Source organism: Sorex araneus, chromosome 2 (genome assembly GCF_027595985.1).
Source record: "Sorex araneus isolate mSorAra2 chromosome 2, mSorAra2.pri, whole genome shotgun sequence".
NCBI lineage: Eukaryota > Metazoa > Chordata > Mammalia > Eulipotyphla > Soricidae > Sorex > Sorex araneus.
Genome location: NC_073303.1, coordinates 195,893,886 through 196,182,243, shown reverse-complemented (window position 1 = coordinate 196,182,243; position 288,358 = coordinate 195,893,886). Strand labels below are relative to the sequence as shown.

Here is a 288,358-nt window from a genome sequence, read left to right as displayed (position 1 = left end):
GGGGGAGTGTGGGATTCTCTGTGGTGTGTCTGGGATCCTATGTGGACTATGGGATCCTATGTGGAGAGGGCGTGGGATCCTGCAGAGGGAGGAGTGTGGGATCTTATGTGGGGGAGTATGGGATTCTGTTGTGGAGGAGTATAAGATTTTCTGTGAGGAAACCTGTGTGTAAGGGCATAAGATCCTATGTAGGAGACATGGGATCCTACAGAGGTGTGTGTATGTATGTGATCTTATGTTGGGGAGTGTGGGATCCTATGTGTGGGGTGTGGGATCCTATTTAGGGGTGTGTGGGATCCTATGTGTGGGATGTGTGATCCTATGTGTGGGATGTGTGATCCTATGTGGGGGTGTGTGGGATCCTATGTGGGGGAGTATGGGATCCTATGTGGGGGATGTACGATCCCATGTAGGGGAATGTGAGATCCTATATGTGGGTTGTGGGATCCCATGTGGGGGTGTGTAGGATTCTATGTGGGGGAGTGTAGGATCCTATGTGGGGGATGTAGGATTCTATGTGGGGGAATGTGGGATCCTATGTGTGGGGTGTGGAATCCTATGTGTGGGGGAATATGGGATCCTACGTGTGAGGTGTGGGATCCTATGTGTGGGGTTTGTGATCCTATGTGGGGGGGGTGTGGGATCCTATGTGGGAGAGTGTGGGATCCTATGTGGGGGATGTACGATCCCATGTGGGGAAATGTGAGATCCTATGTGTGGGTTGTGGGCTCCTATGTGTGGGGCGTGGGAACCTATGTGGGAGAATGTGGGATCCTATGTGGGGGTGTGTAGGATCCTGTGTGTGGGGTGTGGGATCCTATGTGTGGGGTGTGTAGGATCCTGTGTGTGGGGTGTGGGATCCTATGTGTGGGGTGTGTAGGATCCTGTGTGTGGGGTGTAGGATCCTATGTGAGGGTATGTGGGATCCTATGTGTGGGGTATGGGATCCCATGTGGGGGAATGTGGGATCCTATGTGGGGGAGTGTAGGATCTTATGTGAGGGGCATGGGAATCCTATGTGTGGCATGCAGGACCCTATGTGGGGATGTGGGATGCTATGTTTGGGTGTGGAATCCCCTGTGGGGGACTGTAGCTCTCTCTGGTGCTCCCAATGAGGTCTCGGCAAGCCCCCAGATGGAAGCCAGGCAATGCCCTTCCCTCCATTGCTGTGAGACATTCTGCAGTTTCTCTGACTTTTAATGTCTTTTTAAAAAAATGTTCTGTTTTGTTTTTTTGGACCACAGAGGCTTACTCCTGGCTCTGTGCTCAGGGATCACTCCTGGAGGAGCTCAGGAGAATGGATGCAGTGTTGGTGACGGAGTCTTCCCTGCTGTACTGTCTCTCAGGCCCAGAATTTGAATTTCTTTATTGTTGTTGTGATGTAGTGATGCTCAGGGGTTGCCCGCACTTGCATGCTCAATGGGGCATCCCCCACTTTAGTGGGGTACTCGCACACACAGTGGTCTTCGAGAGATGCCTGCTTTGTTGTGGTGGTTGCCCGGGACCGAGCACTTTTATCCGCAGTCCTCGCACATCCTTGGTCATGACAAATCACTTTCTTTGCCACGGCTCTGGCCTGCGGGCTGGTTCTCGGGAGCAAACGCGCAGCCTCCTGCTTGCAAGGCAGTTAGTTGTTTTACCAACTAATGCCGTCTCGGAGCCCTTGGAGTCTTCCTTCCTTCCCTCCTTTCTTCTATGTTTTGGTTTTGGGTCTTCTCCAGTGGTGCTCAGGGCTTACTCCTGGCCCTGTGCTCTTGGTTGTGCTGTGGGATCAAACTGGGGTGAACTGCAGGCAAGACAAGTGCCTTAGTACCTGTACTATCTCTCTGGCCCACTTTTAATTTTTTTTTTTGCTTTTTGGGTCACACCCGGCGATGCACAGGGTCACTCCTGGCTCATGCACTCAGAAATCACCCCTGGCAGTACTCAGGGGACCATATGGTAAGCTGGGATTCGAACCCGGGTCGGCCGCGTGCAAGGCAAATGCCCTACTCGCTGTGCTATTACTCCAGTCCCCCCACTTTTAATTTCTTGACTTGAGCTAGGATGTTACTCACCCCAAAGGGGATGGGGAAGATCAAGTACAACCATTTGGGTAGGTGAAAGCTCTTTTCTCTCTCTAGATTCCAAGGCGAGACGCCAGAACTCAGCCTCTTCCTCCTACTCCTCTGGGACTATTAATTAAGCAAGTGAGTCTGTGCGCTGGAGGAAGGAAGGTCTCGGAGGGCCCGTGGAAGCTGTCAGAATCACAAGACTAAACAAACGTTCGTGAATTGTCTTCCCAATGTTTTCACAGCCGCTAAGCTCTTTGCATGAGCATTTCCCATCCGTCTGGGAGGGCCTCTTGTTCTCCCATGCTCTGACGCTATTTCTCAGAGTTTATTATCAACGAGAGGATTCCATTAAAGACAAGTTATCCCTAAAGCTGCCTGGTGTCAAATGAGTTTTCCATTAGATGAGTTCCCTTACATAAATAAAGCATTCCTTCTCAGTTGAGAGCCGCGGCTAGGATGTTGCTTTAAGCTCCTGGCTTTTGTCTAAGAGGATGCTTTGACCACAGTAAATGCCCCCTGCAACCATTTCCCATGAGGGAAACTAGTGGAGGGCAGAGCCATTCTTGGCATCCTCTCCTCCATGGAAAGCGTTGCTGGTGATGAGGCAGCAAGACAGAACAGACACACAGTATGGCTATAATTCCCAGTCACCCACTGCTCACACAATTGGGAAGAGCGTTAGTTGGCAAACAGCACAAAAGCACCATTGTGAAAAGGACCCTTGAGGTCACACCTGTGGGCGGTTCTTAGCCATAGGGTCCAACTTCCTGAATATTGGGAATCCCCGTGAAAGCTCAGCAGGTGCTCTGGAAACACACTTGTCTTCAGGAAAGTTTTCCAGTCACTGCAGGGTCAGCTGCAGACAAGGCAAGTGCCCTAACACCTGTCCTATCTCTCTGGCTACGTTTCTATTCTAGGATGTTCAAGTAACATCCTTGATCTAGGATATTACTCAACCCAAACAGAATGGAGAAGATTCAAGTACAACCATTTGGGTATGTGAAATCTACCTCTAGGTTTCAAGGCAAGATGCCAGAACTCAGCCTCTTGCCTTCTACTCCTTGGCGGAAGAAATGATGATCAAAGGAGAGACCATTTTTTTCCTTTTTGGGTCACACCTGGCAATGCACAGGGGTAAGCTCCTGGCTTTGCACTCAGGAGTTACTCCTGGTGGTGCTCAGGGGACCATATGGGATGCTGGGAATCGAACCCAGGTCGGCCGGGTACAAGGCAAACGCCCTACCCGCTGTGCTATTGCTCCAGCCCCAAGAGAGACCATTTTTTTTTGTAATCTTATTTTTTAATTTTATAAAGTAGCGCACAATATTTGTTACATTTAATAGTCAAACACCAATCCCACCACCATGACACCTTCCCACCACCGTATTTTGGGTGTTTCTTTCCATCCTGAACCCCAATCCCCACCCCAAAGCAGAACCGAAATAATATAATATTTCCCTTTAAGGTTGGCTGCCTCCTACTTTGAATCCCATCATATGTGGTGCTGTACTCTTGGAGTATGGGTAGGGTGTGTCCTATGAACTGTCACACTGCCACGAATGCGGCCTTGTGAGACCATGACTTTTTATGTTTGGGTTTTTTTGTTAGTTTGGAGGCCACACCTTGTGGTGTTTAAGGATTACTGTTGGCTGCGTCCTCAGGGATCATATGTGGTGCCAGGCTTCAAACGAGAGTCAGCTGATTGAAAAGCAAGTGCCTTACCTGCTCTACTTTCTCTTTGTTGGGTTTTGTTTTTGTTTTGGGGGGCTGCACCAGTCTGTGTTATTTACTCAGGCCTTATTCCTGGCTCTGGTCCTCATTTGGCCTTAGGTAGAAAGCAACGTGTAGCTTCTTGGTGGTTTAAGTCAGAGAATCTTCTCAATAGTTCACTCAACTGACTTTTTCCCTCCTGTACATTTCTTTCTTTCTTTTACTTTTCTTTCGGGGTCACACCCGGTGATGCACAGAGGTTACTCCTGGCTCATGCACTCAGGAATTAACTCCTGGCGGTGCTCAGGGGACCATATGGGATGCTGGGAATTGAACCGGGGTCGGCTGTGTGCAAGGCAAACGCCCTAACCGCTGTGCTATCGCCCCAGCCCCACATTTATTTCTTGGGGGTTCAACCAAAGCTGATACACAGATAGGATGTCTTCAAGCAAGGAGTCTTGTAGTTCACGTGACAAAAGTAATAAGTATTATTTAGCTATCAAAAAAAGACAAAAAGGCGAGACCATGAAGAAGGAGGAAAGAATATGCCAGCAGCTCTGCCTGTGTGTCTTAAGCCCCAGCTTTTGTCCCTCAAAGTCAGGTATATCAGGACTGGCAATCGGGCCTGCAGGATTCAGCATTCATTGAAGACGACCCCCTCATCTCTCAAAAATGGAGAGTTTGGAGACAGAAACCGCAAAGTTGCTGTCTCCCCATGTGTGTTCTTGGCACAAGTGGCACACCGCTTCACAGCTGTGAAGCTGGTCCAGGGGGACTTGAGGCAAAGTGTCACTGGGGGCTCCTCTGGTCTGTGTGGGGACGGCGGCTTGCTAACTGCACTGAGAGGGGGTTGGTGAAGTCGCTGTCACAACTGTCCATCTTTTCCCTCTTGCTTCAGTTGCTGTTGTGATGGCGGTGACGGGGGCTGTCACATGCTTGGCTGTGGCACTCACACACTTGGTTGGGTGTTCACACATCTTTAAAAATTTTTTTTAAATGAATCACCATGAGATAACAATTACAGACTTACAAACTTTCGTGATTACATTTCAGTCATACAATGGTTGAGGACCCATCCCTCCCCCAGTGCCCATTCTCCACCACCGATGTTCCCAGCATCCCTCCCGCCACCCTGATCCAGATCCCCTCCCTCCCCTTTGCCTCTGTGGCAGGCACAGTCCCTTTTACTCTCTCTCTCCTTTTGGGTGTTATGGTTTGCAATACAGGTACTAAGTGGCCATCGTGTTTAGTCTATAGACGACTTTCAGCACGCATCTCCCATCCTGAGCGAGCCCTCCAAGCATCAGTCACTGAGTGGTCCCTTCTCTATTCCAGCTGCCTTTCCCCCCAGCATGTGAGGCCAGCTTCCAAGCTGTGGAGCGATCCTCCTGGCCTTTACCTCTACTATCCTTGGGTGTTAGTCTCCCATTCTGTTACTTTATATTTCACAAATGAGTGCAGTCATTCTATGTCTGTCCCTCTCTCTCTGACTCATTTCACTTAGCAGGATACTCTCCATGTTGATCCACTTATATGCAAATTTCATGACTTCATCTTTTCTAACAGCTGCATAGTATTCCATTGTGTCTTCACAGATCTTTAGTAGTGGCACTCTACACATTTCACTGACACACATTAGCCCTGGGGCTCACAGATATCTGGCTGGGCACTGGAAGTTGTACAGTCTATTGGGTCACTGGGGTCCCCAACAACCGAGTCTCTGCTCAGTGCACGTGGGAGGGACTGGGAATAGAACTCATGGCCTCGGGTTTGCAAAGTGGGTGCTCTAAAAATTGGGCTCCCAATTTTCTTTGAAACTTTGAGGCAATATTAATATTCATTATTTGTTTGTTTTTGCTTTTTGGGTCACACCCAGCGATGCTCAGGGGTTGTCCCTGGCTCTGCACTCAGGAATTACTCCTGGTAGTGCTTGGGGGACCATATAGGATGCTGGGAATCGAATCCAGGTCGGCCTTGTACAAGGCAAACACCCTCCCCGCTGTACTGTAGCTCTGGCCCCACAGCTGAATCTGTTTGGAAACTTGTGGTCTAGAAGGGTGAAGGGCCCATGTGTCCCCGTGTGCCCTCCCTCCCCACCCTCAGCTGGAGCTGGTCTTGGCAGGGCAGTTCCTGCTGACCCAGCACGGCCTCTGGCTGCAGACTGCGCTCATTCCTCACACAGCTTTCTGTGATCCAGATGCCGTCGGCGGCAGGCTGAGGAGGTGGCGCTGATGTGGCACGGGGCCTCCCACCTCTGCTAGCAGACATGTGGATAAGGGCTGTCTGTCCAACACAGACACACTCCCTTCGACATAAGCCCTGCAGATACACACATACCACAAACACCACACACATGCACACCTCAACACAGAGACATACAGCACATATGTGCCCATACCACACATGATACCCCCCTTATCCATACACACCACATATACATACACATACCATACATGTGCACCCTTAGGCACTCACACCTGCACACACCTGCACGCAACCACACATACCACGCATATACACCACAGATGCCACGTCCACGCACAAACTTGTACACAGACCACAAACACGCATGGGCCTCAAACACGCATGCACCTACCTCAAGACACACATCACATACCATGTATAGGACGTGCGCTATGCACACGCATGCACACACCTTACACGTGTACCACAGACCCCACAGAAACATGCGGACACACCACGACCTCACAGACATACAGCACACACAGCACACATGCAGGCACACCTCTTAGGCAAGCAGCTCCCACACGCACTCACATCCATGCAGCGCACATGCTCACAGGGCCTTATTACAGGGCCTTATTAGGCCTTATTAGGTGCGCTGACCGCACCCTGGGCTGGGGTAGATTTGGGGCCCCTCAGCCCAGGTGCGATTTTAAGAGAGCAGGAGCTGCGAAGGAAGCGCTGCCAGAACCCTAATGAGCGCCCCCCCCCCCCCCATCCCCTTTGCAGGTTTGCTGAGCGGTGAGATAATGCGACACCTGTTCACGAGACGGGTCTGTTTCTAATTCCTCCTACTTCACTCTCCCTGGGCAAGAGGCTGCCGAGGTGCGCCAGGACGCAGGACTCCAGCCGAAGCAAACAAAGCAGCCCTTTCTTGGGAATGAGGGGCCCCCTCCCCTCTGGACCTCAGCGCCGCTGAGACCCCGTCTAACCAATCCTGAGGTGCCGGGAGCTCAGTCCTGCAGCTGGAATTCGGCCCTTCCATTCAGAGAATTGTTTTCCATTCCGTCCCGGGGATCCCCAGGTGGTCTGGACCCCAGCGCGCACAGTCTGGACCCCAGCGCAGAGTCTGGACCCCGGAGTGCAATCTGGACCCCAGAGCGCGAAGTCTGCACCCCAGAGCACAGTCTGGACCCCAGCCCGCAGAGTCTGCACCCCAGAGCACAGTCTGGACCCCAGAGCACAGTCTGGACTCCGGAGTGCAATCTGGACCCCAGAGCACAGTCTGGACCCCAGCGTGCAGAGTCTGCACCCCCGAGCACAGTCTGGACCCCAGCGCGCAGTCTGGACCCGGGAGCACAATCTGGACCCCAGCACGCAGAGTCTGCACCCCAGAGCGCAGTCTGGATCCTAGCGCGGAGTCTGCAACCCAGCGCGCAGGGTCAGGACCCCAGCGCGCAGTGTGGACCGCGTTTCCCACCTGCAGATGGCAAAGAGAGAGGGTAGCCACCCAATCGGGCCGATGCCTTCCATCCCTCGGTCTCTTGCTGGGCTTGCATCAGAGACCTGGCACAGAGGGTCCACCCAAGTGACGGAAATCGCTCTCATTCTGATTTCACTGGTTCATTTGTGGGAAGAGTTGCCTTGGGGATCCTAAACCCTCGCTCCCTCCCGGCTGCCTACGAGCCAGAAATATTGGAAGCATTGTCGAGCCTCGTGGCTCGGGGCCTTGGGCGTGCGCTCGAGTCTGGCAGGGGCTGAACCGCCAGACTGATGTGGAGATGCAAATCCAGGCCTCCTGCGAGCGCCGCAGACCCACAGCGAAATGTGTAAATGTCAATCGCGTGGGCGGTTTGAAAATAAGGAGCCCGGCTGGGAGAGCTCGGAGAGGGATGGATTCGAGAGTGCGCAGAAGGAACGGCCGTAGGGCACTAGCTGTCCTCATATTTAATCTTGAGGACAGGTATTGTGAAGAGAAGACTCGGCTTAGAAATGTTCTCTTGCCCAAAAAGCTATCTTGAGCCCAAACTTCCCCTGAGACGGACACCCTGAAAAGAATTCAAGATATGGACGGAAAGCTACAGTTTGGTTTTAAATTAATGAATGAATTAGGGCTTATTTGGTCACGCAGAGCGATGCTGGGGGGGGGGGGGAGGGTGCTCCTGACTCTGTGCTCAGGAATCACTCCTGATGGTGCTTGGGGGAATCCTAAGGGATGCTGGGGATCGAACCCAGGTCTGTTGCACTCCAGGCAAGTGCTCTATCCACCGTACTATCGCTCCAGCCCAGTTGAAAAAAAAAAAAAAGACAATCACATTCACAAACATCCTATGTCTGAAAGTTAAATTTTTATTGGTGGGGTTTTATTTGGGTGGGTGGCGGGTGTCACACCTAGGGTCACTCGGGGGTCACTCTGTGCTCTGGGATTGCTGGTCAGTGCTCCTGTGGGTACATCCTGCCCACTGGGCTGTCTCTGGCTCTCCAGAGATAAAGGAGACAGCAGAATGGGTTAGTTTATGGGGCCTCTGAGCCCAGACGGCTGCCAGAACCAGGGTCCTGTAACTGCCCTACCGCTGTCCCCTCTCCCGGAAGAATGTCCCCTGAAAAAGCCCACTACAAAGATGTTTGTCTTTGAGACGAAGGCCCTTGGGTGTGTAAAAGTCCAGCCGGGACAGCTCCAGAGAATGTGCCCAGAGAATGCTGTGCTTCTTTTCCTGACGATGGTTCTAAGCAATAACTATTGTACGTGGAGGATGGTCGGGGCCGAGAGTCTCCTGGCCTCGTGCTGTTTCTCTCTTATTTCTCTTTTAGTCCTCACAGCAACTCTACTTCAGGCCTGCTCAGACCCGGGCACTACATTAAGGTTTTTCTTTTTTATCTTTTTTTTTTTTCTGCTGTGCAAGTCACATCTTTTATTTTTTTATTTTATTTTTTATTGAATCACTGTGAGACAGACCTTTACAAAGCGCTTCATGATTAAGTTTCAGTCACACAGGGTGGAGCACCCCTCCCTCCACTAGTGCACATTTCCCAGCACCAGTGTCCCCAGTTTCCCTCCCATCATCACTCCCCCCCCGTCTGCCTCTATGGCAGGCACGTCTCTCTCTCTCTCTCTCTCTCTCTCTCTCTCTCTCTCTCTCTCTCTCTCTCTCTCTCTCTCTCTCTCTCCCTCTTTGTTTTTTTTTTTTTTTCTTTTTGGGTCACACCCGGCGATGTTCTGCCACAAACACTTGCACAGCCACAGCACACACTCACCAGCACGTGTCCGCACAGTGCATGTTAGATCACATCTGAGCCCACTGGCTCTACACAGCACTGTAGTACTGTCACTGTAGCACTATCATCCCGTTGTTCATCGATTTTGCTTGAGCAGGCACCAGTCGCGTCTCCATTGTGAGACTTGCTGTTACTGTTTTTGTCGAATATGCTACAGGTAGCTTGCCAGGCTCTGCCGTGCAGGCAGGATACTCTTGGTAGTTTGCCGGGCTCTCTGAGAAGGACAAAGGAATCGAACTCTGGTCAGCCGCGTGCAAGGCAAATGCCCTACCTGCTGTGCTATCACTCCAGTCCAACTCTACACAGCAAGGGGATTAATACCCACCACCTGACTGGTTTTTTTTTTTGGGGGGGGTGGGATTTGTGGAACTCAGGCTGGAATGAGGAATTGTTCTTTGTGGGATAAGAAAAATAAGCTCTAACTTCTACCCATGTTCTTTACAGGTTTTTCTTTACTGAAAAGAATTTTAGAAGAAGAAGAACAGTGAAGAAAAAAGAGTTTCATTTAAATATTATTGGGGAGGAAGAGAGAGGGAAAGAGAGAGAGAGAGAGATGTTTAAGAAAACATATCAGAGGGGAGAGAGTCAAGAGAGCACATTCCATGGGGTGGCAGCAATATATAGTGGGGAGGGTCTTTGCCTTGCATGTCGCTGACCCAGGTTCCATCCCAGCACATATGACTAACCCATATCATCCCCTGAGCCTGCCAGGAGTGATTCCTGAGTGCAGAGCCAGGAGTAAGTGCCTAAGCACTGCTGGGTGTGACCCAAAAACCAAAAGAAAGAAAAGAGTAGACATTCCAGGACGCGATTCAGGCAAGTCTCCAGGATGGGGACTATGTCCCACTTGTCTTTGCAAAATTGGCTCTATAGTTTTCTCCCAAAATGCCCCCTGTGGGGCTTCTAAGCAGATAGACTGTTGCTAGAATCTTCTCAAGGGAAAGCTCTATGAACTTCTGAAAGCCCACTTTCTTTTTGTTTCTTTTTGGGACCACACCTGGCAGTGCCCAGGGCTTACTCTGGGCTCTTTGCTGGGGGGTCACTCCTAATGGTGCTCAGGGGATTGAACCCAGGTCAGCCATGTGCAAGGCAAGCCCTCACCCACTGTACTATTTCTGCAGCCCCCACCTTCCAGTTCTGATTTCAGTCTTTTGTTCTCTGGAACTTTTCCTCTCCAGAGGGGTCCAGCCTTCTCTGGGCTGGTGCCAGATGGAGTCTTATCAATCTCAGTTCCTGTCCACAGAGGGACTTGGGCCTGCATGCTTTTATCTGCTAGTAATAGACAAACTTCTTGGAATCACATCTAAGTTTCATTGCTTCCCAAGCACTCATTGCTAGGACCCCACCCTCTCCATCTGTTGCCTATATATATCGGGCTATCTCTTTACCAATCACCTATTATTTATCTTGACCCATTGTCTCTCTATCAATACCCTAACTTCCTATCTATCACTTACCTATGACTCTGTCCCTTCCCAGTTCATCTATCATCTGTTATTCATTATCTGTCTAATAAATCCCTTGGTGACCTCTCCCTATGATCTATAAAATCTTTTTCTTATCATTGATTCCATTATCATCTATTTGCCATCATCTCATCATATCTAACCTGCTTATCACCTGTCATCTATTATATTAAGAGCAAATTGCTTAATTTTGGCAAAAAGGAACTAAATCATCTCTCTCGGGGTCCCCGCTCATGAGTCCTAGGAAAGATGCGGGTGCAGGGACCCTGGGCGGACCCTGATGTTACAGCAGTGGCTGGAGGCACCCAGAAAAGTAGAGTTTGCTCAAGGGCTCCTCAGGGCCCGGAGCCCTCTTCTCCTTCCCCGTGGGCGTGGACGATGGCACCGTCTCTCCTCGCCCTCCACTGCCTCTGATGCTGGATCCTGGGCAGAGTCACGAGCGCGGCTGGGTCAGCTCGTGTTAAATCAAACCAAACAAGATGAAAATCGGAGACAGATTCTGGGCACCGACCCGCTGCTGTCTCTCCTCATTTCTCACCGGCAGGAAAGTGTCGCCCCTCTGTTTTTTCCCCCCCTGCCTCTGCCCACAGGCAGCCTTTGATGTTGATTGAATTGGATTTAATTAGGTAGTTGAGAGACAGGGGAGAGAATAAGGCAGGGGAACGCTAGGGTGAGGGGGAGGGAGGCTGGGGGGGCTAGCAGGTGGCCTTCCTCTCTGCCTAGGGGAGCTAGCCATCAGAGGGAGTGGGGGGGGACTGGATGGCCTGAGATGGGGAGGGAGGAGAGATGAGTTAGCAGTGGGAAACTGGGGGTGAAGAGTTTCCTTTCCCACCACGAGCCCCCACTCCTGGAATCCCTCTTGCAGGGTGGAACTGGGGCAGGGAGGTCCAGGCAGAGAGACATGAGGAGCAGGGAACCAGGGGCCAGAATGATGATGGCACAGTGGGGAGGGCGTTTGCCTTGCCCACGGCCAACCCAGGTTTGATTCCCGGCATCCCATACCGGGATGTGCACCGCCAGGAGTGATCCCTAAGTGCAGGGCTAGGAGTAACTCTTGAGCGTCCCTGAATGTGGCTCAAAAAGAAAAAAAAAAGAAATAGGGGACCAGACACCAGTGACAGGGACGAGGAGAAGGTCTCAGTGCGCCCCCCCACTCCCCCCTACCCACTAGCTCCACTGTAGCTGCATTCAGGGACCCCTGTTGGAATATAGCTCTAAACATTTTAGGCTTGACATTGATTTGTCCTTTCTCTCTTGCCACAGGGAGCTTAGGTTTATCGGTTTACACCCATCACAGTGCTCCCGAGTCACTCTCATTCCTTTGTTTATCTGTGACCTCTTTGTGCTCTGCTTCCCTAACTGGTCTGGTCTATCACCTTTTCCCCCTAATCAGATTCTGTTAACTTGTAAGGTCAGATCCATCTAAGGATACTTGACTTGTATTTGTAAGTGAAATATTGCTTTTCTCCTTCTCTTATGTCCTTTTGCATAGTTTACTCTAAAACAATGTCCTTTTTGTATAGACACAGGAAGACAGTTAATGCTATGCTTTTATAACTGGGCGTTAATTGACTCCGAGTAATATTCACTCCTAGGCATCTGTTTTCTCAACATAAGACTCAGCTGCCATCCCTTACTTCCTAGCACCCAAAAGCAGCGTCTCAAAGAGGGACTGGATGGTCCTGGGCAAGCCACGAGCTACCCTGGCATCAAAATAGGCCTGGCCAAAGTGCCACAATACTTAACTGTAAGTTAAGAGCATGGTCATGGACAAATTCTGTCATGATCCAAAAAGTAACAACTAGATTAGGACCCTTCTAGGGTTAGGAAAGACTAATCTGGACTGAGCACTGTACTCTGAGATCTATAGCGAGATGGCCCCAGGAGAACAATCCTGTAAGCTTAATGTATCTCTTACTGTGTCCATACAAAATGAGTAATAGTATGAATGGTTATATGTGTGTTGGACTAAGGAAGGGAGAAACACACCCATAGATGAAATTTCACGCTTGGGTGGGTTGTTCTGCCAAATGGGAATCTTTCCTAGAAGAAGTGTCCCCTGAGGGAAGGACTTTACCTCTGTTGGTTGTATGACCACACCTATGTGTAATCCCCAATCCCTCATGATTTGGGGTATAACTATGGCTGTTAGAGTGGGCAGGGGAAGAATCAAAGAGGATCAAGAGAATTGGCGGAACCGGGGAGAATCAGGGGAATCAGGGAGAATCCAGGAGAATCCGGGAGAAGTATGAAGGAGCGGGATCCCGGAGGAGGATGAAGGGGGCCGGGGGGAGGGAATCAGGAAGAGGGATGGAGAAGAGATTGGAAAAACTGCAACTGACACCAACCAGCCTGGCCCTCGCACCCTCCTTCATCCGCCCATCACCATCAGCAGCCCCGGGGTGGGGGAGGCGGTGGGAGACCACCGCACACACACGGTGAGAAACAGAGAGCTGCTGCGGCTTTTCGTATGGTTGGGGCGGGCTCTGGGGACAGGGAAGACACAAGGGCCCAAGGCAGACACCCGACAGGAGCAGCGTCAGACTCTCCAGGTGGAGCGCGGAGGGGCTGCCCTGGACGGCTGGCTGAGAGGGTGCACCTGTGTAACTCAGGCAGCAGGTGACCAAGCTGGGGGCGGGGGGGGGGGGGATGGCCTGGCTCCCTCATCCTGGACTCCCTGAAAACACCGGGGAGTGCGGGGCCTGTGAGTAGAGCAAGGTCTGTGTCCACGAGTCGCCAGAGTCTAAGAAGCAGATTAGTGACCTCGTCTCATGGAGAGAGAGAGTGAGAGAGAGAGAGAGAGAGAGAGAGAGAGAGAGAGAGAGAGAGAGAGAGAGAGAGAGAGAGAGAGAGAGAGAGAGTGGCAGCTGGAGAGAGAAGGGAGAGGGGTGGGGGACCAGAGCTGGCCTTGTGCCTGGCAGAGCCACGATTGATCCCTGGCACTGCTTAAGGTCCCCTGAGCCCCTCAAAAGTGATCCCTGAGCACAGAGTCAGAGTAAGCCTGGAGCACTGCAGAGTATGAGCTCTTCTCCTCTAAAACAAACAACCGACCCCCCCCCCCCACCCCGCCTCAGCATAACAGAGTAGTGTGGAGGAGCTTAGAAACGGGAACATCCATGCCGAGTCCTGCAGGTGCCAGGCTCATGAGACCGCTGGTTTCCTGGTTCCTCACTGGCTGAGTTCTTGCGGCATTCTCTCTAGGTGGAAGGAGAGAATGGGGTTCCCGTTTTCTCTCTCTTTTTTTGCTTTTTGGGTCACACCCGGAGATGCTCAGGGGTTACTCCTGGCTCTGCACTCAGGAATTACTCTTGGCGGTGCTCAGGGGACCATATAGGATGCTGGGAATCGAACCCGGGTCATCCTCATGCAAGGCAAACGCCCTCCCCGCTGTGCTATCGCTCCAGCCCCTGGAGTCTCTTTCTTTTTGGGGGAGTCTCCCAAGGAGGCCAGGAGGCCCTTCCCCATGGTTTTTTTTTTTTAAGAATTTTATTTTATTGAATCACCATGTGGAAAATTACAATGCTTTCAGGCTTAAGTCTCAGTTATACAATGCTGAAGAACCATCCCTTCATCAGTGCCCATATCCCACCACCAAAAACAAATAAACAAACAAAAAATACACAGTACACCTCCCATCCTGCCCCCGCTCTCCCCCCACCATGTAACTGATAAATTTCACTTTACTTTCTATTTACTTTGGTTACATTCAATATTTCAACACAAACCTCACTATTATTGTTAGGAGTACCCCACTAGTCAGACCTGTTGTGAAGAGATATGAGGTTTCTGTACTTTAGCAACTAAGTCCAGGAAGATTTCTTCCAGATATTGGATCATTGCAAGCTTGTAAACCCCATCTGTGGTCGTCATAATATGGCAGTCACCACGCCCTTCACCCCCGGCAAGGAAGAGGTGAGAGAGAGAGAGAAATACTTTTCCCCTCCTGGGCGGGCATGGGACCGAGGCTTAGTTCTCAGTCTGGAGACATTCTGTGAGGAGCTGCCCATGCTGAAAACCTTAGCTGGCATCTGGAGTCACGCTCGTGCAGCTGCGGAGAGGCCACACACGCGTGCGGGCCCCGGGATCACATCTTGGTGGCAGGAGGGGCCGGTGCCCCCTGTGATTCTTGACCAAGCAGGCAGGTTGCTCAGTGCTGGGGATTAGCCGGGTCACCCTGGCGGGGCTCAGGGTTCTCGAGGGCCACATGTGGCAATGCTGGGGGGACCCTGTGGGCGGGGATGGGACTAGGGCTTGCCCCCTGCGAGGCAAGTGCCTTCTCCTCTGCTCTCTCTCTCTCTCCAGCCCCCAGGACCATTATCAGGACCTTATAACTTCCAAGACCCCCGTCTCTAACTGTCATCTGGACGTTTGGGTTTAACAGACAAATTATCTTTTTTTTCTGCCTTAGCAAGTTATTTTTTTTCTTTATTTTATTTGGGGCACTGTGATTTACAATCCTGTTCCCAAGACAACATTTTGACATCACACGCTCCACTGTGACTGCCTCCCTCCCTAGGGAGGTACTTTCATCTTTATACTTTTGATGTGGTTCCTGTTGCTATTGATATGTTGCTGGATTTTTTTATGATTACATTTTAATACATTTAATTTTTTAAATTAAGACACTGTGGTTCATAGTTACTCAGAGCTGAGTTTTAGGCATATTACATTCCAACACTGCTCTCATCACCAAAAGACCCCAAATTCCCTCCTTCCACCCCTCTCTTACCCCACCTGCCATCTTGACAAGCAAGCATCCTCCCTGCTGTACTCTCTTTCCAGCCCCTTGAGAGGAATTTTTCGATTTTTTTTTTTTTTTTTGCTTTTTGGGCCACACCCAGCAATGCACGGGGATTACTCCTGGCTCTGCACTCAGGAATTACCCTTGGCGGTGCTCAGGGGACCATATGGGATGCTGGGATTCGAACCTGGGTTGGCTGCGTGCAAGGCTAATGCCCTACCCGCTGTGCTATCGCTCCATCCCCATTCAATTTTTTGTACATAACTAAAAGTGCTTTTATTATTTTTTAAAACTTAATTTTAATCTTCGTGTCTCTGGAGCGAGGAGATACCACTGGGCTGTACTAGCACACAACAGGGACGAATGAAGACATTACTGGCACCTGCTCGAGCAAATCGAAGATCAACAGGATGACAAGTGATACAAGTGAATTTTAGTAAAATTCTGTGAGTTTCAAATAGAGCTCATAATAGAGTTGTTTCAGGTCTACAAAGTTGCAACATCAATCCCACCACCAGTGAGAGCTTCCCTTCCCCAATGTGCCCAGGGTCCTGCCCACCCCTTCAGTTACCCCCTTAGCTGGCACATAACAAAGTTAGTTACTATTTCTTGCTTCAAGAAAATGAAAAGAAATGGCAAATGAGATTATCATAAAATAGATCAATAAAAGTCAATTTGTGATGATTGATTGCTATATGATTTTAACCTATGCAGATAGAGAAATTGAAATCAGTTAAAATAGTACATTGGGGAGAAGGTAATTGGGATAGAAAAGGGAACAAAGATAGTTGGAAATGACCACTCTGAATAAGAACTGCGTGCTGAAAGTGGGTAACACTGTAGTATTGTTGTCCTGATTCGTTGTTCATCGATTTGCTTAAGCGGGCACCAGTAACATCTCCATGGTGAGACTTGTTGTTACTGTTTTTGGCATATCGAATATGCCAAAAATGGGTAGCTTGCCAGGCTCTGCCATGTGGGTGGGATACTCTTGGTAGCTTGGCAGGCTCTCTAAGAGGGACGGAGGAATCTAACCCTCTTGTAAGGCAAATGCCCTACCCACTGTGCTATTGTTCCAGTCTGAAAGTGGGCAAAGGAACAAAAGTGATAACCCTCAGTTCTCTCAGTATCTGTATTGCAAACCATTATGTCCAAAAGGAGACAAGAGAGAGAGAGAGAGAGAGAGAGAGAGAGAGAGAGAGAGAGAGAGAGACAGAGAGAGACAGAGAGAGACAGAGAGAGACAGAGAGACAGAGAGAGAGACAGAGAGAGAGGGAAAGTGCCTGCCAAGGCTTGTGTGTGTGTGTGTGTGTGTGTGTGTGTGTGTGTGTGTGTGTGTGTGTGTGTGTAGGAGCAGGAGGGAGAAGGGGAACATTGGAGGTGGGAAATATACACTGGTGAAGAGATCAGTGTTGGAACATTATTTGACTGAAACCCGATCATGACAGCCTTATAACTGTGCATCTCACAGTGATTCAATAAAAAATTAAAAAAAACCTAGTAGAATATAATACGTATATTTTAAAGCCTGGATTTTCTTAACAGATGAATTTAAAAATGAGTCAAACCTTCAAGCCCTAACAACCATGCCAATGGCTTTGCCTCCCTTTGATAGATGTCATTTTGTTCTTGTCCCCAAATGTCCATGGCTCCTGACTTTGAGGGAGGGGGAGTGAATGAAATATGAAATTGCAGGAAATTTGGGTGTAGGATGCAGCTGTTGAATACAGAATGTGGTAAATTCCTGTGTCTTTGCTGAGAGGCCTTGTGAGTTTCTCAGTGTAGCATGAACTCTCAGATGTAACAGTCCTCACGCTTGTGGTTGTTCATCAGGCATGGCTGAATCAAGTCCCTGGCATAGACACAGTCTGGGATGCAGTTCCTTCAGAGTTTATGAGCCCCAGAGGGTAACTGGGTGCCTTTGGTTGAACACAGGCCATATATCCAGCTTACCGGACGCTATAGTCCTCCCTTCTACACATCTGTTGTATTTTCAGGGTGCCTCGGGGGGTGGGACACACACACAGAGGCTGAGTCATAGCCCGTCTGACCCAATTCTACCGGTTCAGAGAGGCTGGCAGTAGCTGAAGGACCTCAAAAAGAAGACCAGGTAGAAGGAGTGAAGGTCAACTTTCCATGGTCAAGTTGAACTTTCAGAACTTTAAAGATTATTGAAAGATGTTCCTCATGCCTTCTCTGCTGGAAACTGCCACCATGCAGTGAGAGCCAGTCACCCTGCAGTCACACGCCATCTGCTCCTCCGTTGTCTCTGTCACGTGCTGAGGTTGGTTCTCTGGACAAACAGCAGAGGGGTCTGAGCCCTCCTCCTGCGAGGGGCTGGTTCCCTCCGTGGGGAAGCTCCGAAGGAAAACTAGGAAAATGATGGCCGAGAAGACCTCAGGTGGTGCCTGGTGTAATGTCTGTAAAAACACAAAACCAAAACAACTGGAAGACAGTGTGTTTCTCTCAAGACCCCGCAACCATCTGCACCACTTTATGGATTGGCGGACACAAACGTTTGGGTCTAGGGGGGAGGTCTTTCTATTTTGTTTTATTTTGGGCAGTTTGGGGAGGTTATCAGCAGTGCTCAACTCCAACTCTTTTTTCTTTTTTTTCTTTTTTTGGGTCATGCCCGGCAATGCACAGGGGTTACTCCTGGCTCATGCACTCAGGAATTACTCCTGGCGGTGCTCAGGGGACCATATAAGTTGCTGGAATCAAACCTGGGTTGGCTGCATGCAAGGCAAATGCCCTACCCGCTGTGCTATCACTCCAGTCCCTCAAGTCCAACTCTTAAGACGGAAAGAAAGCATTGGAACCTCTGCTTCTAATGGGGCCAGTTCAATTTCTCATTCTTTTCTCAATGTAGAACAGAGGTGGGTGGCACCTTGAAGCCATAGGAGTCGGGGATTATGCAAGTGCTGTTGCCTGCAGCTGGTATGATCTCTGTGATAATGTCACAGAGAGAGAGAGAGGGGCAGAGAGAAAGGGACAGGGAGAGAAGTAGAGAGAGAGAGAGAGAGAGAGAGAGAGAGAGAGAGAGAGAGAGAGTAGCTATGATACTGTAGATGTCAACTGCATTTCAGAAGGGAAGAAGGGATCGATGTTAGCCATAATGAAAAGGACTGAATTTTCATAGTCTATGAGTTTTGGGGGATGATAAAAAGAACTGAGCTTTCCATCACTTGTGGCTCAGTTTTCATACTTGCTAATGGGTCTGTAGGCCTTGTAGATTCAGATGCCAGGAACAGGGTGAGAGAGACAGAGACAGAGAGACAGAGACAGAGAGAGACGGAGAGACAGAGACAGAGACAGAGAGAGACAGATAGACAGAGACAGAGACAGAGAGAGACAGAGAGAGGGGAGAGACAGAGATACAGAGAGACAGAGACAGAGAGAGACAGAGAGAGGGGAGAGAGAGACGGAGAGACAGAGAGACAGAGACAGAGACAGAGAAAGACAGAGAGGGGAGAGAGAGACAGAGACAGAGAGGGGAGAGAGACAGAGACAGAGAGACAGAGACAGAGAGAGACAGAGAGAGGGGAGAGAGACAGAGATACAGAGAGACGAGACAGAGAGAGACAGAGAGAGACAGAGAGAGGGGAGAGAGAGACGGAGAGACAGAGAGACAGAGAGAGACAGAGAAACAGAGACAGACAGAGAGAGACAGAGAGGGGAGAGAGAGACAGAGACAGAGAGACAGAGACAGAGAGAGGGGAGAGAGACAGAGATAAAGAGAGACAGAGACAGAGAGACAGAGAGAGACAGAGAAAGGGGAGAGAGAGATGGAGAGACAGAGAGACAGAGACAGAGAGAGACAGAGAAACAGAGAGACAGAGACAGAGAGACAGAGAGACAGAGACAGAGAGACAGAGAGACAGAGAGAGGGGGGAGAGAGAGAGAGAGATCCAGAGTCATTCCTTTCGTGGGTGTTTGGTGACTCACCGCTCAGTGTGGGGTGCTGTGATGGGGCACAGTGCTCTAGCACCCCCAAGTCCAGCGGGGAGAGAAATAGGTGCGAATCACTAAGCCTTGATGTGGAGGTGGACACGAGAGATTCCAGAGAAAGGCACCTTGCCGGGCCGCCATGATCTAGGAGGGTGGCCACATGAAACATTTGACTTGGAAATTTAAGGTGACGAAGGAGTCTAGTGGGCTGAGTTTTGGCCGTGAGGATGACAAAGAGGATGGCATGGTGTCATTTCCAGGGTGGGGAGAAGCAACTAAGTGTGAAAGCAAGATCAGGGAGGCCACAGGGCGTAGGGTGGAGGAGGAGGCAGGGAGCAGGACAGACCCGCCTCTTCCTGTGTCACGGTGATGTCACGGCTTTCCCACGCTCCTTCTTCTCTCCACGGAGGCGGTGACAGCTGAGGCAGCTAGCCAGGATGATGCCAGGAGGGGGTCCAATCTGAGAGTCGGACTAAGCCTTAGAAACGTCTGCACGTTTCTCTGAATGCAACTAGGTTTTAGGGACTCCGCTCATGGGAACTGGCACATTCTGCTTCGATGATGCCAGCTGCAGCCAGTTCTCTGTGGGGCAACTCTCACTCAGCTCCGTATTCCTGTGAACAGAAGTGATCCTGTTTTTGTCCCAGATGCCCCTTTCCAGGATAAGCAGTGCTGGGAGATAGAGAATATCTTCCGTGGGGATCAACGAGCCGGCCTGTTTCCTGTCTGTTAGAAAAGATTTGGGTTCCCTAATCTCTGGGTGCCTCATGCAGAAACTTCTCCCTGTGAGCCCAGAAATTGTCTGACTTGTTGTGTATCCCTGGGTGGGAACTGAGCTTGGGGAAACGGTCCAAATCTGATGCTCTTGCTGTGAGTGCTGGATCTTTTGGTCTCTGATGCAGGAGACTTAGTCTTTCCCAGCCACTGCAAAACAGTGGCCAGTAATCCCAGTTCACTTAGCAGCTTCCACAAGGGGTCTCGGACGGAGGGGCTGGAAGAACGAAGGTTTATTTCTTTTCTTTCCTTTTTTCATGTCTTGGCTGTGTAGTGTGGAAAGGAGCCTGGGATACATATATCTTTTAAAATTACTTTTTACATTTCTCCTTGACTAAATACCCAGAAGTGAAGTGCGGATCAGATGGCATTTCTTTAATTTTTTTGAGAACCATCGATATTGTTTTCCGTAGAGATTGCAAATCAATTTACATTCCACCAACAGCGTAAAGTTGGTTCCATTTCCTCCACGCCCTCGCTGATATTTGTTATTTCTAGTCTTTTTTATAGAAGCCTTCTCACAGGCATGAGATGACATCTCATTGTGGTTTTTATTGGCATTTCCCTAAAATTAAATTAGAATAAACATTTTTTTCCATGTGCCTGTTGGCTATCTTATATCTTCTTTGAAGAAATGTCTATGTATTAAGCAAGATAATTTCTATCGAACAAAATTTACTTAGAAGGATATAAGGGGAGAGAAAGAGAGAAATATGTCTTTAAGAGAGAACACAGGCTTCTCCAAGAGGAAAAATGAGAGAGGGGCGGGGGCGGGAAGAAAGTGCCTGACATAGGGGTGGAGAGGGTATGAGGGGGGCAGGAGGGAAACTGGGGACATCAGTGGTGGGAAATGTACACTGGTGAAGGGAAGGGTGTTGGAATATTTTAATGACTGAAACCCAATCATGAACAACTTTGTAACTATAGTTTGCTATGATTCAATTAAAATAAATAAAATATTTTTTTTTCTTTTTGGGTCACACCCGGCAATGCTCAGGGTTTACTCCTGGCTTTGCACTCAGGAATTTCTCCTGGTGGTGCTTGGAGGACCATATGGGATGCTGGGAATCGAACCCGGGTCAGCTGCATGCAAAGTAAACTTAGCCTTACTCACTGTGCTATCGCTCCAGTTCCCGATTTTTTTTTAAAGGAAAAAATAGTCATACTGTTATGTTTTTCGAACAGCCCCAGATTACAGGGTCCCTGAAGAGCTGATTTTCATAAAAAGATTTATTTGAGGGGCTGGAGAGATAGCACAGCGGGTAGGGCGTTTGCCTTGCACGCGGCCGACCCGGGTTCAAATCCCAGCATCCCATATGGTCCCCTGAGCACGGCCAGGGGTAATTCCTGAGTGCAGAGCCAGGAGTAACCCCTGTGCATCGCCAGGTGTGACCCAAAAAGCAAAAAAAAAAAAAAAAAAAAAAAAAAAAAAAAAAAAAGATTTATTTGAGGCAGCAATTCTACCTGATGGTTCTGAAGAGAGGTGGGAATCTAGAGACCACCGTTCCCAACACACCTCTCCCTGACCCGATACTGGTCCCCAAAGAGCCAAATGACTTCACACAGGTCACGTCCAAACTTAACATCAGTGACTCGATTATCTGTCTCCCCGCCTCTCCCGTCTGCAGGGCACTTGCCCCTGACTCACCGACAGCCAGTCACTGCCCTTGTCCTTGAACCAACCTGGAACTGTGGAACTGTGACTCTGGCAGGAGGTAAACTTCACAAGTTCAAGTCCCAGCAAAGCCCCAATAAGTATGTCAATAAGACTGCAACAGCAGATGGCCTGGAAGGAGCGATTCGGAGAGGGGGATTAAGAGGCTGGGAGTAAAAGCTGTCATTGTGGGGCGTCCCCAGGACATGTTATTTCTTAGCTCTTCCCTTTGGACGCCAAATGTCAAGCGTGCTCGCTCACGTGCAGACGCCGGGCCTTCTCCACGCAGCTGCTCCGGTGTCGGCCGCCAGCTGCATTGTCTCCTTAGCAGCGCCTGCCAGCAGTTTAGCACGCGTGTGTCACGTGGCGCAGGCCGTATTGCACTTAAAACTTAGGCCAGATGAGGCCAGCGTGGCCTTATCACCAGCTTGTCAATCATTAGGCAGCGGTGGGCAAGAAACAGCTTCACTGCAAACCTTTGTTCTCACCTAGAATGGGCTCTCTTGGAGACGGGGCCCCGTGCAGAAGGAACGGATTGTTTATTTCACCAGCCTTGAATCAAAAAGTCTTATTTATACCCACCTGGTGCTGGGGAGGCTTTCAGAGTGTATAATGAGGATCATTTTTTACCGGGGAATGGTATTTGGTTTAAAGATTGTCCTTGGGGCTGGAGCGATAGCACAGCGGGTAGGGCATTTGCCTTGCATGCGGCCGACCCGGGTTCAATTCCCAGCATCCCATATGGTCCCCTGAGCACTGCCAGGAGTAATTCCTGAGTGCAGAGCCAGGAGTAACCCCTGAGCATAGCCAGGTGTGATCAAAAAAAGCAAAATAAATAAATAAATAAATAAAATAAAGATTGTCCTTAATTTCTCTGTCTCACTTTGTCTCTGTCTCTGTCTCTCTGTCTCTCTGTCTCTTTCTCCCCCTTTCCCTCCCTCCTTCTCTGAGACACACACACACACACACACATAGCATAAACACCTAAGTTAGTTTTCCATGCATCATTATCTTTTAAAAAAAATTTAATCACAGTGAGATACACGGTTATAGAGCTGTTCATGGTTGGGTTTCAGTCATACAATATTCCAATACCCGTCCCTCCACCAGTGCGCATTTCCCACCAGCAATGACTCCAGTTGCCCTCCTGCCACCACCTCCCAGCCTGCCTCTATGGCAGCCACTTTTCCTCTCTCTCTCTCTCTCTCTCTCTCTCTCTCCCCCCCCCCCTAAAAGGCTTTGCAATACAGATATACAGATACTGAGAAGTCATCATGTTTGTTCTTTTACCTATTTCCAGCTCACAGTTCCTGTCCAGAGTGATCGTTTGCAACTATCTTTGTCTTAGGGGTTCCTGCCCTAACCCACCTGCCTTCTTCCCCACACCATCCTCTTCTCTCTCCAGTGCACTTGCAACTACAGTCTAATCTCAAGGACCCGGTAGTATATTACATAGTTACAGAGTCAATGAACACCACTCTGCTCGGGGTTTCATTCCCATGTTTAAAAGAGAAACTCAAGTGCACATGCATCCCCCCAAACATCCATCTGCGAAATGATTTTAATTTATTTATTAAATAGGGGGGCTGGAGCAATAGCACAGCAGTTGGGTGTCCGCCTTTCACGCGACTGACCCCCGTGTTCGAATTCCGCCCCTCTCGGAGAGCCCAGCAAGCTACCGAGAGTATCGAGCCCACATGGCAGAGCCTGGCAAGCTACCCGTGCGTATTGGATATGCCAAAAACAGTAACAATAAGTCTCTCAATGAGAGACATTACTGGTGTCTGCTCGAACAAACAGATGAGCAATGGGATGACAGTGACAGTGACAGATTAACTAGGGGTTCCCGTTTGCAGTGCTGAGGAAGGGATATGAGTTACCTAGGGTTGAGCCCGGGGCTTTATGCTTGCTAGGCTCTACCACGTGAGTCATCATCTCCCTGACCCCTTCCTGGGCACCTTTACACAGCCCCAGCATGATTGGCGTGGTCAAATGAGCTTGGGGCTCTGAGTGGACCCGGGGGAGTCCCCAGGGGCAGGGAATGTCCAGAGCTAACACACCTGGGCATCGTAGCATGTATTTTGCTCATTATTTAAAATTATTGGCGGGGGGGGGGGTGGAGCCATAGCACAGCAAGTAGGGCGTTTGCCATGCATGTGGGCAACCCAGGTTCAATTCCCAGCATCCTATATGGTCCCCTGAGCACTGCCAGGAGTAATTCCTGAGTGCAGAGCCAGGAGAAACCCCTGAGCATCGCTGGGGGGGGGGGAAGACCCAAAATGCAAAAAAAAAAAAATAAAATAATGTTATTGGGAGCGGAATTTATTTGGGATAAAGTCCATGTGGGGACAGAAGAAAGTGTCTCTGCAAAGCTCTTGGCATTGTGATGGGGGCCACATCTAAAAAAAATTAAAAATCAGGGGCTGGTGTGATAGTACAGCGAATAGGGCATTTGCCTTGCATGTGGCTGACCCAGGTTCGATTCCCAGCATTCATATAGTCCTCCGAGCACCACCAGGAGTAAATCCTGAGTGCAAAGCCAGGAGTAATCCCTGAGCATCACTAGGTGTGACCCAAAAAAGCAAAAAAAATTAAAAATTAAATTTTATTTTTAGTTGAGTCCCCATGAAATACATAGTTACAAAGCCGTTCATGATCAGGTTTCAGTTGTACAATGATCCAACCGCAGTTCCTCCACCAATGTCCAGTTCCTACCACCAATGACCCCAGTTTCCCTCAGGCCACCTCCTGTCCCCCAGCCGCCTGCATCTATGGCTCTATGACAAGCACATTCCTTATCTCTCTCTCTCTCTCTCTCTTTCTCTCTCTCTCTCTCTCTCTCTCTCTCTCTCTCTCTCCTTCTGGGCACTATGGTCTGCAACACAGATACTGAGAGGCTGTCATGTTTCTTGCTTCACCTCCTTTCAGCATGCAGTTCCTGTCCAGAGTGATCATTTCCAACTATCTTTGTCATTATGGTCCCTTCTCTATCCTGATTCCTTCTCTCCCCAACACCTGAGGCAGGCTTCCAACCATGGGTGCCCTATTTTTTGAGGTCATCCTCCTCCTCCTCCTCCTCCTCATCATCATCATCATTATCATCCGAGTGTGAGAAATTTAAAGGGTCAGCACCCTTTAAGCCTTGAAAGCCTTGAAACCTTGAAGCCATGTCTTGGATCTTCTGAAACAGGAGGCAGGAATCACCCCGAACCCTCCTCGATACTTCCAGAAGCTCAGTGAAACCTGTCACTCCCCTGCTTGATCTATTCTAAGACGTCCCTGCCCCGCCATTTCTGGTGGGACACACCTCGGCCCTTGCTTACGACCTGAACCACGATCCCTCGTCTGACAAATGCTTTCTTCATTATCTTACAGCCTCGCTATTTCTCACTTGACAAGTCCTGGCTATGCTTGAGTTCCTTGCTAAGTGTTTCACTGATAGTGTCTCATTTTTCTTCTCTGCAACCTTATAAATATTTACAAATATTATTCTATAGAGAAGGAACGTGAGGCAAAGAAAGGTAAAGGGATGAACTAATAACTCAGAGCTGTGTAAGTCGAGGCCCTCTGCATGATTTATCTTAGGACGTTGGGCTTGTAATTACATTTTGGGGGGGTGGAGGGGTTGTCCCAAGCAGTGCTCAGCGTGCCCTGGGGCCACCGTTGCTACCCAAGCCCTGTTCTTCCTCATCTCCTGAGTCAAGCCACCTCTGCAAATGCCTGGAGGGTGTAGCCTGCACTCACCAGCACCCACTGGCACCCCTGGCACCCACTGACACCCACTAGCACCCACTGGCAGCCACTGGTACCCTCTCAAGGTCACTCCTAGGGTGGGGCCAGGGCATGGTCATAGTGAGGACTGTGACCTGCCCCAGAGTCCTCCATGGCAGATGTCGTTTTCATAGAAAATACAAACATTTTATGTTATCATCATCATCATCATCATCATCATCATCATCATCATCATCATCATCATCCCACTGATCGTCAATTTTCTCGAGCGGTCTCAGTACCGTCTCCGTTCTTCCTAGCCCTGAGATTTTAGCAGCCTCTCTTTACTTGTCTTTCCCAACAGTGCCACATTGGAGGCTCCTTCAGGGTCAGGGGAATGAGGCCCATCATTGTTACTGGTTTTGGCATATGAATACGCCATGGGGAGCTTGCCAGGCTCTCCCATGTGGGCAGGAAACTCTTGTTAGCTTCCCAGGTTCTCTGAGAGGGAGAACTAGGCTATAAGGTGTCACGAGGCCACTACATTTTATGTGTTTCAGTTTTATTACCAGATTTTGGTTAAACAGGCTCGTAGCACTGGACAATATCTATATACATACACATATGTATGTGTGTGTGTGTGTGTGTGTGTGTGTGTGTGTGTGTTCTATGGAGAAGGATTTCCCAGTGGGTCCAGATGGTTTAATGCCTGGGCCTGGCCATGTGGGCACAGTAGTGCTTGGGGTCCACCAGGAACATACCAAACAGTGGCCTTTGGGCTATGTGGTGCCAGAGAGCAAACAGGGGTCCCTGTGCATGCGCAGCATGTGCCGCCGACCCCTGACCTATCATCCCCATAGCCCCTTTGAATCACTCGTGATGTTGACAAGAGGAACTGCAGACAAGCTCCAGTCTCCGATCCAGAGCTGCTCAAAGCTCCACTGGGAACTCACGCCCCTTATTTCTGTATCCCTCTTTGGCTGGCTTCCCTCGGGCAGCTGAAAGGTAAAATATGCTGTTCCTTTGACCCGGGTCTTGGGATTCCCACTCTCTTGGCCCACCCATTATTGGAAGACATGCCAGAAGGCAGAATCAGTAGGCTGGCCAATCTTGCCAGCTTATGGGTGAGTGCCACTTCTGGGTGAGTGCCAAGTATTTCCCAAGAATCAAGTCATGTGGGTGCTTGGCAAAGACCCCTCCCCCTTCCTTACAGCCCCAACTCTCTGCCTTTATGCAGAAGTGTGCCGACTCTGTGTAAATTAGAGATAATCTCCTTCCCCAGTCAGCTGCTGAGCGCAGGAGTCTGCAGGAGTATTCAGAAGTGCCCTGTAAAAAGCAAATGTGTTACTTGTCCCCCACGAGAGGAGGATTTCCTAGGGTTGGGTCCTTGAGAATTAAATTTTTTTTTGAGTCACTCCCGGCGATGCACAGGGGTTACTCCTGGCTCATGCATTCAGGAACCACTCCTGGCGGTGCTCAGGGGACCATATGGGATGCTGGGATTTGAACCTGGGTTGGCCGCATGCAAGGCAAATGCCCTACCCGCTATGCTATCACTCCAGCCCCGAGAATTAAATTTTTTTTGTTGATTTTTTGGGTCACACCTGGCAATGCACAGGGGTTACTCCTGGCTCTGCACTCAGGAATTACTCCTGGCAGTGCTGGGGGGACAATTATGGAATGCTAGGAATCGAACCCGAGTTGGCCATGTGCAAGGCCAATGCCCTACCCACTGTGCTATAGATGCAGCCCTGAGAATTAAAATTTGATGATGCCACAAACCTAACTACCTCCCAAAGATCCCGCCGCCTCTCAAGGCAAGTGACCTACCTGCTGTGCCATCTCTCAAGCCCCAACATGGCAATTTGTGTTGATAAATATCAGAGAGTGTATCTTGGGTGCTGCAGTTGGTAAGTCTCTTAGGAGAGTACTTTGGAGATGTAGTGGGTGCTGTCCATACCTTGGTAGAACTTTTGATCCATCAAATCAACTCTTGGCAATTTCTTCCTGGAGAAACTTGCAGGTACACACAAGCATACCCAATGCAGTATTTCTGTGATGGTGAAGTCAGAGAAACAATCTAATGCATTAGCAAGATGCTGGAGAAGAGAACCAAGAGAGCGGGACTTTAGGGAGGTTTAAGGGGGGAAGGGAGGAAGGATGGTCAGCTTTGCATGGACACCAGGGTGTGAAGGGGAGGAAACAATGGAGAATGAAGGTGGTAGGACGGGCCTGGCATCAGGGCCCTGAGGAGCTGGGTTCTGCCTTGTTAGGTCAGTGAAGGGGGTTATTTATTTATTGAAAACATTTATTAATTTAAAAAAATTGAATCACAGTGACATGAACAATTACAAAGTTGTTAATGATTGGTTTTCATGCATATCATGTTCCAACACCCGTCCCTTCACTGGTGTACATTTCCCATCACCAATGTTCCAGTTTCCCTCCTGCCTCAGTTCCCCACCTTCCAGCCTGCCTCTGTGGCAAGAACTTTTCTCTCACTCACTCCCCCCCTCTTTTTTTTTTTTTGCTTTTTGGGTCACACCCGGCAATGCACAGGGATTACTCCTGGCTCTGCACTCTTGGCAGTGCTCAGGGGGCCCTATGGGATGCTGGGAATCGAACCTGGGTCATCTGCGTGCAAGGCAAACACCCTGCCCACTGTACTATCACTCCAGCTCCCCATTCTGAACATATCTTGCTGGAAATTCTGTGGGAAGGGGACCCTGATTTGATTACCACGGTATAGGCACAAGCCGGGGTGACAGAGCTGTGCTATCACTCCAGCCCCCCCTCTCTCTTTCTCTTTCTCTTTCTCTTTCTCTTTCTCTTTCTCTTTCTCTTTCTCTTTCTCTTTCTCTTTCTCTTTCTTTCTCTCTCTCTTTCCTTTTGGGCGGTATGGTTTGCAGTCACTGTATCACTATTATCCTGTTGTTCATTGATTTACTTGAGCGGGCCTGAGTAACGTCTCCATTCATCCCAGTCCTGAGATTTTAGCAGCCTCTCCTTACTTGTCTTTCCCAATGATTGGAGGCTCTTTCAGGATCAGGGGAATGAGACTGTTACTGTTACTATATTTGGCATATCGAATATGCCACGGGGAGCTTGCCAGGCTTTTCCATGTGGGTGAGATACTCTTGGTAGCTTGCTGGGCTCTCCGAGAGGCATATATATATATATATGTATGTGTATATATATATATATTTCCCTTTATGATGATGTGTCACGCACACGGTACAGGAATATGTTTGCTCATGTGTGAGGCTCGGCTAGAGCATGTGGAATTCGGGGCCTGGAGCGTGGCGGTGGTTGGGTAGTGGAAGTCGGCTGCTGGGGCTGGGTCCCATGGGGCGGGGAGGGTTCTCACCCGTCCCTCTTTGGGGTGCTCCTGGCTCGGAGTTCGGTGGCATGGTTACGGGGGCCTCATTTTATGCTCCCTTCCAGGAGAAGCAGCCGTGAGTTCTGGAGGGTGGCCGATGCAGAGATTATGTGGCACTGGCAGGAGGTGGCTTATGGGTGTGACCCCTGGGTTGCTGGAGACTGGGGGAAGCAGGCAGAGGATCTCTGCTCTAGGGTCCCATTGAGCCCAGTGTTTACGATCACAAAGTTCTGCATTACCTGGGTTCCGGGGGAATTTGCTCATGCGTGAGGTTTGCAATACAGTTACTGAAAGGTTATCAGATATATCCTTTACTTCCTTTCAACACTCACTTCCTGTCTGAAGTTATCATTTCCAGCTATTATTGTCTCTATCCTAACTGCCCCTTGCACCTCACACACTTGCAGCAAGCCTCCAGTGAAGGGGGCTGATCTCAGCAGATGCAGAATTCCACCTGTCTGTGTATCTGAAATCACCCAAAGGAGACTGCACCATATTGTCACCTGTCTTAGTTTACTGGCCCTGGTGAATCTGGACCCTGAAGCTCCTTGCGGGAAGGGCATGTCTGATTAATTTCCCAGTAGGTTTTAGTTGCTTTGCTGAATGTGGAAATTTCCAAATTCTGTACATAGACAAGCAAGTTCTGGATTTTTCTGAAACTCATTCCTGTTCAGTTAGGCTGTTGGTTTTGGTTCCCTGGTGTACAATATCCTTTTGTTCTCAGAAGAAAAATCTTTCAGAAAGCCTTTGCCAAGGACTAATCTTTGAAATCAGGAGAGGCATCTCCCCCCTCCTTCCATCTGAAGCCTCCTGTGCATCCAAGCTCTCTTCCCTGTCTGAGCTTGGATTTGCTTATCCTCTGGCACACGGTGAGTCTGAAATTGAGAACGGCTTCAATGCTGTCTCACTGTGCGGGTCCCCCAAATTGGTCTGTTGAAACTCCATGTCCCCATGTGATATTGAGAGATGGTGTCTTCGGGAGGTGCTTAGGTCATCGGATGGCGCCTCTCCTGAGGGGGATTAGTGCCCTTGGAAGAGGCGTTTGAGAGCTGCTTTCTTCCCCTGCATCCTGGTGTGTGAAGATGCAAGAGGGTTCTGTAATCTGTAACCCTGAAGAAAGCTCTGTGCAGGGACCAGAACTACTGGGGTCCTGATCTCAGACTGCACACCTCCGGAATCGTGAGGAAGACATTTTCTGTTGTTCATAAGTTACCCACTGGGTGTCTAAAGAGAAACTTTCATACAGAGAAGGTAGGATACTGAATGAAATGGAAGGAAAATGAGCCAAGGAACATATTGGCAGTAAAGTGAGAGAAATTCTGCAATGCTGTCAATGAATCTGGAAGGCCAAATCATTTCCCTAAGCTCATCTGTGGGTTCCTAGTGAACTAGAGTAAAGCTTCTCAGCCAGGGCCAGAGGGTGCCCTGTGGGACCCCAGGTGAAAATCGTGTAAATACGGTGCCACAGCTCTAGACAAGGGGAAATATATGATGTGTGTTTTATAATATTAAATGAAATAAGAAGTATTGAAAGTAAATCAAAGGCAGAAGACTATTTAATAGGCTAGGAAAATTCATGAAATTTATCATATAAAATTATAATTAGAAACTCAAATGTATATGTGAAAAAATACAGATTAGGTAGCCATAGGCAGATATTGAAAAATTACTTAGAATTTAATTGAGAAACAAAGGATGCAAATAAAAAAGATAAATGAGGAGATATGGAAGGCAAGTTGAAAAGGCCTTATAGTGGGTTTAATTAAAAAGAGAGATGAGAGAGAATAACGGAGATTCATTATTTGAGAAATAATGGCTTCAAATGTCACTCAAATAATGAAGACATGAATAATCAGATCCATCTACAACTCATGAGATTTTATGTTACATTATCATTCATTTCAAGATGAATTTTTGAAGTAAATTACTTAGTTTACAAACAGTTGAAGGCACTCTAGTTATCTGTAGCTGTTGGTTTCGAGCTTAATTCTGCTATGTTCAGAGAATCTTCTCTAATTGACTGCAACCCTTTTATATTTGTTGGAATTTGTTTCATTTTATTCCTGGTCTATTTTAATACATGTGTCTGTTGAATAGCATGCTATGTCAGTTAGTCTGGGAATCCTGTCCCTCAATTTTCTGCATCCTTACTGACTTAAAAACAGAGTTTGCTGGGGCTAGAGTGATAGCACAGCTGGTAGGGCATTTGCCTTGCACACGGCTGACCCGGGTTCGATTCCCAGCATTCCATATGGTTCCCTGAGCACCGCCAGGAGTAATTCCTGAGTGTATGAGCCAAGAGTAACCCCTGTGCACTGCCTGGTGTGACCCAAAAAGCAAAAAAAGAAGTTTGTTTTGCTCTGGCCCTGCCCAGTGATGGTTAGTACTCAAGAATCATATAGTTCTGTACTCAAGAGTCACTCCTGATGGTGCTCAGTGGACCCTATGGGATGCCAGGGATTGAACCTGGGTTGGCTGCACTCAAGGCAAGCACCCTACGCACTATACAATTTTTCCAGTCCCATGACTTGAAAAAAAAATAATTACTGAGAGTAGTGTGCTCATGAGGTTTTTTTGGAAAAGGGGTTTTCAAATGATGCTTAGGGGGACAGAACTCTTCCAAGTAATACTAGACCAATCAACTGGGTTGTGGTTTAGTGCTTGGGTGACACAGTGACACAGTGATGCTTGGGCCTTGCTGTGCTGGGGACCAGCAGGGCCAAAGCTAGTGATGCTTGAGGTCTTGAGGGCATCACCCTGAGGCAGCATGGAGGCCATGTGGTACCAGGGATCAGCCTGTGGTACAGCCTCCTAATGACTCTGAGGTGAGGTGGGGGTGTTCACACCCTGCAGTGCTTAGGGCTTATTCCTGGCACTGTGTTCAGGGACCACTTCCTTGGTGGGGTTTGGGAACCATATGTGATGTCTGTGATCACACCCGGGTTGGTGGCATGTAAGACAAGTGCCCTACCTGCTGTACTAACTCTTCTGGCCCTACTAATGCCTTTTGATTGTGAATTGCTCACTTCATCTTTCTCTATTTCAAATTTGTTTTATTTCCTCTGAAACATACTCAGTGCATATAACTGAGTTTTATTTTTTCTTCCTGGATAAATAAAACACTGAGAGGTATTTCTTGATCTCTAGTGATGTTCCTTGCTCGAACTGTTACCTAATTTGATAACTGTATTAAGCTTTATTTCTGTATTTGCATAGTACACATTTTCCTCTTTTTACTTTCAGCTTTCTCATTATCAAAGCGTCTAAGCAGCAGTATATCTATTTTAAAAATGTAGGTTGACAATCTCTGCTATGTTTAAATGCAATCTTTATTGAGGTATAATTCACAAATGACAGAATTCACCATTAAAATGAAAAATGTGGTGGAGTTAGGTATATTTACAGTTCAAGAAATCTCAGCTACCTAATTTCAGAGCATCTCAAAGAAATTCCATATCCATTAATAGTCACTCTCTATTACACCCACTTTCCATCCCTTGACAAGTGCTGATCTATTTTTTAATCTCCATCGATTTTCCTATCCTGGACATTTCAAATTCATGGAATCAAACAGTGTGATATTTTGTGTTTGGCTTCTTCTCCTTAACATAATGTTTTTGAAGTTCAGCATTAGTATTTGATTCTTTTTATTGCCAAATCATGTTCCCAAGTATGCATAAACCACATTTTGTTTATTCATTCATCCATTGATGGACATTTGGGTTGCTTCCACTTTTTTTGGCTGCTAGAAACATTCAAGTACAAGTTTTTGTAGGGACATATGTCTTCATTGCTTTTGGATATATATGTAGGAGTGGAACCGCTAGGTCATATGGTGGTAACTCTAAGTTTAACATTTTGAGGAAGTGCCAAGAAGATTTCCAAAATTACTGCCCCATTTTACAATCTCACCAGCAATATGTGATGGTTCCAAATTCTCTGCATCTTTGCCCACATTTGTTATGGTCTATTTTGATTCTAGCCATCTTCGTGGGTGTGAAGTGGTATCTTATTGTGTTTGTCTTTTACATTTACATGTTTTACATTTACATTTCCTTAGTGAAGAATGATATTGAGCTCTTTTAATGTGCTAGTTGGCTGCTGATGTAATTTTTTTTAATAGTTATAAGCGTGTGTGTGTGTGTGTGTGTGTGTGTGTGTGTGTGTGTGTGTGTGTGTGTGTGGTTTTAGGGCTACATTGACTGTGCTCAGGACTTATTCATGGTTCTGCACACAGGAATCACTCCTGGCAGGGCCCAGTGGACCATATGGGGTGCTGGGATCAAACTTAGGTTGGCTGGGTGCAGGGCAAGTGCCCTTCCCACTGTACTATCTCTCCAGCACCTTAGACCAATTCTTTAGACACTGTCGGCATAAGTTGCTTATCTGATAAAGATATTTATAAATGTTTTTAGCCTCTCCATAGGCTGCATTTTTGCATTCTTAATAGTGTTCATTGAAGCACCAACATTTTATATATTGATAAAGCCTGATTCATGGAGTTTTGCTTTGTTATTGTGCTTTTGGTCTCATATGTAAAAAGCTACCCCCTGACTCAAAGTTATGAAGATTCATCTCTATGTTTTATTCTAAGAGGTTTTATAGTTCCAGCTCATACATTTAAACCAACAATTTTCGGTGGCTTTCATGTGAATATGGACATGTCCCAGGACCATTTGTTGAAATTTCCCTAATGACTTACCTGAATCTTGTGTTTAAAATAAATCGACCATAAATGGATGGATTTAATTCTAGACTCTTAATTATATCCAGTCATATTCAATTTATCTAATCCTTTTCACAGGTATACACACTATTTTGTGCTAAGTTTTGATGCTGGGAAGTGTGAATTTTTCAATTTTGTTATTCTTTCATTCAGTCCCTTGATTTTACATGAAGGTTAGGGTACTTTTGTCATATTTTATTAAAATACAAAAGTAGCTAAACTTTAGATAGGATTTTATTGTATCTGTATATCAGTTTTTTGGGGAATGGAGCATTGATATTCTAATAGAATAAACTTTCCCAGTTCACAAAATCGATGACATATTTTTAGGTTTTATTTACTTCAATAGTATTATAGTTTTCTGGGTTCACATCCTGTTCTTGCTTGTTAAATGTGTTCTTTACTGTTAATTCTCTTTCATGCTATTGTATGTAAAATTATTTCCTTGTTGTCACTTTCCAACTATTTAGTATGAGTGTGTTGTACAAAAATCAATGTACATGATTGATTTTTGTACATTGAACTTGTATTCTATGACCTTGTTGAATAAATTTATTAGCTCAAATAGCTTTTCTTTTGTGGATTACTTGGTATTTTTTTATGAAAGTCATGGCATCTGACAGTACTTGAGTTCTTTTATGATCATTAATTTTATGATCATTAATTACATTAATTTTTCTAACTGCCCCGGTGAAGCTCCCTGATGCAGTGCTGAATGGAAGTGACAAAATGGATATCATGTCTTGTGATCTTAGAAGAGTAACTCCAATCTTTTACCAATGAGTGTCAATGCTGGCTGTGGACTTTTCTTTGATGCTTTTTTTTAGATCATATTGAAGATCTCTTCTGTTAGTTTGTTGAATTTTATCATAAAACAGTGCGGATTTTGTCAGATATTTTTGTGCTCCCATTAAGATGATCCTATGGCCCCACCTTTTATTGTATGAATATTGTATGAATATTGTGCATAACATTGATTGATGCTTAATCAGTTCTGCATTCCTCGCACAAGTTAGTGAGCACTTAGTCATGACCAATATTTGCAAGAAGTGATATCACCCAGAAGACACCACAGCACCAGAGATCTCTCTGGGCCCCATACTGAGCCAATATCACCGGGGTACCCCAGATGGAGCAGGTGGTGTGTCCCCACCTACTCCAGATGGAATCCCAGTGAACAAGAGCTTCCACAAGCAAGGCCTTTGGTGTGTGGCTTCTAGATCTGAGTCTCCAGGCCACATGCAGCAGAGGACCTGGCCTGTCCCTCCCCAGGTCCCCGCCCACCCAGAAGACTGGCTGTCACGCCCACAATTTTCCCTCAGGTGACATCTTAATGCACCAACAGCCCTGACCCAGAGACTCCCAATTGAATTCCAAAATGGATTAATGCCATACAGAGACGTCTCTGGAAGCCAACCATTTATAATCTAGAAATTTACATTTATAATCGTGGCCATGCAAGTTCTCATGATATTCAAATTGAGCAATAGAAAATAAATTATTTAGCGTCTGCCCCTGGCAGGTAGGTTTGAATGGTGGTGGGGAAATTTGAGCAAAACATAAAGCCCCAAATTAGAGAGAGAGTATGGGGGAAATTGTCTGCCATAGAGACAGGGATGGGATGTGGAGGGGGGCGGATACTGGGGACATCGATGGTGGAAAATGTGCACTGGTGGAGGGATGGGTGTTCCATCGTTGTGTGACTGAAACTCAAACATGAAAGCTTTGTAACTATCTCACAGTGAAGTGATATGAACTCTTTGCCTTGTAAGATAATTTTCTGGGTTTCCTGAGGAGTAATCCCCTCCCCTCTCCCTCCTCCTCCCCTTCCCCTTCCCTTTTCCTTCCCTCCACTCCCCTCCTTCCTCCCCTCCACACCCCTCTCCCTTTCCTTCACTTCCCTTCCCCTCCCTTTCCCCTTGCCTTCTCCTCCCCTCCTCCTCACTCCCTTTTTCTCTCTTCTACTCCCCTCCCCCTCTCCTCCCCTCCTTTCCCCTCCCCTTCCTCTTCTCTCCTTTCCCTCTTCTCCTCCCTCCTCACCCCTCCACTCTCTTCTCTCTCCTCCCTTTTCCTCCCCTCCTCTCTTCCCCTTCTCCTTCTCTTTCCTTTCCTTCCTTTTCCTTCCCTTTTTCTTTTTTCTTCTTTCCTTCTATGTCTCTCTCTCTTCTCTTCTTCCTCTCCTCTTCCTGTTGTTTTCTATTTCCTTTTGTTTGTTAGATTCTTTGGGTTTTATTATTTTGGCCACACCTGGAGGTGCTCAGGACTAACTCCTGACTCTGTGTTCAGGGATCACTCCTAGTGGGGCTCAGGGGACTATTTATGGTGCCTGAAATCTAATCTAGGCTGGCTGAGTGCAAGGCAAGCACCTTACCTCCTGTTCTCTCTGTCCCCCTTTCCTTCTTCTGTTTGTTTTTTTGGGTCACACCTGGTAGTGCTCAGGGACTGTTTCTTCCTTGGCCCCTGGTGGTGCTTGGGGGAGCGTATGTGGTGCTGGGAATCGGGCCAGACTGGGCTGCTTGCAAATCAAATACATTAGCCCCTGTGTTATCTCTCAAGGATGAAGGAATAATTTCTATTGACTAAATAACTTCCTGGGTCATACTTTGTTGCATGTCTAGTATTTTAACTTTTTTGGTTGATTATTGAACATCAATATACAATACTTTGGCATCTCCAGAAATAGATTCTTCTCTAGGTTTGTTACTGCTTCTGGTTGCTTTGCTTTCTATTTGTTTGCTCACTTATCTGGACTTACTCTGTGAAATTTTACTCTTTGTTGTATGTGGTCATTGAAGTTTTGCTTGGATCATTCCTATAAAATAATCCAACATAGAGTTTCTTCAATACCTCGAACCAGTAGGGTTCACCCTCCTCAAAAGGACCTTGACGTACATGTGGGGGTCTGCCCTCCTTGTTCTGTATCCTATGCGGTTCTGCTGTCATCTTCATTTCCTGCGTGGACAGAGCCTTCAGGCCAGGTGGAGGTAACTGATGAGCGCTTTCTCAGTGATGTCCTGTGTGGTCAGCGCGGGCCTGCCCAGGATTATGAACGTCTAGAGCCAAAGAACTATGTTGGAGCTTCCAAAGCCCCTCATGACATCTGAGACCCCACATTCTCCTTTTGCGTGTTGCCTCTCATGGGGTCTAACTGGTCTTGCCAGCGGAAGCCACTGGGTTGCAGATTAATTAGCACAGACTGGGTCTGGCAGATGCACAGCGAGGGAGCTGAGTCATGTTAAATAAGGGAAGGTTTAGAAACAGGCTTTTCCAGGGAGCTAAGAGAAAGGTCAGAAAATGACACGGCTCTGAGAACGTGTACTTTGGCAGGTGCTGCAAATCTATTCTTACTCTTTCTGCATCAACGAGGCAGCTGCTTCTTCTCAGTTTCTGGGGGTGTGAGGCTCCTTTTGTGTGCATGTGGGGGCCAGGGCTTGGCTGCGTACAGCAGTGCTCAGGGCTCTTGCTCCTGGCTCTGTGCTCTGGGATTGCTCCTGGTGCTGCTCAGGGGACTGTGTGTAATGCCAGGGATTGGACTAGAGTCGGTTGTGTGCAAAGTAAGTACCGTATCCACCGGACAATCTCTCTAGTGCCAAGGCTTTTGGAGGCTCCACGTAACTGTGGAATGGCTGGGTCACATGAAAGCTCAAGTCCCAGATTTCATTTTTGTTGTTGGAGGTGTGTGGCGGGGGGAGGGGGATGTGTCTGTACTCGGTGGTGCTCAGGGATTACTCCTGGTTCTGCACTCAGGAGTCAGTCTGGGAGGTGCTCAGGGGACTATATACGGGATGCCAGGGATCAAACCTGGGTTTGTGCTGTGAAGGTAAAAGCCCTACCCTCTGTAGTATCTCTGGCCCCTCAATTCCTAGTGTTTTGAGGAATGTCATATTGATTTCCAAAGCAAGGCTGGACCAGTTAGCATTCCTACCAGCAGTGAATGAGGGTCCCTTTTCTCGCCATCCTTGACACCACTGTTTTTGCCCTTTTTTTTTTGCTTTTTGAGTCACACCCAGCGATGCTCAGGGGTTATTCTGCACTCAGGAATTGTTCCTGTAGGTGCTTGGTGGACCATATGAAGAGACGCCAGGGATTGAACCCGGGTCGGCCGAGTGTAAGGCAAATGCCCTATCTATGCTCCGGCCCCTGTTTTTGCTCTTGTCATTGTGCACCAGTCTCCCTGGTGTGAGGTCATATCTCCTGCTCTTAGGGTCCCTCCAATTATCTCAGGGGTTCGGGATACCAGTATCCAGTAGCTGAGGGGAACAGTGGTCTGTGGCAGCCCTCAGCTCTCTTAGAACCCCTCTCTCTGGTAGCTTGTGGCCTGGACCACTCAGCTGCTCCTTCTTTCTCCTGCTCCACCATCATGCATTCCAGTCTCTCTCTCTAGATGCTCAGATTTAACTTATCTTCAATCTAGCTTACCTGGCTTGAGCTCCCCACCTCCCCCTGTCTCTCCCTGGTCCAGACATCAATCTCCTCCACTTCCCAGGGCCCTCTGGGCTCAGCTCCATGTCCGGAAGCAGTAGGGGCACCAGAGCACCCTTTAGCTACCTGAGGCCCCGTGACCTCACTCTCTGTCTCTGGGGCCTTTCTTCTAGTGGGGAAGAATCTGCCACAGTGCCAGAGACTCTGCTCCAACAAACGTTCAAACAGTCATGTATCCAAGTGCCCAAGGACTTGCTGTTTTCCTGGATCTCTGTCTGCAAGGTCTCATTGTTTTGTCTAAGCCGAAGACTCATTCCCATCCTGAGCTTCCAAAGGTGCAATCAGGAATGGGCCCCTTTGGGGCTGAGCCACCTAAATCTACTTAATATGGGAGAAAAGTCTCATATATTTCCTGAAATCCTCACAAGGTGCCTCGCACTCCTCTTGTTCACCATCTGGGACCAGAGAGACAGTACAAAGGGCAGGGCATTTGCCTGGCACGCCGCTGATCCAGTTTCCATCCCTGATACCACCTATGGTCCTTCAAGCAGTGTTAGAAGCGGTTCCTGAGCACAGAGCCAGGCCAGGAGTGATCCCTGAGCACTGCTGGGTATGGCTCAAAATAAAACAAAACAAACAAGTAAACACTCTTCCCCAAAGAAAAACCCTTCCAGAGGCCATGTCACTCTACTACAAAAGATAACCTTTTTTAAGACCTGTACAATTTAGTCTCAAATTTATTACTGTTATTGTTATTATCTTTAATTTGGTCTCCCAAGGGGTACTCTGAAGGCCTGGGGCCCCCAATGGAAATTCTGGGCTATTGGTCCAATGCAAGGATCTGAGGATGTGATGCTGCTAGACCCTATGATACTGGGGATACCCAGGTCTCCCCAAAAGTTCTAGAGACTCCAGAGTGGTACTTAGGGGCCTCCAGGAATGCATCTGGCAATTCTAGGAGACCATGCGGTGCCAGGAAGTAGACCTGGGTTGAGTCACATGCAAGTCATGTGCCCTAATCTTTGTAATTATCACCTGGTCTCCTAGACTTTATACTTAAATCTAGAAATTCTGGACTGGAGAGATACCGCCGAGGTCAAGGCATTTGCTTGGCAGCCTCCAACCCCAGCTGGAATCCTGGACACCGCATACGATCCTGCAAGCACCACAAGAATCAGAGGTCATTGAGAGCTCAGAGACTGGAATAGCTCCTGAGCACTGTTGGGTGTGGCCCTAAGGCAAATGAACAAAAGCTATAGTTTCTCTGCGGCTGGTGAAGAGGTTGCTATTGGAACATGGCATGCCTGAGACTCAATCATGAATGACTCTGTAATTCACGGTGATCCAATAAAATCTGCCCATGTAGGCTTTCTTATCATTTAATAGTGGCCGAAGAGAACCCTGGGCCAGCAATAGATATGGTTTCTTCCAATCATGCCAAATGGCCAGGGCTAATAAGGCGCAGAGGAAGTATATTGATTCCTCAACTATCACACTTAGTGATGACCCACACTCTCAGGCTCCTGAGACCTTGAGAAATAAGAAAGGTACCGTCATAGCCTTAGTCTGGTCCACCTGAGAAATGAGACAGCTGCCCACTTTGAGAGGTTGGCATGAGGTGGGGTGGGCCAGCCACTGAGAGCCTGCTTTTCCCCAGCTTTCTCGAGTGATGGAGAAGAGCCAGCAGAGGTCATGGAAGAGTCAAGATTCAGGATGCAGGAGGATTCACCGAGAGAATTGGGCAATTTGCTTGTAAGTGTATTCGTGGCCTTGGGGTTGCATCTACCCAGCACAAAAGCAAAGTGAAAATTTGGCGAACATGATCATTAATTATCTCATTTGGCTGTTTACTGCAATCAAGTTAATTGGTTAACTGCCAGGTTTCCACTCTTCTTTCTTTTGAGCAGGGACAGCAAAAGGGGAGAGGAATTAAACCAGCTGATTCTTTCATATCCAGCTGACGAAACGTCTTCATGGAAGAGATATTTAGACTTAATAGACAAGGTACTTCATGATGCAAAGTGACAGAAGAGGCTCCGCTGGGTTTCCAGCCCATTAACTGGCGAAGATACTGAGATCAGGCCAATTCTTCACTCCCAAGTCCCAGATATTACTCAACCATGGATCCAACAAGATGCATTTATTAGCAAGATGGAAAACTCTGGAGAGCTTGGCCATGTGCCCTGGTTTTGGAGAAGAAAGCATAAAGGCAGCATGCAGCTCATTTTCTGGAGTTTCAGTGCCCTGCATGGAGGATTATTATGTATATTTCCATATTCATTCATATTTGCATGCATTATTGAATATTGATCATGTGAGAGGCATGGGCTAGGTACGGCAGAATCAAAGCTGAATGACAGAGAATTCTTTTGCAGGGGAGTTCAACATCTTGGTAGAGAGTGAGAGCTGTAAAAGAATAATGTCCCTCCACTATGGCAAATTCAACAGTAGAGCATGTGGTGCACAGAATGGGTTGGAGGGAGTTTGGATGGGTGGGAGAAGACTTATTTCATAGTTAGGAGAGTTGAAACAGATGGATGGAGCATGATTCAGATCCCTTGCCTAATGGAGGGGTAGAAGGAATGGCATTCTGAAGGTGGCAATAGCCCATGTGAAGTCACAGGATGCATTCTCTCTTTCGGGGAAGATAATAGGTTCTCACTATTTCTAGTGCTCGGGGTTTCAACTGGAAGAGTGCAGGTGGGCAGTCTTGTTGACAGTGATGAGGGAGTCTTTTAAGAGTTCTAAGGAGGAGCATCACTAGGTCATCTTTGAATTCTAGTGGGACAAATTGTCGAGGTCAACAAAACCCAGAAAACCTTTGAGAAATTTGTACCACTAAGTGGAGACAAGGGAGACATGAAAACAAAATGTAGCAGGGTGTCTGGAATGGGATCTTTGAACAGAGAAAGGACACAAGGTAAAAATTAAGGAAACCTAAATTTTAAAATTCTACATCAATAATATATCAGTTTTGACTCAGGAATTGCAACATGTATTATACTAATATGCCAGTGATGGAGGAAATTTTTGTGCGTGTGTGTGTGTGTGTGTGTGTGTGTGTGTGTGTGTGTGAGAGAGAGAGAGAGAGAGAGAGAGAGAAAGAGAGAGAGAGAAGGGGCAATGTGGAAACTCCTAAGTATCTTTTCAAGTTTTTTTTTCACATTTAAAAATGCTTTGAATTAAAAAAAAGTGTTAAAGAAGATAAGGTCCCTGATCTCATGAAGTTTGAACTCTATGATGAAAACAAGAAAATGTGTTCATAAGGGGGTTCTGAGATCCTTGATAAGCTTAGGCAGGAGTTTACACAAGTTTAGTGCGTGAGAGGTGATGATAAGGTTGATTTTTATCTATTGATTTCTATTTACCTTCAAAAATATGTAAGTTTTCAGTCCCTTGTAACCCTATAATCCATTTACAAATCCATAAATACACAAATTTACAAGTCCATTTACAAATAGATCATTTTCTTATTATTCCATGTGTGATAGTTTACTTGCAGTCATTCTGGCTCCGGTGATTATCCAGCCATTTGGAAGAACTGTCTGCCTCTGCCATATCTGAAGTGAAGTGTGGCTATGGATCTGCACTGGCCAATGGAACTGAAGCAGAAATGAGCATCCCAATGGGTTGAAATTTTCAGCACAAGTGTTCCAGCAACTATTCCACCTTTTTCTGCCTGGCATGTAAGCCAAAGTATACCCAAGGGGGGCTGGAGCGATAGTACAGAGGGTAAGGCGTTTGCCTTGCATGCAGCCGACCTGGGTTCAATTGCCAGCATCGTATATGGTTCCCTGAGCACCGCCAGGAGTAATTCCTGAGTGCAGAGCCAGGAGTAACCCCTGAGCGTTGCTGGGTGTAACCCAAAAAGCAAAAAAACAAAACAGAAAAACAAAGTATACTCAATGAATAGAACCACCATGAATGTTTTGGAATTGGGACTCATTTCAGGAATTAGATAAATTAATAATTAGATTAATTTCAGGAATTACATTGATGTAATGGCAATGAAAGTAACCTAGAGGATTAGAGATGAAGTCACTGGTTATAGCTAATGATTCCAGTGGACAAGAGGGAGTTTTCAGGGGACGCTTATACTACTGAGTTCCTCAGTATCAGGAACACTCGTCCTCTGAGGAAGACCGTGGATAGGAACTTTCATGTTTGTCTATGGGAAATTGCTATCGAGAACGTCTAACGCCCAGACTCAGGCTGTTTACCTAGGCCCACTGTTGGTCAGTGGGATTTATAGACAGGATGACAAACTGGATATAGAGAAGAGCAAGGTCAAGTTGGAATCCACTGAGAACCTCTATCTTTCCTTTTTTGTCTTTTAACCAAGATGGCTTTTGGAGAGGAATTGTGCTATTTCATTTTGATTTCCCAAACCTTTATCAGATTCCCACTGGGGCCAATTTTAACCCAGAACAGCAGAGAGACAGAGGATTCTAGAAATGAAATGCTTAGTTTAACCAGCCTTGTCAGCAGAATAATGTATCACAGTCCACCAACTCCATCTTTATGTGCAGCTTTCTTAACAATTGTTCCATATAAAGATAATAGAAAAAGAATAGATTTGTGGCAGTGAGGTGACAAATGGAGTTTGGGAAGAGACTAAACAACAGACTATTACTTGTTAGTTGAATCACCATTGATCATAGCTACTCAAACAAGTACTCAAGCAAGTTTAAGAATGCCTGTTTAAGCTTTAAATACTATAAGCCCCCAGGACCACTGGGAGAGTATAGATATATACTTAGAGTATTCCCTCAAAATAGAATTTCTAAGAGTCTAAATAAATTTCTTCTCGAAACAGCCTAAATGTCCAAGCACAGATGACTGGATAAAGAAACTATGGCAGATACACACAATGGAATGCTATTTGGCCACAAGAAAAGATGAAGTGAAATCTGCTGCAACACGGATGGATCTGGAGAGTATCATGTTGAGTGAAATCAATCAGAGGGAGAGAAACAGACTCAGAATGATCTCTCTCATATGGGGGATATAAAGAAACTTCCTAGGGGAATAAGACATGTCCAGAGGCAGTCCATGGTGTGGTAGGGAAACTGGGGACATTGATGGAGGGTCACGGGTGCTGGTGAAGGGATTGGTATTGGAACATTGTATACCTGAAACTCAATCCAAACTATCCTTGTAACTTTGTAATTCATGACGATTCAATACAAAAAGTTCTTTTTTTCCTTGCCGAAATTTGTCCATCGTTTTACCTAATAACCCTCTTGGTGAGGTGCTGTAATATTCTAGCTCAAAGAGGAGGCATCATCTCTCCTTACCCATAACTGAGTGAGATGTTCCTTTCTTTCCAGGCGAGTGCCTCTTTGAAAATACTAATAATGACCACAGTGCTGATTTCTTTAACTCATCACATGGCCATCGCTGGTATTATTGATCACACTCCCTCTAGTACCCAGTCCATATTCTCTTCGCTTCCACTAAGCACCACAGATGATCATGTTTATACCCTGTGGGTTATATTGCCTGAGCGGAATGTTCATTTTCCCAGGAACTTTTAAACCCTAGTGTTTATCTTCAGTGTCTTTCTTTTCTCTTCTGAAAAAAGAATCAGCTGAACATTTTAACCATTCTCAAGTGTAAACATCAGCAATATTAGGTATATTCCCATCAACTAATATTTAGCACAGGACATAATTTTTAGCATGGGAGGTCCAAGAGGTGCCCCAGAGATTCTCCTGTGTTTCCATATTGCTCCCCTTCACCCTCAGTGTGTAATTTGTGATTCCACCAGATAAATTTCTCCCAGCCAGTTCAGCAGCCAACTCATGGTTCATTGGCCTGAGAAATCTAAAGTAGCTCAATATCAGTCTCAGCTTCCATTTCAACAGAACCATTATCATGTTCTCAGACTGATAGAAACAAAGAACCCCTAAGTCAACAGCATTCAACATCTGTGAGTACAAAGAGACAGTAAATAAAGTTTTTTTTTAAAATTCTTTTCCTTTTTGCTTTTTGGGTCATACCTGGGGTGACCCCTGGTTCTTCACTCTGGAATTACTCCTGATGGTGCTCAGGGGACCATATGGGATGCCAGAGAGCTGGGATGGCTGCATGTAAGGCAAACACCTTACCCGCTGTACTATCGCTCCACTCCCCAGGAAATAAAAGTTTTGCTTGTTAAAGGTAATAATGAAATAAACTCCTTTGTAACCACTTCATTCCCAGACATATTCTATTTGGGCTCTGGGGGAAGAAGCAGCATAGATACAGGGGTGTAGGGTGTTGAGCTCTTTAACTGGGGCTGTTCTGCAGAAAGGTTGCAAACCAAAGGCTTCCTGCAATTAACAAGCGCTGGTTCATATACTGGAATGCAGGTGCTAGTCTACAGATATGCAAAGGCTGAAAAATGCTGATTTAGAGCCTATCCCACATCCTGGAGTTGCATCTATGTTACCACGCAGCTGGGGCCCAGATTGGGTCTTCAAAGGCTCTGGCTCATCATCGTTCTGCCAGGTCAGCTGCTCTAGGTTCATAGTTTGGCCAGGGCATTCCATGAGCTCAGGTTTATCATGGTGCTTCATGGGGGGTAAAACAAGCTAGCTCTCTTTTCAGAAGCAATGCCACTCAGAGTGCAAGGACACGAAATAAAGTATTCTGTGGGTCACTTCAGACAGGAAGGCAAATTCATAGATTATTCATTGGGAACTAAAAATCCAACCCTGCCCTACGAGGTGTGACAGCATAATAAATATGCCACATAGGGCTTGCTGGTGCCCCCAGGGGTGAGAGGGTGTCAGGAGTGCTTGGATGGTCTCTGCAGTTGGCTGGTGGGGCACTCAGCAGGAACTGCATGGAGATGAGCTTTGGTAAGTGGTAAGTGAGAGCCTGTGTTGTATATTCTAATCCTTGCTACCCTTGCCATGCTCTTCATTAGTTCATTAGGCAAGGACAAAGGTGGGTGGCAAAAATTGTTGGTTGGCACTCAGAGAATGGGCCATTTCTTTTTTTTTAAAATTTTTTTATTGAGTCACCATGTGGAAAGTTACAAAGTTTTCAGGTTTAAGTCTCAGTTATACAATGCTCGAACACCCATCCCTTCACCAGTGCACATATTCCACCACCAAGAATCACAGTATAGCTCCACCCCGCACCCCCACACCCCTAGCCTCCCCATACCCCTAGCCCCCCCCCCGCCTGTGTAACTAATAAATTTCACTTTACTTTCACTTTGATTGCAAGAATGGGCCATTTCTCTGTTCGATTATTAAAATCTGCTTGGGGGAGTCTTTTGTTTGTTTGCCTGTTATTTTTTCTTTCCTTCATACTCATGATGATCAGGGGTCAGTCCTGGCTCTGCACTCAGAAGCAATGCTCAGGGGACCATATGGGATGTCAGGGATCAAACCTAGCTCAGCCGCAGACAAGGCAAATGCCCTAATCACTGTGCTATCTCTCCAGTCCCGGAGAGATTGTTCTTCTGCACCACTTATATGGCACACAAAAAATATTCTTATACCTTGTCCTGACCGGAAGACCTAGCTATCTGCCTCTTTCCAGTCATTTTTCCTGTACCTTTCTGATGGTCTTGTCAGACCATTAGCCGCGGCTGTAAATAACTGTAGATACACAGTAGTCTCTGGACTACTTTCTCCTTTGAGGTAAAATGAACAGCTAAGCCACTGTTGCATGCTCATCTACCAAGACACCTTTGACCACTGTCCTTTGGTGACATCACAGTTCTAAAGCTACCTGCCGTCACGTACAGATGTATAAACTTCCGACTTCTTCAGTCACCAGGTAGAGTCCCCTGATGCTTAGTGGCCTTTAGGTCAATGATGGACTACACAGAGGATGATGGCCTGTAGGCTGTGTCCCACAGCCTCGGTGTACTGGGGCTTCTACCATACAGGTTTGTGTCATTGAACAATGATAAAATCATGAGCGTCTAAATTTATTCATGCATCTCTAAATCTAAATTTATGATTTAGAGATGCATGAATATAACACGAGAAGGGGCTTTAGGGAGTAATGGCTGCTACCTCCTTTTAATATCAGAAATATAGAATATCCACTAATCTTCAACTTTACTGTGAGATAAGAAAGGGAAATGGTTTGTGGGCAAACTCATTCCTCACTTAACGGGTTGATAATACACGCGTAGATTTTTTTTTTTCCACTGCTGATATTCTTTCCTTCTGAGGGATCTGAGTTTCCTTTTGGTAGCATTTCTCTTCAATCCCCCAATTTTCTTGTGCCAAGGAGCACAGTTCTTTGGAAAAGCATTCTCTTCATTTTCTTTGTATTGAAAATACCCTTATTTTGTTATCTTTTAAAAGAATATTTCTGTTGGGTAGAGAATTCTCTGTTGGAACTCTCCTTTCAGAGTTTCAAAGACATCATCCTGCCTCTTTTGTCCTCTAGAATTTTTGATAAGTTAGACACTATTCATGTCTTTGTTCTTTGTGTGCAATGTGTCATTTTCTTCTAGCTGCTTTCAAGATCTTGTTATTTTTGGCATTTGGCTGTAATATGCCTGGGTATATCTGGAATATATGTCTGGGCTTTTTTCATATTTATCTATCTTTTACTTGCTTAGGGTTTGTCAAGTTTCTTCAATATGTAAATTTATGTCTTTCACCACAGTTGGGAAAATTTCATCCACTATTAAAATAAAATTATAGCAGGTTTCTGCTGGTACAATACAACTTGGACTGTACAGTCAATATACTTATTATATATTTGTTACAATATTCATGAGAACAAGGGAATGAATATTAAACATGTTGTTTACCATCACCATTTATGGCTATCATTAGAATCATTCATGTAAAATGGTAAACAGGCACACATTTTAAAAAAAGCATTTGGGGCTGGAGCAATAGCACAGTGGGCTTGCACGAGGCCGACCCGGGTTCCATTCCCAGCATCCCATATGGTCCCCTGAGCACCTTCAGGAGCAATTTCTGAGCATCGCCAGGTGTGACCAAAAATAAAAAAACCAAAAAACATTTATTTCAATAAGGGCAAACTAAACTAAAGCTCTTAATTGATTTTTAAGACAATGCATTTTAAGAAATGCATTTATTAAAATTATTAAAATTAATTATTTCTTGATAAGCTTAGTTTGATATTTGACAGTGAGTATCAAAAACCTGTATGTCAAGGTAAAGAGAAAATGAAGTGAAATTCATTAGTTATACAGTAGGGGGTAGGAGGTGGGGGTGGGGGTATACTGGGGTTTTTGGTGGTGGAATATGGGCACTGGTGAAGGGATGGGTGTTTGAATATTGTATAACTGAGACATAAACCTGAGAACTTTGTAACTTTCCACATGGTGATTTAATAAAAAGTTAAAAAAAATATTAAGAGACATAAAAAAAAAGTGATTACCAAATTCCTCAATAAATTAACAAACACATTTAAAAAAAAACCTATATGTAATGCTAAGCAAAAGAAAAATACTCAGTTTATTAGCTCTGCTAGTATTTTAGTTCGTCTTTTGCCTTCTTAAACAAAAGTCATGCCTATTTGAAATCATGACTAGCATTCAAATAATACAACTATTGCAGAGAATTTTGGTTCAGATGAGATTGTCAGTTTTTCAATAATATAAATTGTTATGTCTTTATACCCCTGTGATAATAAATAGACACATATGCTTTGCTTTTAAAAAGGAATGTGGTGGTTGAACCTAAGGAAGAATATAGATACTATCACCTTGAATATTTGAACTGTGGCTTTATTCAGTTGCCTATAAACTGTATATTAACAATGTGTCTGATTTTCAAAAAAAGTATCAGACAAAGCTATGAAGTCTTCAAGACTATAGGAGTAACTGTTAAAAGTTTATAAGAAAGAGAAAAAGTTATTTAATTTTCAAGAATTTGAAGAAAAAATTGAGAGACAGATGATATTGGCAAAATTCTTTTCAATAGCTTCCTGACAAGATGACAACGGATAGCATGAATCTTACAGCGCTTTGCTACTGATTACTGAGTTGGAAAAAAACTACACACTTTTGGTACTAAGCCTACCAGCTATGAGGTAATATTCATGACAAAACACAAGCCAACCCTGATGCTATAAAGAAGATTTCTTTGAACAATGATACAGTGCAAAGAAGAATTGTTGAGGTGGATCAAGATGTTAAGACTCAGTATTTGAGTATTTAAAAACATACTAGAAATGAAGAAACATACAGAATGCTTTTAGCATCCATGTGATTCATAAAAGAAGAGGAAATTCACCAAGAATGATTATCTGCTAAACATTTGCAAACTGGTACTGAAAGAGAATTAAATGCCATGTGTTGGAAGTCATACATTTATTTATTGGTTTGGAGGTCACACTCAGTGCTGGTAGGGGCTACACCAGGCTCGCTGTTTGGGGGTCTCCTGACAGTGCTTGGGGGTCCTTCAGGAATCAGGGATCAAACACAGGGTTCCTATATACAGAGCTGTGCTCCATCCCATTGGATTGTTTCCCTGGATAAGTGTTTTGTTTTGTTTGGGGGCCACATTCAGCAGTGCTCAGGGCTTATGCCTGACCCTGCACTCAGCACTTACACCTGGCAATGTTGGGGGACCATATAGGGTGCCAGGGATTGAGCTCAGATGGGTTCCGTGCAAGGCAAGTACACTACCAGCTTTAGTATCTCTCCGTTGCCACCCCTCCTTCAAGTTTTTTTTTTAAAGAAAAAGAAATCCCCTGAATAATACCTTATCAGTTACTACTGATAGTTCTCTAGCAATCATAGAGCACTTGGGATCATTAAAAAAAATGATTCCAAATATATTTGCTGCACATTGCATCATTCATCATCAATATTTAGCGGCCAAAAACCTGAGTGATTGATTGCCTCCACAGGTCGCTACATTATGTCATTACAGCAATGGATGCTAACAGAAACAATTGAATGCCATTTATTGAATGTTAGATTGTTTTAGTTACTTTGTATTGAAAATTATGAAGAACTCAGTCACCTGTTGCTTCATGCAGAAATTCACTGCCTATCAAAAGGTGCTTGTTTGCAATATAAAATAATGATTGTGGGCTTGCTAGGGGGGCAGGCCTGAGGGGTGGCTGGGAAACAATGGTGGGGGGGTGATGTGACAGTGGTGGTGGGGTTGGTGTTGGTATTTAAATGAAGTGGGGAAAGAAGCCAAAAAAAATCCACGAAAAGAAAAATCCCACAAAAGGTATTTGTTTGGACTGGTTTTATTAACTCTTTTTCTCAGTGCCAGAATTTCTAGAAAACAAAGATGGTGTTTTAGATTCAACTTGATAAACTCCAAAAACAGCTTATTTGACAGCCCAGGTTAAGTTTAATGAAACAAATCTATAGCTCCAAGATGATGAACTAAATTTAATTAAGATAAAAAACCTCTCATTTCTGTGTTTGTGGCATAGCTTCTTCTGTAAAAATAAAATTTAGGGGTGAGTACGCCAGCTAGTTTCTGAATTTATCAACAGTAAAAAGAAACATGATAAAGATTTGCCTGGGGTCACAGAGATGGTATAGAACTTAGCATTTGACTTTCTTGCTTCTGTTCCTGATTCGATCCCTGACTCCACATGGTGCCTGAATCAGCTCTAGGAGTGATCTCTGAGACTGAGCCAGCAGCTGACCCTGAGAACCACCAGGTGTGTCCTAAAAATCTAACTCTTCCCAAAAGAGATTTGCTTGTTTGTTGTCAACATGTGAACATTCTCCAATATGATAAAAAATAAACCATTGGTATTTTTAGACCCCTTTTAAAGTACAAACACAGAAGTATCTACAAAATGACAAGAACTCATAGAAGTAAGGACTAATGAGGAATTGACATTTCAATTCTAAGATGACTAAGGCAGCAAAAGCAGATACTTAGACTTTACCCTGGATTATAGGCTAGAATACAAAAGGTTTTAACTATGTTTCCCTCATCATAGTTCGTGAAAATTGGGCTCAGTGTGGTCACAAATCTGTTAGCTAAAAAAGAACTTGACTGAAAATAGCTAATCATGATGACTTAAGAATGCTATTGACAAAAATAGAGCCAGATATGAATAAATTGATAGCATCCCTCAGATCCATCCTTCTCATTAAGATGCTTTTAAATGTTATCTGTGATTCTTAGCTTAATATTATCCTTCACTCTCCTACTTTTCTGTGTGTAATATGAATGAAGGCTGAGTTTAATAAATTACCTTATAACTTCAAGCTCCAAGGTGTGTCTTATTTCTTTTTTTTTTTTTTTTTTTTTTTTTTGCTTTTTGGGTCACACCTGGCGATGCACAGGGGTTACTCCTGGCTCTGCACTCAGGAATTACCCCTGGCCGTGCTCAGGGGACCATATGGGATGCTGGGATTTGAACCCGGGTCGGCCGCGTGCAAGGCAAACGCCCTACCCGCTGTGCTATCTCTCCAGCCCGGTGTGTCTTATTTCTATAACATCTTTCTTTGCAATGCAATGAGATGTAGAAATATTGATACATGGGCCAGAAAAATAACTCATGGCATGCTCTGGTACACGCTTTGTGTGCTGCGGATCCAGCTTCAATCCTCACAGCATACTCCATGGTCCTCTGAGCGTTGCTACAACGAACACTCAAAGACCTAGACAGAAGCAGCCCTGGAAACTGCCAGGCATAACCCCCAGACAAAAACAAACAGGAACAGGAGAGATAAGACAGGTGATTAGGTACTTGTCTTGCACACAGTTCACTTGGGTTCAATCCTCAGCACTGCATCAGTTTCTTTAAGCTCCATCTCGGGTCATTTCTGAGCACAGAGCCAGGATTAGCCCCCCAAAGCACCACCAGCTGTGGCTCAATGCAGCCCCTCCCAAACAGAGCAAGAACAAAAAAAGAAATATAAATCTATTAAAAAAAACACTCACACATTTGTCACTTCACCTTTGTTCAGTTAAAAAAAGATTTTTTGTTTTGAGGGGGAGGCTACTGAGTAATCTTTTTTTTTTTCTGGAAAAGTCAATGAAGTTGCACATCCTAGTTGAAGTTGAATGTATGAATGAGTGAATGAACCATGTAGTTGAGGAAACAGTCACCCAATCAGAACATTTTTGCTAAGAAGATCCAGAAACCAAGAGGGAAAAGGTCAGAGTATATATTTAATTCCACTTTCCTATGCAGGATGCAATTTTTATTAGTTCAACTACTCCCAAGGCAGAGCCTGGCAAGCTACCCCGTGGCGTACTCGATATACCAAAAACAGTAACAATGATGGTCCTCATTCCCCTGACCCTGAAAGAGCCCCTAATACACCATCGGGCTACACTAGCACGCTACAGGGACGAATGGAGATGATACTGACACCCGCTTGAGCAAATTGATGAACAACGATGACAGTGATGACAGTGATACAGTGATACTCCCAAGAATCTGGACTTCAAGTCCATTTACTCCTTAGTATGTGCTCCCCAAGTATGATTTCCTACTGAATCCACACTACGGCTGTAAAGGAAAACCTTAATCTTTCCTTTTCTCTGTGTAGGGATGGGACCCGTTCTTCTGTACTATGCCTTCTTGGTCTTTAAAGAGAAGACTTGACTTATGAGGCTGGGGTCACACCCCCAGCTGTAAGTTCTCAGAACTCCATTCTTTAGGCTTTTGTTAATTTGGGGGTTCTTTTTTTTTCTGGAGCCACATCCAGCGGTGCTCAGGGCTTACTCCTGGCTCTGCACTCAGGGTTCACTTATGGGGGGTTTGTCAGAGGACCATAGTGAGCGCCAGGGACTGAATTAGTGTTGGCCATGCGCAAACAAGTGCCTATTGCTCGGGTCCCTTCTTTATGGTTTTGATGGGGACATTTATTACATAAGCATGATTGATGAACTCATTGAACAATTAGCCATTGACTATTTTTAATTGAATCTCCATGAGATACAGTTACAAAGCTTTCATGATTGAGTTTCATCCTACAATGATCAAACAACTACCCTTCCACCAATGTACATTGCCCACCACCAGTGTCCCCAGTATCCCTCCTGCCACCCCACCCCACCCACCCACTGCCATTACCTTTATGGCAGGCACTTTCCTTTTTACTCTCTCTCTTTCTCTACTTTTGGGCATTATGGTTTGCAATACAGATACTGAGAGGCCATCACGCTTGTTCCTTTGTCTACATCTCCCTCCGGAGTGATCTCTCCAACCATCATTGACTTAGTGGTTCCTTCTCTTCCCCATCTGCTTTCTCCCCCATCACACGAGGCAGGCTTCCAACTGTGGAGCCATTGACTATTGATTCAGTCTCCAGACCTCTCCTTTCCCTAGAGGTGGAGGATGATGTGAAAAGTTGCAACATTACCTCCATTCCCATACTTCCGGTAGACCTGGCAGTCATATCCACGTCCCAGCATCACTGTCCTGTAAGTTCATCTGCCTGCCTTGTTCCAAAGACCCATAAACAAATCCCAAAAGAGATCAACTAGTTGCAAAACTTTCTCGGACACCTGTTCCTAGCTGAGACATCGTGGTGACCTCCAAGGGTGGAGAATCAGCTCCCCACTTCAAACAAAGCTCTGGCAGTTGTTCCCACATCCCAAAGCTGCCACCGTGCCTTGGGCTGGATCGCCCAGTTAAATACTCTGGATTTTCTGGAGTGACATCTACAGCACTGATATCCCAGTAGGAGCACACCAGATTGGATGGGATGTAATGTAGAAACCATCCAACCTCAACTAACTAAAACATTCCCACAGAAGGCTGATCTTGCGACATCTTACTAAACCCTCAGACAAACGACTTAACGTGCCCATGGTGAATTGCAATGATTTTCACAAATTTCCTTCTATGAAAATATTATTTGATCATCCCATTAGCCAGTTAGTGGTATAAAGGGTTATGCAATAAATAATGTGGGCCTGCTATGGGGGCAGGCTTGGTGGTGGTTGGGAAAATGGAGACAATGGTGGAAGGAGGTGACAGTGGAGGTGGGACTGGTGTTGGAATATCAAATGTCTGTAACAAATCATTATCAACAACGAAGTTTAAATAAATTGAAGGGCAGCCGAAAACCTCCAGAGCCTAACCTACACCATGCTCAAGGCCACTCTCGACGCACTCAGATGAGCCTCACCCAAGATGGGATGAACCTCACCAAAGAGTGGACAGGCAAGAAAACCCAGATATGCGGGAACCCGTGACTGAGCTCTCCAAGCCTCCGCCCCCCAGGTCCCCAGTTTTCCAGAAACTTGGCAGTCACAACCACAAACTGCCCCCAGCACCATGTAATCTCACAACAGCCAAGACCCAGAGATTGTAAACTAAAGCTCCCGGAAGAGAACGACACAGAATTTCCTGGACTTATATTCTATCCATAACAAGCACATATACAAAACAAATCGTCTAGCATTGCCTTTTCAACAGGTTTGAGTGGTGGTGAGACTGGTGTTGAAATATCAAATGCAACCAAAGTAGAGAGAGAGTATGGGGGGAGTTATCTGCCACACAGGAAGGGGTAGGGTTGGAATGGGGGTTGGTTGGGGTAATACTGGGGATTTGGGCAGTGGGAAACGTTCAATGGTGAAGGGATGGGTATTTGAAGATTGCATGACTGATGCTCAAACATGAAAGCTTTGTAACTGTATCTCACAATGAATCCAAAAAAATAAAGAGGGAAAAATTATAATAAAATAATAAAATAAAATTATCATTGAGAATAAAATAAATAAATAAATTGAAGGGGGTGGGGGAGAAAAGTTTCAGCCTTCTAATGGGGAGTTGATTTCACTTGGCAACCAGCCCCAATCCCCAGGTGCTTTTCAGTAGTCGTTTCATTAACATAACAAGAAGACCCCTTTATTGCTTTCATTACTTAGGAAATTCCAAAGTTTTTTTTTTAGAAGCTCTGTGCCAGAAAATGAACAAAGACCAAATATAAATTTCTTATCATAAATCATAATGGCAAAATCTCATTATAACAAAACAATAAAGACATCAAATAATGATCATTCAAACATTTCTTTAGCTGCATTCCCACAATGTAGAATTAATCTAAAAGGTACACATTTATATATCACAGTTCAAGCCTGCTTTACTTATTCATTCAATGGACAGTTGAGAACCTGTACTATTCAGATATTTGGGTCATAAAATGTAAAAAATTAATAAGCACAGTCCCTGTGTTTATGGAGTAAGGGAAAATACATTAGTCTACCTGTAGATTCTCCAAATGCTCACTGGATACCTATTTTGGGCTGGGAATTTTGCTAGGATCCAGCGATGCAATCAAGAGAAAAATGAACATTTTTCTGCAATCTCAAGAATTCAGAGCTTCTCTTGGAAACACTGAGTCTAAATAAATGGTTCCTACATTACCCTTAGTCAAGTACCATTTAAATTATCTTTGCCTTAGCCAACAGATCATGTACAACTAATTCATAATTCAATCCTTACTCTTCAAAAGTTTAAATCAATTTTCCTTTAAATGGAAAGATTATATCACAAATTGGACTTGCTCCTTGTGCTTTTCCAGACCTTTAAAATAAATGTGGAATTGCTGAAATATGAAGTAACTTAATGAGAAATACCGCATATTACATGTCCAGTGCTCTGGGAGACACTGTTTCAAACATAATAAATGTTGCAAAAGAGACATTTTTAAAGTGCAAAAATTAGAATGAGAAGGAGTTATTAATTCTGCTTATATTTGATGCTGGGCTGGAGCACAGCGGGTAGGGCATTTGCCTTGCATGCGGTCGACTCAGGTTTGATTCCTCCATCCCTCTTGGAGAGCCCGGCAAGGTACCAAGAGCATCCCGCCCCCACGGCAGCGCCTGGCAAGCTACCTGTGGCATATTCGATATGCCAAAAATAGTAACAAGTCTCACAATGGAGACGTTACTAGTGCCCGCTTGAGCAAATCAATGAGCAACGGGATGACAGTGACAGTGACAGTGACAGTGATGAGAATGTTACATGATGAAGGGGAAGAAAGGCTTCTAATGGATTCACATTGCTAACAAGCTAGTTTTAATATGAAGTTTATGCTAAATGATCTAGATGGCCCTAATGAAATCCAAAAATCCTAAAACGTAGAAGAGGGAGGCAGAGGAGAATCAGTATGGTCTGATGTGGAAAGACCCGACATGGGCTGGAGTGGGGAGGGCATTTGCCTTGCACAAGCCGATTCGATTCCCAGCATCCCATATGGTCCCCTGAGCACTGCCAGGAGTAATTCCTGAGTGCAGAGCCAGGAGTAACCCCTGTGCATCACCGGGTGTGATCCAAAGAGAAAAAAAAAAAAGGACTCAACACTATGGCTGGCTGTGAAGTTGGAGGAAGAGGTTACAAGTCAAAGCAAGTACAAGGAAAAGGCAAGGAAACAAATTCTCCCTCTAGAGCCTCCAAAAGGAGCAGAGCCTGTAACCCTGTATAACCCAGTTTGAATTTCTAGTCTACCCAAACTATAAAATAATGAATTTGTGATTTACGTCACTAAGCTGATGGTAATTTGTTACAGCAGCCGCAGGAAACTCAAACATCCTCATGGACAATGGCTAAAAATAACAGCATTCAACATTCTCAATCTCGGCTTCTTTCCTCTCTGATCCTTAAGGGTGGAGACTTTTTAATCTCTTGTTAATCCAAAGGCCTTCCTCGTGCTTAGAAAGCAGTGGGAGGTTAATCATTATTTTGAACAAAGATGCTATTTGAACTGGTGAGTTGAGACTGGACAGAGGTTTATGAGGCATGCAAATGGATGGTGGAAGGGTTTTGAAGACAGGTGGGGGAGCTGTTTATTCAAAGGCCTGAATGTGTGATGTATTTAGAAACACTTATGAATGATCCTCTAGCAGAAGTCAGGGTGCTCGGGGAGAATAAACAATAATGAAGCCAGGCCTTTGGCAGGGAACAGACCCTGAAGGGCCTTGTGTGTATGCAGTCTTAAGAATTCTAATTAAAAGAAAATTTTTTTTAGAATTCTAATTTTGACCTGAGGTCACTGGGGGTCAATCTCTGCCTAGGAGGCATTTAAGGCACGTGGTCTTGTCATCTCTCTAACTGGGTTTCTTCATAACATCCATTTTAAGTTCTTAGATGTCTCTGAAACTAGGATTCTTGCAATCCACATAGGTGTTTTGGGAGGAGGCTTCCTCTGATGGGCTTGGACTGGGGGGGACACAGGGTTGGGGTGAAGGGTTTTAGTGGAGAAGAACAAGCCAGAGGAAGGCTATAGCCCAAGCGACCAGTGACTCTTGGGCTTCCTTAAGCAACTTCCTGCAGGAGCCAATGAACTGTCAGAGTATCCGTCATAAACCCCACACGCCATGTGTTTGCAATGTGGCCACAGAGAGGCACTTGGGACCTTGGGGCGAGGGTATGCAGGCTTAGTTCTGGAGGTATTGCTTCCTCTCTTTTCCTGTGCAATTTGGAGAGAGCTCATTTGGCTTTCTTCAAGTCACGGGGTGGAATAAAAGGACAGTAATGAGTTCCAGATGCTTTTCTTTTTCTCCTTCTATAATTGGAAGCAAAAGTATAGCATGGCTTTCAAATGGAAAGTGCCAGAGAGGAGTGACGCTCTCAACTCTGGGGTTTCCGAGCCCTGCGTGAGGGTTGATCGTCATCACCACACACCAACTCACCCACCTCGCTGCCTGCTGATCCAGCTCTGGGCTTTATTTCGGAGCCGGATGGGGGTTCAATGGTGAGTCCTATTTTAAGAAACTCGAATCCAAGAAACTCGAACCCAAACGTGCAAAGCAGAGAGATTTGGGTAGAGTGAGTGGCCCTGGAGTCAAAGGGCGATTGTTTCGCAGACGTCCACAGCAGCCCCCTTCACACTGAGCTCCCTCTGCGTACCTAAATGTTTCCCCACACATCATTAATTTCTGAGGAAGGGGGTGAAGAGCTTGCAGCTGAAGTGTTGCAAGCATGAAGTATCAAGCCAAAAAAGTCAAGGGTCCAGAACCTTGGATTATAAAGTGATCTTGGGAAGAAAAAAAAATTGTTCCAATGACTGTGGAGTCATTTGTATAGTAGCGAACTTTTGAGAAGACCTTTGCGCCATCACTGGAAGACGATAGGCGGAGAGCCACTTAGGACAGCATCATCCTCCTGAAGAGGGACACAGGGAGCCTTCACCTGCAAGGGCAAGGCACCTACTCGATTTCCACACAAAGGTCTAAGATGCCTTTTGGAATCCTTCATTCTCTCCTTTGCCCAATTGCCGTTAAGGAGGGGAACGGTGGGGTGCACAGGATTCTAATTTAGACCGTGGGAAAGCAGTTGGCCTCTACCTCCAAGACATAATAAAGGCAGTTTACATTCCCTCCAGAAAGATAATCTTCAACACAGAGCAGAACCCAGCCTCCCCTCCACCTCCCCCACAATGCTCCCCCCCTACAATTGAACAGCAGGTCAGATACCGCTTACTGGCCATTCAATTAACTGGCTTGCATGGCACACTGCTATAAGCAGGAAGGCTGGATCCCGGAGCTGAAATGTAAGACTGCCTGTTGCCTTCAGGTCTTTGCCAAAGAGTTCAAGCCCTGTTTTTGATGTCAAGACTCTCCGCTCCATCTTGAAGACCAGGAGACTGCCCTGAATTCTCACGCCCTCTAACCTCCCAATGCTTTGTTGTGTTTTTTCTCTTGCAGTTAGACATGTGACTGTTCTCAGCATATTGAATCCTCCTCCACCAACTGCCTACTGTGTCGGGTCACCTTAACAGTGGTATGTGGTATTGTCCCTTGTTACTTCCACTCTCTGGGTGCTTGGGTTGGTGAATCAAATCCAAAGCTCACAGATTTCCCTTCATTAGACCTGCCCCATTCTAATATGAGCCAGTGACAGGAGTTTCAAGAGAGAAGTCAGCGCTTTGTTCTCAACTTCAGAAATCTTCTCAAGGCTGGGCTCCATTCTAGACATCGAAAGTCAGAGGCTCTGGGTCTAAGCATCTGTCTTTTTCCTGCTCCTTTGACTGCACAGTGGGGCTGAGTACCACTGCAGGACCACCTGAGATAATGAAGGATTTAGGGGTGACTTGGAGAGTGGATCCCCTTTGAGGAAAACCTCTGCTCTATAGGGGTCACCGAAGCTCATCTTCTGCCTCTCACTGAGTCCGAGGAAATTCTGAAGAAGTGGAAGCCAAAGTCATCATAAACCTTCCCGGCAGGTTTTCTGAATGAGTTTCTGACCTTCTGGGCTGGGTTAGGTCGACCAGAAGGCAATTTGGGATCTTTATTCTGCTTAAATCCAAGAGCCAGGTTGCAGCCCCCCACCCCACCCCACCCCCAGCCTATTAGGTCTAGAACTCTGAAAGGGCTTCCAGGAGTTCTCTTCCAAGTTCCTAAGGGGTGCTTACCAATCCCTAATGAAACCAAATCTAAAATAGTGGTTTGGGACTTCTGATGTGTGAACCTGAACCAGGCCACATAAATTCCAGACTCTGCAAAAGTGTTGCTGTCACTTAACACGCGGTGCCCCTGGATGAGGAAGCAACCCTCTATGCACTGATCTATAAATATTGTTACAACAAGTCATGTTTTTTTTTTATTTCTTAGTCTTGGCAGTTTTTATTTCATATCCATAGCTGTATGTGAAATACATCTAGTTTCATTTGTGTACAGGTAGGGAAAAAAAAGGTTGAAAACCACTCGTTTAAGAGAGGATAAGGAAAGCAAAGTTTAGAATCTTTTCTCCTTCCCTCCAAGGCAGAGGCCATTTCCGAGTGTGGGGTGTTCTCCGCTCTCCTTCTTCCAAATGGCTGGGTGGGACCAAGTGTCTTGGCATCGTCATTGGTTTTGACAAGGCCCTTGTTTGCAGGGAAGCTGGGACATGGGGGAGTAGACAGTCCACTCTGGTGTGATCATCGTGAGAGAAGGAATCTTCCAACAGCTGCAACCTCCACACCCACAGAAGCTGCTGAGGGTGGCTGGGGGAAGACTCAATCCGGGACATCAGCCGACTCTTCTTCACTGGTAAGTTTCCTTCAAGTCAAATTTCCCTCGGCAGGATGTGGCATGAGGGATCTCTCCCTCCCGGTAGTCATGCTTTTCTCCCTGGACATTGGCTGAAGTGAATAATTCAGGATGTGCTCCCACAACCTGCTATAAGGGAAAAGGTCACCATAGCCCATTTCATGGAGAACACTTGGACCCTATCTAGCTGGCCAGTGAGGACTGAGAACTTGAATCATGTCAGTACTGGAATGGTTATGGTGTATAGTTCTCTGCGAAACAAAAGTTAGTTGTACTGATAAAACAATATGGGTGCCATAAGCTTTTTTTTGGGGGGGGGTCACACCTGGTGATGCACACGGGTTACTCCTGGCTCTGCACTCAGGAATTACTCCTGAAAGTGCTCAGGGGACCATATGGGATGTTGGGAATTGTACCTAGGTCAGCCACATGCAAGGCAAATGCCCTACCTTCTGTGCAATTGCTTCAGCCCCTGCCATAAGCTTTTGATTGCATCTAGGAAAATGCTTATCAAATTGTGACTAACAGCTGCCCTTGGGTGGGCTTTCATATCTTCCTTCTTTTCATAAGAATGAGAATAGTAATAAAGTATTGATAGCACTTGGGTCATTGGCACAGACTTCCTGCTGAGCACCAAGTGAGGTGAAAAAGAGAATAAACTGGGCTCCAGGGCTTAAAGTCCAGGTATCTCCTCATGCTCCTCACCCAGCCACCCTTCTAGTCATCAGGGACACCAATGGCCATTCCATGCTGGACTTACCAATGAGGCCGCCATGTCCTTTCAATCACCAGAAAGAAGCACTATGGTGAGAGAGCGCCCCTATTTACTAGGGGGCCTGGATGCTGAGTGAGATGAGTCAGAAGGAGAGGGACAGGTGTAGAATAACCGCATTCATTTGTGGGATATAAAAAAAATCTTAGAAGACTAATATTCATGGCCAGGGAAAACAGGGGCTAGGAGCACTGGCGAATGGTTGAAACTAACCATAGGTGTGTGTGGGGCTGAGGGTAGGAAAGAGAGAGAAGGGACCAGTATGACGGTAATAGCTGGGAATGATCATGCTGGACAGAAGCTGAGGGTTAAAAGTAGGTAAAGGGATATTCTTGATAATCTTTCAGGAGCAATATTGCAAAACACAGTGCCCAAGAGGAGGGAGGAAGGGAGGGAGAAAGTGAGAGCAAGAGTGAAAGCGAGAGAGAGAGAAGAAGAAGAAGAAGAAGAAGAAGAAGAAGAAGAAGAAGAAGAAGAAGAAGAAGAAGAAGAAGGAGGAGGAGGAGGAGGAGGAGGAGGAGGAGGAGGAGGAGGAGGAGAAGAAGAAGAAGAAGAAGGAGAAGAAGAAGGAGAAGAAGGAGAAGAAGAAGGAGAAGGAGAAGAAGAAGAAGAAGAAGAAGAAGAAGAAGAAGAAGAAGAAGAAGAAGAAGAAGAAGAAGAAGAAGAAGAAGAAGAAGGAGAAGAAGGAGAAGGAGAAGGAGAAGAAGAAGGAGAAGAAGGAGAAGAAGAAGGAGAAGAAGGAGAAGAAGAAGAAGAAGAAGAAGAAGAAGAAGAAGAAGAAGAAGAAGAAGAAGAAGAAGAAGAAGAAGAAGAAGAAGAAGAAGAAGAAGAAGAAGAAGAAGAAGAAGAAGAAGAAGAAGAAGAAGAAGAAGAAGAAGAAGAAGAAGAAGAAGAAGAAGAAGAAGAAGAAGAAGAAGAAGAAGAAGAAGAAGAAGAAGAAGAAGAAGAAGAAGAAGAAGAAGAAGAAGAAGAAGAAGAAGAGGAGCAGCATCTGCCACAGAGGCAGGCAGAGGGTGGGGCAGGTGGGGGAACCTGGGGATGCTGGTGCTGGGAAATGTACACTGGTGGAGGGGTGGGTGTTGGAACACTGTATGACTGAAATCCAATCATAAACAGCTTTGTAAGGGTCTATCTCACAGTGAATCAATTAAAAAAAAGCTTAAAAAATTAAATTAAATTTTAAAACTTAGTTGTAAATCTTTGGGCTGGAGCGATACACAGCGGTAGGGCGTTCGCCTTGCATGTGGCCAACCCATGTTCGATTCCCCCGCCCCTCTCGGAGAGCCCGGCAAGCTGCCGAGAGTATCGCGCCCATACGGCAGAGCCTGGCAAGCTCCCTGTGGCGTATTCGATATGCCAAAAGCAGTAGCAACAAGTCTCACAATGAGAGATGTCACTGGTGCCCGCTGGAGCAAATCGATGAGCAACGGGATGACAGTGAGATGGTGACAGTTGTAAACCTTCCACAAATTGCTGTGACCTCAGAGACCACTGGGCTGAGAAATAGACTTTCCCTTTGCTCTCGGGGTTGGTCTAGGAAGCGACCTACTGAGTTTGGGACCACTGAGGTCAGTGCCAGGCCAGGGAGGCAGACTCTCGCTTCTCATCTCGGGTCAAACTCAGTTTGGGCCCGAGTGGGCCCGAGACTACCTCGCCCCAGAATTAGACCGGATGTGAGTTCCTTTGAGTCCTCTCCAGATCAGCACGAAGCCCCTCCCCTGCGTCCTGGCCCGTCCAGCTTCCAGCAGGAGCTCCCAGCATCCGTGTCTTAAATCTCCCCTATCCCCCGCGAGGCCCCGAAGAGCGGAGGAATCGGAGTTCTCCTGCCAAACAGATTCATCAGTCCCGAGGCCTCCCCGAGGAGGAGTCAGCAGGAGAGAGGCCAGGAGTGTTATTCTACAGTAAGGGTCGACAAACGGCTCCCCGGGGCCTGAACCTGGCGCCCTGCCTGCTTTTGTAAATGGGTTTTATTGGAACCCGGCCACGCTCGATCATTTCCGTATTGTCGGAGGCGGCTGCAGGCTCCGACAGCAGCCCTGAGAATAGAGACAGAAACGGCACGCAGGGCCGGGAAGGCGCAATACTGCTGAGCTCAGCTGCCAAGGCCGCGGCTCTCCAGGAAAGCAGAAAGTCTCTGCGAGTGTTCCTGCCTTCTCTGTCCGGCTCTCTCCCTGCTGTCCACCACCGCTCTGTCCAGCACTGGTGGACTCAGGTTTCTTATGTTGCCTTTCGGCCCTCTCCTCTTCTCCTTCCACGCTCTCAAAATTACCTTCTCTCAATGTCTGGTCTTTCAAATCATACAGCTCTTGGTGGCCAGGTATTGGGTCTATCTTCCCTGGCTGGGGAGAGAGAACGGGATTGAGGTACTGGCCTTTGCTTGCATGCAGCCTACCTGATGATGCATTTGATCCCAATTGCACCCTGAGCACTGTCAGGAGTGATCCCTGAGCACACAGCCAGTAGTAATATACCCTGAGCACCACAGGGTATATCCCTAGACATAGTAATAATGTATGATAATAATAGTATAATGGCCTAGTATGTGAAATACTGTAGCACTGTCGTCCCGTTGTTCATTGATTTGCTCAAGTGGGCACCAGTAACATGTCGATTGTGAGACTTGTTGTTACTGTTTTTGGCATATCGAATACGCCATGGGTAGCTTGCCAGGCTCTGCCATGTGGTCAGGATACTCTCGGTAGCTGGCCGGGATCTCTGAGAGGGATGGATGAACCAAACCCGGGTCCACCACATTCAAGGCAAACACCCTACCTACTGTGCTATCGCTCCAGTCTGGCCCAGTATTTATGGAAATAAATTCTGGATGGCACTTTGAGATAACAGGGCTAAAGTAGAATTATCCTGGGAAAACTGAGCAATACGGACATTTAGCTGGGAAGCACTAAGTAAGGGTCTACTTTTCCCTCCGCCTGAGTCCTTCTCTAGCACCCCCAAGGGCTCTGGTCACTGTGCTGTTTGGGGTGCCCATGTGAACGGCAGGCGATCTTCTTTATTCACACCCACCTCCAATCTGTCACCACCCTTCCTTCCTTCCTCTCTTTGGAATCCACCCACTTCTCCCATTCTCCCTTGCTACCATCTGCGTCATCACCGCCATTTCTCACCTGACCTGCTCGAGAGCCTCCTTGCTTGGCCCCAAACCACTGGTCTTGGCTTCTCCTACCAGCAGGAAATTCCCAAGGCTGGTGGGTTCTTCACCCTCTGCAGGAGGAGAATCACATGGCAGGGCTGAGAGGGAGCGTGAAAGCCCACTATTTCTCCAAGGCAAGAGGGGACATTGAAGGAGAGAACCCAGCCTGCAGGTGGCAGCAGCCACAGCTTCCCAAGAAATGGGTCCTGCAATGGCCTTTTACCTCTTTTTCGGTTCTAGGTCCTGGGCTAGACTGTGAGTCTCCGTTTGGCAACTTGTTCTTATAAACCCGGAGCGGGAGAGAACAGAATTGGAAGAGTCTTTGTTCTATGGAGTTCCTGCCCTGTGTGACAGGGAAATTGAGTTCAAAATTTGTTGTTAGTTTTCCACACGCTGGTAGGAAACACAACCCTGATGGTAGATGTCTCTGTAGCAGAAGTCTCTGCCCTGCCCCAAGAGGGCTTTGCAATCACATCATTATATCTTTTGAGTGCCATCAAGTTAGCCAAGTTGAATAAATGGACACGGGATTTGAGAAATAACTATAACACTATAACTCCTAACTCCTCTCTGTACATCCTTGCAACCACTTTCTTTGAGACTTGCATCCTCTCGTCCTCTGCAGAGAACACCTGATTTCCCTTTGCTTGAGGACAAAGACCCAGGGGTCCCTGGCCAGCATTCTCCTCCGGAGAATCCTTGAAAGGTTCATGCACCATCAGGGTCTTCCCCTGGATGGTTGTCGGTAGCTGGAGAGCTCCTGCCTCTCCCTGGAGTCCAGATCTCAGCTAAAATCTCACCCCACTTCACCTTCCACAGCAGGCCACGTCCTTGTCCTCTCCTGACACACACCTGCACTTGGCCTTCTAGCATATTTCCTAGATTGGAATCACAAGCCGGTGGTTGTTTTTTTTTTTTTTTCCCCCCACTAATCACCTCTCCTCCTCTCTCTGTGACCTGCTAGAACACAGGGTTCCTAACTCTGCTCAGTGTCCCTCCTCTGCCACCAGCTCAGTTCCTCCAGTCCCAGAAAGAACACAATATCCATCTTCAGCTTTCAGAAGGAAGGACAAAATGGGGCTGAAAACCTCTAGGGTATCAGCCCATGGGGGTTTCGATTTAGCTGACCTGGAGTCTGAGCTAGTTTTCTGTAACTAACACAACGACAAATGTGAATGCTTAGAACAACAGAAATGTCTTCCAGTTCTGGAGTCAGACATCTGCAATCCAGATGTCGGCAGAGCCACATTCCCTGGGCCAGGGGTGGGGGTGGAGCTGGAAGGATTCAGGGGAGGCTCTGAGGGCTGCAGGTTTTCCTTGGCTCGTAGCCATCTCCTCTAATCTCTGCTTCCATCTTCATTCCAGTCTCCTTCCTTGTGTAAGAATCTTCTCAGGACACAAGGGTCATGAAGATGATTCAGGATAGTCTTTCCCTTTAAGAGCCCTCAACGTAATTCACTGTCACTGTCATTGTCATCCCGTTGCTCATTGATTTGCTCGAGCGGGCACCAGTAATGTCTCCATTGTGAGACTTGTTGTTACTGTTTTTGGCATATCGGATATACCACAGGTAGCTTGCCAGGCTCTGCTGTGCAGGCAAGATACTCTCAGTAGCTTGCTGGGCTCTCTGAGAGAGACAGAGGAATCGAACCCGTGTCAGCTGCATGCAAGGCAAATGCCCTACCCACTGTCTACAAAAACTTTTGTTTGGTGCCACACCCACCCATGCTCAGAGGTTATTCCTGACTCTGCACTCAGGAATCACTCCTGGTAGTGCTCAGGGAACCATGTGAGATGCCTGGGATTGAACCCGGGTCGATGACATACAAGGAAATCACCCTACTTACTGTACTATCTCTCCAGACATACAAAGACCTTTTTTAACCCAGTAAGACAACATCAATAGGTCCCAAGGAACAGAAAGTGGGTCCCTGAACCTGCAGGACAGGGACATATTCCCAAAGGACCTGAAACTAGATTTTGATTCAAGAGGAGAATAGTCCTGTCTTGGAAAATTCAGGGTGAGAACCTCAGCAAACCAGACTGAGACAGACCAGATCCCAGTGACCCCTCCCCACCCACAGGCTTCTCCCCAGGGATAAACGGACCATCTTTGTCCCCTGCCCTTCCTGGCCTGCTCTGTCTATAACCATTTCCAGGGACAGACGGCTTGGGTGAGTCCCTTGGGAGCCAATGATTTCCATGGAAATCATTCCTTCCCAACAAGCCAAGCAATAGCTTCAGCCATGCCTGCTGGCCTCAGTTTTCCCAATTGTAACTCAAGCGATCCCTTCCCAAGGGACTGGCCTGCATTTCCCATTTCTTTTGTGGCTTGGCACAATATCATGACTACCAAGCACTATTCTGTCGAGAATTGAATCTATAAGTGGTGGCTCCCTGAGGATGAAAAACATCACAGGACCAGGGCGATAGCTTGGGGTGATCAGCACAAGATGAATCCCTGGTTGGCATAACTCCCCACCCCAGTACTGCTAGGGTTGACCCTGGCGACCCCCAAACACCACCAGACTGAGTACCTACATTGTTGGGCTCAAACATGGAAACACCCGACCTGATTTATAACAACACATATATTTGATTTATAATAACATAATATTATACATGTATGCAACACTTTTTGTATTATAGATACTATATACTATGGACTGGAACAATAGAACAGCGTGTAGGGCATTTGTCTTGCACATGGCTGACCTGGGTTTGATTCCTCCGTTCCTCTCGGAAAGCCCGGCAAGCTACCAAGAGTATCCTGCCCACACAGCAGAGCCTGGCAGGCTACCTGTGGTATATTCGATATGCCAGAAACAGTAATAACAAGTCTCACAGTGGAGATGTTACTGGTTCCCGCTTGAGCAAATTGATGGACAACAGGGCTACAGTGCTATAGTGCTATATTAATTTATATTAAAACTGAATCTCCATGAGTTATAAACTTAGCAAGTTATTTTTGATTGAGTTTCAGGCATACAAATGTCCCAACACCAGTCCCTTCACCAGTGTCTACTTCTCTCTACCAGTGTCCCCAGTCACTCTCCCGCATCTCCTTCCTGTCTACCTTTGTGGTAGGTACTTTAAACCTCCTTTTAGCACTCTGTGCTCCTCCAGAGTGACGTTGCCCTCTGCCAATGTGGCCCTGCTCCCTACACTTCCCCCTCCCTGCAAGCTCTCTATCGAAAGCCAGTTCTCCTGCTCTTTGTTTCTGTTGACTTTCAGCATTTATTATTCCCCTACTCTGTCTCTTCATATCCCATATATGAAAGAGATCATTCTGTGACTATCTCTCTCCCCCTGACTACTTCACTAGACATGGTACTCTCCAGATCCATCCACAGAGCAGCAAATTGTATAACTTCATATTTCTTATGGCCAAGTAGTACTCCATTGTGTATATGCACCAGAGTTTCTTTATTCAGTCATCAGTTCTTGGACACTTGAGTTGTTTGCAGATTTGGGCTACTGTGGATAGTGCTGCAATGAACATAGGAGTGTAGATGTCTTTTCTGAATTATATTATTGGGGCCTTAAGGCCAATTCCAAGGAGTGGAATTGCTGGATCAAATGGAAGCTCAATTCCTAGGGGTTTGTTGTTGTTGTTGTTGTTTTTTGTTTTGTTTTTTTTTTTTTTTTAGAGATATCCGTATTGTTTTCTAAGAAGGCTGGACCAGTTGATGTTATCACCAGCAGTGAATGGGGGTCCCTTTTCCCCTATCTATACTAACACTGGTTGCTGTTGTTCTATTTTTTTAATTTTTAATTTTATTTTTATAAAGTTGTTCATGATGATTTATTACATTCAATATTCCAACACTAATCCCACCACTATTACACTATCCCACCACCATTACAACTTCCCACTACCATTATTTCCAATTTTCTCAACCACCACTCAAGCTTGCCCAAAGAATAACCCTAAATAATTCATTCTATATTGTTTGTCAGGAATCTATCACTATCATCCCGTTGATCATTGATTTGCTCGAGCAGGCCCAGTAACATCTCCATTCATTCTAGCCCTGAGATTTTAGCAGCCTTTCTTTACTTGTCCTTCCCAACAATGCCGCATTAGACGCTCTTTCAGGGTCAGGAGAATGAGACCCATCATTGTTACTGTATTTGGCATATAAATACACCACGGGAGCTTGCCAGGCTCTCCTGTGCGGGCAGGAAGCTCTCAGTAGCTTGCCATGTTCTCTAAGAGGGAAAACTAGGCTATAAGATGTCTTATAGATTCCGGGATCTTGGTTTTATAGTCTCTGGATGTTGGCATTGATGGGATTACACAGCACCTGGGGCAGTTTGTGGGTGTGACTACCTAGCTGCTGGATAGGGATCTGGGTCCTGCACACCTGGGTTCCTCTGCTGGTTCCTTCATGTGTGAGGCTTGTCCAAGCATGTGGAGAGTGGCCTTGAGCATGGCTGTGGCTGGGTTCTGGAGGTCTTCGGCTGCCGGGGCTCTGCTTGGGGCGGGGAGGGAGACTCAACCTACCCCCTCTGAGGGGCTCCGGTGAAGACAGCCAGGCGTGGGGGCAAGAGACTCTGCTTGTTAGGAATAATTTGCTAAATATAATCAAAAAAGATTTCCTTAGAAGAAAGTGTGTGAAGATTGTTATATCTTACCTTGGAGCCATTAAGCCCTTGCATAAGAGATTACTAACATGTTGTTACAGGTTAAGCCTTGTGCATTAGTATTTTCTTAATCGAGATTGGTTGCCTTTTACTTCACATCTCATCCAATGTGGTGTGCTACTCCTGGCATATCAGTGGTGTAGAGTTTGAGATGTTGCTCCAAGAATTCTAAAGTTTTGAATGGAGTGATACAGCTGGAGTTAAACTTTTAACCGAATAGTGACTTTGGGGTCCAGAAGTATCTCTGCAGCTTGTTGATCTCTTTTGAGACTTTTTTTTTATGAGTCTCTGGATCATCGCCAGTTAATGAGCTTAGATGGCGCCAGAGACAGTTCATGGGTGTGACCACCAGGCTCCCAGAAGAACAGGGAGATGGTGGAGGGAGGGGGTAGTCCATCCCTGACTCCATGGAGATTTTGGTCACAAAACCTGCATACCTGAGTTTTTCAACAGTTTCATTCCTGGGTGAGGCTTTTCTCAATCCTGTAGAGTCCTGCCATGAGAATGGCAGCAACTGGACTGTGGAGTTTTCAGCTGCCGGGACTGTGTTTAGGTGGGTGGTGGGCTCACCAGCCCCACTCTGGGGTGCCCCGGACACAAACTCTCATTGACTGTTCCAGCCTCTGTGGCGTTCCAGTCTTATTGTTGTTGATTTGCAATTCCCTGGTCATTAGTGATGAAGAGCATTTTTCTCATGCACCTTTTGTCCATTTGCATTTCCTCTTTTTGCTTTTTGTTTTGTTTTGTTTTTTTTCTTTTTGGGTCACACCCGGCGATGCACAGGGGTTACTCAGGAATCACCCCTGGCGGTGCTCAGGGGACCATATGGGATGCTGGGAATCAAACCAGGGTCGGCTGCGTGCAAGGCAAACGCCCTACCCGCTGTACTATTGCTCCAGCCCCTTGCATTTCCTCTTTGAGGTAGTTTTTTTTCATCCTTTCTCCCCGTTTTTTAATGAGGTTGCACATTTTCTCCTTGTAAAGTTCTTCTAGTGCTTTCTCTATCTTGGATGTTCACCCTGTATCAGATTAATGGTGGACAAAGAGTTGCTCCCTGTCTGTGTATTCTGGTCACTGTTTCCTTTGAGGTGCAGAAGCTTCTGAATTTAATGCAGTCCCATTTGTATATCTTTGCTGCTGCTTGCTTGGCCAACTGGCCCAGTATTTCTTGAGGATACCTCCCCCTTCTCTAAGCAGGGCTTTGGGTCCTTTCAAAAAAAAAAAAAAACCACCCGGGGGCTGGAGCGATAGCACAGTGGGTAGGGCATTTGCCTTGCACGTGGCCGACCCAGGTTCAAATCCCAGCATCCCATATGGTCCCCTGAGCACCGCCAGGAGTAATTCCTGAGTGCAGAGCCAGGAGTAACCCCTGTGCATTGCCAGGTGTGACCCAAAAACAAAAAAACAAAAACAAAAACAAACAAAAAAAGCCACCCATCCGCCTACCAGCCAGTACCACCTATGCCCTCTCATCTCTCCCATGGAGCCATTATTCCCCCCCAAATTTCCCCTTGTTTGTTTTTTCCCCAACTTTCCCCTTTTCTGCCCCAAGAAGTCACCCACATTTTCCAGAGCTCTGGGAAGTGCTCCCTCTGTGGCCAGGACTGAGGCACATACATATTTTCTTCTTCTTTTTTTTTTTTTTAAGGCATAACTTCCTGAAAAACGAAAATAACATTCTGCACTCGGTGGCCTGGCCAGAAATAAAATGCGACTGTATTTTTAGAAGATCGGGTTCTTTGATGCTTAGGTAATGAGTCTCATTAGTGTTCTTTGAGCATCAGTACCCGCTCACCCCCTGTCGCCCTTCTGGGGGTCTAACTTCAACTGAGCACCCTGTTCTTCCGAGCCTCCTCCGGAAACAGCCAGGCCTACTGGCTGGGCTATTTAAGGCGGAGAATTGGGCTGTGTTTCCATTTTTGGGCCCAGGGTAAAAATAAGGCATTTTCTGGTGAGTGGGCCCTTCTCACCATGCAGCCTGGCTGCGTGTCGGCTCTGGGCACATGTGTGCGGCATATGTGAGACGCATCTCTGAATAGAGGCGATGAATCACGCTGCCTGGTACAGCTCTGGAGAGCGGCCGTGGCCGCCGCTTTTCCAACAGGTAGAGCAGTGTGTGATTTTCCGGGAAGGAGAGGAGGAGCAGTTCCCTCTCGCTGACAACAGCTCACACCGTTGATGACTGCAGAGAAGATGCCCTATTGTGAGTGGGGGAGGGGCGGGGGGAGCTCACTTTGGTTGGAGATCTTCTTCATCCCCCCCCTTTCCAAAACTTATTTAATTTTTACTGTGCTATTGAAAAGGATTATCCGATAGCACAGTGGGTAGGGCATTTGCCTGGCATGCAGCTGACCTGGGTTCGATTCCTCCATCCCTCTCGGAGAGCCTGGCAGTCTACCGAGAGTATCCTGCCCACACGGCAGAGCCTGGCAAGCTACCCGTGTCGTATTCGATATGCCAAAAACAGTAACAACAAGTCTTACAATGGGGACATTACTGGTGACTGCTTGAGCAAACCGATGAACAACAGGATGATACTGCAGTGCTATTTAATTTATAAAAAAATTGCTTGAGGTTTTGTCATTTACAATACTGGTAATGGGAGTTTCTCATGCACATCATTCCAACACCATACCTGTCACCTGTGTACCCACTCCCCTCCCTGCAGGACCCCAGTTCTCCTCCCTTTCCATCTCTTCTCCTAACTCAGCTCTGCTAGGGGATGATTTCTCCCAGTGTGATGCCGTTGGTTCTTTGCTGCTCCCTTGCTGCACAGGCTCTAAGTATCGCCCATGAGAGAGATCATTCTGTACCTACCCCTTTCCTTCTGACTAACCTCACTCAGCGTGAAAATCCCCCAGTTCCATCCATGTTGCTGAAAATTGCATGATTCTGTTCTTTCTCAGAGCTGCATAGTATTCCATTAAGTATATGCACTATAGTATTTTGATCCTTTCACCTGTCGTCGTTGGGCATCTAGGTTGTTTCCATATCTTGGCTACTGTACTAATTGGGGTGATGAATTTAGGTGTGCATATATGCTTCCGAATAAAGGTTTTTGTGTTTTGGGAGTTGGGGCCAGGAAGTGGTATTGCTGGGTCCTATGAGAGTTTGAATCCCATTTTTTGGAGAGATCTCCCTGTTGCTTTCCATAGTAGACTCCTTTATCTTTTCAACATTTGTTTGGTTCTTTTGAAATTAAAAAAATAATAATCTTAATACATTTATTTTTTTATTGAATCACCATGAGCTACACAGTTACAAAATTGTTCATGATTGGGTTTCAGTCATACAATGTTCCAGCATCTGTCCCTTCACCAGTGTACATTTCCCACTGCCAACGTCCCCAATTATGTTTGTCCCTAGTTATACTCCTGCCATCATGCCCCCACCTCTATACCTTTATGGTAAGCACCTCTCTCTCTTACTCTCTCTCTCTGTCTCTCTCTCCTTTTGGAAATTATGATCACAGCTGACTCCTTTCTTGGCGGGGGGTGGGGTGGGGGACTAAGGGATGGCACCTTCAGGAGAAATGAAGTCCATTTCACACATCAATAAATTGTTTAGAGGGGCTGGAGCGATAGCACAGCGGGTAGGGCATTTGCCTTGCACGCGACCAACCCAGGTTCGATTCCCAGCATCCCATAGAGTCCCCTGAGCACCGCCAGGGGTGATTGCTGAGTGCAGAGCCAGGAGTAACCCCTGTGCATCGCCAGGTGTGACCCAAAAAGATAAATAAATAAATAGTTTGGAAAGCCCCGCCGTCCCTCCGGGGGGATGGTGAGCTCTGTTTGCTGTGGGATGATGGACGCCCGAGCCTCTCCCGCAGCTCACCTCCAGGACCCTGGTCTCAGCAGCAAACTGGTGAATGGTAACCAAGTTGAAGGCCAGTGGCGGTGTTTCATCCTGTGTGAAACAGCCTCTGCTTCACAGCCTCTGAAACACAGCCAGTGAGGGTTGTGAGGGACGATGGATGGCTGATTCCCTTCTGGGGTTCACTATGGGGAGCCCAGATTTTTGGAGGAGAAAGTAGAGGAATTGTAGGATGTTCGACGGACTCCAATTTGGCACCTGAGGGGACCTTCTAAGTTTAGGCTCCAAGTCATGCACTCCTCATAGGGAAGGAACCATCATCTGCTGAGGTCCCAATGCCCCCCACTCCCTACCCAGTGACCAGAACCCCCGTCTTGTGCTGGGAGTCTGAGAGCACATGGTGAGGGGTACTGGTTGGTCCCATGAGGGCCGGCAGGGGAGTCCAGGCTGCTTTTTTACAAGCCTTAGTTAAGTTTTGCCTTTTACAACCTGGTATATGGAAGGCACTTGCCCAACTCTTCCCCTATCCCGGTCCTCTCAGTATCCTCAACCTCTCCCTGTGATTCTCATCCAGGGAAAAACTCTCTGGACAGACCTTGGATTCCCTATCGGCTTCACCAGATCTGTACGTGTCTGTGCTGAGTCAGCTTCTCCAGAGTTTGGTTAGTGACTCTCTTCGGGCCAAAGCTGATAGATGACTCAGCATTTTTAAAAAAAATTTTTGAGTCACACCTGGCGATGCACAGGGGTTACTTCTGGCTCATGCACTCAGCAATTACTTCTGACGGTGCTCGGGGGAACATATGGGATGCTGGGAATTGAACCCAGGTTGTCCGAGTGCAAGGCAAATGCCCTACCCACTGTGCTATCGCTCCAGCCCCAACTCAGCAATTCTTTATACAGAAAAACTAACCTTTAGCCAAACATGGCAGGCTTAAGATGACGGTGAGCTCTTGGCAGCTCAAAAACTCTAGACTCTCTTGGCCTTGTAACTTTCTCTGACCAACAGCATGTGCTAAGAGTGGTCTGGAGACTGTCCAGGGGGTATTCCATAAGGATGATGATCTCAGCTACTGGACGAAGAGGGATCATAGGGGTTAATGGAAGGTCCCTAGACACAAGGACCAATGAGGCTTCTAATAAGGCACGTGGCCTGGTTCTTGATTAGATCAAGCCAGTCTCAGAGAGACTAGAGCTAAGACAGACCTCTTTAGAGGAATTTCTTTTGGAAAAGGTTTTTAACTGGACAAGCATCCACTTGAGATCTCCTTAAGGGCGTCTTGTGGGCCAGGGACTGGAATTAGATGCAGTTAATTGTGGGAGACTTGATCTGGGGAGTGGGACAGAATTTGAGCTACCATCAAAAAGGCCGCATCCAGCATGGCGAAATGCCCTCTGTTAAACAACAGGTGAGGCCGGGAGGGGAGAGGGATGGCCATGCTTTATTAACAGCATGAGGGACATATATCCTGAAATTGTTCCACCTCTGCATTTCCAGCATGACTTGTTTCTGCACATGTGGCAGGAAAAGTGAAAGCAGACCAAGGTTGAGTCTGGAGTTTCAGTAAACATCCCGCCAGCTGGGGTTTTGTTTCTGGACCAGAAATCTGTCAGCATGGAGCCCCGAGTTTGGAGCTTTGGCTGCACCATACCTGTGCATATCATAACCATGTGTGAAAGGAAAGGAATCAATTTGTCCAAAGGATTTTTACACAATGGAAGCAATTATGATGTTCCCGTAGGCCGTGAAGAAGTATGTCTAGTGTCTAGTGTCATGTATGTTGGTTACAACATGGCCTTGGGTGTCAAGTTGAACAGGAATCTGCTAGTCTCTCAAGGGGTTTTTCCAAGTGTCACTCTGTTCTCTTCCTCGTTCGACAGTTCCATTTCCCCGGCAGAGGGCTCTGATCTTGCACCCAGGTTGAGTGCAAGCCAGGATCCCAAATGATCAAGAGGGATTAGAACGCCCAGCAACTTCCAAGGCATCTTCATTCCCTCAGTATGGAGTCTCCGCTCTCTCCTGATAAGCCTGAGTGGGCAAGGGCTCTTGGGTTCAGATCGAGAACCCAAGATCTAGAACCCTGCAGTAATTGCATTACTCAGATGTAATTCTCTGCCAGGTTGCAGAGACAGTGTCCTGACTCAGAGACCTGTGAGGTGTCCTTCTTTCTTGTGCTGGATTTTAGCTCCATCCACAGCTCTGCTTCCTGAGTTATTTAGACTTGCAAATTTCTGCTCAGATCTTCACCCTCACCATCCCTACAGCCAACCCCGCCCTCCCCCAAGCGTCTTTCTCTACTCTGCTAACCAGATTTCGTATCTTTTAATGCACAGTGATGCACACTTTGGGGCTCTTTGCCCCGACCTGGGTGCTTGTTTGCCCTTGAATATTTTAGGGAGCCACTCTGCATTCCAGTTTTGTGACTAGCTCCCGATCTGTGAAACTTGTGGGTTGGAGGCAGATGCCCTTTCTAGTCCTCCGTGCCACTGCCTGGGCAGAGACCTTTCAGAGATCAGGTGTCAACCCCTTGGGGAGACAAGAATTACCGAGAGTCTCTTTGAAACCATCAACGGGTTATTCAATCCTGGGTTTAGAGCAACATTTCCAGCTACAGGTATAAAGCACATTAAAAGTAAGAGAACACTTGAAACACAAGATAATCCCTAGGGGCTAGACCTATTGAATAGAACAGGTGACTAGGGCTGAGCTCGTTGGCTGAAATAGATCTACTTTAAATTTTTATGCAGAAAGAATGGCTAACAGCTCGGGCTTACATTCCTCTACCCAGTGACCCTTCTCTTTCCTTAGATCAGGTTCAGCTCTCCCCTTCACACCACCTTTCCCCATTGCAGTTGAAACTGGAGTTGCTTCAGACGATGTGGCTCATCGGCACTTGAGGAAAGTCGAAACACATCAACGAAGCAGAACAAATATACGCAGCACATTTTACAGTGGTATAACAGCTAGCCATGTGGAAGCATAGAACCAACTTTGGAGGGGAGGGGAATCAAAGCAATGGCGGAGGGAGTATGAAGAGGCAATGTGGATATTTAGACAGGGGTGCCTTCTGATAGTACGAAAAACTCTTTGAAGCTGCACTCTTTGAATTTTAAATTGAAATTTAAATTGAAATTCAAGTCAATTTCTGACTGTTGATTTTAGAAAATAAGAATCAGAGCACTCCTAGGCATCTCTCTGAATACTATACAGATATTTAACTGGAAAAAAAAAGATTGCAACCCTTATATTCATTGCACCTTTATTTACAGAGGTCAAGATCTGGAAACAACTCAAACCCCAGTGACAGATGAATAGGTGAAGATGTTTTGGGACTGGAGAGATAATACAGTGGTTAGAGCATTTGACTTGCACATGGCCAACATGAGTTCGATCTCTGGCATTCCGTCTGGTCTCCTGAGCACTACCAGGAATAATTCCTGAGTGCAGAGTCAGGAGAGACCTTTGAGCATTGCAAGGTGTGGCAAAAAAAGGAAGAAAGGAAGGAAGGAAGGAAGGAAGGAAGGAAGGAAGGAAGGAAGGAAGGAAGGAAGGAAGGAAGGAAGGAAGGAAGGAAGGAAGGAAGGAGGAAGGAAAGAAAGAAAGAAAGAAAGAAAGAGAGAAAGAAAGAAAGGAAGGAAGGAAGAAAAAAAGAAAGGAAGGAAGGAAGAAAGAGAAAGAAAGAATGAAAGAAAGGAAGAAAAAAAGAAAGAAAGAGAAAAAAGAAAGAAGGAAAGAAAGAGATAAAGAGAGAGAAAGAAAGAAGGAAAGAACGAGAGAAAGAAGGAAATAGAGAAAGAGAGAGAGAAAGGAAGGAAGGAAGGAAGGAAGGAAGGAAGGAAGAAGGAAGGAAAGAAAGAAAGAAAGAAAGAGAGAAAGAAAGAAAGGAAGGAAGGAAGGAAGAAAAAAAGAAAGGAAGGAAGAAAGAAAGAGAAAGAAAGAATGAAAGAAAGGAAGAAAAAAGAAAGAGAAAAAAGAAAGAAGGAAAGAAAGAGATAAAGAGAGAGAAAGAAAGAAGGAAAGAACGAGAGAAAGAAGGAAATAGAGAAAGAGAGAGAGAAAGGAAGGAAGGAAGGAAGAAGGAAGGAAAGAAAGAAAGAGAGAGAGAGAAAGGAAAGAAGGAAGGAAGGAAGGAAGAAAAAAGAAAGGAAGGAAGAAAGAAAGAGAAAGAAAGGAAGAAAAAAAGAAAGAAAGAGAAAAAAGAAAGAAGGAAAGAAAGAGATAAAGAGAGAGAAAGAAAGAAGGGAAGAAAGAGAGAAAGAAGGAAATAGAGAAAGAGAGAGAGAAAGAAAGGAAGGAAGGAAGGAAGGAAGGAAGGAAGGAAGGAAGGAAGGAAGGAAGAAAGAAGAAAAAAGAAAGAAGGAAAGAGAGAAAGAAGGAAAGAAAAAGAAAGAACGAAAGGAAGGAAGAAAGAAAGGAAGAAAGAAAGAAAGAAAGAAAGAAAGAAAGAAAGGGAGGAAAGAAAGAAAGAAAGGAAGGAAGGAAGAAGGAAGGAAGGAAGAAAGAAAGAGAGAAAGAGAAAAAGAAAGAAGGAAAGAAAGAGATAAAGAGAGAGAGAAAGAAAGTAAGAAAGAAAGAAAGAGAAAAAGAAAGAAGGAAATAAAGAGATAGAGAGAAAGAAAGAAAGAAAGAAAGAAAGAAAGAAAGAAAGAAAGAAAGAAAGAAAGAAAGAAAGAAAGAAAGAAAGAAAGAAAGAAAGAAAGAAAGAAAGAAAGAAAGAAAAGAAAGGGGCTGGAGTGATAGTACAGTGGGTAGGGTGTTTTCCTTGCACACGGCTGACCTGTGTTCAATCCCCAGCATCCCATATAGTCCCTGAGCACTGCCAGGAGTAATTCCTGAGTGCAGAGCCAGGAGTAACCGCTGTGCGTCACTGGGTATGACCCAAAAAGTGGAAAAAAGAAAGAAAAAAGAAAGAAAGAAGAAAGAAAGATAAAGAGAAAGAAAAAGAGAAAGAGAAAGGAAGGAAGGAAGGAAGGAAGGAAGGAAGGAAGGAAGGAAGGAAGGAAGGAAGGAAGGAAGGAAGGAAGGAAGGAAGGGAGGAAGGGAGGAAGGAAGGAAGGAAGGAAGGAAGGAAGGAAGGAAGGAAGGAAGGAAGGAAGGAAGGAAGGAAGGAAAGAAGGAAGGAAGGGAAAAGAAAAGCACAGATTTTACTGATCTTGGGAGAAACTTCCCTTTGGTCTGTCCACCTCCAAATCTGCTTTATCTGCCACCTTCATCTTCCATGTTTCTTTTAGACAAAAGAGTATCTGCCCTTCTCATCTCCCTCTTTTCTACCCTGTCTCCCTCCTCCTCTTCTAACATTGTTGGGACTTGCCGCCCCAGCCCACCTGGCCTGGCCCTTTCCCCTGAAGACTCCCTTGAGTCTGCTGCTGCTTCTGTCGGCTACCAGGATGAGATGACCTTTTTTTCTCTGCAGAGCCTCTGGACCAATCCCTCTGGATTCCTGATGTGTATCTTCCCAGTTGAAAAGTTTCATTACAGCTCAGATCGAGGCTGCAGGACTGTGCACGGGTGGGGGGTATTGATGAATTTTTGCCCAACCTGTGGGACACTGTCCCATGGCCACTGAGGGTGCAGTGACCTCCCCCCCACCCACTTGGGGCTCCAACATGCCATGCGAGGAGGCTGTTCCCGCACCCTCTCTGTGATCACTTGGCTGCGAGAGCTGACAGTTTGCTCTGCACATGCATCTCCAGTCTGCTGGGTTCTTCTCGGAAAATCTCATTTTCTCTCTTCCCATTTTTGCCTGACTCGCTCCCTTTTTTTCTCTTGGGGACGGAGTCTTCCATCCCATATGTCTTTTTGAACTGAGATGTGTTGGGGGAGTGCAGATGGAGAAAGAGAGACACTCACGAGGTACAATCAACATTGTTTCACCGCTTCCTGGCGAAAGCGTCTTTCACTTCCTTTCACATATTGGGAAAGGGCAGCGGAGGGCAAGGGGCCATGTCTGCCTCCTTTGACAGGTAAAACCTAGCCCATCTCTTTGCCGTCCTTGATACATGAATGTGCGCATGAACTCGCGGTTTAAAAGAAGCATATTTTTTAACAGTCAAAAGTACCCCAGAGTGTCTGTCAAAAGTCACGCAAAATATGGATTCTGGAGAAGACAGGGAGGCCAGCTGGGGTTACTGGCTTGGATCATGTGACATCCCGGGTTTCTGAGCTTGGGGAGGGGAAGGCTGTGGAAGGTCAGGGGTGGACTCCTGTCTCCCAGCTGACTGCTGTGATGCTTTGAGCGGCTCGTCTCTGCCCACCCGGTCCTCACGTGCAGAATCTGAAAGCTCAACCCTGACATGAATCTTTATGGTCGTTAGAGAAGAAATGTTTTGTGATTTCTATACATCAACCTGGTGGTATGGGGTGGGTGGGGAAGTCAGTTAACTCCCTAGTGCCTCAGTTTCTTTGTTCACTCATCTATGACGATCAATCTTTCCCCAAATCAAGTCAAAATTCATTTCATATTTGTTTTGATCAGGATTGGCTCCTTAATCAAACTCTATTCCGGTGCCCTCAAACTTCCCACCTAGACTTCTCCTTTTATACTTTCGTGTTCATCTCTGCATTGTCTGACTTGAGCAATAATCATAGATCAGGCAATTTACACAGAACCCGTCCCTCCCTTTTGGTATTTGACGGAGTTCCGCCACCTCCCCTAGGCGTGATGTCTGGTCACTCTGACTTGCCTTCAGAAACCATACTATTCATCAGTCTGGAGGCATAGTGCAGGGAGTAAGGCACCTACCTTGCATGGGGCTAATTTGACCCTTGGCATCACACATAGTCCCACAGCATTGCCAGGAGCCATCCCTGAACACAGAGCCAGGAGTAGAAATTTGCCAGGTGTGCCCTCCCCACTTCAGTAATCCTGTTAGATCGGGCTTAGCCAGAGTCTCCTCTATCTTGAGATCTCCTCTGGGCTGTTTCCCACCAATGATCTCTACACTGCTCCTGGGCTATACAATCCCACGTACCCATGAGTTGGGTCAGAGTTGGATCGAGTTCAGAGTTGAATCTGGTTCACCCATCGCTCGATGCAAGACCCTATTGTAAAGTTTATTTTAACAACAGCCACATCCTCCCACCACCCAAGTAATAAAGTCTCCCTCTTTGTGCTTTAACTAATGCCACTGACTAATTTCTTCCTGAAAATTAATTTGTATTTTACTCGATTCTTCTGCTGCTTGCAATATCAAGCCTGTGACATAGCTGAGGTGATTCCCATGACTGTCTCACAGGGGGAAGAACCTAGACTTCATTTAGGTCAGGTGACTCACAGTTGCGAAACATCTAGTTTTCTCCACTATCCAGGTCTTCTGATTCCCAACCCCCCAAATGCCTACTTCCCACCGAAAGCAGAAATCAGGAGCAGCTTTGGTTTGAAGAACTCTTGGAGCAACAAATATGAGTGTCAGGGCTGAGTCTGGAGTATAATTTTGATGAATTTTTATGCCCCACCCCAATCAACAAGGGCAGTTGTACCTGCTAAGAGAGGAAGTTGCCAACCCATCTTATGTAGTACCAGCCTCATTTCCCAAGAAGATCACTATCCTCGAAGCATCTCAGCTTTGAGAAGCGCCCAGGGAATGGACAATTGGATATTTTGGACCAGATCTCTACCAGGGGAAATAATCTGAGTGTTTGGAAAGGTTTTTTTTTTTAAGCCCACCAAACACTGGGATGTGATTGTGCGTCATCCAAGACGTCACTGGCTTCTCTGAGACTCCCCAGGGCTTCCCGTCTCACTAGCCAATCTCTTACTTCCCATCTCATACTTCTCACCACTGGGTTGAATTGGAGCTAGAGTTCTGGGAAAAGTGAATTAGAAAGGCACCCACAAGTTCCCCCAAAAGGGGACAGGAATAGATAATTTGTGGTATGCTTCAGTCTGGGAAAGGGGGAGTGCCAGGAAGTTGTCAACAAAGGTCATTAAATGGTCACATGTTGGGGATGGTCACATGATCATCAAGAAGAGAGCTAGAAAGGAAAAATACATCAGTAAGGCAAGGTCATGTGCAAGAGACTTTTGTGGGAGAAGTCACCTTTCTTCTCTTCCTCAATTTTCTTATTCGTATACAGAGCTAGTTCAACAAGATGATCCTGTAGGGGCTGGAGCGATAGCATAGCGGGTAGGGCGTTTGCCTTGCACTCGGTCAACCCAGGTACGAATCCCAGCATCCCATATGGTCCCCTGAGCACCGCCAGGAGTGATTCCTGAGTGCAGAGCCAGGAGTAACCCCTGTGCATCGCCGGGTGTGACCAAAAAAGCAAAAAAAAAAAAATGATCCCTTAATTTAAACATTCTAGAACATTCCCAAACCTCTTTTTTAAATTTGTTATTATTATTTTTTTTGCTTTTTGAGTCACACCTGGTGATGCACAGGGGTCACTCCTGGCTCTGCACTCAGGAATTACTCCTGGCGGTGCTCAGGGAACCATATGGGATGCTGGGAATCGAACCTGGGTAGGCCACTTGGCAAGGCAAATGCCCTATCCGCTGTGCTATCTCTCCAGCCCCTCCCAAACCTTTTTAATTTTTTTTTATTTTATAAGGTAGTTCACAATATTTGAAAACCTTTTAATTCTTAACTGTTTTGCCTCAGCTTCCTCAGAGGACTAAGGGGAAAGGGTCATAGCAGTTTGTGACTACATGGCAGGAAACATAACTGCTAGCTTCCAGTACCCCCTAAAAACTGAGGAAATGATAGTACCACAATCTCACACAACTCATTTAAAATATTTTTAGGTTTTGGGAATACACCCAGTGGTGCTCAGAGCTTACTCCTAGCTTTGCATTTGGAGATGACTCCTGTCAGGACTTTGGGGTCCAAATGGGTGCCAGGGAGTGAGCCCAGGTTGACCATGTGCAAGGCAAGTTCCCTACAGTCTCTCCATAGATCGAAGGATCTATGATCCTACTTCGATCTCTTCAGCCCCACTATTTTTAATCTTTTAATTTGACTTAATTTTAGGCACCCTTATTTATAATACTGTTAATGATAGGGTTTATGCATAAAATATTCCAGTACCACGCCTCCACCAGAGTATGTACTTCCCTACACAGACACAGATACAGGGAAAAGATAACCCCTTGATCAAATGGAAGAAGCAGAGTGAGCCTCCAGAGTGGGCCATAATCAAGACTAGATCAACTGCTTCTTGGTCCACGCATTTGATCAGCATGTGAAATGATGATTATGTTTTTGATTATCTGTTTCTGACCTTTCTTTTCTCCCCATCTCAAAAATCCATCATCTGTTTATCATCCATTTCTCTATTACCCATTCATTATTCATTCATTGACTCATCTCCTTCCTTTCATCCACCCATCAATCCATTTATCAATTCGTTGTTACTCATCCATCCATTTATTCATTAACACATCCATCCAACCATCTGTCCATGGAACCATCCATGAATCCATTTATCATGCATCTATTTATTCATCTATCTACTTCTCCATCATCTGCCGTCATCCATATCTATTCACCCATCATCCAAAAGCAATTCGTGAGCATATACTTTGTGGAACTTTTGCAAGCCCTAGGTGGGATACAAGGGACATGGGTAAGATAAATGGACTCTTCAATTAGAGGAGTCCTCATTTGAACTACCAAGGCATGCATATATAGTTCATCATGAATAATGAGTGTTGAAAATGAATAGAAGAGAGTTATGGACCTTTTTTCACTCTTTTCCTCCCTCTCTACTCAGCTCCTTCTGCTGGAATTCTGTGTTGCAGGTATTTTCCTGTCAAACTTCTTCCTGAGTGGGAAACAATTATGTGGTCATATTTGCCCAGATGAGGAAAGAACATTACCCAGGCACTTCACAAAAACTTCCCGAGAGAATCCCTTTATTATTGCAGCTGGGACCTCCTCCTCGCCCAGGGGGATGCCACTGTGGCAAATGAGTCCTTACTTAGCTTCTTCAGACCTTGAAAATCCTAAAAAAAATTGCATGGTTCCCTCCATCGTGGATATATATATATATACCTCTTGGCTTGATTCATATTCAACTTAATTATCATTTTATTATTAATTATCATAAACTACATTCTATAAAGGGTAATTCGGTAGAGGCTATGTTAACTGCCTTTGACCACCTCACTTGCAGTGTGGTTGTGGTAAACTGGAATATGGTGGTGGGGGGGGGTGTGGTTTAGCAAAAAGCCACCAGCCACAGCTCTGAAGGGTTAAAGGGAAGACCATCCATAAAGCAACGTTCTCACAAGAACTTTGTGGCTTGTCATGGGTTAAGCTAGTAGGTCAAAGCTAAGACACAATTTCAGGGCACTTGGTAGCTCAACATAAGAATCTACCTTGACACAATGATCAAGAGAGAAGTAGATAAACACGATGTGGTTGATCCACCCATGGAATCTTGCTATAAAAAGGAATGCAGCTCTAGCTCATGCTAAGCATGAAAGAACTTGAGGTTCTAATGCGTATGAGGCTCCTTGGAGGTGGAGTGGGGGATGATGTTCTAACATTGATGGGGGGTGATGTTTTTATCATTCTGTGAATATATGAAAAGCACTTAAAATGGGACAACTAACGGGGCTGGAGCGATAGTACAGTAGGTAGGGTGTTTGCCTTGCACGCAGCAGACCTGAGTTTGATCCCCGCCAACTCGTATGGTCCCCCAAGCAGTGCCAGGAATAATTCCTGAGTGCAGAGCCAGTAGTAACCTCTGAGCATCGCTGGGTGTGACCCCAAAAGCAAATAATAATAATAATAATAGAACTAGCAGTGTTTTCATCCCATGGTGAACATTGTTGAAAGCACATACCCCGTAGGGAGAAGGTCCATATCTTCATCCCCCAGAATCCTTTCTAGATGTTTATTTTCCTCGTGAGAGGCAGAGAACTTCTTGACAGAAAAAAGGGATAACAGCTGTTCTGGGAAACTCAAACCACTGACTTGGTTGGGTTTCAGGTCTTTAAAACCAGATACGCAAATGAATCGGGCTGGTTCCGCCCTTTCACAGGGTAGCCACGCCCAGAATGGGGTGTGGCCTCATGAAGGCCCCCTCCCCATGTTGGGTACCCATCCTTTCTTGTGAGAGGGAAGAGAGGGCAGGAAAGGGAGTGCATAAACATTTCCCCCAGTGCTCTTTCCTCTTTGGCATACTAATGATTAAAATATATGTTACTGGACACCACCCAAGATCCCTCCTTTTACCTGTGTTTAATTCTAGAACTCTAGGCTCAGGAAGGTTTGGGTCAAGTCCTCACTGTGGCTGTCAGAGTTTCATTTGTCCTGCTTGCTTTATGAGGATTCTGCATAAACCTTTCTCTGAAAAAAAAAAACCACAAAAATAACAAATTATGTTGCCTCACAACAACTAGATCTGAAGAACCTGGGTATGTGGCTCAAGGGTAGAGAAACTGTCTTGTAGGTGTGAAGCGGCGAGTTTGGTCCCCAGCACTATCGGACATATCCAGTCTGATACCTCGAAAGACTTGTTCACAAGGTCACGGATGTGACCTCTGGGGTGTGCAAGCACCCGGAGCAAACCTGGCAGGCACGTGAGCCATTAAAACAACAAAGGGAAGAGGAGGGAATGTTATAAACACTCATGACTGAAGACAAGACAGACTGTTTAAGATTAGAGTCTTCCATATGATTAATATATCATCAAAATATTAAAGGGGAAAACCACCAAATCACATAGAACACTCCTAAATAATGGCCTCATTTGCAGCTGCCTCTACAAGAGTCAGACTCCAGCATTTCTGTACCCAATCTAAGGGGGTTGAAGAGGGAGAGGTGGATGTGATGGGAGCTATAGCTCATCTTCCTGGGGTGCGTTGGGCGTGGACCCAAGAGTCTCGTCTATCAGCTCTGTGTTAGGAGAGACTGAATTAGACCGAAGGCATTTTTCACCCAAAAGGACTGGGGAGCTCCAACCTCTGCCGTGCACAGCCCAATTGCAGGCAGATCCTGCTGAACACTGGCATTCCGTCAAATGAATAATGGTCTCCCAAGGTTCTCATGTTGCACTCAGGAAGCCTAACCTGTCAGGCCAGGAATGCAATCCACACTGTAGGTGGGAGAGAGAGTCTTGTTTTTCACAGAAACCTCAAGTTACTCTAGTTCTGTGGGTTCCCTCGTGTGTACATAATGAAACAAAATTAAAAGACAGTGCTTCTTCCCTCAGAGGGAACATAAAATACCTTCTGAAATGAAAAAGATGATGCGGACTTCTAGTTAGATTTTTGCTGAGGGGAAATAGGAATTATTTACAGGAGAGTCAAATGGTTTCAGCGATAATATTTAGGAGGTTTGGGGTTTGTGTGTGAACAAACAAAGGGAGACTGACCACCTCCCATTCATCTGGATTGTTGACTTTTGTGATTACTGGTTGGGATGATGACAGATGTGTGTACTCTGGACTGATGATCGGAACTTGGCGGGAGGTGGGAGGCGAGTTCGGTGGGGGGGCAGGTCAGGGTTGGTGCTGTAGCTGGAGGTACAGGCAGCATGGCCGATCAATGCTCTGCCTGAGTGTGGCAGTGTCATGTGCGAGAAAACCAAAATAGAGTCATGTGAAAAAATTCACAACATTGTGCGTTGGACTTGTGTCCAATATTTTCTGTCTCATGCCTTCTCCATTTTCCATACCCTCCATACTACTCAATTTAGATCCCTAGTTCTTATCTTGGTCTTGTTACAGCCCTTGCTCTTTTAAATTTTTATTTATTTATTTATTTATTTATTTTGCTTTTGGGTCACACCCGGCAATGCATGGGGGTTACTCCTGTCTCTGTGCTCAGGAATTACTCCTGGCGGTGCTCGCGGACCATATGGGATCCTGGGAATCGAACCCGGGTCGGCCGCATGCAAGTAAACGCATTACCCACTGTACTATTGCTCCATCCCCCCTGCTCTGTTAGACCCTTCATTTCTTTTGGGAACTGGAGAATAACTAGGACCAAATATTTGGCTCTGATCTCCTAGTTTCTCTACTTTTTTGGGGGGTGGGGGGTGTAACACCTGGCAATGTTCAGGGGTTACTTCTGCTATTAACTCAGTAATTACTCTGGTGCTGCACGGGGGACCAGATGGACTGCCGGGGACTGAAAACCCAGGTTGGCTGCTCTACCCACTGTATCGCTCTGGCCCATTCACTTTCTCTGTTTCAGCTCTCATTGTTGAAACCCAAGGGTTCCTATTAATTGTCTTTGAGCTGGGAATTTGCAACCCTTCCACTTTTGTCTCCCAGATTTCTTATCTTTCCCTGCTATTTTTCTGATAGTTCTTGTAAATGTAGGTTTGCGTGAGGACTCAGATACTGTAACACAGGCCTATGACTGAGATAGGTTGTGGAGGAAGACACGGTTGTCAGCACCAGAGTCAGCTCCTATCTTTCCAATCCCTTTTGTTCTTCTACCAGCGTAAAGTAAAGAAGAATTAAGTGCTTCTCAAATATCATGCAATTCTGAGCAGGTAGGCAGAGTTCTTTCCAGTCTGCTCAGGCTCATTTCTTTTTTTGTATTTTATTTTAGCTTATTTCTATCTCTGGTTGTAGAAATGGCCACTAGAAGACATTCAATAAAGAACTTGCATGATCACTTCTTTAGTTCCTTGAGAACTTTCTCGCATCAGCACCTATCCCCATTCTTCCAGTTATGGATTATCATTACTCCACTTGGTAGAAGAAGAGATGGAAACTCAAAAAAATTATTAATTTGCCTAAGGATACAAATCTGGGAAATGGCTGTGGCAAGATCCAAATGCAGGATCCAAAGTCAGAGAAGGAAAAAAATACACACACACACACACACACACACACACGTAACCTGGTTCTAAAATTGATACGGCAAAGGAAACTAGAAGAGTAAAAATAACTATGAAAAAGAGATGGGGACCTTTCCATATACCTGAACATATGTTTTCTATGCAGTAGGTTCCAGTTTGATTCCTGGCACCATATTGCCAGGAATCAATGCAGTACATTTCATGTACTGCAACTAATGACACATGACCCTACTGCCAGAGTAGCTGTTGGGCACTGCCAAGTGTGAACCCAAACATCCAAAAAGTTAAAAAAAAAACACCAATAAGTCTGGGGAAATCGTGCCACCTGGCTTTAAGCCTTACTATAGAGATAGAGAAATTCAGAGTGTGGTTTTTGCAAATGATGGGTGCACAGACCAATGGAACAAAGCAGAGATCCTAGAAATTGACCCATGCCAATATGGTGACTCTGTTTTGACAGAAGTTCAAAGACAATTCAAAGGACAGTTAGGGATTCCAACAAATAATTCCACAAAGCTGGACATCCATAAGCAAATGATAAAACTTGGACCAAATCCTTGTATTTTATTTGTTTACTTTTTATCTTTTTCCCTTCTTACCTTTTTCTTCATTGCTCTTGCAGAAAAATTTTATAATACCCCAATGCCCAGAGGTTGCCCACACTTCTTGTGGTCCTTGCACACATACTTCCCAGACGCTCTTTTGCATTCATTTGGTTGTGGTCCTCTTACATGTCCTGGATATAGTATATGGCAGGGCTTTATCTGGCCATGAATCTGTGGTACAACCAGAGGTTGTATCCTTTCGTTGTTACTGGGGGCCCCAACAGCAGAGCATTCAAGACTGTACTTGGTGTAAGTAAAATGTGATTGGAGATCCTGAGCGGGGAGGGAGATGCGTGCTGAAAGTAGACTAGAGACTGAACACGATGGTCACTCAATGCCCCTGTTGCAAACCACAACACCCAAATGGAGAGAGAGAGAGAGAGAGAGAGAGAGAGAGAGAGAGAGAAAGAGAGAGAGAGACAAATTGGAATGCCCTGCCACAGAGGCGGGGTGGGGTGGGGGAGATGGGATGGGGGGGTGGGAGGGATACTGGCTTCATTGGTGGTGGAGAATGGACACTGGTGGAGGGATGGGCTCTCGAACATTGCATGAGGGAAAAACAAGCATAAAAATGTGTGAATATGTAACTGTACCCTCACTGTGACTCACTAAAAATTAATAAATTAATTAATTTAAAAAATAAAAATAAAACAACATTTAAAAAAACTGTACTTGGTGTAACCGGGAAGCGCTAGAGATTAAGCCTCATGCTTATGAGGTAAGAGCTTTCAGCCTCTGACCCATCCCCCAGTGCCCTAATCTCAAACTATATCCAAAAGGTTCGTGCAACACAGAGGCTCAGTCTAAGTGTAAAATGCAAAACTGCTAATTTTTTAGAAGTTTTGTGGCCTAGGGTTGGACAGAGATCTTTGAATAAGCATGATAAAAAAATAATATATTAAGACATTTATACCTATCAAAATTCATGTACACAATGGTAGTTACTCTGAAAAATAGTTTGGCAAATTCGTTTTCTTAAAAACTAAACACATACTTAGCATGTGACACGGCAATTACAGTCCTACAAGAAATTGCTTTTCTCCCTGAGAAAGGAGACATACCATGACAAAAAAAGTCTACACACAGTTGTTCACAGCAGCTTTCTGTATAATAACTAGAAACTGAAAACCACTTAAAAGCTTTCAAATGGACGTATGGTTATATAATTGTCATGGGAAACTATTTAGCAATAACTCAAATGAACTTGGCACACACTCCACAGATGGGTCTCAGAATCTCAGAACTTTCATGACAAGTGGAGGATTTATCCACTAAAGGTTGCCTGCTAGATGAGCCAATGTCAAGGCTATTCTGAAAAAGACAAACATGGAGGAACAGAGACACCTATGGTTTCCAGGGGAGGCTCCAAGTGGAAAAGATGATTGACTATATAGAGAACAAAAGCACATTCTAGTGTTCTGGGTTTATGAAAATGGAGAGTATAGTGGGGAATCTAGCCTGAAATGGACCCACAGGCTGAAATTATTCTGGCAGGGATGTTTTCTATCTTTCCTCCATTTTTCAGGTCTACTCATTCGATTTTGACATTTATATTTCTGCAGGTGTATCCCACATGGTTGGGAATATAGCCCCTGGTTATGAACATGGACTGTGACAATAACAAAGTGGTTGAAGAAGGCAGTCTTCTTTTATAACTTGATAGACAATTCCTAAGAAAATAATTGGCCATCCTGAGTCACATGTCCATTTCTGCAGAGGGAGTGGTGGAAGTAAGATTTTGCAATGATTGATAATCTCACCTGGCATAGAAGGCAAGTTCCTCAAAGAAAGAATGTTGGGAAGGGAAAGGAAATAACTCAGTATAGTCTTCCCTCCTTCATGATTGAATTAAGCAAAACTCTGCAATTAAACAGCCTCAGAACCCCTGACCCCAATCAGAGATAACCAGCAGATAAGCACACTATATTGCAAATTTGCACAGGTTGATGAAAATGGAAAATGCTAGGAGAACTTTTTTTCATGAGTACAACAATAAAAGACACCTCTGTGGGGACTACAGAATACTTGTTAAGAAAAAAACTTAGTCCAAGGTGGGAGTGATAGTACAGTGGTACAGCCTCGTCTTGCATGTGGATCCTTGTTCGATCCCTGGCATCCCATATGATCCTTTAAGCATTTCCAGGAGAAATTCTTGAGCACAGAGTCAGGTAGAGTTCTCTCAGCATTGTTCTGTATGGCTAAAAAAAAAAAAAAAGGAAAAATCCTTATTCCGTACACTTTATAGAAAACAAGGGACTTCCATTTATTTATCAACTGGTGATATCTATAAATGACATAAAAAGATACCTCGAAAAGCCTCAAATGTTGAAAATAAAGTGGTTTTTATAAACAAGCCAGGCATTCAGTAAGAAGCCATAATTGTTGCTCTGTCGCAATGTCATTCCATTGTTCATAGATTTGCTCGAGCGGGCACCAGTAAAGTCTCCATTGTGAGACTTGTCATTACTGGTTTTGGCATATCGAATACACCACGGGTAGCTTGCCAAGCTCTCCTGTATAGGCAGGATACTCTCGGTAGCTTGCCAGGCTCTCCGAAAGGGATGGAGAAATCGAACCTGGGTCGGCCACATGAAAGGCAAATGCCCTACCCACTGTGCTATCGCTCCAGTCCATAATTAAATTTATAAAATATTTTAAACTAAATGATAATTAGATAATGGCATAAAGAATTTGTGCAAATGCAGCTAACACCAAAGTTTGAGGCACTTTCGTAGCCTTAAAATGCTTACATTTGGAAGAGTGGGCTTAAAAAATGAGAAAGAAAAATTTCAAAGTTAGAGACTTAGCATAAATGAAGAAATTGCTGACTCTAGTAATAAATATTTCAGAGGTTTTTGTTTACACACACACACACCACTACACACATTATAAAATATCACTAGGAGTTAGTAGCCACAACCCTGCTTCTCTCCTTGCCCTCAGGTTGGTCTCATTCTCAGATAGGTTCTCAAAATATAATAGTGAAGACATTTGAACTTGCTCCAAGTTCAGTATTTTTGGTGAAACGAGTAATAGTTCTAAATGAATCCAGCAAAAGTTTCTGAATTGACTCTGATTTGTCTTTGGCTTAAATTATGCTCACCTCTCTCAACCAGTCAATGTGGCCAGGCATAAGACAGTCCTACTGAACTCAAATACAAAGGAAATATTTTATAGCAGTTTAAAATTTCTGTGGTTACTAGAAGCAGCTTTCATTCTGACAAAAAAAAATCAGCCTCTCTTTTGGTTTTGTTTTGTTGTTTGTTTAAAGGACATTTGTTTTAAAGACCAGGAGACCTACCCTTCATGATTCAATTTCCACCAAGAAACTGAGTTCACTGCAATATCACTGTGGTTGGTGCATCTAGAGTTGGTGGAATAAATCAGTTGGTTCACTAATGATGATCCCTAATTCTTCTTCTAACTCTAAAATTATCTGCTAAAAATGTGTTGATAGTCAATGTGGCAGGATATATAACTGGTATTCTGGAGAATTCTTTATCTTATTTTTTTTTTTGCCACACCTAGCAGCTCTTGGAGGATATTCTGGGCTCTGTTATAGAACCCACTACTGGTGAGGAATGCTCAGGAACTATGTGTCGCCCGGAGATCAAGCCAGGATTAAATGCATTCAAGGCAAGTTCTATCTCTACAAATCCTGGGGTTGGGGGAGGAATTTAACATATAATCCCCAGGGTTTTGTTTGTTTTTGCTTTTGTGTCACACTCAGCAATTCTCAGGGATTACTCCTGGCTCTGCACTCAGTAATTGCTCCTGGCAGTGCTAGGGAGACTATATGGGATGTTGGGGATTAAATCTGGATTGGCTGCATGCAAGGCAAACACCCTAGCTATTGTACTATCAGTCCATCCCCCACATAACCCACTGTTTTTATTTTCACACCTGGAAGAACTTCTCCTTAGCATTTTCTCTTGAACAGATGTGTGAGAGAATTGTTATTTCTAAATTCAAGATGATATAAAAACACAGGGTAAGAATTTATCAAAATGCCATTATCAAAATGCCATTGATAAGGGAGAATTTTGAATTACACTCCAATTCTGTTTTGAAGGAATTAAGATGAGGTCAAATATTATCCATATAAAAAAACCTTTACTTAGGTTCAAAAAACCATGTTATCCAAGTGGAGAGTATAATTGGTGGTAACTTGTGTGAGATTGCATCAAAGTGAATTGTGTGTATGTGTGTGTGTGTGGTGGGGGTGTGGGGGTCGGGGTGGGGTGGACCCAGCTCTTAAGGAGAGCAAATGCCACCCACACAGGAGAGCCCAGTTCACAGTTAGGAAGAGCTACCTTGGTGCTACTCAAATCTGCATTCAAGTTCCACCAGTGATGAAGGGTCCTGGATTCTGACATTAGGGAGAGGTATTGGCCTTCAAGATACTCAGTCAAGGTCTTCTGAACAGTGAAGAATTCAGAACTGGATATTTTTTCACTGGAAGAACGGAATATTCTTCCATTCTGTAGGAATACAAGGTGGGAAAAAATTCAATATATTTAGCCTTGGGAATTGGAGACAAAAAGAAAAAGAGAAGAACAGCTGCTTTTAAATATTAAAGAGCTGTCATATCAACGAAAACGCAGGCTCCATCTTGTTAGTCCAGAAGGGGAGAGCACTAGGAGAACGGGAAGAAATTTTTAGGAAAGCAGATTTGACTCAGGATGTGACACTTAATAACTCAAGTTGGTGGGAAATGGGGTACATTTTCTCTTTGTCCCCCAGGCGGGTGGGTCTAGCAGATGCCTGAGAAATTTCTTCAAGCAGAGATGATGAGTCTTAAAACAGTTATTATTCTAGCTTAGGTAAGACGGTTACAATAATGTTAGAGTTTATGGAATCCAAGTACAAATTTTCGGCATCCACCACCACTGACGTGCCAACGACTCTTCTCAACTGTGCCTCTGTCACCCCTAGATGACAGAGGCACAGGCTCACCAGGGATGTCCCAAAAGATGCCACCAAGATCACAGAAAGCTTGAAATAAAGCCAAAGAAGAAAGGAAATGAGATGCTTTCTCAGGCCCAGAGCAGAGGTAGCCCACAACATCTCATATAGCTGCTTCTGTGCATGCCCAGCCATGGAAAGGAATCAGAATGCATCGACCCCAACACCCTAACATGCTCAGAAGATGGGGTTATGCTATCATCCCACCATGACTTATAGTCCTGGAGGCGTCTCTTTTGCTCCAGTTGTCCGTCCATCATGGAAGACTATTCCTCTGCTCGTGTCTTCTTTGGGACTGAGGTGGATCAAACAACTTCTTTCTGAGCCCTTGTCCCCTCTTGTATAAGACCCAAAGGCATACAGCCAACCCTGCTCTGTCTCTTTAAAGCTTTTGTCCAGAGAGGACTCTTGTCATCTCATTACGGAGGAAGTGGGGCAGGGGGAGAGGAGAGAGCAGGTTATTGGCTCATTTCGTTGGTCTTTTGAAATCTCACTTGGTTGAAGAGGCAACCCACCAAATAGATGTTGGAAATGGATGGAGGAGGGAAACAGTAAGACGTAAAAGGGGACACCCGTGAGGCTCATTTCCTCCTGGACTCTCTCCTGAGCCCAGGCAGATGGCAGGAAATTAGCAGTCCTCACCCATGAACATGTGAACTTGGGAACCAAGGAAATCCAAGGGGACAAAAAAGTGGGCTGGGTTATGGGCCTTAAGGGCAGGCATAGAAGAGTGCCAAGGACAGACTACAGAGCATCAGTGACAGGACAGGACAGCAGTGGACTTCAAGAGACAGAAGCCGTGAAAGACCAGCTTGAACTAAGGACAGAGTACACAGGACCCGGTGAGGAAGCAGCATGAGGGTGGAACGCGGACCATCCGGGTATCCGAGAAAGACCTTCCTTTTGTGACTGCTGCTTTGTTTTCTGGGGGCCACACCCCGTGATTCTCAGGGCTTACTCCTGGCTCTGTGTTGAGGGATCACTCCTGGTGGGCTCAGGAGACCATATGGGGTTTTGGGAACCAAACCTGGGTCAACCTCATGCAAGGCAAATGCCCCACCCTCAGCACTATTGCTCCACCCTCCTCCCAAATACCTTCTTAAAGATGTGAAGTAAATAACTATAGGGCCAGATAGTGCAGGGGTAAAGTGATTGCTTTGCGTGCTATCAACCCTGTTCAATCCTCAGCATGACATATGGTTCCCCAAGTCCTGCCAGGAGTGGTTCTGGAGCACAGAGCCAGGAGTAAGTCCTAGGCACTACAGGGTGTGGCCCCCAAACCAAAATAAATAATCATAATATCAGACACACCTGCAATTTCGTACGCAGATCTTTCATCTGATACTCCAGGACCATATACTCGAAAGCATGTCCAGCTTCCAGGTGGCCATGTCACCTGTGCATTTCTTGGACAAGGCAAATCAGAGCGCCAAGTCAAATGTGGGGGCAGGGTGGAGTGTCCTCTCCCTGAGAATGAGCCAGCAGGCCTGGAGCAATTGTAGAGTAGACAGGGTGCTTGCCTTGCATGCAGCTGACCTGATTTTGATCCCTGGCACCCCATATGGTCCCCAGAGCACCATCACGAGTGATCCATGAGTGCAGAGTCAGGAGTAAGCCTTAAGCACCACTGGATATAACACAAAAAGCAAAGAGAAAGAAGGAATAGGAAGATGAGGTGGAGGAGGAGCAGGATAGGGAGGAGGAGGAAGAGGAGGAGGAGGAGGAGGAAGAGGGAAAAATGAAAAGGGAAAAGAAAAAAGAAAAGACACAAGAAGCAAAGAAAAGAAAGGGTGAGCAGGTATTTGTGAAAAGCCCTTGAGGTCAGACCAAACACTGCATCCCCAGCATCCCGACCCAATACACAGTCCTTGTCATTGATCACACTGCATCCTGGGGCTGGAGGCAGAGAAGAAGCAGGGGACAGTAGAGAGGAGCCCCCGTGGAGGTCACAGGTGTAAATGAGCACTTCAGAGGAGAGGCAGACACACCTCTGCACAGTGAAGGAGGGGTGCCCTTGACTCGGGCTGGGGAGCCGCGGTCGCGAGGAGACCCAGTCCTCCAAGGGCCCCTGCGGCTCCAGAAGGTGTCTCGGGGGAGCCGGACCTGGCACTGCCTGAAGCTACGGCCGCCTTAGAAAATGGAGCAACTATTTTTCTATGACCCAGTTTTAATTCTGAGTGTTTGGAAGGCAGCGGAGGGAGCCAAACTTTAATCTCTGCAGGAGCTTAATTTCTCAAAACATAGAACCACTTCTCGGCAGAGATGTGCGGTTCAGTTCCAGTCTTAAAGAGAAAAGGCAAGACAGAGAGTGGGTCTGGGGCAGCGGAGTGGGGAGAGAGGCGCCCTGACTTCCTGTTGGGCAAGCCGAGGACTAGAAGGGCAAAGTGGCACTGAGCTGAAGGGCCCCCCACCCCCAAGAGCCAGCACAGGATGATGGGAACGAGGCCAGAGTACTTGAATAGGAATGATCACAATAGTCCTGGATGCCGGGAACTTGGACAACTCCTGAAGCTGAATCCATTTCTGAGAGGTTTTCTCTGGGAGTGGAACAGCTGATTTTCAAGGGTTTGGGGGTGTGGGGGAATTTCTGGAAAAAATAAGGAAACCCTTTGAGGGGAAAGGGGTGGGTTATTGCTTAGTGGCAATGGTGGTGGTGGTAGACAGGAGTGAGGTGACTTGTGAACCAACTTTAGGCAAGTAAAGTTGGGTTTAGGTTTCACCTTTCTGTGTTTGAGGACCAATACATGTGCATGATTTAAAAAAAAAAAATGATGGGAACAGGTTGGATCTTCCTCCGCACCCCAGGCAGAACCTCAGCAGCCGAAAACCTCCAGAACCCAACTGCTGCCATGCTCAAGGCCACCCTCCACAGGCTACGACGAGCCTCACCCAAGGGGGAACCTGTAGAAAATCCCAGGTATGCAGGAACCTGTGACTGAGACCTCCAAGCCTGCTCGGATCGGGACTGGGCCTCCTCCCCCCAGCTCCCCAGTTTTCTAGTAAATTGGCAGTCACACCCACAAACTGCCCTTGGGGTGCCATGTAATCTCATCAATGGCCAAAATCCAGAGACTGTAAACTAAAGCTCCTGGAAGAGAGCCGTGCAAAATTTCCTGGATTGCGAGTCCTCTTAGATACTAGCCCACTTACATACCAAAAGTAGCACACATTTGTTTGGGTTTAACATGCTTGCTTGTATTCTCTTAAATATGGGCTTAAATGGCTCCAGAATGAAGTACAACAACCTTCACACACGTTCCTCTTATTGTGGTGGGAAGGTGCTTGGTGGTGGGATTGGCGTTTGAATATTATCTGTAATGAACTATTGTGAACTACTTTATGAAAATTAAATATATAAAAATTGCAATAAATAAATTAAATAAAGAAGGACTTACTGTTCCAACTGCTTTAATGAGGATGAGAAAATAAGGTCTTCACAAGAGGGGTGGGAAGCAGGCAGGCAGATGGTGAGGCTGGGGCTTGGCCATGAATTAGGTGAATTTCTGAGTCCAAACCAGCTCAAGCCCACCAGGGTCCCATTAGAGCACTTGACCAAACCCTTGCTCCACGAGAGAGCTGCTTGGAACAGCCCTGAGAGACTAGCATTGGAGAAGCGAGGACTACGCACTTCATCTTGTCTCAGGGTTGCCCATATTTGGCTACTCTGGGGGTGCAACTGTTTCCCTTTCCTTTGGGGCTGCATTGCATCATGGAAGTCACCCCAAACCCACGTACTCTGAGTGTGTCTTTCCCTTTGTCTCTCTGGGGAGCCCTCCGTGCCTGGGAGTCTCTTACATCCCAACTTGGGGTGTGCCATTCCTGAACTTTAGGGGGCTCTTCTCTCTCCTCCCTGGAGAAATTCCTGTTCATTCTGGAACTACCCCTGGACACAGAGTGGAACCCAAACCCCTACACCTGGGTACATGTTGAGTGTGTGACTTTCCCCCCCCCTAAAGCATGAACTTCTTTGTTGTTGCTGTTGTTGAGTAATAATGTACAAGATTTTACTTCAAAAATACAATTTTAGCGGCCGGAGTGATAGTACAGCAGGTAGGGCATTTGCCTTGCACACAGCCAACCTGGGTTCGATCTCTGGCATCCCATATGGTCCCCTGAGCACCACCAGGAGTGATTCCTGAGTGCAGAGCCACCTGTGCATCGCTGGTTGTGACCTAAAAAGCATATATATGTATATATATGTACATATATACAATTTTAGGTTTTTTTTTAATGTGACTTTTGACCTGCAGAACTGAGGTTAACTGGGGGCGGAGCAGGAGCTACGGTGGGAGGGGTCTAATGAGAAGTGGCGAAGGATGATTGGCATTTGGGTACAAAGGGGGTGCTGGTCTAGTGGGCGGTGGTAAAGGGTGATTGGCACTTGGTTAGTGGGCGTGGTGTGGACAAACTCCTTTGAGAGGTGGAAATCAGCTCTCTCGAAGCAGTCAAGTCTGCATCCAATTTTCTATAGATGCAGCCAAGAGTGCTGCATCCATAGGAAAATGTAGGGAAAAAGAAAAAAAGAACACTGCAGGGAAAGTTGAAAGCATAAAGCATGATGCTTATTGTCCAGAGTCTAAGCGTTGGAAATAAACACAGAATTTCTAAAAGGCATTCACTAGTCTCCAGTTCAAAGTGAAAAGCGATGGTACGAACATGGTGTGCTTTAGGACCTGTAGGACATTCGGGAACACGGTCCGTGGGTGGAGAGTCTGGATAGAGCCTTGAAGAGCAGAAGCGTTTGCCCAGGGTTTCAGGAAGGCTGTTCTACCAGAGCCTGGAGAAATTCGGCTGAATTCCCCCGTGAACCTCAAAAGGAAGAGAAAAATTGACAGTGAGTTAGGTTAGAACAGGAGCAGATCATGCTTCAAAGCCTTTGAAGGGGTTGGCACTAGGGCAATGAAGGAACGAGGGGTGGCAGGGACCCTTTTAGAGGGGGTTGCTGTAAATTTGAGTGATCCAAGCTGGTGGCCCCTAGCCAGCGGTGATGGCGAACGTTTAAAATGTGCTCATCTGGGGGCTGGAGTAATAGCACAGCGGGTAGGGCATTTGCCTTGCACGCGGCCGACCCGGGCTCGAATCCCAGCATCCCATATGGCCCCCTGAGCACCGCCAGGGGTAATTCCTGAGTGCAAAGCCAGGAGGTAGCCCCTGTGCATCACCAGGCATGATCCAAAAAGCAAAAAATAAAAATAAAAATGAAAAATAAAATGTGCTCATCTGGACCCTGGACCGAGCTGTCAGTACATTCTAGACTGCCAAAAGCTCATTGAGAAATGAACTGAGGGGAGGGGGCTCAGCAGATGATCTCCTGCTTCACGTGTGTGAGGCCTGATCCCTGGCCCTCAAATACATGTACACATACATACATGCAAACTATTTCATTCATAGCCTTGATGTTGAGTGCACATAGAAATGATCAGTGGTGGGCTGGAGAGAGAGAGCACAGTGGGTAAGGCTCTCTTTGCACGTTCCCAGCCCAGGCTCAATCCTCGGCATCCCATATGGTCCCTGAGCACTGCTAGGAGTGAGTCCTGGGTGCAGAGTCAGGATTAACCCTTGAGCATCACCGGGTGTGGCCCCATCCCACCCCAGCCCCCACAAAAAAGGAAGGAAGGAAGCGAGGAAGGAAGGAAGGAAGGAAGGAAGGAAGGAAGGAAGGAAGGAAGGAAGGAAGGAAGGAAGGAAGGAAGGAAGGAAGGAAGGAAGGAAGGAAAGGAGGGGGCTGGAGTGATAGCACAGCGGGTAGAGCATTTGCCTTGAACACAGCTGACCCGGGTTCAATTCCCAGCATCCCATATGGTCCTTGAGCACTGCCAGGAGTAATTACTGAGTGCAGAGCCAGGAGTAACCCCTGTGCATTGCTGGGTGTGACCGCCCCCCGTAAAAAAAAAGAAGGGAAGGAAGGAAGGAAGGAAGGAAGGAAGGAAGGAAGGAAGGAAGGAAGGAAGGAAGGAAGGAAGGAAGGAAGGAAGGAAGGAAGGGAGGAAGGAAGGAAGGAAGGAAGAGAGAATCAGTTGGGTATATACTGTCAGTTGGGTATATATTGGCTTAAATAAAAGATCATTATTTGGGGCCAAAAGGATAGTACAGTGGGCAGGGTTCTTGCCTTGTGAGGTCCCCAAACCACACACGCACATAGACACACACAAACACATGCATAAACACACACACACACACACACACACAATTGGATGTTTCTCAAAACTCCCATGTGCTTGGTGAGATTCTCTGTTCTGTGGCTCTGGGTCTGTGGGTTCTTTATCGCCTTTTCTCCCCTTCAAATCAATCCTTGTCGTTCTTCCCCAGGGCAGCCAGCTGGGGGCCATGAGTGTGGGTCAGAAGAGGATGCTTGACTACAGGCCCTGAGGCCGAAAGGTTGACCACTGTCCCCACACTCTTCCCCACTCACCTGGGCCTTCCTGGTGATATGAGGACTGGCAGTGTCCCTGCAGGCACTCAGGTTTTCCAGGGACACTGCAACCCTGTTCTTCCTGTCCAGACAGCTACTGCCCCTGGTGTCAGAAAAGCAGGTGGACTGTCAGTGGGAGGCCTAGCAGGGAGGGAGCATTGCCGGTGGGGCTGGGATGACAGTGGGAGGGACAAGACTGTCCCTGCAAGGTTAGCTTCTGCTGAAAATGGCAGCAGATGGACATTCAGATTGAGATGGACTTGTGACCCCCTTCCCGAGGGACCGTGAGCTGTCTATGAATATACATCCAGCTGGTGCCATTCTGCTACTTGATCTCTTCTCATTAAGGGCTCCTAGGGAGATGGGTGAGTGCAGGAGGGAGGGGAATGGTAGGAAGGGGCCAAGAGTTAGCAACTGGAGATGGAAAAAGAAGCCAGGGAAGATGAGGCAAGAAGGAACAAGGAAGAAGAAAGAAGGAAAAGAAAGAAAGAAAAAGAAAGGAAGGAAGGAAGGAGGGAAGGAAGGAAGGAAGGAAGGAAGGAAGGAAGGAAGGAAGGAAGGAAGGAAGGAAGGAAGGAAGGAAGGAAGGAAGGAAGGAAGGAAGGAAGAGAAAGAGGAGAGGAGAGGAGAGGAGAGGAGAGGAGAGGAGAGGAGAGGAGAGGAGAGGAGAGGAGAGGAGAGGAGACTTTGTCACTTGGCCAAAATGATACATTGATGATATATAAACATATAAAGAGCTCTTCCAAGTCCAAAGTCTCAAGGAAATACAGAGCAATGACACACAACTACACCCCTGTACAAATGGCTAAAATCTGGAGCAATGTGAACACCAAATGCCAAGAAAGATGTGGGGCAAGAGGAACTCACGTTCATTGTCGGTGGCAATGCAAAATGGTGTAGCCACTTAAAAGAAAATTTGCTGGTTTCTTGCAAAAGACACCCTCTTAGCATCTGAACGAACAATTGTGTTCCTTGGTATTTACTTGGTATATAGAGAGCAATGCAGAGAGTCTCTTGCCTGCACGCCTGACTGTCTTCCCCGGGGACCCTCGGAGGAGATGGGCTCCAGCTTCCCTCCCCACCCCGAGCAGAGCTCCAGGAGGCCGAAGAACTCCGGAGCCCAGCCACAATCATACTCAAGGCCCCTCTCCACACGTTCGGATGAGCTTCATGCATGAAGGTACCGGCAGAGGAACCCAGGTGTGTGGGACCCGGGGCTGAGACCTCCAAGCCTGCTCGGATCGGAACTGGGCCTCTTTTGCCCAGATTTCCCATTTTCCAGTAGCTAGGTGGTCACATCCAGGGACTGTCCCTGGCACCATGGAATCCCGTCAACGGCCCACATGCAGAGACTTAAAGGCAAGCTCCCAGAAGCGATATCTTATAACCTACTTCTCCCTCTGGGAGAAACTAGCAAGCTACTGAGAGTTTCCTGCCCACATGGGAGAGCCTCGCAAGCTTCCCATGGTGTATTCATATGCCAAAGCCAGTAACAAGCTGGATCTCATTCCCCTGACCCTGAAAGAGCCTCCAATGCAGCATTGTTGGGAAGACCAAGTAGAGAAAGGCTTCTAAAATCTCAGGAATAGGATGAATGGAGAGTTACTGAGACCACTTGAGAAATTCGACGATCAACGGGATTTCGTGGTGTTTACTAAAAAAAAAAAGTTGGGCACTTATGTTCACACAAAAAACCCTTCTTGCAGGGGCTGGAGTGATAGCACAGTGGGTAGGGAGTTTGCCTTGCACTCAGCCGACCTGGGTTCGATTCCCAGCATTCCATATGGTCCCCTGAGCACTGCCAGGAGTATTCTTGAATGCATGAGCCAGGAGTAACCCCTGTGTATCGCCGGGTGTGCCCCCACCCCCCCCAAAAAAAAACCTTCATGCAAAACATTTATAGTAGCTTTATTCATAATTTCCAAAATTTGGAAGCAGTCAAGATGTCTTCCAAGACGTAAATGTTCTGATAAACTGTGGGCGATCCAGGCAATGGAAATAAATCAATGCTAAAAAGGAAAAGAAAATCTATTAATACATGGAAGAAACATAGATGCCCATATATAAGTGAAGGAGACCAACCTGAAAAGTGGACTGCATGGTTCCAACTATATGACATTATGTAGCACTGTCGTCCCGTTGTTCATTGATTTGCTCAAACGGGCACCAGTAACGTCTCCATTGTGAGACTTGTTGTTACTGGTTTTGGCACATTGAATACACCATGGGTAACTTGCCAGGCTCTGCCAGGAAGGTAGGATACTCTCAGTAGCTTGCTGGGCTCTTCGAGAGAGATGGAGGAATCAAACCTGGGTCAACTGCATGCAAGGCAAACGCCCTACCCACTGTGCTATCACTCCAGTCTATGACATTATGTAAAAGGAAAAATTAAGGATGATAAAACAGTCAGTGGTTGTCTGAGGTGGGGTGGAGGAATGAACATGGAATGGTCAGAAGACTTTGAAGACACTGAAAATACTCTGATATAATAATGGATAAGAACTAGAGATATAGATAAGACAGGGGTTAAGATACTAGCCTTGCAATGGCCAACTCTGGTTCAGTTCCCACACCATATGTGGTCCCACCATCATCCCCGGAAGTGATTCTTGAGTTTGAGCCAGGAATAGTCCCTGGGCACAGCTACAGTGGCCACAAATCCAATAATAATAATAATAATAATAAATACCATTACCTATTTGTTACAACCCATACATTGTACAAGTCCAAGGGAAACCTCACATTCACTTTGAAATCATCTACAGTAATCTCCTCAACCAGGAGACCTGGATCTTCAATGATTTAGGTCTTAAAGAAATATTTGGTGAATAAATGAATGTACATATGAAATCATAAATGAGGGCAAAAATAAATTGGACCTCCTTGGACTGTTTTTTTTGTTAGTACTTCGTGAATAAGAAACTTTATTTTAATGTCTGCATCAACATGAGCTGAGGTGGAACAGGAGGAGGTTTCCCAAAGGGTCAAAGTAAAGGGCTGTGATGACTGAGTGATTAGGGCGTTGGGTTTGGGACTCCAAATCCAAAAGGCCAAGCAGTTTTAGGGCTGGAGTGATAGCACAGGGGTAGGTTGTTTGCCTTGAGCGTGGCCAACCTGGGTTCGATTCTCAGCGTCCCCCCAAGCACTGCCAGGAGTAATTCCTGAGTGCATGAGCCAGGAGTGACCCCTGTGCATTGCCAGGTGTAATCCAAAAAGCCAAAAAAAATAAAAGGCCAAAGTTTAAACAAAAGAACTTGGTCCTGCGGCTGGAGCCATAGCATAGCGGTAGGGCTTTGCCTTGCACGTGACCAACCAGGGTTCAATTCCCAGCATCCCATATGGTCTCCCAAGCACCGCCAGGAGTGATTCCTGAGTGCAGAACAAGGAGTAAGCCCTGAGCATCGCCAGGCGTGACCCAAAAAGCAATAAATAAATAAGTAAAGAACTTGGTCCTTTTTTTCACTGACCTCTGGTCTCAGATGATGGTGTATCTTTGTTACTGCAAATAACCCACCTCACTTGTTCCCACCACATACAAATAGCATCTTCAGACATTTCACACTATCTATCTACTGCTACTCATGGAAAAACAAAGAATATCTTGGTCTTATAGATCTATAATAGGTCAACTCTTTCAAATCAACGAATTTCCTATTCATTTAAGTGCCTTGCCTTCTTCCCCCTTCCTCAAATTTTATGTCTGTGAGGAACAAGAACTACAATTGTACAAAATCTACCAAATAACCATAGTTGTCTAAAAGGGGGAGCTATGTCAACTGATTTAGAATGGAAACTATTTTCCACGTTATTAAAGCATTTGAACAACACCAATTTGGATGAAAAAGAATGTGAAATGGCATCGGAAAATTGTCTACTTATTACAGTTGAACCACAAGACTTCTACATGGTTACCTTTAAAAATTTTTTTAATCTACGCAAGTACTTGGAAGGGCTATAATTGTATTGCTTCCACTATAGTCTGTAATTCTAACTTTCATTAACTCGTATTAAGCTCTTTGCAAATTGATCAAAATGACTGTGTTTTTTACTGCACTTCTTTAACATTTAATCCAAGATTTAAAGAAACAAGATACTACTGTAGATGGCATTTAGCTCAAGTATTAATTGGATTGCAATTGAAAAAAATAGAAAGGAAATCTAATTTACTCTCTCTTGTTTGACGGATTTGTCTTATAAAAGCCACAGAGCTGTTCCTTCTTATTCCCACATCATTTCTTTTTAAGCTTTTCAGGCCACCCCCCCCACCCAGTCCCACTTTAATGAATTTACATTAAGACTTGCATGTGTAGTTCTACGGTATTAGTGATTTTCTCAGGTTCTTTTAATGGGCTCTCCTTGTATCTGTATGTGGGAAATTATTTTTAGCAGGCTGGTATGATAAGCAACTGTTAGTATCCAGAAGGTAGGGAGAGTTCAGATGATTCAGGAAAGAGGATTTCTGTTTGAGAAGTTGGAGCCTGTGAGTGGGCCTGACAGAGTGACAGAGGAAAGAGACAAGTCAGTAAGAGGATCCAGAGAGAGATGCTTGACCTTGCTCAGAGATGAAACAGGGAATGTTCAGAAGGGCAACTAGGAGGTCAGTGTCAGAAAGGGACCATTCTGATACTGGGGTGGCTAAGATGAGAACTGTCAACTGGGACAGGAGTAAGAATAGGCCAAAAAAAAATCTGCAAGGTCTAGCATGGAGATGTGATTTCTCTGTATGGGATTTGGTCAGGCTGGGTAATGCTGTGGTTTTGATTTTCAGGTTGGAAAGTTTCTGGGTCTTTAAGACCACCCTTTTCCACTAACAACCAATGATTTCCAAGACAACCTTCATTTTGACACCAATGATGAGAGTCCCCAAGACCACCTTGGGTTCAATCATTTGCTAGAAAGGCATAGTATTTGTATGTTTATTGCAGCACTATTTACTGGGAAAAAAACCCATGTGCCTGAGAACAGATGACTGCTTAAAGAAACTCTGGTACATCTACACAATGGAGTACTATACAGCTGTTAGAAAAGACGAAGACATGAAATTTGCATATAAGTGGAACAACATGGAAAGTATCATGCTAAGTGAAATGAGTCAGAGAGAGGGACAGACATAGAATGACTGCACTCATTTGTGGAATATTAAAGTTACATAATGGGACACTAATACCCAAGGATAGTAGAGATAAGGGCCAGGAGGATTGCTCCATGACTTGGAAGCTGGCCTCACATCCTGGGGGAGAAGACAGCTAAGATAGAGAAGTGACTACCAAGTAAATGACTCTTGGAGGGCTCGCTCAGGATGGGAGATGTGTACTGAATAGACTATGGACCGAACATAATGACCACTTAGTATCCATATTGCTAACCATAACACCCAAAAGGAGAGAGAGAGAATGTGCCTGTGACAGAGGCAGGGGGTGGGGAAGATGGGGGGGTGGGAGGGATACTGGTAGCATTGGTGGTGGAGAATGGGCACTGGTGGAGGGATGGGTACTTGATCATTGTATGACTGAAACGTAATCACGAAAGTTTGTAAGTCTGTAACTGTACCTCACGGTGATTCATTAAAAGTAAAAATGAAGAAAAAAAGAAAGTCATAGTATTCACTCAGCAAAGACATAATACTCATGATTGGTTATGGTGCATCCAGAACATGGCCCCAGATTAAATATGACTAGGAAAGGGGGTGCAGGGCAGGGCCAGGAGACACCCAAGCAAGGAGTGTAGTGAGCTCTTGTTTGTTTGTGCCTTAAGACTGAATTTGCAGCAACATACACAGAATGAGACCGACTCAGAAGCTCAAGTCTTAGTGTCCAGAGTTTTTCTTGGGACTCAGTCACGTGAACATGTTTGATTGTCTGCATGGCTGATCTTGGTCTTCAAAAACTTCCCCTTGCTCCCTGTCATAAATAACGTTGTTGACACAGGCACTCTGGCATGGCCTAGGAGAGACCCAGAGCAGGAAGAACATTCCAAGGTCGCGGAGGTTGTCTGAGGGCAAAGGCCAGCCTTTCTTCTTGCGATGCAAATCCTTTCCTACACAGAATCATTGTATACTGGGTCATTCTAGATCATCCCTGCGTAGGAACTTTATCCACAGGGCAGATCGAAGGACTAAACCTGTAGCAGAGCATCAGGTAGAAGCTCACTATCCTTGTATGCAGGGGAAATCTCAAAATTATCAGTGGAGATCAAGACCCAAAGTCTAGAGAGGGAAGATGAACAGACGTGAAGTGCTGAGCCCTACCAGGGCTAAGATACCAGTCTCTTTTTCTTGTGGGTTGCTTATTATGCGTGGGTGAGTCTTTCTACTGAAAAAATCTAGGACTGCAGGGACCAAGAGAGATAGCTCAATGGGCTGAGCACATGCTTTGCATGCTGAAGTTTGGGTCCAGCTCCCCAAATGGCATGGTTCCCTGAGCACTGTTGAGATTAACTCCCAAGCACTACCAAAGTGTTCCAAACCCCAAAGAGTCTTGAATCGCCATGATTCTATATGAATTAGTTATTTAATTATGTTTGCAGATGGGGGTGGTGGGGCAGCGCTCCAGGGCTATTCCTGGCTCTGTGCTGAGAAGAAACCCCTAGAGGTGCTCGGGGGGACCCTAAGTGGTGCCAGGGATTCAAATTGGGGTCAGTGGAATGCAAGATAAGCGCCTTAACCTCTGGCCCTCATGGAAACTTTTCTAAACCGCATAACGAATTAAGCAGCTGAATCACTTCCGCAGTGATGACTTCCGCAGTGAACCTGCAAGTTTCTGAGCTCTCCATAGCGTGGCCGGGTTGGAGAGCAGACCACCACATCTCACAGCTGATGCTCCATGTGTGCAGGTGGGCAGGCGCAGGGCCTGGGTATGGAGCACATGGTAGGTTCCAAACGGCTCTCAGAGAGATCAGGCTCTCCCCTTCTTCTTGGGGTAGGATGCGAGAGTGAATCCAGAAGAACCCAAACTTCCTCAGGAAGACATTTTCCAAGTTAATGAATAACAGAGGCTATCCCATGCCTGCCCAGCGAGAAAAGGGTCCGATGCAGAGCCAAGCTCCTCTGTCATTTTGAGGGGTCGCTTATATTAGATCGGAACGATACTACCAGCTTACTGTATTGGGTTGGCACTATGGGGGCAATGGGTGTCTCTAAGGTGAAAGTCAGGTGGAGGATCCTTATGTAAAGACTTTGTGAGAGCCTATAGCCAACATACTCATTTAATCAATCAATTTAATCAATATAACAATATATTGAACAGTAGGTAGGTAGGTATACTGGTGATGGTGTAGGGTTGGAATTATGTGCATGAAAACCACCACTTAAAGTACTATAGATTAAATACCTTGTAATAAAAATGATAATTCATCAAACACTGTCGTCCCATTGTTCATCAATTTGCTCGAGTAACATCTCCATTGTGAGACTTGTTGTTACTGTTTTTAGCATATTGAATATGCCACAGGCAGCTTGCTAGGCTCTGTCCAAACTGGAGTGATAGCATAGCATGTAGGGTGTTTGCCTTGCACGCGGCTGACCCGGGTTCGATTCCTCCATCCCTCTCAGAGAGCCCGGCAAGCTACTGAGAGTATCCCTGCAGAGTCTGGCAAGCTATCCGTGGCATTTCCATATGCCAAAATAATAATAATAATAATAATAATAATAATAGGGGCTGGAGTGATAGCGCAGCGGGTAGGGCATTTGCCTTGCACGTGGCTGACCCGGGTTCGATTCCCAGCATCCTACATGGTCCCCTGAGCACTGCCAGGAGTAATTCCTGAGTTCATGAGCAAGGAGTATCCCCTGTGCAACACAGGGTGTGACTCAAAAAAAAAACTGAAAAAAATAATAAATAAATAATAATAATAATAAATTGAGTATGTCTTCTGTACCTTGCAAGGGATAAATTCCAGGCGTATCACTGGGAACTTTACTCTTCATAGTCAACAGCTGTGCTTCTCTTTGTCACATATAAAGGTGTTCAGAGATTTGGAAAGAATTAGAACATTCTTTGTAGAACCAAGCATCTAGAAGTTTCTAGCAAGTTTGGATCTCTGAAGAACTTTCCTCTAGGACTCTTAGCTTTGACTACAAGGGGGAAAAGTTCTCAGATGATCTGAGGCCTTGCCCTGTGAAGATGTGCCAGCAACCTTAGGGTGATTGTTAGAAAATTAGAAGGGGAGGTAAACAGAGAGGGGCTCAGGGGGGATGGGGAGCTAGTGCTTACAATTGCAACAAATTATAGAACACGGAGACTTTGTGGTTTTTTGAAAGAGAAAAGTTTTTAAAACTTTGCTAAGTAAGTTTTTTAAAGCTACTTCATAAATAGAAAGAATAATGTTGGTAAGGTTTAACGTTGTAAACATGTTTTCTTATCCCAAATGGAAATATACATATACTCATTAGAATTTCAGTTTTTATCCCAATAACATTATTTTTAGAACTTGACAATGATTTTAAAGTTGTTTTGGCAGAATGTGTGAAACTGGTCAATTTTTAAAAAGAGAATAACAAGGGGAGATCTTTATTTTGCCAGATATTAAAATATATCTATATATTAAGCAACAAATTTATTAACAGAATGCAACTATCTTAGGAACAAACAGAAAAGGAACAATAGAAAGTATAGAAAAAGTCCTCATTAGATATAAATAATTAGAATATGATAAGACGATGTTCCAATTAAGTGAGAAAGAATGAATCATGATTTTAGAATAACCGGCTAACCATTTGATTTGGAGAAAATCCAACTAGATTCCTTCTTTATTACATCCACGGTCCTAACTTGTACAGAGGTGGTAGCTTCTTAAAAAACACAAGTGTGCTGGAAGGAAACGGGTGAACTTTTACATAAACTTGTGGTCAAAGAACATTCTCAGGCATAGCACCAAGAGAAATATCAACAAAGCAACATAGTTAGAGTTGTTCATATAAAAATATCTTCCTTACAAAGCTAAGTAGTTAAAAACAACGTGGAAGGCGAGTTGCCTCTGAGATATGGGCTACCACATGTAGTTTAATATTGTCTGTGCTGGAAAGAGCTGATGGTGTGTGGGCTGCTGGTTCAAATGGAGTCAGGCCCAGAGAACCTCAGCACCCAAAGCAGAGATTTGATGGGGAATCAGTCTCTGTGGTGGCTATAGAACCAAGGCAGCCAATGGCAGCCAATGATCCAGGCTACAGAGATATTTCAGTCACACTAGGACCACACCCCTTCCTCAGGAAACACGTTAGGGTGAGTGAGACAGCACCTCGGGCCCAGCTATCTCAGTCCCAGTCCTCCTCCCTTGGGAAGTTAACGCTGCTCTCAGACCCAGGGATGACTCTTCACTGGGCCATGAGCTCTCCTGAAAAGAAGTCCTTGCTTTCTGTTAGCTATAGGCTACAAATAGGTTACCTTTTGTTTTCCTAGGGAAAAATAAAAAGAACACTTAGGTCTTTTTGTTTGCCTTACATTCTGACACATTATATTTGCTCTCTTATCCTTTTATTAAAAAGCCAGATTGCTTGTTCTTGATGGAAGGATAAACAGTCATTTCTGCAAGAACCTTATAAACAATTTAATAGCCTAGGATATCTTAAGCTTAGTGCAATAATAAAGCTGCAAAGAGTTAATATTGACTTCATTTTTTCCCCTCTCTTCTCTCTCAGAGAAAACTTCCCTTTCTTCCTCCCCAACTCTTTTGAGAAGCTGAGATCTCTGGAGAGAGATTGGTGCTAAAAGGAGAAATCTGTGCTCTCTGGGGGCTTAGTACATAGTACAGTGGGTAAGGCACTTGCCTTGCACACAGCCATCCTGGGTTCTACTTCCGGCATTCCATATGGTGCCCTCAAGCCTGCCAAGAATTATCCTTGAGCACAGAGCCAAGAGTAAGCCCTGAGTACAGCCAGGTATGCCCTCTTCCCCAACAACAACAGCAACAACAACAACAACACAACAAAATGAAACTCTAACTATTCTCTCTGGCCAAGTGGGAAGACCTCTCAGAGACAGTGTTCCGTGGAGGGTGTTTGGGAAGAGGGTGGAAGAGACGGAAGGAGTGGGGTCTCTTCTGCCCCAGGTTGCCAAGTTTGGAGTGATCGGAGGTAGAAAAGAGGACTGTGCATTGGTGTCGATTGGAACAATCCTCAATGGTCGAAGCTCAGACACCTTTGGGGATCAATGGAAAAAGTAACCCCTTGGCCGGGGCCGGACTCTCAGACATAAGTGGTGGATGCCCAGGCAGGAAAAGCAGAGGGGGGCGTGGCCTTATTTGCTCCCGAGCTCCTCAGTCCAGTGATGTGATGGATGAAACTTTGCCAAGTTTCGGCTAAGTCCGGAATCTACCAAGAAGTCCTGATTTCCACTTCAGGGCCTGTGCACAGCTCCTTTGAAAATGTGTGAGAAATAAGACACCAGAATAATATCTTCCCTCATTTCCAAAAGATCACAAAGAATTTAGAGCATTTTTATGGGAAAACAATGCAAAGAAAACACATCCTCAGACATGATCCCAGAGTGTTAATTTGGGAAGATTCCCAGGTAGCCTTTTTAAAATTTCTATAGCCTTATGCACATATTGCACTGGACTCCATGCCAGGCTGTTTCACTTGGGGCACCCCAGAGCGGGGGAGGGTGAAGGGACCCAGCCCCAGCAGCCGACCTCCACTATCCAACCTCCGCCATGCTCCAGGCCACTTTCTGGACCGCACGACACATTATAAGACACTTCTTACCCATTTTCCATAATCACCACACCATATTTTATGGAGTTCAGACAGTAGGCAACAAATCAAAGAGAATTATATATATGTACATATACATATAATTATAATTATACTTTTCAGAGAGCCCGGCAAGCTACCGAAAGTATCCCACCCTCACGGGCAGAGCCTGGCAAGCTACCCGTGGCATATTCGATATGCCAAAAACAGTAATGATAGGTCTCATTCCCCTGACCCTGAAAGTGCCTCCAATCATTGGGAAAGACGAGTAAGGAGAGGCTGCTAAAATCTCAGGGCTGAGAGGAATAGAGATGTTACTGGTGCCTGCTCAAGTAAATGAACGAACAGGATGACAGTGATACAGTGATGCACATACTTATTTGAGTCAGCTGGTACATCTTTCACAGTAACAGCAGATTAGGTGGCCTGGACCACAGAATTTATTCCTTATAAGCTCCTGATGAGGGCCCTGGTTGTAGATTGCAGGAAACCACTGTGTCCATAGGTGGCAGAAAAAAATAGAGAGAGCACTCTGGTAGCACTCATCTAATGCTACGAAATCTATCTTGGGGCCCCGTGTTACCTTAATTATCCTTATAGACTGTTCTAAAATATATATAGTCACACTGTAGGTTAGAGTTTCAATCTATGCAAATGGGAGGCAGGGGACACAGTTTATTCCATAGTGATAGATAATAGAAGACAGATGATTATGACGATGATAGATAAAAAGAAGATAATGTTATAGAAATCACATGATAAGGGCCAGGGATGTAGTACAGGAAGTAAGGTGCTTGCCTTGCATCTGGCACCACATATGGTCCCCTGAGCACCACCAGGGCTCTTTCCTGAGCACCGAGCTACAAATGTCCAGGTATGGCCCCAATACCCCCTCCCTCCAGAAAAACAAAAATCATGTTGATTGATGACCTACTTTTGTTTATTTGATAATATAGTTACTTTCTATATAAGGCTGGAGCCATAGCACAGTGGGTTGGGCATTTGCCTTGCACATGGCCGACCCGGGTTTGATTCCTCTGTCCCTCTCAGAGAGTCTGGCAAGCTACTGAGAGTATCCCGCCCGAACGGCAGAGCCTGGCAAGCTCCCCGTGGCATATCCGATATGCCAAAAACAGTAACAAGTCTCACAATCAAGATGTTACTGGTGCCCACTCGAGCAAATTGATGAACAATGGAACAACAGTGCTACAGTGCAGTGCTACTTTCTATATGAAAAGGCCTATATCTATACTTCCACATCCACGCATCCATCATCTATAAATACCCTACATCTAGAATACATCACCATTGCTTTAATGGCTTCCAGCTGCGTCATACTCATTCTGCTAACATGAGTTATTTGTCTGTTTCCTGTTGCTAGAGCTGTTGGTGTTTGAAGGTCTTCCAAAGTGTTGCCTTTATAAACAATGATGCAATGAGTCACTGTCACTGTCATCCTGTTGCTCATCGATTTGTTCGAGCGGGCACCAGTAACGTCTCTCATTGAGAGACTTATTGTTACTGTTTTTGGCATATCCAATACACACGGGTAGCTTGCCAGGCTTTGCCATGCGGGTTCCATACTCTCAGTAGCTTGCCAGGCTCTCCGAGAGGGGCGGAATCGAACACGGGTTGCCTGCGTGAAAGGAGAAAGCCCAACCGCTGTGCTATCGCTCCAGCCCAATGCAATGAGTATCTTTGTATTTTAGTTTTTGTTGTTGTTTGTTTGATTTTGGTTTTGGGGCCCACCTGGCAGTGCTCAGGGCTTACTCCTGTCTCTGCATTCAGGAATTGCTCCTGGCAGTGCTCAAGTATGGGATGGATATATGAATGTGATGCGGGGATCAAACCCAAGTTGGCTGCTTGCAAGGCAAATGCTCTACCCACTGTACTATCTGTCAGGCCCCCTGTATTTTATTTAAAGATTTTTTTTTGTTTTTGGGTCACACCTGGCAATGCACAGGGGTTACTCCTGGCTCTGCACTCAGGAATTACTCCTGGCGGTGCTCAGGAGACCATATGGGATGCTGGGATTTGAACCCGGGTCGGCCGCGTGCAAGGCAAACGCCCTACCTACTATGCTATCACTCAAGCCCCTAAAGATATTTTTTAATGAAACACCTCCACCCCTATCCCCAGTTTTCCAGTAGCTTGGCAATCACACCCACAAACTGCCTCCCCACACACACACAACATGTAATCACATCAACGGCCAAGACCCAGAGACTATAAAACAAAACTCCCGGAAGAGAGCAATGCAGAATCTCGCACGGCAGAGCCTGGCAAGCTACCCGTGGTGTATTCGATATGCCAAAAACAGTAACAATAATGGATCTAATTCCCCTGACCCTGAATGTGACAGGGACGAATGGAGATGTTACTGGCACCCGCTCGAGCAAATGATGAGCAACTGGACGACAGTGATACAGTGAATGAAACACTGTGAGATACAGTTACAGACTTACACACTTTCGTGACTACATTTCAGTCATACAATGGTCGAGTACCCATCCCTCCACCAGTGTGTATTTTATCTTTATGTTCTTGCTAGAACACAACCTAGCATATGCTCTCAAAAGAGAAACTTGATCTTGATCAAAAGGAGGAATGGATATATGTATTTATATCTAATAGCTTATGGAAATCTCCCCAAACTGCTCTCTAGAAATAGTATCCACGTATACTTCCCCTCATTCAAATTAGGCGTTATTAGTGCTATGTCTGTTTGCACCTATGCCACACTGCCAAGTCAAGCAGCTCTTGCCTAATAAGATATTATAAGCTGATTAGAAACTGGCCGGAGTCTCTGTATGTCACTGGCCTCTTTTATCTGTTTTAATTTGGGCCTTTCCATGCTGAAGGCCAGGTAGGTCTCCTTCACATAAGGGACCTCCTTAACATAACGTGTCCTGACAGTTACTTCCAGTTTGTTGTTCTCTGGCCTCATCCCTCCACCTGTTAGTGAACAGCACAAGAATGCCTCAGGAAAGAAGCCACTCGTAGGACCCCGAAGCTCCGTGATCCCCTTTTCCCTCCACTCACTTTCTTGCCCCTTCAACCTCTCTCCCCAAGTTTTTCCTCTCAGTTATGTCAAGATTCTCCCTTTCCACCTGTCCATGGCTTGGGAGTCCAAGAGGATAGAAAATACCCATCCTGACAGAAAAAAGTGAGGTGAACCTTACTTATCATGGGGTCTTCTGGACGCCTAGCCGACTGCGAAAGCTCTCTGGGAAGAATGATCTCCAAGACTGGTCCTGCCTAGGCCTCGGGCTGCTGGGAAGTAAGAGGCTGGGCCTTCCCGCTGCCTGTGTCAAGGAGAAAGCTGGAGCCCCGGGCTGGTAGCTTCAGCTCCTTCCCAGCTGTCACAGTGAACAAAATATTGAACTTCTCTGTGTCTCCACTTCCGGGTCTGTGGAAAGGTTTCATAAAACTGTTCAAAGGATACACGTGAAATGCTGAAGATACTTCCGGGTATGCTTGGTGAATGTTAGTGCTTGTGGTCGAGGAGGCTCAGTTTGCTCGAGTTAAAGGTGCTCATTGCTCCTTGTGATCCCAAGGAAAGAAACAGGAGGAATTGGATGGAGGCCAGAGGTGAAATCTCAACTATAGCAAAGGGTTCCCAGAAGGGGAATTCAGGAATAAGTTTCTTCTGCAAAAGGTATTCCAGTGAAAATGATGGTTATCAGTGAAGTGGCAGTGCTCAGACTGGATGCCTTGGGGGGCCAGGGGAGAGGGCTCAAGTACAGGGTTGGCCAAAGAATTTACCTTGCAAGGGCTGGAGTGATAGCACAGTGGATAGGGCATTTGCCTTGCACGCAGTAGACCCAGGTTCGATTCCCAGCATCCCATATGGTCCCCTGAGCACTGCCAGGAGTGATTCCTGAGTGCAGAGCCAGGAGTAACCCCTGAGCATTGCTGGGTGTGACCCAAAAAAAGCAAAAAAAAAAATTACCTTGCAGTGAAAAGTTTAGGCGAAGAGCAAAGACAGTTCTTGAAAGGGTACACTGGTCTGAGGGAACTCAGAGGAGAGACTCCAAAGATGGAATCTCTGTATAATATAGTTGTTGGGGGGGGTGTCTCTATTTTTCCTTTTGAGGAAATATTCTTTTAGAGGTGTTGTGAGTTTGGGGTTTCATGTTGGGGCTCTCACCGGTAACCAGTGACAAGTTGAAGAAGTTGTGCTTGGGGTCTTTTATTTTTGGGATTCAGCCACTGCCAGCTCATCGAGTGGTTGATGCCAGGTAAATGCCAGGTTCATTTTAGTCCTTCTTGGAACAGTTAAGCAAAAGGGACCCAGCATCTGTAGCAGATTTGTCAGCGTGTGAATTGGGGACCTTTCATGGGGTCTGAGCCAAACCATGTGTGTGAGTTGAGGACTTGGCCATTTTGACCAATATGGCGGCCCAAGAGAATCCCCATCCCCAGAAGACAGACCGCCTTGGCCTCCCAGGCTCCTCACTGCACAGGGGTCTGTCATGAGATGAATGATTTCTGTCCCCTGGCCCCAACCACCAAATTCATGCGATGAAGTCCTAAGTCCTCGAATCTCAAAATGTGACGTCATTTGGAAGCCGGGTCATGACAGGTGGAGTGAGTTAAGAAGAAGTCCCCACAGAGCAGGGTGGCAGCTCACCCAGGCTACGAGGGGCGTGAGTTTTAGACATGCGCAGGGTAAAGGCCACCATGGAGGCAACGTACCTACAAGTCAAGGAGCTCCAAATAGTGAGAGCGTTATTGTCTGCCACTGGGAGAGAGGCCCAGAAAAGATTCTCCCCACAGCCTCAGGAGGAAGCTATCTTGCCCAGACCTTGCCTCCATAACACTCCAGAGCTGTGAGACAAAGCATTTCTGGAGAGACTCCCCCAGTGAGGGACTGAGTGATGGCAACTGCGATGACTGAAAGTCCCTTGTCTCTCCACCCTGGAGTGGCCGCCCATGCTGCTCTCTCTGTGTGTGGAGGCCCACCTGGCTGCCTTGTCACTGGAATCTGGCAGCCTGAGGCTGCCTGGTTGGACACAAAGCCTCTCTGGAACTGCTCAGATAGGAGCCACCATTTCCTTCAAGCCCCGGAGGTCTAGAAAGCTCCAGCTCTCAGACTGATTGCAATGGCCGCCTTGTAGAAGCGTTGCCTTTTCCTGGTCTGTGGTGAGGGTTCCTTCGGGGACCCTCAAAGCCCCCCACAGGGCCACAAGGACAAAGTGAACAAAGAGGTCAACGAGGTGAGTAGGCAGCCCAGGAGGGCCGGATAGGCCTCTACTCACTCACCTCTGAAGGATTAGCTTGAAAACGGGGCTCCCCATTTTTTTGTTTCTTAAGACAAAAGTGAAATTCGAACCACAAAGGCTCCTGCCCTTGACCCAACAGTGTCTAGGTTGAAGTTGCCTCTAAAAACTAAAGCTGACATGCCTAAGCATGCTGGTGTGGTCAGTCAGGAAGGACCCAGCAGGTAAGGCCGGAAGTCGTGGCTCCCACCACCTGAGTCTGGTAGGTTCCTAGGCAGCTCACATCTCTCTGGGACCCCACATGAAGATGGGTCTCCTTGTCCAGTAGCTGCTTCGGGTAGTGTCCTGGGATGAGTCCATCTCCCTCAAGAGGAAACGGAGGCATGGATGGGCCCAGAAATTCTCCCAAGACCTCACAGCTGGTATGTGACAGGGCCCAGTTCCGGACCTGTAAAACCTGTACTGAGCTGTCTCCCCCCTGTTGCCTGTGAGAAGTCCTGAGGGACACAGAAGGCAGAGCAGACACCTCAAGTCATGAGGGGTGAGGTCAAGCATCTGAAATTCAGAATGGTGAGGGCAAACATTTTCGGGGGTACACTCGGCCATGAGGCACTGAGTGAAGGCAACTGTGCTCATTAAAACACCAACTTAGAGCTTCTTCTCTCTCCCACACCCATACCATTTTTCTCACAGAAGCTGAGGTCTCGTGAGGTAAAGGGCCTGGCCCCAAATCCCAGAGCATATCAGTGGTAGGACCAGACCAAGAGCCAAGGTCCCAGTTTCTGATCAGCAATTTTTGTAAACGTCACCTTTCCACTGTAACCGAGGGGGCTCATTCCTGCCAGACTCAGCGGCTCCCAAAGGGGGCTAAGAAACCTTTTCCAGTCACCGAGGTGGTGACATCTTCGGTTGAATTTAGTGACAGGTGCTTTATAAAAGTCTGCAAAGTGGGGCAGAGCCTGTCACTCCAGCTGGGCCAAGCATCCCCCATGCGGTGATAGACTCCCCGAGGGAGACAAAAGGCAGGTTGAAATCTCTCCCCTGAAGGCTGCATTTCCACTGTGGAGTGAACTCACCCTTTAGAAAAAGTCCACAGTCATCCTTATGAAAGCAATGACTAGCTAATAGTAACTGAAGAAAAGGAAATCATCTTTGCAGTCTATTCAGAGACAATGATATCAGATATCAAAATTGGAGGTTTGGGACATATGTCCACAGTTGGGTTTTTTTTGCCATTCATCATCTGTCTATAATCCACCACTCCACTTACTCATCTATACTGATATCGGTTCGTCCATCTACTCATTCATCTATCCATGCATCTCTCTAGCCATTGACTCTTCTGACTGTTCATTCAACTATCCAACCATTCAATAATCCACCTAGCCTCAAATCCCTTCACCTATCCCGGTCCATGTATCTAGCCAGCCTCTCATCTATCTTTTCCTTTGATCATTATTCTGTTTAAAGTATTCTGCGAGATGGGGCTCAAGTGATAGTACAGAGGGTAGGGCATTTGCCTTGCACTCGGCTGACCCAGGGTCAATTCCCAGCATCCCATATAGTTCCCTGAGCACCGTCAGGGGTGATTCCTGAGTGCAGAGCCAGGATTAACCCCTCTGCATTGCCAGGTGTGACCCATAAAGCAAAATAAATAAATAAATAAATAAATAAATAAATAAATAAATAAATAAATAAATAAAGTATTCTGTGAGAACTTTAGGACTATGAAAGAATACCTAACTTCTTGCCCTTAGGAAAAGTTGACTTCTTGTGGTGACGTCAGGTCAGAAACCTGAAACCCCAATTCCCCGTGCTCCCTAAAGGAAATAACCAAAGTCCCCGAGGAGGCTGGAGAGGGCCTCTTGGAAGGAAAGACAAAGACATGTTGTTGGAGTGGAGAAGGGATGTGTTAGGCAGAGAATGGGGAAGGGGAAGGGCATAGAGAGGTGGGGAAGAGCAGCAGCAGAGCGAGTATTGGACCAATAAGATCTATGGTCCTCCAGACATAGAAGGACTGTACTCATTTATGGAATATAAAGTAGCATAATATGAGACTAACCCCTAAGGACAGTAGAGACAAGGGCCACGAGGATCACACCATGGTTCGGAAGGAGGCCCCATGTGCTTGGGGAAAAGGCAGTTGGGACATAGAAGGAACCACCAAGTTAATGATGATTGGAGGGATCGCCCGGGATGGGAATTGTGTGCTGAAAGTAGACCAAGGACCAAACACGATGACCTCTTAGTATCTGTATCGCAAAACATAATGCCAAGAATTAGAGAGAGAGTAAGAAGGATTATACCTGCCACAAAGGCAGGGAGTGGAGTGGGGCAGGACACTGGGAACAATGGTGGTGGAAAACGTGCACTGGTGGAGGGATGGGTGCTTGAGCATCGTTTGACTGAAACTCAATCATGCAAGTTTGTAACTGCATCTCATGGTGACCCAATAAATCTTCTTAAAAAAAAAAAAAAGATTCCTGGTCCTCATCCGAAGGCAAAGAATCACATTCACACGTTGGACTCAGAACCCTGATAAGTTAATTCTCCAACAACATGCGAGGGGGAAGGATGACACCAGGATAGGAAACTGCACCTTTTTCAGAGTGGCCAAACACCAAACCTCTTTGCAATCTCTTCAGTACCGCTAGAGGCTGCATCTCCACTATCTGGATGACAACACTGAGGCTTCCAGAGATTAAGGCGCTCAGCCAGGACCACATGCTAGCAGGGCAGACAGCCCACAGGTCTTCAGAGCCCCGTCCAGAGCAGGCTCCTCCTCTGTCTCTTTGGTGGGTGGCAGAGAACAAACTCCGGTGGTGACCATGATGCTCTCAGTCCTGGCACTGAAGCTGGAGCTTTTAGCTGTCGTTTCCTCTCAAGGCCTCCCATGATCTAGTCTCAAGTGAGCAGCCAGGCTGTCCCAAGGAAATTCTGTGATCGGTGCAGAGGACCAAGCGAAACCCCGGCCCCAAGGACACACCACAGCTTCGGAAACCAGAGTCATGGAGGAGCAGCTTGAGGTTAGGGGGTCAGGAGCAACCCCTGGAGAACTCCTGGGACCTTCTCCCTCCAGATGGACTTTGTTAAAAAGATCAAATCAGGGGCTGGAGCAATAGTACAGCGGGTAGGGCGTTTGCCTTGCACGTGGCCGACCCGGGTTCGATTCCCAGCATCCCATATGGTCCCCTGAGCACTGCCAGGGGTAATTCCTGAGTGCAGAGCCAGGAGTCACCCCTGTGCATTGCCGGGTGTGACTCAAAAGAAAAAAAAAAGAATGAGAAGGGGGGCCAGGAAGGAGGAGGGGGTGGCAGGGGAAGCAGGGAAAGGTGACCAGGCTAGACTGTGGTATTGAACAACCTCTGAATTAGGGAGACAGATCCCTAGTACCCCAACGCAGCTGCCCGGGCCTCCTTATCTTCATGTTTTATGATCAGTACTCGAACACTCCTCCTCCTCCCTCTTTCTCAAGAATCTTCCTCCCCCGCTCCCCACCTGCAGGGTCTCTGTGGAATGCTTCCAGTAAAGACTGTAATAAAACTCCAGTGAAATGTCAGGTCAAGTCCATCCACCCATCGCAAACCCAGGCAAAGCCAACAAGCTGTACAGAACACACCCCCTGAACTTGGGCGGGGGAGGGCCAGCCCCGTGGCTGGAGGAGGAAGAGGAGAAGGAGGAGGGCCAGGCCCATGTTGGGTGCACCTGGAGAGGCTCTTCATGGAAGGGAGGCCTTGAAGTCTGGGGTGGGAGGGTGGGGCGGGGGAGAGGTGCAGTTGAGCCAGTACCTAGGAGAGTCCTGGGTTTCCATCATTTTTGGGGTGGTGGGGTCCTGACCACATGTCTGCATGTGAGCTTTATTCTATGAAGCCATGGGGTCATGAAACCCAAATGCTCCTATTTTCCCATGGGTGTGCCGATCCAAGCTGCTATTGGCAAGTTAAGCCACTCCAGGGGATGGGAGCAGCATGATTGCAAGAGAAAAGCAATGGAGTGTGGGGCTGGAGCGATAGCACAGCAGGTAGGGAGTTTGCCTTGCACGCGGCCAACCCGGGTTCAAATCCCAGCATCCCATATGGTCCCCTGAGCACCGCCAGGAGTGATTCCTGAGTGCAGAGCCAGGAGTAACCCCTGTGCATCGCCAGGTGCGATCCAAAAAGAAAAAAAAAAAAGCAATGGAGTGACACGTGAAAAGAAAGTCAAAGGTGGGGTTTTAACTCTGGGTGGTCTAGCTGGAGGTTCAGCTAGTGGGTGCCCTGGGAAGGCTCTAAGCCTAGAGTGTTTCTTCTCTGACGGTAATTATGGTTTTAGACCTTAGTGGGGAGTCCAGGCCACTGATCTTATCTGATCTTATTCGTGGCTGCACAGGGGAAAGGTCAGACCCCTAGCTTCCAGCCCTGGGCTTGAGTGTCTGGAGGGGAAAGATCTGGGGGAGGAAGAGTGGATCTTGGTCTGGTCTGGTGGCCACAAGACCCTCCTTTAAGAGCCATCTCCCGGGGGCTGGAGTGATTGCAGAGCGGGTAGGGCGTTTACCTTACACGCAACCAACCTGGGTTTGATTCCCAGCATCCCATAGGGTCCCCCGAGCACTGCCAGGAGTAATTCCTGAGTGCATGAGCCAGGAGTAACCCCTGTGCATCGCCAGGTGTGACCCAGAAAGCAAAAAAAAAAAAAAAGAAAAAGAAAAGAACCATCACCCAAGGCAACCTGTGGCCACGGCTCATGACTCTGTGGGATGGCTAAGAGCCTTTCACTCTATTCTGGAAGCGAATCCTGAGATGCAGATCTTTGGGCCATGGGACTGTGAGGGTCTGTGACTTTAGCACGCTCCCCTTAGCCCCGCCCCCACTGGTCCTGGAGATGCAACTGCTCAGGAAGGATGGAGAGGCACACAGCCGACTCCGTGCTTCTGGCTCCAAGTTTCTCCTCCTAAGGCCAGGAGCTTGGAGTGGAGGGTGTGGATAAACAGGTGTGGTTGAATAATAGAGACTTTTTTTCATTTCTTATGGAGTTATTGTCACTCACAAGAGTTGCCAGACTGTTTGTAATTCTGACCAAGATCTCCAGAGAAACAGGAAGGGTAAGAGATGTATACAGATAAATGGATGGATGGTTGATTGGTTAGTTGTATGGATGAATTGATGGATGCATACCTGCATGGATAGATAAACAGGTTAGATTATTGTGCCTCCAATCACTGTCACTGTCACTGTCATCCTGTTGCTCATCGATTTTGCTCGAGTGGGCATCCGTAACATCTCCATGTGAGGCTTCTTGTTACTGTTTTTGGCATATTGGATACGCCACAGGTAGCTTTCCAGCCTCTGCCATGCAGGTGGGATACTCTCGGTAGCTTGCTGAGCTCTCCGAGAGGGACGGAGGAATCCAACCCGGTTTGGCTGCATGCGAGGCAAATGCCCTACCTGCTGGGCTATCTCTCCAGCCCAATACTGGAGTAAAAGTCTTATTTTCTTAAACTTGCTTTCATAAGAAAGTGTATTCAAGATGAACAGAAATCTCCTCAAAGAAGAGTTACAGATGACCAAAAATTATGTATATGGCGGGGGGGGGGAATGCTCTGTATCATTCATCACCAGGGAAATGCAAATCAAAACGAAGAGAAGGACCGGAGTGATAGCAACTGGTTGGACACTCGCCTTACATGCAGCTGACCTGGGTTTGATCCCCAGCACCCCATATGGTCCCCCAATCCCACTAGGAGTGATTCCCAAGTGCAGAGCTAGGAGTAAGCCCTGAGAACTGCTGGGTATAACCCAACCTCCCCCCAAACAAGCAAACGAAAGACATTGAGTTATCATCTCACACCGGTGGGGCTGAACACACACCACACAAAGACTAAAAACAACCAGTGTTGGTGGGGATGTGGGAAAAAGGAACCCTTTGTCACTGCTGGTGGAAATACCCACTGGCACAACCTTTTTTGCAAAACAATAGGGACAGCTTCAAAAAAAAAATAGGAATTGATTTGCAATAAGATCCAGCAATTACCCCAAGGGCTTTTCTTGGAATTTACCCTAGGGGCTCAAAAACTCTTCAGAAAAGACATTTGCACTATTAATTGCAGCATTTTTCGTGGTAGCCAATATTTGGGAACAGCTCCAAGAGTCCAAGAACAGATGCCTGGGTAAAGAAAAATGTGGTACACAGGTTGACAGAGAGAAAAAAGGAAAGCGCCTGCCAGACTTGGAGGGGAAGGGGGCAAGAGGTAAAGGGGGACATTGGTGATGGGAAATGTACACTGGTGGAGGGATGGGTATTGGAGTGTTGTACAACTGAAACTCAATCATGAAATCATAAACAGCCTTGCAATGACGTATCTCACAGCGATTAAATTTTAAAAGAATAGAAAATGTGGTATATATACACAATGGAATACTACTCAGCCCTTAGGGTAAATTCAAAGATGTCACTGTCACTGTCATCCTGTTGCTCATCGATTTGTTCGAGCGGGCACCAGTAACGTCTCTCATTGAGAGACTTATTGTTACTGTTTTTGGCATATCCAATACACACGGGTAGCTTGCCAGGCTCTGCCGTGCGGGCTCCATACTCTCAGTAGCTTGCTGGGCTCTCCGAGAGAGGCGGAGGAATCTAACACGGGTCGGCAGCGTAAAAGATGAAAGCCCAACCGCTGTGCTATCGCTCCAGTCCAAGAAAAGATGAAGTCATGCAATTTGCTGCTCTGTGGATGGATCTGGAGAGTATCATGCTGAGTGATGCTAATTAGAAAAAGAGGGACAGATACAGAACGATCTCTCTTATATGTGATAAGTAAGGGAACAATTATCCCAAGGCAACAGAAATTGAGATCTGGATTTTAGTAGGAAGCATATGAATAAGAACTGGGAAGGAGACACAGGGACAATAGTGGAGGGAAGCTGACATGCTGATGTTATCAATATTGATAACCTTGCTGTTATCAATATTGTAAATCACAATACCTAAAATAAAGTTCTAAAAATCAAAGTATTTTTATTCATCTATCTGTTGATTGATTGGTCAATCTACCAACCTATCTCCACATCTGCCATCTATCTACCTATTCATTCATCCATCCCTCCACCCACCCATATCATTCATTATTCACACATCTATCCACTTACCTACCTCTCTACCCATATATCTATCAGATTTATTTTAGGGAATAGGCTCATGTAATTTGGTGGAAGGATTCTAAGTTCAAACTTTATAGGTCATGCCAAGGCTGGAAATTGAGGCAGAGACTGATGGTACAATCCAGAGACAGACTTCAGTTTTCTCTGAGAAAAGTTAGTTCTTTGCTCTAAAAATTTGCATATTACTGAAAAAGGCTCATTTTCTGGGATAACCTCCTTTACTTAAGGTTGATTGATTATGGATATTGATCACTCCTGTACAATCCCTCCACAGTGACACTTAGATTAGTGTTCGACTAAAAAACTGGGTTCTCCTGCTTAGCCAAATTGACATGTAAAACTAACCTTCACAGTGTGTTCTTAAATGATGTAGTCTACTTATCCAAGGTAGAATAGCCAGGAAAGAACATTTGTTGAGGAGAACACAGTAAAACAGGTCTATAATTCATGGCCAGCACTAACTTCAAAGAAACAAAACTCAAGCCTACTGCCAAATTCGCCAAGGCGGAGTGTTAGTCAGTAATAAGAGCTCTGGGTTCAACTAGAAAGGACCTTTTACAATCCCAAGAGTTTTCTGTTCTCTCCTGCTTCCTGGCAGCTGAGCCTCCTGGCCTCATAAATGAGCACTTTAATTAAGATTGTTTATAAGCACCAAGGAAAAGTACAATTGTACCTTAATGACTTTGCTTCCAGCCAAATAATTTTCCTAGGTATCCTCTCTTTCTAACTAAGACTGTTTAAAAAGACAAGGAGAGTATAAGCTGGGGGACATGTTGGAGGGAAGATTAATATGTTCATTAAAGTTGGGGTTATCAACATGGGGTCCATAGGTTTTCTGAGAATCTTTGAAATTAGATAGAAGATGTTTATATGCATCTGAGTATATAGGTGTTTTTCTGTAACGTGGGGACAATCCACTCTTTCATCAGATTCTCAGAGGGCTAAGTGTCTCTAATGGGTTAAAGGCCTTTTGGCCGGGATGTGGAAGATAATGCTGCCTCATTTAGTGGGCGGGAAGGTTGCTAATGGGCCAGAAAGGACTAGGATATGGGGTTTTCCAAGTCAACTTTACATTTCAGAGCAGTTTTAGGTATATAGCAAAAATCAAATGAAGGTTTAGGAATGTGCCCTATATCACTAGCCCCCGTCTACATAATGGCTCCGTTATTATCAATATTCCCACCAGAGGGGGGCTTTTGTTGCAATCTATGAACTTACATGGCTACATCATCATCATACAAAGTCCATAGTTTACATCCCAGCTAATGCTAGGTGAAGTAGACCCTACAGGTTTGGACAAATGACATGATTGGATGCCCTAACATTTTTCTGTGTTTCCACGATTCTTCTCTGTTTCAATCTTTGGTCTTTTTCCTGTGCCAGTAGACTTTATAGTTGGAAACATCTATTCCATATCCATTTTATATTTTCAGATTAATTCCCTTCACTTAACTAATGAGTACTGAAGATTCCACCCTGTCTGCCCGTGGTCTTCTGGAAGCTGTAATAGTCCTTAATGCATGGACCACCGTTGATTTCTCTCTTCCTTTCCTGAAGGCATTTCAGTTGCAACCATGTATAAAGCCATTATAAACTGCTTGCAAGGTTTTGTGTAGACCTAGCTTCTCAGCACCTTTGATAACACTGCACAACAATGTTGTGCGTTGCTGGATTCACAAGAATTTTATAGATCTATGAGATTTTCTTTTAAAACTTAAAGCAAGTTGCAATTTAGGATTCTTCCTGGACCCCTAGGTTTTGTTTTTGTTTTTTAAATTAATTAAACTGGAGCAATAGCACAGCAGGTAGGGCGTTTGCCTTGCACACGGCTGACCTGGGTTCAATTCCTCTGTCCCTCTCAGAGAGCCTGGCAAGATACTGAGAGTATCCCACCTGCATGGCAGAGCTTGGCAAGCTACCTGTAGCGTATTCAATATGCCAAAGACAATAACAAGTCTCACAATGGAGATGTTACTGGTGCCCGCTCGAGCAAATTGATTAACAATGGGATGACAGTGCTACAGTGCTATTGTTCCCAGTGTCCCACCCACTTCCCCCACCCTACCCCACTCCCTGCCTCTGTGGCAGGTACAGTCTTTCTTACTCTCTCTCTCTAATTTGGAGGCATTGTGATTTGTGATACAGATACTAAGAGGTCATCGTGTTTGGTCCTTGGTCTACTTTCAGCACATATCTCCCAACCTGGGCGATCCCTCCAATCATCATTTACTTAGTGGACCCCTGGGTTTTGGTGTGCACTCTCCACCCTATCACCCATGCCTTCTGCTGAGGGCAGAAGAATCCCCAGAGGTAAGTAGTGGGGCTAATGGTACCTGATACAAACCCCAGCTCCAGTCCTCCTGGGCTACGAGGTGCGGGCCTAGTTTCTTCAGCTCCCCATCTCCTAGCCTTGGATCCCTGTTCCAAAGGTCAAGATCAGATGGGACCATATGGACAGCGCACAGTGTGCTGCACTCCCCTGGCTGAGTCGGAAAGAGAGAGAGGAGCACAGCTGGACAGAACGACCACACCCCCTGAAGCGCGGGATGGGAGGATCCTGCAAACAGCCTGCATTTCAAATATGCTCACCTTGTTTCCTCCTCAGGACGTGGACCTGATGTGTACATCAGCGCTCTCCAACGACTGGTGCACAGGTGGGTGCTAGTCCACGGGTACAGAGGGGATGAAAACCCTCGGTCCTGTGCCTTGGTTGGACCTGCAAGTCCTTGGACTGGTATGCAAGGCAGGTTCTGGTCCACGGATGTAGGAAGGTGAAGAACACTGACATAGATGAGCACATGACCTCCTGTGACCTTGGGGAGGCTGAGGGACCACTAAACCACATAAATGCTCTTCTTCCATCACGTAAACCATCTCCTTGAAGGCAAGATCTTTCTTTAGTAGAAAATCATTGGCTCTGAGTGTCAGTCTGAGTAAGGGGAAACTCGGGGAGATGTGAGTAAAGATACAGCAGCATCTGTCTAAGTTCTTGGCAGTCCTAACGTATAAAGCTCAGCACACATGACTTCTCGTCCCTCTCCACCTCCATCGAGGGTTCCGATCAAGCTTTCACACACAATTATACCTGTCACATGAGTGCATCCCTCGGACTGAGGGCAAAGGAAGTTCTTCTCCCAGCGTCACCCTTTCTCCAGGGCGTCATGGGGCTGGGCAGGAGGTTTCTGGGGGTGGAAGGAGCCAGACATGCTGGTGGGGGAGAGAAGAGAAGGAAGAAAGCTGGATGGGATCCCCGAGGGTGGGAGGGGAGAGACCAAGGTGTGGCAGACGGGGATGGGCATGACTTTTTTCATGGGAGGGTAAATTCTGAGTTGTGACGCATGGGCCCTCCATGAGCGAGGGGCAGGAACCTTGGAGGTGAAACTGAGGTAAGATGTGAGCACGTTGGCCCTTGGGGTTGGCGCCCAAGCTGCCATTTCCTGGGGGGTGAGAGTGATCTGGAGCAAGTATCTGCCTAACCTTTGGCCCAGCCGGGTAAGACTTGACAAATGATTGTGTTTCGATAAGCAAAAATAATTAAAAAATAAGCAAGTGTATCCCAAATGATTACAATATTTTTGTGAGATATATATATATCTTTTATTAAATCACTGAGATAGACCCTTACAAAACTGTTCACGATTGGATTCCAGTCATACAGTATTCCAACACCCATCCCTCCACCAGTGTACACTTCCCAGCACCAGTGTCCCCAGGTTCCCTCCCATCACCCCCCACTCCCCACCCCCTTCCTTCCTGCCTCTATGGCAGGCACCTTCTCTCTATCTTTCTCTCCCTCTCTTTCTCTGTCTCTGTCTATGTCTGTTTCTCTGTGTCTATCTATCTGTCTGTCTCTGTCTGTCTGACTCTCTGTCTCTCCCTCTCTCTCTCTCTCTCTGTCTCTGTCTGTTTCTCTGTGTCTGTCTGTCTATCTGTCTGTCTGTCTCTGTCTGTCTGTCTGTCTGTCTGTCTCTATCTCTCTCTCTCTCTTTCTCCTTTTTGGCATTATGGTTTGATTGCAAATATTTTACACCAATCTGTCTGGGTCCAGCTGTGGCCATTTAGAAATTCTGGTGCACGGCCATGGATTTAGGGGGTGGGCAGTAGGTCACTGACCCACACCAACACTCTCGTTGGTCCCCTGTGCCCTGTTGCGATGTGGTCTCATGCTGTGTAGATGGGGCTAACCCAAGAGGCAGGGGGGCTGTGTGCGCGCTGGCCAAGCAGGCCCCGGGCCCACACTGTAAATATTTAGACAAGAAATGTGGCGGAGTGGAAACCAGCGAGGCGCGCCCAAGGGGTGGCCCAGGGCCTGGTCTCCGGGGGACACGATAACAGAGCAACGCGAATTCCTCAGTGATGAAAGCCTGTTTACTCTCAGGGTGAAGGGAGCTCCCCCACCCCAACACTCCACCCTGCCCGCTCCAGACAGGCCTGTGGGATCCCCTGAGGCACAGCCCTCTGCAAATTTCCCAGGAACTGGGGGGGACGGGGGGAGGGGGGAGAGCCCCGTTCCCACCCTACAGAGCAGAGCTGCTCATTCCGAGCAAGCCTGAATGGTCTCAGCAACTGGGGTCGGGGTCTGGAGATGAATCTCTGTCCACCTGCAGATGGATGATTCCAGTGTGTGTGTGTGTGTGTGTGTGTGTGTGTGTGTGTGTGTGTGTGAGAGAGAGAGAGAGAGAGAGAGAGAGAGAGAGAGAGAGAGAGAGAGAGAGAGAGAGGCGGGGGAGGGGGCGGGATACTTTAGGCCTGTCCTTGGGATCATGCATGGTGGAGATGTCTCCACGCCCACCGGGTCTCGTAAAGGTTTAGGATCTTGCTCAGAGAATCTCTTGGACTCTCCCCCCGTCCCTTTCTCCTTCCCTCCTAGTTCTGCAGAATGGGAGAAAATGAGGCACCTTCAAAGTCTGGCAAGGCTAAGCCAGAAGCCGGGTTGTGTGGATAGCCTTGGGGTAGGGGAAGGAGGAGAGGGAAGTGAAAGTCTACAATTCAACCAAGACCTAAATGAATCCCATACGGTTTAAGGAGTTAATATGACACATGGAGCTATTAAAAAAAAGCCACTGTAAAGGTGCTACAGGTTAAAGGATGAGCCCACAGATGAAGCTGCTGTACAGAAGAGGGCGGAAGGCATCCCAGAGAGAGGCAGGCCGGGCCAACTGAAGGCACACAGGGCCGCCTTCTTTGAAGCAAGATATACTGATCCAAAACACACGATGTGGAGTCCAAGCAACAGTACAGTGGGGAGGGTGTTTACCTTGCACTCAGCCAACCCGGGTTCGATCTCTGGCATTCCATATGGTCCCCCAAACATTACCAGGAATAATTCCTGAGCATCATTGGGTGTGACCCAAAGAGCCACAGAAAAATAATAAATATTAATTAATTAATTAATTAATTAATAAGCCATAGGATGTGTGGCAAACGATTTGCAGCATACACTGTCGGATTAATATTCCGCACTTTGTGAATTCCTTTTGTCTGTTGGTTTGGTTTGGGGCCACATCCAACAATGCTGAGGGGTTACAACTGACTCTGCACTCAGCAATCACTCCTGACAGGCTCCTGGGATGCTGGGGGTCGAACCCGGTTGGCCACATGCAAGGCCAGTGCTCTAACCACTATAGTATTGCTTTGGCCTCTATTTCACAAACTCTTGCAAAAGAACCCAAAGGAGGAAAAGAATCTCAATGGTTCAAGAAATGCAAATAGGTGTGTCACCAAAGAAGCACCACGGGGGTCATGTGCACTGTAAGTCGAAAAACAGGTAGCACACAAATTAATTTTCCTTACATCCATCCACACATAAATCTATTTTATTCTCTTGCTGGGGAATCATAGATTCCTCGGCGCCTGTGCAGTACTGAGAAGTGAGCTTATGGCTCAAGCTTGCCTGGGTGCTTTGAGCCACTAAGCCATTATCTGCAACATATCATTTTGTCTATCAAAATTAGAGAATATTTCAAAATGGTCATTTTTTCAAGTTGTCAATGCAATCACCTGAGTGCACTGTTGTAGCTCTGTGCACCTTCTCTGCAAAGCTAAGGAGAGGAGGCGGTTGTGTGCAAGACACAGCGAATACATTCCTCTCCATGCAGACCTCCATTGAAAGAAAATCACCTGCAGTATTAGTAATAAGTGGGGGAGTTGAAGGAGTCCAAATGTCTCTTTTCTAAGAGCTTATCTGGAAAAGGCAGGTCCATGGGAGAGGGTGTCAGCTCACCCATGATTCACATCATGTACTGCCAAGTGAATAAAATGCTAGGTCACGCTGCCCACAAATACAGCCCCAGTTTTAAAATAACATGGTCCTTTTCTCTCTCTCTCTCTCTCTCTCTCTCTCTCTCTCTCTCTCTCTGGTTTCCTTTCTTTCTCTGCCCTTTTCTTTTTCTCTCTCCATTATTTCTCTGTCTTTGTCTCTCTTACCCTTCTTCTCTTTCCCTTCTATTTTGTTCTCTTTTTTCTTCCTTCTCTTTCTCTTTCTCTCCTCCATCTCTCTCTGTGTATTCATCTCTTTTCCTTCCCTTTTTGGTTTGAGGGGTACACCCAGCAGTTCTCAGGAGTTACTCCTAACTCTGTGCTCAGGGGGTCATTCCTGGCAGTGCTCAGATGATTGTGTGGTGTAAGGGTTGAACCCAATCTTCCCAGATGTGAAACATGTCTTCCGGGCCCCTGAGCTGCCTCCCTGCCTTTAACTTCTTTCTGCATCTTGTCAGCTCTTTCTCGTTCTCTTTGCTTCTTTCTCTCACATACACAGAGAATCACAGAGACACCATCCAGATATTAATAGAGGTTATCTCTAAAAGATAGATATACTTATACTCTACGTTTTTTTTATGTGTGCAATTCTTCTCTGACCAGAAGAAGATCACCTTCAATTATAAAATATTCCACAAGAAAAGCCCATCTACTAGCGGGAAGGTGACAACAACCCTCCCCCACACACTCAAGCCCCTCTAACTGGCAGCCTGAATATACATACACAGGACTTGACCTACCAAACTCCAGGTCAGTGAGATTTTTTTTTAAATTTAAATTTAAAATTTTTTTAATTGAATCACAACGAGATACACAATTACAAAGTTATTCATGATTGGGGTTCAGTCATCCACTGTTCCAACATCCGTCCCTTCACCAGTGTACATTTCCCACCACCAATGTCCCAGTTTTCCTCCCACCTCCTCCCCCCACCCCCCAGCCTTTATGGAAGGTACTTTTCTCCTGTCTGTCTGTCTGTCTGTCTGTCTCTTTCCTTTTGGCCTTATGATTTGCAATACAGATACTGAAAGGCTATCAGGTATTACCTACTTTCAACACTCAGTTCTTATCCAGAGTGATCCTTTACAACTAGTCATACTGGTCTCGTCTCTATCCTGACTGCACCTTGCCCCTCCCACCCACCCTCCAGCCCCCCTCCCCAACACACATACTCTTTTATCAAGCTGCCAACCATTGACCAGTTCTCCTGGCCCTGTTTTTCCAGGTCAGTGGGATTTTAATGGGCCACAAGTGCTGGCAACCTGAGATTCTAGTACATTCTTCTGCAGGGTCTTCTGTGGAATGTTTCTGAGTGTGGACTTGACACTTGTGAAAAAATGATCAGATGAAGCATCTCAGCTCAGGGAACCAGGCCTTCGAGGAGGGGGCCAGCCACTAGCCAGAAGTGGTTTTCATTGTCTTAATCCCATTCTGTAAGGACTGACACCATTGGCTTGATTTTATGTAAAATTTTTACTAGCTAGATTTTGCCCCACCTGCGCCCAAAACAACTGGTCTTTGGCTCTTTGAACCTGGCATATCATGTACCTTATTCCAACATGAGTAACCTTGTTTTATTTTTTTGCTTTTTTGGGTCATACCCAGCAATGCTTAGGGGTTACTCCTGGCTCCGAACTCAGGAATTGCTCCTGGCGGTGCTCAAGGGACCATAAGGGATGCTGGGGATTGAAGCTGGGTCGGCTGCATGCCAGGCAAATGCCCTCCCTGCTGTACTGTCACCCCCTGGGGCTAAGTAACCCGCTTATAAAGCACATTCTTTATGGGAATGGAGGGTAGAGCAGGCAGGATACTTGCCTCGCACATGGCTCACCCAGGTTCGATGTCCAGTACCACATGAGCCCTGCCAGGAGTGATCCCTGAGCACAGAGCCAGAGGTAAGTCCTGAGTACTGTGAGGTGTGACCCCCAAATAAAAAACAAATAAAGCACACTGTTTGGACCAGAGAGATGGTGTCGGAGATCTTTAAAGACACTTATCCTGCATCCAGTTGACCCTGGTTCAATCTCCAGCTCTACATACTGTTCCTTGTCCACCACCAGGGGTCACTCCTGAGCATGGAGCCTGGAATTGTCTCTAAGCACTGCCAGCACCCAGAGCGGCCCCCTGTGTCTTCTCCCCATGAAAGCACATGGCTTTCTTTGGAAAAAGAATGGAGTGATCTGAGCTGTAGCTTGGGAGAGCCCCATGCAGAGAAAGGTGTCATCTCGATTGCACAGGTGGGGAGGGCGCAGGGTGTCCATCTCTTCCTTGCCTGCATGATAGGCAGAAGATTTCCTTGGCAATTTCTCCTTTCGGAGTCTATTCTAAGAAAAATCATCGTGTGTCCACACAAAGACCTGTGGATGGTTGAGCCCTACAGCAGGCACCCGAGAAACTGGGACAGAGAAAATGAATCCAATCTCAGCGCCTAGTAATCAGAAATTTGTTGAATATCATGAGACCATAGCGCAGATGTTATTGATAGTCATGAAATGATATTCATGAGACTAAAACAAAATAGATAAGAACAATGACAAGCATGAGGATCTATTTTGTATGCCTAGAAAACCCCTTTGAAGAAGGCATAATGATCATTTTCTCCTTTTAGTGTGTGTGGGGGTTGGGGGCCACATCCAGCAGTGCTCAGGGATTTCTCCTGGCTCGGCACTCAGTGATCACTCCTGGGAGGGCATCGGGGATGCCAGGTAGGATGCCGGGGATAGAGCCTGGGTTAGCCGTGTGCAAGGCAAGTGCTCTACTTGCTGTCTTATCTCTTCCAACCAATGTCTTCTTTTACATTTACCTGGACTTTGTGTTGGGGGAGGCGTTTTCCTGGATGGGAGGGGTCCTCTGTGCTCAGGGTCAGTTTCAGCAGTGCTAGGCATTGAACTGAGATCAACTGCATGCAAGGCAAGTCCCTTTGCCCCTGCATCCTCTCCTCAGCCCCTGGTCTTTGCATTCACATGAAACGAACATGCCTTGCTGTTGCCTTTGCATCCTTCCCACCCCCATACCCTGACAAAGCAGAACAAAAGCTAAGTCCCATCTAACATCTCACCAAGAGTGGTAGATATTATCAGCACTTCCTTGTCCTCCATGACTGGAGCGATAGCACAGTGGGTAGGGCATTTGCCTTGCACGTGGCTGACCCGGGTTTGATTCTTCCATCTCTCTCGGATAGCCTGGCAAGCTACCGAGAGTATCCCACCCACATGGCAGAGACTGGCAAGCTACCCGTGGCGGATTCGATATGTCAAAAACAGTACCAACAAGTCGCACAATGGAGACGTTACTGGTGCCCACTGGAGCAGATTGATGAACAGTGCTACAGTGCTTGTCCTCCAGGAGGAAGTGAAGGCTCCTGCTCTATTCCTCTCCCCCCTTTCCAAGGTTAACCAATCGCGCCACCGGAAGCCTTTGCCAACAGTTAAGATGCGTGACTTTCTCACATTCCGCTTATTGTAAATGGAGCAGAAAGCTGAACGCGTCTGCTCTGGAGCTGCGAAATAAGATACCCTGAGAGCTGGGTGGGGAGAGAGTTCATCTCTGCCCCAACGCACCTAGACGGGGAGGGCTTGCTGAAAGGGCTCAGCTTGGGTCAAAGATGCAGGACCTCGGGGCTGGAGCAATAGTACAGCAGGTAGGGCGTTTGCCTTGCACGCGGCCGACCCGGGTTCGATTCCCAGCATCCCATATGGTCCCCTGAGCACCGCCAGGGGAAATTCCTGGGTGCAGAGCCAGGAATAACCCTTGTGCATCGCCGGGTGTGACCCAAAAAGCAAAAAAAAAAAAAAAAAAAAAAGATGCAGGACCTCGGTTCTCCCCTCAGACACAGGCTTCCCAGTTCACAGGATTTCTCCCTATGGCTAACCTGGGCTTCCTCCTGCCATACCCATCATTGCCTGGCAGCTGACTGACGGCTCCACAACCCCGAGGCAGGAATGTGGGCAAAGACCAGAACTGGTCCAGGTTCTCTTTTACATATTACTTACACCAAAAGACAAGGCCAGTGCACTTCCATGAAAGGGAATACAGGGAATATTCTCCGGGGAACAGCCCAGGGAGCTGTCTCCCACGGTCGGTGCTTATAGGAATGGCGTCGCAAATTTTCTCGAAATGTCCATTAATCAATCACCCGTGTTATTTATATTCCCTGCCTTCAGATTCTTAAGCACGGTAGTACCTGGAAAGGGATGATTCACTGTATCTTTTACTGCTAATGTGCACCTCTCATCTGACACAGTGTGTTTTCAATCTGTTCACACAGCTAAAAATGACTACTTTTATATACGCCACTGCGCGAGATCAGTCATTAAAGTGATTCTATCTTCCTATTGGACCCTTAAAAGCAGCTAATGACATCCATAAATGCAACCTCCAGCCCTGCTTTGGCTTCTGACTACATTGGGGCGATTCAAGGCAGGCTGGATGTTTTGGATTTGAGTTCAATTCCATTTGTCACAGAATCGCAGGAAGGACAGAAGGAGTCGCAGGTGCTCAGCGGAAGTTGCCCTGTGATGGGTGGGTGGGTGCTGCCTGCTAGACGGGGTTGGGGAGAGGGGGGTGGTTATGGAAACCTGCAGAGTCAGCCACATAACTGCTTGATCTTCCCACCCACCCACCACCCAGCAGCCTATACCCTCTCCCATAGGACCAGAGTCTGCTTTCTTGGTTTTCTCTGCTTTTCCCTTCCCGCTCTGTATTCTCGACCTTCTTTGTTCGAACTCACTTCCTCCAAATTCAAGTCCACCTCAGAGGAAAACAGTATCAGTCTCTCACACACTGTTTCTCAGCTCCTTGAGCCCCAGCATAACTCCCCCTATGCCCTTCTCCTTTGCTCATACTCAAGCTAGATAAGAGAAGAGTCTACACTCATGTGTCCTCCCCCCCCCCCCCCACCTCTCACTCATGTCCCAGACATCATCAGTCCCCGGGTTTTCCTGAGAAATCCAGACCAATTCATCCATGCCCGGCAGACTCTCTTCAATGCGAAGACTGCTCTTCTCTGCATCTCAGAACATGTTGACCCATCAACCAATTCTTGCATCCTCTCCTACTTAGGTCAGGGTTGATTTTTCTTCCCTTCCTTTTCTGATCAGCCCCCATTATTCTTATTCTTATTCTTATTCTTATTCTTCTCTGCTTCCACATGGAATGTTGATGGGTTCCAAGAGCCTGGGGTCAACTCTTTAAAAAAACAAAACAAAACTTGAATCTAGAACTTCTGTGATGTTCGTGATTGTAGAACTAGAAATCATATAAATATTTTTTTTTGAATGTGGTGTTTTTTTCCTGGAGAGAAGGGGAAAGAGCAGATTTCCCAAGAGTCCTGAGATTCCTACGATAGGACATCCATTGTCCGAGGCTGTCCCACCTGTCTCTTGGCTTCATCCATCTTCCGCAGGCTGAAGATGTGTGACTTCATCTCCAGCTAAGGATCTGTCATGAGCTCCAGACAAAGTCCTCCCTAGGTACCTCATGGCTACTTCAAACTCAGTACATCCCAGAGTCAACCCACATTCTTCCTTCTTAAACCTACGGATTCTTTCTGGTAAACTCACAAACCTTAGAGTTTTACGACCAAATGTTTATAGTTTGATACTTTATAACCAAATTTTATAATTTTATAACCATATATTTTCTGCGGGCTGAAGCGATAGCACAGCGGTAGGGCATTCGCCTTACACGTGGCAGACCCGGGTTCGATTCCTCCATCCCTCTCGGAGAGCCCGGCAAGCTACCGAGAGTATCTTGCCCGCACGGCAGAGCCTGGCAAGCTACCTGTGTCGTATTCAACATGCCAAAAACAGTAACAAACAAGTCTCACAATGGAGACGTTACTGGTGCCCACTCGAGCAAATTGATGAACAATGGGACGACAGTGATACAGTGATATTTTCTGCACTGCATATTGGTAACCAAGCCCATTAATCCAACACCTTTCATATCCTTCCTGGGCCAATTTGTTTCTTCTATCTATCCTTTACCGCCTTGGCTTGAGTCAGGTATTGGCAAACATTTCCTATAAAGGATCAAAGAGCAAACATGCAAGTCTTGGTGGACCAAGGAGTTTCTGCCACAACCACTCAACTTTTTTCATTGTGGTTCATTCAGGTCAGCCTGAGAAAACGTGTAAATAAATAAGCTTATAAAAACTTCACGGATCAGAGTCTGGAATTTGATTTTTATGTAATGTTTACATGTCCTGATAGAGTGTTCCTCTTTTTTATTTTTTCCCAACTGTATAAATATAAAATCTACAAGGACTTGGATATTAGACCCCCCAAACTATAAAAATAATTAGAAGAAAATATAGATGATGCACCTGCATTTGGAGACTCACGCTGCTCTAGCGGCAAAGGAAAGAGAAGCAAAGATAAACAAATGGGTCTACACCAAACAGTCCGGCGGCCTTGGGCTTCAGGCGGGGGGAGATGGGGGCTGTTTGTTGGTGGCTGCCACGGCTGATAATGCTGCCATAACTCCAGGAGTCACGCCCTTGCTGCTGGGCCAGGGATGGCACTCAGCATGCCAGGTGATGCCAGGGTTCAAATCCGGGACCCTCAAGCACACAAAGCCACGAGCTGCCCTCGGAAGGACAGGCTGGAGCCTCCCGGAACTGTGTCCTCACGGTCACCCCTACACTCCCGTGTCAAAGCCCCTGGAATGCCTTTATTAAGCCCTTCTTGTTCCGCTTCTGTGGAGCCTTCTAGAACACTTGCATGGTACCTGATTCCCCCCTGGACCCTCAGTGTTGGGTTGAACACATCCGTGGATAAACTGGGGCTCAAACACTGGCTCTCTGATAGCCAGACCCATGTTTGAGGACCATCGTGGTAGAGGCAGGCCCAGCAAATGTCAGCCTGAACTTCCGCCCCATCCTTGTACCGTCACCCTGACCTGCTGGCTCATCCCCACCCCCAACCCCAAGCCTCAGTGGCTGGTTTGGGGCATCTGAGAAGTTGGTTCTTACACATAAGCACGGAGCGTGTCTGTGCGAGATGGTAAAGCATTTCCAGGGGAGAGGGTTTGGACACCCCAGGACCCCTAGTTAAAACCCTGGAACCCTCTCGCCTGCCAAGGGGCTGTGGGCATGGGAGCCCCCATGCCCCAGATCCGGGGTACCTGCAGGAACCCCAGGAAATCAGAGGCCGTGAGGGACCACCCGGGCACAGCTCCCTGCAGTATCACCTGCCACGGGGGCGCCTGAGCTGCCAGGGGCCGAGAAAAATGACTCTCGTGAACCCCTGCGAAAGAATAATATTTTGACACATGATTTTTGCAGCAGGGGCTTCTGGGCCTCTGAGCGGCCCGGCAGCCCTCGAGGCTCGGAAGGACTGTTTCTAGAAAAGCCCTCGCGGCCTTGAGACATCCCCCATCTGGTTTGGATTTCCGAAACCCAACCCTGAGCCAGACACGGAGGTCACCCCGGGGCTGGGGAAGTGAAGGCGACAAGTGGAAAACTCCACCCGGCCTCAGGCGGGCTGGGACACCCTGGCCTGGACTCCAGAAGAGGCCAGAGCTGCTGGCCAAGGGCATGGACGCAGATCCCCCCCACACCCCGCCCATCCCCACTTCTCTGGCCTTGACACATGGGGAGCAGGAGGTATCCGGGTCCAGGCCCTCTGGGCCTTGTTCCCCTGAATCAGGGCCTTTCAGCCCTCCCTGCACATGCACAAAGCACCCACCGGCCCTGGGCCTGCAGGAAGCGGGGCCGCCGGGGGGCCTGGCCCCCGGCCTCACAGCTGGAGGAAGTCGAGTTGTTCTAGGGCCCCACATCTGGCAGCTGAAGAGGAGATGGAGAAAGAGAGAGAAGAAGCCTGAGGAGAGGGCTGGAAAGCAGCGGCAAGGGTGGGGTGGGGTGGGGTGGGATGGGATGGGGTCAGTGGCCGGAAGGGGCCTGAGCAGCTCAGCTCTGGGCCTTGTCCCACGTCCAGGGTAGGGGATGGGACTTCCAGAGCAGCGGGTGCTCCAGAAGGGCCTTGGAAACGGTCTTAGATGAGGCTGCAAAAGGCGCGTGCACAGGGAAGTGATGGCCTCTGTGTCTTTGCTCGGCGGCTGCAGTGGGCCCCGTTGCGTTGCTCCTCAAGCCTCAGCCAGACAGAGCCCAGGATGCAACTCAGAGGGCCCGAGCACAAGCTTTGCATGCGGGAGCCCCAGGTTCGATCCCTGGCACCGCATGGTCCCCTCCCCCAAGCACTGCCAGGTATGCGCCTTCCCCCACTTAAAAAAAATTTTTTTTTTTTATGAGAGAGAAATAAAATGGGGGGTCTGAGAGTTGGCTCAGCGGGCTGGCTACAGGCTTCACTTGTGGGAGCCCCAGGCTCAATCCCTAATATGGCAAGGTCCCCCCAGTTCTGCTGAGGGTGCCCTTCTCAAAAATGGGAGAAATAAAAAGTAAAAATGGTGGAGGGAAGGGGTCAAGTGGGAGGAAGAGGGGGTGCTGAAAGGTGGGGTGAAACCCTCCAAATACTGCAAACCTCAGTGCCAGAAATTTATTTAAGAAGGGCCTGTCTCACGGAACTAAGCAATCTAGTAGAAACAGAGATCAACAGATGGGACTACATTAAACTAAAAAGCTTCTGCACCGCAAAAGATACAGTGATCAGAATACAAAGACTTTCTACAGAATGGGAAAGGATATTCACACAATACCCATCAGATAAGGGGTTGATATCAATGGTATATAAAGCACTGGTTGAACTCTACAAGAAGAAAACATCCAACCCCATCAGAAAATGGGGTGAAGAAATGAACAGAAACTTTCCCAAGGAAGAGATACGAATGGCCAAAAGGCACATGAAAAAGTGCTCTACATCACTAATCATCAGGGAGATGCAGATCAAAACAACCATGAGACACCACCTCACACCACAGAGACTAGCACACATCCAAAAGAACAAAAGCAACCGCTGTTGGAGAGGATGTGGGGAAAAAGGGACCCTTCTACACTGCTGGTGGGAATGCCGACTGGTTCAGCCCTTTTGGAAAACAATATGGATGATTCTCAAAAAATTAGATATTGAGCTCCCATTTGACCCAGCAATACCACTGCTGGGAATATATCCCAGAGAAGCTAAAAAGTATAGTCAAAATGACATCTGCACTTATATGTTCATTGCAGCACTGTTTACAATAGCCAGAATCTGGAAAAAACCCGAGTGCCCTAGAACAGATGACTGGTTGAAGAAACTTTGGTACATCTATGCAATGGAATACTATGCAGCTGTTAGAAAAAAGGAGGTCATGAAATTTGCATATAAGTGGATCAGCATGGAAAGTATCATGCTAAGTGAAATGAGTCAGAAAGAGAAAGACAGACATAGAAAGATTGCACTCATCTGTGGAATATAGAATAACAGAGTAGGAGACTAACACCCAAGAATAGAAGAATAGTAGAAATAAGTACCAGGAGGTTGACTCGATGGCTTGGAAGCTGGCTTCACATTCTGGGGAAAGGGCAACTCAGAGAAGGGATCACCAAGTATAATGAGGTCGGAGGCCATGCGGGGGAAGGGTGTTGAGGGCTGAATGTGGTCTAGAGACTGAACACAGTGGCCACTCAACACCTCTATTGCGAACCACAACACCTAATTAGAGAGAGAGAACAAAGGGGAATACCCTGCCACAGTGGCAGGGTGGGGTGGGGGGAGATGGGATTGGGGAGGGTAGGAGGGATGTTGGGTGTACCGGTGGTGGAGAATGGGCAATGGTGAAGGGATGGGTCCTCAAACTTTGTATGGGGGTAACATGAGCACAAAAATGTATAAATCTGTAACTGTACCCTCATGGTGATTCACTAGTTAAAAATAAATAAATTTTTTAAAAATTTAAAAAAATTTTTTTAAAAAAAGAAGGGCCTGTCTCTAGAGACAAGGGTCAGGAGGATTGCCCCACAGTTAGAAGCCTGCCTCATGAGCTTGGGGAGAAGGCAGCTGGGATAGAGGCGGGGTCCCTAAGTCAGTGATGGATGGGAGATGTGAGCTGATAGTAGGTAAAGGACCAAACATGATAGCCTCTCATTATCTGTATTATAAACCATGATGCCCCAAAGTAGAGAGAGAGTAAGAGGGAAATTTTCCATTGTAGAGGTGATGGGGGGGGGGAGGGGGGAGAGGGGAGATGGGGGGTTCAGGAGGAGTACTGGGGACATTAGTGGTAGAAAGTGTACCACTGGTGGGGGGAAATGGGTGTTTGATCATTGTATGACTGAAACTCAAACATGAAACCTTTGTAACTGTATCTCACAGTGATTCAATTAAAAAAAAAAGGACCTGGTCTTTTTTTTTTGCTTTTTTGGGTCACACCTGGCAATGCACAGGGGTTACTCCTGGCTCTGCACTCAGGAATTACCCTTGGCGGTGCTCAGGGGACTATATGGGGTGCTGGGAATCAAACCTGAGTCCGCTATGTGCAAGGCAAATGCCCTACCCGCTGTGCTATTGCTCCAGCCCCATTTTGATGTAGTTTTTAATGTTATTGACAGAGGTAGAAGAGAAATATTAGAAGTAGTTGACTTCACTAGTCTCTGGATTGGTCATTGTGGACTTGTCATTGTAAAGTTGATTATGTTATTTACACATTATTTTACTAACTAAATCGTATAAAGCACCATGCATTCATTGTTTCTCTGATATTGTCCATAAATGATAGTGGTGCTTTGTTGCTAATCATAGCATGAAAGATCAATTTCAGATGCATCAAACTATCTGCATTATCTTATTCTTGCTGCATTAATTACAGCAACTTCCTTTATTCTTTAGAAGATGAATATTTTCTAAAATGACAGGCATTTTGAAACTCATATTGATGAGCACTTTCCATTAAAAACATTTATTCACAGGTGGAATCTCAATACTTGAGTTTTGAAGATGAAAAAAAAGCTCAGTATTTTTTTTCCTTTAATCTATGACTTGACATATTTAAGCAAACTCTAAAAGTGTGTCTGTCTTACACATGAGAATGGTATAATTAGGAAATCCTAACTATGTAAATAGATTTGAAAATCTTTAATAAAAGAAACTGTACTTGAAAAAAAAAAATAAAGAAGGGCCTGTCCTGGGGCAGGATGGTGGGCGGGAGAGAAACTGGGGGCTTTGGTGGAGAGAAGTGTGTTGGAATATTCTGTGTCTGTAACCCAATTATGAATACCTTTGCAATTCGTAGTCACTAAATTAAAATATTTTTTTCAAAGAAAAGAAAGTGAGGCCCAGACGAGATCTGGAGCAGCCGCACACGAAATGGCTCCTTTGCTCCTTAAAGACCATGATTCTGGAGGGCTACTAACCACTTTTGGCACCCAGCGGCTTCTTACAGAAATGCATCTAGACTGTGAACTGAGCTACAACCCCATGCAGAAGGTTTTTCTCTCTCGACCTTTTCTTTCAGCGGGGGTGGCGGCAACGGCGGGGGCACCCACGTGGCGACCACCATCTTCTAGAACCCACTACCCAGAGGTACGAGCTTGCAGTGACGTGGCGCGCAGGAGATCTTGGGATGGGAGTGTTACCGGCACGCTCTCCGCCCAGACGAGATCCGGAGCAGCCACACTCAAAACTGTGAACTGAGTTAAAATATCAGAAATCCAAAACCACGTTGTTACTCGAGCTCGTATATTCTTCATTCTCAGCAATGGAAAACAAATTATCAAATGAAGCTTTTCAGCAGGTTTGATTGTTGGGGGAAAATTCTAAATAATAATAGATTTCTGTTGAAATATTGAATGTATTCAAAGTATAGAGAGAATAAAGTGAAGATCATTAGCCACACAGGTGGAGGGGTGGGAGGGGGGGCATACTGGGGTTCTTGGTGGTGGAACATGTGCACTGGTGAAGTCACTGATCATTGAGTGACTGAGACTTGAACCTGAAAGCTTTGTAACTTTTTTCATGGTGATTCAATAAAAAAGAATTTTTAAAAAAAAGAAAGTGAAGAAAAAAAGACCCACCCAAGTCATCAGCCCCAGTGTCTGTAAAATCAAACTTATTTATTTATTTTAAATCAAGCTTATTTAGAAATGGCTGTTGAGGAATGAGAGTTCCGGGTTGGGAGGTGGGGGGTGTCTCCCACCCATGGGTGCATGTTCTAGGAAGAGAAAGCAGAGGGAGGCCTGGGGCCCACACCCCGAGGGAGAGAGAAGCCTTGGGGAAACCGAGGCAGGACGAGGCCAGCTTCAGTCACAGAGCTGTGGGCACAAGTGGAAGCTGCAAGAGTCGGGAACGCAGCCCCCGGGGTGTCCTCACACCCACCCTGCTTTCAGACGCAGCCTTCACGGGCAGTGGAGGCCTCGGGTGGGACCGGCTGTTCCTATGGCAGCCGCGGGGAGGCATCCCAGATGCTAACTGGCGAGATCTTTGCATGTGCATGTGGACTAATCAGGCCGGCTGCTCTCTCAGGGCCCGGGGCCACTGACCGCCCTGGGTCCAGCTGTACAGCCGAGTGCACAGGTGAGCGTGGGGGCCAGTCTTCCCATGACGGTTCCTGGGACTGGCCGCCGTGGACACACATGGCCCTCAGCCTGGGCGTCAGGACAGATCCTTCCCTGCTAGCCTCTGGGCACCTCCCTGTCTCTGCCCTTCCCTCAGCCCAGCCCCGGCTTGCACCAGCAGCCCTCGTCACTGGCCCCTTCTTGTGGGGCATTTGGACACTTGGTCCCACCCTTCAGGCCACTCTCCCTCCGGGGAACGAGTCAGTATTTGGGTGGTGGGAGATGAGCGGGCCACACCCTGCGGTGATTAGGGCTCACTCCTGGCTCTGTGCTCAGGGCTCACTCCTGGCTCTGTGCTCAGGGATCACTCCTGGCTCTGTGCTCAGGGCTCACTCCTGGCTCTGTGCTCAGGGCTCACTCCTGGCTCTGTGCTCAAGAATCACTCCAAGTGCTATGCTCCTGTTCTCAGGGCTCACTCCTGGCTCTGTGCCCAAGGATCACTCCTGGCTCTGTGCTCAGGGCTCATGCCTGGCAGGACTTGATCAAGTGCCAGGAATCAAATCCCAGGCAGCCACGCTCAAGGCAAATGACTGAATTATCTCGGGTCTGATTTTTCTTACCAGTGGAAAAAACATTGCCCGCGTTTTGTGGTTACCGTCTCCTTGTCTCCTGATATAGCCACTGAGTGCCTTGGACGGTCACTTTTAGCGATGACATTAAGAGACGGTCCACACACGTTAGGGCAGTCCCGAGAGACTCGGGTAAGGTCAGGAACAGGGCCATGACGTGCTGCAGCCCTGGTGCTGTGCATCTGTGTCTGTGTGTCTTGCATTTCTCTGTGTGTTTCTCTGTGTCTGTCTGAGTGGTTCTCTGTGAGTGTGTGAATCAGGTACCATCCAAGTGTTCTAGAAGGCTCCACAGAAGACAAACATGGAAAAACAGAACAGAACAAGAAGGGCTTAAGGACATTCCAGCGGCTTTGACACGAGTTCCACGGGTCAATGTCCATCAATGATGAAATAAGTGGATGGGAAGGAACAGAACACGTAGACACGCACAGAAATGCACAGATTCAGACACACAAAACACACAGATGCACAGCCACACACAAACACATACAGATGCACACAGATCAATGTACACTGAGACACAGGCACACACAAACACATACAGATGCATACAGACAAATACACACAGGCACAGGCACATAAACACATACAGATGCATAGAGGCAAACACACATACTCACAGACACACAGACCTACACACAGATATGCACACAAACACATAGACGCACAGACATATGCACAGATGCATAGACACACATGGGTAAACATAGATGTACACACAGATGCACAGTCACACACACAGATACAAATACAGGCACAAAAATGCACACACACACACACACAGAGACACACACACAGACACACAGGCAGTCCCAGGCTCTGGGGCTGTGAGTTCAGTGACCGACCCTGTGAGCCCACCACCCCACAGTCCTTCTGTTCTAGCAGGGCAGAAGATCAGAAAATAAAAGGGAGACGGGACTGGAGGGATAGTACAGCAAGGAGAGCATTTGTCTTGCTTGTGGCAGACCTGGATTCGATCCCTGGCATCTGATATGGTCCCCTGAGCATCGCCAGGAGTAATTCCTGAAAGCAGAGCCAGGAGTAACCCCTGAGCATCACTGGGTGCAACCCCAAAAGCATAAAAAGCAAATAAAACAAATAAAAACCAGAAAACCCTGGACTGTCTCTCCAACCCAGAAGTTTGACACCAGTGGATGGGAGGAGGCAGGTTCTTGGAAAGAGTTCAGAGAAGGGAAGCAGGTGTGTGTGGATTCAACCCACCTGGTAGGGGTGTAGCAGCCTACTGAGGGCGGTAGCCACAGGGAACTCAGCTCCTCCTCCCCTGAGTGGCAGCCGGGCCTGGCCTTAGAGCTGGGCTGGTGCCAATCACCTGCAGAGGTGAAGGCATGCCCCTCGGGTGGGGCCAGCTCTGCAAGTCAAAGACAATCCCTCCAGAAGCAATTCTGCCTCTGTGATGCAGCATTGTTGGCTCAAATCTTTTGCCCTAAGTGAACCCCCAACCCCTGCTTTCTCTTAGAACCATTAATTTGCACCAGGGCTGAGTGCTTCTGTTATGTATCTATATTTGGTTCCTCAGGGGAAAAAGACATAGTTAATTGGAAGGCATTTTAATGTTAAGCTCCATGAGACTAGAACTAGATCTCTAGTCTTTCAGACAATGTACCTTACATCAGACACATCAGACAAAGATGTGTCTGAAAGATATTACAGATTCAAGCTCTTCTTTACCATAATGGATGGATATATATATATGTACATATATATGTAATTTATTTATTTAGTTAGTTTCTTCGACTTAAAAATGAGATGACTTTTGGAAACCTCTAACTCCGGACTTCCCTTTTGGGGGGTCAGAGACATTACTCAGTGTGTGGGAGCTAGTCCTGGCTTGGGGTTTGCTTGCTTGCAGCTGTACTCAGGGATCAAATCCTGGCTTTCCTTCTTCAAAGTATGTGCACTTGCCCATTGAGCTATCTCCCTGGCCCCTTGAAAGGTTTTTTTTTTTTTTTTAAATATTCTCTGTACTGGAGTGATAGCACAGTGGGTAGGGTGTTTGCCTTGCACACGACCGACCCGGGTTCGATTTCTCCATCACCCTTGAAGAGCCCAGCAAGCTACCGAGAGTATCCCGCCCACACGGCAGAGCCTGGCAAGCTACCCCTGGCATATTCAATGTGCCAAAAACAGGAACAACAAGTCTCACAATGGAGACGTTACTAGTGCTCGCTTGAGCAAATTGGTGAACAGCGGAATGACAGTGACAGTGACAGACAGTGCTGTATTTGGTTAAGTAAATAAAGTTGGTGGGGTTGGATATTAACCCAAAATGTTTAGGTTTCATCTGTGAATTGCCTCCCAGAGAAGCTTATCGTTCCCTTGCTAGTATCCCTGATTTAGTTAAAGTTTATCTTTAACCTTTCCTTTGTGTTTTACCTCTCATTGTCTCAGCTCCCCAAGTCAGTCTTGATTACTTATAATCCAAAACTTTCTGCTAATTCTGAGCTTCGTATTTGTACTGCTTTGCATTTGAAGTGCTGTGTATTGGTACCTGCTTTTCTATTTCCCTCATAGCCTTTTTGTATTTTATTATAGAGCAATGTTCTTTTTTTTTTTTTTGTCATACCTGTTGATGCACAGGGGTTACTCCTGGCTCATGCACTCAGAAATTACTCCTCACGGTGCTTGGGGGACCAAATGGGATGCTGGGAATCGAACCCGGGTTGGCCGAGTAAAAGGCAAAGGCCCTACCCACTGTGCTATCACTCCAGCCCCAGAGCATCACTCTGGTTATACACAGAAAGACCATCAATGTTATGCTCCCAATATTTGGGAGTTGATTGACTCTGAGATATATCTACTCCTGGGCATAATTATTTGGTCATAACGACTTGACTCAGGCTTCACTTGCTATAGTTCCTAATACCCCAAAAGGGAGGTCCAGCCGTGGGACAGGGATGGACCTGGAGTGAGTGGCAAAGCTACCCCAGCATCGAAATGGGACATTCTAGAAAGCATAAATGCATGGTCTTGATGCAAAAACTGTTACAACTTAAGAGACAGGAACCCCATGGGGAAGGACAAGCTGAACTGGCCTGAAGGCTTAGTCTGGGATTTACGGTAACAGCCTTGCTTGCTCTCAGAGCCCAGAGAACTAAGTGTTGGGATCTTTGTCTCTTAGTGTGTTTATCCAAACAACTGCAAGTATTGATAACTTATACAACTAGAGGGAAAGATAAAAGCTATGGAGATGTCCCTGGGAGACAGAGTGTCTCCTTGAGTTAATCTCCCCAAGGGAATTTCCTCCACCAAATGTTTATCCATGTAAATGACCGATCACACCCATGTGCTTACCTCAACCCCCCTGCAGATGTTCTCTAAGTAGGCTCGCAGCTCTGCAGTAAACGGGCGTTTTCACCACCAGGCTGTGGTCCCCGTCTCCCTGTCTCTCTGTGGGGGAGGCCTGCGGAGGCGGGGAGGTGGATCTGGGCCACCAAACGCACAAGCACAGCAGCAGCAGCCCCTTATTTTATTTTGTGAACTCACATGTGGGTATTTGAAAGGGAAAAAAAAATAAAGTTTAAGAATCTATATTTCTTGATTGCACTCATTTGTGGAATATAAGAAAAAAAAAACCGTATGATACTAATACCCAAGGATGGTAGAAACAAGGGCCAGGAGGATCGGTCCACGGTTCAAAGCTCGCTACAAGTGATGGTTGGGAGAAGGAAGTGGGATAGAGAAGGGACCACTATGACAATGACCCTTGGAAATGATCACTCTGGACCAGAACTGAGCGCTGAAAGGAGGTAAAGGGACAAACATGAAAACCTTTCAGTACCTGTATTGCAAATCATAGTGCCCAAAAGCAAGAGAGAGAGAAGGAAAAGAAGAGAGAGAGAAAGGAGGGAGAGAGAGAGAGAGAGAGAGAGAGAGAGAGAGAGAGAGAGAGAGAGAGAGAGAGAGAGAGCCTGCCTCTATGGGATGGTGGGGGGTGGGAGGGAAACTGGAGACATTGGTCATTCGTGGTGTGAAATGTACACTGGTGAAGGGATGGGTGTTGGAATATTGTATGACTGAAGCCTAATCATGAACAATTGAACAATTTTGTAATTGTGTATCTCATGGTGATTCAATAAAAATAAAAGTAGGCTTATTATTATTTTTAAAAGAAGAAATCAGAGAGAATTATTTCATATTCCTTGAAAGTAATCTACCACTGTGTGTTCACATTAAAGACAGGATATATCTTAACCTTGTTGCCCACTCAATAAAAATCAAACATATACTCACAAAAATTAAAATCTGTTAACTGCAAAAATAAAAAATAAAGAACACATATTTGTGGCCATTGGGCTCTGGGTATGCATGATATTGTCGCTGAGTATAGCCATCCAGATGGATGATGTCCAAAAAACAGAAACAAGCAAAGCAGAATGTACTAAGTGTTGGCAAGAAGATGGAGAAACAGGAAGCGTCTGTGCTTTCCCGGTGGGAACGGGGACTGGAGCGTGTGCACTGGGGAACAGTAGGAGACTTCCTCCTGAGAACGAGACCATGACATGTGAAAGAAACCCTGAATTCTCCACTCCCAAGGATTCCCCCAAAACAGGGATGTGGGGATATTTACTTTTTTTGGGGTCACACCCAATGATGTTCAGGGGTTACTCCTGGCAGTACTTGGGGGATCATATGGGATGCTGGGAATCGAACCCGGGTCAGCCGCGTGCAAGGCCAACGCCCTTCCCGCTGTGCTATCGCTCCAGGCCCCGGATGTGGGGATCTTGACGAGTGATCTGCAAACCTACAGCCTCTTTCTCAATAGCTGAGCAGTAGCCCATTTTCTAGGGTTTGTGCTTTATTGTTGTTTTCGTTTGGGACTCACAGCCAGCCGTGCTCCCGGACTACTCCCTGCCCTGCCTTTGAATTCTGTCCTCAGAACTTGGAAACTCTCGGAGCCCTTTGGAAAGGTTCCATTCCCACGTGCGCCGTGGAGACCACCGGGTCAGTCCCCACCCTCCCACCCCACTTTGCTTTACTGATTCCAAGTCACAGTCACATGCCCGGCTGCCCAGACCAGCTCCCTCTGCTGCCTCCCGCCCACTCACCTGGCCGCAGCCTGGAGCAGGGGCCACAGCACAGCGAGGAGGGAGTCTGGAAGTCAGGGTGTATGGCTGGGGACACCCTCTTTTCTTTCCCGTGCCCAAGGGCTCAGGGGGCAGGGTGCCAGGTTCCCACTGTAGAGGTGCCCACTGTGGCTTGGCACAGAGTGAAGGAAGTTCACGGCCCTGCTGGGAAAGGGGCCGGGGTTGGCACACCCCAATGGGGTCACCAGCTCCAAGTCCGTGTGGTTTAGCAACTCGAAGAACTGGCAAGAGCTTCAAACGTGAGAGGTCCCTTGTGTGGGAAGGAAGGATCCCCAAGGGGCCTCCGCCTTCATCCTGGTCCTGCAGGGCTGTTCTGTCTCTGCACCCTTTGGCCAGGGACCATGGGCTTCCCACCTCCTATCCCCATTCCACACACATCTACTGTGTTTTCTGCACAATTCCTGCCTGGGTGTTCTCCCATCTAGGACGTTGTTGTTCCTCATTCCTAGCCTCAGCCACCATCAGCTTGTCCGAGCATCCTGTAGCTGCTGAAATCAAAGACACAACGCACGGCCTCCATTCCATATCACGTATCATCTTTTCCTGCAATGAGTCTTAGGAGGCGAACAGCCTCCATCATCTGTAGGGATCACTTCTTTGATCTTCCTGCTGTTTTCAGCCCCTTGATTAGGCAGCTGGAGCAATAATACAGTGGACCGGGTACTAGTTTTGTAGACAGCCAACCTGGGTTTGAACCCTAGCATTCCATAGGGTCCCCTGAGCACTACCAGGAGTGATTCCTGAATGCAGAGCCAAGAGCATCACCAGGTGTGGCCCCCAAAGCAAAATAAATAAATAAATAAATAAATAAATAAATAAATAAATAAATCACTGTATCACTGTCACTGTTATCCCGTTGCTCATCGATTTGCGCCCCTCTCAGAGAGCCCGGCAAGTTACTGAGAGTATCTCACCCACACGGCAGAGCCTGGCAAGCTCCCTGTGGCGTATTCGATATGCCAAAAACAGTGACAATTGAAATAAATAAAAAGCAATTTAATTTCATCACGTCTGTAGATAAAGGACCAAACGTGATGGCCTCTCAGTATCTGTATTGCAAACCATAATGCCCCAAAGTAGAAGTAGAGTAAGAAGGAAATTGTCTGCCATCGAGGCAGGGGGTGGGGTCGGAGGGTGGAGGGAGAGATACTGGGGACATTGATGGTGGAGAATGTTCACTTGGTGGAGGGAGGGGTGTTCGATCATTTTATGACCGAAACTCAATCATGAAAACTTTGTAACTGTAGCTCACAGTGACTCAGTATAAAAATAAATAAATAAATAAATAAATAAATAAATAAATAAATAAATAAATAAATAAATAACAAAGAAGGGCTGGGAAACAGGAGCCGAGCAAGGAGAGGAATTAGGCACATGGTGGGCAACTGGGAGTCTGGCATGGAGGAAGTCAGGGTGGATGGAAAGAGATGAGAGCAACAAGGGCAGAGTTAGAGGGTGTGCTGGGCTTTGTACATGTTGACCTGGAGGTGCTTGAAATAGTTTAGAGATTTCCAAGCAAACCGTGAACCCCACATCTAAAACGCAGGGACATGTGGATGACTTCGACTTGTAAGTAGGCATTGAAAACAATGAGGGTGAACAAAATGTCCAGGGAGGGGAGGATGGAGGCACCAACAAGGGGGGTAAAGAAAGAAGAATGCGAGGCGGGGGGGGGGGGTGGGGGTTGTGGGGGAAGAAAGCAGTAAAACAGATTTTCTGAAAGCGAGGGCTGCCGTAACAAAGGATCAGGACCGAGTGGCCTGAGAGTCATTTGCTCACAGTGCTGGAGGCTGGAATGCTAAGCCTAAGGTGCAACTGTGTTAGGGTTTGAGAGAGAGAGAGGCAGAGAGGGAGAAAGGAAAAGACGGAGAGAAGGAAGAGGGAGAGAGAGGAGGGGGGAGGAGGGGGAGAAGAGGGGGAAGGAGGAAAAGGAGAAAACGATGATGACAAAGATGGAGGAGAAAGGGAAGGAGGAGGAAGAGGATGAGGAATAAAAGAAGGAAACAGAGAAGGTAAAGGGGAAGGAGACAGAAGGTAAAGGAGAAGAAGGAGGGAGGAAGGGAAGAAGGAAGGAGGAGAAGGAGAAAGGAGGAGAAAGAGGAAGGAGGAAAAGGAGGAAGGAGAAGAAAGAAGGGGGAGCAGAAGAAGGAGAAGAAGGAGGAGGAGGAGGAGGAGGAGAAGAAGAAGAAGAAGAAGAAGAAGAAGAAGAAGAAGAAGAAGAAGAAGAAGAAGAAGAAGAAGAAGAAGAAGAAGAAGAAGAAGAAGAAAGAGGAGGAGGAGGAGGAACAAGAGGGGGAGGAGGAGGAGGGGGAGGAGGAGGAGGAGGGGGAGGAGAAGGAGGGGAGGGGGAGGAGGAGGAGAAGGAGGAGGAGGAGGAGGAGGAGGAGGAGGAATTGGCTCATGTCACTATGGGAGCTGAAAAGTTCTACTATGCCTACAGGACACTCCAGAAAGCTGATGGAATAATTCCTTTCTGAATCTGAAAATCTGAGTTCTATAATATAAATTCAACCCAAGAGCTGGAGAACGAAAACAACTTAGATGTCCCAGTTCAAACATCAAGACAGAAACAAGGGAGCTCATTAGGCCTTCCTCAGCCTTTTATTCCATTCAGACCCTCCAGGGGCCAGATGGAGTCTGCCATGTCAGGGACGCCACCTGCTTACCTGATTCAAACCTTGTCCAGAACATGCTAACACCTACTAGCTCTGAATCTGGGCACTCCAGAGCCAGCTAAAACAAATGCCCACGACTTTAGAAACAACCGAACCTCTCGGCACATGATGAAGAATTCGCACATGAATCTGTCCACTGTTGTGGACACTCATTGTCCCCAACCAGTGAGTGTGGGCGGGATCAAGCACAGATCTTAGAAGACATTTGCCGTCACCTGTCCTTGCCTGGCAGCCACTTGCTGTCACCTGTCCCACCAAGCAGACAGTGTCATGCCAGAGAAGAGGAAAAGGATACATAGGATACATTGGTTCAGGCCTGAGTCAAGATGGAGAGGTTGTAAGAGCAGAGAGCCTCACATATATTTTACACAGTAACTCCACAGACCAGCTAGCTTCTTGACAAGCGAAAAAGGAGCATTTGGAGGCAAAGCCCAGGACAGATGGCAAAGAGAAAGCTCGATTGTCACAGGAGGTTTGAGGGAGGAAGGAGACGGTTTAGCCACAAAGCACAAAGGAGTTGAATTGTCACTCAGACGACCACAGGGAAGGCGGAAAGGTCAGCCTGTTGGACAATTAATTGAGAGCATCATGGCTCTGGAGTGACGTTCAGATGGAGAAGGGCTGGAGCACCAGGGAAATTTCTCTGAAACGGTGCCAAGGAGTTTTGAATGATGAACTTAGAACTCCAAAGTCTTGGCATTTGCTTTGCATTTTCTAGTGGGGAGGGGATTGAAACAATCTAAAGCACATGTGTTTGAGGAGAATGGTATCATGGAACAGTGTTTCTATGACGATCCTGAAGCTAAGTGTCAACGTTTGTGGTGACAAATGTCAATGTCCCCACCACTTAGGGAAAACAGCCCTTTATAAAGCAAATGTGAAGAAGGGGCTCATTTATTTCCTTTACACCAGTGGCATTGTTCATGCTTAGTGTATCCCATGAAGGGAGAAACTTGATCTTTTTTGTTTTGTTTTGTTTTGGTTTTTTGGGTCACACCCAGTGATGCTCAGGGGTTACTCCAGACTCTGCACTCAGGAATTACTTTTGGCTTTGCTCGGGGAACCATACGGGATGCCTGGGATTGAACCTGGTCAGCTGCATGCAAGGCAAATGCCCTTCTGCTATACTGTCACTCCAGCCCCGACTTGGCCACTCTTTAACTCATCAATCTGAAAATGATTGGCAAAGAAGTGTGAAATGCTTTTTTAAAAAAGAACCCTGGCAATGATTTGCTTCTCAACCTTGACGATGCTTTTCCTTGCTGCTTCCCCTCTCATATGATTTCTGGTGAAAGGTGTCACTTAACCCACTGTATTACCAATCTTTCTTACCAGATAGGATTCCAAACAATATCTGCTTACAAAAATATTGTTTAAAGACACTTCCTCAGGGATTAGATTTCCCGCTCTTCATGGCATTCCAAAGAATGAACCAGGGCTTGCTGGAAATGTGGCTGGTTCTACGTCCGTGGCTGGGGAAAATATAGAGGAGTCTGGGATGACATGGAGTGCCAGAAAGTAAGGGATGATCAAGAAACAAACAAACAAAAACCCGAGGAAGCTAGTTAAAAGGACCCAGGAACCAAACCTATAGAGGTCTCACAATGGCCTTAGCTACAAAGGAGCAGCAAAACAAATAAGGGGGACTGGGCTGGACACTAAATGATGGAATAAGTACCCATGAATCCACGTGAATCCATGTGGGTTCCTCTATTCCCTGCCTCTAGGTACCCACAGTTCCTGCCCAAAGGGTCCCTTTATAACACCCGTTGCTCCGGATAACTAAACTTCAGAGTTGAATCTCCCACTGGACTCAAGGCCAGATACGCCAGGCTTTCAGCCCTCTTGGAAGGAAGGAAAAGAGGGCTCTTTCCCAGGGTCTCCCCAAAGTCATGTCTACCAGGGACCTCAGAGTTGTGACTGCTTTGGAAATAGGGGCCTTGCAGGAACAATTGGTGAAGGTGAGACCAGGTGGAGAAAGGAGGGTCCTCAAACCAATGACTGGTGTCTGGAAGGCCCACGAAGACACAGGGTGATTGTCTCGGGAAGGGAAACAGACACAGGGACAAGCAATGCCACTGATTGCCAACGAACGTGGGTGGATGCCCCGGACTGCCAGACTAAGCAACAGATTGCCAAGAACCAGCAGAAACTGGAGGGGCAAGGGAAGAGTCTCCCCAAGAGCCTTAGGAGGGAGTTCGGCCCTGCCAACACCCTGATTTCACACTCCTTTCCAGCTCAGTGACAAGTGTTACTATAAGCCACTGAGTTTCTGGAAATTTCTTAGGTCAGTCCTGGGAAAGGAACTCGAGCAGACAAATGGGGATATCCTACCGCCCCAGAGAGCAACTGAGACATACAGGCCGGGTCACACATGCTGTCAGAACACTGCCCCTCCTCTGGAGTCCCCAGACTCTCAGCGGCAACTGGCCAGGGGGGCCCCGGGATCAGTCAGTGAACACCGGCTTCCTTAGTTTGGGTTCGAGCTTCAATTCAGAAGCTGTAAGCGCTCCCATTCCACTGCTAGGGCAGGCTGATGAGCAGGCTCTGTGGGGAGGTCTTCATTATTCCACGCCAGGCGTCTCTGGATAGACCCCTCTGTCTGGGTTACCCTTGTAACGTACCACAGATTATCCCTCACAGTTCTGGAGGCTGGATGTCCACAGTTCAGGTGCTCGCCAGGTAGATGTCATTCTCAGCCCTCTCTCCTGGGCTGGCTGAAGGCCACCTTCTCACCACAACCTCATGCGGTCTTCTCTCTGTGGCTATTCCTGGTATCTTATATGGTTCCACATCCTTGTCTAAGGACTCAGATTCACTGTTGGGTTTTTTTTTTTTTTTGAGTCACACCCAGCGATGCACAGGGGTTACTCTTGGCTCATGCACTCAGGAATCATCACTCCTGGCAGTGCTTGGGGGGCCATATGGGATGCTGGGAATCGAACCTGGGTCGACCGCGTGCAAGGCAAATGCCCTCCCCGCTGTGCTATTGCTCCAGCTCCAGACTCAGATTCCCTGTGCCTTTTACTTTAACTCAATTGCTTCTTTAAAGATCTACTGGAAGTGGGGGGTGGGGCAGAGAGATAGTACAGCGGGTAGGGGTCTTGCCTTGCATGTGGCTGACCCGGGTTCAATCCTCAGCATCTAATGTGGTCCCCTGAGCACCACCAGGAGTGAGTTTTGAGTGTAGAGCCCGAAGTAATTCCTGAGCATTGCTGGGAGTGACCCCAAAACAAAACTGAACAAACAAAAACCAAGATCCACTTGTATAGCGGGTAGGCTCTTTCCCTGCATGTAACCAATCTGGGTTCAATCTCTGGCATCCCATATGGTTCCCTAGGCCTACTAGGTCCCTGACCCTGACTGCATAGCTGGGTGTGTCTCCAAATCCTTTCTTCCCCAGCGCACGCACACACACACACACACAAATTCACTCTCAAAAATATGGAGCTATGGGAGTTAGAGTTTCAAAATGTAAATTTGGGGAAGGCACAACTCAGGTCATCCCAGTGGGAGAGAGACAGGGTGGGCCTGGTGAAGTGGCATTGTGGGAGTGCCATTTGATTAGCCACAAATCTCCTGTGAAAAATGCATCATCTGTTCACCGCATCTAGTCTGTGTGCAGTCTGGCCAAAGGTAGGCCATGGAAATGCGAATAATAAAGTATTTAAGATTCAGGATTCGGAAACAGAGGAGAGTTTGGATCTGAGAATCCTGCCTGGGTAAACAACTGCGTGGGCAGAAGATGGTCGTCTGGGTAACTATCCCAGCTGCTCTCCTGGTTGCCTCATCTTCTTGCCAGATCTCTACAAAGTCACCAAAGGAAAATATTCAAGTGGAAAACACGTGGTGCATTTGATCAATGAGGATGTGGCCTCATCATCCAACCAACGTCTGTGATCACCATTTTCCAGGATGGCGAATAGATGTATGGAAGGACAAGGCACCGTCTGGAGATCCTCTGTGAAGGATATTCGGATCCTAAATTAGAGACTCATTTATTCCCCAAACATTACATTTTTCTTCTTATAGTGGATTTGATGAATTATGCCCGAGATTAGGGAAATATTTTCTTTTCCCTGAAGTGCTGCTTAGCAACCATTAATCTAAGTCATCTAACTCCTCTCAACACTTACTCTCAACCTATTCATTCATCATTCATCAGTTTCACTCAGCCATCCATGCACTATCCATTCACCCACCCACCTATTTCTACACTCATTCATACACTCACTCATCTACCATCCAACCCGCATTCATCCGTTTATCTACCCGTCAAACCATAGAGCCACACTTCCATTCACCCATTCATCATATCCATCCATCCATCCATCCATCCATCCATCCATCCATCCATCCATCCATCCTTTCATCCATCCAAGACAGTCTCACAGAACTTTTGGAAGAAATACTGCAATATGTTGGCAATCAACAGACAATATACTCTGTACATAAGATGTCCTCTGGAAGATCCAGGAGAGTAAGAAGAATCCTATTCAGTAAAAGTGGGCGAGCACTTACACGTAACTCTCTTCCCTGAAACACGCCTCACCAATCACTTCTCTTTATTTTTTTGTTATTTCCACTGTGTCTAGTCTCTTTCTGGGACTTCAAATTTGCAAGGATATGCACATAAACCCCAGACTTCATGTCACCCTGAACATTCTCTAGCCACCTCCCTTTTTAATTTTGGACTCTTCACAGGTAATAGGCAGAGAACACACTTTGGAAGCAGACACCGCAAACAGCATTTTGTTAAGTCCTCTAAGCATTGTTTTCCCATTGGCTTTAAACTCGCAGATGAGGGTTGACCTGGTTGACCTCTAATTCTTCAGATTATTCCTTGAAATGTCCTAAAGCAGAGGCTAATGAGGTTTGGAGTTTCAAAGTTCATCCAGATTTTGCACGTGAATACACACACATTAGTTTTAAACAATGACAACAAAAATGTTGGTTCTTCTTTTTTTTTTTTTTCATTTTAAATTAACAACAAATGAAGGGTTCATTTAGGTCCTGTCCACCTGTTGTTTCTTGGTGCTCTTTGGGCTGGCTCCAAACTCCAAAGGTGGGGGGCTAGGAGAGTGAGCGTAGGAGCCCGGGACTGGGTGACCCCGACCCCTTCAGGTGTTCTGCATGTTCTGAAGGTTCGAACAACTCATGGTGTTGGATAACTTAGTGGGCTTTCAGGAGCTGTGACTCACGCGGTGGGGGGGGGGGGGCCGTTCATTGTACAGTGGAGGGGACGCTGCCTGGGTCTGTGGTGACACCGAATCCCTCGCTGTGAGTAATACACTGACTCCTCGGAGAGGCGTTTTGGAATTCTTCTAGGGGCTTTTAAGAAGCAAGTTCGAGCCCCCCTGAGAGACCATGTACATGGGAAAGGATATCATGGAAAATGAGTCATCAAGCTGAGCATTAATTTTTCTTCTCACCGACACTGATTTAAGACTGACTGATGGGGAAAGGCCCGTGGAGCCCCTTCCTGGAAGTCACTACTGAGAGAAGTCGTGTGTGTGGCCGCTGGGGACAGGTTCACAGTGTTCTCGGAGCATCTATTCTTGTCTTGCTCAGTGTGGTCGGGACTAGACTGTTCTAATCATGTGTCCTTAGTAAGCTGGGGTCATTCATGTAAAACCCCTAAAAAGCAAAGTCTACATTTGGGCCATGAGTGCTGGAAAGATCTACCAGGCACCTTCATGGTGGCTGAATTCAATAAGACACTGGCTTTGTTTGTTTGCTTGTTCGTTTGTCTTTTGGGTCACACGCAGTGATGCTCAGGGGTTACTCCTGGCTCTGCTATTCAGGAATTAACTCCTAGCAGTACTTGGGAGACCATATAGAATCCTGGGGATTTACCCCCATGCAAAGGGACCACATGCAAAAGCCCATGTGTTTTTGGCTGATCAAGTTGAACCCAGAACCCCCTGGGTCTTTTAAGTCGTGTTCATCTGATTGTTGGTTCTTTGGGGGAGCAGCAAATGGGTTGAAGCTTCCTTCTCCCTCGCAGTGTGGCTGTATGTTGAATTCCACTTCACATGATGATGGCGGTTACATTACACCTCAAAGTCCACCCGCCTCCACACTGAGAATCAGCCAGATGACATCTCCATAGCAGACCCCCCGTCACCGTGCACATCTGCCACTGTTCCTGATATAGTTCCGCTCTGCATGCTGGCATCGGGCAGGGAGAGAGGCCAGGGGGCACCAAATGCCCTCCAGGAACTGGAGTGATAGAACAGTGGGTAGGACACTTGCCTTGCATGCGGCTGACCCAGGTATAATCCCTGGTGCCTCCTAGGGTCCCTCAGGCCCAACCAAGAATGATCCCTGAGGGCAGAGCCAGGAGTAAGCCCTGACTACCACTAGGAGTGAGCCAAGAGCCAAAGTGAAGGGAAATGCCCTGTGGTTGCCAAGAGCCCTCTAAATAGGAGAGACTGAGAACAGCTGTGTCTCTTACTGCTTCCTCGTCCCCTTAGGGGTAACCCTGTGACTAGATAACCCCCAAAACCAGTGTGTTCTAATCATGTGTCCTTAATGAGCTGGGGTCATGCATGTAAAGCCCCTGAAAAGCAAAGTCTACATTTGGGCCATGCTGGAAGTATCTGCCAGGCACCTTTAAGGTTGCTGAACTCAATAAGACAATGGCTTTGTTTGTTTGTTTGCCCTTTTGGGTCACACCCAGTGATGCTCAGGGGTTACTCCTGGCTCTGCACTCAGGAAATAACTCCTGGCAGTGCTTGGAGGACCACATGGGATGCCGAGGATCGAACCCCATGCAAAGGAACTGCATGCAAAGCAAACACCCTCCCTACTCCAGCCCTGACAACGGCTTTTATCTGGTGATAATGAACCCTGGGTTGAGATGCCAAGGAGGTGTCCAATGCCCTCAGAAGCCCGGTATGTCATGCTTTGGGGGAGCTAGTAGGGCATTCTCACGTCCCTGGAGATACCTTTGGGATAAGAGCCAAGTAGCCCCGGGTCCTGGCTCCTTCCCAAGCCCAGGGTCTCTGAGTTCATGCTGTGAGCACAGGGGGCTGCTGGGAAGGCGGGAGCAATGTTTCTCCTTTATGGTCGACTCGTCTGAACTCATCGGCCCCTCTGTCGTCCTCAGCTGAAAATATTAACATTCACTGTGTCTGGGCTGGAGGGATGGCTGAACGGGCTGAAGGAAGCACTTGCTCTACGTGTGGCTCAGGTACGATCCCCAGCACCATATGGTTCCAAGTGCAGCCCGAATGACCCCTAAACTCTACTCTACTGAGTAGAGATTACTCCCTGAGCACTGTAGGGTGGGATCCGGAACCAAACAAAACATGAGGAAAGGGGCTGGAGAGACAGTCCAGCGGTCCAGGTGCTTGCCTTGCACAGAATTGACTCAAGTTTAAAGCCCGGCATCTCACAGGGTCCTTAGAGCACTGCAAGGAATGATCCCTGAGCACAGAGCCAGGAGTATGTCCTGAGCACCACTGGGTGAGGCCCCCAAACAGAAACAAAACCTTGGATTAGCTGTCTTTCTCAGAGAAACCCTGTGGATTTTTTGGCATCTGTAGTTTACCTGGGAGAAAAAGTGAAACCAGACCTATGGATGGGGGTCAGCGACACAAGGAAATCTACTGACTGCCCACCCCACCCTCTGCCTGCAGGTGTCAGCTGGGCTCTGAAGAGCCTCTGGAGTAGATTTCTCTTTGACTTCCCCCTGGATTCGCCCTGCAGCAGCAATGGGACCAGTCCACATGTAGTTCCAAGGTTCTACCATCCATGGCAAACATGATGCTGTATGAAAATCAAGTGTTAGGTGGGGCTGGAGCGATAGCACAGCGGGTAGAGCATTTGCCTTGCACGCGACCGACCCGGGTTCGATTCCCAGCATCCCATATGGTCCCCTGAGCACCACCAGGGATAATTCCTGAGTGCAGAGCCAGGAGTAACCCCTGTGCAGAGCCAGGTGTGACCCAAAAAGCAAAAAAAAAAAAAAAAGAAAGAAAATCAAGTGCTAGGACAACATCCCTGTAGTCACATTTCTCAGAGTGTGTCCCCAAGATTCAGTGATACCCAGAATCCAAGAGTCCTGAGGGGTCACAGGGAATCAGCAGGCCCTGTGAAATCAGAGTGTGTGGTGTGTGTGTGTAGATTAGGTTGTATGTATGTACCTTAGGGTTTGTGTGTATAGATTCAGGTGTGTGCACATAGATTATAGTGTGTGGGTGTGTGTAGCTTAGGGTGTGCGTGTATGTGTGTAGATTGGAGTGTGTATGTTGATTAGGGGGTATGTGTGTAGATTAGAATGTGTGTGAGCACGTGTGTGTGTGTGTGTGTGTGTGTGTGTGTGTGTGTGTGTGTGTGTGTGTGTAGTAGGGATCAGACCCTGACCCTGACAGGGCATCTCAGAGATATTCTGGGTTGAATTTGGGGGTCCTTGAAATCTCAATTCCTCTAACCTGTGGCAGGCTAGATTAAATGAACGCAGAGGGGTCAGTCCTGGGCAGGCTCTCCTGTCTCAGCCTCCCTTAGCTCACAGCCTAGCCTGGAAGGAGGGGCTTGTTCTCTCCAGGACAGGGCCAGGAAGGATGAGTGTGTGCTATTTCCAAAGCTTCGAAGGGCAGCTAGAGACTATCCCTTGCAGACAGGGCGGGGGCAAAGGCTCACTGGGCTAAGCTTAGGCGTTGCTGGCAGGGGCCCCATATTTGACCCCCCAGCTCCACAGGGTCCCCTAAGCACCTCTGGAAGTCTCCCCTTGCACCCCCAATGAAAACCCTAAACAAAACAGCCAATGGACATCTTCAGAGCTGGTCCGTGGTGGAAGGAGATGCGGAACTATGGCCAGCCGATTCTCAGCACCAGTGATTATATTCTACATTTGTGGGGGTCTCCCAAGGGGTGCTCAGGAGGCCCGAGGCCACTCCTGAAGACTCTTGGTCAATCAGGCTGATGGCCTAGTGTCTCCTGCTCTGTCTTTGACCACCCCTCAGGACTTCTTAGCAAGCCATGGGGTGCCCCCAATGGAGCCAATCTTGCTGTGTTTATGCAAAAGAATGAGCCAGGTTTGTTAAGCTGTCTGGCAGATTTAAAAGGAAGGAGGAAAGAAAACCATGTTTATGCAACTTGCTTTTTAAGAACCAGGTTCTAGTTCTACAAAGGTAACTGAATAATTGGGTGATTCAGTAAGTAGCTTCCTCGTCTATAAAGAAACTCAATGTTGTACATGTTGTCACCAGTCTGGCCAGAAAAGCAGAAGCCAGAGCTTTACCAGGGGGACCTCAGCTCAAAGAACAAGAACTGCAAGCTGTTTTTAAAAAGATCTCTGTTCTCTCCAAATGACTATAGGTAATTCATAGAACTAAGAGAACCAGTTTAGATGTCCACTCCCAAAACTTTAGCCAATTGACAGGCTGAGGGAAAGCAATTGATTCTGCACTTTGAGGTGCCGAGGATTACCTAGGTCATTCTGGTGGGACTTGGGGAGGGGGGTGGGAGGGTGGGCGGGAGGGCAGCCTCTAAGGTCACACCTGGCGGTGCTCAGGGCAATATGTGGGATCAAGGCATGGTCATACACAGGCAAGGCACTCCCCTAGTCCCCCTGTCTTATCTCCCCAGCGTCAGTCTTTTCTCTGACTCCTGCCTTCCTGCCCCACAATCACGTCCTCCCCACGATATACCGGTGTTGGTTTCAGCCACTCGACCCTCGTGTGCCCCTGAGTCTGCATCCTATCAAGCTACACGGTTCCCCTGGCCGCCTCCTTCTCCACAGACCAGTGTGGCTGTGGGGAGATCTGCAGGAAGGGATGGGGGTGGGGCGGAGGCTAGCAGGCTCCCTGGCTGTCCCTGGGTGTCCCCTCACACCAGCTGTCAGGGATCACGCTCTACCCCAAACACAGGGCTCCAGGAAGGAAGGAGGACCACATGAGCCCATTTGTCTTCAGAGCCAGATGTCTGAAAACTCCCTTGACAGAAAAGCTGCCATAAAGAATACACTCATTTACCACTCAGGAAATCCAGCCCTTTCATTGAGAGGCGATGACACGCAATTGAACCCGTTCCCAGGATTGCTCGGAATTAGGCCGTCAATGCCTGGAGTGCAGAGGGTCCCCCCCAAAAACAAAACAAAAAAACCCCACAAAAATCCCTGATAACTTAGGGCCTTCCAGACCCCCTGAAAAACAATCAGCCGAGCACTCTTCCTGAATTTGTCTCCCTTGAACGACAGAGCCCTGCGGGACGCGCTTTATCGATCTGATCAAATGCTGAGGCCCTTTACAGCAGAAGGTGATGCCTTGGCGAGGCCCAGGTGGCCGCTGGCTTGGGACCTCTGTTGAGAGGATCTTCCTTCAGTTTGGGGAAACCCCGTCGGGAGGGAGTCTGGGGGCGTAGAATTGTAAAGTGAGGCATAATTTTGAGAATGACTAAAAAAATGCTGGGGTGAGGCTGGAGAGACAGGATAGGAGGAAGGCACTAGTCTTACATGTGGTTGAACCCCAGTCCATGCCCTGAGCACAGAGCCAGGAGTAAGCTCTAAACACCATGGGTGTGGCCTAATACCCCCCCACCCCAAAACACAACAAAATAAAATCTGGAGTAGGGGTGGGGGTACCAGAGTTTGGTGGTAGAGTGCAAACATTATATAGGCTCAGTCCTGGGGTTCACCCCCAGTACCACCAAACAAGACCCTGCCCCAAATCATCAAAACACGGTATTCATTCTGCCCCCTCACCCCGTACCTCAGAGAGTGCCCCCCTCTCTGGCTATGTCCTCTCCGAGCCTCGGGTGGGGGGCATGGGGGATGTAGTAGCTGACATACAGCCCGGTCATGGGAACCACGATGAATGGGTCAGACCTTCCCCCACCCCAACGCACCCATTGTACCCATCACCCCACTTCCCTATCCCTCCCAGAGGCCCCAAGCAGATTCTACACCCCCTCCCCCCCACCCACAGTCCCAAGGGTCATCAGCCATTCATTCGCCATGGGCCACTTCGGGAAGAGCCCGGAAAAGAAATGAAGATTCACCCCAAACCACCCTTTCCTGCTGGCCCCAATCAGATGAACGCCTGGAGACAGGTGCGCGGCAGGTGAGATGAGGCAGGAAGGTGGGGTGCCCCTCCCCTAAGGTCTCCAGGATTCTGGGATGCCTGGGAGCCGGGCCCAGCCTTCTCCCAACCCCGACACAGGGAACAATTCCCCGGAGTGTGGACCACACACCAGCAAACCAAGACGTGGACTCTGGACTCAGTGGGGGAAGGTGTATTTCACAGCCATTATAAAAGTACATGGATTTCGTCGTGGGGGACAGAGACACAGTCCTCCCCGGGGACAGAGCATACACGGGGCACCAGCTCTCCCTCCTGGGGCACTCACACGGACACTCGGCCACGGGCTGCCTCCCCCCTCGAGTCTGAGCCCGCGTGGGGGCCGGAGGCGGTGGGAGGGGTGGTGGTGGTCTGCATTCATCACACACAGTTGGGGGGCAGGGGTGAGGGAGGGGGAGAGGGGTCAGAAAGACCACACACTTTTGCCCTGAGCACAGGGACAGTCGCCTTTTCCATATAAATATAATAAAAATAACGGCCAATTCAACCTGGCGCCATCCACTCGATTTCACAGGTCTGCCAGCTGCTCTCTCACTCAGAACACAGATGCCCCCTCTCCCCCACTCCCCCACCCTTCCCACCGGGCTCAACAGACACACTCCCTCCCCTCCCCCACCCCCAGCCCGCCAAAGGGCTGAAGAAGAGTTGACCGTGACTCCCAAACGCTCAGGGGCTTTGTGGGCGTCAAAGATAAAGGAGAGAAGGCGAGGGACCGGAGAAGTCCCCAAGGCACAGGGAGACAGAGGGACAGGCATGACAGCCGCAGGCCACCTGCAGACAACACTTCCTTCCCCACCTGCCCAAAGCCCGACGCTTTTTCGTCCAACCACAAGTCTTCTGCTCCAGGTCTTCTCTCTCTTCTTACAAGGCTCTATTTGCCACAGGAAGTTCTGGGAGCCAGTCCAGAGCCATCGGAGGGAAGACCAACCAACACCCAGAAGCCCAAGTCCCCTCGTGTCCGGTCCTAGGGCTAGAGGGGGGTGCCCCTGGGCGGGGGAGCAGTCAAGACCGGGGCCTCCCAGAAGGTCCCAGGGTTCTGGCCAAGGGTCCACTCTCCTTCGCTCAGTCGCTGCCAGGTGGGGCGGGAGGTCACCGCGGGCTGATGAGGAGAGATGAAGGTCCGCCGGAGAAGGGGCTTGGGCGGGTCCCCCAGGTTCACGGCGAGGCCGGTCCCTGCCACAGCGTCTGAGCTCCATGCTCGTTGGCCGAGGCTGCTTCCTCTTCCAGCCTTGCAATTCCGCTTCCACGACCCGCTCTGCAAAGCTCGCCAGGGACGGAACCCACCCCCCGGCACAGGCCTCATGGGGACACGGGGGACGACACAGGGGCGCACGAACCGCACGCACGGGGCTGGCACAGACAGAACCGGACACGCATCTTTGGTTGGATGCTTGGCCCAGGGTGTGGTGAGAGGGGAGTGGCCGCACATGTGCCCTCGCCCCTCACATACCCAACCGCAAGGATGGACATGCTTGACCTTCTCGAGGGATCTGGGCTGGTGGGTGGGCTGGTACCACCGGGCAGGCTCTAAGCCCACCCGCTCTCTGAGTTAGAGGGATTCGTTTTCCCTCTGTCTGGTGGGCTTTAGTCGAGGCTGTGGTGGGGCGCCAAGAAGCCACACACACACACACACACACACACACACACACACACACACACATGCACGCACGCACGATGCACGCACACACATGTACGCACGCGCGCACACACACACACACGCACACGCACACGCACGCGCGCCTGAGGCAAGGGTTCCACCACTGAGCCACACGTCCCCTTTCCCTCCATCCTGGTTTCTTAAGAATGAGATGACTTGGGTTGACAGACATCACATCAGGAAAAAGCATCTTTGGAGAAGAGAATTCAGTGGTGAGGAAGCTTCAAACTCGCCCACCCCCCCACTGCCGGGGCAGAAAATATCCATCGAAGCCCCGTTTGGGAGAGACCTGTCCCCCGCTATCTTTTCCTTCCGTGGGGCGTGGGGTACACCCTCTGATGATGCAGGGAAGACAGGCTGAGCCAGCTTCCTCCGAAGTTGGGGTGATGGAGCGGTGGGGGAGGGGGGGCAATCTGCCGCTACTCCCAGGATGCACCAGCTCCCAAAGGAAGGAAAGCAGGGTGGGGGGGCCTAGGTGAGTCCCTCCGTGACGCTGTGAACCATGCTCCCACCCCGTGGCCAGCTGCTAAGAGGCGAGAGCCATACACGGCACACAGGGAAAAGAAGACCTAACAGTCTGCAGTGCGGGCAGCCCACAGGGGCACCCCATGTTGCACCCCGACCCCAACCCAGCTGAGCGGGTGGGCAGACGGGGTGCTGAGGGGGGTGGGTGTGAATGTAGCGGAAGGTGGGGCTAGATAGATGCACACCCTAGTCTCCGGGGGATCCCCACGTCTGGCGGATTCTGGGGTGCATTTCAGGGGCAGAGTAGATTGAGATTCAGAAATCGGAGCTCCTAGATTCTCCGAGCCCTGACCACCTTGGGATAGGTGGTATGTGTGTGTATGTTGGGGGGGAATCTGTGTGTGTGTGGGAGGGAGGGGGTACCATTCTGGTGCTTCCCAGAAACGTCCGGAACGCTGGGGTGAGGGGCGGGGGTTGGCCTGGGTTAACACTGGCCTCGAACGCCGTCGGCCAGGTCGAAGGACAGGTTCGGGGCGCCCACGGGCTGCAGCGGGGGCAGGCTGGCCTCCAGGGGCCTGTCCAGGGCCGGCTGCAGGCTCTGATGGCGCTTGCGCAGCATCTGCCCGATGCCCATCATCGGGAATCGGCCCCGGCTCTTCACGCAGTTGGGGCTCCCGAGCCCCAGCGCGGGGGTGCCGCCGGGCGCCGCAGGTGCGGGCACACACGCGGCCTCCTCCTTGGGGGCGCCGAGCTTCTCTTCGTGGGCGAAGGAGAGGAGGGTAGGGTGCAGAGGAGGCTGCAGGGGCGAGAGGCTTCCCGGGGACAGAGTCCGCTCGCTGGGGGGGCCCCGGGCCCAGCCCCCCGGCGAGCTCAGCGCGCGGTAGTGATGCCCCGCCGGCGGTGAGGCGGGTTCCAGCGGCTCCGCGCGCTCCACCGACTCGAAGGAGCGCACCAGCAGCAGGGGGTCCTCCTTGGGGCTGCCGGGACCCCCCTGCGGAGGGGACTCGGGCTTCTTGACGGCCCGGGGGGTCCGCGGGGGCGGGACGGCGATGAACTCCATGGAAGAGGAAGCCACGCAGTTGGAGTCCGAGGTCTTGCGGAAGATGTTGCGGCAGCCGAAGGGATCTGCAAGGCGGAGAAGCAAACGGGGTCAGGGTGATGGGGAGTGAGAAACGGTTCCGCCCCCGCCCCCCCCAGCCCCATCCTGCCCTGACCACCGACTGGGTCTGGGGCGGCAGTGGGCTGGGATCCTCCAGATTTGTAGCTGGTGCAAAGCCAGCAAGGGAGCCCCTCCCTGCCAGGATAACCCCCTCCTTCTCTGAACCCTCGAAATTCTTCATGGTGAGGCGAGAATCAGGGGTCACTCAAGCCCAGAGCCACGTGAACGCTGCCCAACGCTTTCTGCTTCCCCAGCGGATAGCGGGCCGATGGTGGACAACCCTCTCTGACGGTGGACAACCATCTCTTCCTACCGAAGCAAAGGACCGAGGCCAGGACCCCACATGGATCCAGAGAATGTGGACGGTGGGGTGCCAAGGGGTGGCCTATTGGGAGATCCTCACTGGCCCCCATCCGCCCGCATTGTGTGTCCCTTAAAATCTGTTTTCGAGGACACAGCCTTGAGGAAACGTGTAGGACTTTGTCCTGTCCTCTTGAGACCGTCTGAGCTGGAAACTGGGAGGAGCCCCGAAAGGGAGAGACTAGGACGTGGACCCCAGGCTGACTCCTGTGGCACCTTGTACCCCAATAAGTGCCACCCCAGAGCACCAGACGCCCCATCTCTGCGTTATTGGGTCCTGCCTGCCCAGGGGGCGCCCGACTTCCTCAGATGGGCTGATTCGGCTTTCCGGGTGGTGCCAGGCGCCGTCCGTTCGGGGAGCCCCAAGCTCTGAGGCATCCCCCGGACCCACCTTTGTCGGGGAAGCCGGCTTTGGGCCCCTTCCGCTCCTTGAGCAGGGCCTTGGTGTTCTGGATCTGGGAGATGAGCGAGGCCGCGGGCTGCTTGTGCCCCGACAGGCTCTTGTCTAGCTTCTTGGAAAACGGCCGGTGAAGAAAATCTCCTCTCTTCTCTTGTTCTTTGGGCTTCTTATCCTGCAGGTCAGATGCAAACGGACCGCCTTAGTCCCACCTAGGCACAGCGCATTGGAATTCCCCATCCAAGGCAAGTTCCCCATTGGCTCTGCTCTCAGCAGCGCCCCTAGTGGAGGTGCCAGGGATTCCAGCCACACCGGGGGCAGGGAGGGGGGACTGGGGGAGGGTCAATCATCCTGGAAAAAGCAAAAGCAGAGGAAGGCTTCTGGGAACCTCGGGCTGGTTTAAAGGAGGGCTCTGTGCAAGCTTTGCACTGGTGGTGCCGGCCTGATCTGTAAAGGTCCGGCAGCGGAAACTTGAACCACCACTAACTCGTCCTCATGTGCTCAGCAGTTCAAGGTCCCAAAGAGCGATGTGGACTCAGGCCAGTACTTCCTGGGTACTGAAAAGCAGCCACTTCTGCTCCCTGCCTGGCCTCAGTTCAACTCAATTCTCCTTCCTCTGAGGGAAGTGAACTTGACTGTCACAGCTGCTGGCATATGGGCCAGGCACTCGGAGCAAGTTAAATCTTTATTGAAATCGAGGGAAGCCTGTAGATCCCAAAGGGGATGGAAATGAAATGCAGGGAAGCTGGCCTTGTGGGAAGGGCCGTGCCGCTGAGCAGAACGTCTCTGCTGGCATCAGCCTGCATGTCACGGTTCACCCTTACTGCTGGCCAGGGGCGGTCCGGTCCCTGCCTCGCCAGGAAGGCAGAGGGGTGGGGAATTCTGAGAAAGATGCAGTTCCGCATTTTGATTGAACTTGAAAAGCATCCGTAATTCAAACGCAGTTCATGGACTTTAAATGAGGTTGCTGCTGAGCTTTCCAAGAAACCTCTTTATCCCTCTCTCTCTTCTCTCTTTTTCTCTCTCTTCCTCTCTCCTGTCTGTCTGTCCCTCTTTCCCTCTGTCTGTCTCTCCCTGTCTTTTTCTCTCTCTCCCCCCTCTCTCTGTCTCTGTCTGTGTCTCTCTCTCCCTCTGTCTTTGTGTGTCTCTCTCCCTCTGTCTCTCTCTTCTCTCTCTCCCTCTATCTCCCTTTCTCTCTCTTTCCCCCTTTCACTCTGTCTTTTTCTCTCTCTCCTCTCTTTCTCTCTCTCCTCTCTTTCTCTCTCTCCCTCTATCTGCCTATATCTCTCTTTCCCCCTTTCCCTCTCTGTCTTTTTCTCTCTCTCCTCTCTTTCTCTCTCTCTCTCCCTCTATCTGCCTATATCTCTCTTTCCCCCTTTCCCTCTCTGTCTTTTTCTCTCTCTCCTCTTTTTCTCTCTGTCTGTCTGTTTGTCGTACAGCCTTTCTGAAGAGGATCCCCAAAGCCCTTGAAAATTGGGCTTCATCATTCTACTGGCTTTACTAGTAGGGAAGAATGTGAGGGTATTTGGTGGGTGTGGGGGTTAAGGAAGGTGCAAAGCAGGGGAAGAAAGAGCAGGTGAAGGAACCAGAATGGTAGTCCAGTGGGTAGGGCGCTTGCCTAGCACATAACTGACTGTTTTGGTCCCTAGTTTCCCAAACCCGCCAGGAGGGATCCTGAGCACAGAGTAAGGAGTAAGCCCTGAGCACCACTGGGTGTGGCACAACCCCTCACTCCTCCCCCAAAAAGAAGAGGTGAAGTTTCCACCGACTAATTTATTCTGGGGATGTGGTGGGGGCCACACCCGGCGGAGTTCAGGGCTCACTCCTGGCTCTGTGTTCAGGGCTCACTCCTGGTGGTGCTCAGGACTATACATGGTGCTGGAAAAAAAATTTTTTTGTTTTTTGGTTTTTGGGTCACACCCTGCGATGCTCAGGAGTTACTCCTGGCTCTGTGCTCAGGAATTACTCCTGGTGGTTCTTGGGGGACCAATGGGATGCCGGGGACTGAACCCGACAGGCTGCATGCAAGGCAAACGCCCTCCCCACTGTACTGTCGCTCCAGCCCTGGTGCTGGGAATTGAACCAGGGTCAGACACCTGCAGGTGGGTACCACTCTGTGGGTTGGCTGTTGAAGACCCCTGCTCCCCAGCACGAGTGAGCCCTGCCCCATTGGCTGGAGGCCTCAGGGGAGAAAAAGCAGGAGGGACAGGGGGAGCTGAGGGCCTGAGTGCACTAGCAGCACTCCCCTGCAACTCCCTCTGAGCATCACATGAAGACATGCACTGGGGGTGTGTTTCTCTCGTCAAGCCCAGCCCCCCTGCACAGGCCTTACCTGCACGGTGTGGAGTTCCAGCTCTCGGGTCCAGGTGTCCAGGGAGGCCTGTGAAAGGCAGCCAGGTGAGGAGCCGTGCCCGCCGGCTGTTCTCGAAACACGCTTCCCAGCCCAAGACTCACTCAGCTCAGAGCCTGAAGGCCACACAGCAAATCTCTCCATGGACCCAGAAGCCAGCAGCCCCGCCTGCACCCAGGCTCCGAAAGATCATTTTGTATTTGAGTCTTAGACCTCCCAGACCAGTGAGCAGTCTATTAACGAGCAGGGGAGAGCTGACATTTCTTTTCTTTTTCTTTTTTTTTTTTTTTAACTTTTTGGGTCATACCCGGCGATGCTCAGGGGTTACTCCTGGCTCTACATTCAGGAATTACTCCTGGCGGTGCTCGGGGGACCACATGGGATGCTGGGAATTGAACCCGGGTCTGCTGCGTACAAGGCAAACACCCTCCCCGCTGTGCTATTGCTCCAGCCCCCTACATTTCTCTTCTTTTCTTTTTTATTTTTCTTGATTTTGGGGGCCACACTTGGTGGTGCTCAGGGCTTCCTCTTGGCTCTGCACTCAGGAATCACTCCTGGCGGGGCTTGGAGGACCATGTGGGATGCCTGGGATTGAACCCAGGTTGACTGCACGCAAGGCAAACGCCCTACCTGCTGTACTATCACTCCAGCCAAGCTGTTTTTTCTCCCTTAAGTAGCAAAGTGTCCTACCCAGCAGCTTTTGGCCTCTCCTCTGCCCATTCCCATCTACCCCCAACCCGGAGCCCTCCACAGCCCTCAAAGGGATGACCATTCTGACTGCTAACTCATGGAGTACTGAAATTTAGTCCTTTTCATTGTTGTTAGTACCAATGTTTTCTGCCTGTCTTGAAATGCAACTGGCAGTAGCTGTATTCTCTCTCTCTCTCTCTCTCTGATTCTACAGGCTGCCACATTCCATCTTTACTTTTTGCAAATCTGATAGTGGTTTCCAGCCTTGGCTGTGCCGAAGAATCAGCCAGGAAAGTACACAAAGTCTGCACCCCTCAGCCTCCCCCCTCCCCACTCCCCCCACCCAAAAAGGTGGAGAGGGTATGAGGCGTCCAGATGTTGAAACATTCCCAGGGTGATTCTAAGGAGAGCCCTGGCTTGAAACCATAAATCATTCCTTTCTCAAGGGCTCCGTTCAGCAGAATGCCCTTGTCCGCCGGTACCTGCGTGTCTCTCAGTAATTGGTTTCCTTTCCCCTCTGCACCCGGGTCCCAGATCTGCAAATCCTCCTTTGGGTAAGGAGCTTGTCTTGCCTGAGGTTGCCCGAGCCCCCGTCAGGAGGGAGCCCTGAGCAAGGCTGAATGTGGCACAGACGCAAACCAAAAACTGCAAATCCACTGTCCCTGGGAGCACTCTCCAGGGCTCGGCTCCGGGGTCACTCACCTCATAGGGCTCCGGCGTGGGCTTGCACTTTTCTATCTGGTAGAGCTGCGTCTTATAGCAGACGCCATCCTGAAGGTCCGATTTCTATCCAAAGAGAGGAGCGGGGCGGGGGGAAATAAAAACCCTGGTTTAACTCACAGGATCTAGGAAACCCATTCATTTTCAAACCACTGAGAAAAAGCCCTGAGAAGTTTTGCCATACAAGATCTCTGTCTCTCATATGGAGAGACAGTACAGCAGGTCAAGGCACTTGCCAGGCCTGCCAGACAGTCCCCCAGGCACAGCCAGGAGTGACCCCCGAGCACAGAGCCAGGGGGAAGCCCTGAACAGAGCTGGGTGTGGCACCCAAACCAAAAAGAAAAGAAAAACAACACCCAAAGTCTCCACTGAGGACAGCATGGGGGTACCCTGTGCTCCCCATCCTGCTCTGCCCTGAGTCAGGGGACCCGCTTCCATCCTGCCCTGCTAGGGAAGGGCCGGGAGGACCTGGACAGGTCAGTGTTCCTGGCTGGACCTCAGCTCTTTCGTCTGTGCCAAGAAAAACTCTCTGAGAGCAAAGGCATCAATCAAACACGGGATCGGGGAAGAGTTGATGTCATCGGATTACGGACTACGGATCTTACATGTTTGTGAGCTTATCTAAAGATGGTATGAGTTCCGGCCTCCCTGTAAAAGTCACAGGGGTCCACATTATAGCTTAAAGAAGACAGAGAGGCCCTCACCCATGATAATCTAACACAGAGGTTCCCTCCCTCCCTCCCCAAGATAATCCAACACAACCCTCTTCGGAGACGTGATATGAAATGACACATTCATCAACCAGCAAATGCCCTAAGTAGGTTCTTTGATGATACCCTGTACTTCTTGGTTTTAGAGAAAGGAAAGAAGAATTGTAGAGAAGGGAGACGTAACAACGGAGGAAGCACACACGTTGCTGCTTGGTGCACTCCTGTTTTGAAATTGACACGGATCATTTGACATTGGTTCGTGTGATTAATGACCGGGACCGGGCCTATGGGACAACGCAATTAGTTGTCGGTGGACATTCCTGAGCTCACCAGCTGCCTCTGGGGATCTGTTCATGCTAGTCAAGAGCGGTCATTCATCGGATGCTGCTTTTCAGGGCAGGTATGTCCTATGGATGAAGGATGAAGTGCAAACCTCAAGCGCTCAAACAAGAACCTTCTCCAGCTGGTGTCAGCGGAGTTTCCTGGGAAACGGAGTTTGTCTGGAGACAAAACCACACTCTGGTTTGCAAGTTCGAGATATCTCCCACTTGACTGATGTAGGCCAAAGTGGGGGATCACAGCCCAGTGGGCAAAGCACCCAGAGACATCAAGACAGGGCCTGAGAGCCCCTGGGAAATACCCCATGAGCACTCCAGGACTGTTTGGGAAGGACCCAAGCTGGTATTTGTGACTATGGAGGCACCCAGAAGATACTTTTTTAAAAACCAGGGGGCTGGAGTGATAGCACAGTGGGTAGGGCGTTTGTCTTGCACACGGCCGATATGGATTCGATTCCCAGCATCCCATATGGTCTCCTAAGCACTGCCAAGAGCAATCCCTGAGTGCAGATCCAGGAGGAACCCTTGTGCATCACCCAGTGTGACCCAAAAAGAAAAAAAAAAACTCAAAAACCAGTGTATCTCCACCTATGGACCTCTGAACCAAATCTCCAGATCTACCTAAAGAATCTTGGCGTCCCTTTGGAAAACAATATGAACACTACTCAAAAAATTAGAAATTGAGCTTCCATTTGATCCAGCAATACCACTTCTGGGAATATATCCTGGAGAAACAAAAAAGTATAGTCGAAATGACATCTGCACTCATATGTTCATCGTGGCACTGTTTAAAATAGCCAGAATCTGGAAAAAACCCGAGTGCCCGAGAACAGATGACTGGTTGAAGAAACTTTGGTACATCTATACAATGGAATACTATGCAGCTGTTAGAAAAGATGAAATCATGAACTTTGCATATAAGTGGATCAACATGGAAAGTATCATGCTAAGTGAAATGAGCCAGAAAGAGAGGGACAGATATAGAAAGATTGCACTCATCTGTGGAATATAAAATGGCAGAGTAGGAGACTAATACCCAAGAATAGTAGTATATAATACCAGGAGGTTGGCTCCATGGCTTGGAAGCTAGCTTCACACCCCGGGGGAAAGTCATCCCAGGTAGAGAAGGGAGCACCAAGTAAAATGTGGTTGGAAATCTCGAGCGGGAAGGGAGATGCATGCTGAAAGTAGACTAGAGACTGAACATGATGGCCACTCGATACCCCTATTGCAAACCACAACACCCAAAAGGAGAGAGAGAGAACAAATTGGAATGCCCTGCCACAGAGGTGGGGTGGGGTGGGGGGGTAGGATAGGGGGGTGGGAGGGATACTGGGTTCATAAGTGGTGGAGAATGGACACTGGTGGAGGGATGGGCTCTCGAACATTGCATGAGGGAAAAACAAGCACGAAAATGTGTGAATCTGTAGCTGTACCCTCACTGTGACTCACCAATTAAAAAATAAATAAATTAGTTTTAAAAAAAAGAATCTTGGCGTCTCCTCACTTACTCAGCACAGGATCAACAAATCATTCCTGAAATATGTGAGGTCACAAACTCATATATTTCAGAGGCAACTTCATGAGAACGTTTTGACAAAACTCACAGCGTGGGGAGGTGGCTCCCGCTCTGCGAGTGTGAAATCGAGAGTTTGGTCGTCAGCACAGACACCCCCCTCGCCATGGGCCAAGTTGGCTGCCTGGCGTCATCAGGATCTTCAGCCCGACCGTGTGAGCCCAGGATGCCACAAGGCCAAAAGCAACCACGAAGGGAAGGGGCAGACAATGATTTCCTAAAATCTCTTTTCTGAATACATCCAATGTCGCTTGAAAAAGGAAATCCCGGATTTCTCCCTTAGCCTCCCTTCTACTGGAGAACAATTTCAATTCTGAACGCATCACCCTCTCGCTTGATGGTCTCTGACGGTGATGGAGGAATGCAAAGACTGTCAACAGGCACCTACAGCTGAGGCCTGTTTATAAACCGGAAGCATGCGCCATGCTACTCATTCTAAACTACACCCTCAAGTAGCGAGTACAAGGATTAGGTAAGAAAGAAATGGCAGGTAGCATCTTCATGGAAAAGAAAAATGAGAAAAACTCGGCAACCAGAGATCTTTCTAAAAAGCTCATTGTTGCAAACAAGGAGAACCAGAAATTTCCTGAATTCCTCCTTATCACCTAATTTTATTGTATTTAATAATTTAATTTTATTATCCTAATCCCATGCCATAAAAAATATACTGTGTGTCTAAGGTCCTGTCCTTCTTAAACAATCACTTGCCTGTGACCATGGGCTAAAATATAGTCCCAAAGCTGCCTCTGTCCCCAGCTGAGAGGTCCCTTCACTGCTTACATGGGCCACCATCTACCTAGAGGTTTTATAATATTTTCAAAGGACTTTTGCTGTAGAAAACCTCCCTCCTCTACAGCTTTCCCATCTGTCTCTTGCTGAATCAGCTTGGAAGCATCTGCCTTTTGTCCACCTTTTTTTTTTCTTTTCTTATTTTAGGTTACACCCGGGGATATACAGGAGTTACTCCTGGTTCATGCACTCAGAAATTACTCCTGGTAGTGCTCGGGGGACCATATGGGATGCTGGGAATCGAACCCGGGTCGGCCGCGTGCAAGGCAAACGCCCTACCCGCTGTGCTATTGCTCCAGCCCCTTTGTCCATCTCTTGAACAAGCTCATCAGTTTTGTCTACTCAGCAATGCTCTCTAGCTGTGACCTCGGTACCTGTGCTACTGAGACACATTCTAACCATCTCTTCCGAGCATTACTCTGGCCTGCTGTCAGGGCTAGCAGAGACACGCAATGGAAAGGGCTCTTTTGGTCTTTTGTGCTAATGTAGAAATCTCACCGAAGGTTACGAAGCCTATTGTTTAGCCTACTTCTGTGATGTATTGGGCTCTCAGGACTTCAAATAGCACTTTTAAAACAGAAAAGAAACCAACAGTTTGTCTTTTTCAAGTTTTCTAAATGTCTTCCTCAAAGCAATGAACACAAATCCGAGGATGCCATATATACAGGCTGAAAGTGCACTCAAATCTCTAGGTCCCACATATAGGAGGAGATGAAAGATCAAGTCTCAAGGTGCCGTATATACTGGATGAAAGAGCACTCAATTCCAATGTGCCATGTAAAAAGGATGAAAGCATATTCAAGTCTCAAGTGCCCACATGTACAAGACAGATGAAAGTTCACTCAAATCCCAAGGTCCCATATAGAAAGGATGAAAGTGCGCTCAGAATCTCAAGGTGCCATGTATACTACTGTATGAAAGAGCACTCAAATCCCAAGGTGCCATATTTACAGGATGAATGTGCACTTGAATCTCCAGGTGTCATACACACACCATGAAACTCCTCCCTCAAGGAAGGAAGTTTGAAATCAAACTTCAGATAGACTGTCTGACAATTCTGAATTTTGCTGGCAGGTCTCCTGGTTTCTGAGGTGGGCCCTGAGCACTGGGCTCAGAGGAAGAGCACTGGGATTACAAATCTATCCAGCCTTTCTGCCGGCCCAACTTGCAGAGATTATTCTAAGTTACTGTCTGTCTACAGCAAGATGATTTCATCCCACCTAGAGCCCCTCACCCAGGTACACGGGAAAGGCTGTGGCCAAAGGCAGACAATCCATCATTATCCCCATTTGACAGATGAACAAACTGAGGCCTATCCTATGGAGGTCAGTTGCCCAGAATCCCAGAAGCAGGAGGTAGCAGGCCCAGAATTCATTCTCAGAGTTCAGGGGCTGGACAGTTTTGAGGAGACCCGAATCCAGCCCAGCAAGGGGGCACCCACTCTATGACGCAGACCCTCGGGACCTTTTGAATGCCAGGGCTAGGCGGTGCCGGGGACAGACCAGCGCCCAGGGGGAGTACTTTCCTAGAGCACAGCACACACACCGTGGCCTTCTCATTCACCAGGCTTTGGAGATGAATGCCGGAGAGTTGCTCCCCAACTTTCATGTGAGCCCAGGAGGTCCCCAGGCATCCAGGAACCCGCAGAGTCGAGAGACGGCAGGTTACAAAAAAAAAAAAAAAAGGACAAAGCTGGGAAGGAAAGAAGATGAACTCTCTTGACAGTCCCGCCCAGGGCTCCACTCTACAGGGGGGACTATTTGAAAGCTGCTTCAGATAAAAAGCGCTTTCCAAGAAGCAGGGTTTTTTTTTTTTTTTCATCCCTTGCTGGGGATAAACTCAGCCGTGGGATTTGTTTCAGTGAACTGCTCCCGTCAGTGGGCAGACAGAGCTGGACGGTCCCCTGCAGGGAGCAGAGTGGAGTACAGGCTGTCCCCCCACCCCCCCCCACCCCCACCCCTTACCCCGGACAGGTAGCGCTCGAGTTTCTTGTTCAGGAGGAAGTAGATGGCGAGGATGTGGCAGGCACGGTTGGAGAGCACGGTGTTGATGACGTCGCTGTTCTTGTAGCCCAGCTTCTCGGTCATGTGCAGGATCACGCTGGGACTCAGGTCCTCCAGGGAAATCCTGTGGGACGGAGCGACACGTGGTCACTGCAGGCTTGGGGTCCAGGGCTCACATGCCAGGTAGCCCTGGGGTAGCCGCTCCAGCTGGGGGATGTCCCCTGCCTCTATTCCACTTTTTACATTTGTGTTTGATCGTGTTTTTTTATTTTGGTCGCACTTGGCAGTGCTCAGGTCTTACTCCTGGCTTTGCACTCAGGGATCCCTCTTGGAGGCGCTGGAGGGGCCCGAGGGATCCCAGAGATCATGCAGGGGTTAGCTGTGTGCCAGGAGAGTGCCCTAAACTCTGGGCTTTCTCTCCAGCCTCTCACTCGACTTTTTACTGTGAAAATGTGCACCCCTAAAGGAAAAGATCCCACACAGACCCGAGATCTGGACGCTGCCCATTGAGGACACTGGGCCTGGTGGTGACCCCTCCACGTTCAATTTTTTTCTCACTAAAATAACAATGCATCATAACTTTAGGGAAGCTTCAACTGTGTGTGTTCAATCAGTGTCTGTTTATAAGTTCATAGCGAAAAGTCCAATTCTTACACACAAAGACAATACAGCAGATAAGGAGCTTGCATGTGGTCAAATCCTGATTTGATCCCCGGTACCACATATGGTCCCCTGAGCATTACAAACCAGGAAGAGTCCCTGACTCCCACAATCCAAACCCTTTCCATTATTCAACTGACCTCATTAGCTGACCCGCCACTAATTAATCCCCCTTCCCTCTTCCCTTCTGCAACCACTAACTAGATTTAATAGACTAAGAATCCATTTTTTGCTTTGTTTTGCTCATGTTTTTATTGGGTGTCTATAAACCACAGATGAGTGCAATTGTATATTTACACACAACATATATATATAAGTATGTAAACATATAGATACATATAGACTAATGTAGTTTAAATCTCACACTTCCTGGTCTTTCATTCCTAAATCTCTCAGTGTGTAGCTTTATAAACCAAAATTCTCCTCCTGGGTTGAGGAGAGAACAGCAGGTAGGGCACTTGCCTTGTACACATCTGTCCTGTGTTCGATCCCTGGCATTCTATGTGGTTCTCCCAAGCCCCGCCAGGAGTAAATCCTGAGTGCAGCGCCAAGAGTAGCCCCTGAGTATCGCTGAGGATGACCCCTCCAAACAAAACAAAACACCCAAACACGAGGGCCAGTAAGATAGTACCGCAGGTAGGGTACTTGCGTTGCACATAGCCAACCAGGGTTTGATCCCCAGCTTCCCATATGGTCCTCTGAGCACCACTGGGAATGATCCCGAGTAAGTCCCAAGTACTGCCAGGTCTGGCCCCAAAACAGAAAGGAAGGAAGAAAGAAAGAGAGAAAGAAAGAAAGAGAGAAAGAAAGAAAGAAAGAAAGAAAGAAAGAAAGAAAGGAAGGAAGGAAGGAAGGAAGGAAGGAAGGAAGGAAGGAAGGAAGGAAGGAAGGAAGGAAGGAAGGAAGGAAGGGAGGAAGGAAGGAAGGAAGGAAGGAAGGAAGAGAGAAAGAGAGAAAGAAAGAAAGAAGAAAGATGCCATTTTTTAAAATTAGAAAAGAAAACACGGGGCTGGAGTGATAGTTCAGCAGCGGGTAGGGGGTTTGCCTTGCACGCAGCCGACCTGGGTTCAATCCCCAGCATCCCACATGGTCCCCTGAGCACCACCAGGAGTAATTCCTGAGTGCAGAGCCAGAAGAAACCCCTGAGCATCGCCAGGTGTGACCCAAAAAAGAAAAAGAGAAAAAAACACATGACCTTTATTTTATTTTCTCTTTCCCCAAAGTAAAACCCTGACAACTTCTCAAGAATAAAAGTTGGAGCCAGGCAGATTGAGATCTGCCAGATTCCCTGCCGTACTTTGTTTTGCCTTGTTGCCACATTTGGCCATGATCAGGGGGTCGCTCTTGGCCGTGCCCTGGGGGCAAAGTGGGGTCGAGGATTGAACCTCGGGCTTCCTGCATAGCAAGCCTGCACGGAGCCTGCCTTGCACCCCCACCCCCCTGAGCCCCCATAAAATACCCTTTATGAAGTAAAACCTTTCTTTCTCTGCCCACACATCCTTTATTCCTTTCATCTGGGTGCTGGCAGAACCAGAACAGTAATTTCCCAGAGCATTCATCTGGGGGGCAGGGGGGAGGGGGCGTTTTTCAAGATCTAGACTGGACAGGGCCAGTGGAAGCAAGTGGTGCTGAGCTGCCATTCCCATCCCTGTCCAAGATCTCAGCCCCTGTCCCATCGGCCCGGCCTTTATGGGGATGGAGAGCAGGGTAGGTAGGGAGTTTCCCTTGCATGTAGCCGACCCAGGGTCGATCCCCGGCACTCCATATGACTCCCCCGAACCTTGCCGGGATGAGGAGTGATCCTTGAGTGCAGAGCCGAGAGTGAGCCTGAGCACTGCCAGGTTTGGTTCCCTCTACCTCAAAAAAGGAGCAGATTTCAGGCTTCCGGCTAAGTGCAAATCAGCCCAGGTGCCTTGACCTTCGTGCACCCCGTGGAAGCCGCAGCTGGGGGACCCAGCACTGACTCCTGGTGACTGAAGAAGCACCGTCTCCAAAAGGCGGAAACCGTGTCTCTAAACCGCAGCCTCCCCCCCGCCCCCGCCGCCAAGTCCTTCAGCAGCTGCCACGTCGAGGGAACGGATTAGGCTCATTGCCACGGTAATTATGAGTTCATGACGACAGGCTGCCTCGCCCCTCCCCCCTCCCCCCTGCATCCCCACCTTTCACAGAAGGCAGCTCTGTCTGCCTATGTCCCCTCAGGAAGTCCAAACTCAGGTGAGGAGACCGGGCCCCTGGGCTTTGCTCCCCGCCTCACGCGGGGGTTCAGATACCAGCCAAGTGGAGCGAGCTTGACAAACTGGTGTGTATCCAGCTCCCCTGGGGCTTCGGGACCTCCGTACCCTCCTTCGCTCAAAGCAACCCGGCAACAGAGGGGACCCCTCACCCCTGACACCATCAGTGCCCCAGCAGCATGGCTACAGACTCTGGAAACGCCCACCCAGAAATGTCTTCTAGAACTTTCTTCCCAAGACAGAGCCCTGCCGGCCCGTTGCACCTGAGGACTCAGCGCCGTGTCAGGTTCAGCTGATGTTTCTGGACTTTCGAGGCATTTTTAAAGACCCATCATGGAAGCCCCCCGCCCCCGCCCCCTTTCTCTGTTCTGACCCGTTGGTTTCCCGTCCTCGCTGCTGCTCTTGGCCTCCCCAGGGCTCGGTCAAAGGTGAAGGAAGCAGGCCTCAGAGTGGGTCCCTGACCCGTGTGAGCGCCATGGTTGTTCCAGAGGGACCCGGCCCCTTCCCTCCGCACCCCTGACAGGGACGTCCCAATGGGTAGGAAAAAGGCAAGGCTGCTCGGCCCTGTCGTCTCCAGACACCGCCTGGGGACGGGGCCATGGGAGACGCTGGCTCCCCAAACGTTTCCTCCTGAGGAGAAGGCTGCAGTGATGCCTTCACAGGACGCATAGGAGAGCCTGAAGCCACGGATGAATGACCTTTCTCCCTGTCACCCCCAAGGCAGGGGACGTAGGGCTGAGGTAAACCTCATAATCAAGTGTCAGGAGAGTAGCCCCACTGTGGTTTGAAAAGAGAGGATAATTCTACCCAATAATGCCCAATAATGGCAGGAGAACGCAGGCACCGATAACCATCCCCTGCAAAAAAAAAAAAAAAATACCCCACATATATAGGCACCTACATACACATATATGCATATGAACATCACCGTCACTGTCATCCTGTTGCTCATGGATTGCTCGAGTGAGCACCAGTAATGTCTCCATTTGTTCCTGTCTCGTGCTAGTGTAGCCCAATGGCGTCTGCTCACTCCAGGAACGTGAAGAGCATGTTACTGTTACTGAACATACGTGGCATATGTACTCATACATATAAGTTCACATATTCATATACACACAAATATAGACACATATCACATACAGAGACATACAGCAAACACCCATATACAGAGATGAATATAAAGATACACATAGACACATACTACACAGACACACAAAAAGACTCCGAAAAACAAACATCCATACACATAGATGTATAAATTCACAGATACATACACAGATTCAGACGCACACACATACACATACAGAATCACCCAGACACAAAGACATACCTACAGTAGACAGCACACAATACACATATAGTCATAAGCATAGATGTATGTATACACACACACACACACACACACACAAATATTCACGCACACAAATCCATTGGCTGAGTCTCCCCTCCCCCCAGCCCAAAGAGGCCTATTGTGTGAAATCTGTAAAAGGTGCAGCTGGGGACTGACAGCAGCCCCCCAGGAGCAAGTCTGAAAGGAACCAGGTGCCACCACAAGAGCGGGCCCTGGCTATGCTCCCCTGGTGCACAGAGGCTTCTAAGGGGGTGTCGGGGTACAATGGGGAGAGAGTCGAGAGAAGACCACGCTTCCTCAGGAACCTTGTTTTACTTCCGGTCGAGAAGTCCTCAGGGCCTGTGGGACGGGTCCATCTGGCATAGAAGGGGGGCACTCCGGGCACCCTGGCTTACCTGTTGGGGTAGGTGATGTTGCAGGGCACTTTGCCGGTGTAGTTCTCATTAAGCCAGCGGTTCGCCAGGGCCTGTTGGATATTGGGTCTCTTCACGGGGTCCGGCTCCAGCAGAGAGCGCAGGAAGTTGATGGCCCCTGGGAAGGTAGGTGACAAACAACGCACTCGTGTCACAGGCTAGAGGCAGATGCCACTGAGACTTTAGGCACGTGACCCCTCCCCCTCTCCTGAGCCCCTTGCTGGGCCCCTCTACTCTCGGGGTCTCTGGGTATCCCCGAAGAATTGATGATATTCATAGTTGATGATACACCATCAGTTCGGGTCTTCCTGACCCCGACGTCCTCGTCCTCACCAGGCTCTTCTCTTGTACCTCACGCTATTATAATTAAATCAACAATTAAATTATTATACTATAATAAATTAAATTTATTATACTATAAATTTAAAGTATAAATGACAGTACTTTAGTAGAATAAAATTTAAAAATTTAAAAATCGTGGGCCAAAGCAATAGTACACTCAGTAGGGCATTTTGTCTTGCACACATCAGTTCCAGGTTCTATCCCCAGTATCTCTGAGTCCCAGTATCTTTAGTCCTCTGAGCATTGCCAGGAGTTATTCCTGAGTCTAGAGCCAGAGGTAACCCCTGAGCATCACCAGATGTGGCCCCAAAGTAAACAAACAAAACCCAACCTTTCCCACATTTTATTTTATTTTATTTATTTATTTGCGGTTCATACCCGGCAATGCACAGGGGTTACTCCTGGCTCTGCACTCAGGAATTGCTCCTGGCGGTGCTCAGGGGACCATATGGGATGCTGGGAATCGAACCTGGGTCAGCTGCGTGCAAGGCAAACACCGTACCCGCTGTGCTATAACTCCAGCCCCTTCCCACATTTTAAAGGTAAAAAAAAAAAACTCAAAAAGAAATGCAATGGGTATAAAATATACGGGTAGGCATCAAAGCAGTGGTGAGCTACTCTTGAAGTTTCCCGAAATTTTATAAGTTTCATTAGCTGGGTCACCAAATAAAACTTTCTTGCAATGTTTTGCAATGATTGGGTAAGCGAACTGAACCCACTAAGAAAAGAAAGATTCCTTTCTATGGAACTTAGGATTCTCTCTCTCTCTCTCTCTCTCTCTCTCTCTCTGTCTTCCCCATTTACATTTTAAGGGACATTTTGGATGCTTCATCAGGACAACTCTGGGTCAAAGGGAAAAGCTATGGCTTAATGAACTGAAATGGGGAGCCACAGAGTTAATGACGCCGATGAGACCCTCTCTTGTGCTTACCCTCAAAGGACCTGAACCTATCCCCATTCCTCCCCCCTCCAGTAGCCAGCATTTTTTTTTTCCACAGTATGATTAACCAGAAGAGCTAAGAACAGACTGGATGTGCGTTTTTGTTCTATTTTCAGAACCAAGAGCTCTGCATCTTCGCAAATCGCTGATGAGCACAGTAATTTTAGTTCGAATCTCCACTGACGAATTTCATTCCTTTGGACATCACAAACAGTGCATTGCTATTCAAAAAGCACTTTAAAAACATCCTTAGAGCTCTTTGAAGTTGGTATTAGGGCTCTGAAAAAAAAAAAAAAGCCCTGCAGCTCATGAACAAAGGGATTAAAATATCCCCCTATTTCCTGGGAACCGCGTGGTGGTCATGACCATGTACTGCCCCCCCACTCAATTCTCGGCTCTCCATATGGGTCCTAGGGTACCGGTGACCCATACAAGGTGGGTCCCTCTCCGTGCTTCCCCTCACATGTGGTCTAGGCTCCTCTGAAGTCAACCCTACGTTCCCCTAGCGGGGGTCAGCTTTAAAGAGAGACGGGCATAGATGATCCCTGCCACTGTGGCTAGGTCAAAGGCACAGCAGAGAGAGACATCAGCATCTTAGCAGGAGATACAAGTTTTAGCCCCTTACCCTAAATGCTTCTACTTCATCTCCCTGAGGCAGGATGGTACGGGGCTAAGGCTCTGGCTTTACACACACACACACACACACACACACACACACACACACACACACACACATGGAGTGTTCCTTGAGCAGAGAGCTAGAAGTAGCCCCTGACCACTGCTGGGTGTAGTCAACTCCCCCCTACTCCCCCCGCCTGCCCAACAAAAACCCTAAAAAGCAGGGGCAGAAGAGTATAGGGATCACTTTTGATGTTTTTTTTAAAAATAATTTGAATTAGCACCAGCTCACCCCTCACAGATGCTAAATACCTCTCTCTCTGCTTGGCTTGAGTGATTTTCTGGGGCACCCAAACCTCTCCATCTCAAGCTATTGCGTGGAATGGATCTGAAGTGCCCTTGATGAAACTATGAGCGGCATGAATGACAAACAAGCCCGTTGGAAAGCCATTCCGTCCCTGTGACCCACAGGCACCCACAGCAGAAGGGGGAGGGATCTGTCTTCTTGTGCCACAAGTCCCCTCCTCCCCCCCGCCATCAGTGACAGAGGTGAGGGGCGAGTCTCCCAAAGCAGCCACAGGGACGATTCCCAAGAGCACCGAGTGTTTTACCAACACCACAACTGGTCTGGTCAGAATTTTTCCGACCTAATCCAAGCACTCTCTGCTACTCTGGACACGCACATCAGGCAAAACACCTGTGGCCAAAAATCACCCATCAATACGTCGGGGTTCAGGCATGGAGTGCTACAGGAGGGAGCCACTGGAGAAAACGGACAGATTCTGGAGAATCTGTCCAGTCATGTGAGGCAGCGATCCAGCAGAGTGACAGGAGAGGCTGTCTCGGACACTGGAACGGGTGTGTCGGGGGAGGAGGGGGCTAAAGACAGGAGAGAGCACAGAGCATATGTAGTTGGAACACTGGGGGCGGAGGTCAAGCAGACCCTTCTTCAAAAGTACATCTTGTTCTTCCTTATGGGAAAATTTAATTTCCTCAGACAGAAAATACTCAAGAGCTCAGAAATAAATTGAAGTGGGGAGAAAACAAGATTGGTTCAGGAATTAAGAAATTGAGGCATTTCAGGGCTGGAGCAGTAGCATAGTGTGTTAGGCATTTTCCTTGTATGTGGTCATGATAGGCTCAGAAATTAAGAAATTAAGGGGTTGGAGCAATAGTACAGCGGGGAGGGCATTTGCCTTGCATGCAGCCGACTCAGGTTCAATCCTTGATATCCCATATGGTTCCCAAGTACTGCCAGGAGTGATTCCTGAGTGCATAGCCAGGAGTAAGCCCTGAGGGTTGCCAGGTGAGACACCTAAAAAAGCAAAAGAAAGAGAGAGAGAAGGAAAGAAAGAAAGAAAGAAAGAAAGAAAGAAAGAAAGAAAGAAAGAAAGAAAGAAAGAAAGAAAGAAAGAAAGAAAGAAAGAGAGAGAGAAAGAAAGAGAGAGAAAGAAAGAAAGAAAGAAAGAAAGAAAGAAAGAAAGAAAGAAAGAAAGAAAGAAAGAAAGAAAGAAAGAAAGAAAGGAAGGAAGGAAGGAAGAAAGGAAGAAAAGGAAGGAAGAAAAGGAAGGAAGGAACGAAGGAAGGAAGGAAGGAAGGAAGGAAGGAAGGAAGGAAGGAAGGAAGGAAGGAAGGAAGGAAGGAAGGAAGGAAGGAAGGAAGGAAGGAAAGAAGGAAGGAAGGAAGAAAGGGAATAAGAAATTAAGTTTCATCACTAGAGCGATAGCACAGTGGTTAGGAAAGCACAGCTTTCCTTGCACGTGGCCAACCTGGGTTCAATCCCCAGCATCCTATATGGTTCCCTGAACACTACCAGCACTGATGTCTGGAGTGCAGAGACAGGAGTAACCCCTTAGCATCACCGGGTGTGGCTCCCAAACCAAACAAGCAAACAAAGAAAAGAAATTGAGTCTCTTGAGGTGGAATCAGGACTTATCCTTGCCTGGCTGCACACTTCCACCCAGAGACCACCTGCTCCCCTCAGGGCCTGTGGTTCATGCCAGTCAAGTTGAACAGATAATTTTAGATTGCATCCCTCCAGCTATCCCCTAGGGCTGCACTTGCACACTCTCTTTAGTTGGGCAAAATCATGTGATGGATGTGTTTGGGAAAGGTAGGAGTTATATGAGGGAGTGAGAAAGGGGGGGAAGATTTCCTGCTGGTGAACTCCATTCCCTTCTTGTCTTTCTGCATGCCTTCCCAGCCCTTGCAGGCCTGGTTGAGATGGTGAGTGCTCCAACAGCTAGGCATCTGGACTTAATAGGCTGGAAGAACCCTCAAACTATTGACTCAAATCACTTTAGATACATCACACGGGGGTGTGAAATGTGGAATAGCAAGTGCATCTCCAGGACTCCTGCTCGGTGGAGAATTGGTGCTATTTGTTACTGCAGCTGCACCGGCTGATCCTGATTAATACAATGAGATGCAATTGCATCTACCTTTTACAATCTCTATCCTCCTGCCCTGTCACCTAAGACAAAACAGGCCCCTGGACCATAAAAGGAAGTCCAGAGTCTCTCTGAGAGATGGTCTCTGGGCCGATGCAGCCCTCAGAGAGATGGCTTTGAAAAGCTGCCTTTATTTGTAAACATTAAATCTTATTGGTGACCCTGCGATGCATGCACAGAATGGTCAAAATGAGAGGCAGAGAGTGGCCCCGACACGGGTGAGGAAGCAGACGCTGGACTGGTCATCTTGCTAGTGACCAGTCACTCTGAATAGGAGTGATCTTTACAAAATTCAACATGGGCAATTTCACCCGCAGGCCCTGGTCCCAGAGGAAATGAAATCATATTCACACGAAAGTCCTGTGTGGGTGCAGAGTGACCAAGATCAGAGAGATGGTACAGGGGATAAGGCATTTGCCTTGATTGTGGCTGAGCCCAACTGGATCCCTGGCATGGCACAGGGTCCCCCAGCCACTGCCAAGGGTCACTCCTGAGCACAGAGCCTCCAGTCCCTGTGTGTTTCTAGACATGCCCCCGCCCCGCCAAGAACAACCCAAAGATGGACACAACCAATGTCTTCATTGGTTAATTGGCTCAACTGTGACCTAAGTACACCATGAAGTACTATTCAGCAATAATAATAAAAAGAGAAGAGAAAAACAATAAATGAAGCATCCAGAGGGACTAAGAAATTTGCTTGGGATGCAGCCAACCTCAGTTCAATCCCTGGCACCATATACATTACCCCAAGCACCACCAGAAGTAACCGCTGAGCACAAAGTCAAAAGTACCCGAGCAACCATAGTTGGAAGCCTGCCTCATGAGCTGGGGGAGAAGGCAGCTGGGATAGAGAAGGGATCACTAAGGCAATGATGGTTGGAGGGATCGCTCGGGATAGGAGATGTGTGCTGAAAGTAGATAAAAGACCAAACATGATAGTCTCTCAATATCTGTATTGCAAACCATAATGTCAAAAAGCTGAGAGAGAATAAGAGGGAAATTGTCTGTCTTAGAGGCAGGGGAAGGGTTGGGAAGAGAAGGCGGGGGAGATACTGGGTACATTGTTGGTGGAATATGTGCACTGGTGGAGGGATGGGCATTTAATCATTGTATGACTAAAACTCAAGCATGAAAGTTGTGTAACTGTTTCTCACAGTGATTCAATTAAAAAAATTGAAAATAAATAATTTGAATTGTAATGGAAAGCATTAAACAATAAAATATATTATTAATAATTACAATTTTTCGAAAGTACCTGAGCAAAGGAAACCATGAATGGTTTTTCTTCAGTATTATCTGCTTGGGAAAAACTATCTTTACTCTCCATAGCCCTCTACGGAGAGTATTTAGAGGTGGGGGGGTTGGGGCCATACCTTGCAGTGTTCAGGGGTCCTGCCTGGCTCTGTGTTCAACAGTGACTCCTGGCAGTGTTCAGTGGCAGGGATTTGAATCCAGGTTGTCTACATTCAAGGTGAGTGTCTCTCTGATCCTTCACTTCTTTTCTCTGGTGCACTTACATCACCAAATATCACATGCTTACGTTTCCTTTCTGCCTTCCCAGGTCAAGTGAACTTTCCAGTGGATGGAAACTGTTCTGTTTTCTCTCTTCCTAGTGCCTAGCCTATCACTGATTCGCATATAATGTATTCCTGGAACAAGTGGAGAGATGGGAAATGAAACACGGAATGAACGGGTCAAGAAATGAATGAGCACCCCTCCCAGGAGTCCACAGTGCCTTCAACATTTCCGAACGCCCTGAAACCCAAATATAATAATTTGTTTGCACTCAGCGCATTTTCTAACTCCTGAGTCATGGTTCTCGGAGCATCCAGATTTCTTTTTTGTCATGACTGGACTGGAACTTCTCTTTGCAAGTGCAAAATGCCTCTTCTGCTTTGAGCCTCCAGAGAATCTTCACTCCCTCGCCAAGGTGAAAGCTTGGACAGAATTAGATAATAGCAAACAAGAACGCATTTCAGCTTGGATTCCACTTGGCGACTCTACCCTACAGGATCAGCCTGGCGGATGCTTTGTGAACACAAGAGAAAAATAACAAAATAGCAGCCAAACGAAAATGCTATATTTTAATCGCATATCAGATGTCAGAATTAAATAATTATTGGTGGGGGAGGGCACTGCCATCTACCCATGAAGTTGCATTCATTCTAATGAGCCAATTATGTGCTTGTCAGGGCAGAGGAGGCCAGGTACTTGAAGGAAAAGGGCAAAGTAAACAAAAGAACAAATTGCACTAATTACCTGGATCCAAAACCAAACCTGAATACATTCAGTGTATTGAAACATGAACTGGCTAAAGTTTGCAGGTACTTTCCAGACACACCTGGTGACTCAGCCGAATCAAGTTACTGAGCCATCAGAAATGTAAAACGTGGCTTTCAACAGGCCCAAAACCTTAAGACCAAATGTGAACCAATCTCATTTTGTTGATAGTGAACTGATGAAGGAAGACATGGGCTCCAGAATTGACTTTCCAAAGTCAACATTACAACAGGGAGAGTCTGAAAACAATCCAACCCACAATTCTTTTTATTTGTTTTTCACCCTGCCTGGAGAACATAAGACTTTTAGGGGCTGAAGAGAGAGGACAGGGGTTAAGGGAATTGCCTTGCACATGGCCAACTCCAGTTTGGTCACCAACATCATATAGATAGGTGTCCCTGTTTCTTGGCTAATCATCAACTCTAGGCTGTATTCAGCTTCTAGAAGCTACCCACATGGTCTAGAAACTTAGCACGTGGTCCTCCTCTACCTTTAAAGCCTGTAATAATACACTGAATCACACCCTATGCATGTTTCAAGTCTCTCTTTCTTCCTACACCCAAGGGAAAATTGTTCATTTATTTTTTCTTAGAGGGGGTCCCCACGTAGCAGTTCTTAGTGAGTCAGGAGCCACACTACTGGGTGTAGCCCAAAAGTCAAAATAACTGAAAAAAAAAAAAGAATTGATAGAGGTGTGTTAATCAGAAGAAAGAAGTAAGAAGTCAGGGATCCAGAGCCCTATCAGAATGGGGGTGACATGAATTGGGGGTGGGCTAATGAAAAGATGGAAAATCCACTCTCCTCTTACCTCCCCCCCCAACTTAAGTATTTTTGGTTTGGTAATACGGCAGCCAGGAAGATCAGCAACTCTGGTAATAGACGTTGGGGAAAACTATAAACCAGTCTGAAGGCATGGAGGCCTCTGACACAAAGATGCATTTCAGGGGCCTGGAAAACCATGAAGATGCAGAATCTCAGGCCCAAGCCCTGTTGGGTCCCAGAGGAGAGATGTCACAGACCAAGGCTGTGACAGGAACGCAGGGATGGGAAGTCCCACACCTTCCCCCAGGAAAAGCATCATCAACTTCTACTTGTGAAAAGAACCGGGAGCAGGGCTGGAGCCATAGCACAGCGGGTAGGGTGTTTGCCTTGCATGCGGCCGACCCGGTTCGATTCCCAGCACCCATATGGTCCCCTGAACACCGCCAGGGGTGATTCCTGAGTGCATGAGCCAGGAGTGACCCCTGTGCATTGCTGCGTTGACCCAAAAAGCAAAAAATAAAAAAAAAAAGAACTGGGAGCAAAGGTGACTTTGAAAATACCCATACAGAGCCTTCCCTGAAAGGCATGCTGGGCTCTCTCTCCTCTCTCCACTCTCCTGAACTTGGATGTAAGTCTGCCACTCTCCTTCCCTCCCAACCAACTAACATCTCTTCCTAAGAAATATTTACTGTGTGGGAAAGGTGACGGACCCGAGGAGTCTGGGTAAGATTTAGGACTGACTTTCCTCTCCTGCAAAGCGCAGGCAGCCTGGTCCATGGCTCCCCGAGGCGTCAGGCGGCAGACATCACCACCCATGCACGGGAACAAGTGGGCTTTAGGTGCAGCTTGCCAGCTACCTCGTGGGGCGGCTGGGACATGAGTGTCTGTGCTGTTCAGGGGGTCAGCACAAACTCTCATTGGCCCGAAACCCCCCCGGCACTTGCCTGGGTGGCCCAGAAGCCAGCGGTAGGTCCTTTATGGAACCTGCTGCCTCTCTCTTCCCCACTTCATATAAGCCACCCGGGGTTCTTATGAATCGAGTCCACCACCAGCAACAGTTTGGTTAAACGTTTATGCTTGTGTTTGGGCCACCCCCAATGATGCTCAGGGCGTACTCCTAGCTCTATTCAGGAACTGCGCCTGGTGGGCTTGGGGACCACATGGGATGAAACCTGGGTGAGCCACGTGCAAGGCAAGCGCCCTACCCACTGTACTACCTCTCCAGCCCGGATTTAACTGTTTATTAACACTGGTTAGAACATCGTAGAAGTGTCAGGTGGGTCGCAGTGGAATTCACCATCTATATTTGTGACATCACAATCGCCACAAAGATTAGTTTCTATCCACCACCCAAAACTGACCACTTTCCCACAATTCAGCCAACCTTTACTTCCTTTCCACTGTGGTACCCACCAGTCTACTCCTCAAGCCTAGTTTGTTTATCTTCCACAAATGAATGAAATCACACCAGCATTCACTTAGTAGATGGCCCTCTGCAAGGTGTGATTTCATTGGCTTGTGGAAGATAAACAGTAAAGGTACGACAAAGCAAAAAGAGAAACAAACGAGATTTGAGGAGCACACTGAGTAGAGTCGGGAATGGCCCCGAAGCCAAAAACTAAAATACAAATAAACTCTAACTTAAGCATGTGGAGTTTTATATGCAATACTTTCATACAATACTCTTTCATACAATACTCAAGAACCCAAACACTCATGGGTAAGGTGTGTGTCCACACCCTCTTCATTTTAACTATGTTTAGAGCCCTACTGTGTGTATGGCAGGGGGCAGGGGCGGGGGAAGGGGGAACACTGGGGAGCAGGGGAGAAGGGGAGAAGGGTCCTAAGATGCAGTTGCAGAACAAATGCTGTCTCACTGAGGGGCAGGGAACCCCGAAGCATTACCTGTGGAGAGCTGGGTGGGGAGGGGGTTCATTTCCTTGTCCACCATCTTCTGGTACAAAGCCCTCAGGCTGAAAGGCTCCACGGTGAAAGGCAGGGTCCCCGTCAGCATGGCGTACATGTTCACGCCTCTGCAAAAAGCAAGATCAGTGTATGAGGCCACAGGAAGGACCCCCACCGGCCCGCCACTGGCCCCTGGGAGACAACTGGGCCCCCAGGGAAAGGACAACACAGAGGAGATGAACTTGGCAGAACTCAGTCCTGCTCCTTTCGTACCAACCTCAAAAATGCCATCCCTGACCTCTTTCTAGAACCTTCCAAGCGACATTGCAGGAGGCCAAGCCTTATGTGAAGACTTGAACAATGGACAGGGGTAAGAGCTCCCAGAGTTTCAAGATCTGCCTCGACCACCCCTCGACCCTCCCTCCCACCACACACAAACACACACACACACACACACACACACACACACACACACACACATACCCCTCCATATAGAAGGGAAACCAAACCCCTTCCTCCTGGAAGGAAATCCAGACCAAGTTATGTGAAAACACCTGGCGGATGTTGGGAACCTCCCATCAAAGTCCTCTCGCCATTATGTGGTTTTCCAAGGATCATTTCCAAGGGAGAAACCGGAGGAGGCCAGACTGAAAAATTCAGGCCTAGAGACTGCCCGGGTGGGCATGCCTCAGCCTGGTTCTGCCCGGCTCTTTGAAATGAAAGTTTCATTCCCCAACTGGTGTTTTGCTTTCCCTTGAGTTGTTCTGGCCTGTAACTAGAGAAATTCCTGGGGGCGGGTGGGGAGAGGGAACTCTCCTTCCCGCCCTTATTTTTTCAATGATCATCGTTTGTTTTTGTGGACTGTGAAAATTCTGCCACTCGAGCCCGACCTCCTCCCAGCTCCGCTGATGTGGCCGCAATGCCTTCGGCCCGGCCTGGGAAGTGTTTATATCAACAGCCGTTCTGGAGAACACTGACTGAGGTAACTCTTGGTGGATTTTTTAAAACAAATTTTCCTGATGTGCAAACCTAATATCCTTTTGATGAGATTTCCTGATGGAGATGAAATGCCTGCCTGCCAAGAGGTCTCGAGCATTCAAGAGCGCCCAAGGGAATGTTCTAGAAACAGGCAATAGGATTTCCAGTCAAAACAAATCCAATGAGACGGATTGAAATGAAGACCCTTGGGGCCGATGTCTACGGAGGCGCCACTGAATTACAGCGCTCCTGATCACCACAGGTACAGAGCCCACGGGCTCCGGCTAGAAATCATTCTCAAATTGCAGATATGTGCTAAGAACTCGTTCCCACGCCATAACTCACCGTCAAGTTAAGAAGACGGATACGCAAACATTCATTACCCCCAATTCCTGCTTGCTGGCTCTGTGCCCCAGGCAAGGGGCACCGTTTCTGAGACGTGAACCAGACAACCTCCATCTTGGGCCAGCAACAAGGAAACGAGTGAATGAAAACAATGTCCTTTTAAAGACCAGTGAGTGCCGAGAGGATGAGAAATTGCTGAACTGTGCCATTTCTGCCCAGAAAAGTTTCACTGAGGGAGAAAGAGGGCTTTATGATAAATATTTGAAGGTGGGTGACCCCCCTCCCCCGACCGACAGCTAGATCTTTGGTGGTGGTGGATGTGAGGGTGAGGAAGAGAAAAAAACATCAACCTAGAAAAGATAAGAATAAACAAGACACAAGCAGAACCGTTCAAAGCAGCCCCTTTCCACGGGTATTCAGAGGAACATGTTTCCTGGGATAGGAAGAGACGTTGATGTGTGACTGAATAAATTAGGGGTGCAGTCCTGTGGTAATCAGAGGACAAGCATGAGGAATAACAGGGGGCCCATGGCAGTGAACTAGCATGTGGCCCCTGACCTCTGAATGACAGTGATGAGAGCAACTGATAGCGGAATAGAGCAACAGAGACATTTTAAGGGGTGAGCAAGCATTCAACACGGAGAGTTAGACCAGTGGTGGCAGTAAAATTACCTATCACTGTCACTGTCATTCCATGGCTCATCGATTTGCTCAAGCGGGCACCAGTAACGTCTCCATTATGAGACTTGTTTGTTACTGGTTTTGGCATGTTGAATACGCCACGGGTAGCTTGCCAGGCTCTGCCGTGGGGGCGAGATACTCTCAGTAGCTTGCCGGGCTCTCCGAGAGGGGCGGAGGAATCGAACCCAGGTTGGCTGTGTGCAAGGCAAACGCCCTACCCGCTGTGCTATTGCTCTAGCCCATGAAAATTACCTACCACTGAGAATTCCAAGAGGAAAGTCAGTTTCAGGGTAAAGGAGTATAGCCCCCAATACCCAAGGGGGTGATTACAGAATCTATGATGCTTTTTAAATATATTTTAAAAATATACCTGAGGTGGAGCTAAACTCCTTGTTTTGGAAGATTCTTGAATGTTGCTAAGAAAGAACATCGAATGGAGCCCGAGAGATAGTACAGCAGGGAGACGCACGTGGCCAATGCAGGTTCAATCCCCAGCATCCCATAGAGTCCCCAGAGCCCCGCCAGGAATGATTCCACAGCCCAGAGCCAGGAGTAAGCCCTGACCACTGCCAGGTATGCGCCCCCTCCAAAAAAAAAAAAGAGAGAACCCAAGAACAACAACAAAAGAAGAACACAAAAAGGGCCATCGGACGTATCTTTATATTCCACAGGCTCTTGGACACATGGTTTGCAGTTCCACTGACGAAGACCCCAGAACATCCTCCCAGTGAAGCGGTTCCCAAGGTCCCTAAAGTAACTCATTCCATCAGGAATCCTTTCCAGAGCTAAGTTTCCCTCTCCAGCCCTCAGTGCAGAGAACAAGGCTGACTTGCCTCTGTCCAATATATAAAGCCCAGTAGACACACACTATTTCCAGGCCACTCACATTCACAGGCTAGAATACCTAGCCCACTGTGTTTCTCAGCCTGAGGTACCCAGGCTCATTCTCCGGGGTTCCACAACGCTCACTTTGATTTTCCTTGAGTGACTCAGTAAAACACATGGCCAAGGAGCCAGCGCGATAGTACAGCAGACAGGGTGCTTGCTTTGCATGGGCAGACTCGATTCAATCCACCACTAATGGTCCCTTGAGCCTCTAGGAGTGATTCCTGAGCACGGCACCAAGACGAAGACCTGAGCACAGCCGGGTATAGTCCAAAATTCAACTATAAAATAAAATAAATCAAACACTTGGTGGGGCTGGAGCGTAGCATAGCAGGTAGGGCGTTTGCCTTGCACGCGGCCAACCCAGGTTCGAATCCCAGCATCCCATATGGTCCCCTGAGTACCACCAGGAGTAATTCCTGAGTGCAAAGCCAGGAGTAAACCCTGTGCATCGCTGGATAATAATAATAATAATATAAAATATATAAAAATTTTTATTAATTTTTAATTTTTTTAATAAAAATTATATTTTTATAAAAATATAAAAAATAATAATAAATAAAGATTAAAAAAATCAAACACTTGGTAAAGTCTAACCAGGACAGTGCACCACCGCCTGGCTAGCTCCACAGCCACTCTCCATCCAGGTGCCTGCCTCATCAGCGGTGTTGTCCGACACACAAGTTTTGACCAAACAGCTCCCTTCGGCCGTCACAGGGAATGAAAAAGGGACGGAAGCAGAGTGCATTCACCAGAGAGGCTTCCATGCTTCTATCTCTTAAAAACGAAGGCTGAGGGGCTGGAGCGATAGCACAGCGGGTAGGGCGTTTGCCTTGCAAGTGGCCGACCTGGGTTCGATTCCCAGCATCCCATATGGTCCCCTGAGCACCACCAGGAGTAATTCCTGAGTGCAAAGCCAGGAGGTAACCCCTGTGCATTGCCGGGTGTGACCCAAGAAGCAAAAAAAAAAAAGATAAATAAATAAATAAATAAATAAATAAATAAATAAATAAATAAAAACGAAGGCTGCGCAGAGCAGTTGATCCCAGAGCAGGGCCCCAGGCCTAGAGCAGTGGCACCGGAGAACTTGCTGGAAATGCACATTCTCAGGCTGCAGCCTGAGCCAGAAGCTCTGGGGAGTGGCCCAGATTTTTCACAAGCCCTTGGGGTGTCTCGCTTCACACTCCTGTTTGAACCCCTGGAAGAGTGAACCGTGGGGGGATGGCTGAGAGGGTCTGGCCAGCAGTGGGCCTCTCAGGCTCTATCTGTAATTCAATTCCCCCAAAGCAGGAGCCATTTCATTCACGCTGCCGATCTGACTGCCCAGCGCCTCTTCCGGTCTTGAAAACAATGGACTTGGTTCGATTGATCTTGGTTCTAGGTCAAGTGCAGAGAGAAATCAAGTCTCTCTTGCTTGAGTGTTTGGATTTGCATGGGGTCACCAATAAAAGGAGTCTTAATTTTCCGTTCATGAATCCAAGTAAAATCCAAATGAAAATAACCTAAGTGGGGCCAGAGAGAGAGTGCCAAGGGTTCAGGCACTTGCCGACTCTGCTTCCACACCTGGCACCACATCTGGTCCCCCAGACATGGCCAGGAGTACACCTGAGCACCACAGGAGGGTTGTCCCCTCAAAAAAAAAATTAAAAAAACAAAATTGAACCAAAGAAGAAGAACAAGTCACCATTTGGTATTAGCAGGTATTACGGAGTCTCCTTTTGAAGCTCTCTGACTTTTCCTAGCTTCTTCCTCGTTGGGGACATACAGCTTCCTGTCCCATCCAGGGCGAGCATGACTGCAGGACGCCCCGGGTGTCTGGGTGCAGGGTAAAGGGCAGAGACCTCCCCTAAAGGTGTTGGGTGTGGGGAATATGGGGCCAGAAGGTCACTTGGAAAATCTTGACCTACGTGTCTACCTTCCAAGTGTCTCCCTTGAGCTGACAAATTCCGTGCCTCCTTGTGACCAGCAGAGATGCAGAAATGTCCCTCGCTGACTCTCTCCCTCCACTCCCTGTCTCCACGGCTGTCTGAAGAGCCATGAACTGCGTGCTTGGCTCTGGGTGCTTCCGCAGTCTAATCTCACCGAGTCTTTCACCAAACGCCCAGTTCCATTTCTCTCGGCAAAATTTCCCATTAACTGAAACAGCTTTTCAGGAGGCTGGAATGCTGATAAATTCAGAAACTAAGAAATGGTGTTCGCCTCACACTTTTCAAACCGATGGGTAAAAGAAATTGCCACTGTTTCGTGTTATTTCCTAATGCCAAACAAGAAGAAAAATCTATGGGCCAGAGAGAGATAGAACAGGGGTTACGGGCACACACCTTGCCCGTGGACAACCTCCACGTCAATCCCTGGCATCATGAATAGTCCCCTGAGCAGTGCCAGGAATGAGTCCCATGCATGGAGCCGGGAGTTAGCCCTGAGCAACTCTGGGTATGGCCCCAAACAATCTCCACCCCCAAATAAAAGCAAAAATAAAGAGATGTTTCTGTCCCACCCTTTTCAAACCAACAACAACAACAAAAAGAAACTACAGTTGGTTTTGTTACATAATGCCGAGTAAGAATGAAAACCAGGGGCTGGAAAGTAGCAGAGGGTGTAAGCTGTAGGCCTTGCATGCAACAGACCCGGGTTTGGTCCCCAGTACCTCACGGTCCCCCGAACATCACTGGATACAGCCTCCAAGCACAGAGCTAGTGTAGCATCCCCTGCAAGGTCCGAGTACCACAATCTCAGATCCCTCACATCGAACCACCAGCCCAGCTGGCCAGGAACTGGCGGGAGAGGTCTCCAAACCTTCTAAGCAGCACTTGGGGTCCCCCAACCTCCTAGGCCCCCCCAAACGAAAAGGAAGCTTTCATTCATGACCACAGTCCTAAGAACTGTCTTCGGGTACCCACAATGAGTGTCCCTGTGTCTGCCTGGGAGTCGTCACACATGGTTGCTACCCGAATAAAAGAGAAATCTCATCCCTTTGACACTTCAGACCTATGTGAGGCGTGCAAGCGGGACATGTGGAATGTGCTTTATAAACCTCTGTAATCCCATAGAATTAAGTAGGCATTTCGAAACACGTTCAGAATTTCCTGCTGTGACTTTGGAAATAGGGCCTTGGGGCTTCCTGGCTTCTCCAAGGCTCACTTCCACCCTCCCCCGCCCCCAAGAACCAGGGATGCTTTCCCAGAAAGTGAGGAGACGCTGAGACAAAGGAAGCTAGGGGCGGGGGGACGGCAAGAGAGACTGGCTCCCCCACTATCCGTGTCGAAATGTTGAATGTAATCACAATAGAGAGAGAGCATTGTGGAAATTATCTGCCACACTGGCGGGGGAAGGGTGGGAGTGGCTGTTACTGGGGATTTTGGATTTTGGTGGTGGAAAATGTGCACTGGTGGAGGAATGAGTTTTGGATCATTGTATGACCGAAACTCGGGCTGGAGCGATACCACAGCGGGTAGGGCGTTTGCCTTGCACGAGGCCGACCTGGGTTCGATTCCTCCGCCCCTCTCGGAGAGCCTGGCAAGCTACCGAGAGTATCTCACCCGCATGGCAGAGCCTGACAAGCTACCCGTGGCGTATTCAATATGCCAAAAAACAGTAACAACAGGGGCTGGAGCGATACCACAGCAGGTAGGGCGTTTGCCTTGCACACAGCTGACCCGGGTTTGATTCCCAGCATCCCCATATGGTCCCCTGAGCACCACCAGGAATGATTCCTGAGTGGAGAGCCAGGAGTAACCCCTGAGCATCGCTGGGTGTGACCCAAAAAGCAAAAAAAAAAAAAAAAAAAAAAAAAGGAAACACAGTAACCACAAGTCTCACATGGAGACATTACTGGTGCCCACTCGAGCAAATGATGAGCAACAGGATGACAGTGATACAGTGATGACCGAAACTCAAACATGAAAGCTTTGTAACTGTAAATAAAACAATGACTCAATTAATGAAAAGAAAAGGCCTGCCTCATTTCCCGAACAGGAAGGAGTAAGGATGAGTCTGTGTTGGTTGGAGGAAAACTTAAGGACACTGGCCCTGGAAACACAGTCTGGTGTCTACAGAGTAGGTGATACTCAGGGCAGATGGGAGGGGTGGGGAAGAGGCTCGGTGAGCTTTACATGGGGATTCCCGGCGGATTAAGGTGGGACCCAAAAGTTGGTCTTGAGATTTAGTATAATCCACAAGCTATTCCCTGGAGGAGAAACTGGAAGCATCAGCTGCTACCCCAGAGAAATCCAAGGCAGAGAGAAGTGGGCTGGCGACTTAACAAGACCCCAGGGACAAAGCAGTTGACAGAGCGATGCTGGCAGATGGAGTGGGTGTGGGGGGGTCTCATTTCTGGTTCTCCCAGGACCACGGGGAGCTGGGTCCTTGGAGACCGCCCCGTCGCCACCAACCTGCAGCTGGCAAGAAATTTCAGCCATCACGCCTTGCTGCCGTGGGATGCTTGAAGAACCTGCCCTTGGAAACCACGTTAAGTTTTGCCCCGTCTGCCAAGCTCCTTCCATCTTTCCCTCTCAGTGCTCCACACAACTTCCAACTGCCGACAGAAGCTTTGGACGCTGAGTGGAAAGATCCGGCATGTGGGAAATAATCTCAGGTCTTGCAATTCTAAGATGATCTAAGGATACATCATAGATATCACCAACAAAACCAAAAAAAGCAAAAGAACAAAAACACTCCTCAGACTTCATCACTGGAAAAGCTCAAGTGATGCTAAAGAGAACTTCTCTCTTTAAAGTCAGAAGTCCGGGCTGGAGCGATAGCACAGCGGGTAGGGCATTTGCCTTGCATGCAGCCAACCCCGGTTCGATTCCCAGCATCCCATATGGCCCCCTGAGCACCGCCAGGAGTAGTTCCTGAGTGCACAGCCAGAAGTAATCCCCGTGCATCGCTGGGTGTGACCCAAAAAAAGCAAAGCAAAGCAAAAAAAAAAAGTCAAAAGTCCTAAAAGAGGAGGGGCTGGAGCAAACTTGTGGTCAACCCAGATTTGATCACCGGCTCTGGTCTCCCAAGCACCACCAGGAATGATGCCTGAATGCAGAGGCCAGAGTAATCCCTGAGCATTGCTGGATGTGCCCCACCCCAAAATAAATAAAGTCCTAAAAGAATCTTTAGAACTCCTTTTGATGCCAGGATCTCCTGCCATCCTTTATTTGGGGAAAATCTTTATGGAGAGAAAAATTCTATCTTTCCCTATTTGATCCATAGCAATAGTTGATAGTAATCTGGCACTGCCAGATGAGAGTCTAAGACCTGAGCAAACTTCTCCCCTCTCCTTCATGTATGCCCAGGTCTAGATGGGCTGGAAGCATAATGACAAGTTTGGCCAACTTGCATGCCCAAAGGTATTGGGAACAGACATGTGTCCCATCAAGTACAAATGGATACAAGAGGCTGGGAAGGGTGTGTGTAGGCATTTGCAAATGTTTCCCCTCACCTCGGGCACCTTTGTGAGGGCAAAGAACAGCCTTAGTTGGGAAAAAAAAAAGCCACATTCTCAATCTCTTAGTTGGGGCACATGGGGAGGTAGCTGCATGCAATGCTCACACAAGTGTGTGCCAGGGACCCGATGCTTACATATGTTTTTAGCTGCAATGCTTCCCAGGGGTTGCATCTTTTATGTGGTGCAGCTAGAAGTTGTGATGCTGAGGATCTGACAGCAGAGCTGACAGGATGCAGTTTGGTGCATGTGGAACACTAGGAATATGTGAACTCATGACCATATACTTACAAAGTAGGCACTCCAATCCCCTGTGTTAGTCCTAAATTTGTAATTCTTGGGAAAGACTCTCACATTCCTGTGTCAAGAGATTCAACAACATTCTCAAGAGATTATATTAACAAAATAGGGTCAATTTTTTTCATGTAAAAATTACACCCGTATTAAAGGTTTTCTTTTTTTAAAACTATTTATATTTTAGTTTGCTTATTGATTTATTTTCATTTGGGGGCCACACCCAGTTGTGCTCAGGGTTTACTTCAGGCTCTGCACTGAGGGATCACTCCTGTCCGGGCTTGGGGGACCTTGTGGGGTACTGGGGATTGAACCAAGATCTGCCGTGTGCACGGCAAGCACCTTACCCATTGCACTATTTTTCTGGCTCCTAAAGATTCTTTTTTAATTAGCACATATAATACTCTGGAGGAAAGCTAGCTAGTAGTAATAAAACCCTCCGTACAGCAGAATGAACCTTTGGGGGTTTGTGTCTAAAATCTCCAGTTCAACCAGACGCTGAGTTATTCCAGGCAGCCCTGGCCACTGCCGGGCCCATCTCTAGAGCCTTCTAGAGATGGGGGAAGACTGAGTCCCTGCCCTGCCAAAGGCCCAGTGCTTCACGCACCCACATCTAGCTCCCACTGCCACCAGAGAAATGGCCCAGCTCCACGACTGATCTAGGGATAACGAACACAGGTGATCATCCCAGCACCAAAGCTCCTGAAACATGCAACCACACATGCAGCCACACAACACCTCCAAATTTCATAGCACTGACAGCCCAGGAGGTACAAAAAAAATTCAATGGGAAATATCATGCTAAGCGAAATGAGTCAGAAAGAGAGAGACAGACGTAGACTGACTGCACTCATGTGTGGAACATAAAATAACATAATAGGAGACTGACAAGCAAGGACAGTAAACACAAGGGCCAGGAATATTGCTCCATAGTTGGAAGCCTGCCTCATGAGCTGGAGGAGAAGGCAGCTGGGATAGAGAAGGGATCACTAAGTCAATGATGGTTGGAGGGATCGTTTGGGATGGGAGATGTGTGCTGAAAGTAGGTAAAGGACCAAACATGATGGCCTCTCAGTATCTGTATTGCAAACCATAATGCTCCAAAGTAGAGAAAGAGTATGGGGGAAATCCCACCAACGGCCAACATCCAGAGACTATAAAACCAAGCTCCTGGAAGCGACATCTTATAGCCTAGTTCTTCCTCTGCCCTAGTTTCCTGCCCACATGTTCCTGCCAGGAGAGCCTGGTAAATTCCCCGTGGCATGTTCATATGCCAAAACCAGTAACAATGGTGGGTCTCATTCCCCTGACCCTGAAGGAGCCTCCAATGAGGAACCACTGGAAAGAACGAGTAAAGAGAGGCTTGTAAAATCTCAGGGCTAGGACGAATGGAGACATTACTGAGATCTCACGAGAAATTCGACAACCAATATGATGATGATGATGATGATGATGATGATGATGATGATGATGATGATGATGATGATTTCAGTTGTGTTTTGGGGCAGGGATTGGGGCTTAGGATGGAAACATCCTGAATTTGGTGGTGGGAAGGTGTAATGGTGGTGGGATAGGTGTTTGAATATTAAATGTAATAAAATATTGTGAACTAACTTATAAAATAAAAAAAATTTAAGTTTTTTGAAAAGAAAATCAGATGGGAAAGTTTCAGAGAAGCCCACTGAGCTCAATGAGTGAGAACAACAGTAGGGAAAGCTCAACTCGCACCTAACAGTTCAGTAAGTCCTCAGGCCCTGGCTTCAGTGACACCATTACAGACCTGTGTTGTAACAAGCAATAGAAAGTCAGTTATTTTGTGACTCCTAAGGGAGCACGAGGCTGGAGGCTGGGTGGGAAACTCAAGGCACTGGTGGAGGGAAGGTCCCATTGGTGGTGGTTGAATTGGTGTTGGAACACTGATTATCTGAAACGACTGTCATAAAAACTTTGTTAACCAGACTGTTTAAATAAAATCTCACACCAAAAAAAAAATTAATCTCAAGTACATACATCTTGCTTGAAATCTCAAAGTGATCATAATCATCTGGATTAGAAAAGTGGATGATTTCAAAAATACCCATGTATGGTCCGTAGCTGAAAACTATCCTAGAAAATATTGGAATCCTTCCCACGCTCCCAGCAATAGAATGCCCCTTTTCCATTTACAATGCCAATTCCAGGACCACTAGAGGGTCTTGGACACCTCATTTGTGGAGCAAAGTTCTGTTTCACTAACATTCCCTGGAATAATCTCACTTCCCTCCTAAATCAGTCTCAGGGGTCCCAGAGGGAGGCCTCTTTGATGTTCATCCATCAAAGTTCCCAAACCTATAGGAGGGGGAGGCTTGCTCTTGACATTGGAAGTGAACTCTATTTTGCTGCCGCCTCAGAGCCCTACAAGGGGATTGCTTCATCATCGCAGTGTGGACCCCTGGGAGCAAGCTGGTTCTAGTATCACTCCCTTTTCAACAGCCTTTAAAAATCAAGTTTTCTTTGGGTCCTCCAGTTCTGCCAGCGATGGTGGGCACTAAACATCGAGCAAATCCGTCTCTCAGACATAACACAGCCCAAGCCATAGCAGAGGAATCTCTTCAGGAAAGCTCTCAAGTTTTATGTTTCCTGCTCAATTGATAGCAACAGTGACGGGGGTTTTCACACCTCCTGCCTTCGCCTAGGCTGTTCCTCTGCCTGGAATGCTCCCCTCCGCCTCTCCTCTGGCAAAGCCCACCCTGTCCCTCGGGAACAGATCTAAAACGGACGCCTCTCTGCTTGACCCAGGTGCGGTGCTTCACTGGGTCTGGGTGATGGGGCTCTAACCGTTAACAAGCAGGAGGGGCGGGGAAGCCGGCATCTAACTCAGTCCAGGTAGGCGTCACACAGACGCCATGGCCTCACACCCAGGCGGGTATTTCCTCAGAGTGGAAGTCTCGGGTCCCACGGACCTCTTCCTGGCTGGCATTCGGTCACGTGACCTGTGCCCCCCACCACCTGCTGGAGAGAGCAAATCAGCTCTCGAAAGTCTTTTCCTATAGGGGCACAAGTGTCACGGTGGGAGTTCCAGTCACGAGACTTCCCGAACGCCCCATAGCTTCCAAATACCAAGACCAAGACCAGTACCAGTATAGTGCAAATAGATCAACTGATGTGAAAACTGGGCCAGACAAATATTCAGGGAACAATCCAAACCAGATGGATCCATCACAGCAGGCAAGTCCATCAGAAGGGTCGCAGGGAGGGGCAAATTCCTTGCCAAAGCCCATCAAAGGGCGGATGAAATAAAAATGTATCCGGGTCAAAAAAAATCTCTTCTTTAGATACCCTGGATCATGTGACCTGCTTTGCCCAATGAGAAGAGCAAACACCTGTCTCTTGCTCTCTCTGTCTCTATCACTCTCTCATGCCAAGGAACTCTTCCACAATCATGAGAACAAAATTCTGCAGGTTTTGTGCTGTATTTCCAGCCCCTTCATCCACTTTTCTTTCTGGCTTTCAACGCAGCCAGGATCGTCCCGCCTTGTGTTGACAGTCTAGGAGCTGAGCTGTGTGTGTGGGTTGTTTTTTTTTTTTTTTTTTTTTTTTTTTTTGCTGTTTGGGTCACACCCGGCGATGCACAGGGGTTCCTCCTGGCTCTGCACTCAGGAATCACCCCTCGTGGAGCTCAGGGGACCATATGGGATGCTGGTTATTGAACCTGGGTTAGCTGTGTGCAAGGCAAACGCCCTACCCGCCGTGTTATTGCTCTAGCCCCAAGGAGCTGAGTTTTGATCAGACCCTTTGGGGTTGCTTCCATTGGGGCACCGGCAGAATGGAAGGGGAGGCTCAGGAAGGAGTTCACGAGCAAATTCACGTGTCCATTAGCCAAGTCGATTTAGTCAAGGAAACGTTTCATGCGTCCTGGGAAGGAAAACGGTTATCGGAAGCTGCTGTGTTGACTTTTCACCCGTTGGTTTGCTTTTGACTTCTCTGAGATTTCAGCACTTTTTGAACTGTCAGGGAAGCCTGATTCCTGCTGCCGATTTATGAGGCCAGGACCCGTTTTAATGAAGGGAGAGGCCTGGTTCCTGTCCTGGATTCTTTGCCCAATACCGCTATCAGAGGAAGCCTGCGTCCTGGCCCTGCTTTTACCCTATCTGTGTCCTAAATCACTCTGGCATGTGTGTGTACTACATCACCTTGTCATCTGTGACTCTGCCCTAACCCCTTTCCAGCCACAAGCACCGACCATTCCCCAAGCCCGGGCGGGGGAGGGTTTGCCTGTATAAATGTGGCCTGAATCGTAGGCTGAGCCTGTACCCGCGCTACACAAACTGGGTTGTTTATTGTTCCTCGGAATCTGAGTCTTTGTCTCTTCCCCTCGCCAGGAATTCTGGAGTGCAAGGGGGGATCAGAAAGGGGTTCAGCGAGCAAATTCACAGTCTGTTAGTGAACTCGAATCAGTGAAGAAACCGTTTCCTGCTTCCTGGGAAAGAAAATGATTCTCGAAAGCTGCCGTGTTGACAACAGAAACGGATTCTCTCAAAGGCCCAGAGGCGGCAAACCTAGATGAAAGTGTCAGTGAGCTCTGTTTGTCCTTCTGTCTGTCTGTCTCTCTGTCTCAGTCTCTCTCATCTTTCTCTCTGTCTCTGTCTCTGATTCTCTTTCCTTGTCTCTGTCTCTCACTCTCTCATCCTCTCTCTGTCTTTCTCTCATTCTCTCTTTCTCTGTCTCTCTGTCTCTATTCACTCTCCCTCACACTTCATCCCTCTCCCCTTCTTTTCTTCCTTCCTTCCTTCCCTTTTCTTTCTTTCCCGGGATGAATGTCTCAGTGGGGTCCTTCCCTGTCCCGTTTCCGTTTCTCTTCCTTTCCTTCCTTTGTGCCAGGGATCACACCCAGGTCTCCTGCGCTTCACTGGTGAGCCACAACCCGGCCAGGCATTGCTTCCTCCTGGTTTTGGTGAGGGACAATGTTCCAGGCTGTCCCCCAGATGCAGGTAGTTTGCTGGTGATCTTTGGCCTATCGAAGTATCACTGTGGGGCCCGTGAGTGACAGGCAAAGCACATCTCTTGGAGAGAAAAGGCAATAGCAGTGAGCAGGGCGTTTGCCTGGCATGCGGCTGACCTGGGGTCAATCCCTGGCATCCCATATGGTTCCCTGAGCTGGCTAGGAGTATCCCTGAGCACAGAGCCAAGAGTAAGTCCTGAGAACTGCTAAGTGTGGCCTCCTCTTACCCCAACCCTGCCCAGCACCCGCCAGGTCCCTGCAAAGAAAAAAGGTCCATGCTTTGCATGCAGCCAATCCAGGGTCCCCTGAGCTTTGCTGGGTATGGTCCTGGAGACCCCAAAGTACTGGAGGGGTGACCTGGGTAATCCCCCTAGCATGGCAGGTGACATTGAGCTGGGTGGGTAATATCTCCAGGAGGTGGGCAGGCCTCCTGAGCATTGCTTGGAAAGTGAAAAAAAAAAAAAAGTGCCACTTTGATTGTCTTCCTCATTCACGTGACCCTACTCCCTGTATCCCTCTGGGTCCAAATGTCCCCATTTTATAAGGACACCAATCACCTAATTTTATGCCCTCATTTTACCTCATTACCTCTCTAAAAATCTTCTCCAAGAGTTCTGTGCGTAAAACAATATCGCAAGCAAACAGTATTGTGAATCATGGTGCTTCAAACAAATCAGACTTTCTAGAAAGTGTTTTCAGATGTCCTGTGCAGAGGAGCTGGGGTTAGGATTCTTACATATCTTTGCAGGGGGGTGGGGCTGGGGGGGACAGTTTAACCCGTCACATTTTGCTGCCCACCTGCTTTAGTTTCTCAGTGATCTCTCACTACCCAGATGGGTAAACCCAAACGCCCATCTCCGTGCCCAGACCCCGGTCGTCTTCACATTTCTGGTTCTTTTTGCCTCAGGCCCCTTCCTGCCTCTTCCCTCAGCTGACGGCTTTTCTTCAGATCAGCCTTTTTGGCTCGCATCCCCATCCCTGCAACCTGCCACTCCTTCCCTTGCAGCTCTGCTACTGGGCTTCTAGTTTTTAAATAAATGATCTGTCTGCCCCCCACTGAACCGTCCACCCTTTGCAAGAACGAGCACACAGAGCAGAGGCCACCACGGGTGGCAACTGAGACTCAGAGGTGAGAAGTCAAATCTTGGCTTCAGTGGTGTACCGGGACAAATGCCGCAGGCTCTCTGTGCCTCAGTTTCCTCATCTGTAAAGTGGGATCGCAGGGGCGTTCCCTTGAGGGGTTGTCAGGTGGAGAAGATGGGTGAAGGTGAGCCAAACCCTAGGAGCACTGCTGTCATTCGGCTGGAGAGGGGGACCATGGATGACAGGGGCCCAAGAGATGACTTGATGGGCTGAATCCTCACTCTGCAAACAGGAGGCCCAGGTGGGTCATGGAATCATGTGTCCGAGCACTGCCAGAGTATCCCCTGAGTCCCGCTGTGTATGTCCACCCCCCCAACACACATACAACAATGACCCCCCTAGAAGGAGCAGGGGTGGTTCACCAGCAGAGATGCTCCTGCCCTCCTTGTACTCCGTACAAGTGCTCCAACGCAGCCCAGGGCCCCATAAATATTTGCCAACTGGACACACAGGGTGCTAAGTGCTAAGCCAGCGGCAGATCGCACCGGCCTCCTTCTGCCTGGCTCGCTCTAGCAACAGCTTCTACAAAGAGCCTAATTGATGGGTTCCCTGTGAATAGGCGCCAGTCACGTGAACCCCTGCCCGGGGAAGGTTCCGGGGAGTCAGCCAACACACAGCGGCTCCCGGGAGACGCGGATCGTGAGAAAGGAGAAAAGAGGGGCAGAGGCTGGTGGGGGAGGGGTGGCAGCTTTGGTTCCTGGAACTGGGGCTCGACCTCCGCCAGCCTCTCAGGGGGGGCCTCCGGCTCCCTCACTTGTTAGCTGGTCTTTCTCTTTCTCCTTCTCCTTCTCCTTCTCCTTCTCCTTCTCCTTCTTCTCCTTCTCTTCCTCTTCCTCTTCCTCTTCCTCTTCCTCTTTCTCTTTCTCCCTCTCTCTTTTCTTTTTCTCTCTTTTGGGATTTTGTCCCCGCTCCGCGGTGCTCAGGGCTTACTCCTGGCTCTGTGCTCAGGAATCATTCCCACCGGTGTCTGGGGCGGCGGGGGGGGGGGGGGGACCCTAAGCAGTGCCAGGGATCAAACTGGGGTCAGGTAAGCACCTAACCCCTTTGGCATCTCCTGGGCCCTGTCTCATTTCGGAGATTGTCCCTTTCCCGACACCTCTGGCGGCATGATCCCCTTCCTGGAAAAAATAAAATGCAGTGAGGCTGCGAGAGGCGACCTTTGGTCACACAACTACTTCCTGTCACTCACCAGGGGCTCTGCCCTGCCTAGAGGCAGGTGGAAGTCGGCTGTGTCCTGGTACCCTCCAGCCCCCTCCGCATCCCTCTGCCTAGATGTCTCGGTCATTTCAAGGATGGTGGCCACAGCTGGTCAGTGAACAGGGCAATTCTTAGCCCACCGGGCTACTTGGGTGCGCGTCCAGGTCGGAGGGGGCTGAGGGCAGTGAGAGCCTCCAGGTCTGTACCCAGCGATGCTCAGCTGGGCCCCTGAGCTCGGTCCTGCTTGGTATGTGCCTTGATCCTTTCCTTACAGCTCTCTCAGCCCTGGGGGAGGTTTGCACGCAGGGGGTGAGGGGAGGGGCATGTGATTCCTGCAGTTAGAGCGTCAGCTCCCCCAGGGCTGGACCCCCAGGGCTGGACAGGCTCGGTTTTCTTCCCTCTTGTAGCTCTAGGGGGAAAAGCCTCCGTGACAAACTGTGGCAGAAAATACGCAAGGAGGGGTGGGAGCGAAAGTACAGCGGGGAGATTGTTTGCCTTGCACGCAGTCTACCTGGGTTCAATCTCCACCATCCCATATGGTCCTCCACACACCGCCAGAAGTAATTCCTGAGTGCAGAGCCAGGAGTAAGCCCTGAGCATCCCTGGATGTGACCCCAAAAACAAAATAAATAAATAAATATTAAAAAAGAAAAGGCACGCAAGGAATAGAAAGAGGTGCTTCCTCCCGGAGACCCTCTGAACAGACGCCCCGGGGGCCAGCACAGAGTGCAAACAGCAAATTCTCCAGTGATTTCCTCACTCTGGTAGAAAGATGGGTAGAGGGGATCCCACACTCACCAACACACCCGCACCCACACCCACACACTCACACCCACACACACCCACACACTCACACACACACATACATACACACACTCTCACACCCACACACTCACACACACACTCACACATACACTCACACACTCACACACTCACTCACACACACACACACACACACACACACACACACACACACACACACACAGAGCTCCCCCCTCACCTCCCCCTTCTGCTCGAGAACTCACATGGACCAGACGTCGATTTTGGGGCCGTATTTCTTCCTGGCCAGGAGTTCGGGGGCGGCATAGGCGGGGCTGCCACACTGCGTGCTGAACGGGTCCGAGTGGCCCAGGATCCCTGCACAGTTGCTCAAGCCAAAGTCTATGAGGGGAGGAAGACAAACAGGACTCTGGGTTAGAAACTCACGTGAAGGAAAGAGGATTGCTTGGGTATTTTTGTTGTTGTTGTTGTCTTTTTTTTAAGGGTGGGGTCACACCCTGTGATGCACACGGGTTACTCCTGGCTCTGCTCTCAGGAATTACTCCTGGCGGTGCTCTGGGGACCGTATGGGATGCTTGGAATCGAACCCGGCTTGGCCACGTGCAAGGCAAACGCCCCACCTGTGCTATCGCTCCAGCCCCAAGGGTTATTTTTTGTTTGGTTAGGTATTTTCCCCTTTTTGGGTGGGGGGGGGTGAGGGGGTAATGGCAGCAGGAAAGGAAACGTTCACTCAGGCTAATACATCACTGAGAGTCCTAAAGGAAAAGCAACAGTTGGAAACTCTATAACTCAGGAGGCTCCAGATAGAAAAAAGGGGTGTGTGTGGGCAGAGGAGGGGGGGTGGTTCCTCCTCACCCCAACCCACCCCTCTCACCCCCGCCACATTTTCCCCACAGACCTCCCTGGAAAAATGCAACCAGAGCTACAAGTATGTTGAATCAAAACATATTTTCATCCTAGCGATGAGTCATCCAGGAGAAAAGGCGTGCAGCGACGCTTTCTAGGACTTTCGAGCATCTCAGAAACGAACCTTCAGGCGTCTGCAGGGTGGCCAGGAGACTGACTTTTTTTTTTTTCCTGGCCAGTGTCTGCATCACCCCGGGTGACACCAAACCCTCCGCGTCCACTTCACTTTTCCAGCCACATGTTTTTATTGCACACGAGCCTCTTAAACGATTCTTCCAGTGCACGTGGTAGCATATGGTGATGTGAGGGGGGAGGGAACACACACACACACACACACACACACACACACACACAATAACTGAGACCACGAAGATGAATGTTGGCTGGGAAAAGTAACCCCAGGAAGACAGCAAGGAGGAGGAGACCTCCTACCCCATAACTGCTTTGTTCCTGGCAGATCAAGGCTCCAGGGAAGAGGAGGGAAAATCCCTCATCCTCCACCCCTCTCCTCTGCTTCCTCCTCCTCCTCCTCCTCCAACTCCTCCTCCTGGGAAGAGGAGATAAAAACCTCCCTCCTCCTCCCCATCCTCCTCCCCACCCTCCTCCTCTTCCTCCTCCTCTTCACCCTCCTCCTCCTCTTCCTCCTCCTTTTCCTCCTCCTCCTCCTCCTTCCCCGCCAGCTACCTGGGTCCATTAAGCCTCAGTGTGCTGTGTTTACTTTACGATCTGAAAGATAGTGAGGCTGACAGGTAATTAGAGAGCTGTTAGGGCCCTGTCCTCATCTGATAGCCGGCCTCAATCTCAGGGGATCAGAATGAAGATCCCGGCTGTCCCTTTGAACTTCAGTATAAATATTATGGTTCTCAGCCCCAAACTTAAGAGTCCCAGCCTGCAGGGCGTGTGAGCAAAGGGGCTGTGTCTGAGACGACTCCCCCGCCCGGGTTTCTGCCTGGCTGGGACCTGTTTCCACCTGCCCGCGGCAGGACCACTGCGCTGAGCAACTCCAGGAAGGAGAGAGACAGGGCAAGGGATGAGAGACACCAACTCCTAGAGCAATACCCACACGGGCATCCCTCAGCACCGCTGGGAATTCTCCCCACGGCAGCGCGTGACGCTGCAGAAGGAAAACATTTCCTAAACAGAGCTGTATCAGGACGCTGCTCCGGTAACTCTGAGGACTCACCCCTGCTCTCCAAAGTAGGCCTGGCAGCTCCTGTGGGGATTGGCCAGCCAACCCTCTCTTCCTTTGCTCTCCTCCCCTCTCACCCCCATCCTTGCTGGCTGCCCCCACCCCCTACTCCTTTTCTGTCCAGCCAGCACCAAATGGCCTCCCCAGCGGGTCACCAGGAAGCAGAGACGCCTCAAATCCTGCTCGAGGACGAGCTCTCTGTTTGAAAGACTCCCCCTTCCCTGCCTCTGCGCCCCTGTTTGAAATTCTCCTGGACCCTGTCCGCAGTGGCACTAAAGAAGGAGTGGAGAATATTTGTTTAGGTTTGGTTTGTGGAGGGGCCACAAACCAGTAACAATGCTCAGGGGTTAGTCCTGGCTCTGCACTCAAAAATTACTCCTGGATGGGGGCTGGAGCGATAGCACGGCGGGTAGGGCGTTTGCCTTGCATGCAACCGACCCAGGTTCGATTCCCAGCATCCCATATGGTCCCCTGAGCACCGCCAGGAGTCATTCCTGAGTGGAGAGCCAGGAGTAACCCCTGTGCAATGCCAGTTGTGACCCAAAAAAGAAAAAAAAATTACTCCTGGTGGTGTTCGGGGAACCATAAGGGGTGCTGAGGATCAAACCTGGGTCAGCCACGCGCAAGGCAAATGCCCTATCTGCTGTATTATCTCTTCAGCCCTGAAAATATCTGAGATTGTAACCCAAACATGAAAGCTTGTAATTATCTTACGGTGATTCAATAAAATTTTAAAAATTTTAAAAAAAAACAAAAACAAAAAACAAAAAAAGAAGAAAAGTCCCAGGACTGGAGAGACAGTAAACTTGCCTTGTATGCGGTCGACCCAGGTTTGATCCCTGGCACTCTATATGGTCCCCTGAGTCCTGCCAGGAGTGACCCTTCAGCAGAGAGCCAGAAGCAAGCCCTGAGCCCCGTTAGGTGTGGCTCAACCTACTTGTTCTCCCATCTCTCCCACCCCCAAACAAAAAATTGTCACTGTCACTGTCATCCCGTTGCTCATCAATCTGCTCGAGTGGGTACCAGTAACATCTCCATTGTGAGACTTGTTGTTACTGTTTTTGGCATACCGAATATACCACGGGGAGCTTGCCAGGCTCTGCTGTGTGGGCGGGATATTCTCAGTAGCTTGCCGGGCTCTCTGAGAGGGACAGAGGAATTGAACCCGGGTTGGTTGTATGCAAGGCAAACGCCCTACCCGCTGTACTATCGTTCCAGCCCTAACAAAAACCAAATAAGCCAAAAAAACAAGAAAAAGAAAAATTTTGGCTGGTTGTTCACCACTGTGGTAATCTCAGTCCCTCAAGACTCTAGTTTGTTTTATTTGGGGGCCACACCTGGTGGTGCCCAGGGGTAACACCTGGCCGTGCTTGGGGGACCATACCGGGGTTCCAGGAATCACATCTGGGTCAGCCATGGGCAATGCAAGCACCTTCACCCCTGTACTGTCTCTCCAACCACTCAAGAAAATTTGAAAAATAAAATTATTATTATTATTATTATTATTATTATTATTATTTTGCTTTTGGCTTTTGGGCTACACCTGTTAGGGAGCACTCCTGGCTGGGCTCAGGACACCATCACCATATGTAGTGCCTGGGGTCAACCATGTGCAAAGCAAGCGCCTTACCCACTGTATTATCTCTCTGGATGTCACTCAAGATGGTTTTATTGGGGGGGGGGGGTGCGGGGAAGCTCAGGGGGAAAGGTGGAAGGCCCATCAGTACAGATTCCCCAGAACACAGGGTCACCATGACTGAAACCCAGGACTGTGGCAGCAGGGCCAGCAGACAGCCTAGGACACTGCTCTCTGCTCTCTCCCACAGGCGGGGGCCCCAGGGGTCTCTGGGTCCAGCCCCTGGACCCCACACTCTCCTAAGCACCGCCAGCTATGGTCCTGAAGCCCCCCCCCATTACCACTGGCTCAGAGTACTGAACACTCGGGCTCACATAAATAGGCCAATGTCCTCTGGGAGTGACACCCCTGAACCCCCAGGGCATCCCCCTCGTCCCTGGTGTAGCAGGGGGCTTCTATTTAAGGGCCCAGAGAACGCCGTTTGAATGTCGGGCTAGGCCACTTCCTCCACACGGGCCAACATCCTCCAATCCGCTGCGGGCCTGAGGCAGGGAAAACTCACTTTCCTGGGCCCAGTGAGAATCAGGACATCAGTCAGTCCTGTAACTCGGAATGGGATTGACACCACCAGCACTTCTGGTTCTCACGCCATAGGTCCTGGACGAGGTCCCACCCCACTGGTGTTCCTTCGGAGGCTTCGGGGTTTGTGGGTGAAACCACACTGTAGGGCTCCCTGGGCCTGGAGCCCACAGACACAGTTATTGGAACTGTGCGGTCTTCTTGATTCTGTGAGTTTCCTTTTTTCTTCTCTCCCTCCTTCCCTGGGTTCCCCCCACCTTCAAGTCTGGGGAACAAGAAGCTGTGGTCGGCTTCAGCACAACTTCCAGACCGACTAGCAGTAGATTTGGGGCAGGGAGGGGCTCAGCCGTATTTTCAAGCGACTTCTGTTGACCTAGCCCAAAGGGTTTAATTTAAAATATATCTCAGAGAAATAATCAGCACGTTTCACGTTCACGATGATAATTATTAGACTTTTACACATGTGCCTATAATTAGAAATGTGAAATGAGAAGTCGCCTCCCAGGAAATGTCACCGGGTCGGCCTCATTACTCTGAAGCCCTTTCTCTCTCCCCCACAACCTCCACTTTTCTGCAAAATGGATCGTGAGACTCTGCTCAGGTACATGCAGTTTCAGAGAACGGAAGTGCCAGGCCAGTTCTAAGCTTGTGGCTCTTCTATTTTAAGTTGATAATGAGCTGTAGCACTCGCGTCAGACTAGGGTGTTTTTTTGGGGTTTTTTTTTTTGGGGGGGGTTGTTTTTGATGGAGGGGAAGCGGCAAAAATCATCCTGATTAAATCAACTTTCGCTCCCCGTTCAGTCTAGTTCACTTGAAACGAGGCTTACCCGGCTTACGTGAAGTTATCCAAATCAAATTATTACAAGGAAAAGAAAACCATGAAAGAGACGATGGTAACTTCGATCATCGGGCTTCTAAAAAACAAGGAGGCAAAACCTTTGAAGAAAAGACTCAATGGACTTTGATGCTGCAAAAGGACAGTTGCTCCAACCGTCTGGCCGAGGGGCCTGAAAACCTACCCTGGAGGGCTTCCCTCCAGCCTGAAGGAAAAACCATGCAAAACGTTCTTCCCCGAACCCCTCAGCAGTGGGATGGCTCTATCACCAGGGTGGAGGGACTTGCTGGTTTTCAGGGGGGTCAGGGCACCCCGAGAGGTTCTGGTGGATGGAAAACCTATGATCAAAATCCCCTTGCCAGCAGTTTTTGTAGCTAGGGGAGAAGGGGCGGGTGGGGAGGCGGGGGGCGTGGATCTGACCCAGCCTTTTGTCCGGATGAGTTGAAAGGCTCTCGAGCTTTTGAGCCCAGCCTTGCCCAGTGGAGAGCTGCTGACTCAGGCATTTGAGAAGGTGCCGAGGGGCCAAAGCCATGCAGGCCTCACCTCCAAGGAAACCGTGAGTGCACACTGGGGTATGCTGGCTGCTGTAGCCCATTGGTACAGGCCCCTGACGTTTGTTTGGCTATTGGGACAGTGTGGGAGGCAGCCACTTGGAAGCGCTTCCACTCTGCAGAAACTCCTCTTCCAAAGGCTTCTGTGCTCAGGGGTCCTCCTGGCAATGCTTAGGGGATCATGCAGAGAAGAAACACTCCCTCCCCAATGCCCCGCACACACACACACACACACACACACACACACACAAACACACACACACACACACACACACACACACTTTATTAGCTCTCCAGCCCCTGCACACACATCGGACCCATGCAGAGGTCCATGTTCTTCCACACTGCACACTCCTTAGTCCACGTGTGGGTGCATGCGTGGTCGTCTATGGCTACCACTTCAGCAGAGAGAAGAGAAATCAAGCCGAGAAGCTTCTAGAAGGCGCCAGGTCACAGAACAATGCCTTGGCATGCACCTGGCTAAACGCAGCAGCCTAAGTATATATAGCCCAGTGCTTCCCAAAGTGGTTGGTATGGCCTTCCAGCGCTGGATGGGCACTCTGGAAGAACCCAGAAGGTTAGGAGTCGCCTCAAGTGCCCTTGAAAGCCTCTTTCTGGGGCTGGAGCAATAGCACAGCCGGTAATACCTTTGCCTTGCACGTGGCCAACCCAGGTTTGATTCCCAGCATCCCATATGTCCCCCGAGCACTGCCAGGAGTAATTCCTGAGTGCAAAGCCAGGAGTAACCCCTAAGCATCACTGGGTGTGACCCAAAAAGAAAAAAAAAAAAAAAAGAAAGTCTCTTTCTATTTGGCTGTTCGAAGAAGTTATATTTGCAGGGCCAGGGGGCAAATTGATTTGGGGGTTTGGGGTGTCTTTTCCCCTCCCCGTGAAAAGGGGCAGGAGGCCACATGAGTTAGGAGAGAGACACAGCAGGGAGTCCGGAAGACACCACATCTCCAGAGATCTCGCTGAGCCCCGGACTGAGCCAGTTTCACGGGGGCACCTCAGGTGGAGCAGGTGCACTCTCCTGCCAGCTCCAGAGAAAGCCCTGGCCACCACGAGCTTCCACAAGCAAGGAGGAGTTGGGCTGTCCCTCCCCGGCTCCCCACCCACTCTGGACCCAGGCTGTCGTGCCCAAAATCTGCCTTCGGGCGTCATTTTAGCGCATCAAAACCTCTGGCTCAGAGGTTCTCAACTGAATCCCAAAACGAACTATTGCCCTACAGAGATATCTCTGGACCCCAACCATTTACAATCTTAGAATCCCAAAAGCGCGGGGCTGGACCTCTCATCATATTCAAAGTGTCACTGTCACTGTCACTGTCATCCCGTGGCTCATCGATTTGCTCGAGCGGGCACCAGTAACGTCTCATTGAGAGGCTTATTGTTACTGCTTTTGGCACATCCAATATGCACGGGTAGCTTGCCAGGCTCTGCTGTGCGGGCTCTGTACTCACTTGCCGGGCTCTCCCAGAGGGGCGGAGGAATCGAACACGGGTCGGCCACATGAAAGGCGAATGCCCAACCACTGTGCTATCGCTCCAGCCCATTCAAAGTGAGCAATAGAAAATATATTATCTAGCATCTGCCCCTGATAGGCAGCCTTGAAGGGTGGTGGGAAAATTCAAGCAAACTATAATGCCCAAAGCAGAGAGTATTGGGGAAATTGTCTGCTATAGAGGCAGGGGGAGGACTGCGATGGGGTGGGGTGGGGTGTGGGGGATACTGGGGACATTGGTGATGAAAAGTGTGCCCTGGTGGAGGGATGGGTGTTCGATCTTTGTATGGCTGAAGCTCAAACATGAAAGCTTTGTAACTGCATCTCACGGTGACTCAATAAAAACAACAACAACAAGATCAAGACCAAATAAACAAAAAATAGAAATTAGGGACTTTCTGGCAGCTCAGGAACGGGGACACTTTGTCCGACTCTGACGAAGCTGCCAACAGTCCTCGCTCTGCTGGTGTCTTACAGGTCTCCGCAGCCCCGGGGCCAATTCTTGCCCCAGTTTCTGTCTCAAAAGACAAGTTACAGGTGGGCTCATGGGCCAGGGAGCCTCAAACAAACAAACTCCTTTCCTCCATGCCTCCCCCAACCCCTGGCCCCTGACCCGCCGATCAGGACACGCCTCTGTCTGATGACCCAGAAACAAAAGCCCAGAAGGACATGCTGTAGGTCTTCCACAGCCAGATGAACCTGTCTGTGTCTGGACCGACTACAGGACACAGTGAGATTTTTTTTTTCTCCAAATCCTTCAAATCGTCCTAGAATGTGCTACAAATACACCCCTGAGAATCCTTCAGGGAGAAAACCTGGTTTCCTCTTCATTGCTCATCTTCTAATACTGAGTCTGCTCACGGCTGGAACGAGAGCACAGCAGGTAGGGCATTTGCCTTGCACGCAGCTGACCCGGGTTCGATTCCTCCGTCCCTCTCAGAGAGCCCGGCAAGCTACTAAGAGTATCCCCCACCCACACGGCAGAGCCTGGCAAGCTCCCCGTGGCGTATTCCATATGCTAAAAACAGTACCAACAAGTCTCACCATGGAGATGTTACTGGTGCCCGCTCGAGCAAATCGATGAGCCACGGGATGACAGTGACAGTGACAGTGAGTCTGCTCATCACAACTGTCGGGGTGCATGTGACCACCCAGCCAGGAGACTCCCCACAGCCCTGAGCCTGTGATTGGGTGCACTGAGATGCACGGTTTAAGTTGCCTTCCGCATCTGCCAAGCAAAATTTCCTTCTTGGGTCCTTGAGCTCAATTCACTGGGTTTTATGGCTTTTTCTCGACCCACCCCCCACCCGCCAACCCCCTGTGCAAGTTTCTTTCTGGCCACTGGGGTGGAAGAAAGTACCTTGCATTTAAAGTAGGGCAAGAAAGGAGAAGAATAAAAGTGGGCGATGTCTAACATCAGGGCGTGAAAAGGATGCCCTGGGATTTTTGCCAAGAACAAGCCTAGGGCCCCCCTCTGGGCATTCTCCTCAGGAAATCAGTAAGCACGATGGGAGTCCCCTAAGACCCTCAGTTATGAGCTAATCGTGACTTAACTCTAGGAGCACTTCGGGTGGGAGGGACATGTCTGCCCTCTCTGCCTCCGCACCACTTTCTGAGAAAAAGTTTCAAGGAAGGTTCTACTAAAGGTCCTACTCAAAAGAGAGGCCAGGGGCTGGAGCGTCCATTTGGTGTAGAGGGCACTTGCTTTGCACGTGGCCAACCCCAGCTGGATCCCCAGAACCACGTATGGTTCCCCCGAGCACAGCCAGGAGTGATGCCGGAGCACAGAGCCAGGAGGAAGCCCTGAGGAGATACACCGGGTGCAGCTCAAAACCCGAAGAAAAGAAAAATTAAACAATAGTCATGTCAAGGCCTTGACAGGTCACTGAAAAGCAGAATCTGACAGGACTGAGCCAGGGGTAGCATTTCCGAATGAAACTGTCTTCCCTCTTTTCAAGAATTTTGACAGCTGGGGGCTGGAGCAATAGCACAGCAGGTAGGGCATTTGCCTTGCACGCGGCCGATCCCGGTTCGATTCCCAGCATCCTATATGGTCCCCTGAGCACCACCAGGAGTAATTTCTGAGTGCATGAGTCAGGAGTAACTCCTGTGCATCACCAGGTGTGACCCAAAAAGAAAAAAAAAATGACGGCTAATTCAAATTCAAGAAACCCTACAAATGCTCAGTTCAGTCTGACTTTGTGGAGGGGCCAAATTTGAAAGATCCAAAGTGCAGTTTCCCCCCAAATCCCCAGTCGTCACTGTGGCATTCCCTTTATGGCCACTAAATAGTCTCTTTACCTTCCTAATGATGCTTCAATTAGTATTAAAATTCACTCTCATTTTCAATACCATGATGAAATATTGGTAGTAAAAAAGAGCTCATTCCAGCAGGTGGCCCAGGAATTAGAAATAGACCCTAGATGAATCCCAGATGAAGCCAGACAGAAAGAGCTGAGAAGGGACAACAATGAAAGGCTCGCCGTACTTTAAAAAGAAGAAGAAGAAGAAAATAGCCATACCAATCAGCTTGATATTGTTGTCTTCATCTAGCAGCAAATTTTCTATCTTCAAGTCTCTGAAAGAAACAAAAGCACACAGCATTTCAGAAAGACGTCTGCAGCGGCCAGACAACATTTCTCTCTGGAAAAGAGCTCAGCGGTCTTGAACTCATGGATGGTGAAGCGACACATCAAGCTCTCAGCCAAAACTCACGCAACTGATAAGTAAAGATTTATGAAGCCAGATATAGTCGATGCACCCTCCCTCCACCCACCCCCCCCCCAAAAAAAAAAGACAAAGGGCTTTAGAGGAGAATGAGAGCATGGAGGGCAGAACAAATGATAAAAAAAAAAAAGGGCTGGAGCAATAGCACAGCAGGTAGGGCATTTGCCTTGCACGCGGTCGACCCGGGTTCGATTCCCAGCATCCCATATGGTCCCCAAGCACCGCCAGGAGTTAATTCCTGAGTGCATGAGTCAGGAGTAACCCCTGTGTATCGCCGGGTGTGACCCAAAATGAAAAAATAATTTCCAGAAGAACAGCAGTGAGAATTGCAAGGAATTAGGTGCCAAGAGACAACAAGATACATCCCATGTGACAGGTGCCTCCTGAGCAGGAAAGGAATACACGTGTGTTTGCAGGTTGGTGGGCAGCGCCAAGACACAGATTTGGGGGAGTGGAGATCTGGGCATCAGTGGAGAAGATCTGCCTTGCGGGGTGAGGCCCCGAGTTTGATCCCCGGCACCAGCCTGCATGTGAGCACCAACCATCAGCACTGTCCTTTGCAGCCCCTGCTGCCCACAACGTGACCTCTAGCACGTGACTGCTGAGTGTGTATGTGCAAATGTTGCTTCCACGTGGCACACAATAAGCCATGGGGACAATGACACGAATTTAGGATGGGGATAGAGCTCAGGAGCAGAGCCAATGCCTCTCGCACGGGCAGTAACCGACTTCCAAAGAAATGAAGAAAAAGAAAGAAAAGAATGAGAAAGGAGAAAGACAGGAAGCATGGGGGACCAGGGCATGTAGGCCACTTGCCTGGCACATGGCTGACTTGGGTTTGAGTCCCATCACCTCCCATGTAGTCCCCCAAGCCTCACTAGGGGTGATCCCTGAGTGCAGAGCCAGGAGTAAGCCAGGTGTGACCCCAAATGGAAACAAATAAAAAAGAAAGAGAGGAAGCAAGGAAGATAGACAAGGAAAGGGAGGGACAGGAAAAAATGGGCTCAGACCTCTACCTAACACCATGCACAAAAGTCAGATCAAAATGGATTAAAGACCTCAACATCAGACCAGAATCCATAAGGTACATTGAAGAAAAGGTCAGCAAAACCCCCTACGACATTGAAGCTAAAGGTGTCCTCAAGGATGAAACATCATTGATCACACAAGATAAACAAATGGGACTATCTTTTTTTTTTCTTTTTGGGTCACACCCGGCGATGCACAGGGGTTACTCCTGGCTCTGCACTCAGGAATTACCCCTGGCGGTGCTCAGGGGACCATATGGGATGCTGGGAATCGAACCCGGTTTGGCCGCGTGCAAGGCAAACGCCCTACCCGCTGTGCTATTGCTCCAGCCCCAAATGGGACTATCTTAAACAAGAGGAAACAGATAAACAAATGAAACTATCTTCAACTAAGAAGCTTCTGCACCTCAAGAGAAACAATGCCTGGAATACAAATCTTCTCTTCCATATTCTAAGCCACACAGAATTCCTGGGTCTAGTTCTTTTATTTTCCACTTCTGAATAGGGACCTTTTGAATAGGCTCCCATAACCATGCCACCGGACTCCGCACCAGGCTGTTTTCACTTGAGGTGCCCCAGAGGGGGGGCGGATGAGAGCCCACCCCGCCCCAATGGACCCAGCCCCGGCAGCCAACCTCCACAACCCAACCACTACCATGCTCCAGGCTGCTTTCCATATGCTCGGGTGGAACTTCACATACGAATGAACATATTCATAAACCAGGTGGCCACATTTGTGGCCACAGGACACATCATAAGATACTCCCTACTCATGTTCCATAATTTCCACACCATATTTGATTGGAGGCAAGATAGCACCAATGCCACCTGTAACCCCTCACGCTCTCCCTAACCCGGCTCGCCATCTCACCTTAACAATGCATGACTCAGCATGCCAGGCATGGAGCTCTACATGTGATCCCTGTGGAACTCTAAGCATGAGGCCTGATGGACATTACCGGCTGTTTTGCAAAATTCGGACAGAATGGCGTCGGTGGGGCATGGAGAAACCAGGACAGCAGCCACAGTGTCGCCACCTGCCCCAGCCGGGCCGAGTCGCAGCGCTATCAGACATAGAGCCATGATGGCAGTGCGCGCAGTGGCTCATCCACTGTGGGGTGCTGTCAGCCAACCACCGGGTGACCTGGGACTCAGCGCAGGTGTTCGACCTGGCACAGACCCTTCTGGATAGGGTCCTGCTCTGCCAGCTGCTCAACAACCTCCAGTGCACTCCATCAACTTCAAGGAGATCAACCTGAGGCCGCAAATGTCCCAGGTGCTGCCCAGAGATGCAGGCAGGTGCGTGTTTGTCAGTGTGCAGATCATCACAACATGCCAGTTGACCAAAAGCTTACATTCGGTAGGCTGGGAACACCTGATTAAAGACCACCCCAAAAGCCTCCATCCCTCTCGGAGAGCCCGGCAAGCTACTGAGAGTATCCTACCCGCATGGCAGGGCCTGGCAAGCTACCCGTGGTTTATTTGATATGCCAAAAACAGTAACAACAAGCCTCACAATGGAGACGTTACTGTTGCTCGCTCGAGCGAATGGATGAACAACGGGATGACAGTGATACAGTGAACAGAGACCTGGGAAAAGAGCATTTTATTCTAACCCTCGTCCCCACCCACGTTACCTCTATTGTAAGGAGAACAGTGGTCAGGACCAGTAGCCACGGCCAGTGGATAATGCCGCAGCCAAGTCACAAGACATAAAAAGCAGTTGGTACGAAGGACCCTGTTCCTGGGAAGAGCTGAGTCCCGGTGTAAGGGGACAGTTACTCAGAGCTCATGTCACATCCCATGAGATGCTCAGACGCTGTCTCTTATCTTTGTGAATGTGAGCAACAAATCCCGGTGGCAAATGGTAACCATCACGTGGCACGGGCCAACTGTGCGGGCCAGCGGGCGCCTGAGGGTGTTGAGAGACTTTCCCAGTTCAGCAGGTGAGGAAGGGGAGCCTTGTCAGGGCACGAGGCACCAAGGCTCACACACTAGAGGGGGGCACAGACCTTCAGGGTACATGGGAATGCCAAGGGGCATGGCGTGTGAGGTAGGAAAGCGTTGGGAGAAAAGCCCCTTTTGGTCTGCTCTGACGTGTAACACTAATCCCTGGGCTCGGGGGCAGATGTGCTGGGAGAGAAACACCTTTTGGTTTACTTTGTAGGGAAGCCAGCTGCCATGTCTATCACAGTTCAATGTTATTACCTGGGGACAGGAGGCTTTTGGCCAATGTGGGGTGAGGGTGTGGCCCTATCTATAGGAAACATGTTGCACTCTCCCACCACCCCCCTCAACCTATCTAGAGGCTTGATGTCCCTCAATAAGTGGATTCTGCTTGACGGGACCCCCACCGTGCTCGTCTGCTTGTTTCTCTTTCCTTGGAGGATGCGGTGGCAAGGTTTGCCCTTTTCCCTCGGACCCTTGAGCCCATAGCTGGAGGAAAGCTCGACCCTGTCCTCAGGACGCTGAACAGCGGCCCCTTGCTGGCTGAGGGAGCGTGTTGAACAGAGGCCAGGAGAAGACCCCAACAGGAAAGGGCACCCAAAGGGCTGAGCTCTCCAGGCTCCGGTGGACCGGAGGCTGGGCGGTGGCTGGCACTGGGGGCTCCTGTGTGCCTGGATAGAGCGGGCCCCCTCCCCTCCCCGTGCAGATGCTCCCACCCATGGGAAGAGGAAGCACCTGCCTTCACTTTCAAGCACGTGGACCAACAGAGAATAAGCAAAAGCTAGTGGGCCCTTAAAGGTGATCATACGCGTCCGGATGCCCGGGCACCCCCAAACCCCCAAACAAGGACATGCTTGCACCTCCATCTTTCCATGCAAAGCCTCAGTTCTCGGGAAAATGCCACGAAGAAACCAGATAAAGGACCTGTACTCAAGGAGCGTCTCCACTTGACGGAGCGGGCACTGGTCGGCAGCGTTCACAGAGCTCACTGCGGAAGCGCTGGTGTCCCACTGACACAGTTCTGGGGTGGCGGCGCAGAGGCGCCTGGATGTTGGACAGGAAGCCCTGTTGGATCTGAGCAGTCACCCCCCAATCCCATCCCCAGCCATTTCCATGACAAGCAGACATTTAACATCCCTGTGGGAGCCAGGAGATAGGACGGTGGTGATGGAGCCTCCGTAGCGTGCATCCAACCCAGATTCGATTCCCAGAACCCCAGGGTCGACCACCCCCCGCCACGAGCATCCCCCGGCACCACCCTCAGGACCCCCAGCTACACCAGGGCAGCCAAGCTAGCCCCCAGCGCCATAGGGCCTGAGCAGTGTGGCACTGTCCAGCCCTCAGATTGTGTCCAGCCACTCCCCTGGCTGGCTGAGAATCGCACAGCTGGGGGTAGGGTGGGGGGAACAAGCCTCCCCCTCCCAAAATTTGTTTTGATCTCTAGGAACGAACCACTCGGCAAATTGTAGCATATTCTCCCAAACGCTGGCGGTGTGAGAGCATAGCCCTAGAAGTTCTCTCTTTTTCTTTTTTTTGGCATTTTGGGTCACACCCAGCGATGCTCAGGGCTGACTCCTGGCTCTGCACTCAGGAATCACTCCTGGCGGTGCTCGGGGGACCCTATGCGGTGCTGGGAATCGAACCCGGGTCAGTCACGTGCAAGGCAAACGCCCTACCCGCTGTGCTATTGCTCCAGCCCCAGCCCTAGAAGTTCTTATCAAAGCTAAGCCAAATGCTGGTGCCTTTTCGTTCATGGTTCCCTTGGGGAGGGGGGGGTGAGGGGGTCCTCCTGGGCTACCATGCCTTCTCCAGCAAGCCCTTTGTTAGAGAGAATGAAAGAAGTGAAACTGTGCCCCCGACAATAGGAGACTTTGCAAGCACTCTGGAAGGCATTTCCCCTTTGCTGACGATAATTGGGGCCTAATACCCGCCAGCCCCTATATTCAAGCATGTGCCGTAATTGCCAAGTGCACACTGGCACGAACAAACCGGTGGGGATCAACAGCCCCCGCAGCTCGGGTGAGATTCGAAAGCAGAAACACCCTTTCCACCTCCGGGCAGGCCACCGCTTGTGTTCAGCAAAATTAAACCCCTCTCCCTGCAAAGAACAGATGTCGCACTACAGCCTGCAAGAGAAATTTGTTTCAGAACAAAGATGGTGGGGGGTGAGGGGTGGGAAACAGCTGAAAGAGACCAGGTATGAGAAAGCAACTGCCAAGATGAATAAATCGAAGCTGGAGATTTCTGGGACCACAAAGGCCTCGTGAACAACCACCATGATTAGAAGAACAATACAAATGGAGGACTGGAGAAGGAAAAAAAAATGCAAGGGGAAATAATTAGCTTTTAGAATCTGGGAAAAGAGTCATAAGATGGATGGGGCCAGAGAGATGGTACAGCCGGTAAGGTACTTGGCTTGCACAGGGCCAGGCCGGGGCTCAATCCCTAGCATCCCATATGGTCCCCTGAGCCCATCAGACGTGATCCCTGAGTCTAGGTCCAGGTGGAAACCCTGTGCATCGCCGGGGATGGCCCAGAAACAATAACAACAACAAACCTTAAAGATGCGGAGAAGTCATCAGAAAAAGAATTTTTAGAAAAATGGGTTCATGGGGCTGAAGCAATAGTATTACAGCAGGTAGGGTGTTTGTCTTGCATGCAGCAGACCCGGGTTCCATCCCTGGCATCCTATATGGTGCTCCAAGCCCACCAGGAATGTTCCCTGAGTGCAGAGCCAGGAGTAAGGCCTGAGCACAGTCAGGTGAAACCCCAAAACAAACAAACAAAAAGAAATAGCTTGAAAGACACTTTTCTTCCATTGCATCCCATAGCATCCCCTCACCCCTTCAACAAAGAACTGCACTGGGGCTCAGGCGATTGGTCCAGTCATCACCTTTGGTCAGGGATCCACCAGGTTCCTGTGATGAGCTCCTGTCAAGCAGTGACCAGCAAAGGGGAATGGTGAGGCAGGGGCTGGAGCAATAGCACAGTGGGGAGGGCGTTTGCCTTGCACGCAGCCAACCTGGGTTCCATCCCCAGCATCCCATATGGCCCCCTGAGCACCGCGAGGAGTGATTCCTGAGTGCAGAGCCAGGAGTAACTCATGAGCATTGCCGGGTGTGACCCCAAAAGTTATCCCCACCCCCAGAATAGTAAAGCTGAGAATAAAATAACAAGAATGGAGCCTGGAGGAGGTAGGGTTAGGAAGATGGCATAAATGGCAGACTCATGGGGGACAGAGTCTCCAAACTCTGGTGTAAGTAATCGTCAGTGAGTTGGAGACTTGGGGACAGAGCTTGAACAGCAGCTTTGCGGTGATTATCTATCTGAAGGCAGAGGCCGAGAGGCGTCCTAGAGGGGGCAAGCGGGCCAAGACCCTCCGGGCTTCCCCACAAGGGGATGTGATTCAGTGATCAGAAAAAACAAGAACTGTCACATCATGAGATGTTATGGAGGAACGTATGAAGGTTCCGAAGTGAGACAAGGGGGGAAAGTCCACTCCCGCGAAGCAGCCACCTCCTCCGACTCCAACTAGCTCAGCTTCCACAAAAGGCAAAGGGAAGAGACAGAAAAGAGGCTGGGGGAGAGGAGGAGCGTGTGTGGGGATCACACTTTTCTCAGGGTGAGCAAACCATCCTGTCTGGCCCCGAGCATGACTCCGTCACATCCCACACTTGTCCAAACCCCTGAGACTACAACCACCAAGACTCTTGGTTATGTCACAGAAACCCTGATACAAACTATGGATCCTAGTTGACAGTAATTATCAATATGGCTCCATCATGTAACAGATATTCCGCTCTTATCGCAGCGTACCGGAAGCTGGGAAAGCGAGGTAGAAGGGGAGGCAGGTGGGGGGAGACAGAAGCACCATTTGACCTAAACCCGAAACCAAATAGCCAAAGTCTTGCTCGTTTTGGGTAATGTCATGACATAATCATTGGAGATTTTATGCCAGGTTTTCTTTGCAGAAAAAAACGAGGTGTAATCAGCAGTTGACACTTTTAGTGTGATTTTTAGGGCCACACTGTGAGGAGCTGGGGGTGGGGGAAATGGCGTGCGACTCCCAGCAGTGTTCCAGGACCATGCAGGGCTGAGAATCAAACTCAGGCTTCATGCATGCGAAGCCTGGTCCCTGCCCATTGAGCCATCTCTCCGGCCCCAGCTTTTTTTGCCAATTGTGGCAATACTGAAAAAAAAAAAACAGGGTGCAACAATTCTTCAGTGGGAACAATGGCGCTGTGAAACACAGTAGCTTTGGGAGCATTTTCCCCTTTCCTAGTAAGATCTGCACTAGGATCGTGACCTTCCACCAAGCAGCTCTCTGAGTCATTCACTGTGGAACCTCTTGGCCGCCCAGATCTAATATGGACCAATTTCAGTTCAGACTCTCTCCCCAACAAACAAGTCAAAAAGGATGAACTGGTACATAAGGTCAGTGTCTTACAAGGTACTTTATTAATTTTTTTAACCTGGAGTGGGGGGTCACACCTATTGGTGCTCAGTGGTTATTCCCGACACAAGTGCTCAGAAGTGGCACCAGAGTCTGCCACGTGCCAGGCAAGTACCTAACCTCCAACACTATTCCTCCGATTGTATCTGTCCTGTTTGTCACTGTCCTCCCGTTGTTCATCGATTTGCTGGAGCGGGCACCAGGAACGTCTCCATTGTGAGACTTGTTGGTACTGTTTTTGGCATAGCAAATATGCCACGGGTAGCTTGCCAGGCTCTGCCGTGTGGGCAGGATACTCTCGGTAGCTTCCTGGGCTCTCCGAGAGGGACGGAGGAATCGAACCCGGGTCGGCCGCATGCAAGGCAAATGCCCTACCATACCCACTGTGCTATGGCTCTGGTCCTAAAAGGTAAAAAGAACCACTTGTATTTCAGGCATTGGAGGTGCTGGAGATCGAACCCAGGGCCTCGTGCATGCTAAGCACGTGCTCTATCACTGAACTATACCCCCTGCGAGACTATCCTACCAATATACTTTAAAAAAAAAATTCTTGGGGTCCACGTGAAAACATTGATGGCATTGGCTCTAGCTCCAGCCTCAGAGCAAACTAGCTGGTTGTGAAATGTCAGATTTTCCAAGCAGGGAGGAAGTTTCTGCCAGCTGATTGGTTCTCCGTTGATCAAAGTGATGGTGGTTAATTTCACAAGATGCTTAATTTCTGCTCCCTGAGCTGCCAATCTCCCTCCAAGGAGAGAAATTGCACTTGTAGTGGGGGGGGAACCCCAAGTTCCGTCTGAACCCAGAAGTAGAAGAAACAGACCCCTGAGTGGACATAAAACAGCTTTTCCTTGGCCAAAGGGGCTTCATGGGGGAGGCTTCACTGCGAAGCAAGCAGGGACACAGGTCACTCAGATAGTCTCAGGAGGAAACAAGGAAAGTACCAGTGAAGCCAGCAGCCATCAGGAGGGAACAGCCCAGAGAAGCTACCAGAACCTTCTGGATTCTTCCTCCCTGGTTATTTGCTGGGTGGGCAAGAGGTTTAGTGAGTGTGTGAGGGGAGGGTGAGCTGAGAGGGGGCCCCAGAGTCCTCATTACCAGCCCTGTGTTGTAGGTTATTTCCAAAGAACAGGCCCCAGCAGGCTGTTGGCCACAATTAATGGCTTACCCACGGGCTACCAAGCACCCCCACTCCCATTTCTAAGATGAAAATCTCCAAGGTTTGGAGACAGACCACAGTGAACCAGACTGAGGGGTGTGGGGGAGGGGTGTCTGGGAAGAACCTGTTGCCAAAACAAACATAATAGCCCTGGCTCCAGGTGCCGAGGGGCAGGGAAGCTCAGAGGGAAGAGCAAGAGAGAGCGAGCAGAGGGGTGGAGTGAGCTCAAGTGCCCAGGAGGGCAGCAAGGGTGGGCATGAGTGTGTGCCTGTGTGAGCAAGGGTGGGTACACGTGGCTGGGCCTCAGCCTGCACACTCAGAGGGGCGTGTGACTCGTGTGTGCACACTCAGATAGAGTATGAGTTGTGCACACACACTCAGAGGGGTACATGAGTCATGTGTGCACACTCAGATGGAGTGTGAGTTGTGTGTGTGCAATCAGATGATTGTGAGTCACCCGTATGCAGTCAGGTGGAATGTGAGTCACGCATGCCTGCTCAGATGGAGTATGAGTCATATGTGTGCACACTCAGATGGAGTGAGTCATACAAGTGCACACTCAGATGAACTGTGAATTATGGGTGTGCACAGTCAGAGTGTGAGTCATGCCTGTGCACTGAGATGGAGTGTGAGTCATGCATGTGCACATTCAGATGGAGTGAGTCATGCATGTGCACATTCAGATGGAGTGTGAGTCATGCATGCACACTTGGAGTGTGAGTCATGTGTGTGCACATTCAGATGGCATGTGTCATGCATGTGCACTCAGGTAGAGTGTGAGTTGTGTGTGAACAGTTGGAGTGAGTCGTGTGTGCACAGTCAGATGGAGTGTGAGTCAGGCATGTGCAGTCAGAGTGAGTCATGCATGTGCACATTCAGATGGAGTGCGAGTCATGTGTGTGCACATTCAAATGGTATGTGTCATGCATGTGCACAGTCAGATGAAGTGTGCCATGCATGTGCACTCAGGTGTGTGTACAGTGGGAGTGAGTTGTGTGTGCACAGTCAGATGGAGTGTGAGTCGTGTGAGTGCACAGTAAGTCGTGTGTGCAGTCAGATGGAGTGTGTCATGCACGTGCAGTCAGATGGAGTATGTCATGCTTGTGCACAGTCAGATGGAATGTGTCATGCCTATGCACAGTCAAATGGAGTGTGAGTCATGTGTGTGTACAGTCAGGTGGAGTGTGAGTCCTGTGTGTGTACTCTGGAGTGTGAGTAGCGCATGCACACTCAGGTGGAGTCGTGTGTGTGCTCTCAGATGAAGTGTGAGTCACGCGTATGCACTCAGATTTACCCTGAGTCGCATGTGTGCACTCAGGTGGAGTGGGAGTTGTATGTGCACACTCAGGGGGAGCACGAGTCGTGTGCACACTCAGACAGTCTGTGAGTCCCATGCTTGCCAGGTGCAGGTGGGAGGGAGCCCAGGCCGAGTGAGTGTGCTCAGGTTTGAATTCCTGCAGTGCCCCGGGCTCTGAGGGGGACACGCTCTCACGCGTGGCTGTGCGCTCGGATAGGGGACACACAAGGGGGTGGGGGTGAGGGTGCACACAGAACAGAAGACTCACGGGGGTGTGGGACTCTCCCCCCCTTAGGCCTGGAGGAGCAGGCCAGGCGCCCACAAGCACAAGCTGAGAGAGAGCAACGGGATTCCAGGGAGGGGAGAGGGGCAGAGACTTGGAGAAAAGGCGGGGCAGGAAGGGCTGAGTAGAGAGGAGGAGCAGAAACTTGGACGTGGAGGTGGTGGGCCGGTGCAGGCATTCTGGGGACAGGAGAGATAAAGAGAGACGGAAGGGGCACCAGAGCTGGGAATTCTTTGCAAAGTGGCGAAGGCACCTCCAGGCAAGCCCATTAGCAGGAGCTGAAAAAAGGGAGAGCGAAGAGTGGCCAAACTAAGGCTAAGAGATAAGAGGACAGGAAGGAATGAAGAGGAAGGAATAAAGTTAGACTCGGACAGAGGAGACTAAAAGGTTGTTTAATTGGGAGAAGCAAATGGGATTGGTGGGCATTTGTCTTCACTGTGGGCTGGGGAGAAGGGGTCCAGCTTGTGCAAATCTTACAGGAGTAGGTCCTGTAAGAGAAAAGTCTGACTGTAGAGATGACCACAAGATGGATCTTAGTAATAAAGGAAGAACAGAGCACCAGAAAGCCTGCTCCCCCAGCAAGGAGAATCTGGGAGGCCAGAGTCTGTTTGACTGGGCTTTTTGGGTGGGTTTTTTTTTTTTGGCCTGGTTTGTTTGGTTAGGTTTTAGCACCAAAGACAGTGTTGTGTTTGAAACTTGGTTTTTAAAAATAATAATAAATCTTTGATTCATTTACAGGAAGGGCAATTTGGTTAAAAACAAAAGCAGCCCAAGGATAATTCGGGAAACAGGTCTGGCTCCCCAATTCCAAATGAAACTGCTTTTATTGTATTAGATTTTTGGTTTTATTTCTTGTTTGTTTTTGAGGCCATATCCCATAGTGCTCAGGGCTTACTCCTGGATCTGCGCTCAAGAATCTCTCCTGGAAGTGCTGGGGAATCACATGGGATGCCGGGGACCAAACCCAGAAGGTTCCCTGTAAGGCAAGCACCTCACCAGCTCTGCGAGCTCTCTGGGCCCACAAATGAAACTTGTTTCACCCAGCTCCCAATAAGTATCATGGATTTTCCACATGGCCGCATGACACTGCCAAACTCGGCAACGCTGACATCCCAGTAAGAGCACACCTGATTGGATAGGATGTAACGCCAAAGCCAACCAAAATAATCACTGTCACTGTCACTGTCATCCCGTGGCTCATCGATTTGTTCGAGCGGGCACCAGTAACATCTCTCATTGAGAGACTTATTGTTACTGTTTTTGGCATATCCAATACGCATGGGTAGCTTGCCAGGCTCTGCCGTGTGGGCGGGATACTCTCGGTAGCTTGCCGGGCTCTCCGAGAGGGGCGGAGGAATCAAACACGGGTCGGCCACGTGAAAGGCAAAAGCCCAACTGCTGTGCTATCGCTCCAGCCCACCAAAATAATAATAAAAATTATTTTCCTTTTTTCATTTTAGACTTTATAGTCGTTCTCGCAGCAATTATGGAGTGGTTAGGAACCCAATAACCCAAACTTCAATAGTGGGACTGCCCCCATCCATGTTCTCACAGCCCACTGTGGGATCCCAGAACTTGGAGTAACGGAGAAGGAACTAGATACTCGCCTGGGTACTCAGCCCAAAAGTGAGCCTCACTTCTATGCCCCCCTCCAGCAGTTAGGGAATAAGGAGCAAGAAAAAATTTTTTAATTTTTAGACCACACCTGGTGATGTACAGGGGTTACTCCTGGCTCATACCCTCAGGAATTACTCCTGGTGATACTCAGGGGACCCTATGGGATGCTGGGCAGAATCGAACCTGGGTCGGCTGCATGCAAGGCAAATGCCCTATCCAGCCCCACGAAAATATGTTTTGATCATTCCGTCAATCATTTCGTGGGAATGAGCAATATAAAACGAAAGACTGGGGGCCTGCTACAGGCGCAGGCTTGAGGGGTGTTGGGGAAAACGGAGACAGTGGTGGAGGGGAAGGTGATAGTGGTGGTGGGGTTGGGGGTGGAATATTGAGTGCCTGTAAGAAATCATCATGGACAACTTTGTAAACCACAGTGCTTAAGTGAACGAGAGAGAAGGAGAGAGAGAGAGAGAGAGAGAGAGAGAGAGAGAGAGAGAGAGAGAGAGAGAGAGAGAGAGACAGAGACAGAGACAGAGACAGAGACAGAGAAGGAGAGAGAGAGAGGGATTAGATTCAATTCCCAATATAGCAGGTGTTCCCCCAAACTCTACCCCCCAGAATTAAGTCATCACGTGGGAAGTATTTAAGAAGCATAATAAAGGGGCTGGGGGAGTCTAATCTGAGGGCACAGCCTGGAGGGCTTCCAAGAGGAGGTGATGTTGGCTTTAGAACCCAAGGATGAACTGGATTCAGCTGGATCAAGACGGTACAGACAGGACAGAGGAAGCAGCTGTTCGGTGGGGAACTTGGATACACAGAAGTCAGCCCCAGCTCCCCAGGTGTGCAAGTGACTGAGGGAGCGGCCTCAGAATAAACACAATGTAATTCCGTTTGGAGCACGCTCTGCTCACAGACTGGTCTGATGCTCACCTCCCCCGCTCTGGGAAGTGAACAAACTTACCCGTTACTCCCCGGAAGGGGGGGGGGGGGTGGAGAAAGCAGAACCAGAGCTCCCAAGCCAGCATCGCCTGCCCACGACAGCAGTTAAGGTGCAGAAGCAGCAGGTAGCAGGTGGTTGGCTGGCGGGACGGCCCCGCCCCGTCCCCCGCCTGGCCCAGCCCCTGCTCCCTGGGAAGAGGCAGAGCTTCTGGTCATGCTCAAGAGAACAAAGAAGGGTCCTGAGCTCACTGCATTCCTCCCAGAATCAGAAGGTCTTTTCCCAGCACGGCTCAACAGACAAGGTCGTGGCCCCGTGGGGGTGGGTGGGGGGCGCAACTCCCTCTCCCCGCAAGTCCAGACGGGGGCCGGCACCCACTTTGATCCTGTCTCTACCGCCAACGCTGGCAGCCCCCGCAGCGTGTCTCCTCCTGTTGAGCGGCGCTGTTGGGACCCCCGGATGGATGTCGTGTCTGGACAGTTGGATTGGACTTTGTCATGTGGAAGCACGAGTGACGCTCAGATCAGCCTCTGGGCAGAAGCAGAGTTTGGGGGATGGGACGCAAGAGTTTGTGTTTTCTACACAATGGGCAAAGCCCCGGACTGAGTTGGGCATCTACCAGGAGAGCCTGGGAGGAAAAAGAAAACTTTAAATAAAATGAGTAAAGACACCACCTTGCACGCTGCCGACCCGCGTTTAATCCCTGGCACCCCCGAGGGGCCCCTGAGCCCCTCCAGGAGTGATCCCTGAGCTCAGAGCCAGGAGTCAGCCCTGAGCACTGCTGGGATTGACTCAACCCTCACCACCCCCCCCAAGAAAAAAACCCAATGAACACAAAAAGAAAGCCTACCTCTGTCTATATTCATACATTTGCTTTGCGGCCTTAGGGCCACCCACAGCGATGCCCAGGGATGACTCTGGGGTCCAGGCTTGGGGGCTCTCCCAGCAGTGATCCAGAGCCAGGCAGTGACCAGGATCGAACCCAGGATGGCCACAGGCAAATGTGCACATTAAGGCTTCAAGCCACCTCCCTCTCTCTCTCTCCGTGATTAGCTTGGACTCCTTCTAGCAATCTTTTTTTTTTTTTTTTGGATCACACCTGCACTGCACAGGGGTTACTCCTGGCTCCACATTCAGGAATTACCCCTGGCGGTGCTCAGGGGACCATATGGAATGCTGGGAATTGAACCCGGGTCGGCCGCATGCAAGGCAAACGCCCTACCCGCTGTGCTATCGCTCTGGCCCCTCCTTCTAGTAATCTTGAGAAGGATGGGTGGGACAGAAATTTCAAGCCTCTGGCAGCAAAAGGCACAAGACTTTGGCCAGTTGGGCTGCAAAGGAAGCTCTCATTTGGCTAAGGGAATCTGCTTTCTAGAACCTTCCTTTCTTTTCTTTTCTTTTCTTTTCTTTTTTCTTTTCTTTCCTTTTCTTTTCTCTTTTTCCCCTACTTGAAATATTTCCATCATGTTTAAAGACTGGATTCCTTTAAATACTATTTTGATTGTCTTGGGTAGCTAATTACATGTTTAGATTTAATGTGGCAGGAAATGTGGGGCATTAACTTTCTGGTAACGTGTGGGGCCCGGAGAGAATGGACAGGGGGTTAAGGCACACGGCAATTAGGATTTCGTTCCTGGCACTGCATAAAGTTCCCTGAGCACCACCCAGGAGTGATCTCTGAGCACAGAGCCAGGAGTAAGCCCTGAGCTCCCCCAGGTATGGCCGAAAAATGAAAAACAAAAATAAACAAAAAAAAAACCCTTAAAACATGATGCCAACATCAAACAAATCAAGTTTCAGCCCAATCAAGAACAGGGTTAGGGGCTGGAGTGATAGCACAGCGGCTAGGGCGTTTGCCTTGCACGCCGCCGACCCTGGTTCGAATCCCAGCATCCCATATGGTCCCCTGAGCACCGCCAGGAGTACTTCCTGAGTGAAGAGCTAGGAGTAACCCCTGTGCATCATCGGGTGTGATCCCCCAAAAAAAGCAAAAAAAAAAAAAAAAAAGAACAGGGTTAGGGTGGGGGCAGGAGTGAAGGGCCTGGCACGCGGCCAACTCTGGTTCAGTCCCTCGCAGTCTCCCAAACACTGCCAGGTGTGGCCCCAAGGCCCGAGCTGGGGTGCCAGGATGACCGTGGCTCTTCAGGACCCAAGCAGCAACCACATCCTTGTGCCAGGCCACACGGCCAGGGCCAACGGGTCTCTGAGCCTTCTGATCATCGCCTGGGTGGCCGCCTGCCCCCACAAAATAGAACAGGGTTCGGCTGTTTCACTCGGGGCACCCCAGAGGGGGGCGGGTGAGAGCCCTCCTCACCCCAAGGACCCCACCGAAAACCGCCAGAACTCAACCTCCCCCATGCTCATGGCCACTCTCCTCACACTCAGGAGTGAACTTACTCCTGGACCACACACCCTACAAATACTCCAGGAGCACTGCACCACATTCGGTGCGGTCCAAAGTAGGAGGCAACCAATCTTAGAGGGAAATATTTTATTTTACAGATATCCATAATAAAAGCACACAAGGCTCAACTTCTAACAACATGTTAAGGGATCTCTTAAAGAAGGGCTTAACGGCGCATATGCTGCCTGAGCCCATGTGCTGCTTGCGCCCACGTGGCCGAGCACATGTGTCCCTCGAGCACATGTGTCGCCCACATCTCCCCTCTTGAGATGTGTACTTTCATGCTTTCATACCTTTGTGTCTGAAGCTCGGTTATGTGTAGAGGCTTCCTCCACCCTTGGAGAAGCCCGAGTTCTCTCATGAGCGCGTTATTTTCACTATTCTCTCTCCCACTTATCCCTTCCTCCTTCCCTCAGAAACCTCTAAATAAAATCTATTTACTTCAAAAAAAAAAAAAAAAAAAAGAAGGGCTTAACGGCCCCTGGGTGAAATACAACACTCCTCAACCTCTTTCCTCTAAGGATACTTTTTTGTATCCTTTGCATTTTCAGAGGTTTTTCACAACAAACAATACAAAATATATTATTTTAGTTCTGCTTTGGGGCAGGGATTCCGGGTCGGGATGGAAACACCCAAAATATGGTGGTGGGAAGGTGTCATGGTGGTGGGGTTGGTGTTTGAATAGTAAGCATAATAAAATACTGTGAACTGCTTTATAAAATAAAAAAAAAATTGTAAAGCAAAGAACTGGGGGGGTAGAGCGATAGCAAAGCAGGTAGAGCGTTTGTGTTGCACACGGCCGACCCGGGTTCTATCCCTGGCATCCCACATGATCTGCCTCCCCCAACCAGCCCCCCCCCGCCCCCCCCCCCCGCCGCACTGCCAGGAGTAATTCCTGAGTGAAGGGCCAGGAGTAACCCCTGAGCATTGCTGGGTGTGACCCAAAAAGAAAAAAAAAACTGGGTTTTTATTTCACTGGGGGGAGGAGGGAGGCAGGGGGACGTCATACATGCAATGGCAATGCAAGTTTCCCCTTCAGTTACCTCTCCAGCCCCCAAGAACTACTGCCACACCCAGTGGCACTCAGGGCTTACTCCTGACTCTGTGCTCAGAGATCACTCCTCGCAGTGCTCAGGAGACCATATAAGGTGTTGGGGACTGAACCCAAAGCCAGCTGCTAGTAAGGGAAGTGCCCTTTCCGCTGTGCTCTCTCTCCAGCCCCGACAGCTAGGCTTTTAAAGTCTCTTCACACACACACATAAAGAGCTCCTTAGAAGCAATGCCCAGATGGGGCCACCGAAAACTCTTCCCAAATCCTCCACTCTATTTGTTTGCCAATCAAGAGTTCCCAGGGCAGCTCTGCAACATCCGCCTGTCTTCTTCACTGAAAACGCTAATCTCAGCACCGTTTGTGAAACTCGCCCCACATCTGCAGCCTCAGGGACAAAACTTCACCCTTGGAAAGGGTGGCGGGAAGTCTTTAACCGTCTTTCACCGGGAGAGAGTCAGGCTGTGTCTGCGGGAATGTTTGCGAGGCAACACGTGCTGGCAAAGACGCCACGGAAAGACTCTCACAGACAGTCCTAGGGAAAGTCGTCGAGCCCTCCGCTCCCCTGGGTCTAGGAACACGGGGGCTCGTCACAAGATGCCTAGGAGTGCTCACAGCTGTTTCTCTGGAAGACCTTTGCCTCCCAGTCCCCTCTGCTTTGCAACTGTATTCCCCAGAAGAGAGGAAGAACTGCAAGGCAGAGAGAGCCCGAGAGAGAGCAAAAGACCGCACCATCTCCATTCTCAAAAACACGGTTCAGGGACTGGAGCAATCGTACAGCAGGTAGAGCATTTGCCTTTCACGTGGCCAACCCGGGTTCAATTCCCAGGATCCCATATTGCCCCCGGAGCACTGCCAGGAGTGATTCCTGAGTGTAAAGCCAGGAGTAACCCCTGTGCATCACTGGGTGTGACTAAAATAAATAAATAAATAAATAAATAAATAAAACACGGTTCAGTTCCTGCCTTGGGTTTTGACGGCAACTGCATGGACGGATGGGACTTGGTTTAAATGACTTTAATTTTTTTTTTCTTTTTGGGTCACACCTGGCGATGCACAGGGGTTACTCCTGGCTCTGCACTCAGGAATTACCCCTGGCCGTGCTCAGGGGACCATATGGTATGCTGGGATTTGAACTCGGGTCAGCCGCGTGCAAGGCAAACGCCCTACCCGCTGTGCTATCTCTCCAGCCCCTTAAATGACTTTAAAAGGGATCGGAGAATGATCACTGCAGGGATGGCTCCTGGCCAGGCTCCGAGCTGATCTCATGGGGGCACCTCAGATGGGAGCAGGCATCCTCTCTCTCTCCGCCCGCAACAGATGGACCCCGGCAGCCCCAAACTTCCAGAAACCAATCGCTACCACCCACCCTCTTGGCCAATCTTCACAGCTCGCCCTGGGCCCCCCACTATATCGCATACTTTTTTTATTTTTTGCTTTTTCGGTCGAATCACTGTGCAATAGACCCTTACACACAGCTTATGCTATTCATTCCAAGCAACACAAAATAAATAATCTAGCATCGGCCTATGGGGCAGGCTTGAGTGGTGGTGGAAACCTTCGAAAGGACGGTGGTGGGAAAGTATAATAATGGTGGTGGGATTGGTGGTGAAATACTGAACGTAATCAGTTATTGCTAACAACTTTATGGAAATGAAATTTTAAAAAATAAACACAATAAAATGAAATTTTTTTTTTTGCTTTTTGTGTCACACCGAGAGATGCACAGGGGTCACACCTGGCTCATGCACTCAGGAATTACTCCCGGTGATGCTTGGGGGACCATATGGGATGCTGGGAATTGAACCTGGGTCAGCCGCGTGCAAGGCAAACGCCCTACCCGCTGTGCTATCACTCCAGCCCCAATAAAATGACTTTTATAGAAAAGGGGGGAGGGGGCGGAGAGTCTCCGGCAGGGGAGATGGGCAACGCTCTGCTGTTAGCTGTAAAGCCCTGGGGTTGCACCAGCAGGTGGGAACAGCACGACCCCTCGAATCCCAGTCAGGGCTCCTGGGTGCCTCTGTCCCCTTCGGCCGGCCTAGTGGGTGATTTCAGCTGACTCACCTGTGAGGTGTGGGGCTCTGTCACCTTCACAGGGAGACTGAGCACACTCTGGACCCTTGTCTTCTTAATGGCATCCCCCCCCCCCCCCCCCGGGCACTGCAGACTACATCGAAGTATGTGGCCGAGAGCCCAAAATAGCGTGAGTCACTTAAGATTCCCCAGGGCTCCGCTCCCAGCTGATCGGCAAATAGACCTAACAAGGTGGGGGTTGGCGCCCAGCCATGAGCCCAGACCGTGCCCGGAGCAGTGCCCTGGTGTCTGGGCTCCCCTGGGTGTATCTCCCCCACCCCCGCCCCCTAAGCCGGCACCCACCCCCCAGAGACCCCACAAGTCTCTCCATTCTATGGATCCAAGAGCTACTTTGGTATGGGTGGGAGGATGGGGGGTGGGGGGTGGAGCGCGAGGTCTAGAGCTAGCACAGGGCTTACGGCACTTGCCTTGCACGCAGCCAAACCAGCTCGATCTCTGGCACTGAGTATCATCCCCCTGGACGCTACCAGGGGTCACTCCTGAGCACAGAGTCAGGATGTGAGGCCCCAAAGCAGGCTCCTCAGCAGCCGTGACAAGCTGCAGCAACATTAAGTCTCAGCCAGGCCTCAGTTTCTGTTTCCCCAAAGCAGGACCTGCGGTTTCTGGTAAACTCCCAGTTGAGTCATTTGCCAAGATAAGGAATTGGGCAGCTGGGTCTGGCCGGTCATGAAGGGTCACTGCACCCTCCTTAGAAACTGTTGCTATATAAGTGGATCAGCATGGAAAGTATCATGCTAAGTGAAATGAGTCAGAAAGAGAGAGACAGACATAGAAAGATTGCGCTCATCTGTGGAATATAGAATAACAGATTAGGATTCTAACACCCAAGAATAGTAGAAATAAGTACCAGGAGGTTGACTCCGTGGCTTGGAGGCTGGTCTCTCATTCTGGGCAACTCAGAGAAGGGAACACCAAGTAAAATATGGTCGGAGGTCATGCGAGGGAAGGGTGATGCGTGCCGAATGTAGACTAGAGACTGAACACAATGGCCACTCAACACCTTTATTGCAAACCACAACACCTAATCAGAGAGAGAGAACGAAAGGGAATTCCCTGCCATAGTGGCAGTGTGGGGTGGGGGGAGACGGGACTGGGGAGGATGGGAGGGATGCTGGGTTTACTGGTGGTAGAGAAAGGGCACTGGTGAAGGGATGGGTTCTCGAACTTTGTATGGGGGAAACATGAGCACAAAAATGTATAAATCTGTAACTGTACCCTCATGATGATTCACTAATTAAAAATAAATAAATAAATAATAAAAAAACAAAAAACAAAACAAAACAAAAAAGAAACTGCTGCTAACCATTGCCTAACTGCTGACCACCATTATAACAGGGCCGATGCTAAAAATAACCCAGTATATAGACTGTTCTTAATCCTGAACCCATATAAACTGCTTGTGATTTGGAGTTGGGGTCCTTGTCAAGACTCCACTGTACTGAATGAGACTCGGACCTAGCTCGGGCTAGCGCTGGCTCGGGCTAGTAATAAAGTTCCTTTGCTTTTGCATTATCATGTGTGGACTTGGTCTCTCCGCAATTGGGGATCTGAAACACCGGCACAACAAGGAATAGCCTCCTGAACCACTAGGTGTGACCTCCCAGCCCACCCCACCCTCCACACAGCACCACAGACTAAAATGAATTGCTTCCTTCACTCATTGTAATCAGAATGGCTTTCCAGCAGATCAAAGGCACCATGAGAGGATGACTATTTTTAAATCTATTTCCTGGGGCCAGAGAGATAATACAGGGCTTAAGGCACTTGCTTTGCACCAGCAGACCCAGGTTTTGATCCCAGAACATCGGATGCCCTGAGGGTGGCTGGGTGTGGCCCCCCAAACAAAAATGAATACATAAATAAGTGTATACAGATATTAATGCACATACATGTGCCCACACATATGTGTTTGTGCATTTTTTAGACATGTCGATGCATACACATTTTGTGCTTTGATCTTTTTGGCACTGTAGCACGATAGCACTGTCATCCAGTGGTTCAATTGTGAGACTTGTTGCTACTGTTTTTGCGTATCAAATACACCACGGATAGCTTGCCAGGCTCTGCCATGCGAGCGGGATAATCTCGGTAGCTTGCCGGGCTCTCTGAGAGGGATGGAGGAATCCAACCCGGGTCGTCCACATGCAAGGCAAACGCCCTACCCGCTGATCTTTTTGGCATGACTATTAATTAAACCTGGGTCCTTCTTTCTCTCAACAATGCAGATCATCTAGTGCCTTTCATTTCCAGAAGGAAGAACCGTGCATTGATTAGCGAAGTTAACCTTCGGGTAGTGGCAGAAAGAGGGTAGCTGGCTGTCGTGTCACTTATTCTAGTAGAGCATGAAGGGTAGGCTAAGAGCATCCCGCAATAGCCACACTGCCACAGACACTATATCCATTCATTTGCCCTGTGCAGTTCCTCCTCAGAAGAGTTGCTTGTTTTTTTAAAAATTTTTGATTGAATTAGAAAAAAATGAAGTCACGAAATTTGCTTGTAAGTGGATGGACATGGAGAGTATCATGCTAGGTGAAATGAGTCAAACAGAGAGGGATAGACATAGGATGACTGCACTCATTGTGGAATATAAGAATAACATAGCAGAGACTGACGCCCAAAGACAGTAGAGACAAGGGCCAGGAGGATGCTCCATGCTTGAAAGCCTGCCTCAAGAGCTCGGGGAGGGGGCAGCTGGGGAAGAGGAGGGACCACTAAGTCAGTGATGGAGAAATCACGCAGGATGGGAGATATATGCTGAAAGTAGACTAAGGACCAAACATGATGGCCTCTTGGTATCTGGATTACACACCATAATGCCCAAAAGGAGAGAGAGAGTAAGGAGGAAAGTGCCATAGAGGCGGGGTTGGGGGTGGGGAATGTGCACTGGTAGAGAGACAGGTGTTTGAACTTTGTATGACTGAAACTCAATCATGAAAGCTTTGCAACTGTATCTCACAGTGATTCAATTAAAAAAAACGAAAAAAAAAATTTTTTGATTGAGATTCTGTGGTTTTCAATGCTATAAATAAAGGTTTCTCATGCACAGATTCCAACACCACACTCATCACCAGTGTGCTCCCCCTCCCCCTCCCAAATACCCCAACCCCCCTTCCCTCTCATCCCCAACCCACAACTCAAAGGTGTGGATCAGTCCTCCAATTATGTTGCCTTCGTTTTTGGTGTTTTTTGGTTTTGGGGGGGCCACAACTGGCAGTGCTGAGGGCTTATTCCTGGCTCTGCATGTCTCAGGGATCACTCCTGGTGGGACTCAGGGGACCCATGGGATGCCGGGGGTACCTGGTTTGCTGTGTGCAAGGCAAATGTCCCACTCTCTGTCATTATCACTCTGGCACACCCATTATGCTGTCTTTGATCATCTGTTGCTCCCTTGCTGTGTATATTTAAGTCTTGCATCGGAGAGAGATCATTTCATATCTATCCTTTTCCCTCCGGTTGACTTACTCTACATAGCCCCCTAGTTCCATGAGAGAAGACTAGTTTTTTTTAAAAAGTTAGATTTTGGGGGACAGAGCAATAGCACAGCAGGTAGGGCATTTGCCTTGCAGGCAGGCGATCCGGGTTCAATCCCCAGCATCCCGTATGGTCCCCCAAGCACTGCCAGGAGTAATTCCTGAGTGCAGAGCCAGGAGTAACCCCTGAGCATCGCTGGGTGTGACCCAAAAAGAAAAAAGCAAAAAAAAAGGTTAGATTTTCCTGCAAGGGTGTCTTGGCTGACGGGGAACACCCCTCGCTTTTCCCAAGACAAGCACAGGATTCGGATGGTCATTCAATGCAGTGAAATGAACCAGCTGTCCAACACACGCCCCCACGCATAAGAGAGCAACACAAAAAAAATACAGCCTCGATGCCAGCGTGGGAAAGCACTTTTAATACCATCTACACATTGAGTAACCCGTCCCCTGCCTGGGCAAAGAAGAGCAGGCATCCTGGGTGCAAGCCCTATTCTGAGGCATTTCTGTGCACGAACTTCTGCACCCTGACCCCAAGCTTGAGACGGCCACTGGGGGCCATTCTCATTTCCCCGAAGAAAACACAGAGGCTCAGAGTGGTGAGCCCTTAAGGTCGCACACATGCCTGGTCACGGGCAGAGCCTGGAGGCAAAGCCCTCTGGCTTCCAAATCCTACACGAAACTTCGGTCCAGGCAACGAAAAGTGGAGACTTATAATGCACACGGTGCAAGAACTGAGACGCCTTCGGTAGCAAGGCGGTGTGGCCCTTACCTGTGGACGACCCCGGCCCGGTGCAGGTGCTCCACGGCCGAGATGAGCTGCCGGATGTACCTGCGGGCTTCCGCCTCCTCCAGCCTCTTCTTCTCGTAGATCTTGTGCATGAGGTTTCCGCCCGGGCACAGCTCCATGACCAGGTAGTAGCTGTTCTCCGTCTCCAAGATATCCAGGAGCTGCGTGATGTTGGGGTGGCGGATCATCTGCTGGATCTGGCCCTCGCGTCGGAGGTTTTTGGTGACATAGGTGTCCTTTTTGGCTCTCTTCTTGTCGATGACTTTTATGGCCACCTGCAGAGAAACCCAGAGAGGGTTTGAGATCTCTTTTCCTGCTACGAACGTGGACGGGACCAGAAGGGGCTGTGCTGAGGGGAGTCAGTCAGAAGGAGAGAGGCCGAATACTGGGTGATGGTTCCCTCGGGTGCTCGCTACGGAAACCGAGAGGCCGGGGCTCAGCGGTAAAGCACGGGCCCTGCCCACAAAAGGCCTCAGGTTCAATCTTCAGGATGGCAAACAATAAGCAACAACTTAAAAAGCAAAACATGGGGTGGGGGGAGAGGGCAGGAGAGATAGCTGTATCACTGTCATCCCGTTGCTCATCAATTTGCTCGAGCGGGCACCAGTAACGTCTCCATGGTGAGACTTGTTGGTACTGTTTTTGGCATATCGAATATGCCACGGAAGCTTGCCAGGCTCTGCCCATACGGGCGGGATACTCTCGGTAGCTTGCCGGGCTCTCCGAGAGGAATGGAGGAAAGGAACCCGGGTTGGCTGTGTGCAAGGCAAATGCCCTACCCGCCATGCTATCGATAGCAGAGGGGTTAAAGCACCTGCCTTGCATCCTGCAAACCCCCGTTCAAATCCCTGGCACCACAGAGCTCCCCCCGCCCCAGGCACCGCCGGGGCTTATTCCTGAGCACTGAGCCAAGAACAGTTCCTGAGCACTGTTGGATGTGGCCCTACCCGTCCCCCCACCCAAAGCCAGAGTCCTTGGAAAACCACTTCCCCATCCCCCCCCCACACACACACATACATTAGTGTTCTCCGTCTCTCCAAACCCACATTCAATTATCGCCAAGCTGGCATCCATGGATGGTACGGACCCCTCACACACACCATTCCAAACCCCCCACCCACACTCAGTCCTTCCGACCCTAACTCAAGCCACTCTCTGCTGCGGATTCCCTTGAACTCTCTTTCTTTCCTCTTCTCCCGCCCTCAATGCCACTCAAACCTCTCCTTCCCTAAAACAGATCGCTCCCCGCTCCCCGGAAACTGCTCAGAAAGTGTCTAGCAGGAAACTCATAAGCAAAACCATCAATGTTAACGTCTTAGGCAAAAAAAAAAAAAAGGAAGAAACCCAAAAACAAGCAAAAAAAAACCCAGCAGCCAATGGATTCACTTAGTCTCTCCTCCTGAAGACAGTCTCATTTTTATAATTATGCAATGCCCCCTCACCTTGCCTCCCCCACACACACCACCACCACCCAAAGTTTTATTTTCCAAGGTTTCAGTTACCCGAGGTCAAGCCAGTTCCAAAAATAAAACGTGCTACAAGATATTTTGAGAGCGAGACCCCATTCGGATAGCTTTTTCCACAGTGCATTGCTATCAGTGCTCGACTGTCATTGTCACTGTCACGGTCATCCCGTGGCTCATCGATTTGCTCGAGTGGGCACCAGTAACGTCTCCATTGTGAGACTTGTTTGTTACTGTTTTTGGCATGTTGAATATGTCACGGGTAGCACGACAGGCTCTGTCGTGCTGGCGAGATACTGTCAGTAGCTTGCCGGGCTCTCCAAGAGGGGCAGAGGAATTTAACTCGGGTCAGCTGCAAGCAAGGCAAATGCCCTAACACTGTGCTATCGGTCCAGCCCATCAGTGTTCATTATTATTATTATTATTATTATAGAGTCTGGGGTGTTAATCTCTTCCTATTTGTCTAATTGCCGAGATAAACCTTATCATAGGTATGTAGATGTGGGGAGAAATATTGCAGGTATGAGTTTGGAAGGTCCCTGGTTGGCCTCAGGCAAGGGCTCTGAGCTCCCTGTGTGTGGGGGGGGCGGTTCTATTCCTTTGCTTCCTGGTTTGGGGGGCCAAGCCAAGCTGCGCTCAGGGATCACTCCTGGCTCTGTGCTCAGGGGTACTCGGGGACCACATGCAGTACCAGCCATTAGACCCAGGTCAGCTGCATGCAAGGCAAGGGCTGACCCGCTGTACTGTCTCCCCAGGACCCCCTGGCCCTTCCTTTCAAACCATTACATGTAACACTGTATGACATCTGTTTAGATGGGCAAATGGAATTCTATGCAATCATGACAAAATGATCATGGCAATCAAAAAACAATAATAATAACCGCCCCGTGATGGCTGGGGAGTGGGGAGGAGATGGCACAAAAGGCTGAGCACATCCTTTGCACACAGGAGGCCTGGGTTCAACCCCCAGAACCACAGGGTGTCCCCTCCCAGCAACTCCGAGGCCAAGTTCTGAGCACAGAGCCAGGAGGGGCCCCCAAGAACCACTGGGTTGGCCCCCAAATAAAACATGTGTGTGTGGTGTGCTGAGAACTGCCTTCACTGTTTTCAAACTGGCAGTCGCTCAACACACCCCAAGACTTATCTTTCTCCTGGGGGCTGGGGCCTATCCACCATGCCAGCCTCTTGCGTGGGGATTTCAGACCCTTAATCCAGAGATAGGACTAAGAGGGGGACCCTCGGCCACTGAACCAAGGAACTGTGGGACAGTATCACCCACCCCGTGGAGCTCACAGCGAGGGGTGGGGGCAGGGCTGCACACCCCAAGGCGGCCCACGCTGGTGCTGTCCACACTTAGAAGCCCTTCTTGGGGCTGGAGCGATAGCACAGTGGGTAGGGCGTTTGCCTTGCACGCGGTCAACCCAGGTTCGGTTCCCAGCATCCCATAGAGTGCCCCGAGCACTGCCAGGAGTAATTCCTGAGTACAGAGCCAGGAGTAACCCCTGTACATCGCCGGGTGTGACCCAAAAAGAAAAAGAAGAAGAAGAAGCCTTCCTCTTCCTGCACTTCACCCCAGCTGGTTTAGGAGGTGCCGTAGTGAAAGACTTAGACAAGGCTAGAGTGACAGTACCGCTGGTAGGGCACTTGCCTTGCACAAAGCCAAGCCGGGGTCAGCCCCTGAGCAGCACCGGGAGTGATCCCTGAGCACTGACTCTAGAGTAAGTCCTGAGCCCAAACCAGGGGTGGCCCCAAAACAAGAAACTGAAAATTGCACTTGGGGGTTGGAGAGATCGTTAACAGGCGTCATGCAGCTGGCCTCAGTGGTTCCCAGCACCACATGGTGCCCCCACCCCCCACCCCCCAGCTCTGTGAGTTGTCGTTATAATACAGCATCTCCCATGACAAATCATTGGAAATGGCCCCTGGGTCCTCTGAGTATCGCCAGGAGACCCCCCCCCCCACACACACACACACAAGAAAGAAAAATAAATAAAAATTGTAGTAATTTGTGATTAGTAATTTGTGACATTTTAAAACACACACACACACACACACACACACACACACACACACACACACACGCTCACCTTCAAAGGAATACATATAATAGAGACATACATAAGCAATCATCCTCTTGAGGAGCTGAGAGAAAGGAGAGACCAAAAAGTAAAATTAGATTCTGCTTTTCTCTTTTTTGCCGAGAGTCTGTGTTCCCCCGGTTTGAAAAGGAAGCCCTTTGGCAACAGGATTCTTTAAAGCACAATGAATAAACAACAGTCTCCAAAGCCCAGCAGTTAAAAACGATCTGCCTTTTTAAGCAGAACACACAATCATTATTAGGATAATTTATTTAGCTCTTAATTGCCTGCAGAGTGCCATTCAAAGGCAGTAAAAGCAACTCCCGGGAAGTACAGACGTGACCTTATTTGGAAACAGTGAAGGGTTTCCCCGCCGGGATGGGCTCTCAGCACCTCACCAGGGTCCTTCGGAGACAGACACAGGACAGTGGGAGACAGACGTTACACAAAGACAGAAACCCCAGCTAGGGAAGCAGGTAGCAAAAGCACCACGGATGGGGGTCCCCTCCCCCTGAGAACTGGCAGAGACCCCCACATCCGCCCAGGTGGACCCGCCTCGGTCCAGATAGGACAAAGGATGTAGCTCTGTGAGAGGGTCGTCAAGGGGGCAGCCTTGTTAACACTCAGGATCTGGGTCCCCCCAAACAGACGGTAGATTTCCACCTGTGCGGCTTTATCAGGGCAAACTTGCACTGTGTGAAGCCATTCGGTGTCCGCTGGTTAGAGCAAGCCTGGAGACTGACTGGAGTGTGTGCCCCGCCATCTCTGTAGCCTGGCATCCCAAATCCACTGGTCCTGAGCTTCCCTCAGTGACAAAACCTGCACCCTGGTCAGAAGACACTTTCCTGGAAAACGGGACTCACCGAGGATCCAGGCTTCATGGATGCGTAGGGATTCCCAATCTGGTCTTGAAAAGGTGTTTAGGGGACCAGGACCAGGAGGGGATTGAGGAGGAGTATCATAGACTAGATAGCAACCAAAACTTTTTCTGGTTTTGGGGCTTTGGGGTCACATCCAGCGATGTTCAAGGATTTCTCCTGGGTCTGCACTCAGGAATCACTCCTGGAGGGCTCAGGGCTACTAGGGCTCAAACCTGGGTCAGCTGCGAGCAAAGAAAGTACCTAACTGGCTGTACTATCTCTCCAGCCTCCATCCAAAACACTTTAAAAAAAATAATTTTCTCGCAAAGGGCCAGTAAAGACTCCAGCTCTACAACAGAAGCAAGCTTCTCACCTACCAACATTTTAACAAAGCAATCTCTTTTTCCAAGAAGGGTCCCTTAGTTCCAAGATAAGAAACAAGGTCTTGGGGCTGGAGCAATAGCACAGCGGGTAAGGCGTTTGCCTTGCATGCAGCCAACCCAGGTTCGATTCCCAGCATCCCATATGGACCCCGAGCACTGCCAGGAGTAATTCCTGAGTGCAGAGCCAGGAGTAACACCTGTGCATCTCCAGGTGTGATCCAAGAACAAAGAGAGAAAGGAAGGAAGGAAGGAAGGAAGGAAGGAAGGAAGGAAGGAAGGAAGGAAGGAAGGAAGGAAGGAAGGAAGGAAGGAAGGAAGGAAGGAAGGAAGATACGCGTCCTTGATCTGCAATTTTAAAACAGGAGCTTGCCAATGCTCTAGAAGAGAGCTGCTCTGAAGATCGTCAGGCAGTTTTCCTCTCAGCTGACTCATTCCTCTTCTTTCAATATTGACTGAGACCGTCTACACAACATGGCCGTTAAGAGGACTGAATATTTCCTTCCTCCTTCCGGGTTCCGTCTTTCCTGCCTTGAAAACCCGCTACTCTCAAACACAGTGAAGGTGAAGCCCAGGGAAAAAGTGAATGTGAAATGGAGCAGCCCCACAGCTGAGAGGAAGGAAAACTAGAGATCAAAAAGACACCTCTTTGTGAGTAGTGAAAAGTGCGCGCTCGCGCGCGCGCGCGCGCGCACACACACACACACACACACACACTTCACCCCTTGTACAAAGTCAGCTCTGTCCTTCCACGTTTGCGTCTCTTTCTCATCGGAGCACTATTTCAGAGACGTTTGAAATAATCAGGGTGCGTCTCTCTTGGACACCCCACTCACTCACTTGCCCAGAGCATGCTTGGTACTTTCAATTTCCTGTCTCTTTCTCTAATAAAAGCTTGGTTTGCCTTCTTAAAATCTAAATAGCCTACAAGCACCATGAACAGAGTCCCAATATATTTTCTTTTTATGTGGAAATTAGTCACACACACACACACACACACACACACACACACACACACACACATACAGCTTTGTGGAGTCTTGGAGAAGTCTCAAAGAACAACCCCCACAAAGCTTCTAAGCACCACCAAGTGTGGCCCCAAAACAAAAGAACAACAAAGAGCTTTCTTCTGGGACACTTTGCTTTCTTTTCCTTTCTCTTTTTGGGTGGTCGAGGGTGGCATTCCCAGCAGTGCTCAGGGGACCAAACCCAGGGCTTCTGCATGCAAAGTATGTGCTCTTAGCCCGGCCCACCCCGGCCCCCTTCCCTGCCCCACCCCTTTGCCTGGCTCAGATCAGCAAGCACTTTCACAATCCCAACCATCGCAAAGGGCTGGGTACCCTTCATCCCTACTTCCAGGAAGGCAACATTTTGTATCTCCATTACGTTCCCAGTTTCTACCACAAGGCTGGACTCAACTTGCACCAGTGTAGGAGAACGAATGAGTGAATAAATGAGTGAATAAGGAAACAGGAGTAAATAAATGAGTGAATACAGAAATAAGAGTGAGTAAATAAATGAGTGAATAAGTGAATAAGAGTGAATAAATAAGTAAATGAGTGCATAAGTGAGTGAATGAATAAATAAGTGAATGAATGAGTGAATAAGTGAATGAGCGACTAAATGAATAAATTCATGAGTGAATGAGTAAGCAAATGAGTGAATGAGAGGTTGAGTGAATGAGCAAGCAAATGAGTGAATGAGAGGTTGAGTGAATGAGCAAGTAAATAAGTGTGAATGAATGAGTAAACGAGTGAGCAAATGTGTGGATAAGCAAATAAGTGAGTGAAAAAGTGAATGAATGAGTAATAAGTGAATGAATGAATTAGTGAGTGAAATGAATGAATGAGTGGGAATCCCATCCACCTGCTTCTGAGGTCAGCACAGGGAGTTCCAGGGTAAGGCTAGCCCCAACCCCTGGGCTGCTCTTCCCTCACCACACCCCACACAGACCTCACTTGTTCTCTTCTATCCCACAAAGGATGACAAGGGCTGCCACTTTTGACCACGCCCACCCTGACCACACACCAGCCCTTGGCCACGCCCCCTCTTGACCACACTCTACCCTACACATGCTTCTGGTCTTGACCTCACTCACCCTGACCACAACCCAATTCTTTTTTTTTTCTCTTTCAACTTTTTTTTTTGAGTCACCGTGAGATATAGTTGCAAGCTTTCATGTTTGAGTTTCAAGCACACAATGATCAAACACCCATCCCTCCACCAGTGCACATTCTCCACCGCCAATGTCCTCAATATATCCCCCTTTCCCAACCCTCCCCCTGCCTCCATGGCAGACAATTTCTCCCATACTCTCCCTACTTTTGGCCATTATGGTTTGCAATACAGATATTGAGAGACTATCACCTTTGGTCCTTTATCTACTTTCAGCACACATCTCCCATTCCTCCAACCGTTATTGACTTAGTGATCCCTTCTCTATTCCAGCTGCCTTCTCCCCCAGCTCATGAGGAAGGCTGCCAACTATGGGGCAATATTCCTGGCCCTTAAGTCTACTGTCCTTGGGTGTCAGTCTCTTCTTATGTTATTTTATATTCCACAAAACACTCTACCCGCTAGGGTGTTTGCTTTGCACGTGGCCGACCCAGGTCCCTCCATCCCTCTCAGAGAGCCCGGCAAGCTACCGAGAGTATCCCACCCGCACTGCAGAGCCTGGCAAGCTACCCGTGGAGTATTCGATATGCCAAAACAGTAACAAGAAGTCTCACAAGGGAGACATTACTGGTGCCCACTCAAGCAAACAATGGGACGACAGTACTACATATTCCACAAATGAGTGCAGTCCTTCTACATCTGTCCCTCTCTTTCTGATGCATTTCACTTAGCATGATACTCTCCATGTCCATCCACTTATCAGCAAATTTCATATTCCATGTGTAGATGTACCAAAGTTTCTTTATCCAGTCATCTGCACAACCCAACTCTTGACCACACTCTACCCTAACCACGCTTCCAATCTTGACCACACCCACCCTGACCACGCCCCACCCTTAACCACGCCCCCACCCTTGACCATGCTCTGCCCTAACCACGCCTCCAGTCTTGACCACACCCACCTGACCACGCCCCCGCTCTTGGCCACACCCCTTGGCACTCACACACCTGCCTCCTGGTCTTTTCCCTAAGACACTCAGCACCTCCTCAGCCCTACAGAACTCTCTGACCCAGGGTGGAGCCTGTCTGTCTCCAGCAAGAGGGAGCGGCCCTGTGTCTCCTGTCGTCCAGAACAGTCTCTGGCAGGTGGCCGGCACTCAACTGAGTGATGAATGGATGAATGGATGAATGGATGAATGTGGGTGTGGATGGAAAGGGGAAGTCCCATGATCTCTCCCTAAGCCTGCAGGAACTGAACAGTGTCGCCCCGACATTCATAGGGCAAGGGCCAATGTCACTGCTCTGAAGGCCAAAGAGGTCATTCGAGTTCAGTGATAAAAGAGAGGGGGTGCCTATTCCAAGAACAGGAGTCCTTCTACGCAGAGGCGGACACTCGGGATGAGAGAGTCGGCCACGCGAGAAGACGGGAGAAAGCAGCCACCTGCAGATCAGGGAGCATCATGAGGCGCCTTCGCCTAGCGTCCTGGATCTTGCCTGCATCCTGGATCCTTGCACTATTGGCAAAGATACCTGGGTTGGGACTGGAGCGATAGTACAGCAGGTCAGGCGTTTGCCTTGCATGCGGCTGACCCGGGTTCGATTCCCAGCATCCCATATGGTTCACCGAGCATCGCCAGGAGTAACTCCTGAGTACATGAGCCAGGAGTAACTCCTAAGCTGGGTGTGAGCCAAAAAGTAAAAAAAAAGATATCTGGTTTTTCTCTATCTTTCTTTTTTTGCGGGGTGAGGAGGAGAGCACACAACCGGCAGTACTCCAGGGTTATTCCTGGCTGTGTGCTCAGGGATCACTCCTGGCAGGGCTCAGGGGACCACACGGGGTGCCAGGGATGGAACCCTGCTCAGCCGCACGCAAGGCAAGGCCCTCTCCTCTGTACTGGACTGTCACTCCAGCCCGGCAAATATAGTCTCATTGTTTCCGTGGCTGAGCTCTGGGACTCTGCTCCAGCGGCCCAAGCTGACCAGTACAGCCGCTGTAGGAGGCCTCTGCAAGTGAAATCTGGGTACAATGAATGGAGTGGGGCCTCCCCCCTGGGGGGAGCGAGAGGGTGGGGGTGGAGAGCCATAAAGAAATTAACAAGTTCCGCTTCATCCTTGTGGAAGGGCTGAAAATGGTGGTGATTAGCATGACCCAGTGGGAAGTTTGGAGAGTAAATTGGTTTCACGCCTCCTCCAAAGAGAAGCTACGTGTAAAATCATCCAAGTGGAGTGTGCTCCTGGGTGGAGGATGCTTGTCGAACAGAGAGCAGAAAAGACCCTGGGATGGAGTCCTAATTAATTTCAAAGCTGCTCCGATTCGCAGAGGAGCCAAGCAAGGCCACAGACGCACAATGTGTCTGTGATCGGGGACCCACTGGTGCTGCTGCCCGTGTCTGGAGAGAAGCCCACAGCTCCGCCCCTGCCCGCTCCCCTGGCCGCATGCCCCGGACCTATCTCCCCACTTACGGGAGGGCACCGTTTTCTCCCCAGTTGAAAAAAAAAAAAAAACCAGAGGTCGTGAGGACCTATCAGGGTACCCAAGCCCCAGGTGACTTGAGCAAAGAGCCCAAGATGAGGAAAGAGAGAGAGAAAGAGAGAAAGAAAGAAAGAAAGAAAGAAAGAAAGAAAGAAAGAAAGAAAGAAAGAAAGAAAGAAAGAAAGAAAGAAAGAAAAGAAAGAAAGAAGAAAGAGAAAGAAAGAAAGAAAGAAAGAAAGGAAGAAGGAAGGAAGGAAGGAGGGAGGGAGGAGGGAGAGAGGAAGGGGAGAAGAAAGAAGAAAAGAAAGAAAGAAAGAGAAAGAAAGAAAGAAAGAAAGAAAGAAAGAAAGAAAGAAAGAAAGAAAGAAAGAAAGAAAGAAAGAAAGAAAGAAAGAAAGAAAGAAAGAAAGAGAGGGAAAGGAGGGAGGGAGGGAAAGGAGGGAGGGAGGGAGGGAGGAAGGAAGGAAGGAAGGAAGGAAGGAAGGAAGGAAGGAAGGAAGGAAGGAAGGAGGGAAGGAAGGAAGGAGGAGGGAGGGAAGGAAGGAAGGAGGGAAGGAAGGAAGGAGGGAAGGAAGGAAGGAGGGAGGGAGGGAGGGAAGGAAGGAGGGAAGGAGGAGGGGAGGGAGGGAGGGAGGGAAGGAAGGAAGGAGGGAGGGAGGAAAGAAGGGAGGGAGGGAGGGAGGAAAGAAGGGAGGAAGGAAGGAAGGAAGGAGGGAAGGAGGAAGGAAGGAAGGAAGGAAGGAAGGAAGGAAGGAAGGAAGGAAGGAAGGAAGGAAGGAAGGAAGGAGGGGAGGGAAGGAGGGAGGGAAGGAAGGAGGGAGGGAAGGAAGGAAGGAGGGAGGGAGGGAAGGAAGGAGGGAAGGAGGAGGGAGGGAGGGAGGAAAGAAGGGAGGAAGGAAGGAAGGGAAGGAAGGAAGGAAGGAAGGAAGGAAGGAAGGAAGGAAGGAAGGAAGGAAGGAAGGAAGGAAGGGAGGAAGGCTCAACTCCCTCCCTCGCCCACCCCAGTCCCCACTCAGAAAGCCATCAGGTCCTGACACCCTGCAAACCTCCTGCTTCTCAGAAATCAGCTCCTGCACGGGAGGAAAAGTGCAAACTGAGATGGGGGTGAGGGTGTGGGGGGGGTGGGTGTTTGTTAACACAACTGCCAAGTACCGGAAGTTCTTAGCAAAATCCCGTCTACAAACCATCAGACACACTGATTATCTACAAGGAGAAAGGGGACCTGAAATCCCTGCCCAGAGGGGATTCACCAACACTCGGGACTCCTATTTGGGGATGGGGGACTTGGGGATGGCTCCCAAGCGATGCTCAGCAGGCCCCCCCCCCCCCGCCTCCCCTGCCACTCCTGGTTACATCAGTGACACCCAGCCCACAGCTGATAAGCCAGAGATGAGGTCCATGAAGTGATGGTGTTCAGGTTTGCTGGTGCAGGGGTCAACCTAGAGGTGGGGGTGGAGGGGAGGCTCTAGGGTGAGACTTAGGGTGTCTCGCCAACCCTCTGAGCCACGGCTCTAGGCCCCAGATCATCTCAAAGAGAGCGTGAGGGTGACTTTGAACCAGGTCACACTCAAGTCAGTTCCCTTCTGGCTTCAGGAAAGAATCAGAAGGACCAGCTGGACAGGAGAGTCCCGCTTCTCTGTTCTGTTTTGTCCAGGTCATGGGGCATGCATCTGGGTATATTCCCTGCCATGCTTACTAAGCTCTCGGGAAACGCCCCCGTCATCGCATCCACACATTGACGGGCCACAATGCACATTGACGGGCCACAATGCAGAAAAAAGTAAGACGCGTAGTTGTCCCCTTCAGCCTCCAGCCTCCAGTCTCCAGCCTCAGCCTGGGGCTGCGGGTGACCCCATGTGCACCCGGGCTTCCCCCCTTTGCCCTGGCATCACTCCGCAGCTCTCTGCTCTGACGCAGACATGTCGACCAACTGCGCCAGTGTGCGGGCAAAACAGACAGGGGTGCAGGCCGGCCGTGTCCCTCCTCTCCTCCCTTCCCCCTGCCCGGAGAGAGAGGGTTTCCGGAAGGGGCCGGAGCGACAGTCCAGCGGGGAGGGCGTCAGCCTGGCATGTGGCCCACCTGGGTTGATCCCCGCCACCATGTCTGGTCCCCCGAGCACCGCCTGGAGTCATTCCTGAGTGCAGAGCCAGGAGTAACCCCTGAGCATCGCTGGGTGTGACCCCGTCTCTGAAAAGAGGGTTTCAGGAAGGGCGGAGATGAGGGGCACAGCCAATAACAGAGGACCTGGGGGCGGGGGCAGTGCCTGTTTGCACACATGTGTGCTAGACCAGCGGGGGGACCCTGTGGAGAAAGGCAGGCTGAATGCAGAGTCCTGGATTTCTTTCTTTCTTTTTTTTTTTTTTTGTTTTGGGCCCCCCCTCCCCGAAGGTGCTGGAGAGGGGGGGAGGGGCTCCTTCTGGCGTCTTGCTCGGGGGTGGCTCCCAAGCACCACATGGCTCACGCTGGGCTTGAATCCGGGCACTACATGGCCCCTGAGCCCCGCCGGGAGGCCCTCCTGAGCACTGAGCCAGGAGCAAGCTCTGAATGACCCCCCACCCCCACCAAAGTCACAGCTTCGGGCACGAAGGAAGCAGCCCCTCTACAGAGGATACTCGCCACGTGCCAAAGAGCAGCCGTGGGGGCATGTGCCCAGCAAGGACTCGGGGTGATGGCGGGCACCACGGACTCCCCCCTGCCCCACACACACATACACACACACAACCACGACCCGGAGCAGCCCTGGAGGTCCCAGCTCGGCCCTCGCACCTCAGCACCGACCAGCGTCACAAACTCGCTGCAAACGCCCGGTGCAGGTTCAGCCCCGGCAGCCCATAGGGTCCCCCCATCACCCCCACCCCACCCCGGGACCCCACCAAGAGCCATCCCTGAGCAGAGAGCCAGGAATGCGGCCTAAGCATCCATGGGTGTGGCCTAAAAGCAAAACAGAAACAAACAGACAAACAAAACAGCAGCGCTCAAGCGGGCTCGGGACCCTCCCAATAATGTTCCTTCAATGCTGTGTGGTACCAAGGATCGAACCCAGTTCCGAGCAGCATCCAAACCACTGAACGATCTCCCCAGCCTGCTTGTTTAGCACCCTAAACGGCACCACGACTAAATAGCACTGTAGCACTGTCGTCCCGTTGTTCATCGATTTGCTCGAGCGGGCACCAGTAACGTCTCCGTTGTGAGACTTGTCATTACTGTTTTTGGCCATGGGGAGCTTGCCAGGCTCTGCCGTACGGGCAGGATACTCTCGGTAGTTTGCCGGGCTCTCTGAGAGGGACGGAGGAATCGAACCTGGGTCAGCCGCATGCAAGGCCAACGCCCTACCCTATCTGCTGTGCTATGGCTCCAGTCCACGACTAAATAACATTATCTCAATCAGGAGGTGGGGGGAACACGCCAATCATTCTAAGAGGGAGTCCCAGCTAGGGGTGCCCAGGGCTTACTCCTGGCTCTGTGTTCAGGGGTCACTCCTGGCGATGCTCAGAGGACCATCTGAGGTACCACAGATCAAATGGATCAGCTGTGTGCAAGGCACTGGCCTTACCCCTGTACTAGCTCTCTGGCCCGACAGCAACCATTTCTCACCAGCATTTCTCCAGCAGATAGGATCTAAATATTTTTTAAAGCTAACTTAAAACATACCTCTTCTTTTCCTTAAAACCTTTGTTGCGGTGTGAAAGTGCATTTTTCTTGGCACAAAACCTCTCAAAATGGAACCACTTAAATAAGGATTAGGAGTTTCATTTTGTTTCCATTAATGGGAGGGGGGTAAATTGTCTTTAACAGAGATTTGGGGACTTGCCCAGGGTCACACTGTCAATTTCCAACCCGGAACACAATTATTCCGGTTCTACCCAGGACATCCATGTTCAGAATTCATTTAAAATATAAACCGCTTTTGCATCATTTAGCCAACTGCCTGCTGTAAAGGTAAAATTTTTTTGGCATGCATAAGAAGTTAATCTGGCCAAAAACTAAAATTATTTTCAACAACAGTATTTTCAGTCGCTAGCAAATGTTTCTCTGGTTTTTCTTTCTTTCTTTTTTTTTTTACTATTCCAATGGCAAGAAAAAAAAAAGCTAATGAGACAATATGAAATATACACATAGAAACCATGAATATTTATATAGCAAGTCTAATAAAAGAATCATTTCAGGCGAGCCGACTATCACAGACTTCAAAGAGATGCTTCTCACTTAAAAGAGCATGATCGCTAACTATGAAAATACATTTTCAATCCTGAGACACTTCTTTTTTTTTTTTTTAAGTTTCTGGTGGAGGGGTAGCTGTGATGGGTGTGATTATTCTGTTTATGGCTCCCAGCCTCCTGGACCCCTGCTGTGAATTTGGGTCAAGTGCCAGTAATTCATTTCTTTCATCCAAATTAACAGAGCTTTGTTATGGCAGAAGCAATCTGGAGAGGCTTTAAGTGTCTTTCCTAAGAGGTGTGATGTAAGATGTACCAGTTACAATCTCACCTCCTCCTGGACCAAAGGAAAAAACTAAGGGAGCTGGAGATAGTCCAGTGGGTTGGGCATTGGCCTTGCATGCGTCCGACCCAGGTTCAATCCCCAGCACTACATCCGGTCCCCCAAGTCTCAAGAGGACTCTGAGCACTAAGCTAGGAGTACGTCGCCCTAAGCACTGTGGAGGGTGCCCCCTCCAAAACAGTATGCCTATTTCATCTTCTATTTCTCACTTTTTTTTTTACTAAATCTCTGTGAGTTAGCTGAGTTTTAGACATACAATACTATAACATCAGTCCCACCACCAGTGTCAACTTCCTTCCACCAATATTCCCAGACCCCCTCACAGATTCCAGGCCCCTTTCTAAGTTTGGTAGTTAAAGTTCGGACCTCTTGATTTCACTGTTGCTGATTCTGGTTTGGCCATTCGTCTCTATCACTCCATTTTTTATTCCTTTTATTAAATTTTTTAAATTTTATTGAATCACCGTGAGATAGTTACAGGCTTTCATGTTTGGGTTACAATCTCACAATGATTAAACACCCATCCCTCCACCAGTGCACATTCCCCACCACCAATATCCCGGGTATACCCCCCTTTTCCCACCCTCCACCTGCCTACATGGCAGACAATATTCCCCGTACTCTCTCTCTACTTTTGTGCATTATGGCTTGCAACACAGACACTGAGAGGTCATCATGTTTGGTCCATTATCTACTTTCGGCATGCATCTTCCATCCCAGCTGGTTCCTCCAGCCATCAATTTCTTAGTGATCCCTTCTCTATTCCATCTGCCTTCTCCCCTCCGCTCATGAAGTAGGCTTCCAGCTATGGGGCAATCCCTTGTATCTACTGTCCCTGGGTGTCAGCCTCATGTGATTTTACTTTATACTCCACAAATGATCTATCATTCCTTTAACCGCACCTTCGTACCGGACTCCCCGGACCTGGCCCCCGCTGAGTCTCATCTGCCTCTTCTCCCTCCCCGCCTCTACTCTTTCCTTCTTCTCCTTCCTATACTCTGGGGCCAAGGTTGATCTGGGTACCCCTGCTCACCTTTAAAACATTGTATTCCCTCATCCAATTATTCTAAATACCACATATAAGTGATATTGTCCTGTGTTTATCCTTCTTCGCATGACTATTTCATCTGCGTATATGTGTATCTCCACATAATGAAATTAAGCCTCCATATACAATATGGGTATATCCATACCCCCAAAGAAAAGCAAGACACTCTCGAGGTCAAGGAAAAGCTCAAAGGCTGGAGCACGTGTTGGGCATAGGGACGTCACCCCCAGCGTCACTTGCTGTCCTGAGCACTGATGGGTGAGGTCCTGGTGGCCCTCAGAACCACCAGGCCCTAGCACAGACCCACCCAACTGCATAGCCTGGTTGAATATCCCTGGGAGTGTCTCCTGGGTCCCCAAAGCATTGCTTAGGAACCCCTCCCCACCAAAAAAAAGGATACTCTGATCGTTATCTCAGTTTTAAAGTGGTTGAGATGTGATCATCACATCATATTGAACATTTCTGTCATTCATCATCATCATCATCATCATCATCATCATCATCATCATCATCCCGTTGATCGTCAAATTTCTCGAGCGGTCTCAGTAACATCTCTATTCGTCCTAGCTGTGAGATTTTAGAAGCCTCTCTTTACTCGTCCTTCCCAACAGTGCCGCATTAGAGGCTCTTTCAGGTTCAGGGGAATGAGACCCAGCATTGTTACTGGTTTTGGCATATGAATACACCATCGGGAGTTTGCCAGTCTCTCCCATGTGGGCTACTCTCTTGGTAGCTTGCCGGGTTCTCCCAGAGGGAGAAGTAGGGTATAAGATGTCGTGTGGCCACATCATTACCAAAAGAAAAGAATAATGGAGCAGGAACATTAGCTCAGGGGAGTGGGCTGAGGTCTAGCACGCAAGGGGTCCGTGCTCAATCCCCAGTACCACATGGCTTACTGAGCACCACCAGGAGCACCGGAGGAGGAGCCTACTTTAAAGAACCAATAAATAAGCAGGTCAGAGTGGCGGTACAGGTGTTAGCACCTTGTGTGCTGGTCAATTTTAGTTCCATCCTTAGCACTGTCCTCCGAACATCGCCAGGGGTCACTCCTGAGCACAGAGCCAGGAATAGCCTCTGAGCACTGCCAGGTGTGGCTGTTCCATCAATAATACATGAGCCAGGGATGTTGCTCAGTCACGGAGCACTTGCGTGGGAGTCAGAGTTTGATCTTTGGCACCAGAAAAAGAGAAAAGACTAACAAGAGTGCAAACAGCACTGGAAATGCCCCTTGCAATTAGGTGACACAAGAGTGCGTGTCCCTGGCCCGGATAACTCCATCTGCCCATCGTGGCCAAACACTCTCTGAACAAGAGAACCTTCCGGGCTCTGGGGATCCACTCAGTCATCTCAGTGATCAAGTGCAGCTAGGTCAGTCAGCACGAAACAAAAGGGCTAACTGGGCAGTGGCCATTCCTTTGCCAAGTGTGTGATGAAAAGGCAAACTCACCTCAAAGTCATTGATGACAATATTACTGAATACCCAGTGATGTTAACTTAGCAACTTTAACAATTGGCTTTCTGGGTTGAGACTGAGCATCTTGACTTGTAGTAACTACAGATTTACATGGTGTAATTTTTCTGAGGGAGAGAGAGAGAGAGGCAGAGAGAGAGACAGAGAGAGACAGAGAGAGAGAGAGAGAGAGAGAGAGAGAGACAGACAGACAGACAGACAGACAGGGGCTGGAGCAATAGCACAGCGGGTAGGGTGTTTGCCTTGCACGCGGCCAACCCAGGTTCGAATCCCAGCATCCCATATGGTCCCCCGAGCACCGCCACCAGGGGTAATTCCTGAGTGCATGAACCAGGAGTGATCCCTGTGCATCACTGGGTGTGACCGAAAAGAAAACAAACAAACAAACAAACAAAAGACAGACAGACAGGGACAGGGACAGAGACAGAGACAGAGACAGAGAGAGGGGCACAGAGAGAAAGTGTCTGCCATAGAGGCAGCGGGGTCAGTGGGAGGGGTTGGGAGGGACACTGGGGACATTGGGGACATGGGGATCGGTGTTGGAACATTGCATAACAAGCTCAACCATGAACAACTTTGTAACTGTGTATCTGTGTAACTGTATCTCATGGTGATTCAATAAAAAAGAAAAAAAAAAAAAAAACAAAGGTAGACCTGCACTCAGTGGCCACAGAAACCTGAAATCGGGGTGAGTCCCATAGCCAGCCCTTGAGAAGCAAAGTTGCACACAGGTGGCTCCTCACGGGGCACCCCCGTACCCTCGCCAGCCACCACAGGAAAAGCCTCTTATTTCCCTTCATTGTTTTCACAAGAGGAGAAACTCCGCATTAAGAAATTTGTCTCAGGGGGAGGCCTGAGCGATAGTACAGCAGGCAGAATGACTGCCTGCCGACCGGGTTCGATCCCCCAGATCCCAAATGATCCCCGAGATTGCCAGGAGGGATCCCTGATCCACTGCCAGGTGTGGCCCACCCCCCCAAAAAAAAGTAAAAAAAAATAAAAATAAATTTGTCTCCGGGCCAGAGAGCTTGCGCAGCAGGCAGGGGGCTTGCCTTGCACAGAGCCGCCCACGGCCGGCTCCTGTCACTGCATGCTGCTCCTGAGCACGGCCGGGTGTCCCTGCCCCAAAAATGTTTTGCCCTAAATTGCCCAGCAGAGACAGGGGACATCCTGGATGGGACCTTCTAGCACCGCTGCCCCAGGTCCGACCCAAACTGCCGTTGTTTATGTGTTATCCCATCGCTCCACGTCGCCAAGAGAAAACCAAGCCACGGCTGCCGAGACGGCCCGGCCACTTCCAAAGCCCCGATTTCCAGCCTCCCCCTCACGGCACCAACAGCTCCCGCCGCCCGCCCCGTTACCAGCACTTGACCAACAGGAAGAACCCGTCCGGCGGGGAGTGTCCACGGAGCAGGGCGCGCCTGCAAGCTTAAATATTAGCAAAACACAGCGGTGGCTTAGCTGAGAGCTCAGCGGCGCCCTCAGAGACGGCCTCTTTCAACTGGCCAGCCCGCGGCTCAAAAACCATGCACCCGGAACCCGACAGATAAGGCGGCGGGGAAGGCACTCGCCTTGCACGTAGCCGACTCTGGTTCGACCCCTGCACCCCCATCGGGCTCCCCGAGCACTGTCAGGAGTGAACTTTGAGCATAGAGCCAGGAGTAAGCCCTGAGCACTGTCAGGTATGACTCAAACCCCACCACAGCAAAAAAAAAAAAAATTCAAGAACACACGGACCCACCTGGAGTTGCTTTGCCAAGGGCTAGAGGGACACAATAGGGATGGCAGCAGCCCCCCCCTCATGCCCCCTCCTGTTCTTGTGAGGGTACATTCACTGTTCCCCAACTCTGGCAATCCCAGCTCCAGCCAAATCACCCCAAGCAGGCAGCCCCAGGCGCTACAGGAGAACTTAGTACTGATGACAGGCTGCGTTGGGTCCCTCTCCCCACGGGGAACAGATGGTCAGCATCACTGGCTGGCACGAGGTCAGCGGGGCGAGCCCTAACCCAGCACACCTGGGGTCGCTCTAAAAGGAGCGACTCTGATGGGGCGTAGGCAGGAAACTGGCAGGAGTGGAGAAACGGCTAGAACCGTTTCCTGTCAAGCCTTGGAGCAGGGCACAGGACTCTGGATACCTTGGCCTTCTGGCCTCTAGAACTGTGACAAGAGTTGGGTGGTTCAAAGCCACCGAGGGGTGGCACTTTGTCAGCGGGCCCCAGGGGAGCGGCACAGAAGCCAGGCAGTGCCAGGCCCCTCTGTCCTGAAACAGCAGGGAGACGCTCTCAGCCACTCCTCGGCCAGACCCCCAGGAAGTTAAAAATAAACCCCGCTAAAGCCAGGCTGACTCCAGAGAAAGGCTGGCTTCCAGGGTACTGATTAACTGCGCCTCTCACAGGGCTCGAGAGAGGGGCGCTGTCCGGGGGAAACCTTTGGACCGTGAGAACGAATGCCAGAGGGGCCCCATGAAGCACTGAGTCCCCCTGAGACACTGGGAGGGCATGGGGAAGGGCTGTCTGAAAAGAGAGAACCAGGGAGTGGCGGGTAGAACGGAGACAGGAGCATACTCTGCCATGTATGAGGTTCTGAGTTTCCCCAGCACACGTGGAAGCAAAGGTCCCTGCATGGACGGACGGATGGACGGACGGACGGACGGACGGACGGACGGACGGACGGACGGATGGATGGATGGATGGATGGATGGATGGACGGACATAGGTGGTGGTTAGATGGATGGATAGATAGATGGATATGGGTGGGTGGGTGCATGGATGGATGGATGGATAGATATAGGTTGGTGGGTGGATGGATAGATGGATACACGGGTTGATATAGGTGGTGGTTGGGTGAATGGACAGATAGATATAGGAGGGTGGGTGCATGGATGGCTGGATACCTAGACAGTTATATAGATGCATAGAAACATGGAAGTGGATGTGTTGAAAAACAGCTAGGTAGAGGGAGACAAGGAAGAAGGAGGGAAGGAAGGAAGGATGGAGGGAAGGAAGGAAGGATGGAAGGAAGGAAGGAAGGAAGGAAGGAAGGAAGGAAGGAAGGAAGGAAGGAAGGAAGGAAGGAAGGAAGGAAGGGATGGAGGAAGGAAGGGATGGAGGAAGGAAGGGATGGAGGAAGGAAGGGAGGGAGGGAGGAAGGAAGGGAGGAAGGAAGGAAGGAATGGAGGAAGGAAGGGATGGAAGGAAGGAAGGAAGGAAGGAAGGAAGGAAGGAAGGAAGGAAGGAAGGAAGGAAGGAAGGAAGGAAGGGATGGAAGGAAGGAAGGAAGGAAGGAAGGAAGGAAGGAAGGAAGGAAGGAAGGAAGGAAGGAAGGAAGGAAGGAAGGAAGGAAAGGAGGAAAGGAGGGAGGGGGAGGGAGGGAGGAAGGAAGGAAGGAAGGAAGGAAGGAAGGAAGGAAGGAAGGAAGGAAGGAAGGAAGGAAGGAAGGAAGGAATGGAGGAAGGAAGGGATGGAAGGAAGGAAGGAAGGAAGGAAGGAAGGAAGGAAGGAAGGAAGGAAGGAAGGAAGGAAGGAAGGAAGGAAGGAAGGGATGGAAGGAATGGAGGAAGGAAGGGATGGAAGGAAGGAAGGAAGGAAGGAAGGAAGGAAGGAAGGAAGGAAGGAAGGAAGGAAGGAAGGAAGGAAGGAATGGAGGAAGGAAGGGATGGAGGAAGGAAGGAATGGAGGAAGGAAGGGATGGAAGGAATGGAGGAAGGAAGGGATGGAAGGAAGGAAGGAAGGAAGGAAGGAAGGAAGGAAGGAAGGAAGGAAGGAAGGAAGGAAGGAAGGAAGGAAGGAAAGGAGGGAGGGGGAGGGAGGGAGGAAGGAAGGAAGGAAGGAAGGAAGGAAGGAAGGAAGGAAGGAAGGAAGGAAGGAAGGAAGGAAGGAAGGAAGGAAGGGAGGGAGGGAGGGAGGAAGGAAGGGAGGAAAGAAGGAAAGGAGGGAAGGAAGGAAGGAAGGAAGGAAGGAAGGAAGGAAGGAAGGAAGGAAGGAAGGAAGGAAGGAAGGAAGGAATGGAGGAAGGAAGGGATGGAGGAAGGAAGGAATGGAGGAAGGAAGGAATGGAGGAAGGAAGGGATGGAAGGAAGGAAGGAAGGAAGGAAGGAAGGAAGGAAGGAAGGAAGGAAGGAAGGAAGGAAGGAAGGAAGGGATGGAAGGAAGGAAGGAAGGAAGGAAGGAAGGAAGGAAGGAAGGAAGGAAGGAAGGAAGGAAGGAAGGAAGGAAGGAAGGAAGGAAGGAAGGAAGGAAAGAAGGAAAGAAGGAAAGGAGGGAGGGGGGAGGGAGGGAGGAAGGAAGGAAGGAAGGAAGGAAGGAAGGGAGGGAGGGAAGGAAGGGATGCAGGGAAGGAAGGGATGCAGGGAGGGAAGAGAACAGATGAGATAAACTACAAGTTGGTGAGGATGACCTGATGCAGATGTCACATGGAGCTGAGGTGACATAGGGGGAGGCAGGATGACAGGCAGCTCCACAGAGTGTCCTCTCAGTGAGGTTTGCTGCGGACACTCGGACATAGGGATGTTCCAGCCAATCCCCAGAGGACATTCGGTGGTGGCAGAGACACCAGAATAATAGCTCAGGGACTCAGCCCAGAGAGGGGTCCAAAGAATGCACATTTCACTCAGTGGGTAATGAGGGAATCTAAGTGTGTGTGTGTGTGCATGGTGCGCGCGAGTGTGTGTGTGTGTGTGTGTGTGTGTGTCCAAGTTTATTTCTCGATGATGAGAAAGGACAACAGTCACGAAGATAGGAAGAATTATCAAGGGCTAACGGAATTCACAGGAGCCTCAAAGAACCCAAGAGGGCAGGGAAGGCAGAGGTAAGGAGGCGGTGCTAAGGTTCTTGGGCAACAAGGAAGAACAAGGAGAGAAATCGGGAGGCCCAGTGGGTAGAGACAGAGGCACATGAATCAGGCTGGCACTGTGAGGAACTGCAATTCTCTGTCTTCTCAGACATCTGGCTGAAGTCCTCGCCCCCAAGTGCCTCCGACGAAGAGGGGAGTTGAACTCAGGACACGGCAGATGGGACCAGGAAGACGAGGTCAAGTCAGGTCTAGCCAAAAGCTCCCAGTCCAGACTGGCTCGTGTCCAAGTAAGAAGCAAAGAGACACAAAACGAAGGACGAGCACTGAGCCATGCGGCAGGGAGCCAAGAAATACCCAAGGTGGCGGCCAAACCCCCAGGAGGGAGGGAGAGGCTGGGCAGGCTCCCCGGGGGTGCCAGAGGGAGGGGCCCCGGCCACACTCGGGCTGCAGACCTCATGGCCTCCACGAGTGCGAGCTAACCCGTTTATTTCTGTTGTTTTAAGCCCCCCGGTCTGTGGCCCTTGGCGCAGGCAGCCCTGGAAGTTCACACAGGCTGTGAAAACAGAGGCGCTCAGTCCAGGGCATTGGGTGGTGGTGGGGACAAGCGGCCCAACTCCCAAGTCAGGTCATTTCCTGCACCTGCAGGCAGAGCTCGGCCCGCCAGGGTCGGGGGGGGGGGGGGCGGGCATCTGTGGATGGCTGAAGAGCCACTTGGAACCAGGAAAATGTTTTGTCCTGGAAAGCCCATTAGCAATGGTGGTGTCATCCAGCCCTAAGAAAGGAAGCGTGCCAACAGTGACCCCCAGGGGCCTCCAAACTGTAGACTCAGGGATCGGAGGCTGGAGGGCAGCTGGGCGTCCCTTGGCGCCCTGGCTCTCATGAGTTGCTTCCACCCACTTCCTGCACGCATGCACGCACGCACACCCGCTCACACACACCGGCCTCTCCTCCCCACCACAAAGGTCAACCCTGGGCCTCTCCTTCGAGGTGACCGTGACACAGAGGGCCTCCAATAGTCTTTTAAAGAACAATAGGGCTGGAACGAAAGTCCAGCTTGTAGGGGTTGACCCAGGTTCGATATTAGGCATCCCATCTCGTCTCGCAGCACTGACAGGAGTAATTTCTGAGCACGGAGCCAGAAGTAACCCCTGAGCATCGCTGGGTGTGGCTGCAAATCAAAAAAAATAAAATAAAATAAATTGAGAACAACAAAACAGAGTCAGAGAAATAATAAAGGGGTTGAGGCATGTGCCTTGCACACAGTCAGTCCCAGTTCCATCCCTGTCACCTCACCTGTCCCCCAAGCACCACCCAGGAGTGATCCCTGAGCAGAGAGCCAGGAGTAAGCCCTGAGCACTGCCGGGTGTGGCCCATCAAAACGAGTCTGTGAAGTACCTCTTCCATAGGCTTCCTTTAGCCCTCGTGAGTGTGAGGCTGCACCGAGAAATCGCCAGGAAACAGAGAAAGGGCTTTGCCAGGGGGGGTTCTGCACAGGCATGAGGGGGACAGTCCACTTCTTTGGCTTCGTGCAGAAGGCTCAGGGAGGCCGGGACTTGCACCAGCATCCAGCAAGCAGGGTCTTCGGGGGGAACGTCAGCATAAACGTCCCACACCCCAACTCCCTTCCACCTGCTCTCTCCACCCCACACAGGGAGGGGTCCTGGTAGAGATAGTAGCATCCTGGAGGGTGTGGAGCAGGCTGGGTGCCCCAGAAAGCTGGGACAAGGAGGGCAGAGGCACTGGTGATACACAACGGGCCAGAGAGCAACGCAAGGAGCAGCCCCCCCCCCGCCCCCGCCACATACCCCTCCACATCCTCTTCTCCCTTCTCCCTCACTGCAGGTTCTGGGTGCAAAGACCCGTGGGGGTAGCGAGTGAGACAAGCTAGGATGGGATAAGCGGGGGAGGGGGGCATTATGTGCTCCCAAAAGATGTCGAAGTCCTAGTACCCCCCTTCCCTTCCTCTAAATGTGACCTTATTTGGGTTTGGTTTTGTTTGAGGGTCACAGTCAGTGATGCTCAGGGATTACTCCTGGCTCTGCATTCAGAAATTACTTCTGGGAGTGCTCAGGGGACTATATGGGATGGGGGAGATTAAGCCTGGGTCAGCGGTGTGCAAGGCAAACACCCGACCCGCCGTGCTATCACTTCAGCCCCTGAATGTGATCTTATTTGGAAATAGGGTCTTCGAAGAGGACAGGCTAGGAGGACCCTCATGTCACAGGATCATGTCCCTATACAAAGGGAGGCCTCTGGGCCCAGAGTCCATGGGAAGACACAGCAAGGACTCCATTTACAAGTCAAGCGTCTTCTAGGGTTACCAGAAGCTTAAAAAAAAAGGGGGGGTGGGTGGGAAATAGCACCATCTACCCTCCAAAGGAACTTCCCTGCCAGTCTCATTTCTGGAATTCCAGCTTCCCAGACCACGAGAGATCAAAGCTCATGCAAACAAAATAAATGCACGTGACAAAAATGTTATTTGCAATGATAACCTTTTTTGGTGGAAACTATGTGTATATGTGCATGTGTATGCACGCTCATGTGTGTATTATGTGTGTGAGTGAGGGAAGTACACAAATACACCAGGGTCTCACATGTGAGGAATGCACAATACCGGCAAGCCACATGTCCAGCCACTCCGCAGAAACTTATTTGGGGGGTGGGGGAGGTGGCTTAGGGCCACATCTGGTTGTACTCAGGGTCTCCCCACAGTGGGCTATACGATGCTGGAAATCAAATCAGGATCAGCTACACACAAAGCAAGCACCTTAACCCCTGTACCCTTCTCTCTGGCACTAATCTATTTGGGGGGCGGGGGGGTAGAGGGCATGCACACTCAGAGGTACACAGTATCTGCTCCCAGATCAGTGCTCAAGGGTCACCGCAGGGAGCAAAACCTGGGATCCTTTTGAGCTATCTCTCATCTCCATGCAAACATTTTACTTTTTGTTTGTTTGTTATATTTAGGGGCCATACCCAGCAATGGTCAGAGGTTACTAGCTCGGCACTCAGGAAATACTCAAACCCAGGTCAGCCATGTGCAAGTGGATAGATAGTACTCTTCACAGTACTATCTCTCGAGCCCCTCAACGTAAACATTTTTAAAAGTGCATGGGGAAAAAAAAGTCTTTGGGGCTCACACAAAGCAAATGTAAATGACTCATAAGCATATGTCAATATTTTATAAACAAATAAATGTCTTTGTAGCTGGTCCTTATAATTCTGTGCACCTCAATGTGTACCTGAACAAGTTCTAGTGGACATTTAAAGCACTTTATTCTTCAATGTCTGTAGAATAAATCTAGCAGGGGAACAGAAGTCCCGATTGAGACAGAATCTTTCCAAAGAGGCAGGTATTGATTGGCTGCTGTGTGTTTGTTGTTCCCACATGGAATCAGCATGTCATGCCACTCAACAAAAGTTAGTAATGTCAAGTCGACTGACTAGAGATGAGATGGTTACTGGATATTGTGGCACCGGACCAACCACCATTCATGATACTGCGCGCAGACTTCAGTGAGGCAGGGAGAGTGAGAGCGGAAATATCCCAGGTACCTTCAAGACTCAGCAGCACAGGACAACTCGGGTGATTCCCGATAACCCCGGGCACGAGCAGGCTGGCTTCTTCAATCCTTTGCAAACTGCTGACCAAGAATCCCAGGTCTTCTAAGCACTGCTCAGAAGGGGCCCCAGCAACAAGAAAGTGGTGTTGAGAAACCAACTCAAGTTACCGGTCTTGAGACGTGAGCTGGCCCTGGGTTTTTGGACCATGGGCAAATCTGGCTCTATATACACCTATTCAGAGAGCTCAGCAAAATGCCACTTAGGCGAGACGGTGTGTGGGGGGCGGGGGGGGGGTGCTCTTAAGTGTTAACCAACAAAATCTCATTTCTCACAGTTCTAGAGGCTAGAAGTCCAAGATCAAGATGTCAGCCGGGCCTGTTTCTCCCGAGGCCTCTCCCCTTGGGTAGACATGGCTGGGTGCCCCATGAGCTGACATGGGGGTCTGTGTCCTCATTATAAGGTCAGCCGTCCTGTGGGATTAGGGCCCATGAGAATGACCTCTTCTACCATAATCACCTCTTAAAAGCCCTTGTTTTCAAGTGTCACATTCTCGGGTGTCACAGGACTTAGGACTCCAACATAGGAATTTAAGGGCAGGAGCGATAGTATAGTGGGTAGGGCACTCGCCTTGCATGCAGCTGATCCTGGTTCGATCCCTAGCACCCCTACAGTTCCCCGAGCCTGCCAGGAGTGCAGAACCAGGAGTCAGCCCTGAGCACCACCAAGTGTGATCCCCAAACAAAACAATACCCAAAATGACATCACAGGAATGTTAAGAGGGAACACTTTAGCCCTAGCCAACACCTTAGCAGATGCCAGACAGATTCAGTCACCCCATGAAGACAAAACACAAAGAACCAACTCAGTGGTCCTCCCAGAGGCAGGAGCTAAAGATTTAAAGAGGGTGTTTAAAACTCACAAGCTGGTACAGTGAGGAAGTCGCTTGCCTTGCATGTGGCTGGCCCCAGTTCGATCCCCAGCACCTCATACAGTTCCCTAAACACTTCCAGAAATGATCCCTGAGCACAGAGATAATCCCTTAGTCAGCTATCTGCTCCACCCCACCCCATCCCCCAAAAAGGCGCTTTTGGGGCCACGGAGATGGCAGGTGCTTTGCATGCAGGAGGCGTGATCTCAATCTCTGCCAGGAGCAAGCACAGAATCAGGAGGAGCCCCAAACACACTGCCAGGTGGGGTTTAAACACCAACAAAAGAAACTAAAACAAAACAAAGACGATTACAACACAAAAAAGATTGCTTCTTTCTGCACTGTGAAAGAAACGATCACCAAGCAGAGGCCAGAGAGCAAGTACAGGAGCCAAAGCATTTGCTTTGCATGCAGGGGCCGGAGCGATAGCACAGCGGGTAGGGCGTTTGCCTTGCACGCGGCCGACCCAGGTTCGATCCCCGGCATCCCATATGGTCCCCCAAGCATTGCCAGGGGTAATTCCTGTGCATTGCTGGGTGTGATCCAAAAAAAGAAAAAAAAAAAGCATTTGCTTTGCATGCAGCTGACACGCTTCCATCTCTAGAACCATTTCTAGTTCTCGAAGCACTGCAAGGGTCCATCCTGGGAAGAGAGTCAGGCATCGCTCCTGAGCACACCCACGGGTAGCCCCCAAAGCCCCCAAATTAAAAAAAAAAACTCACTAAAACAAAAAGACTGAGTGGGAGAAATACTGGCCAAATGTTGACTTGTCAAAAGACCAAGAGCCACAATATATAAGGAAATCATGAAACCCAGCCACGGCACAAAACAAATCACCCCATCCGAGAGACGGGAGAGGGAGATAGACAGATATCAGCTGCTCCAGGGAAGACACGGGGGCCCAACAGGCACTTGGGGGAAACAAAGATGATGCACCTCAGTGATGAGCAGGGAAATGTAAGCCAGAATGACGCCGAGACCCATCCAGGCCTGTGAGAAGGGTCTATGAAAAGCAGAAACAATCAGAACTGAGGGGGTGGGGTGGGTAGGGAGGAAAGAGCTCTCACTCACTGCGGCTGGCTCAGTCTCCAGGGAAAACAGGATGGTGACTTCCCCTAAAGCCTAACAGCACTCTCCAGCAATGCCACTCCCATCTAGCCCAAGAACACAAGAACGAAGCTATGTCGAAAAGGTGTTTCACACCTTAGTTCACTGCACTATCGACACAGAATAGCCCCGACCTGGAAACAACCGTAGGGCCCAGAATGTGGGGACTGGATAGGGAGAGCATGGTATGCAGATGGAAGGGGACTGAGGATGGGACAGTGAGGAAGACGCGGGCCTTGCAATCTCGCCTTCGGAATGAGGATGTCATATTTGGTGAGAGAAGAAGACAAATACCAGAGAGTTCGCTCACAGGTGGCGTGTAAAGAAAGCAAGGAAAGAGATGATGTCCTGTGAAAACCAAGCAACCCTTAGGCTCTGGTCAGGGAACTGGGGCTTCCGGGCAGGGCTGTGGTGGACGGAGATGGCGCTTTGTCGGTAGGTGTGAGTGTGATAAGCGTACCCCTAACACTTACCCCATCATTGTCGTGGTGGTCCTTTCCCTGTCCCCCCTCCCTGCACAGTGGCAAATTTCCTACCAAGGCCAGTTCTCCTGCCCTCTATCTCTATTGTCTTGGGGCATTACTCTCCTAACCAGGTTTCTTTGTGTCCCGCGAAAGAGTGAGATCACTCCATGTCTGCTCCTCTCCCTCTGACCCATTTCACTCAGCATGGCACTCTCCAGGTCCACTCACATATCAGCAAACTTTATTATTTCACCTTTCCTAATGGCCGCGCTGTGTTCCATGGTGTAGGTGTACCATAGCTTCTTTAGCTAGTCATCTGTTCGCGGGCACTTGGGTTGTTTCCGCAGTTTTGACTATTATGAATAGTGCAATGAACAGAAAATGTCTTTTCTGAATTGTGTTTTGGGGACTTTAAGGTGTAATTTCCAGGAGTGGAATTGCTGGGTCCTATAAAAGCTCACGGATTCCTAGTATTTTGAGGAATTGTTTTCCAAAGAGGCTGGACCAGTCAACATTTCTTTCAGTAATTAATGAAGGTACCTTTATCCCCAGGAGTAACAGAAAATCGTTTTAACAGAAAATTGTTAAAACACGTTTTAACAGAAAATTGAAAGAGGGGGCTGGAGCGATGATACGCTGGATAGGGCGCTTGCCTCGCATGCATGCAGCCAACCAGGATTTCATTCCCCACCCCCCACCCCCCACCCCGCCCCATACGGTTTCTCAAGCTCCACCAAGAGTGATCCCTGAGCAAGGACCCAGGAATAAGCTCTAAGCACCACTAGGTGTGGCCTAAAACCAAAAAGAGAAATAAAATAGAAAGAAACAAGAATTTTAAAACAAAAGGAAGCAAGAGAGATGGTCCAAAGGGCTGAGACGCAGACTTTGCATGCAGGAGCCCTGGATATAATCTCCTGAACTTTAGGAGCAGCCCCACCCCAGCACCACTGGGTGTCACCCCTCCCCCCTTTAAAAAAAACAAAAATAAATCAAAAATGAAAAAAAAAAAGAAAGGTTTCTTCTGCACGGGCCCCAGAACGGCCTGGCCCACCCAGCTGTTTGTGATAAATCAGAAGTTACTTTCCTAAAGCTGAAATTTCCCCCTGCCACAGGGAGATGGATAAGCCTCTCAGATTACACGCAGAGAAAACCCAAAACCACTAGGTTCCTCTCCCAGGGAAAAAAAAAAAAAAGTTCAAAGGCACTGGCTTTTCCTTCTCCCTATTTGCATACAATGTTCAGTTTTCCTTATTAAATTGTCAGCAGATCTGCCCCTGTAAGGAACAATCCTGTGGAGGAGGGTGAGGTACCATCAGCCCTTTCCAGGGGCCGGTCCCTTGAAACTGAGGGTGTTGGGGGGGTTGGTGTCTGCTCCCTGCAGTTAACAGCTGTAGCAGTTTTTAAGGCGCAGGAAGTCTGGCGGCTGGGGCCCTTCCTCAGACTCAGAAGATGAAGGGTCAGAGGTCTGAAGGCCCCACACAACACATCTCTCCAAGACACCAACGGTTATAGAAGACAGATTATCTTGAGCCGTGTGGACAGTGACACAAACGCAAATGACTTTATTTTTCACCTGGATGCTTTCTGTTGCTCTTTGGGGACCGCAGCTAATGGTGCCCACAGTCTATTTCAGTCTCCCAGGGATGCTCAGGGGGCCCTATGGTATCGGGGTTCCATCTCCAATCTCCAATCTCCTGTCTTGCAAAGTCTGAGCTCAACTGGTTGAGTCATGGCCCGGACCCCTCTCACCCGTATTCCACTGGGGACCTGTGAGAATGACTGTGCATTTTTTCTTGGAGATGCCCTCAAGCACTGTCACTTCTAAGGAGCTTCCCCGGGCAGAGATGGGACAGAGGTGAAGGCGTTTGCCTTGCACGTACTTGCAGAGCCTAGTTCGATCACCACGTAGGATTGCCAGGACTCATCCCTGAGCTTAGAACCAGAACTCAGCCCTGTGAACACTCAGGTGAGATCCAAAAATAAAGAGAGGGAAGTGGGTTCCCCTTACAACTCCAAATTTGCACTGGTGGCTCACAGTTTCCTTCTCGCATGGATCCTGGGTTTTTGGAGACACTCACAGCACATGTGGTCCCCGAACATCCCATGGAAGGCCCCTTTGGGACACGAACCCTGATTCCATTTGGCTTTCCACCCAGCCTGCGTGCCTGGCAAGAAAGGGGCTGGTCTTCCTCCTAAAGGCTGTTTGCTTGCCAAGCCATGCAATGAGGGCGGAGCCAATCAGAGGGCTCACCACTCTGCTCACCAGTCCCTAGATTGTTGCTGATTGGCCTAGCCAGACAAGTTGATCCTGTAGAGGTGGCACCTGTTGTTCCATTGGCCTAGCAAGGTGAGCACCCATTCTAATTTGTCGCTGGGGAAGATGTTCTTCTTGCATGTCCTTAATTGACTAAGCCAGAGAGGACACCTTTTCTTAAAGAGTTTGCCTTCAGTATGCTTTTCTCTAACTTTTAACCAACAGGAGGTAATAACGGGTGTGTGGTATTCCTGTTACCATCAGTTCTGCTAAAGAAAGTACTGGTTTAGCTCAGAGGTCAAGCACAAGCCTTGCATATGAGGCCTTGGTTTCAATACCCTTGCCAATCTAAATTTAAAAAAGAAAAAAATTATTTCCAGGACCAGAGCAGGTAGGACGAGTGCCTTGCACATAGCCTGGCTGACCAGGTTGCTCCCCAGCACCCCTGAGCCATCCAGGGGTCACTGCTGAGTGCAGACTCAGAAGTAACTCCTGAGCATTGCCAGATGTGATCACAAGACAAAAAAAAAAAAAGCAAAACAAAAATGAAAAAATTATTTCCAGGGGGCTGGAGCGATAGCACAGCGGGTAGGGTGTTTGCCTTGCACACGGCCCACCCAGATTCAATTCCCAGCATCCCATATGGTCCCCTGAGCACCAACAGGAGTAATTCTTGAGTGCATGAGCCAGGAGTAACCCCTGTGCATAGCTGGGTGTGACCCAAAAAGAAAAAAAATAATTATTTCCAATAGCCAGGTAAGGCTACCACTTTTCTGAAACACTGGTGACAGCTGGGAAACTTCTCAAGCGGTGAGTATTCAGACCTTACAGTACGCCATCTAAATGGCTTTAGTTTAAGAAATAAATCTTGGGGGCTGGAGCAATAATACAGTGGATTGGACATTTGCCTCGCATTCGGCCAACCCAGGTTCAATCCCAGACCACATTTGGTCTCCAGAGCCCTGCCAGGAGTGATCCCTGAGTGCAGAGCCAGGAGTTCAACCCTTGAGCACCACTGGGTTGGGATCCAAAATACCGCCCCCACCCCCACCCCTCAAAAAAAGAGAAAAGAGAGAAATCTTGAAAAGTCAGTTAGGAAATGAGAGTTTTCCATAAGGAGAGAGCGCCTGACCCGAGAGAGGGAGAAGGCCACCAGTTATTTTCTCCCTTCCCTTTTCTTTTCCCTTCCCTTAGGCCTCGAATGACCTTCTATGCTATAACAAAGAGATCTCAGATGTGCTTTCTTCAACATTTGACATTTAATACTGGAGACTCCAAAATTAGCTCTAATTCAAGAAGCTGTTCTGTCCCATAGGCGACGGGAAACAATCAATATTCTATTCTCTCACCAGAGAACGGTGGGCAGCCTCACGGCCCCAAAAAGGTGCGTGGAGAAAGTGGTTCCTCTGAAAGGGGGGTTCTGGAGGGGTGGCATTCTGAGAACTCGGAGATTTCAGCCTTCACCGTCAAGTTTCAATTCCCACCCCACTCCCGGGAGCGAGAACCCAGATCATACATGGAGCGGAATAGAGTCTTCTAGCAAAGGACCAGTTAATACATGGAGCCCCAATACTACAGATGAAAAGGGGAAAAAAACCATAATGCCTAAAGACAGCAAAATGCTTTGCTGGCTACTGAGAACAGAGTGGGCAGCCAAATCAAAACCATGGAAAAGTTCAGAGAGGTAGACAGGGGTGTAGACACGGGATTTGCAGGCAGCTAGCCCTGGCTTCATCTTCAGCGGGTCACTGTACCCCAGGTATCTCCAGGAGCAACCCTTGAGCCGGGGGTCACCCCCAAATACCACTGGCTATGCCCCCCCCAAAAAAAAGAAACATAAGAAACTAAGAGATCCAATAAACAAAACGTAAGGCACACACGTTGCACTCCGAAAAAGCAAAAAATCTAATTCAGGAAATGAAGAAGCCAGCTGGTGAGATGCTGGCAAGGCAGAGGAGGGAGAAACAGTCCCCAGAAGGTGCTGGAAGCTACTGAGGAGACAGAGAGGAAATGGAATTCGAGGAATGCAGACATCGAGGCCCCTGTGGTGCCCGGGCTGACCTGCTCCTCCAGGAGGTGGGAACTGCAGGCTGCGTTGCTGAGAGGCGCAGCTGGCATTTCTTTCTCACACCCCTTAGAAACTCCAGAATTTCCAGGGGATCCCAACTCTGCTAAGCTGGGCAGCACCTCAGCCGCAGGCCCAGGCCCTGAATGCAGGAGATTGGCTGGAAAGGGCCTGGGGCCTCCAGAGAACCACTAAGGGAGGGGGAAAAGAAAAAAGTTTAGTCCCAGATAAACCAAGTAGGTAGGGATCTGTTTCTTGGTATCTGGGAGTCCCTAATCCATACACCTTAAGGGTTAAAATTTAATGTCAGTGAAAGTTTAACAGAAAAAAAAAAACCGAATGTTATTAGATATTTCACACACACACACACACACACACACACACACACACACACACACACACACGAGAGAGACTATATTTTCCAGCTAGCCATATACAACTATAGACATGCATACACTAGAGGTACACATGAATCTGTGTAATCAGGGCATGCGTGTATAGTTCACGGAACTCCCACAATATACTCAGAAAGCGTTAACAGCCATTTTACAAATATAGATAAGGAAGTTACTAGGGCTGGAACACTTCACTCATGATCGCAGACCTACGATGTAACAGAAAGGGGCCACGGGCCCAGGGCTATCAGCCCCCAAAGCCTGTACTTTCAAACAGGAGACACCTTGAGGTTAAGTCATCACGTAGCAGATTTGTGAAGAAGCCCTGCCAACCCAGATTTGCCCGCAGACGGCACTGGAAAGCCTCACAGATACCTTATCAAGCCAAACCAGCAAGTTCACTTAAACTTGAAGGGAAAAGAAAAGAGGGAAGGGAAGGTCAGGGAGAAATGATTGACTAAACGAAAATATATAACTTCCAGAAGATCCTCCACCCAAGGAGACATAAATCAAGAGACAAATGTCCAAACGCAAAACAGTATTTGCAGCACAAAAAGGATTTTTAAAAAGCTAAATCCAGGCCTGAGTGATAGTACAACAGGCAGGACACTTGCCTTACACACAGCTGACCCAGATTCAATCCCCGGCACCACATCTGATCCCCTGAGTCCCACCACGAGGGATTCCCGAGCTCAGAGCCAGGATGAGCATCACCCAGGGTGGCCCCCGACAAAATAAGAAACAAAACAAAACAAAACTTAACGTTCTTGGAACCAAGAAGATCACCCAAAGGGAAAGGGCTGGAGCTCATGCTGTGCACGTGGCAGCCTCATGTTCAGTATCTGGACCACAAGGTCCCACTAGCACCTCATCAGGAATCGGCCCCCAAGCCTCTGGGTGTGGTCCCCAAACAAAAACAAGTCACTCCAAAAGCTAGAATCCTTAGTATGTAAAAAGTGTACATTATCAGTTGAAGAAAACAACTGGGGGGTTGGGTAGGGGGGTGGTTAGGAAGGAAAAAAAGGGTCAGAGTGACAGTATAGTGGGTAGGGCATTTGTCTTGCAAGTGGCTGACCCCCATACCTGGACCTCGTATGATCCCCCAAGCACTGCCAGAAGTGATTCCTGAGCACAGAGCCAGGAGTAGGCCTTGAGCACCACCAGCTATAGCCCAAAAATCAAAAAGAAAAGAAAAGGAAGGAAGAGGAGCTGGAGCGATAGCACAGCGGGTAGGGCATTTGTCTTGCACGCAGCCGACCCGGGTTCAATTCCCAGCATCCCATATGGTCCCCTGAGAACCGCCAGGAGTAATTCCTGAGTGCAGAGCCAGGAGTAACCCCTGTGCATGGCCAGGTGTGACCCAAAAAGCAAAAAAAAAAAAAAGGAAGGAAGGAAGGAAGGAAGGAAGGAAGGAAGGAAGGAAGGAAGGAAGGAAGGAAGGAAGGAAGGAAGGAAGGAAGGAAGGAAGGAAGGAAAGAAGGAAGGAAGGGAGGGAGGGAGGGAGGGTAAAAGGGAGGAAGGGAGAGAAAAAGGGAGGGAGGGAGAGAAGGAAGGAAGGAAGGAAGGAAGGAAGGAAGGAAGGAAGGAAGGAAGGAAGGAAGGAAGGAAGGAAGGAAGGAAGGAAGGAAGGAAGGAAATGAGGAGAAATAAGTAGCAAAAAAGAAAAATCAAATCTTCAATCAAGCACAGACATTATGAATCGCTCTGCGACGAATCCAACTGCATTGATCTATCAAACTCAGTTCTTCACAGTGCGCAGTCACATGGGCACTCTTTCAGATGGGAAACTCAACAACCTGCCAAAGCCTTCTCAGTATTTACCCTAAGGAGGGCTTGGGAATATACACACTAAGATAGCAATAGTTATGTCAGGGAAAATAACCTCAAGGTCTCTGTTAGGAAGTTTTTTTTTTCAAATTGCTCCCAATCGCAGAATGCGACTGATCACCAAAAATCAAATTTTAAAAGAACATTTAACATCACAGAAAAATTGCATATATTTGAATGGGAAGAAGGGAGTTTCCAACATAATTATAAGCACTGTAAACTCAATTTTATAACATCTGGCTTCACAGGGGGGAACTACCATATGTGCATTGTATGGATACTGTATTTGTTGGTAGATAACATATCTATAGCACACAGAGCAGTCCAAACACCTAAATGCTCACAGTGATTGTCACTAGGCAGGTGTTCATAGGAAATATGTATTTTCGTATTTATGTTTCTATTTTTTTCACAAGAAATTTTTAAATCAGATTTAACTACTCAGAAGAAAGCACATGAAAAAAAAAGAAGAAAGCACATGAATAAATCTTAAAAGTTTCTTAATTCCTTACATCTTAAATCTTTAATCCCTCTTAAAACAGGAATTATTTAATGAAATGTGATTAGTAAGGTGGTAGCTACTGAAGAATTAATAATAGTACTGTCAGCACTGTCGTCCTGTCCCGTTGTTCATCGATTTGCTCAAGCGGGCACCAGTAATGTCTCCATTGTGAGACTTGTTACTGTTTTTGGCATATCAAATACGCCACGAGTAGCTTGCCAGGCTCTGCTGTGCAGGCCAGATACTCTTGGTAGCTTGCCAGGCTCTCTGAGAGGGACGGAGGAATCGAACCTTTGTTTTATTAATAACCTTGAATACTCTCCAACATACCTGAGAAAGCTGTCAAGAACTTTTCAGTGGGACCAGGGAGATCATAAAGGGGCGGAGGCGCCTTCTCGCCTTTCAGCAGCTGGCCTAGGATTGCTCCTCGGCATTGCAGCTGGTTCCCTGGACACCACCAGGACAGATGTAACCAGGAGTAAACCCAGCACTAATGAAGACATCTCCCGCCACCCCCCAAAATGGATAAAGCCTGGCCAAAGAGGGGTCCGAGAGATAAGACAGTGGGCAGGATGGTAGCCCTGCAGAGCTGACCCAGATGGATCTCCGGCATCCTATATGATCCCCCGAAACTGCCAAGAATGCAGAGCTAGGAGTAAGCCCTGAGCACTGTAGGGTGTGGTCAAAAAGAAAAAGAAGAGGCCGGATATAGGACAGCAGGTAGGGCGTTTGCCTTGCACGCGGCTGACCCGGGTTCAATCCCCGGCATTTTATATGGTCCCCCAAGCACTGCCAGGAGCAATTCCTGAGTGCAAAGCCAGGAGTAGTCCCTGAGCATCGCTGGGTGTGACCCAAAAAAAGAAAAAAAAAAAAAAGAAAACCTTAGCTTGAGATAGTACAGGCATCAAGGTCCCAGCCTGTCATGGAACCAACCCTGGTCTGATCACCAGCACTGCATATGGTCCCCAGGGCACTGCAGGGACTGACCCCATGATCCAGGGATAATGATCCAGGGATAACCCCTGAGCACTACAGGATAAGGTCCAAACTCCATCACCCCTCCCCCACACATACACATGTTTTTAAACATTAAATGCATGCTCAAAAATAATTTTGAAGGTATTTAGTGTTTATCCCAGGAAATACACTGATTTACATCAGATTTTGATTTTTAAACAAGTATGCCTCCTTGAAAATTGGAAGACATTAGTCTACGTCTGATTATTAGAAAGAAACTATTTTTTACTCTCCATACTCTCAAGTGCTTTAGCGTAATGGTCCTATATTATAAAAAGCTTATTCTTGATCTAGGGAAAAGCATCTCTAAGTAATGAATTAGGTGGGAGTACAATAGCCGTATAACACATTCCCTCCAGAGAGAAATTCGAGTTTCATTACATCCAATTGGGCTTGAAATTGCAACGACTGCTCACAAATGTTGGTTTTAATAGAATAAAATGTCATCCAGGGGGAATGACACTTTATAAACCTGGAGAAGTGTTTTCAAAACAAGTTTTGTTTTTTTATGAGTATAACTACATGGAAATGTTCAATTGAGAACTGAGTCATAGACTCATTTCTCTAATTAAATTTTTACCCTGGAATAAAGAGTGCACTCTAGAAAGCTAGGATTCTGAACAGAGCCAGCAGTAATTCCACCTAAAAACCAGATTCTTGAGATGATAACACTTATCTTTGCCCATTTGGTTTCACTGAAATAGGGCTCAGATAAAATGCTAGAATATTCTGATCTCAGACTCTACAGCCAACTTTTCTGTCCCCGGGGACACTTCCCCATTCCTTTTGCCTCAGATACCCTTTTGCAGCCCCAAAGCAAACTGAACTAGGGCTTGGGAAAAGCTGGTGAGTTTCAGACACTCTGCACAGCAAGCAAGACAAACAAGCAACAGGGGGCCAGAGGGTGTCTCAAATCAATCATCCGCATTCATTCTTGTGGGAGGGATGCTTTAACAAGGTCAGTCTCTGGAAGGGACACACCTGTAACCACACCCTTCAATTCCAAATGCCTCTATTCTCCTCAGACAGATGCTGCCTTCCCTGCCAAAGAACGTCTCTGCAAAAACTCAAGGACTGGGCGCTGGCCAGTCGAAGCTACTCAGGACAGCTGCCACCCCCGGTCCTCCATTCCTGTGCCCCCTCTAGCACGGAAAGTACACAGTCAAGTTCCGCGTGTTTATATTGATAGCTTGCGCTGCATGGTACAGGGCTAGGAAATATCTATTTAATAACAGATATGCACACACATATTTGTGCATATGTATATATATACACACAGAGATGCACCATACACATGTGCACATAAACACACACACACACACACACACACAGCCTTGCATCCGAATCTCTTACTCATCCGCTCAAAGTGAATTCATAAGAGGGAAGATCAGAGCGAATAGGACTGTGGGTAGGGAGTTTGCCTTGCACGTGGCTGACCCAGGTTTGGTCCCAGGCACCCCATATGGTCCTCAGAGCCCTGCCAGAAGTGATCCCTGAGCACAGAGCCAAGAGAAAGCCCTGAGCTCCACAAAGAGAACCGCTCCATCCAAAAAGGAGGGCATTCCAACCCCACTGATGTCACTTTGAGACTTGAACATAGCCTTGCAGATTTGAGAAAAAGAAACGGCAGGTGGAATGGGACACAAACACACGGACGCACACTCACACACACACACACACACACACACACACAGAGCCTTTGCCATTACTCCCAGTCAGGGCTATACATGGATGTTTCCATCCTCCCCCACCCCCCACTCACCCCCACACCCCAGTTCCAGGTTACGCCTTGCCTTCACTTCAACCTTTGGTTTCTTCCCAACTGCTAAATCAATCTGCGCCATACAACTTTCATTTGCAAGCCTCCAGGAAGAATTCTACTCTGTAGAAATGGCTTCCTTTCCTTGAGTGAACCCAGTTTTGGCCATATTTTCTGCGACATTCTTCAGATAGACCTTCAGCACCCAATCTGTAAGAGTTTTAGCCACAATGAGATGAATGGTCATCCCCAGTGTGCAAAGGGGATACCGGCCAATAAATTGCCCTGGGTGTGGCAAAACGTGGAGGACTGAATCTAGCAGACTGCTTGAGATCCAGGACGTTTCGTGTCATTGTCATTACCAGCATGATATATGATATCCTAGGTCAAAGCCAAGAGTAAGCTCCTGTTTCTTTCCTGCAGATTCTGGGTGATGCAAGAGGTCAAGAAACCCCTTGACAGGTCGTCCCTCCACCTGCCCCCTAAAACCAGGCAGCCACCAACTTTCAGAACCCAATGAGAAGTGCAGGTATGCGGGTTCAGTGATGGCAAACTCCAGGTCTCAAGGGATAGGGGATGGGCTGGTCCCTCTCATTCCCGACACCCACCTCCCCATGGTCACACTCACAAACTGCCTCTGGCTTCTACTTAAGTTCCTTAATGGCCATGATCGAGAGACACACAAAAGAATCTTTTTTTTTAATAAATTTATTTATTTTTAATTAATGAATCACCATGAGGGTACAGTTACGGATTTATACACATCTGTGCTTATGCTTCCCCCATACAAAGTTCGGGAACCCATCCCTTCACCAGTGCCCATACTCCACCACCAGTAAACCCAGCATCCCTCCCATCCTCCCCAATCCCATCTCCCCCCACCCCACCCTGTCACTGTGGCAGGGCATTCCCTTCTGTTCTCTCCCTCTAATTAGCTATTGTGGTTTGCAATAAAGGTGTTGAGTGGCCACTGTGCTCAGTCTCTAGCCCTCATTCAGCCCGCAACTCCCTTCTCCCACATGGCCTTCGACTACATTATAGTTGGTGATCCCTTCTCTGAGTTGCCCTTTCCCCAGAATGTGAGGCCAGCCTCCTAGCCATGGAGTCAACCTCCTGGTAGTTGTTTCTACAATTCTTGGGTGTTAGTCTCCCACTCTGCTATTCTATATGTCATAGATGAGTGTAATCTTTCTATGTCTGTCTCTCTCTTTCTGACTCATTTCACTTAGCATGAAACTTTCATGCCGATCCACTTAAATAAAAAATTTGTGACCTCCTTTTTTCTAACAGCTGCATAGTATTCCATTGTATAGATGTACCAAAGTTTCCTCAACCAGTCATCCGTTCTAGGGCATTCGGGTTTTTTCCAGATTCTGGCTATTGTAAACAGTGCTGCGATGAACATACATGTGCATATGCCATTTCGATTATACTTTTTTGCCTCTCTGGGATATATTCCCAGCAGTGGTATTGCTGGGTCAAATGGGAGCTCAATTTCTAATTTTTTGAGAATCGTCCATATTGTTTTCTAGAAGGGCTGAACCAGTCAGCATTCCCACCAGCAGTGTAGAAGGGTCCCTTTCTCACCACATCCTCTCCAACAGCAGTTGCTTTTGTTCTTTTGGATGTGCGCTAGTCTCCACACAAAAGAATCTTGAGCCAAGCAGCTCACTGCAGAGATTTCTCCAGATCCTAATTATCTAAAATTTTTAAATTCCTAGGGCACGTGGCCACTCTGGTGGCTACGCAACATCTTATACTATTCATAATAAGCAATACAACAGACAGTATGGGGGAGATTGTCTGCCAAAGAGGCAGTCAGTGGGAGGGTTGGGATGGGGGGAATACTGGGGACCTTGAAGGTGATAAATGTGCATTTGTGGAGGGTTGGGTGATAGATTACTGGTATGACTGAAAAATCAAACAGGAAAGCTTTGTAACTGTATCTCATGGTGATTAAAATAATAATAATAAAATTAATTAACATTCAAATTTTTAAAAAGTAATGTGGAGTTCATGCCCAATTCAATCAGCTTAATCAATGGCTGAATAAGTAGCAGTACTTATTCAGTGTTAAGTAAGTTAGTAAAAAAAAAAAAGAAAGAGAAAAGAAACCCCTGTCCTACTAATCAAATAGCCAGGAGTCTGCAGGTCACAGTAGCATACGGAGGGGCCCAGCTGGACAGCGAGTTTCCCTGAGAGTGGCCACTACGTTTGACTCCGTTAGTCTTGGGGACCTCACTCTGCCGCAGAGCTCAGAGACCAAGCAGGGAAAGACCAAGATAGGGACATCAAGGAACAAGAGTGTCTGGACAGGGGGCCGGCACAATAGTACAGTCGGGAGGGTGCTTGCCTTGCATGTGGCCAACAAGGGTTCAATCCCCGGCATCCCATATGTTCCCCCAAGCACCACCAGGAGTAATTGCTGGGGTGAAGAGGCCAGGAGTAACCCAAGTATCACACAGAGAGAGAGAGAGAAAGAGAGAAAGAGAGAGAGAGAGAGAGAATCTATCTTAGTCTGGGAAAGGAAATCACAAAGGACTGCAAAATGTTTTGGCGGTAATTTGGCTTTGGAGACTAATAGGCTTCTAAAAGGGGGAAAAAAATACGGTCAGAGACAGAATCCAAACCTCTATATATCTCCATGGGAAACATCCCCCAAAATGTATGTTTGCAAATAGCAACTTGGTCCATCTGGTATAGTGTGGCTTCATCTTTTCAGGGAAGAACTGAGGGTCCCTGAACAGATCCAGGACATTGCGAAATCCCTCTGCTTCTGGCTGGTCACCTGCCACTCTGAAAACAAGGTGCCTTCCTTACCAAGTCCCCATGGCAGGCACAGCTGTTCAGGGACTGGGGTGGTGCCAAGAGCACCCAATGGACAACCTGTTCAAACGACTCATCACACACTGGGGCATGGTTGAGAGCTGCAAGGAAGGAAGGACAGAGACAGTATTTGCAAGTCCTTTCTTGGCCACCTGGGGCATGGTCATCTAAAAGGCTGTCCCCGAGCTAGGAGGGCCCGTTCGGGATGGGAGAGGCGGGCTGAAAGTAGACTACAGACTGAACACAATGGCCACTTAATACCTCTACTGTAAACCACAACACCCAAAAGGAGAGAGAGAGCAAAAGGGAATGCCCTGCCACAGGGGCGGGGTGGGGTGGGGGGAGGACAGGGTGGGGGTGGTGGGAGGAATACTGGGACCATTGGTGGTGGAGAATGGGCACTGGTGGAGGGATGGGTACTCAACCATTATATGACTGAAATGCGAGCACAAAAGTTTGTAAGTCTGTAACTGTACCTCACGGTGATTCACTAATAAAAAATTTTTAAATAAATAAATAAATAAATAAAAGGCTGTCCTAGGAAGACCAAAGCATTCTTTGGTCCATTCAAATAACATTTACCGTGGGGTAAAGGGATCTGCTGGGAAGTAAACTCTGGTGGTGTTCGACGAGTTACCAAATACAGATGCAGAACGTCACCGATGGAGACCTGAAACATGCGTTATGTGAGAAACCAGCAGCCCCACAAGCCACAGGATCTAGAAACTTCTAAAAGTCCATCTAATCTTTGCCAAGCCTCTTCTCTGCTCCAGGCCCTCCACAAAGGGGACAAAAGTGCCTTCCTCACAGGCTGACAGTCTAGGAGGGATGTGAATAGACACACAGGCATGTAACTAAATATCACAGTCATGTAATGCCATGTCCATCTCCTTCACTGCTCCTGACGGGAAAGCTCACAGGCTGGGTGGTATAAACCCGGGAAACGCACTTCTAGGGGTTCTGGCAGCGGGGCAGCCCCAGATCAAGATGTTCTGGCGTCTGGGGTGGGTCTGCTCACCTCCCGGTCCCTAGACTGTCACAGTCCGGCTATTGAAGTCCTGGTGGCAGGGGCCAGGGAGCTTTCTGGGACTCTTTTATATGGACAGTCTTCCCATTCATGAGGGTTCTGCCTTTATCCGTAATCACCTCCCAAAGACAGACTTACATGGGGTAGAAGGCAGCTTTGGTTTTTTGTTTTGTTTTTCTTGGGGGACGGGGTTTTTGTTTGTTTGTTTGTTTCTGCGTCACACCTGGTGGTACTCAGGCCTGGTTCCTGGGTCTGTGCTCAGGGATCACTCCTGGCAGTGCTCTGGGTACCATGGTGGATGACAGGGATCAAACCTGGACCGACCAGGTGCAAGGCAAGTACCCTAACCCCTGTACTATCTCTCTGGCCCCCGGAGGCCCAGGTTCCGGGTCTAAAACCACATGGTCTGCTAAACTTTACTCAGGAGAGACCCCTGAGCACCACCAGAGGTGGCCGCAAAATCACTGTCACTGTCATCCCGTTGCTCATCGATTTGCTCGAGCGGGCACCAGTAATGTCTCCATTGTGAGACTTGTTGGTACTGTTTTTGGCATATTGAATACGCCACGGGGAGCTTGCCAGGCTCTACCGTGCAGGCAAGATACTCTCAGGAGCTTGCCAGGCTCTCCGAGAGGGGCGGAGAAATCAAACCTGGATCAGCCGCGTGCAAGGCGAACGCCCTACCCACTGCACTATCGCTCCAGCCCTAGAATATAAACAAAAAATAAATTGGCACACTGGAAATTAGTCTAGACATCTGGACCTTGGGAGCTGGGGATACAGCTCAGGGGCAAAGTCTCCCAGGTCTGAGGCCCTGGAATGGATCCCGGCACTCCCCCAAATCACATAAACTCTGGAGTTAACAAAAACATTCCAAGGTTCGGTCCTAACCCTAGTACCTCCCACCCACATGATCTTATTTGGGACACCTGGTCTTTAAACAAAGAAGGGTGAGGGTAAAAGGTGACAGGGGACAGTGGCAGATGTGAGAGTGCAACCATGCTGACCTCTAAGATCCCAAGAGTAGGGCCAAGGGTTTACTTCCCTGTACCACAATCTAGAAGGCTTCTCAGTGTAGGAAGTAGCCCAGAGGGACCTACGACACATTCTAACACACAGACAACACTTGATTTAAGGCATTTTGAGTTGAAGAGTGAAAACTTTTTTTAAAAGTCTTCCAGGGGCCAACGAGATAGTACAGCAGGTAGGACTCTTGCCTTGCACACAACAGACCAAGGGTCAACCCCGGACATCACATGTGCTCCCCCAAGCACCACCAGGACTGATCCCTGAGGCAGAGCCAGGGGTAAGCATTGAGCATCATCAGGTGTGACCCCAAAACAAAACCACAAAAACAGTTTTTAAATGGCTAGAGCAGTAGTACAGTGGGTAGGGTACTTGGTTACACAACATCCATCAGGGTTCGAACCCCGGCATTACATATAATCTCCTGAGCCCTGCCAGGAGTGATCCCTGAGCAAAGAGCCTGGAGTAAAGTAAGCCCTGAACACTACCGCATGTGGCACAATTCCCACCAACCCCAACCTCCAAAATGATCAAAAACCTGGAAAGAAAATGAAAGAATGGAAATTAACAGTGAGCAAAGATACAGTGAAAGTTGCTGGCCTCAGGAAGCTACGCTCAACACACTCGCAATACAGAGAAACTACAAGTAAGACACCACATTGTTGCTACCAGGTTGGCAAGGAGCAAAAAGCGAGTCCCGAGTACTGACCAAGAGGTGGAAGACCCAGCGATGTGGCTCCAGGCCCTGCCTTGCTGGCACGAAACTGAGCCTAAGGCTCCTGCCCTGCCCCACGGCGCTAAGCACAGTGACATGTGCCTCCTCCAGACACGCAACCGCAGCAACAAAGGGAGAGGAAGGGGAAGAGAAAGGAATGGGAACACAACCACACGGTGAGTCCACGTGACGAGAGACTGAGACAAGGCGAGTTGGCAATGCTCTCCAGCTAAAACACTCACTCACTGACTCTCCAGACCCACGCCTCCGAGTGTCTCCCTCTGAGACTCTGGGAACAGGAAGAACATGACCAAAGAGCAGGTATCTACTGCAGCCTGGCTTGGGAATAACAAAAAAATATATTTTTAAATCCAAGTGAGGCTTGCTCTTCAAGCCCATAAACACATATCTCACTTTGCTTGTCTCTTTTTATCCTTGCTTGCTTGTTCTCTCTTGAACACATATTTTTTTTTCTTTTACCTGCTCACATTTGTTTGGTTCAATAAAAACTACCTACACAAAAATTTTATATATATGTATATAAATATATATATACAGACATTACTGGTGCCCACTCAAGCAAATCGATGAGCAATGGGATGACAGTGACAGTAATATATATATTACATATATATAATATTTATTATGTAACACTATATATATGTGTATATATATATATGTATATATATCCAAGCGAAATGCCCCTTCTGTAGTTGTCTTCATTCCTCCAGTCATTCTCATTGACTTAACCACCAAGGAATGGCTAAGTAAATATGGGTATGTTCAGTGAATACCATTCAGAAATTAAACAAACAAACAAAATACAAAGCAAGATCAGGTATGCAGCTCAGCGGTAGAAACTTTGCCTTGTCCATGGGAGGCCCTGAGTTCCATCCCCTGGACCACAAACACAGGACAAACAAACAAATAATAATAATTTTTTTTTTTTAAAAAAAGGCAATGCTGTTGTCATCTAGAGAAAGGACATTCAAGACATACTGCACTGGGGGCTGGAGCAATAGCACAGCGGATAGGGCGTTTGCCTTGCACGCGGCCGACCGGAGTTCGATTCCCAGCATCCCATATGGTCACCCAACACCGCCAGGAGTAATTCCTGAGTGCAGAGCCAGGAGTAACCCCTGTGCATTGCTGAGTGTGACCCGAAAATCAAAAAAAAAAAAAAAAAGACATACTGCACGGTAAGTAAAAGCAAGTGACTGAACAGCCGGCATGGTGTAAAAACGCATCTTTCGTACCCACACAACGACAAAGATCGTGTGTCTGACTGTGTGCATCACAGTCTTTCTGGAAGGAGACTCAGGAAAACAGAAACCAAGCAGGGTTATCTCTGGGGATCGCGCAGAGCCCTGGGGAGGGGGAGGGGACAGAATGTCCTCCCGCTGCCCTCTTAGAGCCTTTCCAGTTTAGATCATGGGCCTGAGTCGCCCACATGCCAATTTAGCCCAGTGGCCATCCACAATACACGAGACAGCCCAGGTGCAGAAGAGCCCAGTGATTACCAGGGCAGACTCAGCTTTGTGGAAGAGGCGGTGACCCAGGAAGCCTGGATGTCCCGAATCACAGCTGAGCTGACAACCCTCCCATCTGGCACAACTCCTTCCCCAACCTCCCTGCAGCTCGGGACTGATGGCGGGAGGAGGCTCTCTCTGAGGGAGCACCACCATCTCTGGTTGACAAGCCCGCCAAACCGTTGCCAGCAAGAGGCCACGTGGTGGACACGCAAGATCCCTTGTTTCCGATGAAGACTGCCTGGCTGCTCCCTACCCACACGCCCTCACTTCCAGTGGCGGCCAGTGAGCTACTCCGTCACTTCCAGTTGACATTCTCAGCCTGTTCCCTCATCTTCTATTAAGCACAGCGATTAGGTTGGCATGGTGGGTGCGGAAACTTGCCCAGGTGAAGACTCTCAGACAGCAGTGGACATAAGGCCTTCGGCTGGGCCATCTCACTTGCCTAGAAGGGGCTTTGTTTGACCCTGAATCAGGATCCAACTTCTCTCTTCACCTACTGTTGCCCCTCTGCTTCCCCTCCCAGCTCTTGTTGGGCCTGAATCGACTGACTTGTGTCTCCCATCTGTTGCCTCCGATGCCCAGGAAACCATCTGCAACACAGTGCTGATGATCCAAACAAAGATTTGTGGGTAGAACGGAGCCCCGTGAAAAGAGGGGTTCACCTCCTCACTCGTGGTATATGGGTATGAGCTCTTTTGGGAAATGGGGCTTTTACCCAGGTAGTCAGATGCAGAGGAAGGCCTGCTTTGACGCTAAACCCCAGTGCTATGGGATCCTTAGCAGGAGGATACATACATAAGGCTCGGGGACAAGGACCGACAGACAGGGCATAGATTGGGGTACTATGTGCCTACAAACCAAGAAATGCAAGAAATGGCAAAGCCCAGAATTTGCAAGTGACAGGACAGATCTTCCACGCGTCTCTGGAAGGAGCTTTAACTAAGCTGACACCTTAATTTGGAGCTTCTGGCCCCAGGAGTGGAAGGAGACTGAATTCTGAGACTGTAGGTCATTCAGTTTATGACTGTATGTTCCAGCAGCCCTAGTGAAAAGGAAGAAACCATCAGAGGGGAGATCTACTCAGAGAATCGTTCCACCTGGTCAGTGTAAGTAAGAACATCACCAAAATGGGGGCTGGAGCAATAGTACAGAGGGGAGGGTGTTTGCCTTTACAGGTGTCTGACCCAGGTTTGATCCCCAGCATCCCATTTGGTCCCTTGAACCCTACCGGGAGTGATCCCTGAGTGCAGACGGCGTAAGCCCTGAGCACCACTGGGTGTCCCCCCGCAAAAGAAAATAAGTAAGTACTACCAAATTGGTTCTCAACACTCGCCCCCCCCCCCGACACACACACCACCACCGAGGGTACAGGGAGCATCTCAACAAAAATGCATAGTGGGGTAGGAGAGAATGCAGTGGATAATGCACTTGCTTGCATGCAGCCAACACAGATTCGATCAGGGGCTCCTCCGAACCCCACCAGGAGTGATCCCTGAGTGCAGAGCCAGAAGTAAGTCCCAAGCAGTATTGATTGTGGCTCCCAAACAAACAAAACAACCAAAAAAAAAATAAATTAATTAATGAGGGCTGGAGTGATAGCACAGCGGGTAGGGCGTTTGCCTTGCACGCGGCCGACCCGGGTTCGATTCCCAGCATCCCATATGGTCCCCTGAGCACTGCCAGGGATAATTCCTGAGTGCAGAGCCAGGACTAACCCCTGTGCAGAGCCAGGTGTGACCCAAAAAGCAAAAAAAAAAAAAATAATTAATCTCCAAAAATCACAAAACCTGAGAGCACCGAAGACTAACTTAGAAGAAAGGGAAGCCAGAGCTCTCTCCGGGCTGCAGCAGCCTGCCCGGGTCCCGGCCAGCAACTGCGACTCCACTCAGTGCCTGCTTGTCACCTTATACCCAAAGAGTGTGAAATCCAACTCAGGTGAGCACCTGGCAGTGGCCCGAGCCCAGGCTGAGTAAAGAAATAGGTTGCACCATTTGCTAAAAGAAGGCTGGGGATTATTTCTGAGTTCCATGGACTTCTCTATTTGGATGTTGGGGTGATGCACGCAGCTATGCCCAGGAGACACTCCTGGCAAGCCCATATGGGACGCCGAGCGAGGATCGAACCTAGGTCGGCCATGTGCAAGGTCAGAGCCACACCTGCAGTGCTAGCACCCCAATTCCTCTATTTCAATCTGACCAGGAGAACAGGTCACTCAGCGCTGATGAACAAACCAGCCTGGTGGACAGTCCGAGGTAAATGATAGTTGATGCCCACACACCAGCCTGTGGTGCAGACACAAATGCCACTCCCCAAACCTGGGCAGATAAATCCAGAGGCAGAGGAGCACCACGTGGAATGCCAGTCGAGCCCAATCCCTGCGCGAGAGACCCAACACTTGCAGAGGAAACTTAGGATGTCCTTGGGGGAGGGAGAGAAGGGGACAGAGTTTGCTGGGGTACTGAAAGTACCCTTTGAAGTCCACGTAACCCGCAATCAGTGAACACTAAGACTCACAGGGTTCCTGCCTGTCAAAACACACTAAGATTACCTTGCAGATTTCTCCATGTCAGTTTCTGTCATTCCCACTGAACTTGGCGCAGGGCAGGAAGTTCACAAAGAATGTGCCCGCTGCTGCAGCCTCGGAAATTACAGGCACTGCCGTGTCACACATCACACGCTGAGCAGGTGCTTTTGCCAAACGCCTCCTCCTTGCCAAGAAATCCCTGCTGAGGATTAATCGGAATTTCCCGTTCTCTAAGTATTTCATGCTCCCCGGAGTTATTACCCCTAAATTTCTAGCACTTAAGAAAAGAAGAAGAAGAAGAAGAAGGAAAAAAAAAAAGCAGGATTTAGCACCTGTTTGTTTCAGAAATACTTGCTAAAAACAGCTCTGCCAAAAGGCCACCTCTAAAATTAGTCATATTTCCTGCTCCACAAAACATAGTAAACGGTATTTTTAGTAACTCCACTCCAGGTACCTGGCTCAGTCGTGCTCAAAACATAATTATTGGCAACTTACGAAGCAGGCAAACCTTCCCTTTTAGCCCCAAAATAGCTTCAATGAAAATGATGATTTTTCCCCCCTTCTTTTAGAGAGGGTTAGAACAAGATCTTGAAACATCTTAACCGATCACTTGAGGTAGCCAACTAACTCTATCTCAGACTTCAATCACAAAGGAGAGGAAGGCGTTATTCATCACGCTTCCAGTTCTATGGCTTTGTCTGCCTGGAAAACCAGCTGTGGCTGAGCTCCTGCCGCAGTTTTCTTTATCAGCCTTTCCAACTACCGTGTCTCACAGGAACCGTGGGGAAGAGTCCAAGACCACAGATTCTGCTTTCCCTGGGGGTGGGAAATGAGTAAGGGCACAGCACCCCGCTTTGCTCCATCTTCCTGTCATTGCCACCTATTCACGGGGCTCCGCGACCTTGCACTCCATCTCAAAACCACAGAGGGAGGGGCTGGAGCAATAGCACAGCGGGTAGGGTGTTTGCCTTGCACTCGGCCAACCCGGGTTCAATTTCCAGCATCCCATATGGTCCCCTGAGCACCGCCAGGAGTAACCCCTGTGCATCGCCGGGTGTGACCCAAAAAGCAAAAAAACAAACAAAAAAAAACACAGAGGGAGATACTTTTCAAAATCTGATTCTGGGATTGCTTGCCTTGGTCTGATCATCATCATCATCACTGTCATCACTGCCATCCCGTTGCTCATCGATCTGCTCGAGCGGGCACCAGTAACAGTCTCCACGGTGAGACTTGTAGTTACTGTTTTTGGCATAGCGAATACGCCAACGGGGAGCTTGCCAGGCTCTGCCATGGGGGCGAGATACTCTCGATAGCTTGCCAGGCTCTCCGAGAGAGATGGAGGAATCGAACCCAGGTCGGCTGCGTGCAAGGCAAACTCCCTACCCATCACTCCAGCCCGTCTGATCATCAATGTATACTTATTCAGAGACACAGAGCCCAGGCTGAGAACTGACCCAGCAAGACTTTCACAGGTTCCAGTTTCTTTCAGTTTGATTTGATTTGGGGGCCACACCCAGCAGTGCTGGAGGCTGCTCCCAGGTCTGTGCTCAGAGGTGGCTCCTGGCAGTGTTTGGGGAATGGTGAGCCCAGTGCATTGATTTTTTTGGGGGGGAGGAACCATATCTGGGGGTGCTCAGGCTTACATCCAACTCTGTGCTCAGGAGTCACTTCTGGCAGGGCTCAGGGTGCCAGGGATCTAACTCGGGCCATGTGAGGTCCCGCCTATAAGGCAAGTGCCATCTATCCCCTCTGCACTACCGATCACTTCCACCCCCCGAGTTATTTCTTTTTAAAGCCCCATCGCAGAGACCACACCGCTCACAGCCAAAGGAAGATAAAATGAAGTGTTGTTCACCCCACCCACCTCGCCTCTCCTGCAGTGATTTTTTTTTTTATTTTACAAGCAGTAAAAGGGCCCTGATTCAAATGACTTGCAAACAAACCCTGAGGAAAGGCAGAGGAAAAGCAGGCGGGCCGCGCACCGTCCTGCAGGGCCAGGCCGTGGGAAAGGAGGCCCGAGATAAGATAGCACTGGGGCCCGGGAGTGAAGAGGGGGGCGAGGGGGGCCTGGCCGCTCTGGCCTCTGCACGCAGTCATCATTCCCAGCAGGCCGTGAAGGATGTGGCCCACAGCTTTGGGGAAATATGCACCGTGTCCAAACGCAAGACAGACCCCCCAGGCGCCCGAAACCAGACGTACTTCTGACCTGCGTACACATCACCCCAAAAGGCAGAGTTGGAGACTCCTCCTCCCCTACACACACACACACACACACACACACACACACACACACACGCATGCGCGCGCGCACGCACGCACACACGCACACACATACATTTTCAGCTTTTTCATGAACCGATTTTCCACAGCTGTCCTGGACCGCTCGCTTCATGGTGGGGACAGATATCTACTTCTCACTAGAGTGTTGATACTTTCTTTCCCCTCCTGCTCAGGCCTGTATGTGGGGAGGGCGGGGGGCCATGGGGGCAGCACCCCCAAAGATGCCCAGGGTTTACTCCTGGCTCTACATTCAGGGATTACTCCTAGTAGGGCCCTATGGGGACATACGGGGTGACAGGAATGAATCTGGGTTGGCTGCATGCAAGGGAAGCACCTTACCCCCTGAACTATCTCTCTGGCCCCAGGTCCCTATCATTTCTTTTTTTAAAGGAAGAGCTTGGGGGCCGAAGCAATAGTACAATGGGTAGGACGCTTGCCTTGCACACAGCCAACACGGGTTCAATCCCTGGCATCCCAGAAGTGATTCCTGAGGCAACATCAGGAGTGACCTCAGAGCACCGTCGGCTGCCCTCCCCCCCCCAAAAAAAAAACAAAAATAAATAATGGAAGAACTTTATCATCACATATGCACCCCAAAAGTGGGGGAGACAGGCCTCCCTGAGCCAGCTGCTTCACACACACTATTTCTCTCCTTTGGTCCTGTGGTCCCGTTCCCAGGTCTCTGCTTGCTCTACTTACAGCTGTGAGCTGAAACCACCCCAAGGCTGCAAAGAGCAGGAGGTAGCCTTGGCCATCCCTGGGGCCTCGGTAAAAGAATATCCTAATTGAACAGGATGTTTCTCGGTTACACACAGGCACACTCGCCCCCTCTGCCCCACCCCCCTTTTTATTTTCTTTTTTTGGCTTTTGAGTCACACTCAGTAGTACTCAGGACTTCACTCCTGGCTCTGAGCTCAGGGACCGTTTCTGACGGGGCTTGGGGGACCCTATGGGATGCCAGGGATCAAGATCAATTCCGGGGCACCGAGCCTGCTGTACTATCGCTCCGGGGAGGGCCCCTACACGCCCCCAGTTATTTAATCGCTACCATCTGGCAAAGCCCAAATCTATCAGTTAAACATGAAAGGTGTTGGGACTGGGGAGATAAATGCTTTCCGTGACGCCACCTTTAAATGAAAACTGGCAATTAAGAGAATGAAAATCTAGATTTCTCCGGGACGGGACGCTGCTGGCATCTCCTCTCCATCGCTCCCAGACCACATTAGGGCGAAAATCTCCCCATCTGCCCCCACCTCCTCCTCCTCCTCCTCCTCCTCCTCCTCCTCCTCCTCTGAAACCTGGAGTCCAGCTGAATAATTTCACACCCAATTAATGCTCTGGGCTCCGGGCTCCACAGAGAAGGTGAGAGGCATCACTTAAGCTGGGAGAGGGGCAGAAGCACCCTGAGCACCTCACATAGACCCCGTCTGAACACTGACCCACGCAGAAGCAGAGAGCAAGCAGCCGAGGGGCTGAGTGCTGGGGGCCATCAAGGCCAATGGGGGGCGCAGAAAGGGGGGCGCAGAAAGGGGGACAGTGGGGAGAAGACGCAAGGAGGGAGCCCCGGGAAGCCGTTTCCCTGCTGCTCTTCCTCTGCTTTTAAGCAGAAACACCCAGATTGAATCCTATACTCACAGTTTGGGGGGGTGGGGGTGGCTACACCTCAAGGTGCTGGGGGTGGGGCCCAGGGGAGGAGGGGGCACGCTCCTGCACACCAAGCACAGGTTCCAGCCCACTGCGCTATTTTCCAGGCCAATGATCCTACCCTTTATTTATTTATTTATTATTTATTTATTTATTTATTTATTTCCTTCCTTACTTATTTACTTATTGGCATTTTGGGTCGGGGTTACTCCTCCTGGCTCAGCACTCAGGGGTCACTCCCAGCAGGCTTGTGAGGGACCCCATGGGATGCCGGGGACGGATCCGCAGTCATCCACGTGCACGGCAAACACCCTACCCACTGTACTATCGCAACTGCCCCCCTTCTACACTTTAAAAAAAAATACATTTAAAAACCACAACCTTCTACAGCCCAGCCAGCAGGAATTTACCCAGGGAAGAGACATATGCACTGTAATTAGCAAGCCGGTGCCAGGAGCGCCCTGCCGGGAGGGAAGGAGGCGGGGCAGGGGGGGGGGATCTGCGTGCCTGTCAGCCACTGCAAACCCAGATGTGCACCGGGTTTCGGCTCCCTGGAACTGCAATGGCTTCTGGAGGTTCTTCCCTGAGTTTTGCTCTTGCTTGTCCTTAGAGGAGTTTCTCAACTCTGTGAGTTCATCCCCAACTTTCCCTCCCCTCCCCCTTTTTTGGCGTAGTGATTGTAGCCTTTTTTTTTTCTTTTTGCCTTCTCCTCCCAGCCTTCCAGCTCTAACCCCATTTCCCCCAGAACACAAAGGGGCACCCCACCCCAAAGCACTGCAGCAATAAAGGACAAATGACAAAAGGGGTGGAAACTTGAACCCTAGTGCAAGCAGCTCCAGTAAGAGAAGTAGGAGGAGTTGGAGAACTGGACGGGGTGAACCCAGGGACAAGCAGGAGGGGGTGCCAGGGGCCGCGAGGCCCAGAATTTCAGGCAACTCCCAGATGGGGCCGGGACCCACGGCAGGAGAGAGAGGAAAGAGAGACTTCCATGGTCGTCCCTCCCCAAAGGGCCACCCAAAGGGGCTCCCCCAGCCTGGGAAGGGGGTACTTGGTCCGGGGTGTACTGACGGAGCTCCAAGCTTGGGGCAATGCGGGGCCAGAGTCCTAAGGCAGTGGGTGGGGCGTTTGCCTTGTGTGCAGCCACCCCGAGTTCAATCCGCAGCATCTCTATGGGCCCCAGAGCCCACCAGGCGTGATTCCTGAGTGCCAGGGCGGAGGTAAACCCTGAGCACAGCCTGGTGTGTGTAGCAAAAAAAAAAAAAAAAAATGCTTGAGGCAACTCACAATTTGGGAGTGTTGGGAGTGACCCAAAGCCTGGCCGACCGACTCCACACCCTGAAGGAAGCCACTCTTTCTTGGGGTTCTTCTTACCGGTCTAAGTTACAACTCCCTGCCAGCTTGCTAGAATATTCGACCAAGCAGCCGCTCCAGGTGCTGGGGGAGAGAGCTTGGGCGCCTTGCTGGGCTTTCCCCATACCTGGGAAGATGAGAAGGGGCTGCGGAGAGCCAGACCTGCCAGACCAGGGTCCTAAGCTGGGAGGGTGGGGCGGGCGGTGGGGTGATCTCCGTGGAAGTGGCGGGTAGGTGGGGAGGGGGGAGAGGCCTGGGTCTGCAAACCTGGAAAAACTTTCCAGGCCGCCCCAGGTACCCGGTGGTGGGAAATATCCCGGAGTCTCAGCCTGTGCCCTGAGTCCCGGCAGGGATTGGACCCTCCTCAACGAGGCGCGCTCTCTCTCTCTCTCTCTCTCTTCTCTCTCTCTCTCTCTCTCTCTCTCTCTCTCTCTCTCTCTCTCTCTCTCTCTCTCTCTCTCTCTCTCTCTCTCTCTCTCTCTCTCTCTCTCTCTCTCTCTCTCTCCCCCCTTCTCTCTCTCTCTCTCCTTCCCTCTCTCTCTCCCTCTCTCTGTGTCTGTCTCTCTCTCTGTCTCTCTCTCCCTCTCTTCCCCCGCCCTGCTGTAGCCGAAGTGGCCCCCAGAGCCCGACCCCTGGAGCCCCCCAACGTCCGCCCCCAACTCTAATCCCCCCTGCACCAGTGTCCGCTAGGCGGCGCCCTTTCAGGAGCAAAAAAAAAAAAGAAAGAAAAAGAAAAAAATTTTTAAAGCAAGAAAAAAATGCTGCTGGTGTCTTGGGGGAAACCTGCACCCCCGTGGGTGAGACTGACCCCAGATCACCCCACGCGAGAGATCAGGCACCGCGCGCGCAGTCCGTGCCCACCTCCTGCAACCCGAACGGAGTCAGGGATGGGATGGGGGGGATGGAGGTGGGCGCCCAGCTCGCTCTGCAGCCGGACTCCCCGGACAGTGCTCCCCGCGGGTTCCCCCCCCCGCGACCCCCCCGTCCGGCTCACCTTCTCTCCGGTGAGCACGTGCAGCCCCTCGCGCACCTTGGCGAAGGAGCCCTCGCCCAGCTTGCGGCTGCCGATCAGGTAGTTGCCCACGCGCTTGTGGTGCTGAAGTCCGCAGCCGCTCGCGGGGGCACGCCGCTCACCCAGGCGGGCAGGAAACTTCCCTCGCAGGCCGCCGCCGGCCGGGCCGCGTCCTCGGCGCCGCCGCCACCGCCGGGCGCCGCCGGCTCGCCCAGGAGCCCGTCCCCCGCCGCCGCCGGCATCGCCTCGCCCGCGCCCAGCGCGCAGCTCCCGGCCGGCTCCCGCGCGCGCGGCTGCTGCTGCTGCTCCTCCTCCTGCTGCTCCTCCTGCTCCTCCTGCTCCTCCTGCTCCTCCTCCTCCTCCTCCTCCTTCTTCTCCTCCTCCTCCTCCCTCCTCCTCCTCCTCCCGCCGCCGCCCGGGGCTGGCCCCGCCCGGCCCGCGCCTCCCGCGCGCCCCGGGCCGCCGAGCGCGGCGCGCAGACAATAGCGGGCGCCCGGGGAGCCTGCGGCTGAGGGTGGGGGGCACCGAACCGCACCCCCACCCCACCCCCCAAGAAGTTCCTCTTTACGGGTCTCTCGGAAGCCCTTTTCCGACGCCGCGATCCCGGGCGCGGGGCCGTCCCGGCGGCCGCTGACAGTCGTCCCGCGGGGTCGGGGGCGCTGTCCGGGCCGCCGCCAGCCGGGGGTCGTGGGGGGGGGGTGGCTCCTTAGCGGGGGGCCCGGCGGCCGCTCCCCGGCCTGGGCAGCGCGCGGCGGGCGGCAGGCGCCCCCTGGAAGGCGGCCG

The 288,358-nt window shown here is 48.7% G+C and overlaps 1 protein-coding gene and 1 non-coding gene across 2 annotated transcripts; both read right to left on the bottom strand.

The window, feature by feature from the left end:
* Positions 1-158,439: 158,439 nt before the first annotated feature.
* On the bottom strand, positions 158,440-287,901 carry HUNK (hormonally up-regulated Neu-associated kinase). The gene is given in 12 exon segments (XM_055126327.1): positions 158,440-161,547; positions 162,333-162,513; positions 164,671-164,718; positions 166,081-166,164; positions 171,476-171,638; positions 176,152-176,287; positions 185,467-185,594; positions 202,433-202,568; positions 211,847-211,902; positions 234,558-234,850; positions 287,558-287,661; positions 287,664-287,901. Coding segments are annotated over 12 exon segments (2,124 nt in total). The 5' UTR covers positions 287,818-287,901; the 3' UTR covers positions 158,440-160,906.
* Positions 219,918-219,989, bottom strand: TRNAA-AGC (transfer RNA alanine (anticodon AGC)). Its single transcript has one exon. It is a non-coding gene; the product is annotated as a tRNA-Ala (tRNA).
* Positions 287,902-288,358: the final 457 nt, after the last annotated feature.